General features: G+C 30.9%; 4 protein-coding genes across 6 annotated transcripts; 2 read left to right on the top strand and 2 right to left on the bottom strand.

The window, feature by feature from the left end:
• Positions 1–44,520: 44,520 nt before the first annotated feature.
• Trap1 (TNF receptor associated protein 1) lies at positions 44,521–111,912 on the top strand. Its single transcript, XM_076463337.1, has 17 exons — positions 44,521–44,678; positions 47,874–48,005; positions 49,997–50,079; positions 53,947–54,096; positions 54,595–54,666; positions 61,295–61,461; positions 62,090–62,199; positions 69,484–69,557; positions 72,170–72,446; positions 73,406–73,475; positions 74,008–74,155; positions 76,138–76,265; positions 100,949–101,136; positions 103,358–103,443; positions 108,048–108,193; positions 111,053–111,125; positions 111,637–111,912. The coding sequence occupies exons 1-17, from the start codon at positions 44,561–44,563 to the stop codon at positions 111,736–111,738; spliced, it is 2,124 nt and encodes a 707-aa protein (XP_076319452.1). The 5' UTR covers positions 44,521–44,560; the 3' UTR covers positions 111,739–111,912.
• Positions 111,913–115,628: 3,716 nt separating this feature from the next.
• LOC143230209 (V-type proton ATPase 16 kDa proteolipid subunit c) lies at positions 115,629–125,383 on the bottom strand. Its single transcript, XM_076463343.1, has 3 exons — positions 125,151–125,383; positions 121,608–121,800; positions 115,629–116,986 (listed from the first exon to the last, which is right to left on the bottom strand). Exons 1-3 carry the CDS (start codon positions 125,227–125,229, stop codon positions 116,779–116,781), a joined length of 480 nt encoding a protein of 159 aa, XP_076319458.1. The 5' UTR covers positions 125,230–125,383; the 3' UTR covers positions 115,629–116,778.
• Positions 125,384–127,243: 1,860 nt separating this feature from the next.
• On the top strand, positions 127,244–180,596 carry LOC143230203 (periodic tryptophan protein 2 homolog). The gene is made up of 19 exons (XM_076463336.1): positions 127,244–127,431; positions 138,233–138,345; positions 145,526–145,620; positions 145,956–146,055; positions 147,207–147,353; positions 150,207–150,342; positions 154,258–154,408; positions 154,624–154,684; positions 155,290–155,442; positions 156,500–156,707; positions 163,281–163,429; positions 166,269–166,416; positions 167,021–167,171; positions 170,500–170,680; positions 170,994–171,141; positions 172,468–172,642; positions 177,499–177,717; positions 179,257–179,482; positions 179,953–180,596. The coding sequence occupies exons 1-19, from the start codon at positions 127,414–127,416 to the stop codon at positions 180,119–180,121; spliced, it is 2,748 nt and encodes a 915-aa protein (XP_076319451.1). The 5' UTR covers positions 127,244–127,413; the 3' UTR covers positions 180,122–180,596.
• A 1,022-nt stretch (positions 180,597–181,618) lies between these two features.
• Pomp (proteasome maturation protein) lies at positions 181,619–188,236 on the bottom strand. Of its 3 annotated transcripts, XM_076463346.1 has the most exons (7): positions 188,108–188,129; positions 187,734–187,770; positions 186,399–186,503; positions 185,521–185,581; positions 182,591–182,692; positions 181,961–182,054; positions 181,619–181,814 (listed from the first exon to the last, which is right to left on the bottom strand). In XM_076463346.1, the coding sequence occupies exons 3-7, from the start codon at positions 186,494–186,496 to the stop codon at positions 181,747–181,749; spliced, it is 423 nt and encodes a 140-aa protein (XP_076319461.1). In that variant the 5' UTR covers positions 186,497–186,503; positions 187,734–187,770; positions 188,108–188,129; the 3' UTR covers positions 181,619–181,746. The 3 variants fall into 3 exon arrangements, with proteins under 3 accessions (XP_076319461.1, XP_076319459.1, XP_076319460.1); XM_076463344.1 differs by lacking the exon at positions 187,734–187,770 and having other exon boundaries at positions 188,108–188,236; XM_076463345.1 differs by lacking the exon at positions 187,734–187,770 and having other exon boundaries at positions 188,104–188,212.
• Between the last annotated feature and the right edge of the window lie 37,331 nt (positions 188,237–225,567).

Raw genomic sequence — 225,567 nt, forward strand, 5'->3', positions numbered from 1 at the left:
ATTATGACCCCAAAAAAATAACCCACAGTTATATGTTAAATATAAGACAGTAAGTTTGATTATGACCCAATAAATAATCCACAGTTATAAGTTATAAACAAGACAGTAAATTTGATTATGACCCAATAAAAAAACCCACATGTATAAATTAAATATAAGACAGTAAGTTTGATTATGACCTACAAAATAACCCACAGTTATAAGTTCAAATATAAGACAGTAACTGATTATTACCCAATAAATGATCCACAATTATAAGTCAAATACAAGAAAAAGTTTGATTATGACCCAATATATACCCACAGTTGTAACAAATTTATAAAATACAAGACAGTAAGTTTGATTATGACCTACAGAAGAACCCACAGTTATAGATTAAAAATAAGACAGTAAGTTTTATTATGACCCAATAAATAACCCACAGTTATAAGTTAAATATAATACAGCAAGTTTGATTATGACCAGAGAAGAACCCACAGTTATAAGTTAAAAATAAGGTAGTAAGTTTGATGACCCAATAAATAACCCACAGTTATAAGTTAAAAATAAGACAGTAAGTTTGATTATGAGCCTAATAAATAACCCACAGTTATAAGTTAAAAATAAAACAGTAAGTTTGATTATAGCCCAACAAATAACCCACAGTTATATGTTAAATATAAAACAGTAAAAGTTGATTATGACCTACAAAATAACCTATAGTTATATGTTAAATATAAGACAGTAAGTTTGATTATGACCTACAAAATAATAACCCACAGTTATAAGTTAAATATAAGACAGTAAGTTTTATTATGACCTACAAAATAAATAACCCAACAAGACAGTATATGTTATGAAATAAGACAGTAATGTTTGATTATGACCCATAATAACCCACAGTTATAAGTTAAATATAAGACAGTAAGTTTGATTATGACCCAATAAATAAACCCACAGTTATAAGTTAATTATAAGACAGTAAGTTTGATTATGACCAATAAGTAACCCTTAGTTATAAGTTAAATATAAGACAGTAAGTTTGATTATGACCTAGAGAATAACCCACAGTTATAAGTTAAAATAAGACAGTAAGTTTGATTATGACCTACAAAATAACCCACAGTTATAAGTTAAATATAAGACAGTAAGTTTGATTATGACCTAGAGAATAACCCACAGTTATAAGTTAAAATAAGACAGTAAGTTTGATTATGACCCAATAAATAACCCACAGTTATAAGTTAAATATAAGACAGTAAGTTTGATTATGACCTACAAAATAACCCACCATACAGTTATAAGTTAAATATAAGACAGTAAGTTTGATTATGACCTAATAAATAACCCACAGTTATAAGTTAAATACAAGACAGTAAGTTTGATTATGACCAAGAGAATAACCCACAGTTATAAGTTAAAAATAAGACAGTATGTTTGATTATGACCCAATAAATAACCCACAGTTATAAGTTAAATATAAGACAGTAAGTTTGATTATGACCTACAAAATAACCCACAGTTATAAGTTAAATATAAGACAGTAAGTTTGATTATGACCTGGAAATAACCCACAGTTATAAGTTAAAATAAGACAGTAAGTTTGATTATGACCCAATAAATAACCCACAGTTATAAGTTAAATATAAGACAGTAAGTTTGATTATGACCAAGAGAATAACCCACAGTTATAAGTTAAAAATAAGACAGTAAGTTTGATTATGACCTACAAAATAACCCACAGTTATAAGTTAAATATAAAACAGTAAGTTTGATTATGACCCAATAAATAACCTACAGTTATAAGTTAAATATAAGACAGTAAGTTTGATTATGAACCGAGAGAATAACCCACAGTTATAAGTTTAAAATAAGACAGTAAGTTTGATTATGACCCACAAAATAACCCACAGTTATAAGTTAAATATAAGACAGTAAGTTTGATTATGACCTACAAAATAACCCACAGTTATAAGTTAAATATAAGACAGTAAGTTTGATTATGACCTAAGAATAACCCACAGTTATAAGTTAAAATAAGACAGTAAGTTTGATTATGACCCAATAAATAACCCACAGTTATAAGTTAAAAATAAGACAGTAAGTTTGATTATGACCCAATAATAACCCACAGTTATAAGTAAAATATAAGACAGTAAGTTTGATTATGACCCAAGAAATAACCCCATTATAAGTTAAAAATAAGACAGTAAGTTTGATTATGACCCAATAAATAACCCACAGTTATAAGTTAAAAATAAGACAGTAAGTTTGATTATGATCCAAAAATAACCCACAGTTATAAGTTAAATATAAGACAGTAAGTTTGATTATGACCCAATAAATAACCCACAGTTATAAGTTAAAAATAAGACAGTAAGTTTGATTATGACCTACAAAAATAACCCACAGTTATAAATTAAAAATAAGACAGTAAGTTTGATTATGACCTAAAAATAAGACAGTAAGTTTGATTATGACCCAATAAATAACCCACAGTTATAAGTTAAATATAAGACAGTAAGTTTGATTATGATCCAATAAATAACCCACAGTTATAAGTTAAATATAAGACAGTAAGTTTGATTATGACCTACAAAATAACCCACAGTTATAAGTTAAATATAAGACAGTAAGTTTGATTATGACCTAGAGAATAACCCACAGTTATAAGTTAAATATAAGACAGTAAGTTTGATTATGACCTGAGAGAATAACCCACAGTTATAAGTTAAAATAAGACAGTAAGTTTGATTATGACCCCAATAAATAACCCACAGTTATAAGTTAAATACAAGACAGTAAGTTTGATTATGACCAATAAATAACCCACAGTTATAAGTTAAATAGAAGACAGTAAGTTTGATTATGACCTACAAAATAACCCACAGTTATAAGTTAAATATAAGACAGTAAGTTTGATTATGACCCAATAAATAACCCACAGTTATAAGTTAAATATAAATTAGTAAGTTTGATTACAACCTACAAAATAACCCACAGTTATAAGTTAAATATAAGACAGTAAGTTTGATTATGATCCAAAAATAACCCACAGTTATAAGTTAAAAATAAGACAGTAAGTTTGATTATGACCTAGAGAATAACCCACAGTTATAAGTTAAATATAAGACAGTAAGTTTGATTATGACCTAAATAATCATAAATAACCCACAGTTATAAGTTAAAAATAAGACAGTAAGTTTGATTATGACCTAATAAATAACCCACAGTTATAAGTTAAAAAATAAGACAGTAAGTTTGATTATGACCTACAAAATAACCCACAGTTATAAGTTAAATATAAGACAGTAAGTTTGATTATGACCCAATAAATAACCCACAGTTATAAGTTAAATATAAGACAGTAAGTTTGATTATGACCCAATAAATAACCCACAGTTATAAGTTAAAAATAAGACAGTAAGTTTGATTATGACCTAGAGAATAACTCACAGTTACATGTTAAATATAAGACAGTTAGTTTGATTATGACCTAGAGAATAACCCACAGTTATAAGTTAAAAATAAGACAGTAAGTTTATTATGACCAAAAAATAACCCACAGTTATAAGTTAAATATAAGACAGTAAGTTTGATTATGACCAAGAGAATAACCCACAGTTATAAGTTAAAATAAGACAGTAAGTTTGATTATGACCTAAGAATAACCCACAGTTATAAGTTAAATATAAGACAGTAAGTTTGATTATGACCTAATAAATAACCCACAGTTATAAGTTAAATATAAGACAGTAAGTTTGATTATGACCCAAAGAATAACCCACAGTTATAAGTTAAAAATAAGACAGTAAGTTTGATTATGACCTACAAAATAACCCACAGTTATAAGTTAAAAATAAGACAGTAAGTTTGATTATGACCTAGAGAATAACCCACAGTTATAGTTTAAATATAAGACAGTAAGTTTGATTATGACCCAATAATAACCCACAGTTATAAGTTAAAGATAAAGTTACAGTAAGTTTGATTATGACCCAGAGAATAACCCACAGTTATAAGTTAAAAAATAAGACAGTAAGTTTGATTATGACCCACAAAATAACCCACAGTTATAAGTTAAATATAAGACAGTAAGTTTGATTATGACCAATAGAATAACCCACAGTTATTTAGTTAAATAATAAGACAGTAAGTTTGATTATGACCCAATAAATAACCCACAGTTATAAGTTAAATATAAGACAGTAAGTTTGATTATGACCTACAAAATAACCCACAGTTATAAGTTAAATATAAGACAGTAAGTTTGATTATGACCTACAAAATAACCCACAGTTATAAGTTAAATATAAGACAGTAAGTTTGATTATGACCCAATAAATAACCCACAGTTATAAGTTAAATATAAGACAGTAAGTTTGATTATGACCTAAATAAGACAGTAACCCACAGTTATAAGTTAAAAATAAGACAGTAAGTTTGATTATGATCCAATAAATAACCCACAGTTATAAGTTAAAAATAAGACAGTAAGTTTGATTATGACCTAGAATATAACCCACAGTTATAAGTTAAATATAAGACAGTAAGTTTGATTATGACCAATAAATAACCCACAGTTATAAGTTAAAAATAAGACAGTAAGTTTGATTATGACCTAGAAAATAACCCACAGTTATAAGTTAAATATAAGACAGTAAGTTTGATTATGACCGAATAAGTATAACCCACAGTTATAAGTTAAAAATAAGACAGTAAGTTTGATTATGACCACAATAAATAACCCACAGTTATAAGTTAAAATAAGACAGTAAGTTTGATTATGACCTAGAATTCCCACAGTTATAAGTTAAAAATAAGACAGTAAGTTTGATTATGACCAACCCACAGTTATAAGTTAAATATAAGACAGTAAGTTTGATTATGACCCAGAGAATAACCCACAGTTATAAGTTAAAAATAAGACAGTAAGTTTGATTATGACCTAGATAAATAACCCACAGTTATAAGTTAAATATAAGACAGTAAGTTTGATTATGACCTAGAAATAACCCACAGTTATAAGTTAAATATAAGACAGTAAGTTTGATTATGACCCAATAAATAACCAAAAGTTATAAATTAAAAATAAGACAGTAAGTTTGATTATGACCCAATAAATAACCCACAGTTATAAGTTAAAAATAAGACAGTAAGTTTGATTATGACCCAATAAATAACCCACAGTTATAAGTTAAATATAAGACAGTAAGTTTGATTATGACCAATAAATAACCCACAGTTATAAGTTAAATATAAGACAGTAAGTTTGATTATGACACAATAATTAAACCACAGTTATAAGTTAAAAATAAGAATTTAAGTTTGATTATGACCTACAAAATAACCCACAGTTTTAAGTTAAGTATAAGACAGTAAGTTTCATTATGATCCAATAAGTAACCCATGATTATATGTTAAAATATAAGACAGTAAATTTTGATTATGACCCATAAATAACCCACAGTTATAAGTTAAATATAAGACAGTAAGTTTGATTATGACCTACAAAATAACCCACAGTTATAAGTTAATTATAAGACAGTAAGTTTGATTATGATCCAATAAGTAACCCACAGTTATAAGTTAAAAATAAGACAGTTAGTTTGATTATGACCTACAAAATAACCCACAGTTATAAGCTAAATATAAAACAGTAAGTTTGATTATGACCCAATAAATAACCCACAGTTATAAGTCAAATACAAGACAGTAAGTTTGATTATGACCGAGAGAATACCTCACAGTTATAAGTTTAAAATCAGACAGTAAGTTTGATTATGACCCAATAAATAACCCACAGTTATAAGTTAAATACAAGACAGTAAGTTTGATTATGACCTACAAAATAACCCACAGTTATAAGTTAATTATAAGACAATAAGTTTGATTATGACCTGGAGAATAACCCACAGTTATAAGTTAAGAATAAGACAGTAAGTTTGATTATGACCCAATAAATAACCCACACGTATAAGTTAAATATAAAACAGAAAAATTGATTATGACCAAGAGAATAACCCACAGTTATAAGTTTAAAATAAGACAGTAAGTTTCGTTATAACCTACAAAATAACCCACAAATATAAGCTAAATATAAAACAGTATGATTGATTATGACCCAATAACTAACCCACAGTTATAAGTCAAATACAAGACAGTAAGTTTGATTATAACCGAGAGATTAACTCACAGTTATATGTTTAAAATCAGAGATAAGCTTTGATTATGACCCAATAAATAACCCACAGTTATAAGTTAAATACAAGACAGTAAGTTTGATTATGACCTACAAAATAACCCACAGTTATAAGTTAATTATAAGACAGTAAGTTTGATTATGACCTGGAGAATAACCCACAGTTATAAGTTAAAATAAGACAGTAAATTTGATTATGACCCAATAAATAACCCACAGTTATAAGTTAAAAATAAGACAGTAAGTTTGATTATGTCCCAATAAAAACCCACAGTTATAAGTTAAATATAAGACAGTAAGTTTGATTATGACCGAGAGAATAACCCACATAATAAGTTAAAAATAAGACAGTAAGTTTGATTATGACCCAATAAATAATTCACAGGTTTAAGTTAAAAATAAGACAGTAAGTTTGATTATGATCCAAAAAGTAACCCATAGTTATAAGTTAAAAATAAGACAGTAAGTTTGATTATGACCGAAAGAATAACCCACAGTTTTAAATTAAAAATAAGACAGTAAGTTTGATTATGACCTACAAAATAACCAACAGTTTTAGATAAAAATAAGACAGTAAGTTTGATTATGACCCAATAAATAACCCACAGTTATAAGTTAAATACAAGACAGTAAATTTGATTATGATCCAATAAATAACCCACAGTTATAAGTTTAAATACAAGACAGTAAGTTTGATTATGACCTACAAAATAACCCACAGTTATAAGTTAAATATAAGACTGTAAGTTTGATTATGACCCAATAAATAACCCACAGTTATAAGTTAAATATAAGACAGTAAGTTTGATTATGACCTACAAAATAACCCACAGTTATAAGTTAAATATAAGACAGTAAGTTTGATTATGATCCAAAAAATAACAACCATAATTATATGTTAAAAATAAGACAGTAAGTTTGATTATGACCTAGAGAAAACCCATAGTTATAAGTTAAACATAAGACAGTAAGATTGATTATGACCCAATAAATAACCCACAGTTATAAGTTAAAAATAAGACAGTAAGTTTGATTATGACCTACAAAATAACCCACAGTTATAAGTTAAATATAAGACAGTAAGTTTGATTATGACCTACAAAATAACCCACAGTTATAAGTTAAATATAAGACAGTAAGTTTGATTATGACCCAATAAATAACCCACAGTTATAAGTTAAAAATAAGACAGTAAGTTTGATTATGACCCAATAAATAACCCACAGTTATAAGTTAAATAAAAGACAGTAAGTTTGATTATGACCTAGAGAATAACTCACAGTTATAAGTTAAATATAAGACAGTAAGTTTGATTATGACCGAGAGAATAACTCACAGTTATAAGTTAAAAATAAGACAGTAAGTTGATTATAACCTACAAAATAACCCACAGTTATAGGTAAATATAAGACAGTAAGTTTGATTATGACCAAGAGAATAACCCACAGTTATAAGTTAAAATAAGACAGTAAGTTTGATTATGATCCTATAAGTAACCCACAGTTATAAGTTAAATACAAGACAGTAAGTTTGATTATGACCCAATAAATAACCCACAGTTATAAGTTAAATATAAGACAGTAAGTTTGATTATGACCGAAAGAAATAACCCACAGTTATAAATTAAAATAAGACAGTAAGTTTGATTATGACCTACAAAATAACCAACAGTTATAGATAAAAAATAAGACAGTAAGTTTGATTATGACCTAGAGAATAACCCAAAGTTATTAAGTTTAATATAAGACAGTAAGTTTGATTATGATCCAATAAATAACCCACAGTTAGAAGTTACAAGATACAGAAGTTACAATACAGTAAGTTTGATTATGACCGAGAGAATAATTCACAGTTTTAAGTTAAAAATAAGACAGTAAGTTTGATTATGACCCAATAAATAACCCACAGTTATAAGTTAAATACAAGACAGTAAATTTGATTATGATCCAATAAATAACCCACATTTATAATTTAAATACAAGACAGTAAGTTTGATTATGACCTACAAAATAATCCACAGTTATAAGTTAAATATAAGACAGTAAGTTTGATTATGACCTACAAAATAACCCACAGTTATAAGTTAAATATAAGACAGTAAGTTTGATTATGATCCAATAAGTAACCCATAGTTATATGTTAAAATAAGACAGTAAGTTTGATTATGACCCAATAAATAACCCACAGTTATAAGTTAAAAATAAGACAGTAAGTTTGATTATGACCACAAAATAACAATATAACACAGTTATAGTTTAATTATAAGACAGTAAGTTTGATTATGATCCAATAAGTAACCCATAATTATATGTTAAAAATAAGACAGTAAGTTTGATTATGACCTAGAGAAAACCCACAGTTATAAGTTAAAAATAAGACAGTAAGTTTGATTATGACCCAATAAATAACCCACAGTTATAAGTTAAAAATAAGACAGTAAGTTTGATTATGACCGAAAGAATAACCCACAGTTATAAATTAAAATATAAGACAGTAAGTTTGATTATGACCGAGAGAATAACCTCACAGTTATAAGTTAAAAATAAGACAGTAAGTTTGATTATGAACCAATAAATAACCCACAGTTATAAATTAAATACAAGACAGTAAGTTTGATTATGACCTAGAAATAACCCACAGTTATAAATTAAATACAAGACAGTAAGTTTGATTATGACCGAGAGAATAACCCACAGTTATAAGTTAAAAATAAGACAGTAAGTTTGATTATGACCTAGAGAATAACCTACAGTTATAAGTTAAATATAAGACAGTAAGTTTGATTATGACGCAATAAATAACCCACAGTTATAAGTTAAAACCAGGACATTAAGTTTGATTATGAACTAAGGAATAACCCACAGTTATAAGTTAAAAATAAACAGTAAGTTTGATTATGACCCAATAAATAACCCACAGTTATAAGTTAAATATAAGATAGTAAGTTTGATTATGAAACAATAAATAACCCAGAGTTATAAGTTAAATATAAGATAGTAAGTTTGATTATGACCGAATAAATAAACCACAGTTATAAGTTAAAAATAAGAATTTAAGTTTGATTATGACCTACAAAATAACCCACAGTTATAAGTTAAGTATAAGACAGTAAGTTTGATTATGATCCAATAAGTAACCCATGATTATATGTTAAAAATAAGACAGTAAATTTTATTATGACCCATAAATAACCCACAGTTATATGTTAAATATGAGACAGTAAGTTTGATTATGACCTACAAAATAACCCACAGTTATAAGTTAATTATAAGACAGTAAGTTTGATTATCATCCAATAAGTAATCCACAGTTATAAGTTTAAAATAAGACAGTAAGTTTGATTATGACCTACAAAATAACCCACAGTTATAAGCTAAATATAAAACAGTATGATTGATTATGACCCAATAACTAACCCACAGTTATAAGTTAAATACAAGACAGTAAGTTTGATTATGACCGAGAGAATAACTCACAGTTATAAGTTTAAAATCAGAGAGTAAGTTTGATTATGACCCAATAAATAACCCACAGTTATAAGTTAAATACAAGACAGTAAGTTTGATTATGACCTACAAAATAACCCACAGTTATAAGTTAATTATAAGACAATAAGTTTGATTATGACCTGGAAATAACCCACAGTTATAAGTTAAGAATAAGACAAAATTTGATTATGACCCAATAAATAACCCACACGTATAAGTTAAATATAAAACAGTAAAGTTTGATTATGACCAAGAGAATAACCCACAGTTATAAGTTTAAAATAAGACAGTAAGTTTGTTATAACCTACAAAATAACCCACAAATATAAGCTAAATATAAAACAGTAAGATTGATTATGACCCAATAACTAACCCACAGTTATAAGTCAAATACAAGACTGTAAGTTTGATTATAACCGAGAGATTAACCACAGTTATATGTTTAAAATCAGAGATTAAGTTTGATTATGACCCAATAAATAACCCACAGTTATAAGTTAAATACAAGACAGTAAGTTTGATTATGACCTACAAAATAACCCACAGTTATAAGTTAATTATAAGACAATAAGTTTGATTATGACCTGGAGAATAACCCACAGTTATAAGTTAAGAATCAGACAGTAAATTTGATTATGACCCAATAAATAACCCACAGTTATAAGTTAAAAATAAGACAGTAAGTTTGTTTATGTCCCAATAAAAAACCCACAGTTATAAGTTAAATATAAGACAGTAAGTTTGATTATGACCGAGAGAATAATTCATAATAAGTTAAAAATAAGACAGTAAGTTTGATTATGACCCAATAAATAATTCACAGGTTTAAGTTAAAATTAGACTTTAAGTTTGATTATGATCCAAAAGTAACCCATAATTATATGTTAAAAATAAGACAGTAAGTTTGATTATGACCGAAAGAATAACCCACAGTTTTAAATTAAAAATAAGACAGTAAGTTTGATTATGACCTACAAAATAACCAACAGTTTTTAGATAAAAATAAGACAGTAAGTTTGATTATGACCCAATAAATAACCCACAGTTATAAGTTAAATACAAGAAAGTAAATTTGATTATAATCCAATAAATAACCCACATTTATAATTTAAATACAAGACAGTAAGTTTGATTATGACCTACAAAATAACCCACAGTTATACGTTAAATATAAGACTGTAAGTTTGATTATGACCCAATAAATAGCCCACTGTTATATGTTAAATATAAGACAGTAAGTTTGATTATGACCTACAAAATAACCCACAATTATTAGTTAAATATAAGACAGTAAGTTTGATTATGATCCAAAAAGCAACCCATAATTATATGTTAAAAATAAGACAGCAAGTCTGATTATGACCTAGAGAAAACCCATAGTTATAAGTTAAACATAAGTCAGTAAGATTGATTATGAAACAATAAATAACCCACAGTTATAAGTTAAAAATAAGACAGTGAGTTTGATTATAGCCTAATAAATAACCCACAGTTATAAGTTAAATTAAAACAGTAAAAGTTGATTATGACCCAACAAATAACCCACAGTTATATGTTAAATATAAGACAGTAAGTTTGATTATGACCTACAAAATAACCTACAGTTATAAGTTAAAGATAAGAATTTAAGTTTTATTATGACCTACAAAATAACCCACAGTTATAAGTTAAGTATAAGACAGTAAGTTTGATTATGATCCAATAAGTAACCCATGATTATATGTTTTAAATAAGACGGTAAATTTGATTATGACCCATAAATAACCCACAGTTAAATGTTAAATATAAGACAGTAACTTTGATTGTGACCCAATAAATAAACCACAGTTATAAGTTAATTATAAGACAGTAAGTTTGATTATGATCCAATAAGTAACCCTTAATTATATGTTAAATATAAGACAGTAAGTTTGATTATGACTTAGAGAAGAACCCACAGTTATAAGTTTAAAATAAGACAGTAAGTTTGATTATGACCTACAAAATAACACACAGTTATAAGTTAAATATAAAACAGTAAGTTTGATTATAACCGAGAGAATAACTCACAGTTATAAGTTTAAAATCAGAGAGTAAGTTTGATTATAACCCAATAAATAACCCACAGTTATAAGCTAAATACAAGACAGTAAGTTTGATTATGACCTACAAAATAACCCACAGTTATAAGTTAATTATAAGAAAATAAGTTTGATTATGACCTGGAGAATAACACACAGTTATAAGTTAAATACAAGACAGTAAGTTTGATTATGATCCAATAATTAACCCACAGTTACAAGTTAAATATATGACAGTGACTTTGATTATGACCTACAAAATAACCCACAGTTATTAGTTAAAAATAAGACAGTAAGAGTGATCATGATCCAATAAGAAACCCATAATTATATGTCAAAAATAAGAAGTAAGTGTGATTATGACCTACAAAATAACCCACAGTTATAAGTTAAAAATTAAACAGTGAGTTTCATTATGACCCAATAAATAACCCACAGTTATAAGTTAAATATAAGATAGTAAGTTTGATTATGAAACAATAAATAACCCATAATTATATATCTAAAGTAAGACAGTAAGTTTGATTATGACCTAGAGAAAAACCCAGAGTTATAAGTTAAATATAAGTTAGTAAGTTTGATTATGACCCAATAAATAAACCACAGTTATAAGTCAAATACAAGACAGTAAGTTTGATTATGACCGAGAGAATAACTCAGAGTTATATGTTAAAAATAAGACAGTAAGTTTGATTATGACCCAATAACTAACCCACAGTTATAAGTCAAATACAAGACAGTAACTTTTATTATGACCGAGAGAATAACCCACAGTTATAAATTAAAAATAAGACAGTAAGTTTGATTATGCACTACAAAATAACCCACAGTTATAAGTTAAGTATAAGACAGTAAGTTTGATTATGATCCAATAAGTAACCCATGATTATATGTTTTAAATAAGACGGTAAATTTGATTATGACCCATAAATAACCCACAGTTATATGTTAAATATAAGACAGTAAGTTTGATTGTGACCCAATAAATAAACCACAGTTATAAGTTAATTATAAGACAGTAAGTTTGATTATGATTCAATAAGTAACCCTTAATTATATGTTAAATATAAGACATCACGTTTGATTTTGACTTAGAGAAGAACCCAGAGTTCTAAGTTTAAAATAAGACAGTAAGTTTCGTTGTGACCTACAAAATAACACACAGTTATAAACTAAATATAAAACAATAAGTTTGATTATGACCTAGAGAATAACCCACAGTTATAACCTAAATATAAGACAGTAAGTTTGATTATAACCGAGAGAATAACTCACAGTTATAAGTTTAAAATCAGAGAGTAAGTTTGATTATAACCCAATAAATAACCCACAGTTATAAGTTAAATACAACACAGTAAGTTTGATTATGACCCAATAAATTATCCACAGTTATAAATTAAAAACAAGACAGTAAGTTTGATTATAACCCAATAAATATCCCACAGTTACAAGTTAAATATAAGACAGTAAGTTCCATTATAAAACAATAAATAACCCACAGTTATAAGTTAAAAATAAGACAGTAAGTTTGATTATATCCCAAAAAATAACCCACAGTTATAAGTTAAATAAAATAAAGTAAATTTGATTATGACCTACAAAATAACCCACAGTTATAAGTTAATTATAAGACAGTAAGTTTGCTTATTAACAATAAGTAACCCATAATTATATTTCAATAGTAAGACAGTAATATTCATTATGATCCAATAAGTATCCCACAGTTATAAGTTAAATATAAAACAGTAAGTTTGGTTATGACCCAATAACTAACCCACAGTTATAAGTCAAATACACGACAGTAAGTTTTATTATAACCGAGAGAATAACTCACAGTTATAAGTTAAAAATAGGACAGTAAGTTTGATTATTACCGAATAAATAACCCACAGTTATAAGTTAAATACAAGACAGTAAATTTGATTATGACCTACAATGTAACGTACAGTTATAAGTTAATTATAAGACAGTAAGTTTGCTTATAATCCAATAAGTAACCCATAATTATATCTTAAAAGTAAGACAGTACGTTTGATTACGACCCAATAAATAACCCACAGTTATAAGTTAAATATAAGGCAGTAAGTTTGATTATGACCGAAAGAATAACCCACAGTTTTAAATTAAAAATAAGACAGTAAGTTTCGTTATGATCTACAAAATAGCCCACAGTTATAAGCTAAATATAAAACAGTAAGTTTGATTTTGACTTAGAGAATAACCCACAGTTATATGTTAAAAATAAGACAGTAAGTTTGATTATGATCCAATAAATAACCCACAGTTATAAGTTAAGTACAAGACAGTAAGTTTGACTATGACCTATAAAATAATCCACAGTTATAAGTTACATATAAGACAGTAAGTTTGATTATGACCCAATAAATAACCCACAATTATAAGTCAAATACAAGACAGTAAGTTTTATTATGACCGAGAGAATAACCCACAGTTATAAATTAAAAATAAGACAGTAAGTTTGAATATGCACTAGAGAATAACTCACAGTTATAAGTTAAAAATAAGACAGTACGTTTGATTACGACCTGGAGAGAAACCTATAGTTATAAGTTAAAAATAAGACAGTAAGTTTGATTATGACCCAATAAATAACCCACAGTTATAAGTTAAAAATAAGACTTTAAGTTTGATTATGACCTACAAAATAACTCACAGTTATAGATTAAATATAAGACAGTAAGTTTTATTATTACCCAATAAATAACCCACAGTTATAAGTTAAATTTAATACAGCAAGTATGATTATGACCTAGAGAAGAACCCATAGATATATGTTAAAAATAAGTCAGTAAGATTGATTATGACCCAATAAATAACTTATAGGTATAAGTTAAAAATAAGACTTTAAGTCTGATTATGATCTAGACAATAACCCACAGTTATAAAGTAAAATAAGACAGTAAGAGTGATTATGATCTACAAAATAACCCACAGTTATAAGTCAAATACAAGACAGTAACTTTTATTATGACCGAGAGAATAACCCACAGTTATAAGTTAAATATAATACAGCAAGTTTGATTATGACCTAGAGAAGAACCCATTGTTATAAGTTAAAAAAAGACAGTAAGTTTGATTATGACCCAATAAATAACCCACAGTTATAAGTTAAATATAAGATAGTAAGATTGATTATGAAACAATAAATAACCCACAGTTATAAGTTAAAAATAAGACAGTGAGTTTGATTATAGCCTAATAAATAACTCACAGTTATAAGTTAAATTAAAAACAGTAAAAGTGATTATGACCCAACAAATAACCCACAGTTATATGTTAAATATAAGACAGTAAGTTTGATTATGACCTACAAAATAACCTACAGTTATAAGTTAAAAATAAGAATTTAAGTTTTATTATGACCTACAAAATAACCCACAGTTATAAGTTAAGTATAAGACAGTAAGTTTGATTATGATTCAATAAGTAACCCATGAATATATGTTATAAATAAGACGGTAAATTTGATTATGACCCATAAATAACCCACAGTTATATGTTAAATATAAGACAGTAAGTTTGATTGTGACCCAATAAATAAACCACAGTTATAAGTTAAAAATAAGAATTTAATTTTGATTATGACCTACAAAATAACCCACAGTTATAAGTTAAGTATAAGAGAGTAGGTTTGATTATGATCCAATAAGTAACCCATGATTATATGTTAAAATAAGACAGTAAATTTGATTATGACCCATAAATAACCCACAGTTATATGTTAAATATAAGACAGTAAGTTTGATTATGACCTATAAAATAACCCACAGTTATAAATTAATTATAAGACAGTAAGTTTGATTATGATCCAATAAGTAACTCTTAATTATATGTTAAAAAGAAGCAAGGAAGTTTGATTATGACCCAATAAATAACCCACAATTATAAGTTAAATATAAGACATCACGTTTGATTATGACTTAGAGAAGAACCCAGAGTTCTAAGTTTAAAATAAGACAGTAAGTTTCGTTGTGACCTACAAAATAACACACAGTTATAAGCTAAATATAAAACAGTAAGTTTGATTATGACCTAGAGAATAACCCACAGTTATAACCTAAATATAAGACAGTAAGTTTGATTATAACCGAGAGAATAACTCACAGTTATAAGTTTAAAATCAGAGAGTAAGTTTGATTATGACCCAATAAATAACCCACAGTTATAAGTTAAATACAACACAGTAAGTTTGATTATGACCTACAAAATAACCCACAGTTATCAGCTAAATATAAAACAGTAAGTTTGATTTTGACCTAGAGAATAACCCACAGTTATGTGTTAAATATAAAACAGTAAGTTTTATTATGACCCTATAAATAACCCACAGTTAGAAGCTAAATACAAGACAGTAAGTTTGATTATGACCGAGAGAATAACTCACAGTTTTTAGTTAAAAATAAGACAGTAAATTTGATTATGACCCAATAAAAAACCCACAGTTATAAGTTAAAAATAAGACTTTAAGTTTGATTATGACCTACAAAATAACCCACAGTTATAGATTAAATATAAAACAGTAAGTTTTATTTTGACCCAATAAATAACCTACAGTTATAAGTTAAATATAATACAGCAAGTTTGATTATGACATGGAGTAGAACCCACAGTTATAAGTTAAAAATAAGTCAGTAAGATTGATTATGACCCAATAAATGACCTACAGTTATAAGTCAAATACAAGACAGTAAGTTTGATTATGACCGAGAGAATAACTCAGAGTTATAAGTTAAAAATAAGACAGTAAACTTGATTACGACCCGATAAATAACCCACAGTTATAAGTTAAATACAAGACAGTATGTTTGATTATGACCTATAAAATAATCCACAGTTATAAGTTAAATAGAAGACTGTAAGTTTGATTATGACCCAATAAATAACCCACAGTTATAAGTCAAATACAAGACAGTAACTTTTATTATGACCGAGAGAATAACCCACAGTTATAAATTAAAAATAAGACAGTAAGTTTCGTTGTGACCTACAAAATAACCCACAGTTATAAGCTAAATATAAAACAGTAAGTTTGATTATGACCTAGAAAATAACCTACAGTTATAAGCTAAATATAAGACAGTAAGTTTGATTATAACCGAGAGAATAACTCACAGTTATAAGTTTAAAATCAGAGAGTAAGTTTGATTATGACCCAATAAATAACCCACAGTTATAAGTTAAATACAACACAGTAAGTTTGATTTTGACCTAGAGAATAACCCACAGTTATATGTTAAATATAAGACAGTAAATTTTATTATGACCCTATAAATAATTCACAGTTAGAAGCTAAATACAAGACAGTAAGTTTGATTATGACCGAGACAATAACTCACAGTTTTAAGTTAAAAATAAGACTTTAAGTTTGATTATGACCTACAAATTAACTCACAGTTATAGATTAAAAATAAGACAGTAAGTTTTATTTTGACCCAATAAATAACCCACAGTTATAAGTCAAATACAAGACAGTAAGTTTGATTATGACCGAGAGAATAACTCAGAGTTATATGTTAAAAATAAGACAGTAAGTTTGATTATGACCCAATAACTAACCCACAGTTATAAGTTAAGTACAAGACAGTAAGTTTATTATGACCTATAAAATAATCCACAGTTATAAGTTAAATATAAGACAGGAGGTTTGATTATAACCCAATAAATAACCCACAGTTATAAGTCAAATACAAGACAGTAAGTTTTATTATGACCGAGAGAATAACCCACAGTTATAAATTAAAAATAAGACAGTAAGTTTGATTATGCACTACAGAATAACTCACAGTTATAAGTTAAAAATAAGACAGTACGTTTGATTATGACCCAATAAATAACCCACAGTTATAAGTTAAAAATAAGACTTTAAGTTTGATTATGACCTACAAAATAACCCACAGTTATAGATTAAATATAAGACAGTAAGTTTTATTATTACCCAATAAATAACCCACAGTTATAAGTTAAATATAATACAGCAAGTATGATTATGACCTAGAGAAGAACTCATAGATATAAGTTAAAAATAAATCAGTAAGATTGATTATGACCCAATAAATAACTTATAGGTATAAGTTAAAAATAAGGCTTTAAGTCTGATTATTATCTAGACAATAACCCACAGTTATAAAGTAAAATAATACAGTAAGAGTGATTATGATCTACAAAATAACCCACAGTTATAAGTTAAATACAAGACAGTAAGTTTCATTATGACCCAATAAATAACTCACAGTTATAAGTTAAATACAAGACAGTAAGTTTGATTATGACCTACAAAATAACCCACAGTTATGAGTTAATTATAAGACAATAAGTTTGATTATGACCTGGAGAATAACCCACCACAGTTATAAGTTATAAATAAGACTGTAAATTTGATTATGACCCAATAAAAAACCCACATGTATAAGTTAAATACAAAGAGAGTAAATTTGATTATGACCTACAAAATAACCCGCAGTTATAAGTCAAATATAAGATAGTAACTTTGATTATGACCCAATAAATAATCCAAAGTTATAAGTCAAATACAAGACAGTAAGTTTGATTATAACCCAATAAATTACCCACAGTTGTAAATTAAATACAAGACAGTAAGTTTGATTATGACCTACAAAATAACCCACAGATATAGATTAAATATAAGACAGTAAGTTTTATTATGACCCAATAAATAACCCACAGTTATAAGTTAAATATAATACAGCAAGTTTGATTATGACCTAGAGAAGAACCCATTGTTATAAGTTAAAAATAAGGCAGTAAGTTTGATTATGACCCAATAAATAACCCACAGTTATAAGTTAAATATAAGATAGTAAGATTGATTATGAAACAATAAATAACCCACAGTTATAAGTTAAAAATAAGACAGTGAGTTTGATTATAGCCTAATAAATAACCCACAGTTATAAGTTAAATTAAAAACAGTAAAAGTGATTATGACCCAACAAATAAGCCATAGTTATATGTTAAATATAAGACAGTAAGTTTGATTATGACCTACAAAATAACCTACAGTTATAAGTTAAAGATAAGAATTTAAGTTTTATTATGACCTACAAAATAACCCACAGTTATAAGTTAAGTATAAGACAGTAAGTTTGATTATGATCCAATAAGTAACCCATGATTATATGTTTTAAATAAGACGGTAAATTTGATTATGACCCATAAATAACCCACAGTTAAATGTTAAATATAAGACAGTAACTTTGATTGTGACCCAATAAATAAACCACAGTTATAAGTTAATTATAAGACAGTAAGTTTGATTATGATCCAATAAGTAACCCTTAATTATATGTTAAATATAAGACATCACGTTTGATTATGACTTAGAGAAGAACCCAGAGTTCTAAGTTTAAAATAAGACAGTAAGTTTCGTTGTGACCTACAAAATAACACACAGTTATAAGCTAAATATAAAACAGTAAGTTTGATTATAACCGAGAGAATAACTCACAGTTATAAGTTTAAAATCAGAGAGTAAGTTTGATTATAACCCAATAAATAACCCACAGTTATAAGCTAAATACAAGACAGTAAGTTTGATTATGACCTACAAAATAACCCACAGTTATAAGCTAAATATAAAACAGTATGATTGATTATGACCCAATAACTAACCCACAGTTATAAGTCAAATACAAGACTGTAAGTTTGATTATCACCGAGAGAATAACTCACAGTTATAAGTTTAAAATCAGAGAGTATGTTTGATTATGACCCAATAAATAGCCCACAGTTATAAGTTAAATACAAGACAGTAAATTTGATTATGACCTACAAAATAACCCACAGTTATAAGTTAATTATAAGACAATAAGTTTGATTATGACCTGGAGAATAACCCACAGTTATAAGTTAAGAATAAGGCTGTAAATTTGATTATGACCCAATAAATAACCCACACGTATAAGTTAAATATAAAACAGAAAAATTGATTATGACCAAGAGAATAACCCACAGTTATAAGTTTAAAATAAGACAGTAAGTTTCGTTATAACCTACAAAATAACCCACAAATATAAGTTAAATATAAAACAGTATGATTGATTATGACCCAATAACTAACCCACAGTTATAAGTCAAATACAAGACTGTAAGTTTGATTATAACCGAGAGATTAACTCACAGTTATATGTTTAAAATCAGAGATTAAGCTTGATTATGACCCAATAAATAACCCACAGTTATAAGTTAAATACAAGACAGTAAGTTTGATTATGACCTACAAAATAACCCACAGTTATAAGTTAATTATAAGACAATAAGTTTGATTATGACCTGGAGAACAACCCACAGTTATAAGTTAAGAATCAGACTGTAAATTTGATTATGACCCAATAAATAACCCACAGTTATAAGTTAAAAATAAGACAGTAAGTTTGTTTATGTCCCAATAAAAAACCCACAGTTTTAAGTTAAATATAAGACAGTAAGTTTGATTATGACCGAGAGAATAATTCATAATAAGTTAAAAATAAGACGGTAAGTTTGATTATGACCCAATAAATAATTCACAGGTTTAAGTTAAAATTAGACTTTAAGTTTGATTATGATCCAAAAAAGTAACCCATAGTTATATGTTAAAAATAAGACAGCAAGTCTGATTATGACCGAAAGAATAACCCATAGTTTTAAATTAAAAATAAGACAGTAAGTTTGATTATGACCTACAAAATAACCAACAGTTTTTAGATAAAAATAAGACAGTAAGTTTGATTATGACTCAATAAGTAACCCACAGTTATAAGTTAAATACAAGACAGTAAATTTGATTATGATCCAATAAAGAACCCACAGTTATAAGTTAAATATAAGACAGTAAGTTTGATTATGACCTACAAAATAACCCACAGTTATAAGCTAAATATAAGACAGTAAGTTTGATTATGACCTAGAGAATAACCCACAGTTAGAAGTTAAATACAAGACAGTATGTTTGATTATGCCCGAGAGAATAACTCACAGTTTTTAGTTAAAAATAAGACAGTAAGTTTGATTATTACCCAATAAATAACCCACAGTTATAAGTTAAATACAAGAAAGTAAATTTGATTATAATCCAATAAATAACCCACATTTATAATTTAAATACAAGACAGTAAGTTTGATTATGACCTACAAAATAATCCACAGTTATACGTTAAATATAAGACTGTAAGTTTGATTATGACCCAATAAATAGCCCACTGTTATATGTTAAATATAAGACAGTAAGTTTGATTATGACCTACAAAATAACCCACAATTATTAGTTAAATATAAGACAGTAAGTTTGATTATGATCCAAAAGCAACCCATAATTATATGTTAAAATAAGACAGTAAGTTTGATTATGACCTAGAAAAACCCATAGTTATAAGTTAAACATAAGACAGTAAGTTTGATTATGACCCAATAAATAATTCACAGTTTAAGTTAAAAATAAGACTTTAAGTTTGATTATGATCTACAAAATAACCCACAGTTATAAGTTAAATATAAGACAGTAAGTTTGATTATGACCTACAAAATAACCCACAGTTTTCAGTTAAATATAAGACAGTTATTTTGATTGTGACCCAATAAATAACCCACAGTTATAAGTTAAAAATAAGACAGTAAGTTTGATTTTGGCCCAATAAATAACCCACAGTTATAAGTTAAATAAAAGACAGTAAGTTTGATTATGACCTAGAGAATAACTCACCGTTATAAGTTAAAAATAAGACAGTAAGAGTTATTATAACCTACAAAATAACCCACAGTTATAGGTAAATATAAGACAGTAAGTTTGATTATGACCAAGAGAATAACCCAGAGTTATAAGTTCAAAATAAGACAGTAATTTTGATTATGATCCTATAAGTAACCCACAGTTATAATTTAAATACAAGACAGTAAATTTGATTATGACCCAATAAATAACCCACAGTTATAAGTTAAACATAAGACAGTAAGTTTGATTATGACCGAAAGAATAACCCATAGTTTTAAATTAAAAATAAGACAGTAAGTTTCATTATGACCTACAAAATAACCAACAGTTTTTAGATAAAAATAAGACAGTAAGTTTGATTATGACCTAGAGAATAACCCAAAGTCATTAGTTTAATATAGTACAGTAAGTTTTATTATGATCCAATAAATAACCCACAGTTAGAAGCTACAAGATACAGAAGTTACAATACAGTAAGTTTGATTATGACCGAGAGAATAATTCACAGTTTTAGTTAAAATAAGACAGTAAGTTTGATTATGACCCAATAAATAACCCACAGTTATAAGTTAAATACAAGACAGTAAATTTGATTATAATCCAATAAATAACCCACATTTATAATTTAAATACAAGACAGTAAGTTTGATTATGACCTACAAAATAATCCACAGTTATACGTTAAATATAAGACTGTAAGTTTGATTATGACCTACAAAATAACCCACAGTTATAAGTTAAATATAAGACAGCAAGTTTGATTATGATCGAATAAGTAACCCATAATTATATGTTAAAAATAAGACAGTAAGTTTCATTATGATCCAATAAATAACCCACAGTTATAAGTTAAAAATAAGACAGTAAGTTTTATTATGACCTACAATATAACGCACAGTTATAGGTTAATTATAAGACAGTAATTTTGATTATGATCCAATAAGTAACCCATAATTATATGTTAAAAATAAGACAGCAAGTCTGATTATGACCTAGAGAAAACCCATAGTTATAAGTTAAACATAAGTCAGTAAGATTGATTATGACCCAATAAATAACCCACAGTTTTAAGTTAAAAATAAGATATTAAGTTTGATTATGACCGAAAGAATATCCCACAGTTTCAAATTAAAAATAAGACAGTAAGTTTGATTATGACCGAGAGAATTCCTCACATTTATAAGTTGAAAATAAGACAGTAAGTTTGATTATAAACCAATAAATTACCCACAGTTATAAATTAAATACAAGGCAGTAAGTTTGATTATGACCTAGAAAATAACCCACAGTTATAAATTAAATACATGACAGTACGTTTGATTATGACCGAGAGAATAACCCACAGTTATAAGTTAAAAATAAGACAGGAAGTTTGATTATGACCTAGAGAATAACCTACAGTTTTAAGTTAAATATAAGACAGTAAGTTTGATTATCACGCAATAAATAACCCACAGTTAGAAGTTAAAACCAGGACATTAAGTTTCACTATGAACTAGCGAATAACTCACAGTTATAAGTTAAAAATAAAACAGTAAGTTTGATTATGACCCAATAAATAACCCACACTTATAAGTTAAATATAAGATAGTAAGTTTGATTATGAAACAATAAATAACCCAGAGTTATAAGTTAAATATAAGATAGTAAGTTTGATTATGACCGAATAAATAAACCACAGTTATAAGTTAAAAATAAGAATTTAAGTTTGATTATGACCTACAAAATAACCCACAGTTATAAGTTAAGTATCAGACAGTAAGTTTGATTATGATCCAATAAGTAACCCATGATTATATGTTAAAAATAAGACAGTAAATTTTATTATGACCCATAAATAACCCACAGTTATATGTTAAATATGAGACAGTATGTTTGACTATGACCTACAAAATAACCCACAGTTATAAGTTAATTATACGACAGTAAGTTTCATTATCATCCAATAAGTAATCCACAGTTCTAAGTTTAAAATAAGACAGTTAGTTTCATTATGACCTACAAAATAACCCACAGTTATAAGCTAAATATAAAACAGTATGATTGATTATGACCCAATAACTAACCCACAGTTATAAGTCAAATACAAGACTGTAAGTTTGATTATCACCGAGAGAATAACTCACAGTTATAAGTTTAAAATCAGAGAGTATGTTTGATTATGACCCAATAAATAGCCCACAGTTATAAGTTAAATACAAGACAGTAAATTTGATTATGACCTACAAAATAACCCACAGTTATAAGTTAATTATAAGACAATAAGTTTGATTATGACCTGGAGAATAACCCACAGTTATAAGTTAAGAATAAGGCTGTAAATTTGATTATGACCCAATAAATAACCCACACGTATAAGTTAAATATAAAACAGAAAAATTGATTATGACCAAGAGAATAACCCACAGTTATAAGTTTAAAATAAGACAGTAAGTTTCGTTATAACCTACAAAATAACCCACAAATATAAGCTAAATATAAAACAGTATGATTGATTATGACCCAATAACTAACCCACAGTTACAAGTCAAATACAAGACTGTAAGTTTGATTATAACCGAGAGATTAACTCACAGTTATATGTTTAAAATCAGAGATTAAGCTTGATTATGACCCAATAAATAACCCACAGTTATAAGTTAAATACAAGACAGTAAGTTTGATTATGACCTACAAAATAACCCACAGTTATAAGTTAATTATAAGACAATAAGTTTGATTATGACCTGGAGAACAACCCACAGTTATAAGTTAAGAATCAGACTGTAAATTTGATTATGACCCAATAAATAACCCACAGTTATAAGTTAAAAATAAGACAGTAAGTTTGTTTATGTCCCAATAAAAAACCCACAGTTATAAGTTAAATATAAGACAGTAAGTTTGATTATGACCGAGAGAATAATTCATAATAAGTTAAAAATAAGACGGTAAGTTTGATTATGACCCAATAAATAATTCACAGGTTTAAGTTAAAAATTAGACTTTAAGTTTGATTATGATCCAAAAAGTAACCCATAATTATATGTTAAAAATAAGACAGCAAGTCTGATTATGACCGAAAGAATAACCCATAGTTTTAAATTAAAAATAAGACAGTAAGTTTGATTATGACCTACAAAATAACCAACAGTTTTTAGATAAAAATAAGACAGTAAGTTTGATTATTACCCAATAAATAACCCACAGTTATAAGTTAAATACAAGAAAGTAAATTTGATTATAATCCAATAAATAACCCACATTTATAATTTAAATACAAGACAGTAAGTTTGATTATGACCTACAAAATAATCCACAGTTATACGTTAAATATAAGACTGTAAGTTTGATTATGACCCAATAAATAGCCCACTGTTATATGTTAAATATAAGACAGTAAGTTTGATTATGACCTACAAAATAACCCACAATTATTAGTTAAATATAAGACAGTAAGTTTGATTATGATCCAAAAAGCAACCCATAATTATATGTTAAAAATAAGACAGCAAGTCTGATTATGACCTAGAGAAAACCCATAGTTATAAGTTAAACATAAGTCAGTAAGATTGATTATGACCCAATAAATAATTCACAGTTTTAAGTTAAAAATAAGACTTTAAGTTTGATTATGATCTACAAAATAACCCACAGTTATAAGTTAAATATAAGACAGTAAGTTTGATTATGACCTACAAAATAACCCACAGTTTTCAGTTAAATATAAGACAGTTATTTTGATTGTGACCCAATAAATAACCCACAGTTATAAGTTAAAAATAAGACAGTAAGTTTGATTATGGCCCAATAAATAACCCACAGTTATAAGTTAAATAAAAGACAGTAAGTTTGATTATGACCTAGAGAATAACTCACAGTTATAAGTTATATATAAGACAGTAAGTTTGATTATGACCGAGAGAATAACTCACCGTTATAAGTTAAAAATAAGACAGTAAGAGTTATTATAACCTACAAAATAACCCACAGTTAGTAGGTAAATATAAGACAGTAAGCTTGATTATGACCAAGAGAATAACCCAGAGTTATAAGTTCAAAATAAGACAGTAATTTTGATTATGATCCTATAAGTAACCCACAGTTATAATTTAAATACAAGACAGTAAATTTGATTATGACCCAATAAATAACCCACAGTTATAAGTTAAACATAAGACAGTAAGTTTGATTATGACCGAAAGAATAACCCATAGTTTTAAATTAAAAATAAGACAGTAAGTTTCATTATGACCTACAAAATAACCAACAGTTTTAGATAAAATATAAGACAGTAAGTTTGATTATGACCTAGAGAATAACCCAAAGTCATTAGTTTAATATAGTACAGTAAGTTTTATTATGATCCAATAAATAACCCACAGTTAGAAGCTACAAGATACAGAAGTTACAATACAGTAAGTTTGATTATGACCGAGAGAATAATTCACAGTTTTTAGTTAAAAATAAGACAGTAAGTTTGATTATGACCCAATAAATAACCCACAGTTATAAGTTAAATACAAGACAGTAAATTTGATTATAATCCAATAAATAACCCACATTTATAATTTAAATACAAGACAGTAAGTTTGATTATGACCTACAAAATAATCCACAGTTATACGTTAAATATAAGACTGTAAGTTTGATTATGACCTACAAAATAACCCACAGTTATAAGTTAAATATAAGACAGCAAGTTTGATTATGATCGAATAAGTAACCCATAATTATATGTTAAAAATAAGACAGTAAGTTTCATTATGATCCAATAAATAACCCACAGTTATAAGTTAAAAATAAGACAGTAAGTTTTATTATGACCTACAATATAACGCACAGTTATAGGTTAATTATAAGACAGTAATTTTGATTATGATCCAATAAGTAACCCATAATTATATGTTAAAAATAAGACAGCAAGTCTGATTATGACCTAGAGAAAACCCATAGTTATAAGTTAAACATAAGTCAGTAAGATTGATTATGACCCAATAAATAACCCACAGTTTTAAGTTAAAAATAAGATATTAAGTTTGATTATGACCGAAAGAATATCCCACAGTTTCAAATTAAAAATAAGACAGTAAGTTTGATTATGACCGAGAGAATTCCTCACATTTATAAGTTGAAAATAAGACAGTAAGTTTGATTATAAACCAATAAATTACCCACAGTTATAAATTAAATACAAGGCAGTAAGTTTGATTATGACCTAGAAAATAACCCACAGTTATAAATTAAATACATGACAGTACGTTTGATTATGACCGAGAGAATAACCCACAGTTTCAAATTAAAAATAAGACAGTAAGTTTGATTATGACCGAGAGAATTCCTCACATTTATAAGTTAAAAATAAGACAGGAAGTTTGATTATGACCTAGAGAATAACCTACAGTTTTAAGTTAAATATAAGACAGTAAGTTTGATTATCACGCAATAAATAACCCACAGTTAGAAGTTAAAACCAGGACATTAAGTTTCACTATGAACTAGCGAATAACTCACAGTTATAAGTTAAAAATAAAACAGTAAGTTTGATTATGACCCAATAAATAACCCACACTTATAAGTTAAATATAAGATAGTAAGTTTGATTATGAAACAATAAATAACCCAGAGTTATAAGTTAAATATAAGATAGTAAGTTTGATTATGACCGAATAAATAAACCACAGTTATAAGTTAAAAATAAGAATTTAAGTTTGATTATGACCTACAAAATAACCCACAGTTATAAGTTAAGTATCAGACAGTAAGTTTGATTATGATCCAATAAGTAACCCATGATTATATGTTAAAAATAAGACAGTAAATTTTATTATGACCCATAAATAACCCACAGTTATATGTTAAATATGAGACAGTATGTTTGATTATGACCTACAAAATAACCCACAGTTATAAGTTAATTATAAGACAGTAAGTTTCATTATCATCCAATAAGTAATCCACAGTTCTAAGTTTAAAATAAGACAGTAAGTTTCATTATGACCTACAAAATAACCCACAGTTATAAGCTAAATATAAAACAGTATGATTGATTATGACCCAATAACTAACCCACAGTTATAAGTCAAATACAAGACTGTAAGTTTGATTATCACCGAGAGAATAACTCACAGTTATAAGTTTAAAATCAGAGAGTATGTTTGATTATGACCCAATAAATAACCCACAGTTATAAGTTAAATACAAGACAGTAAATTTGATTATGACCTACAAAATAACCCACAGTTATAAGTTAATTATAAGACAATAAGTTTGATTATGACCTGGAGAATAACCCACAGTTATAAGTTAAGAATAAGGCTGTAAATTTGATTATGACCCAATAAATAACCCACACGTATAAGTTAAATATAAAACAGAAAAATTGATTATGACCAAGAGAATAACCCACAGTTATAAGTTTAAAATAAGACAGTAAGTTTCGTTATAACCTACAAAATAACCCACAAATATAAGCTAAATATAAAACAGTATGATTGATTATGACCCAATAACTAACCCACAGTTACAAGTCAAATACAAGACTGTAAGTTTGATTATAACCGAGAGATTAACTCACAGTTATATGTTTAAAATCAGAGATTAAGCTTGATTATGACCCAATAAATAACCCACAGTTATAAGTTAAATACAAGACAGTAAGTTTGATTATGACCTACAAAATAACCCACAGTTATAAGTTAATTATAAGACAATAAGTTTGATTATGACCTGGAGAACAACCCACAGTTATAAGTTAAGAATCAGACTGTAAATTTGATTATGACCCAATAAATAACCCACAGTTATAAGTTAAAAATAAGACAGTAAGTTTGTTTATGTCCCAATAAAAAACCCACAGTTATAAGTTAAATATAAGACAGTAAGTTTGATTATGACCGAGAGAATAATTCATAATAAGTTAAAAATAAGACGGTAAGTTTGATTATGACCCAATAAATAATTCACAGGTTTAAGTTAAAAATTAGACTTTAAGTTTGATTATGATCCAAAAAGTAACCCATAATTATATGTTAAAAATAAGACAGCAAGTCTGATTATGACCGAAAGAATAACCCATAGTTTTAAATTAAAAATAAGACAGTAAGTTTGATTATGACCTACAAAATAACCAACAGTTTTTAGATAAAAATAAGACAGTAAGTTTGATTATTACCCAATAAATAACCCACAGTTATAAGTTAAATACAAGAAAGTAAATTTGATTATAATCCAATAAATAACCCACATTTATAATTTAAATACAAGACAGTAAGTTTGATTATGACCTACAAAATAATCCACAGTTATACGTTAAATATAAGACTGTAAGTTTGATTATGACCCAATAAATAGCCCACTGTTATATGTTAAATATAAGACAGTAAGTTTGATTATGACCTACAAAATAACCCACAATTATTAGTTAAATATAAGACAGTAAGTTTGATTATGATCCAAAAAGCAACCCATAATTATATGTTAAAAATAAGACAGCAAGTCTGATTATGACCTAGAGAAAACCCATAGTTATAAGTTAAACATAAGTCAGTAAGATTGATTATGACCCAATAAATAATTCATAGTTTTAAGTTAAAAATAAGACTTTAAGTTTGATTATGATCTACAAAATAACCCACAGTTATAAGTTAAATATAAGACAGTAAGTTTGATTATGACCTACAAAATAACCCACAGTTTTCAGTTAAATATAAGACAGTTATTTTGATTGTGACCCAATAAATAACCCACAGTTATAAGTTAAATAAAAGACAGTAAGTTTGATTATGACCTAGAGAATAACTCACAGTTATAAGTTATATATAAGACAGTAAGTTTGATTATGACCGAGAGAATAACTCACCGTTATAAGTTAAAAATAAGACAGTAAGAGTTATTATAACCTACAAAATAACCCACAGTTAGTAGGTAAATATAAGACAGTAAGCTTGATTATGACCAAGAGAATAACCCAGAGTTATAAGTTCAAAATAAGACAGTAATTTTGATTATGATCCTATAAGTAACCCACAGTTATAATTTAAATACAAGACAGTAAATTTGATTATGACCCAATAAATAACCCACAGTTATAAGTTAAACATAAGACAGTAAGTTTGATTATGACCGAAAGAATAACCCATAGTTTTAAATTAAAAATAAGACAGTAAGTTTCATTATGACCTACAAAATAACCAACAGTTTTTAGATAAAAATAAGACAGTAAGTTTGATTATGACCTAGAGAATAACCCAAAGTCATTAGTTTAATATAGTACAGTAAGTTTTATTATGATCCAATAAATAACCCACAGTTAGAAGCTACAAGATACAGAAGTTACAATACAGTAAGTTTGATTATGACCGAGAGAATAATTCACAGTTTTTAGTTAAAAATAAGACAGTAAGTTTGATTATGACCCAATAAATAACCCACAGTTATAAGTTAAATACAAGACAGTAAATTTGATTATAATCCAATAAATAACCCACATTTATAATTTAAATACAAGACAGTAAGTTTGATTATGACCTACAAAATAATCCACAGTTATACGTTAAATATAAGACTGTAAGTTTGATTATGACCTACAAAATAACCCACAGTTATAAGTTAAATATAAGACAGTAGGTTTGATTATGACCTACAAAATAACCCACAGTTATAAGTTAAAAATAAGACAGTAAGTTTGATTATGACCCAATAAATAACCCACAGTTATAAGTTAAAAATAAGAATTTAAGTTTGATTATGACCTACAAAATAACCCACAATTATAAGTTAAATATAAGACAGTAAGTTTGATTATGACCTGGAGAATAACCCTCAGTTATAAGTTAAAAATAAGACAGTAAGTTTGATTATGACCCAATAAATAACCCACAGTTATAAGTTAAGTATAAGACAGTAAGTTTGATTATGACCTACAAAATAACCCACAGTTATAATATAGATATAAGACTGTAAGTTTAATTATGACCTACAAAATAACTTATAGTTATAAGTTAAAAGTAAGACAGTAAGAGTGATTATGACCCACTAAATAACCCACAGTTATAAGTTAAATATAAGACAGTATATCTAACTATGTTTATTTGTGTTTTCTATCAACACACATGATGTTAAAACGATTCTTTCCGAGATACTTTTTTTCACTTTCAATTTATATTAAAACTTTAATTTACAATATTTCATTTATTAACATCTTTTTGTATATACAACAAATTGTATAACATTCAACACTAAGATTATAAATCAGACAATGTATTTGTATTTTTTTTGTTAGCCCAGATGTATTGTGTTGTTTGAACTTTTGTTAAGCACATTTAAACATCACTCTCATTCTTACAAAACTCAAGCACGTCTTAACCCAACCTGTTTTGTTTACATCGATGGAAAGGTTATTATTCACATACTAAAAAACACCAACAACAACTGTCATTTAATAAATTCGTCTGTTAGTTCCTTTTATTCTAATTTACAGTATTTCAGTTTTCTTACCAAAACTTTAAAATAACCTGCGGCTATTAAAGCACCTACGTATTAGTTCTCCGAAGTCACACGGCTTTCTCCAGGTTATATGAAGTATCTAAACCCAGTGTCACCCCCACACGTCAACAAGCACATTGATATAAATGAGTTTTGGCTCGTGGTAAGATTCCTCTGTCAGCAACAGAATTCCATTTTCCACTTCGGCTCTCCCTATCTTCCTGAGCCATAAATGACAGTCATTTGTATTAAGGTAATGGCCAATTTCTATTATAACCGAACGATTCGATAGATGAGTCGCTATAGTCAGAGATCCATGATTCATCAAAACTAATATATATTTTATACGAGTCTAAAATGAAATGAATATTATTTTAAACTACTTTCAACATATAAATCTTTCTGACAAAATATTACGTTTCATTGAAACAGCAACAACAACTCGGGTTTCCGATTAAATTTTATCTGTTGCTAAGCTGTACTCAGCCCATCGCGGGTTTCGAAACCAAATTTCTATACTTATAAGCTTCCATCTCCGGTTTGTTTGTAGTTGAACTTAAAGCTACACAATGAGTTATGAAATCCAGTCTTGATTGTTATAAGTCCCCAGATGTACTGCTGTACCACTGGATGGACGATAGTTAAAAGCTGTATACAATATTTTGACATGAAATGTATTCAATTAAGATGTAAAATCAGACATCTTTAATAGATAAATAAAGAAAATAAAGATAATAAATCTTTCTTATTCTTATTGGATCGTTTCGTTCTCACGAACAAAGAAGGATACTTTTGTGGATCAAATGTTAAAACATTATTGTAACGACAACAACAAAACTTTTTTATACATTATAAGATACCGTATATCACATTTCAACTAACTTTCATGGTGGGTTCCTCTCTCCCATTATACAAACAACAGCGGCTTGTTTATCATAACGTTATAACCTTTTTCAAAAGGCTTCAGAACTATATAACCTTTAGATGTTTCATTGGAAGAAAGTGATTTATTATTTTTACACTACCTTCCGGTACATAAACTCTTTTTCCTTATTTTTATATTAAAGGTAGAAACTAAAACATGGAGATATTTCATCACGTGATTAGTTTAGAACTAGACGAACAACAAACCGGTTTGTTTGGAATGTCAGTTAAAATAATAACGGTTTGTAACGACGTATGTTATGTGTTCTCGTGTTTTAATTTTCTACAAGTTATTTACACCGTCACCTAGCTGTAACTGCGTCTACCTTAACACGGCGCAGTGAGACAGTTGTAGTTCAACACCGAGAAACTCTGTAAAGTGTTCTTCCTAGCAGAACTCAAGTGTAACGTAGTCAAGTCAAACAAACATGGTAAGTTGATTAAACTGACTACAGGAAACAAAGATGAAACGTTTAAACTGGTAAGAAGCACACAAATCTTCCCTGTTCCCTCTCTACTACTTGTTTATTTAATTAGTAGCATTCTAACACCATTACATTCTCCTATAACCCTTATCAAATTATCGTATAACAGAGAGTAATTTGCACTATAGCTCTTATCATATGACTATGTTACAGCAAGTAATTTTCATTTTTATATTGACCATATTATCTCATATTCTCAGATACTGAAACTATGGGAAGTGTACGACTCTTAGATGAGGGTGGGAATGACACCGTGAAGACAAACACTGGCTAACTGAACCATAGTCAAAACAGAAAACATTTTCACGACAATTCTATCAGGTTAACAACTCCGTTTTTAAATGTCATTGGTATCTTAATTTTATGTTAAAAACCATCCCGTTATTAAATGTCAGTAGTATCTTAATTTGGTGTTAGAAAACCCTCCCGTTATTAAATCTCAGTAGTATCTTAATTTTATGTTAGAAAACCCTCCCGTTATTAAATGCCGTGGTATCCTAATTTTGTGTTAAAAACCCTTCCGTTATTAAATGTCATTGGTATCTTAATTTGATGTTAGAAAACCCTCCCGTTATTAAATGTCAGTGGTATCTTAATTTGGTGTTAGAAAACCCTTCCGTTATTAAATATCAATAAAACCTTCATTTGCTGTTAAAAAATCGTTCCGTTATTAAATGCCAGTGGTATCCTAATTTTGTGTTAAAAACCCTTCCGTTATTAAATGTCATTGGTATCTTAATTTGGTGTTGGAAAACTCTTCCATTACTAAATGTCAATAATACCTTTATTTGCTGCTAGAAAATCCTTTTGTTATTAAATGTCAGTGGTATCTTAATTTTGTGTTAAAAACTTTTCCGTTATTAAATGTCAGCAGTATCTTAATTTGATGTTAGAAAACCCTCCCGTTATTAAATGTCAGTGGTGTCTTAATTTTGTGTTAAATAACCTTCCGTTATTAAATGTCAGCAGTATCTTAATTTGATGTTAGAAACCCCTCCCGTTATTAAATAACAATAATACCTTCATTTGCTGTTAAAAAACCCTTCCGTTATTAAATGTCAGTAGTATCTTAATTTTATGTTAGAAAACCCTCCCGTTATTAAATGTCAGTAGTATCTTAATTTTATGTTAGAAAACCCTCTCGTTATTAAATGTCAGTAGTATCTTAATTTTATGTTAGAAAACCCTCTCGTTATTAAATGTCAGTGGTATCTTAATTTTGTGTTTGAAAACCCTCCCGTTATTAAATGTCAGTAGTATCTTCATTTGGTGTTAGAAAACCATCCCGTTATGAAATGTCAATAGTATCTTAATTTTATGTTAGAAAACCCTCCCGTTATTAAATGTCAGTAGTATCTTAATTTTATGTTAGAAACCCTCCCGTTATTAAATGTCAGTAGTATCTTAATTTTATTTTAGAAAACCCTCTCGTTATTAAATGTCAGTGGTATCTTAATTTTGTGTTAAAAACCCTTCCGTTATTAAATGTCAATAGTATCTTAATTTTATGTTAGAAAACCCTCTCGTTATTAAATGTCAGTAGTATCTTAATTTGGTGTTAGAAAACCCTCACGTAATTAAATGTCAGTAGTATCTTTATTTTATTTTAGAAAACCCTCTCTTTATTAAATGTCAGTAGTATCTTAATTTTATGTTAGAAAACCCTCCCGTTATTAAATGTCAGTAGTATCTTAATTTTATGTTAGAAAACCCTCTCGTTATTAAATGTCAGTAGTATCTTAATTTGTTGTTAGAAAACCCTCTCTTTATTAAATGTCAGTAGTATCTTAATTTTATGTTAGAAAACCCTCCCGTTATTAAATGTCAGTAGTATCTTAATTTGGTGTTAGAAAACCCTCACGTAATTAAATGTCAGTAGTATCTAAATTTTATGTTAGAAAACCCTCTCGTTATTAAATGTCAGTAGTATTTTAATTTTATGTTAGAAAACCCTTCGTTATTAAATGCCAGTGGTACCTTAATTTTATGTTAGAAAACCCTCTCGTTATTAAATGTCAGTAGTATCTTAATTTGGTGTTAGAAAACCCTCACGTAATTAAATGTCAGTAGTATCTTTATTTTATTTTAGAAACCCCTCTCTTTATTAAATGTCAGTAGTATCTTAATTTTATGTTAGAAAACCCTCCCGTTATTAAATGTCAGTAGTATCTTAATTTGGTGTTAGAAAACCCTCACGTAATTAAATGTCAGTAGTATCTAAATTTTATGTTTGAAAACCCTCTCGTTATTTAATGTCAGTAGTATTTTAATTTTATGTTAGAAAACCCTTCGTTATTAAATGCCAGTGGTACCTTAATTTTATGTTAAAAACCCTCTCGTTATTAAATGTCAGTGGTATCTTAATTTTGTGTTAAATACCCTTCCGTTATTAAATGTCAGTACTATCTTAATTTTATGTTAGAAAACCCTCCCGTTATTAAATGTCAGTAGTATCTTAATTTGGTGTTAGAAAACCCTCTCGTTATTAAATGTCAGTAGTATCTTAATTTTATGTTAGAAAACCCTCTCCTTATTAAATGTCACTAATATCTTAATTTTATGTTAGAAAACCCTCCCGTTATTAAATGTCAGTTGTATCTTAATTTTATGTTAGAAAACCCTTCCGTTATTAAATGTCACTAATATCTTAATTTTATGTTAGAAAACCCTCCCGTTATTAAATGTCAGTTGTATCTTAATTTTATGTTAGAAAACCCTTCCGTTATTAAAAGTCAGTAGTATCTTAATTTTATGTTAGAAAACCCTCTCGTTATTAAATGTCAGTAGTATCTTAATTTTATGTTAGAAAACCCTCTCGTTATTAAATGTCAGTGGTATCTTAATTTTATGTTTGAAAGCCCTCCCGTTATTAAATGTCAGTAGTATCTTCATTTGGTGTTAGAAAACCCTCCCGTTATTAAATGTCAGTAGTATCTTAATTTTATGTTAGAAAACCCTGCCGTTATTAAATGTCAGTAGTATCTTAATTTGTTGTTAGAAAACCCTCCCGTTATTAAATGTCAGTGGTATCTTAATTTTATTTTAGAAAACCCTCTCGTTATTAAATGTCAGTAGTATTTTAATTTTATGTTAGAAAACCCTCTCGTTATTAAATGTCAGTAGTATCTTAATTTTATGTTAGAAAACCCTCTCGTTATTAAATGTCAGTGCTATCTTAATTTTGTGTTAAATACCCTCCCGTTATTAAATATCAGTAGTATCTTAATTTGGTGTTAGAAAACAGGCCCGTTATTTAAGGTCAGTAGTATCTTAATTTTATGTTAGAAAACACTATCGTTATTAAATGTCGGTAGTATCTTAATTTTATGTTAGAAAACCCTTCCGTTATTAAATGTCAATAGTATCTTAATTTTATGTTAGAAAACCCTCTCGTTATTAAATGTCAATAGTATCTTAATTTTATGTTAGAAAACCCTTCCGTTATTAAATGTCAGTAGTATCTTAATTTTGTTAGAAAACCCTCTCGTTATTAAATGTCAGTAGTATCTTAATTTTATGTTAGAAAACCCTCTCGTTTTTAAATGTCAGTAGTATCTTAATTTTATGTTAGAAAACCCTCTCCTTATTAAATGTCACTAATATCTTAATTTTATGTTAGAAAACCCTCCCGTTATTAAATGTCAGTAGTATCTTTATTTGGTGTCAGAAAACTGTTACGCACCTAACCAGCCAACAACAATGGATTTATTTTTACTATAAAACATAGTTACTGGTTTTAATAATAAAAATATTGACCTTTTAAAAGTACCTTATCAAATATAATCTAGGACTAAACCCCATTCTGCGATTGATGATGCATATGAAAAATTAATCACTGTTGTTAGATCTCTTAGCGAATGAACCTGTAATCCTGTTACATCTGACATTTCAAAGAAACTTGGCGTTACTTCCATTGTATTTGTTTTCTATTATTGTAACATTACTAAATATTAACGTTGAACGAAACAAAACAATTACTGTGGAAACAATCAGCACTCATATTTATTACATGTTTTCAAACAGCAACTCATACCTCATGTGATAAATAACTAGTTCAAAGACGTATAGCTCATCATAGCTATCTCTAATTTATAACTGTTTATCACAGGGAAGTTAAACAATCAGCAGCACCCGCCGTCTGATCGGTTACTTTAATCGAATGGCAGGATTCATTTCCACAGTACGTAACGTGGAGTGTGTTTAACACTGCAGCTCAGTTTAGACTTTCCCGTACGCAGCTTTGCAGTGTAACCACTGAATCAATGTAAAAAAAAAAAAAAAAAACAAAAAAAACAACATAGATTTCTCAGTTTAACAGTTAAAGTGGAAATAATAACTTTGAAAACAGTTACCAAACAAAAGTCCTTGAGTTGTTATATTGAAAAGAAATTTTAAACAGCAATGTTTTAAATAAATATTCATAAAATATTTTAGGGAAGTTGGTAGAGTTTAATAATATCTCTTTATTTAGTCTTTTGTTTTATGCTTTTAAAATACATTTTGTAGAAGCTAAATTATGACAAAGTGTCTACTCATATCCCAAACGATCTTCAACATTACGTATTGCACCCATCTTTTACAGTAATTATAAAACATTATGAGTGAAAATAACGAAGAAAATAATCATAAGCCAACCACAGTAAGCCTGTTATATCAAGTACATGGAACTAAAGTAGTTAAGGCAAACGTCATGTCCCAGTAAAGCCAATCCGAGGATTATTTAAACTAGACATGAAAGTGCAATCTCTTATCACGTGGTTTTCTCGCGCTGCTTGCTGCAGGAGCACGGGCTTCATTCTTCAACCAAATTGCTTTCTATCTTCTGCTTGTTTCGCATGTAAGCCTAACGCCTGCCCTAATGATTCCCGTGTCATTACGTGACAAGCCTCTCCTGAAGTTAAGATAAAAGATGCGCTTCCGTTAACATTCATTTTCTCGTAATTAATTAAAACACTGTAAAACCGTTACAGTATATCAAACTTGTTACGCTATGAAATAAGCGTATGATGTGTGATGTATTGGTGATCTACCTGTTTCTCACTCTTTCCATTTATCCATATCAGTAATATAATAGTAGTACTAGTAGTTCGTTTTAATAAAACTGTGCATGAAGAATATGTGAAGTTTTATTTAATATTATCATTAATTTACTCATCTAACCAAACCATAAGTATGAATATATAAAATTTTTGTCTTTCTCTGTCTGTGTACTCAACAATTTAGTTAACTCACTTAGGCCTAACCATAAAGAATTGTAAGGTTTCATCTCCATCTGTGCTTATTGTCATTAATTTACTTATCTCACCTTACCATAAATATAAATTACGTGAAGTTTCATATCCAACTATCTGTATACTCAGTAATTTAATTTACATATATCTAAGCATGAAAAATATATAAAGCTTCATATTTATCTGTGCAGTATGTCAGTAAATGATTTAACTAATCTAACCCCAGGTATGAAGAATATACGAAACTTTGTCTTATACTTTCTGTATAATTAATTTAAGCAACTGAATTAGGCCTAATAATATGTAAAATTTCATCTTCAATTGTTCGTATTTTTATTTACTTCTTAACTCACCGAAACATAAGCTTGTTTTGTTTTTTTTAATTTCGCGCAAAGCTACTCGAAGGTTATCTGCGCTAGCCGTCCCTGATTTAGCAGTGTAAGAGAAGAGGAAAGGCAACTAGTCATCACCACTCACCGCCAACTCTTGGGCTACTCTTTTACCAACGAATAATGGAATTGACCGTAACATTATAACGCCTCCACGGCTAAAAGGAGAGCATGTTTGGCGCGACGGGGATGCGAACCCGCGACCCTCAGATTACGAGTCGCACGCCTTAACACGCTTGGCCATGCCGGGCCTTCAGAATATACAAACAATCGTATGTACTATTAGAGACCAGACAAGTTGTCCAACAAATACTGTCACAAGGTTTTAATCTTAGCCTGAAATTATCTTGAAGGGTCTCCTCGTTTTAAAAGTACGTCATTTTGAATAAGGACCACGTTTTAAAATGAATGATCTTGAAGATGGTTTTCTTATAAGTGTTTTGTACTAAAAGAAACTTCTTTCAAGTAAATGTGCACAATACAAGAAAAACTGATAAAATATATTTATAGACACAAAGCTATACCAAACCTCTTCTCGTATTATTATTGTTCTCATACACGTGCGTAGTCACATATATATGAGGTTTTTCTTAAATGAAAACACACTATAAACAATTCATCTCTGTCGTCCTAAGTCTTATCCACAACAATGTTGCTCCTGTTTTACAGACATAACAAGAACCAGGGATATGTAGTGAAATAAATCTTGTCAGACAACGAGAGAGTTCGAAAGTGCTACCCCTTAATGGACAAGGACTAGATAAATGATCCCGCGAGAGCTTCGACGTGTACTGCCAGCGGTCGCTTGAAAGCTGTTTGCTATGTGAGCAACATAGAATGGTGACAGACATTAGGCTAGGCCATTAAAGTAGAAACTTCCTACTGGAAAGGCGTGTTACGTTTTCCGAGTCTGATTCAATGTTCAGGCAGATTCTTTATTACCCCTCTTTCTGTAAGACCGGAAACCTGTGTTAAGTGAAAGATACTTATACAAATACATCTTTGGCAAGACAGTGCATGTTTAGGGGCCTTTAAAATGGACATCTACTTTCTTTAGAATCATAAGTGATTCAATATGGAAACAAAGAAATAATTACACTCTGTCAGTTTCCAAGAGGTCAAACTGGTTGTCGAAGATTAAACGAGTAAGCAGAATCACATATTTATATTTAATAGTTTTGTGAATACTAATGTTTATTGGTTGTTGTTGTTTTTTACCTTCAAACATTTACAGCGAAGTATGTATAACTATTTACGAGGGTTGTCCCCCGGTAAGTAAGCGGTAGCTTTCTGGACGTACAATGCTAAAATGTGAAGTTCAATCCCTGGAGAAGCGCAGATTGCCCATTGTGTAGTTTGTTCTAAGAAAATAACACAAGAAAATAATCTATAGAGCCAAAATCATGCTTATAAAATTGATAAAGAAAGTTATTTCTCTAAATTATAGAAATACCTATTAAGTTTGTTCTTTTTAAATAAAGTGATTTGTTTACTTTTAAAACTAAAAAAGTGACACATTGTTTTGAGTTTGAAATAGACAAATTAAAAAATGTGGAAACAAACACCTCCTGTTTATGTTATTTTTATCAAAAATTTTAAACCTTTTGATTTCCAATACTTCCACAGTATTCGTAAACTGTAAATACTAAAACCACAGCCTGTGATACCGCATTTAGTTTAAATTGTGTCACAAGCTGGCATGTTAATAAAACACAGTTTAAATTATGTCATAATCCACTATAGTTTAACCGGCCTGGCATGGCCAGGTGGGTTAAGGCATGTGACTCATAATCCGAGGGTCGAGGGTTCGCATCCCCATTACAATGTTATGGTCCATCCCACTATTTGTTGGTAAAGAGCAGCCCAAGAGTTGGCGGTTGGTGGTGATGACTAGCTGCCTTCCCTGTAGTCTTACACCGTATAATTAGGGACGGCTAGTACAGATGTCCCTCGATTGGCTTTGCGCGAAATTCAAAAACAATACAGGATAGTTTAATAGAATACATAGCTTGAATTCTGACAAAATCCAGCCAACATGTTGATAACAGATAGTTTGTTGATAGTTGTCATAGTTTCGTCTCCTTCAAGTATTCTGTTAAACTATACATCTTGTTACTGAACTTGTAACGGATTTACTGTTAAACATTTATTTTAATATCTACGTTTGTTTAAGATTGATGCATGTAACTTAAATGGTTACATGTGTATTGCGCAATTCCCGCCTGTTCTCTGAATTTATAAAATATTTTCGAGAGTAAAAATCAGCAATATATGTTTTTATGAAAACACTAGCGTATTTTCAAATATTGTTGAACATTCGAGAATCTCGCCTTAAAGTATACAAACCGACGCGCCGAGAGACAGATATAGAGTAATGATTGGTCGCTTCATTCACTAAGCTATAAACTTCAGAAGCTATAATTGTGATTAATGCTTATTAATGGGAAAACTACAGATGTTTGACCAGGAACCGTTCAACTTCAGTGAATTAGCTTCGGACGTTAGTATTTCTAGAGAGATATTAGATATTGTTGTCGGGAAAGATTCACGTGTGAAAAATAGAGCTAGCTAGCATTCCCGTAAAGTTTGTTTGTTAGTTTGTTTTTTAATTTCGCCCAAAGCTACTCGAGGTCTATCTGCGCTAGCCGTCCCTAATTCAGCAGTGTAAGACTAGAGAAAAGGCAGCTAGTCATCACCTCCCACCGCCAACTCTTGGGCTACTCGTTTACCAACGAATAGTGGGATTGACCGTCACATTATAACGCCTCCACGGCTGAAAGGGCGAGCATGTTTGGTGCAACAGGGGTTCGAACCCTCGACCGTGGGATGACGAGACGAGTGCCTTAACCACCTGGCCATGCTGGGCCGAAGTATAGTGTATTTGTATATCAACATAAAATTAATTTGTTTGTCGTGGACCTGGACCGCCGATAAAATATTCATTTCCAACCAAATAGAAGGCTGAATATTGTTTGTGAGTTTGTAATATTTTTGTATATAAATAATTATTGGTAATAACAGTTATAAATCGTATTGTTTTTTCATACATTAAAATGTAAGTATGTTAAGAAAAAATTGTGTACATTAAACTTGTTAATGAATATTATAAATTTGATACATGTTAACATTTAATTAACTTAAAAGTTAAAATTAAATTTTCTGGTTATTTGAAATAGTAATACGTAACGTAGTAAATAGGAGACTCGTCCGAAATAAATGATAATACGTAGCAAATTACACATAAAAAAGTTGTTAAGTATTCTCTTAATATGTTGTACCATACTGGCTGAGTCAAAATACAAGTGTATAATAATCTATGATTAAATTAGCTATATACATTGTTGAGCTGTGAACATACGACCTCTTCTGACTTCTCGAATAAAATGATATGTGGCTGAATTTACTAGTGTGAAAAATTACATTTGCTGCATGTTAGAGAGTTCTAGGTTTTAACCCGTGTTATGTGCTAAATGCACTGCACACCTTCAGCTCTGGAAGCGTTATAAAAGCGATAGTTTTAGTGTGAGCCCGGTTGACGGTGGGTGTTGCTGACAATGTGTCTTTCCTCTGGTTAACAGTTTTAAATTAAGAACGATTACACCTGAATCCTGGGGATCTTTGACCTGGTCATTTAGTCCATGTTTTACAAGTTTTCCCGTTCACATGCACCAATATTGTAGTTGATTAAACAAAACAAAATGTTGTTATTATGAGCCCCTAAACTGTAAAATCAAGAATGTAGCGTTAAATATATAACATATGAAATGTCGGATTTTTAAAGGAAATTGTGAAACATATACATTCTTTGGTTATTTAATTTATTTAATAAAAGTAAGCTCTTTTAGACTCAATTCACTTCTGTCAATGAGTCGTAAATTTATAAATGTCATCTTTAAAAAATTGAACGTTCTTTGATACAAAAAAGTCTTCGAAAGAACTGTCAATTGACCTTTGGTTTGCAGACGTTTTTTTCCTTTAAAATATTAATGTTTAAAAAGTAATAATCTGTAAGGGAAAGATTTAGTGAATATGATGGATGAGGTAAAGTTTCATACTAAAGTTCACTTAGTTTTTTGGACAGTAACATATGAGACATGAGGTTGAGCACTGTCATAAAGCAACATGGGTCCACTGTGACTTACTATTGCTGGATGTTTTTGTGACAAGTTTCGATGCATAATTCCAAGTCCACAACAATATTTCTCTGCTGTTATTGTTTTCCTTGGTTAAGAAGAATAATGCGTCATACTTACTGATGACCACCAAGCACTGACCATAAGATTCTTAGAGTAAATAGCTGGTTTTGGTGCTTTTTCATAGTCAAACCATTGTCCGGGGCGTCGTTGACTGCCGTAAAGAATCCATTTTCATCACAGATAAACAGGTCTTTTGGTTGCGAGAAAGAAGTGAGGAACAGTTTTCAACTTGTCTTTCAATCAGTTCGTAAGGTACCTATTTATAGAGTTTTTTCACTTTACCAATTGCTTCAAGTTCTCGATAAAATTTTGAATAATGAACGTTAAGTTTATTGGCAAGTTTTCTCACGGTTTTATGGGCATCTGATTCAACCAAGACCTTCAATTCTTCCTCATTAGTGGCTGCCTTAGGGCGCCCCCGAAACTTGTGACACCAGAGTGAAATCTTTTAAACTAATGCTGTGCACTCATTAGCCGTAACAGCACTTAAAGTATGATTGATATTATGAGCTTCTGTCGCCACATTTTGACCAAACTTGAACTCGTACAAGACAATTACACGAAAATCTATTTTATCCATCGTGTGTAAATGTAATGTTAAGAATTAAAAAAATAAGGGCTCGACACGGGCATGTGGTTAAGACGTTTGACTCGTAATCTGAGAGTTGCAGATTCAAATTCCCATCACACCAAACATTATCACACTTTCAGCTGTGGAGGCGTTATATGTAATGGTCAATCCCACTATTCATTGGTAAAAGAGTAGTCCAAGAGCTGGCGGTGGGTGGTGATGACTAACTTCCTTTTCTCTAGTTTTACACTGCTAAATTAGGGACGGCTAGTGCAGATAGTCATCGTGTAACTTTGCGCAAAATTCAAAACAGAAACAGATCCTCAAAGTATCGGATTAGTTTACTAATGTGTCATGACGTTGTTACTACACAATGGTTCAACACATTTCTTGTTGTCTTTTGTTAATATTACAATAGTTTAAATGAAGCTTAATCAACAGTCACAATAAGTTCTTAAAACAGACGATACAATACGTGATCACTACATATGCAGGTAGAACAAGCTCTAATATAAAACAATCTACAGTTCCATGTGCACTGTACTCTTCATTACATGTATGTGATATTTACATAGTTTCTCTTAACTATTTTTTAAGGCGTGTTACTATTTTAACCGTGCTATGTTATTGACAGCGAAGGAGGAATGTTATACTAATGATGACAGTTTGTGACCATAATTTAAAACTATCAACTTTTTATTGTTGTTGTTTTCTTTAAAGGAACCATATTATCTGTGATCTTAGACATCATAAATAATATGCGACATCGAAACCGAGTACCGAAACTGGTACAATTTATCATGTGATATTCCTGGGATTCTTTCAGTTAGTTTTGTTTCATCGATATGAATTCTTTCTAATGATACGAGCTAGTTTTAAGATATTCGATGTATCATATTATATTTGTATTACATAAGAGCGGTGCTCCCCGCTAGAACAGCGGTAAGACTACGGATTTACAACCCTCAAATCAGGGGTTCGATTCCCCTCGCTGGGCTCAGCAAATAGCCCGATGTGATTTGCTGTGAGAAAAACACACATAACAGCAGTCAAAGCTGGTCATAATGTTAACTTTCAAAAATATTTATTCAATGGTTATTATATGAGGTTAATTCGGAATTTTCTTCAACTTTCGTATCACGTAAAAAACGAAAAGCAGATACAATAACTGATGTCCATTAATCCTAAAATAATATTAGCTATTCATGTGCCATTGTCGTGAGAAGCAGTTTTTGCCACATTGCGATTTCTAGTGGGTCTGGGATTGTTCCCCCGGGAAAACTTCGAAAGTTTAATGCTATGATATCAAACCTTGAATCAGATTAGCTACAAATACTGCATACACACAGTGTAATGTATTAAATTAAAAATATTAATACTTAAGTTGTAGTTATACATGCCATGGAAACGTAGTTGGGCCATTGCCTAATTATAATTAGTCTTTTTACGGCTCTGTGTGCATACTAACTGTGATATTATTTACTGAAAAAATATTTTCTTTTATAATTAATGTAAATACATTTATATAAGTAAAAAATAAATCATTTTTTATTTTCGCTAGTAAAACCTTTTTTTAAATTATTTTCTCAGCTGAATCATCTTGTTATTAGACTTACTACCAGATCTATTTCTATATTTAAATTGTACAATCTAAACTGGCGAAATAAAAATGCCTCAGAATATAATATCTGTGTTCAGATTGTACAACAGAATTTGAAATGTTTTAACCATGAGCCTAATACAGGTTTCATATTATAGTTTGGAACGTCTATTCTTGTGAAATTTGTCATATCTTATGAGCCATTTGATATTTCCTCTAGCGTATGTTTGGATAACTAGGAAAATGGCTGCCTTCATGAAGGTTGGTGTGATTCGCGCTACAAAATGTTTAATTCAACATTCGACGTCGAGATCAATTATAACATCAATTCTCAGAAAAGGAGGACGTAAGATACAATTTGGTAGGTTTAATTTTGATATAAAATTTTAAAAAATGAAGTTAGTCGTGAAGACATAATAAATACTATTAGGTACTTTTTACTACTACCGGTAAGTAGTGAAAATAATTATACTAATTGCTGTAGTCTGTAGTGCTACAAGAACAGTTAACAAATCCAGTGAACTAGAATAAAGTACAGCCATTCACTGGCTTACTAGGAGAGACTGTATTTTATATTAGTTTTCCAAAATTATACACAGATTCTTGATGACGAGAAACCCACTTGAAATAAAAATATATCTCAGAATGGCTGGTATGGATATTAACACTTTTACTGTTAAGGAGAGAACAACGTTTCAGGTTAACCTGAAGATGACCTTGGAAGGTTGAAACGTTCTTTTCTCCTTATCAGTAAAAGTGTTAATTAATACTCATACCAGCCGTTCTGAGATACCTTTATTTACTGATTTGATAAGTATGATAATTAGAGGTTTAGGTAAGAAATCAGTGTTATAAGTTATGTTTGCAGAGAAAGAAAACCCATAATTATTTTTTCTGTTTAAAGTTTCATAGAATATGAAATTTACATTTTTATAACATAAGCGTTTTTGAGTTAATTAATTAATTAATTCTCCATTGTACGAAATAACTTTTTATTTCATTTGTTATGTTAATTTTTTACCAAAATAGAATTTGAAATACTAAGTATCTTAACTATCATCAATATAACAATTTGAAATACTAAGTATCTTAACTATCATCAATATAACAATTTGAAATACTAAGTATCTTAACTATCATCAATATAACAATTTGAAATACTAAGTATCTTAACTATCATCAATATAACAATTTGAAATACTAAGTATCTTAACTATCATCAATATAACAATTTGAAATACTAAGTATCTTAACTGTCATCAATATAACAATTTGAAATACTAAGTATCTTAACTGTCATCAATATAACAATTTGAAATACTAAGTATCTTAACTATCATCAATATAACAATTTGAAATACTAAGTATCTTAACTATCATCAATATAACAATTTGAAATACTAAGTATCTTAACTATCATCAATATAACAATTTGAAATACTAAGTATCTTAACTATCATCAATATAACAATTTGAAATACTAAGTATCTTAACTGTCATCAATATAACAATTTGAAATACTAAGTATCTTAACTATCATCAATATAACAATTTGAAATACTAAGTATCTTAACTATCATCAATACAACAATTTGAAATACTAAGTATCTTAACCATCATCAATACAACAATTTGAAATACTAAGTATCTTAACTATCATCAATATAACAATTTGAAATACTAAGTATCTTAACTATCATCAGTATAACAATTTGAAATACTAAGTATCTTAACTATCATCAATATAACAATTTGAAATACTAAATATCTTAACTATCATCAATATAACAATTTGAAATACTAAGTATCTTAACTGTCATCAATATAACAATTTGAAATACTAAGTATCTTAACTATCATCAATATAACAATTTGAAATACTAAGTATCTTAACTGTCATCAATATAACAATTTGAAATACTAAGTATCTTAACTATCATCAATATAACAATTTGAAATACTAAGTATCTTAACCATCATCAATATAACAATTTGAAATACTAAGTATCTTAACTATCATCAATATAACAATTTGAAATACTAAGTATCTTAACTATCATCAATATATAACAATTTGAAATACCTAGTATCTTAACTATCATCAATATAACAATTTGAAATACTAAGTATCTTAACTATCATCAATATAACAATTTGAAATACTAAGTATCTTAACTATCATCAATATAACAATTTGAAATACTAAGTATCTTAACTATCATCAATATAACAATTTGAAATACTAAGTATCTTAACTATCATCAATATAACAATTTAAAATAGTAAGTATCTTAACTGTCATCAATATAACAATTTGAAATACTAAGTATCTTAACTATCATCAATATAACAATTTGAAATACTAAGTATCTTAACTATCATCAATATAACAATTTGTAATACTAAGTATCTTAACTATCATCAATATAACAATTTGAAATACTAAGTATCTTAACTATCATCAATATAACCCTCTTATGCACAAGTCATCATGGTAGCTCTTCTCTGACCACTCCATCCCCAGAACCATTCTAGTAGCTCTCATATAACCACTCCATCCTCAGAACCATTCTAATAGCCCTCCTCTGACTATTTGATCTTCAGAACCACCCCAGTAGCCTTTGTATAACCACTCCATCCCCAGAACCATTTTTGTAACCTTCCTCCAATCATCCCATCCTCAGAACCATCCTAGTAGCCCTCATATAACCACTCCATTCCCAGAACCATCCTAGTAGCCCTTCTCTGACCATTCCATCTTCAGAACCACCCCAGTAGTCCTTGTCTAACTACTCCATCCCCAGATCCATCTTTGTAACCTTCCTCCAATCATCCCATCCTCAGAACCATCCTAATAGCCCTCATATAAGTACTCCATTCCCAGAACCATCCTAGTAGCCCTCCTCTAACCATTCTACCTCCAGAACCATTGTCATAGCCCTCCTCTGACCATTGCATTCCAAGAACTATTGTAGTAGCTCTCTTCTGACCCTTCCTTTCCTAAAACCATTTTAGTAGCCCTCTTGCAACCCTTCCATTCTCAGAATTGTTCTGGTAGCAACAAAATATTAAAACAAGTGGTGTCTAATTATGTATCACATAAATGTTCTGAATTGGACTGCTTCAAGTATAGACGTTATTTCTTGGAGTTGAAAAACTAAATTAATTAAAAAAACACTACTAGGAAATAGATAATGGCCAGTATAACTCATGAACTAATAGATATTAGAAGAAGTTAATGACTTGTATAACTCACAAGCAAATAGATGATAGAAAAAGTTAATGACTTGTATAACTCACGAACTAATGTGTGACAGAAAAAGTTAATGACTTGTATAACTCACGAACTAATAGATGATAGAAAAAGGTAAAGACTTGTATAACTTATGATCTAATAGATGATAGAAAAAGAAATTCAGCTGATGAAGTTTAACTAAGATGTATCTGTCCAACGATGTAACATTCAGTTCGTGACTAAACATATAATTAAATATTTTTGTTTAGTTTCAGTGGTTACAGTAACACTTGTCTAACACTAGCTACTTCTCTTCTTAAGGCCATATCAACTTTCCATCATTGTCAAGTTGGTCAAGATATATAGTGACGAGTTCATTCAACCTTTCATCACAAGAAGCAGCTAAAGAAACAGATTATCATACAATCATAAAAGATACAGAGAAGTCTGAAGGTACGTACCAAATACTAGTTACTAGAAGTCTGAAGGTACGTACCAAATACTAGTTACTAGAAGTCTGAAGGTATGTACCAATCATTAGTTACTAGAAGTCTGAAGGTAGTACCAAATAGTAGTTACGAGAAGTCTGAAGATACGTACTAAATAGTAGTTACGAGAAGTCTGAAGGTACGTACCAAACACTAGTTACTAGAAGTCTGAAGGTATGTACCAAACACTAGTTACTAGAAGTCTGAAGGTACGTACCAAATACTAGTAACTAGAAGTATAAAGGTAAGTAATAAATACTAGTTACTAGAAGTCTGAGGGTACGTACCAAACATTAGTTACTAGAAGTCTGAAGGTACGTACCAAACACTAGTTACTAGAAGTCTGAAGGTACGTACCAAACACTAGTTACTAGAAGTCTGAAGGTAAGTAATAAATACTAGTTACTAGAAGTCTGAGGGTACGTACCAAACATTAGTTACTAGAAGTCTGAAGGTACGTACCAAACATTAGTTACTAGAAGTCTGAAGGCACGTACTCAAACATTAGTTACTAGAAGTCTGAAGGTACGTACCAAACATTAGTTACTAGAAGTCTGAAGGTACGTACCAAACATTAGTTACTAGAAGTCTGAAGGTACTTACCAAACATTAGTTACTAGAAGTCTGAAGGTACTTACCAAACATTAGTTACTAGAAGTCTGAAGGTACATACCAAACATTAGTTACTAGAAGTCTGAAGGTACGTACCAAACATTAGTTACTAGAAGTCTGAAGGTACGTACCAAACATTAGTTACTAGAAGTCTGAAGGTACGTACCAAACATTAGTTACTAGAAGTCTGAAGGCACGCACAAACATTAGTTACTAGAAGTCTGAAGGCACGCACAAAACATTAGTTACTAGAAGTCTGAAGGTGCGTACCAAACATTAGTTACTAGAGTCTGAAGGTGCGCATCCAAACATTAGTTACTAGAAGTCTGAAGGTGCGCACCAAACATTAGTTACTAGAAGTCTGAAGGTGCGCACCAAACATTAGTTACTAGAAGTCTGAAGGTGCGTCAAACATTAGTTACTAGAAGTCTGAAGGCAATGCACCAAACATTAGTTACTAGAAGTCTGAAGGCACGTACCAAACATTAGTTACTAGAGTCTGAAGGCACGCATCAAACATTAGTTACTAGAAGTCTGAAGGTGCATTGCAAACATTAGTTACTAGAAGTCTGAAGGTACGTACCAAACATTAGTTACTAGAAGTCTAAAGGTACGTACCAAACATTAGTTACTAGAAGTATAAAGGTACGTACCAAATACTAGTTACTAGAAGTCTGAAGTTACATACCAAACACTAGTTACTAATAATATTTAACAAAATACTGTTTATGATATGAATTTTAGATGTTACTGTTTATGATATGAATTCTACAGTTCTGGATGTTCGTCTACAAGATCTCTTTTAGTTAAGGACTGAATAGTTACACTAACTATTACTTAATCAGTGAATTAACATTTCAATCCAACAATATATTATTGTATTGTTATACTAATTAGTCCATGGTTTAATAATTGCTTAGTTAAGTATGCCGTTATCATGTGGTTGCAAGAACAATGCTTGAAGCTGATTCAACTAGGATTATAATTTACTATATCATACATTTCTTTCAGATCAGGATACTATCACACTTATTTATGTTTCGTTATCAGTAATTAGTGAAACTGCATTCTCATGACAAGTTAGAAACTCAAACTTACTATTTTGTCTTCAAGTAGGGTAACAAATTCTACTGTATGTGATGCTTGAGAGGAATTGTGTATTTAAATTAAATTTAGGTTTCTGTATACTGATGTTGTATTTTAACCAAAATTATTGGCTGAACTTTGAACTTTGATGTTTTTAAAAAAAACTGTTTATGATGTAAAACAGGTTATTTCTGAAATGTTATTACCTTGTATTTAAAAGCTACAATTTTTAATTGGATGTTATTTTGTTTTTAATAGGACCCACTGAGAAATTAGAGTTTCAAGCTGAAACAAGAATGTTGCTAGATATTGTTGCCAAGTCTCTCTACTCTGAGAAAGAAGCAAGTATTATTATTATTATAATATTTATAAGCATAATGGCTATGTTATGGAAACCTTCATTATGTGTCTACTACTTGATTAATCTACCTGGGATAAGAAGTAATGAACCTTTAGTTCATCTCATGATGACTCCTTGAGAGAGAGCTTACTATCTTGAAGTCTATTGACTTTGGTAACTTGACATTTCTAAATTGTTAGCCATCAGGTGTAGTTCCATCAAAATTAAGAATAGCATATAATTTATTTGATTGATTTTATGTATTTCCCTCTGTTTTTTAGTGTATTGGTTTTGATGTATATGTTAGTAATTGTACATTAAACTATAGTATGTTTAATGTTTCCTATTTTGGTTTTCCAGTACTATTGATTTTTTTTTTTTTTTCATGTGCAGGTAAGAAAATTGTATTATGGAATATTATACTTGGTAGTGTGAAAGATGACCATCAATTTGTTTTGAACAAATTAAGTGCATTTCTTTGAGGTTCAGTGTACAGAAGAATCTCTGTTGTCAACTAAGTCTAAAATGTTACTTTTTGAAAGAAATTTAGAAGTTATCTCTGAACTGGGGATCATAACAGTGAATGTAATTAACAATTAATTAATACTGCTTAGCATGGTAACTAAATCCAGCACAAAAAGTAATAACTCTTTGTAAAGATGTCCACTGATGAAAAAAGAAGTAAGTGTGATTTTTTTATTCTAATAACACTTTTATTGAGCCTCAAACCCTAATGTGTAATTGTACCACACATGCTATTTCATGAACAAAATAGTTCTTGGTATATAAATTAAAACTGTAAGTAATACCATCTGTCACAAAATAATGCACCATTTGATTGCCTAATGAAAGAAGTGACTGAAGATATTGTGACTGAACAAGACTGCCACAAATCACATTTCAGATTAATCTAGTTCCTTTTCTTTTTTTTTGAGAGACTTCATCAGTCTCTTCACAACTTAGTCAACTTGGGGTTTTGAAGAAGCAAATGTGTAGAGACCTTTCAGCAGTAATTACCCCATCTCACCTCAGGCATCCTTTACTGTATACATCATAGAAAGAGCAGTAATTACCCCATCTCACCTCAGGCATCCTTTACTGTATACATCATAGAGAGAGCAGTAATTACCCCATCTCACCTCAGGCATCCTTTACTGTATACATCATGAGGTTTTCAGTGAGTTACATTCAAACATTGACTAGACTACTTTTTGTTCATGTTACATCAATTATTGCAGCATAAAATTCTAGTTAATAATCCATATTTGAATAGTATATAAGTTTTAGGTTTTTAATTTCTTAAGGCAGTGTTAACAAAAACCTGAATTTATCCTAGTTTGAGAAACGACATTTTTTTCTCTAAGCGCCTCTTTTACAATTTATTTATTACCCCTCCAAGAAGTATGAAATTTAACATAAATTACATACTATGATGTTTTCATTGCTCAGACAAAGCATAACTTGTATAGCTTTCAGTTATGTTTGGTTATAGAGCCATCAAATTGAAAATCCGACTCTTTCTTGCCATACTTACCTGTCACATCTTCTCTTTAAGAATTTGTCAATAGTTCTCTCTTATTTTTAGAAAGCCAAGGTTTTCATCTATCAAATGATGTATTATATTACATTGTTTTATGAACAATAAATTGTCATTTTGTCTTGTAGTATAAGCTTTATTCATACAGGAAACATGATGACTAGCTTTAATGAATTTGTAATGGCTCTTGTCACATAGTTACAAAGCCAAAAAAATATGTGGTCATTTTATTAGCCCTATAAAACAAATAGGGCTAAGTGTCCTATTGACAACAAAAAGTAAGTACTTTATTTCTTGTTTTTCATATGTATTATTTATTTATTACTACAAAAGTAACAAAAATGTAACAATAGGAATCGTTTTAGGTTAGTGAAAATTAGATTAGGTAAAATAAATAATAATAACAATATAAATGTTTCACAGCTATACAGGCTAACAAGTCAGTGTAGTTTAGTATACAGGTTGGCAGGTCAGTGTAGTTTAGTATGCAGGCTGGCAGGTCAGTGTAGTTTAGTATGCAGGCTGGCAGGTCAGTGTAGTTTATGTGTTTTGATACCTTACAAGAGCTTCACATTCCCTAACTGATTTACAACTCATAACAGTGTGAATAGTAGTTAGACACAGTTCAGAGGGTAATAAAATGTAATTATAATTAGATGTACACTGTTACAAGTTTAAAGTTACTTAGGATGAATGAATGTAGTTTGAAGTTACAATTTTAAGTCATTCTAGGGAAAAAAAGGCTAATTTATATTTATTTTTTGTGGTTACAAAGTCAGTCAAATCGACCAACCTAATAGAGTTATATTCGAGAAAATAACAGATAAAATTTAAAGTTTTACTGAAATCAAACATTTCAAATGTACTTATGATGTTTCAGAGATTACATAAATGAAATTTGAGAGTTTGAAATAAGAAAAGTATTTTTAATTTTAATGTAAAAGTCACTTTATGTTCAGACTGGTCAAAAAAAGACTCAATATATTCATGGACAAATCTTCATTAAAAATACGTCATTAGAAAAAAATTATTTTTGTATACAAATGATTTGTAATGTTTATTAATAGCCTACCAAATTTTGTGAAGGTGCACCTGCCATATTAAAGTTACAGTACTAAAACTATATACAAGTAAAAATGTTTAGGTAGTTGTTCATGGGATCAAGACTGTGCTCAGAGAGTTTGTAACCTGATTCAGTGCGAATTGTATAGTGTACGTATTGTAGCTAGGTTGCAGCAACGACTGGACACACTCCAAGTGTTGTGAACAGCCTACTATAATTTTTGTGTGATATGTGCATGACAAAGTGTGAAAAACCATGTGTGCCATTTGACAGGAACTTCCAAGAAATGAACATCAGCCTTGACTTTAGTATATGAAACTGAAATGTTTTGTCACTTTGACTGTATTGTTGGAGGTCTCAAACACAACATACAACAGAAAGGAATTATTTGAATGTTATGCTAAGCAAAGAGAACGGTGATTCAGAACTGTGATTGTTTTGGTTCAAAACCTGAACTGTGGTAACCTGCATTCTGGAGTAATTGATACATTCACAAGTATGTTTTTTTTATGCTCTTCAAATGCTACAGACAACTCAGTGGGGCATAACGTAAGTCACAAACATGTAATAAACAACTTTACAAAGTTTTCATCACAGTTGAGCTCTTTTCTATTACAAAAAAACAACAAAACCTTAAGGTATAATGATCTACTATAAAAATATGTTTATAAAACAAGTGTACATTACAGAAACTAACTTATTTTGATACAATAGTTTAATGTAACAGATGAGATCAGTACATTTGAAATAAGAAATGTCCTGGTTAATTGTAACGAACATGCTTGATGAATAATTTATAGTTATGAAGAATTGACACAAAGTATATGATTACAAAGACATTATAGTAACATAGTAGGTGGCACAAGGTGAAAACACTTACTCTAAAGGAAAGTAGAAATAAAATTCAACAATGTGGTTTTGGTTGAATGTGCTCTTAACCAGAGAATTTTTATTGGAACTTATCTCTAAACCTGTGTGTCAGACAAGAGGTAAAGTTGGGCATTGTTTCAAAGAGTATTATCTTATACACTGGAAAATACAGTAAATTATAAATTAGCTTATTTTAATGGAATATACATATTTTATTATAACATGTTTATATTCTGTTCTCAGAGTTACTTTCTGACTATCTGTATGTGAAGAAGCTTTATAATGGCTACAGAAAGACCCCATGAAACCACTGTATCTGTCTTGTTTCCAGAGGTATTGTTTGCTGTAAGAAATCTAAAGTAAATATAACAGTTTAAATGTAGTATTTTTTCCCATAGGTTTTTATTCGTGAACTGATATCCAATGCAAGTGACGCTCTAGAGAAGTTGAGATATCTGCAGCTTACTGCGGATAATATAACTTCAAAAGATTCTCCTCTGGAAATGCACATTGGAACTGATAAGTTAACTCGCACTTTCACTATACAGGTTTGTTTTTAGTTAAAATTAAAAGATTGAGTTCATTGCATTTGTCTTACAAATAATTGTTATTGTTTAACTGCATGGTTTACTTTAAAGGATGTTCATACAAGGTATATTTTTATTAAACTGGTTAGAAGTGTATATGATTCATTTAAATATTTCTTCATTTTTTTTTCACTTCTCTGAATTTTATTAATGGTAAGTTTAACATTGCATTAAACACAAAAATAAAATCACATTACAGTTATTTTTCTTCATGTACGTTGTCTCTTTACCTTTTCTTTCTCTTTTAAAAATACATATTGTAGATATGGTAAAAAGTTTTAAAATATTTACTGTTATATATGTGTATATATTGTATCTACACAGGACACAGGATAGTGTTATATATGTGTATATATTGTATCTACACAGGACACAGGATAGTGTTATATATGTGTATATATTGTATCTACACAGGACACAGGATAGTGTTATATATGTGTATATATTGTATCTACACAGGACACAGGAGTTGGAATGACAAGGGAAGAAATGATTGATAGTCTAGGAGTAATAGCTCGATCAGGCTCTAAAGTAAGAACTTATTAATATGATTTTGTTCATTGAAATACAACATTACTCAACTTCATATCAAGTACAACAGTCATATTAACTTTTTCACTTTAGTGTTTCTTCAACTTAAGTTTAAATATTATTGATTGCATTGGACTGGAATATTTTTGTAGTGTAGTTCTTGTAAAATGTCTTTTGAATATTAGAGTTCATTACAGATTCAAGTTAATTACAGGATTATAAAAACAAGATAATTGTGGTTAAATCTACAGCCATGTCTGTAAAAAGCTCTTAACAAGAATATCGGGGTTAAATCAACAGCCGTGTCTGTAAAAAGCTCTTAACAAGAATATTGGGGTTAAATCAACAGCCGTGTCTGTAAAAAGCTCTTAACAAGAATATTGGGGTTAAATCAACAGCCATGTCTGTAAAAAGCTCTTAACAAGAATATCTGGTTAAATCAACAGCCGTGTCTGTAAAAAGCTCTTAACAAGAATATCTGGTTAAATCAACAGCCATGTCTGTAAAAAGCTCTTAACAAGAATATCTGGTTAAATCAACAGCCGTGTCTGTAAAAAGCTCTTAACAAGAATATCTGGTTAAATCAACAGCCATGTCTGTAAAAAGCTCTTAACAAGAATATCGGGGTTAAATCAACAGCAGTGTCTGTAAAAAGCTCTTAACAAGAATATCGTGGTTAAATCAACAGCCATGTCTGTAAAAGCTCTTAACCAGAATATCGGGTTAAATCAACAGCCATGTCTGTAAAAAGCTCTTAACAAGAATATTGGGGTTAAATCAACAGCCATGTCTGTAAAAAGCTCTTAACAAGAATATCGGGGTTAAATCAACAGCCATGTCTGTAAAAAGCTCTCAACAAGAATATCGGGTTAAATCAACATCCATGTCTGTAAAAGCTCTTAACAAGAATATCTGGTTAAATCAACAGCCATGTCTGTAAAAAGCTCTTAACAAGAATATCTGGTTTAAATCAACAGCCATGTCTGTAAAAAGCTCTTAACAAGAATATCTGGTTAAATCAACAGTTATGTCTGTAAAAAGCTCTTAACAAGAATATCGTGGTTAAATCAACAGCCATGTCTGTAAAAAGCTCTTAACAAGAATATCTGGTTAAATCAACAGCCGTGTCTGTAAAAAGCTCTTAACAAAAATATCGGGTTAAATCAACAGCCGTGTCTGTAAAAGCTCTTAACAAGAATATCGGGTTAAATCAACAGCAGTGTCTGTAAAAGCTCTTAACAAGAATATCGGGTTAAATCAACAGCCATGTCTGTAAAAAGCTCTTAACAAGAATATCTGGTTAAATCAACAGTTATGTCTGTAAAAAGCTCTTAACAAGAATATCGTGGTTAAATCAACAGCCATGTCTGTAAAAAGCTCTTAACAAGAATATCTGGTTAAATCAACAGCCGTGTCTGTAAAAGCTCTTAACAAGAATATCTGGTTAAATCAACAGTTATGTCTGTAAAAGCTCTTAACAAGAATATCTGGTTAAATCAACAGCGTGTCTGTAAAAAGCTCTTAACAAAAATATCGGGGTTAAATCAACAGCCGTGTCTGTAAAAAGCTCTTAACAAGAATATCGGGGTTAAATCAACAGCAGTGTCTGTAAAAAGCTCTTAACAAGAATATCGGGGTTAAATCAACAGCCGTGTCTGTAAAAGCTCTTAACAAGAATATCGGGTTAAATCAACAGCCGTGTCTGTAAAAGCTCTTAACAAGAATATCGGGTTAAATCAACAGCCGTGTCTGTAAAAGCTCTTAACAAGAATATCGGGTTAAATCAACAGCCGTGTCTGTAAAAGCTCTTAACAAGAATATCGGGTTAAATCAACAGCCGTGTCTGTAAAAAGCTCTTAACAAGAATATCGGGTTAAATCAACAGCCATGTCTGTAAAAGCTCTTAACAAGAATATCGGGGTTAAATCAACAGCCATGTCTGTAAAAGCTCTTAACAAGAATATCGTGGTTAAATCAACAGCCATGTCTGTAAAAGCTCTTAACAAAAATATCGGGTTAAATCAACAGCCATGTCTGTAAAAGCTCTTAACAAAAATATCGGGTTAAATCAACAGCAGTGTCTGTAAAAGCTCTTAACAAGAATATCGGGTTAAATCAACAGCAGTGTCTGTAAAAGCTCTTAACAAGAATATCGGGTTAAATCAACAGCCATGTCTGTAAAAGCTCTTAACAAAAATATCGGGGTTAAATCAACAGCAGTGTCTGTAAAAAGCTCTTAACAAGAATATCGGGGTTAAATCAACAGCAGTGTCTGTAAAAAGCTCTTAACAAGAATATCGGGGTTAAATCAACAGCCGTGTCTGTAAAAAGCTCTTAACAAGAATATCGGGGTTAAATCAACAGCTGTGTCTGTAAAAAGCTCTTAACAAGAATATCGGGGTTAAATCAACAGCCGTGTCTGTAAAAGCTCTTAACAAGAATATCGGGTTAAATCAACAGCAGTGTCTGTAAAAGCTCTTAACAAGAACATCGGGTTAAATCAACAGCCATGTCTGTAAAAAGCTCTTAACAAGAATATCGGGGTTAAATCAACAGCCGTGTCTGTAAAAAGCTCTTAACAAGAATATCGGGGTTAAATCAACAGCCGTGTCTGTAAAAAGCTCTTAACAAGAATATTGGGGTTAAATCAACAGCCGTATCTGTAAAAAGCTCTTAACAAGAATATCTGGTTAAATCAACAGCCGTGTCTGTAAAAAGCTCTTAACAAGAATATCTGGTTAAATCAACAGCCATGTCTGTAAAAAGCTCTTAACAAGAATATCTGGTTAAATCAACAGCCATGTCTGTAAAAAGCTCTTAACAAGAATATCGGGGTTAAATCAACAGCAGTGTCTGTAAAAAGCTCTTAACAAGAATATCGTGGTTAAATCAACAGCCATGTCTGTAAAAAGCTCTTAACAAGAATATCGGGGTTAAATCAACAGCCATGTCTGTAAAAAGCTCTTAACAAGAATATCGGGGTTAAATCAACAGCCATGTCTGTAAAAAGCTCTTAACAAGAATATCGGGTTAAATCAACAGCCATGTCTGTAAAAGCTCTCAACAAGAATATCGGGTTAAATCAACAGCCATGTCTGTAAAAGCTCTTAACAAGAATATCGGGTTAAATCAACAGCCATGTCTGTAAAAGCTCTTAACAAGAATATTTGGTTAAATCAACAGCCATGTCTGTAAAAAGCTCTTAACAAGAATATTTGGTTAAATCAACAGCCGTGTCTGTAAAAAGCTCTTAACAAAAATATCGGGGTTAAATCAACAGCCGTGTCTGTAAAAAGCTCTTAACAAGAATATCGGGGTTAAATCAACAGCCGTGTCTGTAAAAGCTCTTAACAAGAATATCGGGTTAAATCAACAGCCGTGTCTGTAAAAGCTCTTAACAAGAATATCGGGTTAAATCAACAGCCGTGTCTGTAAAAGCTCTTAACAAGAATATCGGGGTTAAATCAACAGCATGTCTGTAAAAAAGCTCTTAACAAGAATATCGGGTTAACTCAACAGCCGTGTCTGTAAAAAAGCTTTAACAAGAATATCGGGGTTAAATCAACAGCCGTGTCTGTAAAAAGCTCTTAACAAGAATATCGGGGTTAAATCAACAGCCGTGTCTGTAAAAAGCTCTTAACAAGAATATTGGGGTTAAATCAACAGCCGTGTCTGTAAAAAGCTCTTAACAAGAATATATGGGTTAAATCAACAGCCGTGTCTGTAAAAAGCTCTTAACAAGAATATCTGGTTAAATCAACAGCCGTGTCTGTAAAAAGCTCTTAACAAGAATATCTGGTTAAATCAACAGCCATGTCTGTAAAAAGCTCTTAAGTGTCCCTGTTGTTTACAGATTGGCAGGAAGCACACAATATCTGTTTAAAAAATTAACTAATTTCAAACATAAGTACAAAATATATATATTTATAAAAAACATTCTATAGGTTCTAGAAGAAATAAGAAGTGTAATAGGTACCACATAATATCAGAATAGTTTAATTTGATGTTTATAATATTTTCACCTGTTAAAAGTGTACACAAATTGTTAATTATTAATTGGATAAACAAAAGGGAAACTGTTTAATAGTCCAGTATATACAAATAATAATAATAATAACCAATTGCATAGGTCAGAACTTCACCAGATTTAACGACCAGATATGTAATCTGAATGATGGGTTAGCAGAAGTTTCATGAATGATTTAGAGAAACTGTTGACAGTAATGAAAACAGTACACAGCTTGTCGATTGTTGGCACAGATGTGATGAATGTAGGGTTTGGTCAGGCTTCAAATGTGAACTTGACAAAATTGTAATTTTCTAAATTCATAAAAAATTATTAAATCTATTAATGAATATAGCAAATATGAAAACAGAAATATTTAGACGTCAGTAACAGCATACAGTTCTAAATATTCAGAAAACTGGCTTATAGTGACATAATCAAACGTATTTCTTCAAGACAGCCAATCTCTTACAGATTTGTCATATTTCACAGTTTGTTGTACAGACTTATTTCTTGTCTGAAGATTATGAAACTGAATTAGTGAAACACTCTGCTTTCCTAGTGGTCATACAACAAAGTTAATGAACACATTGTTTATAAAACTTGAAGACCATTAACAGAGAATTACTATACTTGTATACAAAAACCGAAAGATATGGTGTAATAATAGCTACTTGTGAAACATTTATAAAATACACTAAACAAAGATATATACCTTCTATTGTACAAATAATCTCTGCTAAATTTTGACAAAATTGACAAATATACTCACATCAGTGTTAATCATGTCCAGACTGTAGTAGTGTGTATATACCTTGGACAGGATGTTCAAAGTTTGATTACATCAGGTAGAAACAAACAAATATACTCACATCAGTGTTAATCATGTCCAGACTGTAGTAGTGTGTATATACCTTGGACAGGATGTTCAAAGTTTGATTACATCAGGTAGAAACAAACAATTTTGTTTGAGGAATGAAAAGCAAAATTTACATATTTACTATCAAACTAAATAACTTGGAAATATTAAGACAATCATTTTAAGCTTTTCACCCTACTCACCAGAGTCCTTCAGTTAAACATGCACATATATATGTGTGTGTGCTTATATATACATAAACTTTTGTTTGTTCACTGATTCATCTTTTGGCAACTACATTACCACTTTTTGTTATTATACAGTGTTGAAACAGTAAATAACCCTAACTAAAACCAGTCTCTTTAAAAAAACAAACAAGGACAAAGTTTGCTTTGTTATCCTATGAACCTTGTCTAACTTACTGTTCACATCATTATAAATTGAAAGTACTTGTGGCTCACCTTATGCTATCCACTTACATTACCCATGACCTACTCTTACCTTGTAAACATTTTTTATTATTTGTTTTACATAATATAACATTAATGAACTTAAAGGATTCACTTTTTCTATGTTTTAGTTGCTTTTATAATAACATGAAATAAAGTACTTACCTGAACTTGTGTTTTATTTCCAAATCACTGTCAATGACACTTAATCCCACCTTTTGTATACTAATGGTTGTAACACACTAAATAATTTCTGTTTGATTAAATAGTGCACCAAGAAATATAAAATAATAACATGCAAAAAGCATACAATGTTCCTTAACCATTCCAGTTCTTCTAGCTTTCTAACTATGCACCAATAGACATAATAAATTCATCTAAATTAGTAAATATGTTTCCTGTGGGAATGACTTGCAATAAAAAAGAAATTGACAGTTCTCTATACTAAAAACAATGTAATATAATGCATCATTTGATAGATGAAAATCTTGACTTTATATTAGTTATAAATAATATAGTATTAAAGGTAAGAGAGAACCACTAACACATCCTGAAAGTAATGATGTGACAGTTGGGTATGGAAATAAGGGTCTGATTTTCTATTGATAGTTATGTAGCCAAACAAAAATTATGGTTTGACTGAGAAATGAAGATATCATGGTAAATAATTTGTGTTAAATGTCATGGTTATTGGTGGGGTGGTGTATAAATTAAAGAAGAGGGAATGCCTAGAGAGAAAAAAGTGACATTTCTCATGTTAGGGGAAGTTAAGGATCTTTTTAATGTTCTTATAGAATTAAGAACTTAAAACTTGTATACCATTGAAATATGGATTATTAGTTACAATGTTATGCTATAATAATTGGTATAATATAAACAAAAACGTATTTAATAAAATATTGATTGTAACTTAATAAAAACATTCGGAGTTTCGCAGTAAAGGATGCCTGTGGTGAGAGAGTTAATTCTTTTTCATGCCATGTAGCCATATACAAGGTGGACAACACTTCATCTTTTCAGAGTATGCTACACTTGTTAATTATTTGTTACACCGTGGAACTTTGAGTGAAAAAGTTACATTTGTTTCTTTGCTCTGTTACTTGGCAGTCTTAAATTTGCAATTTTTTCCAGACATTTAGTATTGTATATCATGGCATTGGAACCAGAAAATGTTATTTACCTACTCTCTTTTGTCTTGAAATTTTCATTTCATAATCTTTGTATAAATAAACAGTGAATTCAGTTTAAAGGTTTTATTTATTTTATGTCTGTCTGTTTGGACATGAAGTTCTCAAGTATTTTTTCTCTTGTTAGGCCTTCCTAGAACAGTTACAGAAATCTGATTCTGCAAGTGCAATGGGAAATATTATTGGTCAGTTTGGTGTTGGATTTTATTCTACATTCATGGTTGCAGAAAGAGTGGACGTGTACTCACAGTCATACAAGCCTGATGCACGTCCCTTTAAGTGGACTTCTGATGGGTAAATGCTCAGTGAATGCTGTTGAAATACTTACAAGTTCTTGGAATTGTGTAAATTTGAGTTTTAGAAACTGTTTAAATACATTTTAGTTTTGTTTACTTCAGTGTTTATGATACATTTATTTACAGAAATAATTATAAATGTCTTATTTCATACTAGTTGCTTAAAGCTATGACCTTGTCTGTAAAAAAGTGGACAAATGTTTTTACTTAGTTATTTACAATAAATATTTTAATACAATAGTTTTATTTATAAAATACACTCACAATTTATTGTGATGTATCTTAATTTCTAAATACATGTGTTTTATAAATGTTTTTTTTATGACACCTAAGTTTTGTGGTTATTTATTATCACTTTTATTCATTTATTATTTTAAATATTACTTCTTTTAATCATAGCTCATCACCTAATACATTTTCATTTTTTTTAAAGCACATTAAAGTTGTTCACACATTTCTTGATTGTTGTATTTTCATGATTACCATTGTGTACTTGGAACTACTAAAATATTGTTGAAACAAATGGTAAGACAGTACTGTTCAAAGTGAGTTTTCTTGTGCTTGTACCTATCAGCTGCTAGTACTTAACACTCAGAGTTAAAATATAAAGTTGTTTTTCATACTAGGACTGGAACTTATGAAATCAGTGAAGCAAAAGACGTCCAACAAGGAACAAAGATAGTCCTGCATTTGAAACCAGATTGTGCAGAGTTTGCTAATGAAGATGTGATTAAAGGTTGGTTTTTACGTAACTTATATCCTTAGGTTCACTGTAACGTATGAACATTGTTAACTCTACATTGTTTTATGAATACAGACATTACTGATGTAGTGCAACTGTTTCATGTGGAATTTCAAGACATGTTTAGAGTTAGTGTATTATTTATTATATTTAATGGACAGGAAGTAAGAAAGGTGATGATACAAAATATTCTTTTGTAACTTATCAAATTGTTTCATTTAAAAACTGCATTCGTAATCCACTCTTAATATCTTGAGAACAATCATAATAATTAACCAGTATTGGACTCTATCAGAAAACGACGACCACCAACCCTCTTCTGAAGTGTTAGTACCACAAGAATGATAGTAATAAATGGACTGAATAGTGACCAGTGATCTTGTAGTGTTAATACCACAAGAATGATAGTAATAAATGAACTGAATAGTGACCAGTGATCTTGTAGTGTTAATACCACAAGAATGATAGTAATAAATGAACTGAATAGTGACCAGTGATCTTCTGAAATGTTAATACCACAAGAATGATAGTAATAAATGAACTGAATAGTGACCAGTGATCTTCTGAAGTGTTAATACCACAAGAATGATAATAATAAATGAACTGAATAGTGACCACTGATCTTCTGAAGTGTTAATACCACAAGAATGATAGTAATAAATGAACTGAATAGTGACCAGTGATCTTGTAGTGTTAATACCACAAGAATGATAGTAATAAATGAACTGAATAGTGACCAGTAATCTTCTTCTGAAGTGTTAATACCACAAGAATGATAGTAATAAATGAACTGAATAGTGACCAGTGATCTTCTGAAGTGTTAATACCACAAGAATGATAGTAATAAATGAACTGAATAGTGACCAGTGATCTTGTAAAGTGTTAATACCACAAGAATGATAGTAATAAATGGACTGAATAGTGACCAGTGATCTTCTGAAGTGTTAATACCACAAGAATGACAGTAATAAATGGACTGAATAGTGACCAGTGATCTTGTAGTGTTAATACCACAAGAATGATAGTAATAAATGAACTGAATAGTGACCAGTGATCTTCTTCTGAAGTGTTAATACCACAAGAATGATAGTAATAAATGAACTGAATAGTGACCAGTGATCTTCTGAAGTGTTAATACCACAAGAATGATAGTAATAAATGAACTGAATAGTGACCAGTGATCTTGTGAAGTGTTAATACCACAAGAATGATAGTAATAAATGAACTGAATAGTGACCAGTGATCTTCTGAAGTGTTAATACCACAAGAATGATAGTAATAAATGAACTGAATAGTGACCAGTGATCTTCTGAAGTGTTAATACCACAAGAATGATAGTAATAAATGAACTGAATAGTGACCAGTGATCTTCTGAAGTGTTAATACCACAAGAATGATAGTAATAAATGAACTGAATAGTGACCAGTGATCTTCTGAAGTGTTAATACCACAAGAATGATAGTAATAAATGAACTGAATAGTGACCAGTGATCTTCTGAAGTGTTAATACCACAAGAATGATAGTAATAAATGAACTGAATAGTGACCAGTGATCTTCTGAAGTGTTAATACCACAAGAATGATAGTAATAAATGGACTGAATAGTGACCAGTGATCTTCTGAAGTGTTAATACCACAAGAATGATAGTAATAAATGGACTGAATAGTGACCAGTGATCTTCTGAAGTGTTAATACCACAAGAATGACAGTAATAAATGAACTGAATAGTGACCACTGATCTTCTGAAGTGTTAATACTGCAAGAATGATAATAATAAATGGACTGAATAGTGACCAGTGATCTTCTGAAGTGTTAATACCACAAGAATGATAGTAATAAATGAACTGAATAGTGACCAGTGATCTTCTGAAGTGTTAATACCACAAGAATGATAGTAATAAATGGACTGAATAGTGACCAGTGATCTTCTGAAGTGTTAATACCACAAGAATGATAGTAATAAATGAACTGAATAGTGACCAGTGATCTTCTGAAGTGTTAATACCACAAGAATGATAATAATAAATGAACTGAATAGTGACCAGTGATCTTCTGAAGTGTTAATACCACAAGAATGATAGTAATAAATGAACTGAATAGTGACCAGTGATCTTCTGAAGTGTTAATACCACAAGAATGATAATAATAAATGAACTGAATAGTGACCACTGATCTTCTGAAGTGTTAATACCACAAGAATGATAGTAATAAATGAACTGAATAGTGACCAGTGATCTTCTGAAGTGTTAATACCACAAGAATGATAGTAATAAATGAACTGAATAGTGACCAGTGATCTTCTGAAGTGTTAATACCACAAGAATGATAGTAATAAATGAACTGAATAGTGACCAGTGATCTTCTGAAGTGTTAATACCACAAGAATGATAGTAATAAATGAACTGAATAGTGACCAGTGATCTTCTGAAGTGTTAATACCACAAGAATGATAGTAATAAATGAACTGAATAGTGACCAGTGATCTTCTGAAGTGTTAATACCACAAGAATGATAGTAATAAATGAACTGAATAGTGACCAGTGATCTTCTGAAGTGTTAATACCACAAGAATGATAGTAATAAATGAACTGAATAGTGACCAGTAATCTTCTTCTGAAGTGTTAATACCACAAGAATGATAGTAATAAATGAACTGAATAGTGACCAGTGATCTTCTGAAGTGTTAATACCACAAGAATGATAGTAATAAATGAACTGAATAGTGACCAGTGATCTTCTGAAGTGTTAATACCACAAGAATGATAGTAATAAATGAACTGAATAGTGACCAGTGATCTTCTGAAGTGTTAATACCACAAGAATGATAGTAATAAATGGACTGAATAGTGACCAGTGATCTTCTGAAGTGTTAATACCACAAGAATGATAGTAATAAATGAACTGAATAGTGACCAGTGATCTTCTGAAGTGTTAATACCACAAGAATGATAGTAATAAATGAACTGAATAGTGACCAGTGATCTTCTGAAGTGTTAATACCACAAGAATGATAGTAATAAATGAACTGAATAGTGACCAGTGATCTTCTGAAGTGTTAATACCACAAGAATGATAGTAATAAATGAACTGAATAGTGACCAGTGATCTTCTGAAGTGTTAATACCACAAGAATGATAGTAATAAATGAACTGAATAGTGACCAGTGATCTTCTGAAGTGTTAATACCACAAGAATGATAGTAATAAATGAACTGAATAGTGACCAGTGATCTTCTGAAGTGTTAATACCACAAGAATGATAGTAATAAATGAACTGAATAGTGACCAGTGATCTTCTGAAGTGTTAATACCACAAGAATGATAGTAATAAATGAACTGAATAGTGACCAGTGATCTTCTGAAGTGTTAATACCACAAGAATGATAGTAATAAATGAACTGAATAGTGACCAGTGATCTTCTGAAGTGTTAATACCACAAGAATGATAGTAATAAATGAACTGAATAGTGACCAGTGATCTTCTGAAGTGTTAATACCACAAGAATGATAGTAATAAATGAACTGAATAGTGACCAGTGATCTTCTGAAGTGTTAATACCACAAGAATGATAGTAATAAATGAACTGAATAGTGACCAGTGATCTTCTGAAGTGTTAATACCACAAGAATGATAGTAATAAATGAACTGAATAGTGACCAGTGATCTTCTGAAGTGTTAATACCACAAGAATGATAGTAATAAATGAACTGAATAGTGACCAGTGATCTTCTGAAGTGTTAATACCACAAGAATGATAGTAATAAATGAACTGAATAGTGACCAGTGATCTTCTGAAGTGTTAATACCACAAGAATGATAGTAATAAATGAACTGAATAGTGACCAGTGATCTTCTGAAGTGTTAATACCACAAGAATGATAGTAATAAATGAACTGAATAGTGACCAGTGATCTTCTGAAGTGTTAATACCACAAGAATGATAGTAATAAATGAACTGAATAGTGACCAGTGATCTTCTGAAGTGTTAATACCACAAGAATGATAGTAATAAATGAACTGAATAGTGACCAGTGATCTTCTGAAGTGTTAATACCACAAGAATGATAGTAATAAATGAACTGAATAGTGACCAGTGATCTTCTGAAGTGTTAATACCACAAGAATGATAGTAATAAATGAACTGAATAGTGACCAGTGATCTTCTGAAGTGTTAATACCACAAGAATGATAGTAATAAATGAACTGAATAGTGACCAGTGATCTTCTGAAGTGTTAATACCACAAGAATGATAGTAATAAATGAACTGAATAGTGACCAGTGATCTTCTGAAGTGTTAATACCACAAGAATGATAGTAATAAATGAACTGAATAGTGACCAGTGATCTTCTGAAGTGTTAATACCACAAGAATGATAGTAATAAATGAACTGAATAGTGACCAGTGATCTTCTGAAGTGTTAATACCACAAGAATGATAGTAATAAATGAACTGAATAGTGAATAGTGACCAGTGATCTTCTGAAGTGTTAATACCACAAGAATGATAGTAATAAATGAACTGAATAGTGACCAGTGATCTTCTGAAGTGTTAATACCACAAGAATGATAAATGAACTGTAATAAATGAACTGAATAGTGACCAGTGATCTTCTGAAGTGTTAATACCACAAGAATGATAGTAATAAATGAACTGAATAGTGACCAGTGATCTTCTGAAGTGTTAATACCACAAGAATGATAGTAATAAATGAACTGAATAGTGACCAGTGATCTTCTGAAGTGTTAATACCACAAGAATGATAGTAATAAATGAACTGAATAGTGACCAGTGATCTTCTGAAGTGTTAATACCACAAGAATGATAGTAATAAATGAACTGAATAGTGACCAGTGATCTTCTGAAGTGTTAATACCACAAGAATGATAGTAATAAATGAACTGAATAGTGACCAGTGATCTTCTGAAGTGTTAATACCACAAGAATGATAGTAATAAATGAACTGAATAGTGACCAGTGATCTTCTGAAGTGTTAATACCACAAGAATGATAGTAATAAATGAACTGAATAGTGACCAGTGATCTTCTGAAGTGTTAATACCACAAGAATGATAGTAATAAATGAACTGAATAGTGACCAGTGATCTTGTAGTGTTAATACCACAAGAATGATAGTAATAAATGAACTGAATAGTGACCAGTGATCTTCTGAAGTGTTAATACCACAAGAATGATAGTAATAAATGAACTGAATAGTGACCAGTGATCTTCTGAAGTGTTAATACCACAAGAATGATAGTAATAAATGAACTGAATAGTGACCAGTGATCTTGTAAAGTGTTAATACCACAAGAATGATAGTAATAAATGAACTGAATAGTGACCAGTGATCTTGTAGTGTTAATACCACAAGAATGATAGTAATAAATGAACTGAATAGTGACCAGTAATCTTCTTCTGAAGTGTTAATACCACAAGAATGATAGTAATAAATGAACTGAATAGTGACCAGTGATCTTCTGAAGTGTTAATACCACAAGAATGATAGTAATAAATGGACTGAATAGTGACCAGTGATCTTGTAGTGTTAATACCACAAGAATGATAGTAATAAATGAACTGAATAGTGACCAGTAATCTTCTTCTGAAGTGTTAATACCACAAGAATGATAGTAATAAATGAACTGAATAGTGACCAGTAATCTTCTTCTGAAGTGTTAATACCACAAGAATGATAATAATAAATGAACTGAATAGTGACCAGTGATCTTCTGAAGTGTTAATACCACAAGAATGATAGTAATAAATGAACTGAATAGTGACCAGTGATCTTGTAGTGTTAATACCACAAGAATGATAGTAATAAATGAACTGAATAGTGACCAGTGATCTTGTAAAGTGTTAATGCCACAAAAATGAGAGTAATAAATGAACTGAATAGTGACCAGTGATCTTCTGAAGTGTTAATACCACAAGAATGATAGTAATAAATGGACTGAATAGTGACCAGTGATCTTCTGAAGTGTTAATACTGCAAGAATGATAGTAATAAATGAACTGAATAGTGACCAGTGATCTTCTGAAGTGTTAATACTGCAAGAATGATAGTAATAAATGAACTGAATAGTGACCAGTGATCTTGTAGTGTTAATACCACAAGAATGATAGTAATAAATGAACTGAATAGTGACCACTGATCTTCTGAAGTGTTAATACCACAAGAATGATAGTAATAAATGAACTGAATAGTGACCAGTGACCTTCTGAAGTGTTAATACCACAAGAATGATAGTAATAAATGAACTGAATAGTGACCAGTGATCTTGTAAAGTGTTAATACCACAAAAATGATAGTAATAAATGAACTGAATAGTGACCAGTGATCTTGTAGTGTTAATACCACAAGAATGATAGTAATAAATGAACTGAATAGTGACCAGTAATCTTCTTCTGAAGTGTTAATACCACAAGAATGATAATAATAAATGAACTGAATAGTGACCAGTGATCTTCTGAAGTGTTAATACCACAAGAATGATAGTAATAAATGGACTGAATAGTGACCAGTGATCTTGTAGTGTTAATACCACAAGAATGATAGTAATAAATGAACTGAATAGTGACCAGTAATCTTCTTCTGAAGTGTTAATACCACAAGAATGATAATAATAAATGAACTGAATAGTGACCAGTGATCTTCTGAAGTGTTAATATCACAAGAATGATAGTAATAAATGAACTGAATAGTGACCAGTGATCTTGTAGTGTTAATACCACAAGAATGATAGTAATAAATGAACTGAATGGTGACCAGTAATCTTCTTCTGAAAAACTGTTTTAATTTATTCTTCAGTGACCAAGAAAAAACGTTTTAAGATTATTAAGTGGGTGTAAATAATTTTATAAGAAAAGTTATTAAAAAATCAGAAAAACATTCATATTACTTTTAAAAATTAAAATAAGTTAAATATCTACAGTTAAATATATACAGTGTTTTGTGACTCAAATCTATTTTAAATTGTCACCAAATTTTCTAAAAAAAGAAAGATATAGATTGAACCTTTTCACACTTTCATTTCACTGGTGTATGTGAAGTGATAAATTGTTCATAAAATATCCACTTTAATCACTTAGTTTGTTCTAAGATTTATAATAGGAAATATCTCCTCAGGGCTAAAAGGGGTTAATATCTTTATCATTCTGATGGTGAACTTGATAGTATTACCTGCTATAAATGTCACATGAAACTAATAATTTTTATAGAGAATTAATCTATTCAACTTGTGTGTAGAAGTAACCATTCATTTAAACTTACAGATGTTATCAAGAAATACAGTAATTTTGTTGGAAGTCCAATATATCTGAATGGAAAGCAAGTTAACACCCTTCATGTGAGTTTTCTATAATGTTACTTGTATTTGTTTTTCAGATCATTTTTATTGGATGAAGTGTTTTGAGCAATTTTTCTAGTCATGTGTTATGTAGTAATTAATAAAACATTTTGTTTTTAAAACACAATAGATACCCGTAAAGATTATTGTATTTTTCGTTCTGTTTACCAAAGCTTCCATGGTTTCATAGATTGTATGTGAATTTGTTGGGAGATATTTACTAAACAGTTAACATTTGTTGTTATTTCTGAACATGTATCTAGTGGTGTTCTGTGTGTACTTCAGATAGGAAATAGAAATAAATAAATTTTAGTATTCACCTTTTGTTTTTTTAATAATAATAATTTAAGAGTTGAAATTGGTAATTAGATTAGTGTTGTATTTATTAAATAAATATATGTCTTGTAATGTTTATGTTTTTGGTCACTTTCATTTTTGTAATACACATTTTGTGGGGATGAAAAATTGAACAGAATAACATGTTTACCTTTCTCATCTGTAATACAACCATGTCTACAGTTCCAGTCTAAGAGCTTGTTTCTGTTATATTAAAAAATCTGACTAGTCTGTCAGTAATCCAGCATAAAACTGAAAACTTTGTCTCAGGAAGTTGGGCATAGGCCTAATCTTAATCTTTTGTGCCTATTAATTTGAAACATGGATGTAACACAAATTTTGTACCTGGATAGTATGTGTTATTTCTTAATTGCTTATGTTGTAAAAGTGCAGAAAATGGCCGTTATTCCCTTCAAACTTTGCTTTTGTGACATGGATAATGAAATTCAGAAATTAACCTATTTTCTATGTAAAAACAGGCAAATTTGCACATTTTCATGTACATAACTTCTGAATAAAACAACATATGAATCAAGATTAACATGTATTTATACTAAAGTTATACAAAAATGTTTAGAAGTGAGTAGTTTTTCAAGATTTTCGACTGTAATGTAAATCACTTTCATGTATCAGCCCCCAAATATAGTCTCCCATTATGTTTTTGTTATACAATACTTGGTAGCAGCATTCAAAGTCCAGTATATCTTGGTGGAAGCACTTACCTTGCTTTTCTGAGTATGCTCCCATGTTCTCCTTGGATATGGACTTTACATACTGCAGCCCATTTTGCCGTAGTTCTTCACCAGAGCCTCAACCAGTTCCACATAATTTTCATCCTTGTGATTGCCCAAGTAGCCCTGAACCACTGCGACAAAGCTGCCTCAAGCTTTTTTTTCCTTCCTAATGAGCTTCTTGGAGAGTTCTGTACACTCCAGGATCTTCTTTATTTGCGATCCAACAAAGACACCAGCTTTGACCTTTGCCTCAGACAGCTTAATGAAGAAATCTCGAAGGTACTTGAAAGCTGCAGACTCTTTATCAAGAGTTGTGACCAATTGTTTCATAAGACCAAATTTTATGTGCAATGGTGGGAACAACACCTTCTGGAGGTCCACTAGTGGCTCACACTTGACATTGTGCCTCCCCACAGAGAACTCGATCTGTTGTGGCCAGTGCTTCCTGTTGTAGTGTGCTGTGGTGTCCCTGCTGTCCCAAAGGCAAAGATAACAGGTAAACTTGGTAAAGCCTCCTTGGAGACCCATCAGGAATGCCACCATTTTGAAGTCTTCGATAACCTCCCAGCCATATTCATCATACTTCAAGGCTTCTAGCGAGGTTTTGATGCTGTTGTATTCCTGTTTGAGGTGCACCGGAAGATATTTAAATTTTAAAAGCTCTAAAATTTGTATAATATGAAATCTTACTATTCAAGCAAGCAAAAATTGTCTGTCTTACCTTCTAGAGTGTTTTTGCAGTGCTTACAGGTAAAATGAGGTGCCCAGGGTTTGTCTTGATTTCTGACAGACATGCCAAAATATGCCTTGTAAGCTTCACACATTTTAGTAGATGCTGTCACAGAGTACTTTTTTGCTCTTGTCTTGATAACTTGGCCACATGCATAGCAGAATGCATCTGGATAATGCTTGCAGCTTCTTGATGCCATCTCTGATAAAATCAGATAGGTCTATGTGTTCACTTAGGCAGCTAGAACTAAACTGAAGTGGTGAATGGTGAGTCCCTGTGTATATATTACTATGGAAGGTTCTAGAAAATTCTAAAAGGTTCTTCAAAATTCTTGCAAGTTTTAAACAACATTCTAGAAAGTTCTTAAAAATTCTCTATTAGCTATTCAATACTGAATCTACCTGGAATGTTCTGGAAAAACAGGTAAATATTGGAAATTTCATTACCCAGGTCACAAAAGCAAAGTTTAAAGAGAAAAATATAGTCTTTCCCATTTACTTTTGGCATAAGCAATTGGGAAATAACATTTTCTAACCAGCAACAAGAAAAAGTAAAAATTTTGTTACAGAGTGTAATATTTGTAAACTTATGGTAAAACTTGTTCTTAGCCTAATCTTCATTTTTTGTGGCTGTTTGTTTTAGACACTTGGTCGATAAGTTACATTCAATTTTGACCTACGCCTGATCTTGATTTTTCACTAATCAGTCTGTACTGTACCTTGTAGTCTGTCAACATTAAGCTAACGAATCACACAATTTACAATATTTCATTTATGAGAAGTTTTATTTCTGATTTACAATTCCTCTGCCAGGCGGTATGGTTGTTAGATCCAAAAGATGTTACACGTCAAATGCACGACGAATTCTACAGGTTTGTTTCTAACTCATTTGATGCGCCTCGCTACTCGTTACATTATAAAACTGATGCCCCAATCAATATTCGTTGTGTGCTTTACGTGCCTGAAGGCAAGCCTGGATTATTTGAAATGAGTCGTGAAACAGATGTTGGAGTGGCACTTTACAGTCGAAAGGTTTTGATCAAAAACAGAGCTGACAACATTGTACCAAAGTGGTTGAGATTTGTCAAAGGTACGAAGGTTCACATTTTATTTTCACAAGTTGGGTTTTTTTTTATAAACTATTAATGAAATGTGATGCTCAACTTAATTTAAAAGCATGTTAAAATTTTAACCAAAGGGAATTTTATTTTGAATTAATATATAAATGTTAAACTCTCATTTATTGTAATTATCATTAACAATGTAATACTTATAAGCCTATAATTCAAATCATTTAAAAAAGTGAATATTTCCTGGCAGATTTTAGTTTTATTGTACTAAAAAGTGTATCACATAAAACCTATTTAAAAAATACCACTTAAGATTATCTCACATTACTTCGTTTTATTTTAGGGACAGTACAAAATTTGCGTGATACCACTTAAACTCATAAAAATGATATCAATTTGTGTTTGTTTGTACAAAATATGAAGCAGTGTTAATCTGTGCTAACCAAAGCTGTAGATCTTTTTTCTAGTGAGTTCTTTCAAATTATCAGGTTCAATTAATTCAACTTGCAGTCCACCTAACAGTAACAAACTATGTTGTTTACCATTTCTAGAAGCTTGAACACTTGTACATTGTAAAACACGCTACCACAAAGTAACTCAATCAGTGTGATTAGATTTGTGAATACTTCACAAAAAACATGCTTACTGATTCAGTTCTCTATCTTGGGAAAAACAAATGTTTCTTTGATTACGTGTAACTCTAGTCTTGAACCAATGATCCCATATTTGTAATCAATCTTTGAAGGCATGGTAAAACATGAACTTAAAACTCTATAGGCATTTTATACCATCTATCTAACATTTAAATTACAACATTAACTTGTAACACTACTGCCACTTTACTGAAGTTTAAGTAATGTTTTATTATACAGAATCTTTTGGATTCTACTTCAGGAGAGTTTCTTTACTGAAGTTATTTTGTTAGGTTTTATTGGTAGTGAGAGTTTCTTTACTGAAGTTATCTAAATTTGATAAACAGGGGTTGTAGACAGTGAGGACATTCCTTTAAATCTCAGCCGAGAATTGTTGCAAGACAGTGCTTTAATAAGGTAAAAACCACAATGAGAGAGTTCTGGTTATTTATTCCTCAGTATAAGTTAGTTGTGTAATAACTTTTTATGTTTAATATCTCAAGAGTATATATTTATTATAACTGATTTGTTTATCAAGTTCTGCTTACTAAAACTGTAATGTTAAAGTATTTTAAATAGGGTTAAAACAATGTAGGAAAAACCCATTATGTAGTGCAATTAGAATTACATTGTGTGAGATTCTTACTTGATTTCAGTTTGTTGTGTAACAACCGAGGATTTGATCACTTGTTGCTATAAAAAAATGTACATTTCAACCTGTTGCCAGGAATTCTTGCAGAGAATCTGTAAAAAACTTTCACTTATTATAACATAAATATGTATATATATTGGTGGCTTTATTTTAGTGTCACAGAATACATTACTGGACAATAAAGGAGAAAAGGTTTTGACCAGCTAAAGTTTTTTTTATTTATAAAGTATCCCCTTCTGTAAAGATTGTATGTTTTCTGTGTATAAATGTAACACGTTATTCTTGGTTGTTTCTCAGAAAAATACGAACTGTGATCACAAACAGACTCCTACGCTACCTCCAAGACCAAATGAGGAAAGATCCTGAAAACTATGATAAATTTTTTAATGATTATGGTTTATTTCTTAAAGAAGGTATAGTTTCTAGTCAAGAACAAACAGAAAAGGTATAGTAACAAAATTAATTCACTTTATTTATTTTAGATTATAAAAATGTGTGTGTGTAAATTTAATGAAAAAAACCTCTTACAGATATGTGAAGTAAGAAACTATTGTAACTGAACATACACTGTCAAAGACAAAGCTTAGAATCCTCTCATGTAACAATTTAATTTTCAGAAACCGATGAGACATATTTTTCTCTAACTATTTGAATATCATAGTCACAGTTTTTGTTTACAAATACTCTAGAAATACTGTCTGTATTATTCTAAACATTTTTCTCACCATTTATTAACAAAGGTATCAGCTAATAATAAAGCTGAAAATTTAGGTTTAATCCAAATAAATGTTTCCGCATGGCTTTTTTCTGAAATGCAAATTGTTAGAGCATTCTGTTACAGATTAAATTGTTCTGAACTCAGAAACTGTAGACTCTAAATCTTCTCTAAAGAAAAAAACAGACTTTTTGATTCTTTAAATGCATATTTTTACGGTGCCTTAATAATTATCACCATACCATATGAAATTTTCAGTCTATTTATAAAAGGTGGATAACAACATGGTTTGGATTAGTTTTGAGCCAGATTGGTAAATTGGGAATTTTGGCCAGATGCTGGTAACATTTAAAATTTAACAAGAAGTTAAATTTAAGTAAAACAAAATCCTGAGATTGATGTGACCTACTGACATCTATGGTGTTAATTTGTGGGTTATTTACACCATATTATATCTTTATGTATTGTTATGAATTTAATAATAAATATATTGTTTAATTCCAACAGAAGATGTCTAATGCTTGTTTGTTTGTTCTATAATGAAAATAATATGAAATAAACACAATAACAACTTCTAGTGGGAATACTTTTCAGTTATTAAATAAATTCATAGAATTTAATCCATTAGCTGGTACATCTTATGAAATAATAAATGTTCCTAATAATACTTGTTTATTTTCAACACATGCACAACAGTGGGATAAAAGTTTATAAATATAATAATTATAATTCTTCTTTTGTTATTTTGTGCAAGAAAATATCCAGCTAATTAATGCAATGTTTTCAATTTAATAATAATTTTTGTTTCATCTAATATTACTAAAAGATGTCCAGTAAGTGAGTGAAAGTTTAATTGCAGTTTTCTTTAATATCACCAAAATATATCCAGCAAATTAATGACATTTGATAAATTTAAATATAATCATTTTTGTTTTATTCAATATCAACAAGTGATATTGGGAATTCCATGACATTTTGTTTATGTAATAAATTTTGTTTTGCTTAATGTCACCAAAAGGTATCCAGCAAATTGATGAAATTTTGAGAACTTAATAGATCATTGGAAATATTATCACCTAAAATAATCTTACAAGAAGCTGTTATTTATTTTTATACTCAAGCATGCACTCACATTTAATAAAATTTTTATTTTTATTGATTTGATTTACTGTGATGTACCATTTAATAATTGTTCTTGCATTACTGAATATCATTGTGTCCAAACATTTTCAGAGTTAGATGTACATATGTTTGTTTAATCTTAAAACACTGGTGAGACTTTGCACCATCTGATGTTAATGATTGAAAATTTGATGCTGGTATTCTAGGGTTAAAAATAAATCTTACTGCTACTACTAATGTTTTAGTCCAGATTGTACATTATGGAACAAACTAAGTCTTGTCTTATTTTTATTGTTTCAAATCAGTGTTACTAAATATTAGTTGTTATACAAGAGCAAAGTATATTTCACATTTCTGGTAATACATCTGTCATTATTTAGTATCTTATTGCTTTTAAAGTCTTTTATTTCTCATGGTATAACCAAAAATAGACTTGTAGTTTTATTTGAACTTTAATTTTTTATTGCTTGAACTGAGCTTAATTAAAAGAAGTCTTGTGTCCCTAATTATTACTTATACCTATAAAGCATTTAGAATAATTTTTGATAAAAATTTGAAAATAATATATTAACTGAAGAGTTATTTAACAGGAAGAAATAGCCAAACTACTATGGTTTGAATCATCTTTAAAGCCAGCAGGTGAAAAAGTTTCTTTGGCTGAATATTGCAGTCGAATGAAAGATGACCAGAAAGATATTTATTACCTTGCTGCTCCTAGGTTGGTTTTACAATGTTTAGAGAAGTTTAATCAGACAGTACGTTAAGATCACAAGTTAGTACCTCTATAGTTTATCAATTACTGTGATAACTTTACCTGAAAACTTCCAAAATTTCATTAAAAAGTATTATCATTAAGTAATAATTAATAATATGATTGTAGTCTCTGTGTACTAGTTTAATGTGTTATAAATATCGAGTTTCTCTGTAGAAGTATAATAAGTTGTAAATATCTAGTTTCTGTGTAGTTGTATAATAAGTTGTAAATATCTAGTTTCTGTGTAGTAGTATAATAAGTTGTAAATATCTAGTTTCTGTGTAGTAGTATAATAAGTTGTAAATATCTAGTTTCTGTGTAGTAGTATAATAAGTTGTAAATATCTAGTTTCTGTGTAGTAGTATAATAAGTTGTAAATATCTAGTTTCTGTGTAGTAGTATAATAAGTTGTAAATATCTAGTTTCTGTGTAGTAGTATAATAAGTTGTAAATATCTAGTTTCTGTGTAGCAGTATAATAAGTTGTAAATATCTAGTTTCTGTGTAGCAGTATAATAAGTTGTAAATCTATCTGTGTTTCTGTGTAGTAGTATAATCTAGTTGTAAATATCTCTAGTTTCTGTGTAGTAGTATAATAAGTTGTAAATATCTAGTTTCTGTGTAGTAGTATAATAAGTTGTAAATATCTAGTTTCTGTGTAGTAGTATAATAAGTTGTAAATATCTAGTTTCTGTGTAGTAGTATAATAAGTTGTAAATATCTAGTTTCTGTGTGTAGCAGTATAATAAGTTGTAAATATCTATCTGTGTAGTAGTATAAATAAGTTGTAAATATCTAGTTTCTGTGTAGTAGTATAAAAAGTTGTAAATATCTAGTTTCTGTGTAGTAGTATAATAAGTTGTAAATATCTAGTTTCTGTGTAGTAGTATAATAAGTTGTAAATATCTAGTTTCTGTGTAGTAGTATAATAAGTTGTAAATATCTAGTTTCTGTGTAGTAGTATAATAAGTTGTAAATATCTAGTTTCTGTGTAGTAGTATAATAAGTTGTAAATATCTAGTTTCTGTGTAGTAGTATAATAAGTTGTAAATATCTCAGTTTCTGTGTAGTAGTATAATAAGTTGTAAATATCTAGTTTCTGTGTAGTAGTATAATAAGTTGTAAATATCTAGTTTCTGTGTAGTAGTATAATAAGTTGTAAATATCTAGTTTCTGTGTAGTAGTATAATAAGTTGTAAATATCTAGTTTCTGTGTAGTAGTATAATAAGTTGTAAATATCTAGTTTCTGTGTAGTAGTATAATAAGTTGTAAATATCTAGTTTCTGTGTAGTAGTATAATAAGTTGTAAATATCTTGTTTCTGTGTAGTAGTATAATAAGTTGTAAATATCTTGTTTCTGTGTAGTAGTAGTAGTAATAAGTTGTAAATATCTAGTTTCTGTGTAGTAGTATAATAAGTTGTAAATATCTAGTTTCTGTGTGTAGTAGTATAATAAGTTGTAAATATCTAGTTTCTGTGTAGTAGTATAATAAGTTGTAAATATCTAGTTTCTGTGTAGTAGTATAATAAGTTGTAAATATCTAGTTTCTGTGTAGTAGTATAATAAGTTGTAAATATCTAGTTTCTGTGTAGTAGTATAATAAGTTGTAAATATCTAGTTTCTGTGTAGTAGTATAATAAGTTGTAAATATCTAGTTTCTGTGTAGTAGTATAATAAGTTGTAAAATATCTAGTTTCTGTGTAGTAGTATAATAAGTTGTAAATATCTAGTTTCTGTGTAGTAGTATAAATAAGTTGTAAATATCTAGTTTCTGTGTAGTAGTATAATAAGTTGTAAATATCTAGTTTCTGTGTAGTAGTATAATAAGTTGTAAATATCTAGTTTCTGTGTAGTAGTATAATAAGTTGTAAATATCTTGTTTCTGTGTAGTAGTATAATAAGTTGTAAATATCTAGTTTCTGTGTAGTAGTATAATAAGTTGTAAATATCTTGTTTCTGTGTAGTAGTATAATAAGTTGTAAATATCTATCTAGTTTCTGTGTAGTAGTATAATAAGTATGTAAAATATCTTGTTTCTGTGTAGTAGTATAATAAGTTGTAAATATCTAGTTTCTGTGTAGTAGTATAATAAGTTGTAAATATCTAGTTTCTGTGTAGTAGTATAATAAGTTGTAAATATCTAGTTTCTGTGTAGTAGTATAATAAGTTGTAAATATCTAGTTTCTGTGTAGTAGTATAATAAGTTGTAAATATCTAGTTTCTGTGTAGTAGTATAATAAGTTGTAAATATCTAGTTTCTGTGTAGTAGTATAATAAGTTGTAAATATCTAGTTTCTGTGTAGTAGTATAATAAGTTGTAAATATCTAGTTTCTGTGTAGTAGTATAATAAGTTGTAAATATCTTGTTTCTGTGTAGTAGTATAATAAGTTGTAAATATCTAGTTTCTGTGTAGTAGTATAATAAGTTGTAAATATCTAGTTTCTGTGTAGTAGTATAATAAGTTGTAAATATCTAGTTTCTGTGTAGTAGTATAATAAGTTGTAAATATCTAGTTTCTGTGTAGTAGTATAATAAGTTGTAAATATCTTGTTTCTGTGTAGTAGTATAATAAGTTGTAAATATCTAGTTTCTGTGTAGTAGTATAATAAGTTGTAAATATCTAGTTTCTGTGTAGTAGTATAATAAGTTGTAAATATCTTGTTTCTGTGTAGTAGTATAATAAGTTGTAAATATCTAGTTTCTGTGTAGTAGTATAATAAGTTGTAAATATCTTGTTTCTGTGTAGTAGTATAATAAGTTGTAAATATCTAGTTTCTGTGTAGTAGTATAATAAGTTGTAAATATCTAGTTTCTGTGTAGTAGTATAATAAGTTGTAAATATCTTGTTTATAATAAGTTGTAAATATCTTGTTTCTGTGTAGTATAATAAGTTGTAAATATCTAGTTTCTGTGTAGTAGTATAATAAGTTGTAAATATCTAGTTTCTGTGTAGTAGTATAATAAGTTGTAAATATCTAGTTTCTGTGTAGTAGTATAATAAGTTGTAAATATCTAGTTTCTGTGTAGTAGTATAATAAGTTGTAAATATCTAGTTTCTGTGTAGTAGTATAATAAGTTGTAAATATCTAGTTTCTGTGTAGTAGTATAATAAGTTGTAAATATCTAGTTTCTGTGTAGTAGTATAATAAGTTGTAAATATCTTGTTTCTGTGTAGTAGTATAATAAGTTGTAAATATCTAGTTTCTGTGTAGTAGTATAATAAGTTGTAAATATCTAGTTTCTGTGTAGTTGTATAATAAGTTGTAAATATCTAGTTTCTGTGTAGTAGTATAATAAGTTGTAAATATCTGTGTTTCTGTGTAGTTTCTATGTATAGTATAAGTTGTAAATATCTAGTTTCTGTGTAGTAGTATAATAAGTTGTAAATATCTAGTTTCTGTGTAGTAGTATAATAAGTTGTAAATATCTAGTTTCTGTGTAGTAGTATAATAAGTTGTAAATATCTAGTTTCTGTGTAGTAGTAATAAGTTGTAAATATCTAGTTGTGTAATAATAAGTTGTAAATTCTGTGTCTGTGTAGTAGTATAATAAGTTGTAAATATCTAGTTTCTGTGTAGTAGTATAATAAGTTGTAAATATCTAGTTTCTGTGTAGTAGTATAATAAGTTGTAAATATCTAGTTTCTGTGTAGTAGTATAATAAGTTGTAAATATCTAGTTTCTGTGTAGTTGTATAATAAGTTGTAAATATCTAGTTTCTGTGTAGTAGTATAATAAGTTGTAAATATCTAGTTTCTGTGTAGTAGTATAATAAGTTGTAAATATCTTGTTTCTGTGTAGTATAATAAGTTGTAAATATCTAGTTTCTGTGTAGTTGTATAATAAGTTGTAAATATCTTGTTTCTGTGTAGTAGTATAATAAGTTGTAAATATCTAGTTTCTGTGTAGTAGTATAATAAGTTGTAAATATCTTGTTTCTGTGTAGTAGTATAATAAGTTGTAAATATCTAGTTTCTGTGTAGTAGTATAATAAGTTGTAAATATCTAGTTTCTGTGTAGTTGTATAATAAGTTGTAAATATCTTGTTTCTGTGTAGTAGTATAATAAGTTGTAAATATCTAGTTTCTGTGTAGTAGTATAATAAGTTGTAAATATCTTGTTTCTGTGTAGTAGTATAATAAGTTGTAAATATCTAGTTTCTGTGTAGTAGTATAATAAGTTGTAAATATCTAGTTTCTGTGTAGTAGTATAATAAGTTGTAAATATCTTGTTTCTGTGTAGTAGTATAATAAGTTGTAAATATCTAGTTTCTGTGTAGTAGTATAATAAGTTGTAAATATCTAGTTTCTGTGTAGTTGTATAATAAGTTGTAAATATCTTGTTTCTGTGTAGTAGTATAATAAGTTGTAAATATCTAGTTTCTGTGTAGTAGTATAATAAGTTGTAAATATCTAGTTTCTGTGTAGTAGTATAATAAGTTGTAAATATCTAGTTTCTGTGTAGTAGTATAATAAGTTGTAAATATCTAGTTTCTGTGTAGTAGTATAATAAGTTGTAAATATCTAGTTTCTGTGTAGTAGTATAATAAGTTGTAAATATCTAGTTTCTGTGTAGTAGTATAATAAGTTGTAAATATCTTTTCTGTTTCTGTGTAGTAGTATAATAAGTTGTAAATATCTAGTTTCTGTGTAGTAGTATAATAAGTTGTAAATATCTAGTTTCTGTGTAGTAGTATAATAAGTTGTAAATATCTTGTTTCTGTGTAGTAGTATAATAAGTTGTAAATATCTTGTTTCTGTGTAGTAGTATAATAAGTTGTAAATATCTAGTTTCTGTGTAGTAGTATAATAAGTTGTAAATATCTAGTTTCTGTGTAGTAGTATAATAAGTTGTAAATATCTAGTTTCTGTGTAGTAGTATAATAAGTTGTAAATATCTAGTTTCTGTGTAGTAGTATAATAAGTTGTAAATATCTAGTTTCTGTGTAGTAGTATAATAAGTTGTAAATATCTAGTTTCTGTGTAGTAGTATAATAAGTTGTAAATATCTAGTTTCTGTGTAGTAGTATAATAAGTTGTAAATATCTAGTTTCTGTGTAGTAGTATAATAAGTTGTAAATATCTAGTTTCTGTGTAGTAGTATAATAAGTTGTAAATATCTAGTTTCTGTGTAGTAGTATAATAAGTTGTAAATATCTAGTTTCTGTGTAGTAGTATAATAAGTTGTAAATATCTAGTTTCTGTGTAGTAGTATAATAAGTTGTAAATATCTAGTTTCTGTGTAGTAGTATAATAAGTTGTAAATATCTAGTTTCTGTGTAGTAGTATAATAAGTTGTAAATATCTAGTTTCTGTGTAGTATATAATAAGTTGTAAATATCTAGTTTCTGTGTAGTAGTATAATAAGTTGTAAATATCTAGTTTCTGTGTAGTAGTATAATAAGTTGTAAATATCTAGTTTCTGTGTAGTAGTATAATAAGTTGTAAATATCTAGTTTCTGTGTAGTAGTATAATAAGTTGTAAATATCTAGTTTCTGTGTAGTAGTATAATAAGTTGTAAATATCTAGTTTCTGTGTAGTAGTATAATAAGTTGTAAATATCTAGTTTCTGTGTAGTAGTATAATAAGTTGTAAATATCTAGTTTCTGTGTAGTAGTATAATAAGTTGTAAATATCTAGTTTCTGTGTAGTAGTATAATAAGTTGTAAATATCTAGTTTCTGTAGTAGTATAATATAATAAATATCTAGTTGTGTAGTAGTATAATAAGTTGTAAATGTCTAGTTTCTGTGTAGTAGTATAATAAGTTGTAAATATCTAGTTTCTGTGTAGTAGTATAATAAGTTGTAAATATCTTGTTTCTGTGTAGTAGTATAATAAGTTGTAAATATCTAGTTTCTGTGTAGTAGTATAATAAGTTGTAAATATCTAGTTTCTGTGTAGTAGTATAATAAGTTGTAAATATCTAGTTTCTGTGTAGTAGTATAATAAGTTGTAAATATCTAGTTTCTGTGTAGTAGTATAATAAGTTGTAAATATCTAGTTTCTGTGTAGTAGTATAATAAGTTGTAAATATCTAGTTTCTGTGTAGTAGTATAATAAGTTGTAAATATCTAGTTTCTGTGTAGTAGTATAATAAGTTGTAAATATCTAGTTTCTGTGTAGTAGTATAATAAGTATAATAAGTTGTAAATATCTAGTTTCTGTGTAGTAGTATAATAAGTTGTAAATATCTAGTTTCTGTGTAGTAGTATAATAAGTTGTAAATATCTAGTTTCTGTGTAGTTGTATAATAAGTTATCTAGTTTCTGTGTAGTATAATAAGTTGTAAATATCTAGTTTCTGTGTAGTAGTATAATAAGTTGTAAATATCTAGTTTCTGTGTAGTAGTATAATAAGTTGTAAATATCTAGTTTCTGTGTAGTAGTATAATAAGTTGTAAATATCTAGTTTCTGTGTAGTTGTATAATAAGTTGTAAATATCTAGTTTCTGTGTAGTAGTATAATAAGTTGTAAATATCTAGTTTCTGTGTAGTAGTATAATAAGTTGTAAATATCTTGTTTCTGTGTAGTAGTATAATAAGTTGTAAATATCTAGTTTCTGTGTAGTAGTATAATAAGTTGTAAATATCTAGTTTCTGTGTAGTAGTATAATAAGTTGTAAATATCTAGTTTCTGTGTAGTAGTATAATAAGTTGTAAATATCTAGTTTCTGTGTAGTAGTATAATAAGTTGTAAATATCTTGTTTCTGTGTAGTAGTATAATAAGTTGTAAATATCTAGTTTCTGTGTAGTAGTATAATAAGTTGTAAATATCTAGTTTCTGTGTAGTTGTATAATAAGTTGTAAATATCTAGTTTCTGTGTAGTTGTATAATAAGTTGTAAATATCTAGTTTCTGTGTAGTAGTATAATAAGTTGTAAATATCTAGTTTCTGTGTAGTAGTATAATAAGTTGTAAATATCTTGTTTCTGTGTAGTAGTAGTATAATAAGTTGTAAATATCTAGTTTCTGTGTAGTAGTATAATAAGTTGTAAATATCTAGTTTCTGTGTAGTAGTATAATAAGTTGTAAATATCTAGTTTCTGTGTAGTAGTATAATAAGTTGTAAATATCTAGTTTCTGTGTAGTAGTATAATAAGTTGTAAATATCTAGTTTCTGTGTAGTAGTATAATAAGTTGTAAATGTCTAGTTTCTCTCTAGTAGTATAATAAGTTGTAAATGTCTAGTTTCTGTGTTGTAGTATAATAAGTTGTAAATATCTTGTTTCTGTGTAGTTGTATAATAAGTTGTAAATATCTAGTTTCTATGTAGTAGTATAATAAGTTGTAAATATCTAGTTTCTGTGTAGTAGTATAATAAGTTGTAAATATCTAGTTTCTGTGTAGTAGTATAATAAGTTGTAAATATCTAGTTTCTGTGTAGTTGTATAATAAGTTGTAAATATCTTGTTTCTGTGTAGTTGTATAATAAGTTGTAAATATCTAGTTTCTGTGTAGTAGTATAATAAGTTGTAAATATCTTGTTTCTGTGTAGTTGTATAATAAGTTGTAAATATCTAGTTTCTGTGTAGTAGTATAATAAGTTGTAAATATCTAGTTTCTGTGTAGTAGTATAATAAGTTGTAAATATCTAGTTTCTGTGTGTAGTAGTATAATAAGTTGTAAATATCTAGTTTCTGTGTAGTAGTATAATAAGTTGTAAATATCTAGTTTCTGTGTAGTAGTATAATAAGTTGTAAATATCTAGTTTCTGTGTAGTAGTATAATAAGTTGTAAATATCTAGTTTCTGTGTAGTAGTATAATAAGTTGTAAATATCTAGTTTCTGTGTAGTAGTATAATAAGTTGTAAATATCTAGTTTCTGTGTAGTAGTATAATAAGTTGTAAATATCTAGTTTCTGTGTAGTAGTATAATAAGTTGTAAATATCTAGTTTCTGTGTAGTAGTATAATAAGTTGTAAATATCTAGTTTCTGTGTAGTAGTATAATAAGTTGTAAATATCTAGTTTCTGTGTAGTAGTATAATAAGTTGTAAATATCTAGTTTCTGTGTAGTAGTATAATAAGTTGTAAATATCTAGTTTCTGTGTAGTAGTATAATAAGTTGTAAATATCTAGTTTCTGTGTAGTAGTATAATAAGTTGTAAATATCTAGTTTCTGTGTAGTAGTATAATAAGTTGTAAATATCTAGTTTCTGTGTAGTAGTATAATAAGTTGTAAATATCTAGTAGTATAATAAGTTGTAAATATCTAGTTTCTGTGTAGTAGTATAATAAGTTGTAAATATCTAGTTTCTGTGTAGTAGTATAATAAGTTGTAAATATCTAGTTTCTGTGTAGTAGTATAATAAGTTGTAAATATCTAGTTTCTGTGTAGTAGTATAATAAGTTGTAAATATCTAGTTTCTGTGTAGTAGTATAATAAGTTGTAAATATCTAGTTTCTGTGTAGTAGTATATCTAGTTTCTGTGTAGTAATAAGTTGTAAATATCTAGTTTCTGTGTAGTAGTATAATAAGTTGTAAATATCTAGTTTCTGTGTAGTAGTATAATAAGTTGTAAATATCTTGTTTCTGTGTAGTAGTATAATAAGTTGTAAATATCTAGTTTCTGTGTAGTAGTATAATAAGTTGTAAATATCTAGTTTCTGTGTAGTAGTATAATAAGTTGTAAATATCTAGTTTCTGTGTAGTAGTATAATAAGTTGTAAATATCTAGTTTCTGTGTAGTAGTATAATAAGTTGTAAATATCTAGTTTCTGTGTAGTAGTATAATAAGTTGTAAATATCTAGTTTCTGTGTAGCAGTATAATAAGTTGTAAATATCTTGTTTCTGTGTAGTATAATAAGTTGTAAATATCTAGTTTCTGTGTAGTTATAATAAGTTGTAAATATCTAGTTTCTGTGTAGTAGTATAATAAGTTGTAAATATCTAGTTTCTGTGTAGTAGTATAATAAGTTGTAAATATCTAAGTAAGTTGTAAATATCTAGTTTCTGTGTAGTAGTATAATAAGTTGTAAATATCTAGTTTCTGTGTAGTAGTATAATAAGTTGTAAATATCTAGTTTCTGTGTAGTAGTATAATAAGTTGTAAATATCTAGTTTCTGTGTAGTAGTATAATAAGTTGTAAATATCTAGTTTCTGTGTAGTAGTATAATAAGTTGTAAATATCTAGTTTCTGTGTAGTAGTATAATAAGTTGTAAATATCTAGTTTCTGTGTAGTAGTATAATAAGTTGTAAATATCTAGTTTCTGTGTAGTAGTATAATAAGTTGTAAATATCTAGTTTCTGTGTAGTAGTATAATAAGTTGTAAATATCTAGTTTCTGTGTAGTAGTATAATAAGTTGTAAATATCTAGTTTCTGTGTAGTAGTATAATAAGTTGTAAATATCTAGTTTCTGTGTAGTAGTATAATAAGTTGTAAATATCTTGTTTCTGTGTAGTAGTATAATAAGTTGTAAATATCTAGTTTCTGTGTAGTAGTATAATAAGTTGTAAATATCTAGTTTCTGTGTAGTAGTATAATAAGTTGTAAATATCTAGTTTCTGTGTAGTAGTATAATAAGTTGTAAATATCTAGTTTCTGTGTAGTAGTATAATAAGTTGTAAATATCTAGTTTCTGTGTAGTAGTATAATAAGTTGTAAATATCTAGTTTCTGTTTCTGTGTAGTAGTATAATAAGTTGTAAATATCTAGTTTCTGTGTAGTAGTATAATAAGTTGTAAATATCTATTTCTGTGTAGTTTCTAGTGTGTAGTAGTATAATAAGTTGTAAATATCTAGTTTCTGTGTAGTAGTATAATAAGTTGTAAATATCTAGTTTCTGTGTAGTAGTATAATAAGTTGTAAATATCTAGTTTCTGTGTAGTAGTATAATAAGTTGTAAATATCTAGTTTCTGTGTAGTAGTATAATAAGTTGTAAATATCTTGTTTCTGTGTAGTAGTATAATAAGTTGTAAATATCTAGTTTCTGTGTAGTAGTATAATAAGTTGTAAATATCTAGTTTCTGTGTAGTAGTATAATAAGTTGTAAATATCTAGTTTCTGTGTAGTAGTATAATAAGTTGTAAATATCTTGTTTCTGTGTAGTATAATAAGTTGTAAATATCTAGTTTCTGTGTAGTAGTATAATAAGTTGTAAATATCTAGTTTCTGTGTAGTAGTATAATAAGTTGTAAATATCTTGTTTCTGTGTAGTAGTATAATAAGTTGTAAATATCTAGTTTCTGTGTAGTAGTATAATAAGTTGTAAATATCTAGTTTCTGTGTAGTAGTATAATAAGTTGTAAATATCTAGTTTCTGTGTAGTAGTATAATAAGTTGTAAATATCTAGTTTCTGTGTAGTAGTATAATAAGTTGTAAATATCTAGTTTCTGTGTAGTAGTATAATAAGTTGTAAATATCTAGTTTCTGTGTAGTATAATAAGTATAAATAAGTAGTATAATAAGTTGTAAATATCTAGTTTCTGTGTAGTAGTATAATAAGTTGTAAATATCTAGTTTCTGTGTAGTAGTATAATAAGTTGTAAATATCTAGTTTCTGTGTAGTAGTATAATAAGTTGTAAATATCTTGTTTCTGTGTAGTAGTATAATAAGTTGTAAGTCTGTTTCTGTGTAATATCTAAGTTGTAAATATCTAGTTTCTGTAGTAATAAGTTGTAAATATCTAGTTTCTGTGTAGTAGTATAATAAGTTGTAAATATCTAGTTTCTGTGTAGTAGTATAATAAGTTGTAAATATCTAGTTTCTGTGTAGTAGTATAATAAGTTGTAAATATCTAGTTTCTGTGTAGTAGTATAATAAGTTGTAAATATCTAGTTTCTGTGTAGTAGTATAATAAGTTGTAAATATCTAGTTTCTGTGTAGTAGTATAATAAGTTGTAAATATCTAGTTTCTGTGTAGTAGTATAATAAGTTGTAAATATCTAGTTTCTGTGTAGTAGTATAATAAGTTGTAAATATCTAGTTTCTGTGTAGTAGTAATAAGTATAATAAGTTGTAAATATCTAGTTTCTGTGTAGTAGTATAATAAGTTGTAAATATCTAGTTTCTGTGTGTAGTATAATAAGTTGTAAATATCTAGTTTCTGTGTAGTAGTATAATAAGTTGTAAATATCTAGTTTCTGTGTAGTAGTATAATAAGTTGTAAATATCTAGTTTCTGTGTAGTATAATAAGTATAATAAGTTGTAAATATCTAGTTTCTGTGTAGTAGTATAATAAGTTGTAAATATCTTGTTTCTGTGTAGTAGTATAATAAGTTGTAAATATCTAGTTTCTGTGTAGTAGTAAATAAGTTGTAAATATCTAGTTTCTGTGTAGTAGTATAATAAGTTGTAAATATCTAGTTTCTGTGTAGTAGTATAATAAGTTGTAAATATCTAGTTTCTGTGTAGTAGTATAATAAGTTGTAAATATCTAGTTTCTGTGTAGTAGTATAATAAGTTGTAAATATCTAGTTTCTGTGTAGTAGTATAATAAGTTGTAAATATCTAGTTTCTGTGTAGTAGTATAATAAGTTGTAAATATCTAGTTTCTGTGTAGTAGTATAATAAGTTGTAAATATCTAGTTTCTGTGTAGTAGTATAATAAGTTGTAAATATCTAGTTTCTGTGTAGTAGTATAATAAGTTGTAAATATCTAGTTTCTGTGTAGTAGTATAATAAGTTGTAAATATCTAGTTTCTGTGTAGTAGTATAATAAGTTGTAAATATCTAGTTTCTGTGTAGTAGTATAATAAGTTGTAAATATCTAGTTTCTGTGTAGTAGTATAATAAGTTGTAAATATCTAGTTTCTGTGTAGTAGTATAATAAGTTGTAAATATCTAGTTTCTGTGTAGTAGTATAATAAGTTGTAAATATCTAGTTTCTGTGTAGTAGTATAATAAGTTGTAAATATCTAGTTTCTGTGTAGTAGTATAATAAGTTGTAAATATCTAGTTTCTGTGTAGTAGTATAATAAGTTGTAAATATCTAGTTTCTGTGTAGTAGTATAATAAGTTGTAAATATCTAGTTTCTGTGTAGTAGTATAATAAGTTGTAAATATCTAGTTTCTGTGTAGTAGTATAATAAGTTGTAAATATCTAGTTTCTGTGTAGTAGTATAATAAGTTGTAAATATCTAGTTTCTGTGTAGTAGTATAATAAGTTGTAAATATCTAGTTTCTGTGTAGTAGTATAATAAGTTGTAAATATCTAGTTTCTGTGTAGTAGTATAATAAGTTGTAAATATCTAGTTTCTGTGTAGTAGTATAATAAGTTGTAAATATCTAGTTTCTGTGTAGTAGTATAATAAGTTGTAAATATCTAGTTTCTGTGTAGTAGTATAATAAGTTGTAAATATCTAGTTTCTGTGTAGTAGTATAATAAGTTGTAAATATCTAGTTTCTGTGTAGTAGTATAATAAGTTGTAAATATCTAGTTTCTGTGTAGTTGTATAATAAGTTGTAAATATCTAGTTTCTGTGTAGTAGTATAATAAGTTGTAAATATCTAGTTTCTGTGTAGTAGTATAATAAGTTGTAAATATCTAGTTTCTGTGTAGTAGTATAATAAGTTGTAAATATCTAGTTTCTGTGTAGTAGTATAATAAGTTGTAAATATCTAGTTTCTGTGTAGTAGTATAATAAGTTGTAAATATCTTGTTTCTGTGTAGTAGTATAATAAGTTGTAAATATCTAGTTTCTGTGTAGTAGTATAATAAGTTGTAAATATCTAGTTTCTGTGTAGTAGTATAATAAGTTGTAAATATCTAGTTTCTGTGTAGTAGTATAATAAGTTGTAAATATCTAGTTTCTGTGTAGTAGTATAATAAGTTGTAAATATCTAGTTTCTGTGTAGTAGTATAATAAGTTGTAAATATCTAGTTTCTGTGTAGTAGTATAATAAGTTGTAAATATCTTGTTTCTGTGTAGTAGTATAATAAGTTGTAAATATCTAGTTTCTGTGTAGTAGTATAATAAGTTGTAAATATCTAGTTTCTGTGTAGTAGTATAATAAGTTGTAAATATCTAGTTTCTGTGTAGTAGTATAATAAGTTGTAAATATCTAGTTTCTGTGTAGTAGTATAATAAGTTGTAAATATCTAGTTTCTCTGTAGTAGTATAATAAGTTGTAAATATCTAGTTTCTGTGTAGTAGTATAATAAGTTGTAAATATCTAGTTTCTGTGTAGTAGTATAATAAGTTGTAAATATCTAGTTTCTGTGTAGTAGTATAATAAGTTGTAAATATCTAGTTTCTGTGTAGTAGTATAATAAGTTGTAAATATCTAGTTTCTGTGTAGTAGTATAATAAGTTGTAAATATCTAGTTTCTGTGTAGTAGTATAATAAGTTGTAAATATCTAGTTTCTGTGTAGTAGTATAATAAGTTGTAAATATCTTGTTTCTGTGTAGTAGTATAATAAGTTGTAAATATCTAGTTTCTGTGTAGTAGTATAAATATCTAGTAAGTTGTAAATATCTAGTTTCTGTGTAGTAGTATAATAAGTTGTAAATATCTAGTTTCTGTTTAGTATAATAAGTTGTAAATATCTGTGTAGTAGTATAATAAGTTGTAAATATCTAGTTTCTGTGTAGTAGTATAATAAGTTGTAAATATCTAGTTTCTGTGTAGTAGTATAATAAGTTGTAAATATCTAGTTTCTGTGTAGTAGTATAATAAGTTGTAAATATCTAGTTTCTGTGTAGTAGTATAATAAGTTGTAAATATCTAGTTTCTGTGTAGTAGTATAATAAGTTGTAAATATCTAGTTTCTGTGTAGTAGTATAATAAGTTGTAAATATCTAGTTTCTGTGTAGTAGTATAATAAGTTGTAAATATCTAGTTTCTGTGTAGTAGTATAATAAGTTGTAAATATCTAGTTTCTGTGTAGTAGTATAATAAGTTGTAAATATCTAGTTTCTGTGTAGTAGTATAATAAGTTGTAAATATCTAGTTTCTGTGTAGTAGTATAATAAGTTGTAAATATCTAGTTTCTGTGTAGTAGTATAATAAGTTGTAAATATCTAGTTTCTGTGTAGTCTATAATAAGTTGTAAATATCTTGTTTCTGTGTTGTAGTATAATAAGTTGTAAATATCTAGTTTCTGTGTAGTAGTATAATAAGTTGTAAATATCTAGTTTCTGTGTAGTAGTATAATAAGTTGTAAATATCTTGTTTCTGTGTAGTAGTATAATAAGTTGTAAATATCTAGTTTCTGTGTAGTAGTATAATAAGTATAATAAGTTGTAAATAAGTTGTTTCTGTGTTTCTGTGTAGTATAATAAGTTGTAAATATCTAGTTTCTGTGTAGTAGTATAATAAGTTGTAAATATCTAGTTTCTGTGTAGTAGTATAATAAGTTGTAAATATCTAGTTTCTGTGTAGTAGTATAATAAGTTGTAAATATCTAGTTTCTGTGTAGTAGTATAATAAGTTGTAAATATCTAGTTTCTGTGTAGTAGTATAATAAGTTGTAAATATCTAGTTTCTGTGTAGTAGTATAATAAGTTGTAAATATCTAGTTTCTGTGTAGTAGTATAATAAGTTGTAAATATCTAGTTTCTGTGTAGTAGTATAATAAGTTGTAAATATCTAGTTTCTGTGTAGTAGTATAATAAGTTGTAAATATTTCTGTGTAGTTATAATAAGTTGTAAATATCTGTTTCTGTGTAGTAGTATAATAAGTTGTAAATATCTAGTTTCTGTGTAGTAGTATAATAAGTTGTAAATATCTAGTTTCTGTGTAGTAGTATAATAAGTTGTAAATATCTTTTCTGTTTCTGTGTAGTAGTATAATAAGTTGTAAATATCTAGTTTCTGTGTAGTAGTATAATAAGTTGTAAATATCTAGTTTCTGTGTAGTAGTATAATAAGTTGTAAATATCTAGTTTCTGTGTAGTAGTATAATAAGTTGTAAATATCTAGTTTCTGTGTAGTAGTATAATAAGTTGTAAATATCTAGTTTCTGTGTAGTAGTATAATAAGTTGTAAATATCTAGTTTCTGTGTAGTAGTATAATAAGTTGTAAATATCTAGTTTCTGTGTAGTAGTATAATAAGTTGTAAATATCTAGTTTCTGTGTAGTAGTATAATAAGTTGTAAATATCTAGTTTCTGTGTAGTAGTATAATAAGTTGTAAATATCTAGTTTCTGTGTAGTAGTATAATAAGTTGTAAATATCTAGTTTCTGTGTAGTAGTATAATAAGTTGTAAATATCTAGTTTCTGTGTAGTAGTATAATAATAAGTTGTAAATATCTAGTTTCTGTGTAGTAGTATAATAAGTTGTAAATATCTAGTTTCTGTGTAGTAGTATAATAAGTTGTAAATATCTGTTTCTGTGTAGTAGTAAATAAGTTGTAAATATCTAGTTTCTGTGTAGTAGTATAATAAGTTGTAAATATCTAGTTTCTGTGTAGTAGTATAATAAGTTGTAAATATCTAGTTTCTGTGTAGTAGTATAATAAGTTGTAAATATCTAGTTTCTGTGTAGTATAATAAGTTGTAAATATCTTGTTTCTGTGTAAGTTGTAAATATCTTGTTTCTGTGTAGTAGTATAATAAGTTGTAAATATCTAGTTTCTCTGTAGTAGTATAATAAGTTGTAAATATCTAGTTTCTGTGTAGTAGTATAATAAGTTGTAAATATCTTGTTTCTGTGTAGTAGTATAATAAGTTGTAAATATCTAGTTTCTGTGTAGTAGTATAATAAGTTGTAAATATCTAGTTTCTGTGTAGTAGTATAATAAGTTGTAAATATCTAGTTTCTGTGTAGTAGTATAATAAGTTGTAAATATCTAGTTTCTGTGTAGTAGTATAATAAGTTGTAAATATCTAGTTTCTGTGTAGTAGTATAATAAGTTGTAAATATCTAGTTTCTGTGTAGTAGTATAATAAGTTGTAAATATCTAGTTTCTGTGTAGTAGTATAATAAGTTGTAAATATCTAGTTTCTGTGTAGTAGTATAATAAGTTGTAAATATCTAGTTTCTGTGTAGTAGTATAATAAGTTGTAAATATCTTGTTTCTGTGTAGTAGTATAATAAGTTGTAAATATCTAGTTTCTGTGTAGTAGTATAATAAGTTGTAAATATCTAGTTTCTGTGTAGTAGTATAATAAGTTGTAAATATCTAGTTTCTGTGTAGTAGTATAATAAGTTGTAAATATCTAGTTTCTGTGTAGTAGTATAATAAGTTGTAAATATCTTGTTTCTGTGTAGTAGTATAATAAGTTGTAAATATCTAGTTTCTGTGTAGTAGTATAATAAGTTGTAAATATCTAGTTTCTGTGTAGTAGTATAATAAGTTGTAAATATCTAGTTTCTGTGTAGTAGTATAATAAGTTGTAAATATCTAGTTTCTGTGTAGTAGTATAATAAGTTGTAAATATCTAGTTTCTGTGTAGTAGTATAATAAGTTGTAAATATCTAGTTTCTGTGTAGTAGTATAATAAGTTGTAAATATCTTGTTTCTGTGTAGTAGTATAATAAGTTGTAAATATCTAGTTTCTGTGTAGTAGTATAATAAGTTGTAAATATCTTGTTTCTGTGTAGTAGTATAATAAGTTGTAAATATCTAGTTTCTGTGTAGTAGTATAATAAGTTGTAAATATCTAGTTTCTGTGTAGTAGTATAATAAGTTGTAAATATCTAGTTTCTGTGTAGTAGTATAATAAGTTGTAAATATCTAGTTTCTGTGTAGTAGTATAATAAGTTGTAAATATCTAGTTTCTGTGTAGTAGTATAATAAGTTGTAAATATCTAGTTTCTGTGTAGTAGTATAATAAGTTGTAAATATCTAGTTTCTGTGTAGTAGTATAATAAGTTGTAAATATCTAGTTTCTGTGTAGTAGTATAATAAGTTGTAAATATCTAGTTTCTGTGTAGTAGTATAATAAGTTGTAAATATCTAGTTTCTGTGTAGTAGTATAAATAAGTTGTAAATATCTAGTTTCTGTGTAGTAGTATAATAAGTTGTAAATATCTTGTTTCTGTGTAGTAGTATAATAAGTTGTAAATATCTAGTTTCTGTGTAGTAGTATAATAAGTTGTAAATATCTTGTTTCTGTGTAGTTGTATAATAAGTTGTAAATATCTAGTTTCTGTGTAGTAGTATAATAAGTTGTAAATATCTAGTTTCTGTGTAGTAGTATAATAAGTTGTAAATATCTAGTTTCTGTGTAGTAGTATAATAAGTTGTAAATATCTAGTTTCTGTGTAGTAGTATAATAAGTTGTAAATATCTAGTTTCTGTGTAGTAGTATAATAAGTTGTAAATATCTTGTTTCTGTGTAGTAGTATAATAAGTTGTAAATATCTAGTTTCTGTGTAGTAGTATAATAAGTTGTAAATATCTTGTTTCTGTGTAGTAGTATAATAAGTTGTAAATATCTAGTTTCTGTGTAGTAGTATAATAAGTTGTAAATATCTAGTTTCTGTGTAGTAGTATAATAAGTTGTAAATATCTAGTTTCTGTGTAGTAGTATAATAAGTTGTAAATATCTAGTTTCTGTGTAGTAGTATAATAAGTTGTAAATATCTAGTTTCTGTGTAGTAGTATAATAAGTTGTAAATATCTAGTTTCTGTGTAGTATAATATAATAAGTTGTAAATATCTAGTTTCTGTGTAGTAGTATAATAAGTTGTAAATATCTAGTTTCTGTGTAGTAGTATAATAAGTTGTAAATATCTAGTTTCTGTGTAGTAGTATAATAAGTTGTAAATATCTAGTTTCTGTGTAGTAGTATAATAAGTTGTAAATATCTTGTTTCTGTGTAGTAGTATAATAAGTTGTAAATATCTAGTTTCTGTGTAGTAGTATAATAAGTTGTAAATATCTAGTTTCTGTGTAGTAGTATAATAAGTTGTAAATATCTAGTTTCTGTGTAGTAGTATAATAAGTTGTAAATATCTAGTTTCTGTGTAGTTGTATAATAAGTTGTAAATATCTAGTTTCTGTGTAGTAGTATAATAAGTTGTAAATATCTAGTTTCTGTGTAGTAGTATAATAAGTTGTAAATATCTAGTTTCTGTGTAGTAGTATAATAAGTTGTAAATATCTTGTTTCTGTGTAGTAGTATAATAAGTTGTAAATATCTAGTTTCTGTGTAGTAGTATAATAAGTTGTAAATATCTAGTTTCTGTGTAGTAGTATAATAAGTTGTAAATATCTAGTTTCTGTGTAGTAGTATAATAAGTTGTAAATATCTAGTTTCTGTGTAGTAGTATAATAAGTTGTAAATATCTAGTTTCTGTGTAGTTGTATAATAAGTTGTAAATATCTTGTTTCTGTGTAGTAGTATAATAAGTTGTAAATATCTAGTTTCTGTGTAGTAGTATAATAAGTTGTAAATATCTAGTTTCTGTGTAGTAGTATAATAAGTTGTAAATGTCTAGTTTCTGTGTAGTAGTATAATAAGTTGTAAATATCTAGTTTCTGTGTAGTTGTATAATAAGTTGTAAATATCTAGTTTCTGTGTAGTAGTATAATAAGTTGTAAATATCTAGTTTCTGTGTAGTAGTATAATAAGTTGTAAATATCTAGTTTCTGTGTAGTAGTATAAGTTGTAAATATCTAGTTTCTGTGTAGTTGTATAATAAGTTGTAAATATCTTGTTTCTGTGTAGTTGTATAATAAGTTGTAAATATCTAGTTTCTGTGTAGTAGTATAATAAGTTGTAAATATCTAGTTTCTGTGTAGTAGTATAATAAGTTGTAAATATCTAGTTTCTGTGTAGTAGTATAATAAGTTGTAAATATCTTGTTTCTGTGTAGTAGTATAATAAGTTGTAAATATCTAGTTTCTGTGTAGTAGTATAATAAGTTGTAAATATCTAGTTTCTGTGTAGTAGTATAATAAGTTGTAAATATCTAGTTTCTGTGTAGTTGTATAATAAGTTGTAAATATCTAGTTTCTGTGTAGTAGTATAATAAGTTGTAAATATCTAGTTTCTGTGTAGTAGTATAATAAGTTGTAAATATCTAGTTTCTGTGTAGTAGTATAATAAGTTGTAAATATCTAGTTTCTGTGTAGTAGTATAATAAGTTGTAAATATCTAGTTTCTGTGTAGTAGTATAATAAGTTGTAAATATCTAGTTTCTGTGTAGTAGTATAATAAGTTGTAAATATCTAGTTTCTGTGTAGTAGTATAATAAGTTGTAAATATCTTGTTTCTGTGTAGTAGTATAATAAGTTGTAAATATCTAGTTTCTGTGTAGTAGTATAATAAGTTGTAAATATCTTGTTTCTGTGTAGTAGTATAATAAGTTGTAAATGTCTAGTTTCTGTGTAGTAGTATAATAAGTTGTAAATATCTAGTTTCTGTGTAGTTGTATAATAAGTTGTAAATATCTTGTTTCTGTGTTGTAGTATAATAAGTTGTAAATATCTAGTTTCTCTGTAGTAGTATAATAAGTTGTAAATATCTTGTTTCTGTGTAGTAGTATAATAAGTTGTAAATGTCTAGTTTCTGTGTAGTAGTATAATAAGTTGTAAATATCTAGTTTCTGTGTAGTAGTATAATAAGTTGTAAATATCTTGTTTCTGTGTAGTAGTATAATAAGTTGTAAATGTCTAGTTTCTGTGTAGTAGTATAATAAGTTGTAAATATCTAGTTTCTGTGTAGTAGTATAAGTTGTAAATATCTAGTTTCTGTGTAGTTGTATAATAAGTTGTAAATATCTTGTTTCTGTGTAGTTGTATAATAAGTTGTAAATATCTAGTTTCTATGTAGTAGTATAATAAGTTGTAAATATCTAGTTTCTGTGTAGTAGTATAATAAGTTGTAAATCTAGTTTCTGTGTAGTAGTATAAGTTGTAAATATCTAGTTTCTGTGTAGTTGTATAATAAGTTGTAAATATCTTGTTTCTGTGTAGTTGTATAATAAGTTGTAAATGTCTAGTTTCTGTGTAGTAGTATAATAAGTTGTAAATATCTAGTTTCTGTGTAGTAGTATAAGTTGTAACTATCTTGTTTCTGTGTTGTAGTATAATAAGTTGTAAATATCTAGTTTCTCTGTAGTAGTATAATAAGTTGTAAATATCTTGTTTCTGTGTAGTAGTATAATAAGTTGTAAATGTCTAGTTTCTGTGTAGTAGTATAATAAGTTGTAAATATCTAGTTTCTGTGTAGTTGTATAATAAGTTGTAAATATCTTGTTTCTGTGTAGTAGTATAATAAGTTGTAAATATCTTGTTTCTGTGTAGTAGTATAATAAGTTGTAAATATCTAGTTTCTGTGTAGTAGTATAATAAGTTGTAAATATCTAGTTTCTGTGTAGTAGTATAATAAGTTGTAAATATCTAGTTTCTGTGTAGTAGTATAATAAGTTGTAAATATCTAGTTTCTGTGTAGTAGTATAATAAGTTGTAAATATCTAGTTTCTGTGTAGTAGTATAATAAGTTGTAAATATCTAGTTTCTGTGTAGTAGTATAATAAGTTGTAAATATCTAGTTTCTGTGTAGTTGTATAATAAGTTGTAAATATCTAGTTTCTGTGTAGTAGTATAAGTTGTAAATATCTTGTTTCTGTGTTGTAGTATAATAAGTTGTAAATATCTAGTTTCTCTGTAGTAGTATAATAAGTTGTAAATATCTTGTTTCTGTGTAGTAGTATAATAAGTTGTAAATATCTAGTTTCTGTGTAGTAGTATAATAAGTTGTAAATATCTAGTTTCTGTGTTGTAGTATAATAAGTTGTAAATATCTAGTTTCTGTGTAGTAGTATAATAAGTTGTAAATATCTAGTTTCTGTGTAGTAGTATAATAAGTTGTAAATATCTAGTTTCTGTGTAGTAGTATAATAAGTTGTAAATATCTAGTTTCTGTGTAGTAGTATAATAAGTTGTAAATATCTTGTTTCTGTGTAGTAGTATAATAAGTTGTAAATATCTAGTTTCTGTGTAGTAGTATAATAAGTTGTAAATATCTAGTTTCTGTGTAGTAGTATAATAAGTTGTAAATATCTAGTTTCTGTGTAGTAGTATAATAAGTTGTAAATATCTTGTTTCTGTGTAGTAGTATAATAAGTTGTAAATATTTCTGTGTTGTAGTATAATAAGTTGTAAATATCTAGTTTCTGTGTAGTAGTATAATAAGTTGTAAATGTCTAGTTTCTGTGTAGTAGTATAATAAGTTGTAAATATCTAGTTTCTGTGTAGTAGTATAATAAGTTGTAAATATCTAGTTTCTGTGTTGTAGTATGATAAGTTGTAAATATCTAGTTTCTGTGTAGTAGTATAAGTTGTAAATATCTAGTTTCTGTGTAGTAGTATAATGAGTTGTAAATATCTAGTTTCTGTGTAGTAGTATAATGAGTTCTAAATATCTAGTTTCTGTGTAGTAGTATAATAAGTTGTAAATATCTAGTTTCTGTGTAGTTGTATAATATGTTGTAAATGTCTTGTTTCTGTGTAGTTGTATAATAAGTTGTAAATGTCTTGTTTCTGTGTAGTAGTATAATAAGTTGTAAATGTTTAGTTTCTGTGTTGTAGTAGTATAAGTTGTAAATGTCTTGTTTCTCTGTAGTACTATAATAAGTTGTAAACATCTAGTTTCTGTGTAGTAGTATAATAAGTTGTAAATATCTAGTTTCTGTGTAGTAGTATAATAAGTTGTAAATGTCTAGTTTCTGTGTAGTAGTAGTATAAGTTGTAAATATCTATTTTCTGTGTAGTAGTATAAGTTGTAAATATCTAGTTTCTGTGTAGTTGTATAAGTTGTAAATATCTAGTTTCTGTGTAGTAGTATAATAAGTTGTAAATATCTATTTTCTGTGTAGTAGTATAAGTTGTAAATATCTAGTTTCTGTGTAGTAGTAGTATAATAAGTTGTAAATATCTAGTTTCTTTGTGTAGTAGTAGTATAATAAGTTGTAAATGTCTAGTTTCTGTGTCGTAGTTGTATAATAAGTTGTAAATGTCTAGTTTCTGTGTCGTAGTTGTATAATAAGTTGTAAATGTCTTGTTTCTGTGTAGTAGTATAATAAGTTGTAAATGTTTAGTTTCTGTGTTGTAGTAGTATAAGTTGTAAATGTCTTGTTTCTCTGTAGTACTATAATAAGTTGTAAATATCTAGTTTCTGTGTAGTAGTATAATAAGTTGTAAATATCTAGTTTCTGTGTAGTAGTATAATAAGTTGTAAATATCTAGTTTCTGTGTAGTAGTATAAGTTGTAAATATCTAGTTTCTGTGTAGTTGTATAAGTTGTAAATATCTAGTTTCTGTGTAGTAGTATAATAAGTTGTAAATATCTAGTTTCTGTGTAGTAGTATAAGTTGTAAATATCTAGTTTCTGTGTAGTAGTATAATAAGTTGTAAATATCTAGTTTCTGTGTCGTAGTAGTATAATAAGTTGTAAATGTCTAGTTTCTGTGTCGTAGTAGTATAATAAGTTGTAAATGTCTAGTTTCTGTGTCGTAGTAGTATAATAAGTTGTAAATGTCTAGTTTCTGTGTAGTAGTAGTATAATAAGTTGTAAACGTCTAGTTTCTGTGTAGTAGTATAATAAGTTGTAACTGTCTAGTTTCTGTGTAGCAGTATAATAAGTTGTAAATATCTTGTTTCTGTGTAGTAGTATAATAAGTTGTAAATGTCTAGTTTCTGTGTAGTAGTATAATAAGTTGTAAATGTCTAGTTTCTGTGTCGTAGTATAAGTTGTAAATGTCTAGTTTCTGTGTAGTAGTATAATAAGTTGTAAATATCTTGTTTCTCTGTAGTACTATAATAAGTTGTAAATATCTATTTTCTGTGTAGTAGTATAAGTTGTAAATGTCTAGTTTCTGTGTAGTAGTATAATAAGTTGTAAATGTCTAGTTTCTGTGTCGTAGTAGTATAATAAGTTGTAAATGTCTAGTTTCTGTGTCGTAGTAGTATAATAAGTTGTAAATGTCTAGTTTCTGTGTCGTAGTAGTATAATAAGTTCTAAATGTCTAGTTTCTGTGTAGTAGCAGTGATAACCTGTATGTTTCTAGCTACACTTTTATTTTAATAAGTTGTAAATATCTCTCTACAATGTGGCTGTGAGCAGTTACTAATATGTAACTATTGAGTGGTTTTAATACTTGGTATGTCATTGGAATCAAAACAAGGAATCTGTCAGAGTAAATTGGTATTAAAAAACAGAAATTTTAAATTGTGAAAGAATTTTTAGTAAGTGGAAGTAACTTTCATACATTAGTATCTATGGCATTTGTAGTCTTGATCATGTAATAACCTAAAATAATGTTATGTTATTTCATTGAATTCATTCATATTATATAGTGGACCAACTGTTTGTTGATTGTGTTTCGGTGTATGTGTAGATAGACACACAAAACAGAGTAATGTTAGGAGTTGCAGGCTGTTTTATTACATTTTACAGCTTTTACATTGAGGAAGATTATTAGAACAAGTAAGACACTTCAATCACTGGTGTGGTCGTTTTTGAGTATACAAGTTTTACCAGTAAAGAATACTTGTAGTATTTAAATCAATGTTCTGTAGTCTAACGATGTATTTACAGATTAGAACTAATAGTGGTTAACTTTACATTGCATGGCTGAATAGAAAAAAACAAAGTGGATAAATATTTAAAAACAGCAGATTACATCACGTGCATATGATTAGAAATGTTTGGAGAAATAACAAAAATAAATCTAGAAATATGTCTGGATGTTTCTCAGTCGTGGGATTGTTAGTGACTAAAGTTTCACTAATGTCCGACTTCTGTTTCAGTACAATGAGTTCACAAAAAACTGTTTGTTTTTACTTATGTACTCATGGAGTTGGGAATTTGATTTTTGGTGGTCCTTTTAACTTAATCTTTAAGTTATATCCTGTTTGTAATAGGCTTAGCAGCTGTTGCTCTGTATTTTGTAAATGTTTCTTGTTGGAATAAGGTTCTTTATATTACTTTCTTAACATGTTTGATTTTTATTCCAGGGGTGAAAGTAAATCTTGACATGGTGTTAAGGTTACATTAATGGCTAGTTTTTATTCAGAATCACTGATAGAGATATGCTAATGTTTTTTTTAGATATGGGATGGTACAAGTAATTAGATTTTCTTTGTTTTCTAGCATATTTGTTAAACATCTCTGGTCTGTGTTTTTTTAAATTTATAAACAGTTACTCTAACTACTTTAGTACAGAAGTGGTTAACAGTAGTGAAACATTCAGTTAAGTGCGTAACTTCTTCATCAATGTTTTCTGTAGTACATATAGTGTATACTACATTTAGGAGGCCTTTTAAAGTTCCTAGCTTCAGCTGGATTACATGATTAGGAAACCAGTTAATGTAATTTCTGCTGTATATGTGTTTTTTCTTTATGAATTTTTGGTAATGAATATTTGAATCAAAGTATTTTTCATTTTCCACTGAGAAATGTTTGTCTTTATGTAGATGGTTTGTGTTGGAGAAATATTGTTTGTTCATCTGGACATGTAAATATAGGCTTTTATTTGGAAGTGACCATGGCATATTGTTTTATGTGACGTAGTTAAGTGTGGCCTAAAGTACCAGATGATGGAGTTCCCATGTCTTAAAAATAATATTCCTTACTCTAAAAGCTGTAACTTGTATAACTTCTATTTAATGAGCACATATAAGAAGGGTATATTTGATTGTTTTCCAATGTTAAGTTTCGTAACTACACCGACTCTTACATGAAGCTAGATTTTCATTGAATATATTTTATGTATTTTGTTATTTATGGGGAATCAGTCGACATTTAGCTGAAACATCACCTTATTTTGAGGGATTGAAGCAGAAAGATGTTGAGGTGCTTTTTTGTTATGAGCCGTATGATGAACTAGTTCTGGTCCAGCTTCGTCAGTTTGACAGAAGGTATGTCATCTCGATGGAAAAGGAAATAAGACGAGAGAAAGAAGACACCTCTGTGGAAGATTTAGGTAAAAAACAGACTACAAAGTAAATATGAGAAGTAATGATGTAGAAATACACTGCTGGCCAAAATTATGAACATAAAGAAAAAATATGCATTTTGCATTGTTAGACTCAACCACTTGCTTGAGTGGAGCTTCGAAAGATGAAAATAAGAAAAGGGAAAATAAAATTAAAAAACTTTTTTAGCATTTAATAGGGAAAATGTGAACTCCATGAAATTAGCCTAAATACTAGCTGGTCAAAAGTTTAAGACCATACCAAAAAGAAGTCCAAAACAGGGTAGGAAATGCCCAACAAGAGGTCTCAGTAGAGAGATGCATGGCCTTCATTGTGAATAACTTCAAACATTTGCTTTGGCATGGTCGATATAAGTGTTTGCAGAATGCTGACTGGAATGTTATTCCAAGTGGTGAACATGGCTTCACAAAGATCATGCACTGTTTGGAATTGATGTCCATTTCTATAGACTTCCCTTGCTATCTTTGTCCTGTGGGCATGGTTGATTGCAGTGTTGTCCTGCTGAAAGATCCAGTCATTTTCACACAAGCGAGGGCCTTCAGTCAATAAGGATGCTCTCTCCAACATGCCAATCTAGCCAGCTGCTGTTTGATGCCCCTGTATAACCTGAAGCTCCATTGTTTCATGGAAGGAGATAGCACCCAAGATCATGATGGAACCTCCTCCACTGTGTCGTGTAGAAAATGTCTTTGGTGAGATATCCTTATTGTGCTAGTAACGTTGGAAGCCATCTAGACCATCCACGTTAAATATTTTGTCATCAGAGAACAAAACCTTCGTCCACTTTTCTACGTCCCATGTTTGATGCTTCTCAGCAAAGTTTAATCAAGCTGTTTTGTGGTGTGGCCTTTGAAGACTTTTACAGTTTTTAAAGCCTTTCTCTCTTATTGTTCTTCAGCTGCATTCTGCATCCGTAAGGGCCTTAACCTGGTTCGATGATCGGCTGGTGTCTTGCCGGACAACCCGTCGAATCCTCCTGCTCAACGCTGGCGAACTTTTCTTGGGCCTACCACTTGAAATTTTCATTCTGTATCCCTCAGGGTCTTTTAAAATATTTGCAACAGTTGTTTTACTATGCCCAATCTCAACAGCGATGGCACATTGAGAGAGACCTTGCTTTTGCAGCTTGGCAATTCTGCCACGTTCAAACTCTGTCAACTTTTTAGCCTTTGCCATGTTTTTACCCAATGTAATACAGGTGATGTCAGTGGGAGATGTTGACAACGCTAATGCTTGAACACAAGTAACTAAATTTTGTTACGTGTTTATCAATTAATGCTTCATTTCAGTATGGTCTTAAACTTTTGACCACCTAGTTTTTAGGCTAATTTCATAGTATTCATATTTTCCCTATTAGATGCTAAAAAAGTTTTTTATTTTTATTTTCAAATAAGTGGTTGAGTCTTAACATGCAAAGTACATATTTTTTCTTTATGTTCATTGGTTTTAAGATTTTGGTGAGCAGTGTATATGTTTTATAATGTGTGTAGGTTTTTGTTTTATTTGGTATGAAGTTTGGAAACCATAGTTAAAGTTTCCTAGTGTATGTATTAGGGTTTCTCCTTTTTTTTCCTGTGGTAAATGAAGTGTTAACATAATTTTATCACTTACATGTGGACCAATTTTGCAAAGTTTAAAATTAGTTTCAAAATTCTTTGTTTTTATTGTTCTAAATGGCTAACATCTTTTTCATGTATGTGTTTTCTTATTTCGAGACATCTACAACATTTGTTTTTATGAAAGCAAGATCTAAAGCTGTTCTGAGTTGGTTTTTTTATTTGATTTTTCACAAGTATGTTTCTTATCACAGTTTTCATAATGTTCTTTATAATATCTGTTAATAAGTTGTTAAAAATTTTACTGGTTTCGTAAAAAAGTAAATTAAATCACAACAAGTAAAATTTCTTTCAATTTCAAACATGAGAAACTCTTTAGTGTCCATCAGTAGATTTCAAAATGTACCACAAGACCAAATGCAAAAGGTTTTGTGATTCAGTATTTTCTGTAAAATGAACGAATGGAAATATTTTTACACCTTTTATGTTTTTTTTTTTATTTCTAGAACATTTTAAGTAAGATTAAAAGACACACAGTTTTAATGGTAGTAAACAGGAATAACCTCTCTGTAACATATTTTTTGGGTTATCCATGATGAGAATGTAGAATAAAACTGAAAATACAAAACCAAGTATCAACTTAAATTATTAGGAGAAGATAGTCTTTCAAAAAGTGAAGCCACAAGTTTAGTTGATTGGCTGAAAGGAACTCTGGGAAACAAAGCCCATAAAGTAAAGGTAAACCATTTTGTTGCTTTAGTTTTTTGTTATTTATATATTTAAGGAAAATTCTTATTTTGGAGTATTATGCTTGTATTTTTTCTACTCAAAAGGTTTGTTTCAATGGAATAATACTTGTGTTTTGTGTGTTGTTACATTGGAAAACTGTACTTGTTTTGTGTGTTGTTACATTGGAAAACTGTACTTGTTTTGTGTGTTGTTACGTTGGAATACTGTACTTGTTTTGTGTGTTGTTACGTTGGAATACTGTACTTGTTTTGTGTGTTGTTACGTTGGAATACTGTACTTGTTTTGTGTGTTGTTACATTGGAATACCGTACTTGTTTTGTATGTTGCTACATTGGAAAACTGTACTTGTTTTGTGTGTTGTTACATTGGAATACTGTACTTGTTTTGTGTGTTGTTACATTGGAAAACTGTACTTGTTTTGTGTGTTGTTACGTTAGAATACCGTACTTGTTTTGTGTGTTGTTACGTTGGAATACATGTTTTGTGTGTTGTTACATTGGAAAACTGTACTTGTTTTGTGTGTTATTACATTGGAAAACTGTACTTGTTTTGTGTGTTGTTACGTTGGAATACCGTACTTGTTTTGTGTGTTGTTACGTTGGAATACTGTACTTGTTTTGTGTGTTGTTACATTGGAAAACTGTACTTGTTTTGTGTGTTGTTACATTGGAATACTGTACTTGTTTTGTGTGTTGTTACATTGGAATACTGTACTTGTTTTGTGTGTTGTTACATTGGAATACTGTACTTGTTTTGTGTGTTGTTACATTGGAAAACTGTACTTGTTTTGTGTGTTGTTACATTGGAAAACTGTACTTGTTTTGTGTGTTGTTACGTTGTTACATTGTTTTGTGTGTTCTTAGGTTGGAATACTTGTTTTGTGTGTTGTTACATTGGAAAACTGTACTTGTTTTGTGTGTTGTTACATTGGAATACTGTACTTGTTTTGTGTGTTGTTACGTTGGAATACCGTACTTGTTTTGTGTGTTGTTATGTTGGAAAACTGTACTTGTTTTGTGTGTTGTTACATTGGAATACTGTACTTGTTTTGTGTGTTGTTACGTTGGAATACTGTACTTGTTTTGTGTGTTGTTACATTGGAAAACTGTACTTGTTTTGTGTGTTGTTACATTGGAATACTGTACTTGTTTTGTGTGTTGTTACGTTGGAATACTGTACTTGTTTTGTGTGTTGTTACGTTGGAATACTGTACTTGTTTTGTGTGTTGTTATGTTGGAATACCGTACTTGTTTTGTGTGTTGTTATGTTGGAAAACTGTACTTGTTTTGTGTGTTGTTACATTGGAAAACTGTACTTGTTTTGTGTGTTGTTACATTGGAAAACTCTACTTGTTTTGTGTGTTGTTACATTGGAAAACTCTACTTGTTTTGTGTGTTGTTACATTGGAATACTGTACTTGTTTTGTGTGTTGTTACATTGGAATACCGTACTTGTTTTGTGTGTTGTTACGTTGGAATACTGTACTTGTTTTGTGTGTTGTTACATTGGAATACTGTACTTGTTTTGTGTGTTGTTACGTTGGAATACCGTACTTGTTTTGTGTGTTGTTACGTTGGAATACCGTACTTGTTTTGTGTGTTGTTATGTTGGAAAACTGTACTTGTTTTGTGTGTTGTTACATTGGAAAACTGTACTTGTTTTGTGTGTTGTTACATTGGAAAACTGTACTTGTTTTGTGTGTTGTTACGTTGGAATACCGTACTTGTTTTGTGTGTTGTTATGTTGGAAAACTGTACTTGTTTTGTGTGTTGTTACATTGGAAAACTGTACTTGTTTTGTGTGTTGTTATGTTGGAATACCGTACTTGTTTTGTGTGTTATTAGGTTGGAAAACTGTACTTGTTTTGTGTGTTGTTACATTGGAAAACTGTACTTGTTTTGTGTGTTGTTACATTGGAAAACTGTACTTGTTTTGTGTGTTGTTACGTTGGAATACCGTACTTGTTTTGTGTGTTATTAGGTTGGAATACCGTACTTGTTTTGTGTGTTGTTACGTTGGAATACTGTACTTGTTTTGTGTGTTGTTACGTTGGAATACTGTACTTGTTTTGTATGTTGTTACATTGGAAAACTGTACTTGTTTTGTGTGTTAATTAGAATACCATACTTGTTTTGTGTGTTGTTACATTGGAATTGGACTTTTGTGTGTTATTAGGTTGGAATACCGTACTTGTTTTGTGTGTTGTTACGTTGGAATACTGTACTTGTTTTGTGTGTTGTTACGTTGGAATACCGCACTTGTTTTGTGTGTTGTTACGTTAAACTGTACTTGTTTTGTGTGTTGTTACGTTGGAATACTGTACTTGTTTTGTGTGTTGTTACGTTGGAATACTTGTTGTTTTGTTACATTGTTACATTGGAATACTGTACTTGTTTTGTGTGTTATTACGTTGGAATACCGTACTTGTTTTGTGTGTTATTAGGTTGGAATACCGTACTTGTTTTGTGTGTTGTTACGTTGGAATACCGTACTTGTTTTGTGTGTTATTACGTTGGAATACCGTACTTGTTTTGTGTGTTGTTACGTTGGAATACCGTACTTGTTTTGTGTGTTGTTACGTTGGAATACCATACTTGTTTTGTGTGTTCTTAGGTTGGAATACCGTACTTGTTTTGTGTATTGTTACGTTGGAATACCGCACTTGTTTTGTGTGTTGTTACGTTGGAATACCGCACTTGTTTTGTGTGTTGTTACGTTGGAATACTGTACTTGTTTTGTGTGTTATTACGTTGGAATACTGTACTTGTTTTGTGTGTTGTTACGTTGGAATACTGTACTTGTTTTGTGTGTTGTTACGTTGGAATACTGTACTTGTTTTGTGTGTTGTTACGTTGGAATACTGTACTTGTTTTGTGTGTTGTTACGTTGGAATACTGTACTTGTTTTGTGTGTTGTCACTTTGGAATACCGTACTTGTTTTGTGTGTTGTTACGTTGGAATACTGTACTTGTTTTGTGTGTTGTTACGTTGGAATACTGTACTTGTTTTGTGTGTTGTTACGTTGGAATACTGTACTTGTTTTGTGTGTTGTTACGTTGGAATACTGTACTTGTTTTGTGTGTTGTTACGTTGGAATACTGTACTTGTTTTGTGTGTTGTTACGTTGGAATACTGTACTTGTTTTGTGTGTTATTAGGTTGGAATACTGTACTTGTTTTGTGTGTTATTACGTTGGAATACTGTACTTGTTTTGTGTGTTATTAGGTTGGAATACCGTACTTGTTTTGTGTGTTGTTACGTTGGAATACCGTACTTGTTTTGTGTGTTGTTACTTTGGAATACCGTACTTGTTTTGTGTGTTGTTACGTTGGAATACTGTACTTGTTTTATTTTATGAAAATTATAGAAATTTCAATACTTCATGGCCCGTATTGACCTCAATTAATGAATTTGACAATTTTGTGGTTTGTTTTTCCATTTCATCTTGTTCAACAAGTAAATCTACAGTTACTTCCCTTCACCTGGATAAGTTTCTGATTATAATTAATTTCTTGTAATCCTGTTTCTCTGAGGTAGATATACCAAACAGACTTTTATTGATGTATGCTTGTCAATATTAAATTCTTTTCTACTAGGTTATATATTTATTATTTTAACGTAAAGGGAAGAGATAAGCCAAAGTTCAATGCATTGAAATTAAAGAACGGTAACCACGTGTTTGTTATATTTTTATTTAAACTAGGATGACATTTTGAGCTAGTGCTCCTGGTCAACTTGTGCATCTTACAACATCTCCTGTACAGCTTAACTTACAAACATACAGTCTAAATCTTTTTGACTATATCTCTCACTTTATCTTATTTGAACTACTTTTTTAGACAGATAGCAACTGAAGGGTAGAACTTTTCACACACTGAAATATTATTTTGTATTAATACTCAAGAAAAACTTAGAAGGTTCTAAAACAGTGCAATACTACAACAAACTACTAATTTATGACAATTAAACTACACAACATATGATTCACACAGTTATATAAACTAACTGGCAATAAACTGTCACTTCTAAAAATAAATGTAACACTGATGCTATACTTAAATGAAAACACTCATGTATATCTAACAATATTCTAACCATAATGTGACAATAAAATTTTAAAATAGACAAATTTTGTTAGACTGGAATCAGCTGCTGAAAATAAACATTTCTGGGATCATAATGTCAGGAAAATCTCTCATTTGTCCCCAGTTTCAGAAGGTTGGGTTACAGCAGAGATGTTTTCATCCTAACTTTATCTATTATTTTAAAACATGAACTGTGTGCTGTTTGTCTATTGTTGAAATGTATCACCAACAAGTTACAGACACCTACTATAAAGAATTCTCTCCACACATGTTTTACCTGACAATTTAAGATTCATTAAATTTTTCCTCAAGTTTTGTAAGTGACCTGTTCTCCAAACATAAGATTTGTTTCACTGAAGTAATTATGTTCCAGCTAAACAAATAAATGAAACAACATGTAGAAATCCTGTATCGTGGAATCAGTGTTTGTTCTAGTCCAAGCATTTGATACAAATATGTTCTTTGTTGTAAACACATCCACCTTACTAAGCCATGTTGCTTTTGCAGATAACAAAACGACTGTCCTCTCATCCGTGTCTGGTCTCTGTTGAAGAAATGGCTGCTGCACGCCACTTTGTACGTACATCTATTCAGTCCATTCCAGAAGACCAGAGGTATAAGCTATTGGAACCCACTCTTGAGATTAACCCCAGGTAAGATGCCACAGTCCCTAGCTAGAGTTAAGATGCCTTCATTATAAAGTATGTAAGTGTATAATGCAATAAAACCAAGTGGAAGTATTAATTTATTTTGGTAAAAAGTCAAGTTAAGAAAGAATTAATAAGAAACCAATGTTGAAACTATACAGCAAAATATTATGTCTATGAATAAACAGTCAAATACAGCACTTGATTACACACTAACATCTGTAGTCACAGCACTTGATTACACACTAACATCTGTAGTCACAGCACTTCATTACGCACTAACATCTGTAGTCACAGCACTTCATTACACACTAACATCTGTAGTCACAGCACTTCATTACGCACTAACATCTGTAGTCACAGCACTTGATTACACACTAACATCTGTAGTCACAGCACTTGATTACACACTAACATCTGTAGTCACAGCACTTCATTACGCACTAACATCAGCACTAGTCACAGCACTTGATTACACACTAACATCTGTAGTCACAGCACTTGATTACACACTAACATCTGTAGTCACAGCACTTGATTACACACTAACATCTGTAGTCACAGCACTTGATTACACACTAACATCTGTAGTCACAGCACTTGATTACACACTAACATCTGTAGTCACAGCACTTGATTACACAAATCTGTAGTCACAGCACTTGATTACACACTAACATCTGTAGTCACAGCACTTGTTACACAATCTGTAGTCACAGCACTTGTTACACACTAACATCTGTAGTCACAGCACTTCATTACGCACTAACATCTGTAGTCACAGCACTTCATTACGCACTAACATCTGTAGTCACAGCACTTCATTACGCACTAACATCTGTAGTCACAGCACTTCATTACGCACTAACATCTGTAGTCACAGCACTTCATTACACACTAACATCTGTAGTCACAGCACTTCATTACGCACTAACATCTGTAGTCACAGCACTTGATTACACACTAACATCTGTAGTCACAGCACTTGATTACACACTAACATCTGTAGTCACAGCACTTGATTACACACTAACATCTGTAGTCACAGCGCACTTTACACACTAACATCTGTAGTCACAGCACTTGATTACACACTAACATCTGTAGTCACAGCACTTGATTACACACTAACATCTGTAGTCACAGCACTTCATTACGCACTAACATCTGTAGTCACAGCACTTGATTACACAACATCTGTAGTCACAGCACACACTCTCTGTAGTCACAGCACTTGATTACACACTAACATCTGTAGTCACAGCACTTGATTACGCACTAACATCTGTAGTCACAGCACTTGATTACACACTAACATCTGTAGTCACAGCACTTGATTACACACTAACATCTGTAGTCACAGCACTTGATTACACACTAATCTGTAGTCACAGCACTTGATTACACACTAACATCTGTAGTCACAGCACTTCATTACGCACTAACATCTGTAGTCACAGCACTTCATTACGCACTAACATCTGTAGTCACAGCACTTCATTACGCACTAACATCTGTAGTCACAGCACTTCATTACGCACTAACATCTGTAGTCACAGCACTTGATTACGCACTAACATCTGTAGTCACAGCACTTGATTACGCACTAACATCTGTAGTCACAGCACTTCATTACGCACTAACATCTGTAGTCACAACACTTGATTACACAAATCTGTAGTCACAGCACTTGATTACACACTAACATCTGTAGTCACAGCACTTGATTACACACTAACATCTGTAGTCACAGCACTTGATTACACACTAACATCTGTAGTCACAGCACTTGATTACACACTAACATCTGTAGTCACAGCACTTGATTACACACTAACATCTGTAGTCACAGCACTTGATTACACACTAACATCTGTAGTCACAGCACTTGATTACACACTAACATCTGTAGTCACAACACTTGATTACACTAACATCTGTAGTCACAGCACTTGATTACACAAATCTGTAGTCACAGCACTTGATTACACACTAACATCTGTAGTCACAGCACTTGATTGCACACTAACATCTGTAGTCAAAATCTAGTACTTAGAGAAATGTATTATCCACTCGTATATCAATTCTTGTGTCCCAAGGGTTAGCGTATCATTCTGATGACTGCATATTTCACTTGTAGTAACTAAAGGTTAGAGTATCATTCTGATGACTGCATATTTCACTTGTAGTAACTAAAGGTTAGAGTATTATTCTGATGACTGCATATTTCACTTGTAGTAACTAAAGGTTAGAGTATCATTCTGATGACTGCATATTTCACTTGTAGTAACTAAAGGTTAGAGTATCATTCTGATGACTGCATATTTCACTTGTAGTAACTAAAGGTTAGAGTATTATTCTGATGACTGCATATTTCACTTGTAGTAAGTAAAGGTTAGAGTATCATTCTGATGACTGCATATTTCACTTGTAGTAACTAAAGGTTAGAGTATCATTCTGATGACTGCATATTTCACTTGTAGTAACTAAAGGTTAGAGTATTATTTGAGTAACTTTTGGAAATGTAAAAATATTAACTCATCCAAATGTTTTTATTCTTACCCTTATGTTTTGTTTCTGTTATATTATCACAAAGAAACATGTGGAAAACTATGTGTTTTTTAAACGTTTTTACAGTGAAAATTGTCAGTATAAGTTATCAGCATAGGTAAGAGTTGTGAGAAGATGAAAACAAAAAAATTAGTAATTCTGATGTAACGACATGTTTAACATGAAGTTTTAGGAATACTTCAGCAATGTAGTTAACATAATGTTTACCTTTTTATTACAGCAATGTAGTTAACATAATGTTTACCTTTTTATTACAGCAATGTAGTTAACATAATGTTTACCTTTTTATTACAGCCATCCAATTATCAAGAAAATGAGCTTATTAAAAGACAAAAATCCGCAGTTAGCCGAGCTGCTAGCCAATCAGGTAGAATGTAGACAGCAGTATTTTGTTCAGGACAGGTTCAAGTGTCAAAAACACTGTATTAGTATAAATAAATAAACATCTCCATCTGACTTCTCTTTCATGTATAATATACAAAAGTATTAGTACAATATATCACAGAAATACAAATATTGGTACTTTAGGAGATGCTGCTGTAAACCATTTTAGAACAATTCCTATTGGTTGAGTACATCTAATTCAAACATTACATTAATCAGTAAAGGAACTTAAGTTTCTAGTTGATTCTCAGAGAGTGAACAGGCTTGTTGACTTCACTATTTTACTGTTAAAACATTCCAGGTATCTTTTAAACATTTTTATGAACAAAAATTTTTAATTTCTCTAAGATGTATATACATTGTTAATGAAATCACTGATACTGTTGACAGTGAGTTTGGACTATCATAAAGTAAATTTATTAATATTGTTAAATTTTAAAAGGAAGTAACAATTGAGTACCATTACTTGAAACTGTTACAAATTCATATTTCAGGTTTTTAACAATGCCATGGTGACAGCAGGACTAGTGGATGATCCTCGAAGAGTAACTGGAAATCTAAATGAGCTAATTACCAAACTTTTAGAAAATCATTAGAACCCTTTGTTACTTGTAATTCTAAGAGTCGTGTTTAGAACCGTTTGGAAGTTCACACAGTTATAATTAAAGTATGACATAATGAACTGGCTACCATAGTTTATCTATATTATTGTAAACTGTACAACCATTTCACATCACTTTTTCAATAAAATGTAGTTTATTCATTGCTGAGAATAGTGAATATGTAATGTTTTTTTTTTAAAGTGTAGTTTAGTTTTAAAGAAAATTTGATGAATTCTAACATTCACATGTTAAGTTACCAAAATAATTACAAGTTATGAGTAAGAAGATAACTGTACTTCACTGTGTAAATCCAGGATTACATGGTTATTCAGCCTGAGATCTATAGATTAGTCTTCACTGGTCAAGTATGTTTATTTGTGAGCCCTGGTCTGGTTTAATAGACAGTAACTGGATGTTTCACATTAATTGTTACTTACAATAACTTGCTCTTATCTAAACTGCCCACTACAGTATTCTAGCTAGTCTGAAGAGCTCTGGATTGACCAAAATGTTATGGTCATAGAGTATTTGGAATACTTTTCTTGAAAATTTCTAACAGACCAGATTAAGAATATGTTTTTAAAGATATAATAAGCCTTATTCTAATGTCATGTGAGTGTTAATATTGTTCCAATCCAAGCATCCAAAGAACTAATCCCAGTGAGACTACTGCAAAACAGGTTAAGTCTTTCTATAGATGTATTGAACTTTTTGTAGCTTTTTTACCACACAGTATTAAATCTAGAATGTATTTCAAATGTAAATCATGAACAAGTAACAATATTGGTAGTTAAAATGTTATTTATTTTATGAGTAAAATTAAGCTAACTGTTGTGACATTTCTTATTGGGTAATCATAAATTAGTGAAACATCTCTTTGTGGGATGATTACTTTAGCCAAGTACAAACTAAGAAAACCTGGTAACTGACTTTTAAAACTACAAATCTCAAAATAATGTTGAGGTTTCTACAATGTTGTGTAACAAATCTTTCCATTTACTGACATTCTGGTGACAAAAATACTTTGTTTTCAATAGGTATGCCAAAGAATATAGTTCTTTGTTCTAATTATTTTGCATGTCCAAAGTTTATTTAAAGTAAAACTTACAGGAATTTCAGAGAGGCAATTATTGCCTTATTTTTCAATATATCCCTGGTGCTCTAAAAAATCTCAAGTCAATGGTCAGTTTTTGGCCATTTATTACCTCAATTTAAATTTGTATTACGGATCATAAGCACTGGATTTTCAGCCTATATTAACTACCTTGTTACAAATAATATATCGCACCACAAACAATGGACTTACAATCAACATAAACTACCTTTTATTAATTTTGCGCAAAGCTACTCGAGGGCTATCTGCACTAGCTGTCCCTAATTTAGCAGTGTAAGACTAGAGACAAGGCAGCTAGTCATCACCACCCACTGCCAACTCTTGGGCTACTCTTTTACCAACGAATAGGGGGATTGACCATCACACTATAATGCCCCCAGAGATAAAAGAGCAAGCATGTTTGGTGCGACTGGGATTCGAACCCGCAACTCTCAGATTACGAGTCAAACGCCTTAACCCAGCTGGTAGTGCCAGACCATTGTTACAAATATATCACACCACAAACACTGGGCTTACAACACAAAGTATACCTTAACCCAGCTGGTAGTGCCAGACCATTGTTACAAATATATCACACCACAAACACTGGCTTACAACACAAAGTATACCTTAACCCAGCTGGTAGTGCCAGACCATTGTTACAAATATATCACACCACAAACACTGGGCTTACAACACAAAGTATACCTTAACCCAGCTGGTAGTGCCAGACCGTTGTTACAAATATATCACACCACAAACACTGGGCTTACAACACAAAGTATACCTTAACCCAGCTGGTAGTGCCAGACCGTTGTTACAAATATATCACACCACAAACACTGGGCTTACAACACAAAGTATACCTTAACCCAGCTGGTAGTGCCAGACCGTTGTTACAAATATATCACACCACAAACACTGGGCTTACAACACAAAGTATACCTTAACCCAGCTGGTAGTGCCAGACCGTTGTTACAAATATATCACACCACAAACACTGGGCTTACAACACAAAGTATACCTTAACCCAGCTGGTAGTGCCAGACCGTTGTTACAAATATATCACACCACAAACACTGGGCTTACAACACAAAGTTTTTTGTTGTAAATAATGTACATATAGTGAAAAGAGAAGTTTTTGTTTTGATTGTCAGTAAAGCAGTTTAAGTCAAACCATACTGCAGGCTCTTAGTACCAGCAAGTCAGTGGTGAAACAACAAACAGTGTCAGCACACACACTGGTCACTGAAAAGTACTCCTTGAGGAAGAAGGTGGGAAGCTTCTTTTTGTGGCTGCCAATTGCCAGAAATTGGAACTTTTTCTTCTACTAGTAAAGATGTAGATTAAATGCTGAACTTTAGCTGTAGCATATCAGCTCAGAAACTGGCTGTTTTTATCATGTACAAACTTGTGGCTGACAACTGTCATCCCTTGCCTAATTTAAGGTCTAATTACAATTTAGGACTCAAAAGGTGAAAACCCTTTCAGTTGCTATATCTAATAATGCCCAAGGCCTTGTAGGTTTTTTCTAATTCTGCATAAAATAATTTCAAATTGAAGGTAGGCTTGTAGAGATCCTGATAAGTAATAGAATTGAGTATATGTGCATACTCGTGTTCGGTATTGCTGGCACAGAAAAATGGAACTAATAAAAGGGGAAAAATATATAGATTAATTTAAACTAATCCTGCTAAAATAGTTTCAGGTGCTGTGACTGTTGAGAATTTCCTCTTGTTTAGAAAAACGAGAAATAAGTCATTATTTGGCTCAATAAATGTGTAAATCCAGCAGCAACTCAGGCCTACTACATTAGCTAGCTGGATCTAACATTACTGAGAGTTGCACAGTGCAGTGTGTGACAGGTGATTTATAGGCTATGACCATGTGCTGTACTGTAAGCCTAGTTTAATATTTGTTGGCATTAGCCAACATTAGAAATTATGTAAAACAAACTAGCAGTAATCTATGGAAACAGAATGATCACCTGATGTCATGGTGATGTGTCTCTGTCTGTCCATCAGGATTTTAAAAGGGCTGCTGTTTTGAGACCATGTTACTGATTTTAATCAATCTTATATAGTCATATGTGGCAGGACTGAATTTTGTTAGTAGAAATTAGGATATTATTTGACCATTCTGAAAGGTAAGCAAAGTACTAAATGGATAGAGGTGCACAGAAGCTGTATATAATTTTTTATGTCTGTTGTCATTTTGGGTCAGGCAGGGGCAAAAGCTAGAAATCTTATAAGCACTCATTGTGAAAGTCTGATCTTCACTGGATAATCAGTAGGTGGATACAGATGCCTGAGATTTGTTCATAATTTGCAAGGTCACTGGAGGTCAGATTCTGGAAACCTTTCAAATGCTTCTCCTTGCAAGGTTATTTGGTTCCTCTCAAAGTTAGATAAATTAACAAGTGGAGAGAGATAGCCAAAAGTTGTAGATTTTTAGGTCAAACAGTATATGAGGTCAGGAAGAAGCAAAAACTAGGAATGTAAAGATCAGTGTTTTAGGTCAGCATTTTTTTTTAAATCTTAAAGTTGATGTACTATCACTTCATAAGTTTCATTGGTTAAATTTATAACTTACCTACCTGATAAAACAATCTGAAGAAGGCAGGCCAGCTTCCTAAGTCCATAACAAAAAATATTAACACCATATTTACTAAACTAACTAGAAAACTGATTTCCATTCCATTAATGTGTATTGTGGCATTAGTGCCAGTGAAAATAAGAAAAAATTCCAAGGTAAAACCCTGATCTGCAGTACATAAGACACAAGACTCAAGTTTACAGTTTTGCCCCCAAACATTTTCATGCAGAGTAGCAAGACTTTTAATTATAATCACAATAATTTACAGAATTAGAGTTGTTACGGTTACTTTCATAACGACATCAGTTTCATTATTCAACAGGGTGATCTAAGACAGCTTGCACTACTTTAAATATTCAAGAAATAAATTATTGCTAAACTGTACTATGAGCTATACGGCTTTTATTAATTAACTCAAAAATGAAACATTCTGTCTGATCCAAAAGCAAAATTTAATATCTGTAATTATACCTAAATCACGTGTTTAAAGACCCAACCAGATTACAAATAAATGGTTTTTTTCCTATAAAGTAGATTTTCAATGACGAGGGCATGAAAACCAGTCTTGGAATGTTCCACACACAAAACAACAACCTATTACTGCACAGTTCTCTTCCTAATGTAAATGATTTTAGTTTCATTGCTTTCAATCCAAGTTTGGAAATATTACACAAACATCTTTCCTTAGAGTAACACTAAGAGATTTACATCACTTTTATTATCAATCATTAAGACTAACAAGAGATTCATATGACAAATTCTACCAGTTAACACAACCACATCATTCAATTTAAAATCTTAAAGTTTACATTTTCTGAACAGGGTAAGAAATGTACAAATATGTAAAGGTCTAAATTATCTGTCTACATATGCATTGTGTGCACTTAAATACAATGTTTCAGCCCTTATTTTCACAATTAAAAGCACAAACTAAAATTTGTTCTATTACTGGTAAACAACAAACCTATAATTTTGGTTTTTTTCAACAGTGGAAAACTAGCAAATATACATCCAGATACTGAAAAAAATCATACATTTATTTTTTGTTTTCAGATAAATTTGTTTCACCTGTGTAAATAGTAGCAGTTTTGTACATCAATAAAAGTTAAGCGATAGTTTTTTTTTCTTTGAAGTGATCAAAAAATATGGGAACAGCTGCATCTATGACATCAACTAAACAAAGATGATCTCTATCTAACCATAAGATAGTGAATCTATCCTCTCAGTATGATACGGGAACTTTGGAACCAAAATGTACACATTAAAACACCACAGTATTAATCAGTGAACACACTACACATTCAATGACAAGCTGGTTTCTTGTATATGATCTAAGAAGATGCATCTTAGCCCCGGGTGGTAAGTATAAGAGACACAATCAGTCCGTACAGACCCAAAACTTCAGCAAAGATGAGAATCAAGATCATGCCTACAAACAGACGAGGTTGTTGTGCTGTTCCCCGGACACCAGCATCACCCACAATTCCAATGGCAAACCCAGCAGCAAGGCCACTAAGTCCTACACTCAAACCAGCACCAAGGTGCAAAAAGCCACTGTAAAAGTTGGAGGAAAAAAATTATAGAAAATACAAATGACTACACTAAAGTAAAATAAGTATAAACAACATCAGCACCATTGTTAGGTCGTACATACGATATTTCTATAAAGTCATGCAAGTGATTCAATATTTCAAGTGAATTTTTTATATTTAACGATGATAGTCTAATACAAAACAATTCACAGATCAGCTTTCAGTGTGATTTAACATTATCTAGTTTAACAAACACAAAATATTTTATAAATTAATAGATGGATATTAAATTCTAAAAGTATCAACGTAGGCATTATGAAAAATACATTGTAGAAATAATTTTTAATGCTACAAACCTTTAAGCACAATGTTAACAAAGGTAACTCGTGTGAATGAAAGACAGGGCAAAGTTTAATATGGTAATATAAGTAAAAGGTACAACTCCAATCAAAATGTTTTGTCTATAATTCATAAATCAATAAATTATGGAAGAATTAACACATTAGCCCTTTTGAAATTGGTCAGGGTTCAAAGGTCATGTCATCACATTTGTCGACTTGCAGTCAGAATTTCTGAACTACTATTTTGTGAATTTGTCAATTGCATATTATAATTCAGGCTTTAATAATATATGAGTTAACTTGTTAATTTAAAATTAAATATTAAAATAATCTAAATATATACTTTTGTGAGTCACGTAGTATGTTGAATACAGCCCTATTTAAAATTAGATGTACACCCTTGTGGAAATTAATTGAAACAAGACGAAAAATTACAATTTTTTTTGCATTTTATTTCTGAGAATCCAAAAATTACAAATTAATACATAATATGACCACCTTTATTTTTCAATAGATCATTAATCCGCTTTGACATTGAGTCCACCAGTTGACTGCAATCTCTACTAATGTTTGGGTCGCAGTACCACACCTCAATTAGCTTATCTTTTGTAGTACAGTCTTTTAACCCCAAAGTTTTTCTTTACAAATTGCCCAAAGATTTTCAATAGGATTTAAGTCTGGAAAGTTTCCAGACCAATCCAGCACCTTTATTCACGTAGTAGTCATAAATTTCTTCACAAGTTTCAATGTGTGGCATGGAGCCAGATCTTCCTGAAAAATGCCAGATCCATCTGGAAATCTCTTTTTCAATTCTGGAATGACTCTTCTCTGCCAAACTTCAATGCACTGTGGTCCTCGCATCATACCTTCTACGATATGCAAGCCTCCGACACCATAGTAGCTGAAAAAGCCCCAAAACAACTTCAAGGGATGTTTTACGAACTGATTGATGTGAGATTCTCGAAGTTTCTCACCTGGAGATCTGCGAACATGCAGACTTCTTTGACCCTGTACAAAGAAACCAGTCTCGTCACTGAATAACACCTTCCTCCAGTGTTCTTGCGTCCAGTTCTTGTATTTCAGACCCCATTGATACCTTTTTTCTTCATTGAGTTGGTAAGAAGTTGTTTTTTGACTGGTCTCCTTGCCCTTCTAACGCAATTTCGAATGACGTAATATTCCTCAAAATTTCGTCATATATCCCAAACATAGATCAACTGTACTGCAAAACACAGCTAATGATGCCATCTGTGTGAAAAAATGACTATTAAAGGTAATCAGCGGGTCCAGCGAGCCTACACCGGTCACTATGCTGAAAATATTGTAAAATGACCATTTGTTTCAATTAATTTGCACAAGGGTGTATATGTTGTCAAAATAACCAAGTAACTGATTTTTCAAAGTACTGAACTGAAATTACTAATATTTACAAGCTAGAATATAAAATAAAAACCTCACATCTTTTCTATGAGATATGGCTTATGTACTGAATCAAACACTGTGGCCCAATTCAACTTTCCACATTTTGAAATAGTTCCTTACATATTCTTACTATAGTATGACCAATCAACAGCTTAGAATGTCCCTAGAAGAGTGTTCCCACCATTTTAATCTTTGAAAAGGCTACAACATTCTTTCAAATGAAGTTTAAGAAGGTAGGTTGTGTCTTTAGTGTACTCAAAGTTTCATATTTTTTAAATCTAAATACAGCTTAGTTATTAAGCTCAATAAATTATAGTGGAATTCTGTGGTATCAGTATAGTTATTTATGATTCTTTTAGTTATTCAACCACATATTTAAAACCTAAAAATCACTGATATCCTCTACTTGCAGAATTTTAAAAGGATAGCAACCTATGTCCAGCAACAACAGTGTTCAAAAGTCATAGAACAATAAAGATTAGTTTATATTACTGGATACATAACATGAGTGCATGTGCACTGTGTCAATGCAAGTTATGTAACATTAGTTATTAAAAAATAATAAATATAAATATATAATGTTATGAGACTTAAGCTACTTAGACTAAACATTTGTATTTTTGTGTTATAATGTGTGGTCATTCTACCAGGAAAAACTAATTTATTTCCTAAATGTTTTACAAATTTGAGTGACAGACCCCACATCAGTAGAATACAGACAATAAAGTTTTACTGATAACAAATGTTTGAAATGTATTTAGGAGGCCTTAAGAAATACACATACTATATCATATATTACAGTGCACACACTTAAAAGTATGCATGTGCATACAAACTTGTGTGTATTACACCAATCCTGTTGCAAAGGGTTAATACATTTGCAACTTTGAAAAAAATGGAACCAAAATCTTACATTGCAGACATATAATAACAAAAATTAATATAATGTATTTTAAAAACAGGTTCAGCATCTCCACCCACTTCCTTCTTTCGATTACTGTTTACAATCATACAAAAAAACAACTACTAAACAATGAAATAAAAAGAGATGAACACAATTCATTTTGCCCTTTATTTGTTTCTTGTCAATTCTGTTTTCTTTTAATGAATAAAGTAAACACAGAAGACTTCAGTTTCACAATGACTAACTTTCAAAGAGGTCATTAAACATAACATCTACTACTACCTTTTTTACAAAACTCCACCCATTAAACATGTTTAACTTGGCATTAGTGCCTGTATCCATTTAAATTATTCCTGCTTTTGATCAGTCAAAAACATTATCTTGTTCAAGACTTTTGTTCTACTTACCACAAGAGGATGTAGGCTGGTGTTTCAATACGAAACTAATGATATAGACAAGACTTCTGTTTCACGTACCACAAGAGGATGTAGGCTGGTGTTTCAATATGAAACTAATGATATAGACAAGACTTCTGTTCTACTTACCACAAGAGGATGTAGGCTGGTGTTTCAATATCAAACTAATGATATGGACAAGACTTCTGTTTCACGTACCACAAGAGGATGTAGGCTGGTGTTTCAATACGAAACTAATGATATGGACAAGACTTCTGTTCTACTTACCACAAGAGGATGTAGGCTGGTGTTTCAATACGAAACTAATGATATGGACAAGACTTCTGTTCTACTTACCACAAGAGGATGTAGGCTGGTGTTTCAATATGAAACTAATGACATGGACAAGACTTCTGTTCTACTTACCACAAGAGGATGTAGGCTGGTGTTTCAATATGAAAGTAATGATATGGACAAGACTTCTGTTCTACTTACCACAAGAGGAAGTAGGCTGGTGTTTCAATATGAAACTAATGATATAGACAAGACTTCTGTTCTACTTACCCCAAGAGGATGTAGGCTGGTGTTTCAATACGAAACTAATGATATGGACAAGACTTCTGTTCTACTTACCACAAGAGGATGTAGGCTGGTGTTTCAATATGAAACTAATGACATGGACAAGACTTCTGTTCTACTTACCACAAGAGGATGTAGGCTGGTGTTTCAATATGAAAGTAATGATATGGACAAGACTTCTGTTCTACTTACCACAAGAGGAAGTAGGCTGGTATTTCAATATGAAACTAATGACATGGACAAAACTTCTGTTCTACTTACCACAAGAGGAAGTAGGCTGGTGTTTCAATATGAAACTAATGATATAGACAAGACTTCTGTTCTACTTACCCCAAGAGGATGTAGGCTGGTGTTTCAATATGAAACTAATGATATAGACAATACTTCTGTTCTACTTACCACAAGAAGATGTAGGCTGGTGTTTCAATATGAAACTAACGATATAAACAAGACTTCTGTTCTACTTACCACAAGAGGAAGTAGGCTGGTGTTTCAATACAAAACTAATGATATGGACAAGACTTCTGTTCTACTTACCACAAGAGGATGTAGGCTGGTATTTCAATATGAAACTAATGATATGGATTGAACATTAAGTTCCATAAAAATTAAATACTATTTTTGGTATACCTTCAAGAATCACAGTTACAGTTTAACATGTTTAAAAAAGTTCATAATACGCGATGTTAGTGTGTCTCCTTGAATTAGCTAATGCTGTTTATATTTTGTTTAATTAATACCAACAGATTAGCTAATATCTTCATTGTTTAATTATTACCAGCAGATTAGCTAATATCTATATCTGTTTAATACCAACAGATTAATATCTATATTGTATTTAATTAATGCCAATAGATAATCTAATACCAGTAGATGAAAGGAATAAGAGAGTCTTCTAAATGCTAAACTAATTGGAATACATGTTCCAAATGAATTAAAATTTTCACAATGGTCCCATAACTACAGTATTAAAAAAATTAGAAACTGTGTATTTATACTCACGTGTAGAGCCTGTATCCATCCGAAGGAGATTTGATATTATTGGCTATCAGTACTGCGACCACCAGCCCATATATGGCAATAATACCTGCCATAACCACAGGAATGATTGACTTCATGATCAGCTCTGGCCTCATCACTGACATTGCAGCTATTCCTGTGCCAGATTTGGCCGTTCCATAAGCTGCTCCGAGAGCTGAAAAAACATCATATGCTATAAGGAGTGCTCACACAAAACATATCTTCACATGCAACTTCAAGACTGTCTTTGTACAGTGTAAGCGACGTGTTCTCACCGGCTGTCTTTGTACAGTGTAAGCGACGTGTTCTCACCGGCTGTCTTTGTACAGTGTAAGCGACGTGTTCTCACCGGCTGTCTTTGTACAGTGTAAGCGACGTGTTCTCACCGGCTGTCTTTGTACAGTGTAAGTGACGTGTTCTCACCGGCTGTCTTTGTACAGTGTAAGTGACGTGTTCTCACAGGCTGTCTTTGTACAGTGTAAGTGACGTGTTCTCACAAGCGGTCTTTGTACAGTGTAAGTGACATGTTCTCACAGAAGGTCTTTGTACAATGTAAGTGACGTGTTCTCACCAGCAGTAGTACTAGTACTAAGTCTAAATATTACGAACCACATTTTATAGAAGTAAAAAGTAACTGGCACTAGTAGTAAAGCTAATCATTAAAACATCACTCATCTCCCACCTACAGTATCTTACATCTAGTAACAATAAACGATGCACATTGTTATAAATGTATTTTATGCCTGGATGTGCATACAATTTGACCATCAAGTGTGAACTGTTTAACTAAACTTATTCTATCAGGTAGTTCAACTAGAAACAGAGAATAAATATTAGCAATTAGTATATTTCAATGTACTTGAAGTAGCTTGGGTGGAAGTGAGGTAGAATATTTAGGATGTGATAAATGCTAACAGTGTTTCAGAATTATGGTCTTGATTGCAACTTTGAGTAGACTCAGAAAAACACAGAATGCTTCACTTTCAAACCCTGCTTGCATGAAGTTAGAGACAGCTTTGGAAAAGATTTTACTTTTACAATAGGGTAAACAAACTACCAATATTGTCATGTTTTGTTTTATCCACCATATTATCACTGTTCACATAAATAGTCACTGCTCTCAGTACCCAATCTTACACTATTCAAACATTTGTTTCCAGAACTACGTGTCCACGTTACTGAGAACACAAGTTCAGACATGCTACGATAAGTTTAAGTGTTGTCCATTCAAATACATTTTGGTTTTCAAATAGTGATCAAATAGTTTTACATTAGTTTGAAGTCATACAATATAATTTTATTGGAAACCTAATCATGTTTGTGAATACCAAGGTTCAACTACAAGACTGCTGTAGTGGATCACTTGTGGATGGTAAATATATTAGCTGCAGTATTACTGAAATCTTTAAAAATGAAAACTAATTACATATTATGAAAGTTAGTATTTCAAGGTTCATTTTGTAGTTTGATTCACAAAGAAAATTATCTGCCATATTTAGCTGTCTTCAAGCTTCATTGGTCAAAGATAACTTCCTGTTTAATAAGGGGTAATTTAAGATTAATTCAACTGTGAAAAAATATGCCAACTTTTTTTACAACTGACACAGAGCTACAAGTCATGTGACATGGAAGACAGTTTTTATTTCCGACAAATTTACTAATGACTACAAATTTTAAATTTTCATAATTAGTGATTAATGAGTGGACAAAACAGCTGATTACAATCAGAAATCAAGTCAAAACATGTTTAGAGTTAGGGTACAGATTGATTTGAGGACAATGAGTGGATGGTATAGAGGGATTACATTAGGACAAGTTAGAGTGTAATAAGAAGTGGAATAGCAACCTCTGATACCTTTGGCTGCTTGAAATAGTGTTCATACAGTGAGAGACTGTCTCACTAAGTTCACTGGTAAAATTTTTTGTAGTGGGGAACACTGTAAAAACACTGACTAGAATTTGCTTGCCAGGTGAGTACATAGAGTGAAACACAAAAAGCCCATTAACACCTATTTGGAGACCAGGTGGACAGTAACCATAGTAACAGATAGTGAGAACTGGTTGGATATTCATCTTCTTGTGGAACATTCATCATAAGGCTGATGAGTCATTCAACCTTCCAACAACCAGCATAGTGATGATTCTGGAAGCTCTAAGCAGATGGTTCCAAAATTGATGGTAGAAAACAAAACAAGTGCAAGATAGATGTTATGTCCCAAGTTATGATGGAGTAAAACTAAATAAGGAAGTTGGCAAACACACAAAATAAACTATTTTGTCATATCGAGCACAACTGTACTGATAAAATGAAAAGCTATCAACATTCACTGGAAATAAAATTGCCAGGAAAAAAATACCTTCAGATGTTTCTACAAAAAAAATGAGAATCAACAATATAATTAGCATGTTCATTAAACAATTATTCACACAAAATTTAAATAACTGGAGTAATTGAAAACACATTAATTATTGGTTGATAATATTTATATTAGTAAATGATTGAATTATAATTTTGATCAACCCTATCTGTACAGTCTTAGTCAATTTGAATACACATCACAAAATCTCAGATACAATTAAAATTTAATTAAACTGTTTTTAATGAATATTAATAAACTTGGTATTATGGTTTATAATTCAAATTTTTATATTATCAAACTTTTAATTTCTTTCAAAATGAAATATTAAAAACATTTTCAATCACTTTTGTGTCACAATGAAAGTACTCTCAATTCTTTAGATTGTATAATTTCAATACCTTTCACAGTATCTAACTAATTAGAAGCAAACTATAAATTCTGACAAACTCAACTATAATATTATTTACATATTACAGTAGTTTAGGGACAAGTTATTAGTGGCAAATGTACTTTTTGCATTGTAAAGGGCATATTTAATTTTTCTTTCGATAATAAAATTATGCTCATTGAGTTGCATAATCAAGTAACAATATTCTCTTACTGTCAACATGTTAAAATATTACCAAATATAAAAGTTGTATATCCAATCTTGCACACTTAAGAAACATCTTGATAAACCATATGTTCCATAGAAAACCAACTTCATGATTCAAAACTATAAAGTTCTATAACTCAGCTGTCAATTGATAATGGCAATATCTAGTTTTAAAACAATTTGAAAATAAAACTGACTTTTGTTGTTTTTCCCCTTTGCATAATTATCAACTATTAAAACATGTATACTTCAGTTTAAAATACTTAGATATTTTATCTTTCAAGTATTCAAGACATAAGTCAAAACTATGAGGAATCGACAAAAAGTAACCGAGAATGGTAGAAATTTTAGTATGAGTGTAAATAATTTCATTGTGATAAAAATATTTTACACAAACCAACAGTGACTGTTGGCCTGACATTAGAAAAGTTAAGTTTTAACTAATTTTGCTAATTTAACAAATTAAAGCAACAATATTGGCATTCTACGTGAAAAATTAATTTAATTCTACGTCCACTATGATGATAGGCTTAAGAGTTAAATCGCTTTTGATCAAAATCATTGACTCACCACTAAAAACCATTGCCGCTGCAGATCCCATCACTCCAAAAAAAGGTCCATACACTGGAGTTTCAGACATATCAGGCATACTGACTTCTTTTTATTTATTATATATATTAGATAATACGAAAAGATGTTTAAATATTCTAAAGAAAATGTGCTATGAATGAATAACTCTACTGTAATAGCTCAGGCAAAAAAGACGTCAACATGGACGTTAAGATTCGGAAGTATCATGTGATAATATTGACCGATGCGTTATTTCCACTTTTGTACGTAATTACAGTTTTATGAAAAACAAAATAATTATGTATGCGAAAGAATGTAAAACATTAAAGAATCTTTAGTAATACAGTAAGAACAACTATATTTATATATAGATAAAAACATTTTTAAAAATTGTGTTAAAAAACATGAAGGTCTAAAAGCTCCTTATTATATTACATTAATATAATTAATAACTGAATCCATAAAGTAGCAAATACTAATTTGTATTTCTTTGAAGAAAAAAATTAAACCCATACGTATTCGTGGAAGGTTAACATTTTATTGCCTCTTTTCTACTAATTGTCATTACTGAAAATTAAATGTATTTCATAAAATAATATATTGTTAAATATTTGTTTTTAAAAAAGTTTCTTGCACGATCAATAATAAATAACTGACATTTTGCTACAATGCGTGTTTTAAAACAAAACTTCTCATATCGAGATCCAAGAGAAAGCCTCAGGGCACGAAAAAAACAGTATCTTTAAAATTTCCTGCACAAAGGAAATAGAAATATTTTCAATAATAATTATATTTATTTTAATAAATATTGGCGCATGTTTCCCAGAGGCGTTGTTGAGTGCTAAAAAGACTGGGGCTTGGCTTTATAAACGCAGGGATATTTGGCGTTTCAGTATAATATTGATCGTGGTGTTTGTTCTGTTCTTCATGTGTGGAACTGATATAACTTTCTCTGAGGAATATTATTATCACTAATTATTGTTTCTACATCGTTCTTATATTTACAATTTTTCACCTTAATATATGTTTGTGAAAAAGCATTAAGATTATTGCATATAATTCGGCTTTTGCTACTTTTATCCAATATGAAAAAAAAATTATCTATAAAATAGTCAAATTTTAGTTATTCACAAGTCAGATTAGTAAATAAACACATTTTAGGAAAATTCTCAGTGTATTTAGCTTGCTTCAAATCAACATCACCGAAAGATAAATTGAAAATAGAGGAAGAAGTTGTATAGAATTAATAAAACAATCAGTTAGTATTTTAAATGTGTTGAAAATTTTCATTAAAACGGTTTACTCTGTGCATTAAATTTTTCGCTACTTTTTGACTTTAGCAGCACAGAACTTAAAAGTGTAAGTTCTCTCATTTGCTTTCGGGTTGTGCTGTATACCTGAATTCTACGGTTCATGGTTTGCATTCCATGTATAAATATTATAAGGGTGATGATCAAGTCCAATTATTTGATTAGAGTAATTCAAGAGTTAATGGTAGGTGCCGTTGGTAAATTTGTGAACCCACAATGATAAAATCTAGAGCTAGATTTCCTGCTGTGGACAGAACACTGACAACCTTTTGTGGAGCTCTGCATTTTAAAAAAATAGAGACAAAATATTTTAGTTTAAAAGATTAAAAGTAAGAATAGCTAACCCTTGTGTAGCTGTTTGAGAATATCTGAAACAAACAAATTAATCAAGCTCCTCCTCCTCTCTCTCTATATATATATAGAGAGAGATTGCGAGATTCAATGTAAGATTCAATCATGTGATACTTAAAAAAATCAATATAACTTGAACTTTTCAGCATCGGAAAATATAATGTCAGTTTTATAATAGGATAGTATTAGAGGAATATTCTTTACGGAGTTTTGTTTTATGCGTTGTAAGTAATTTACTTTGTTTTAGCTTTTTGAGATGTTTTCTGTAAAGAATAAGTGAAATGATTTTTCTAAAAAAATATCATGATAATAATATTTTTGGTGGCTAAGAAATTTAATTTCACACCCCATTCAGGTAATACCATAATTAATATATATATAAGCATTTTATATCACATTTTATATAAATTGATTGATTGTCCCCAAAATCGTAATTCCATCTGGCATAGGTGTCGCGATGAGGGCGCCATGTGGTTTTATTGCTAACCATCTTATGTGATCTAAAATATTGTTTATTTAGTTTTAAATTAATTTGTTGTGAATTTGAATTCAGTTTTTAAATCTTCTATTACCAGTGTGAATTTTGATAGGCATAAGGAATTATGAAGCTCTCGTTTAAGGTTTGTATTTTATACATGATGTAAAAGTTTCAACCTAAACATGTTTTCGTTGTTTATTTTAGTTTTACATTGAATTTCAAATAGTTGCTTTTGTGCAGCCTCGTGGTAGTTTACGTGATCGATATAAATATAAAATAAATTGTGCACTAGTGAAAAGTTCAAGGCTAGACTTAAGAGTTTATGATTTGTCAATTAACATACACTGCTCTTTAAAAAAAAGTTTCGTTTGTGGACCTTCTTATTTATGTCCTCAATAAATAATGGAACGTTATTGGTTTTTTTTTTGTATTGCTTACATCATGTTATGGAACTATTTTACAAATTTCTTAAGAAGCAAAACCGAGGTGATATTTCATACTTAGAATATCATTTCATGAAATAAAATAATTAAAGGTAAGTTTTATGGTATGCTACTGCAGGAAAAAAAATAAAAGAGAAGTGATGGATTTTTAAGTTCTGTGAACACTTATTGAAATTTTGTGATTTGGTCTTCACATCTGGTGTCATTATAGATGATGTGTATGTAAATGAATGTGCGATATACTTCAGTGTCAGAAACTTGCATATAACAATATTATATTTACTTAACATGACATATTTAAATTCAATAGCTATGGTATTTTTTAACAATTGTAACAGAAGTTATTTATATTATTATACTATGACACAAGGATCAACGAAATATAGTTCTGAAAGGGTTGTAATAGGAGTAAATATTAAACTGTAAACTTTGTTAAATATGTAATTGCTGAAACTATGAGAGACTGTAACAAATAATCTGACACAAATTTTCATAAAGTTAAATATCAGGATTTGCTAGGATGTGAGATACTAGTACAAAAATTCCACTGTTAAGTATGAATCTTCAATTAATAACAAAATAGAAATCTTAGTTTCTGAACTCAGAATATGACATAGAACTTCTTGTGCATTTACACAAATCCAGGAGAAGTGTACACAACATGTTAAAGATAGTGGATACAAGTCAATGATAAACGATAGAATTTGTGATTGTTACACTAACAGAAATGAGCCACATGAAAATCTTCCACTGTTGTTTTGGTGTCATGAGTACCATGTTTATTTTTGTTGTTCAAAGACAAGAGTTTGTATGTGCAGCATTTCTCAGATAAGGCTTCTTTAACCTGAAATTTAAGAACATGGACTTTAATAGCAGTAAAGCAAGATTTTTTTCCCTAGTGAGTCTATGCTATCCAAAAAATAAACAAATTTGTTAAATGAATTTGCAAAAAATATTTCATCATGCTTTCAAAAATTTTTTCCTATCACTGGTGTAAAATCTGTATTTATAGAATTGGAGTTTGTTTTGGTTATTATTGGGCTTTAGCTCTCTTTTTGATATAGTCTGTTCATCTCTGGCTATTGCTAAGATATTTTTTTAATGGGTGACAACTTCACACTTATTAAGGGCATATTCAAGTTCATTAAGTCAACTTGTGGGTCTCAAATTTGTATTTTCCTTCACTCAAGTTAATAATAATCTTGTGGCAAACCCAATACAGCTTGGTTTACAGCAGAGATAACTAAATTTTTAAGCTAATGTTGAATAATGTAGGAATGTGACTTTTACTTATAAATAATAATAGTAATAAAATTGCCAGTCACATATTGACTCTTTTGTAAAGAGATGTAACATTAATGAACTTCCAATATTCTGGAATTTGCCCACTATTAAACAACTTACAAACATAATAGTAAGTGATTAACATATCAGTTAGCTTCCTTTAACAAAAGGAGCCTTATCATTTTATAAACTTCTCAAATATTTTCTTAACAAGCTACAAGTTAATTAATTAAAAATGTAACATCTTGTTAAATTTCATTTGCATCTCGCAGTAGTTTAGGATAAAGAATTTTGCTTAATGTTTTTTATTAGTAAAAATGGAACTAAACATAAAATGTTAATAACCAGTCATACGAGCCATCCTTTATTATCCCTCAAAAGTTCTACTCTCATTCTCACATTTTTTGCTCATAATGTATTTAAAGGAATTCTTGCTGTTAATCTTTACAGGAAAACCTTTATTTTTATTTTACCATCTTTAGATCTTAAAATTTAATCAACTCTCCTTATCCTCTATAATTCTCTAAATCACCTTCAATCATAAAGATCAATTTAAATATATGCTTTTCTTTAATTTATATCTTTCATACCCTTGGTGGAACAAAGTGTTTTTATTTTGTTTTTTCACTTTTGACCACTTTTTTTAAATAAGGATCATTATCTTGAATATTTAAGAAATCCATTTGAAATTTTTTCCAGGTTCAGTGAGTATCTTCAATTAATTTCTTTGTCCAATTCACAACAGATAATTACTGCTGCATCCTTTAAAAAAATTAATTTTTTAAAAAAATTCTTATATTAGAAGTTAACAATAAAACTAAAATAGCATTATTATTCCTCGTAGATTCCATACTAATTGGTAAAAAAATCCATCTTCAAGTGTTTTCAGAAACCTATCTTTCTCATGGTTTAATCCTAGCATTCCCCGGCCTACATGGCTGAAATTAAAATCACACATAATAGTAAGCTCATTAACAGCTGAAATCTTAATTTCACTCATGAAGTTTATCTCAGAAAATTCTAACTAAATCCATTTTTCATTTGTACTCATTAACAGAAACCCAGATTCAAATCAGCTTTGATATCATCAACTTGACATAAGTCACATTTTACATATAAAGCTACTGTTTATTTTCTTAGTACTTTATCATGCAATCTATAATTTTGTATTTCAAAGAAATTTCTGTTATCAAAATTTCCAACACTTAAGTAAGTTTAAGGTATTCCAATTTAATCAAAATCCTTTGTTTGAGCCAGTACTCTAAAATCATCTTTCTTATTTCTAATACATTTAGCATCAAACATTGATAATTTAGATACAGTGCTTTACCTCTCCTCAAAGAAATAACTGTTCTCATTCATTTCTATATGTAAAGAAATATCTTCATGCATGCCACAACCCTTCTGTCTTCTCTCCATTAGAAATCATTCATTTCAATTTGTGTCACACAAATTATCATGTGACAACCCCCACAAATGACAGTGTCACACACACACACACACACACACACACACAATTATTACATGTGACTCCCTCTTTTCAATTCTATCAGACTATCACTTCTCATATGGAAGTGCTTGTGCTTAGATACTTAAAATTTTGCTTTAGTGTGCTTAATTTTTGTAATAGTTAATACTTCTGAAGTGATCATGAAAAATAATTACTCAAATAGTTACACATCTCAAGTGGTCTTTATAAATAGTCATACATCTCAAGTGGTTTTTATAAATAATTATTGATCATAAATAGTTACACATCTCAAGTGGTTTTTATAAATAGTCATACATCTCAAGTGGTTTTTATAAATAATTATTGATTATAAATAGTTACACATCTCAAGTGGTCTTTATAAATAGTTACACATCTCAAGTGGTTTTTATAAATAATTATTGATTATAAATAGTCACACATCTCAAGTGGTTTTTATAAATAGTCACACATCTCAAGTGGTCTTTATAAATAGTTACACATCTCAAGTGGTTTTTATAAATAATTATTGATTATAAATAGTTACACATCTCAAGTGGTCTTTATAAATAGTTACACATCTCAAGTGGTCTTTATAAATAGTTACACATCTCAAGTGGTCTTTATAAATAGTTACACATCTCAAGTGGTCTTTATAAATAGTCACACATCTCAAGTGGTTTTTATAAATAATTATTGATTATAAATAGTTACACATCTCAAGTGGTCTTTATAAATAGTTACACATCTCAAGTGGTCTTTATAAATAATTATTGATTATAAATAGTTACACATCTCAAGTGGTCTTTATAAATAGTTACACATCTCAAGTGGTTTTTATAAATAATTATTGATTATAAATAGTTACACATCTCAAGTGGTCTTTATAAATAGTCACACATCTCAAGTGGTTTTTATAAATAATTATTGATTATAAATAGTTACACATCTCAAGTGGTTTTTATAAATAGTCACACATCTCAAGTGGTTTTTATAAATAATTATTGATTATAAATAGTTACACATCTCAAGTGGTTTTATAAATAGTCACACATCTCAAGTGGTTTTTATAAATAATTATTGATTATAAATAGTTACACATCTCAAGTGGTCTTTATAAATAGTTATACATCTCAAGTGGTTTTTATAAATAATTATTGATTATAAATAGTTACACATCTCAAGTGGTCTTTATAAATAGTCATACATCTCAAGTGGTTTTTATAAATAATTATTGATTATAAATAGTTACACATCTCAAGTGGTTTTTATAAATAGTTACACATCTCAAGTGGTTTTTATAAATAGTTATACATCTCAAGTGGTTTTTATAAATAGTCATACATCTCAAGTGGTTTTTATAAATAATTATTGATCATAAATAGTCATACATCTCAAGTGGTCTTTATAAATAGTCATACATCTCAAGTGGTTTTTATAAATAATTATTGATTATAAATAGTTATACATCTCAAGTGGTTTTTATAAATAATTATTGATTATAAATAGTTACACATCTCAAGTGGTTTTTATAAATAGTTATACATCTCAAGTGGTCTTTATAAATAATTATTTAACTATAACTATAAATAGTTATGTTTCTGAAGTGGTCTTTTTTATAAATAATTATTTTTTCTTTCTCATAAGTTTGTAATTCATCAAACAGTTTGATTTATTATTCACCTTGAATTCTAAGGGTAATGTTACTACTTCAGGTGTCTCACTTCCTACAAGTACTTTTTCATTGACAGCAGATGGGGGTGACCTGTCGTTGAATATATCTGTGATTATTGGCTGAGAAATTGGTCATTACATGGGTCAACCAACTTCTTCTGAACTTGCTCCACTTCCGTAAGAACAAGATGAACCTGTTCAGTCTGATGAAGATTTTCATAGCCATTTTTCACCACCAATGTCTTTTTATGCCCCACCTGCAGAATCAGCTGGGCATAATATGGTATTTTTAAACATTATTTTTCAAGCATTTAATGTTTTATCCATTTACCTGTTTTCCTACGGTTCAAATATTCCTTTCATAGTTGTTCTCCATGTTTAGTCTTCTCACCTTTCTCAGATACTAGGGTTCCTGTTGAGCAGTTTGCTTCCTAATTAGTTGAGGGTGCCAGTATGCCTCACTCCCTGCAAGTTGTAGATCAGTTTGCTTTGGCATACTATCAGCTGACTATCCATTTCTAAACTCTCCAAAGTTGGGGTCTATTTTGTTAGTTTGGTGTTCACTCCCCAATTTTCTGGTGCATTTAACCCATGTTCAGTTTTCACACCTTCATTTTGCCCTTACTTCACTTTTACAATATTTACCTACCATACATCTTCTTTCCAAGGCTATGCATCAGAAATAATGAGGATTTTTCAAGGGACAGTCTATCCCTAATGACCTCCACATTGGTCATTCTTGGCTCATGCCTTACACGTGGTTTCTCTATGGTTGGGATCATTTGAGTCATGATGTGGCTTTGCCCAAGGTTCACTTGCCACTCACTTATATCAGGAAATTATGTACAGTTGCACTTCTTTGGCAATGTGTATTTCACCATGTTCCCGACACTTTGGAATTGCCTGTGGAATTCCTTCATCAACACCCAATTCTTTCTTCTTTGGTAGCCCATTTGTTGCAGTTGGAACTACAACAAGCCCCTATTTTTGTTTCTTGTCCTCGTCTTTCTTAGCCCTTACTTATTCCTTATCTTATAATTGTTTTTGACTTAGGTAGGCACAATGCCAACAGTACCAATGGATTCCAGTCTGGTGGAAGCTTGATTGTTCAAATTTGTTTCTCTCTGGCAATCTTTCATTACAGATCAGAGGATTATTTGGGTTTTCTCTGATGGGCTTGTCCTATAATTACTTTCTGTCTCAGCAGGGCATTGAACCTGTCAATCATCGTTCCCCTGTTTTATTTCAGGCTGTTTGTTGTCCCTGTGAAAAGTGGAGACTGGCAGCAGTCATTGATTTGTCGCTTCTCAGTCAGTTTCTTAAATTTCTTTGTTATATCATGGAATCTGGTGGGATTTTTCTCTAGGTTTATAGATGACCAATATTGACATCACAACTGCTTATTTACATATCTTGTTAGCTTGACAACGTATCAGTTTTGTGCACTATTCTTCAAGCTTGCTTCTGCCCCATATTTTGTATGTCAGGGGCTTCAAGTTTTTGCTCATCATCTCCATACTTTTGGGATACATCTTCATTATTATGTGGATGACTGGCTGCTATTAGCTCATTCTGAACAACAGTGTGCCCATCCTACTCTTCAGCTGCTGTGGGAGGCTGCTCAAGTGGTCTGGTCAATCAAATTGGAAAAGTTTTATTTTAATTTACCCAGTATCTGATTCAATTGGATGTTGTTTTTTTAAACACCTATCTCAGTTTGACCCAACCTTTGATGGATCATTCAATTCATTATGTTTGTACTGCTCCTTCTGTTATAGCTCACAAGGTTCTATCATTTTTGGGGATGTGGTCTTCCAGGACTACACTTATGAGATCCTTTTATTGCCAGTGAAATCTTGCACAGGTTCTTATTATCCTTCTTCTTACCATAATTACAATCTACACTGGTAGTTGGACAGGACCCACTAGTTAGTGGGTGTCCCAGTTCTTTGTCTGGATTTACATATTTCCACAAACTCTTCCCTCCAGGGACATGTGTCTATCAACAGAAGGCTTCAGAGTGTTGGTATGTGGCTTGAGAATTTTTATTATATCAACACTTTGGAGCCTCTAGCTGTATGTCAGACCTTTCATCATTTCTTCCATCTGGTCAGACATCATCTGGTAGTTATTCATTCCAACAGTTCCACAGTTATTGCTTATCTCAATCACAAAGGTGGCACTCTATCTTGTTCTGTATGTTTTCATGCATTCTGCACTCGCATACAAGATATCCATATCACTCTATGTCATGTTTCGGATGCTCTCAATCTTATCATGGATAGTCTTTCCTGTCCAGACAAAAATCTATCCAACGAGTAGTCTCACAATCTTATTTTCTGTTGGCTCTGCCATCAGTGGGGTACTTTTCACATCAATGCCTTTGCCACATCCCTCAGCCATGAACTACCTCTATTTTGGTCTGTAGTCCTTCATCCTCTTGCCCTGTTTTTTCATGCTTTCTGTCAGGATTGGACCAGTAAATACCTACATGTTTATCCTTTTTCACCAAGTGATCTCAATCACCCACACTATTCCTAACTGGCTCAACTTATCCAGCTACAACTCTGCTTCCTCTTCCTTTTTTTTCCCTTCATTATTCAATCATCAGTGTTTCATCCTGCTCTTCCTATCTTTGGTTTTTCTTGTTCTTGGTGAGTTAGGGTTTGTCCTGATGTGTAGCTTCAATTCTTACCTGCTAGGTTTTCTGCTTATCAGACCGCTGCTCCTTGTATTGCAGAGTTTGTTACTTGGCTTTTCATTTAGAGATCCTCTGTCTCCTCAATTTGTGATTATCAGGCAGTTTGATACAACATCTTTTGTTTTTTCCAAATGCCTTAGGTTATTTACTTCTCATGCACTCTCCCTGTTGATATTTTCCCTGAAATTGTCATCCTTTATGGCAGACTGGGATGTTAATGTGGTCCTCCATTGCCTCACTTTGTCTCACTTCAAAACTAATTTCCATGTGTTCCTTGTTTCAACATTCGTTTAAGACTTATTTCCTTCTATTAGCCTGTAGATATCAGTGGCCTGATTTATGTACCATCAATTTTTCATGTACTCTTTATCATTCTACATATTTTCTCCTTTATCTGGATCATTCTTTTATCCCCCAAACCTTGGTAGCTGGGGAGAGTGACTCCTTCTTTTAGCCAATTTTACTTCCTTCCATTTTCCACCTTTATCTTTGATTTATCTAGATAGATTTCTGTGTCCTGTACATGCTTGTCCATTTAATATTGCCTGCATGGCTTCCATCCATGGTGCTTGTTCCCACCTTTTTCCCCTTTGGAAATCATCCTCTGTTTTTGATCTTTTTCCTTCCACCCTCACCAGTTGGATTTGGCTTTTCATTTCATTGGCTTATTCTTCTCATTTGTCATCCTTCTGTACTTTGTTCCAGGTGTCTTCTCATCAAATTTGACACCATACCTTTCTTCTGGCATCTTATCTTCATTGTCCACTTGAGGAACTTCTTAAGTTGAGCATGTGGACTATTATGAAGATGTTTGTCTCTAACTATTTGTATAAGATAACAGTTTTTTTGTCTTCAGACTATTGGATTCTGCTCTGTGATGAGTGGTGTATGACCAGATATTCTTTAACCTTTAAAATCCACTCATTCAGCCATGTCAACATGCTTATTATATTCCATGGCCATACAATGCTCACTGTTGAGATGTTGTGTTCCATAAGATTCCTCACAATGAAACTGTTTCATAAATATGCTCATTCAAGACCATACCACCCATGGACTACATGAGTAAAGCAGACAATGATAACTTCCCATTCCTACCATGTCTTGTATTGAATAAATTAGTATTGTCTGCTTTTAAAAATAGGATTTTGGGGTCACCCATTGCACTATCTCAGGTGTTCCATCTGGTCTTTCTCTGTCCTGTTTTACTATCTCGGGTGTTGGTATTCCCTCTGGTCTTTCTCTGTCCTGTTTTACCATCTCAGGTGTTGGTATTCCTTCTGGTCTTTCTCTGTCCTGTTTTACCATCTCAGGTGTTGGTATTCCCTCTGGTCTTTCTCTGTCCTGTTTTACCATCTCAGGTGTTGGTATTCCCTCTGGTCTTTCTCTGTCCTGTTTTACCATCTCAGGTGTTGGTATTCCCTCTGGTCTTTCTCTGTCCTGTTTTACCATCTCAGGTGTTGGTATTCCCTCTGGTCTTTCTCTGTCCTGTTTTACCATCTCAGGTGTTGGTATTCCCTCTGGTCTTTCTCTGTCCTGTTTTACCATCTCAGGTGTTGGTATTCCCTCTGGTCTTTCTCTGTCCTGTTTTACCATCTCAGGTGTTGGTATTCCCTCTGGTCTTTCTTTTGTCCTGTTTTACCATCTCAGGTGTTGGTATTCCCTCTGGTCTTTCTCTGTCCTGTTTTACCATCTCAGGTGTTGGTATTCCCTCTGGTCTTTCTCTGTCCTGTTTTACTATCTCAGGTGTTGGTGTTCCGTCTGGTCTTTCTCTGTCCTGTTTTACTATCTCAGGGGTTGTTATTCCCTCTGGTCTTTCTCTGTCCTGTTTTACTATCTCAGGTGTTGTTATTCCCTCTGGTCTTTCTCTGTCCTGTTTTACTATCTCAGGTGTTGTTATTCCCTCTGGTCTTTCTCTGTCCTGTTTTACCATCTCAGGTGTTGTTATTCCCTCTGGTCTTTCTCTGTCCTGTTTTACCATCTCAGGTGTTGTTATTCCCTCTGGTCTTTCTCTGTCCTGTTTTACCATCTCAGGTGTTGTTATTCCCTCTGGTCTTTCTCTGTCCTGTTTTACTATCTCAGGTGTTGGTATTCCCTCTGGTCTTTCTCTGTCCTGTTTTACTATCTCAGGTGTTGGTATTCCCTCTGGTCTTTCTCTGTCCTGTTTTACTATCTCAGGTGTTGGTATTCCCTCTGGTCTTTCTCTGTCCTGTTTTACTCCTTTTCTTCTAGTCGAGTATGTCAAACAAAGTAACTCCTACGTTATTTAAATGAAACCACTGACAAATCTGTTTGTCATTACATACTTACCTGAGCTTCATGTTCAGCCTGAGTGACATATTTAGTCTTAGTTTAGTCTTGGTAGTATTCTTAACACTAATTATGGTCCTTCACTCATGATACATCTATCAATGGAGCACTTAATGTAATAAAACAGCTTTGGTGTTTGTTTAGCTTTAAATCTAGAATAATATTTTTGAAAATATCTGAATACTTAAGTGTTTCCTAAAGACAGAAGTTCTCTGCTTCCTAAACCATTCATCCTGTTATAAATCTTTTTGTTGTGATAGATTGTCACTGAAGTTTTAAATAAAACTTGCACTTTTAGTGTGTGTGCGCATGACTAGTAATATCAAATGCATTTTAAAGATTTGTATTGGGAGCAATTTGGAACTTAAACTGTTACACAAACTTTTCTCCTCTTTCTTTTGTACATTAATATAGAACAAAATATAAATTATGTTAAACACCTGTTTTGTTTCTGCTGAACTAACATAAAAGTAAGTGGCAGTATGTAGATACTTTAACTATTGTAAGTTATTTTTACAGCAAATTGTTAATGACAGCATTGTATTGATTAGGCTTAAGTTCTTTTGACCAGTGATATATTTGTTTTTTTAACCTAATTTAAGCCAAACATCTTAATTTTACTTTCTACTTGGACCTTAAATTTATCATTTAGTTTATAAAATTGTACAATCTCTTAAGGCTTAGTTTTAGTGTATTTTGATGTAATACAGTGTTTTCTGATCTGGTTTTTCATGAAGAAGTCTTGCACATAGAATGAAAAGTTACCCATGAGAATTTGCTACTTGGTGAATGAGCTTCCAAGTTTTGTCAATTTGCATTGGCTACCCACAGATTTCTAGCTCCAAGTATAACTGTCAGTTGTTATAATAAGTTACAATCTATTTCATGAGTGTGTGGAGAACTAAAATGATTAACTCTGAAAGGATTGAGTAAATTATACGTATTACAACATAACTTATCCATTTTTAGTTTAAATTATTAGAGAAGTAAGTAGGATTAGGAAAAACAATTTTAGTATTTATAAGAAATTCATTGAATAAACTTTTTAATACTTCTGTTTCAGTTTTCCAATCTTCTGGGGACTGTTTATCGTAAAGGAAACATTTTGTTTTCTCCGGATGGAAACAGTGTTATTAGTCCAGTTGGAAACAGAATTACAATTTTTGATCTCAAGAAGTAAGTTTATTATAGAATAAACATTTCAGTTGATTTTGAAAATTGTAGGTTGTAGTTTTCAGAAAGCCAATTTTGAGCCCATTAAACAAGATTTATTGTAAGTGAATTGGAACAATGAGTTAAAACATGATGTAGGAAAGATATGTGAAAATTTTAAATATAAAGTTATCTCTAATTAAAGATACATATACTCCTAAAACACCAAAGAGATAACAAAGAAGATCAAACTTAACTGGCTTACTCCACTCAGTGGAGCGCATACCTTTGCCACGCAGCTTTGATTATATTTTTCTCTCATAAAGATATGGAAATGTATTTGTATGTTTGTCACTATCAATGGACACAGACTGTTTTTGGCAAAGTAATGAGGAATAGCATTCTTTGTAGATCCATTAAGTGAAAATTTGGTTCCATGTTACCAGATAGGGATTTTTATATAATTGCTGTGACCTTGATACTCCATAAACTAATAACTTATAAATTTTGTCATAGTCCAATTGTAAACTACCTTTCATCCAAATCCATTTAGCTGATTTTGAGAAATGTTACTGACAAAAACACCCAATGGGGTGAGAACATAACCTTCATCCACCTCTTATGGTGGAGGTAGTTAGGGATAAATGCCCTAAGGTTAAGATGTTTAAATTGAAATGTAGGATAGAGATTTGGTTTAAAAATAAATTAGAAAGTTCAAAATGGCTTATGAAAAACAGGCAGCTGATAATTTTGACACACTAATGATATCATAACTATGCTATAGGTTAGATGCTTTTAAAGAATTTGTGCAATTCACTATTACAAATCTTCATATATTTATTAAAAGATATTTGATGTATTTTCTAATCAGAAGAATTTGAAATTATAACTATATATATATATCATCAAACAAACCATTTTGTAAGTTTCTACCTCTAATTAGGGCAAAATTTGATCCTTCAAAATGTAATATTAAAGTTTATTTTTCTGACTTCTCCTCCAACAGTTCAGACAAACTAACCAAAGGTAGACTTATTAATATTAGGTATTCAGTTGTGATCGTCTGTAGTAGTTTAATGTTTCTCTGAGAACAAATCACAAGTGAACTACAAAATACAAGACCCATGTTTTGTTTTGTCTTTTCATAATCTAAGTATGTAGGTATGTACATCTCTTTATGTAGTGAACTATATTTACCTGGCTAAAAGTCCACTTCCTTCAACTTTTCATACATTTTAGAATTCCAGAACATTTATCATGCGTGCCATTTTTCCGCTGAAATGCGGATTTCCACGGTTTTCAAACGGCCAACGATCACCCACGAGATTTGTGTAAATTCGGGGAGAAAATATGAGCGATTTGGGGGCCGGGTAGGTGGTTTTTGAGGAGAAATCGTATTTTTTCAATGTTTATTGCAGAAAAAAAAAAACTCTGACCGCCATCTTGGAGGCAGTCTCGTTTCATCTCATTGCAGGTCTCGTGGTCCGGTATCGTGTGCATACCAGACGATAAAATATTCTCTACGCTCCAAAGAAACAACAGCGATTGAAATGTTTAAAAGGAAAGATGTTCATTTTGATCCTGTAGACAAGAGAATGTGTAAGGACATTAGATCAGCAGCTTCAAGGTATACCTCAAAGCTGAGGGAGAATCAGAAGAAAAGGGCAGAAAGGCTTGAGGCCTATGGTTCTGTGAAATCTGGCCCAGCCACCTTGGCTAAAGAAAAAGTCCAGAAAGCCGCAGAGGCACAGAGAGCTGCTCATTCAGAGAAGGAGAGAAAAAAGCTTGGAAGAGAGCACTGGAAACCCTTGTCTCGAAAAAGAGGAAAGTAGCCAAGATTGATTAAAGGAAATTGAGTGATTTGAAATTTGACTGTAATTTATGCAGCAGAGCAGAAGTTGATATCAGTGACTGAAAAACATTTTATTATTATCTGCAGCATACAGTGCCAGTGGTTTATTTTGAAGCAATGTCAAAGCTTTCCTTGATTTGCTGTTTCAGTTTGTATTGTGAAAGAATGAAAAATATACTGATATTGAGGTACCAGTAATTTACTGACAAGATTGTACAGATGAACAAGTTTTACTGTAGGTAGTCATGTAGAGTAATTTTAAGTAATTTGAAATTTTAATGGAATACATGCAGCAGAGCAGTAGTTGTTGATGTCAGTGACTGTACAAAATTTAATTTCTGAGGCATATCACTGATATCAGTAGTTTAATATTGAACCATATCAGTAGTTGAATTTTTAAGCAATGTCACAGCTTTCCTTCATATGCTGTTTTAGTTTGTATTGTCAATTTGTGAAATAATGGAAAATTCTCCCCGGACCCCCCTAGTCAGGCACGGCTGAGCCACGCTGTGGCACCTCTGGCGCCAGGCTATATACCTTTTCCTCTTTTTTTTCATAAATGTCATTGGCATGCCTGATTTATGTCAGTGGTATCAGTTCTTATCAAACTTTTAATTTTAACAATAAATTCAAATACCTTACTGTATAAGTAAGTATTCTGTTTATTTATGATAGAATCAGCAACAAAGGTTCCAAAATACACTTCTGATAGAAACCTTTTGAAACGTATTTACCAGCTGCTGACACTGCAGCTATTTCTCAAACTCCAGAGTTTCTACTGAAATGCTTCAGTCAAATTCTAATTTATAAATTTGTTACCAACTTCAGTGCACCCTCTGTCTAGGTACTGTATATAAGCACCTCATCCCGATCTTCAGTGCACCCTCTAACTATATAAGCACCTCATCCCGATCTTCAGTGCACCCTCTAAGTATATAAGCACCTCATCCCGATAATGTAATAACATTTTCTCAGTGAGGCATTCGGCACAGGTTTCTACCAATAGACATCCTGTGATTATTTTATATTTTCGTTCATTTCGTCAGTTTTATTTTATAATTATACATTATTTAACAACAACAAAACATTACCGACGTGTATGAGTTTCCAATTTAATGTTTTTCTACAGAGCAGACATCTTTCCTACCACCTCGCATTTTCTTGTTTCTTCTTTCGCTATCTTGGCCTTAAAAGAAAATCATTTTGAGCAGCTACATCCAGCCTCTTTTCTTTAGTTGGTTACTAGAGGGTTTGTGAGGTTTGGGGTTTCTCTCCTATTGTATTTGACTCTACTCCTTTGTTGGCAGAAAGGACAGCAAGCCTACTTTTCCTGATATTGCTGTTCAAGCTGGGAAATGTTTCTGCTCAGTTCCATACCTATGCCTTGCACTCCATTTTTATTGGATCAGCATACTTTGACTTATCACTGCCAAGAGTACTCATTTAGATTCTCAACAGGCAGACCCCCTTTTGGACCTGTGGGTGTCTAGATTTGAACTTGTGATGATGTTAAACAGATTAGTTTTTTCATATTTGTCTGATGACTGTCCTGGGGTATTTATCTTGAAGATGAGTTGGGGATTTTGCTGATTTTCGTTCTAGAGCCACAAAAGTGGGCTTCCCTATGAAATTGGAGAAAGCTTTTTTGTCACCAGTTCAATATCTCTTTCATTTAGTCATGGTTTTCAATACTCTCAGGCTTCAGACCATAGAAAGTGCCATCAGGCTTTTACTCCTGTCTCCTCCTCCTACTGCAGGGACGATTCTCTCTCTTGTGGATGTGTACATCCCTCTAACCTGTCTTTCCTTTGGAAGAGCACGTATGAGGACCCTTCAGTGGTTACTGCATGACCATTGGATCCTGCATCCAATCCTTTGGAACATCCTGTCTCCTTACTCAGAAGCAATATTATTGATTGTAAATGGTGGTTGGATCAGAGCAACACTACTCTTGAGGTACCTATTCCATCATCTCATTCCAAGATTTAACTGTTCATAGATGCATCTCTTCAGGGATGGGGAGCTTATTGTTGAGGTCAGGAGTTCCAGGGTACTTGGACAGAATACAAGTCTTCTCACATCAGTGTTTTCAAACTTCTTACGGTACATCAGGTAATGGTTCAAGGTCTGTCTCTTTTGAAGGGAAAAAATTGTCCTGATACATTCTGACAACTTCATGGTGGTGTCTCAGATTTCTCGTCAACGAGGCACACATTCTCAAGACCTCTGTTTCCATACCATGGATCTTTTCTACTGGGCTTATTGCCATCATATCAGTCTTTTAGCACATCATGTTCTAGAAGTGATGAATTTAATTACAGATCACTTATTTTAATCCAACCACATTCTTCCAACAGAACTAATTCTACATCATGAGATTTCTCAATAGATTTGCTCTCAGTTTGGGTTTCCAGCAACAGATGCCTTTGCAAATCATTGGAATATTTAACTGCAGCTATTTTGGTCTCCAGTATGTCATGCTCAAGCATTGTCAGTAGATGCATTCAGTCAGGATTGGACAGATTCACATTTATGTGCCTTTCCCCTAATTAGGTTATTACCCTGGGTTCTGACTATGGTTAATTATATTCCCTATGAAAATCTCTTGGTTATATCTTATTGGCCAAGTGTGGTTCCTGCTTCTTCAGTATCATCAAGAATGTCCACCTCTACCTCTTCTACATTGAAAGTCTCTAATGAGACAATCTCAATCAGACATTCTCCATCCAGATGTTTGGGAACTCAATCTTCATGCTTGGAAGTTATGTAGCCCTTTACTTGACATAAGGATTTAACTACTGAGGTTTTTGTGTATTTAACAAAATCTCTCTGTAAACCAACCACAATCACTTATCAAAGTAAATGGATAATTTATCATTAGTGGTGTATTAAAAAGAATTTAAATCCTCTTCATCCAGATCTATCTTTCATATTCTGTTTTCTACCTTGGGTATTTGGAAAGGTTTTTGAATCCTCAGCTCTGTCAGGTCTACTGAAATCCTTTCATATTATTCAACTCAAATGATCTTTTCATTTAATGTTTTACGTACATTGGATCATCTTCATTTTTTATTTTTTGAGCCCTCTGCTTTGTTTCCTGTAATTCACCTTTCAGTTAAATTGCAATTTTTGTTGTTGTTGGTTTGTGGACATTGTCAGTTGGAGTTGTTTGCAATCCATGTATGTTGGACTCTTTATCATTCCATATATTTCCTGTTGACCCTGATAAGTCTTCTTTCCAAGACTCTGGCAGTCAGGAAGAGGAGAGATCCTTCTCAACAATCCATTTGCTAGCCATTTCTCACCTTTATGAGCCACTCCAATCCTGATTGTTTGTTATGCCCTGTCAAGGCCCTGAGGTGTTATGGGGCTCATACTAACTCATTTTGAGGTTCTAGGAACCAATTGTTATTTCATTGAGATCCTTCTATTTCCTGTGCCTTATTTCCCATTATTTTCACTAGGTGGCTTTGTAAATTGAATCACAAGGCCTATAATGGATTATCATTACAGAAGAGGAATCTTTAGGAATTGCATCTTGCCATATCTCCATATCGTTAGCTGCCCAGATGAACCACCCTCTGAAAGACATTGTGTAGGCTGATATGTGGACTACTTCTAATACTTACATGATCTGAAACTTTCCTCTTGTGAAGATTTTTGACTACCCCTTGTAGCTATTTGGACCACATCTGTTTGACTTTAACCACAGATGAGTGTTTTCATCAGTCATATACACTTTTACTTTCAGGGTGTCTCTATTTTTCACTGAATCCCACTATATGGTATCTATTACTCAGATAGTTATGCTTTTTCTTCTCAATTTTACAGTAGTAACCACTTTTACTGTAATTAATACTGGTTGCAGCAGTCTTTTTCAAAATGAGGTATGCCATAAAACCATCTAGGCACCTAAGAGGTGATGTTAGCTTATTATAAACTACCTCTCATGAATAATCGTGAGTATAGCTAAAGGGAATCCTGCCCATCCTTGCCAGTCTCTAGTTGAATAAATTGGAATTGATTGATTTTTAAAGTGGTAGGGAACTTGGTTCACCTGTTGCATAGCTTTGAAAGTAATACTTACCTCTGTTGACACTGTTTCACTGTATCTCCCCACTAAAAGCTGGCTTATATCTTGATAAAGTGATTACATTGTTGGGACAAGGTGCTTATATTACCGTACTTAGATAGAGAGTGCATAGAAGTTGGTGGAGAAATTTGAATTTGAGTGGGGTAAAAAAGACTGAAGCAAGCATTCTCAATTCTTAGATGGGCAAAGAGTAGAAACTCTGGAGTTTGAGAAATAGCAACAGAGATAAATATTATTGGAAATACATTTTCAGTTTAGGAAAATGTCCACTTATCACAACCATCTGATTTATATAACAAAGTGTCATTTGTAGTATAAAAATCTTTATAAACAAGTGTTTGTGTGAAACCATCTGAAGCCAAGGATGTGAACCACATTGGCCTCATTAAAAAAGTGGGGGATTTTGAAAATAGTCTATAGTTCTATATGAAAATAGTCTATAGTTGTTCTATATGAAAATAGTCTATAGTTGTTCAGATCTCTCCTTACTATTTCTTTTTTTTTCAAGCACTGTTTTTCTTGTAATTTTGCAAAGATATTTGTTAGAGCACACACAAACTTTCCACTGATTGTTAATCTAATCAGTCTCGGGAATTTCATCCTCTATGAAGTTCCAAAGTTTTTCAAGACAGTTTTCTCAAAAACTAATTTAGAAATTCTTTATGTGCTGGACCAGTCATTAATGTCATCTTATCATTCTGCAATAAAAGTAGAAGTACAAGCAAGATTATAGTGTTTTTTGTGTTTATTTTAATTGTAATAATTGGACTTCCAATATAACAATGAAATATTGGATTTTATGAAGTGAATATTTGTTTCTGAATGCTTCACAACACTAAGAGTGGAAGGAACTGTGTAAAGCTTTAAATTTTCTTTCAGTTTTTAAAATTCCATTTCTTAGTTTCTGACATAATTTTGGATCTTAAATCAACTAACTTTGTTCTCAAATCAAAAATCAGAAACTCATTACACATTTTATGTTCAGCAAACAAGAGAGCACTAATTAATCTTTGAACATTTTATGATGGGAATAGAGAAATCACAAAAAGGAAATGCATTTAATATTTGTCTTTTTTTTTCACATTCTGGATGGCATGGAGATTTCACTTATAAAACCTCACTTCACAATTAAGTCTAATGTTTATACTTGTGAGTTCATATTGACATAAAAAGGGAAACTATTAGGTTCTGTTTGGTCTTTCATAAACTGCATTAATGTAAACTGCTATGTTTCTTCATAATGGTTGTTAATTTTATAGCAACAAGTCTGAAACTTTGCCGATTGAAAGCAGATACAACTTTACATCCATCGCTTTGGCACCAAATGGCTGTATTCTTATTGCTGTGAATGAAGGTACCCAAACTCTAGCTGTGTTATATTATCGTAATTACATTAATTTATTGTTAAAATTGTTGAAACTATAAAACCTGTTGCAGGATTTTATTATTATAATCCAAGTAACTAAAGAAACTATTGCATTAGTTAGCTGTTAAAGTGAACTATAAAACTGTAGAATTGTATACTTCAAGCAATTTCTAACAGATAGTAAGTCTTTAATATAAAAGCTACAACAACAGAACTGTTTACAGTATTTTGTGGCACTATGCCACTTTTCAAACAAATTTTATATTATGAAAATAACATACTTTTCACAATAAAGTATTTCTTTTATGAATGTTTTGTTTTAGCTGGTGAGGCCTCACTGTGTAGTTTGATCAGTAAAACTGTTCTTCACCAGCATAACTTCAGAAGGCCTATCAAAGACATTCAGTTTAGTCCCAATGGAAGGTGAGTTTGTTGTTGAAATAAGTATGTTGTCAAAATTGTTTCTAGTAACTGTGTCTGATTGACACACTCGGATAAACCTTCTTTACATTTAAATGTTTGTCTTCTACTTGCTTCACTTAAAAATGTGACATGAAAGGTAACTTCAGAAAGTTCATTTCACAGTAATTCAATAATAGTAACAACAGTAAGGTGTTTTATATTTTACAATAACATTGAGATACTGTTGGTTTACTGACACTATTGAGTAGAGACAGCATTAAACATAACTAGTTCAAAAGTTCCTGATTCACAATTTTTTTTTTTATTTTTGTCACTCTGTTGTATTTACTTGTTTTAGTATTGTAATCATTTGAAAATGTATGTTTTCAATGAAATTTGTTCAGAACCACGTCACTCATTAACTGATTAATCATTTCATCATTCTGAAAAATAAAATCACTTTTATAAAATAAATGTACAAATAAATTCGGTATCATTGTATTTTATCTCAAGCATTATGGGACATCATGCAAGAAAATGTCACTCATCTGAAACTGATATTTATTTTAGTATTAAATAAATGTTGCTTTGCCTTGATGACAATTTCAAACAAGTATTATAAACATGGAACAGGTTATCTGTATTGTATATATAGAAATGATTACTCCCTTTGTATTACTGACTAAAAAGTTTGTTTATTACGTTTTTCTGACCAAAATTGAATGTTCTCCTGCACTTATGAATGTATTGTCATACTGTGTTTAACGAACAACAACACTTAAAAAGCCACGTAGTTGTAAAAAGTCTTAATATAAAATGACAAGAACACAAAACTGGAGTGCTCGGGTTATAGGATTATTATTATCTTATACATGTTATAAATGCATTCTGTGAGCTGAATTTAGGTTTACAGAGAACATCAGATTTACCATTATGTGTATATTAGGGTAATAAATAAAAACTTGAGAAAAGTTTATGTGTTGTGACGTTTCTAAAGTGTATATGATTTATCATTTCGTTTGTGTTTCATTCAATTTACTTGTCTTTGCTATAGTGACATTAGTTCATTTTTTAATTTAAGATCAGTTTCACAGCTCTGTTTATTTTATGAAATATTTGTTCTTGAATGTTTTTCCAAATAAATAATTCTTATATACAATCAACATTTTTAGGTTTTTTGCAGTAGCCAAAGAGAACAATGTTTTGGTGTACCAAGCCCCATGTTCCCACAGAAGAGTATACAACCCATTTGCTCTTGAGCGGGTCTTTCATGCAGCCTATTCTGAGACTACTTGTATAGACTGGACTTCAGATTCAAGGTGTCATAGTTTTTATTAACTAATTCAGATTAAGTGCTTGATGTTCTTTGCAGAGAATGTTTTATTCCTCTTATGGTCTCAGGTCATTATTTTTTTAATGTTCTTTTTTTATTTTTCTGAAAGATATATGTTACTAGTGAATACAAACCTCTTAGTAAATATAATAGTAATTCTAACTTAGCTAAACAAGCCAGCTGTACTTTGATGTAATTAAATGAGCTGTATAAACGGGCTGTCATATTGTTGTATTTCACCTAGGTTAGTGGTATAAACGGGCTGTCATATTGTTGTATTTCACCTAGGTTAGTGGTATAAACGGGCTGTCATATTGTTGTATTTCACCTAGGTTAGTGGTATAAAGGGGCTGTCATATTGTTGTATTTCACCTAGGTTAGTGGTATAAACGGGCTGTCATATTGTTGTATTTCACCTAGGTTAGTGGTATAAACGGGCTGTCATATTGTTGTATTTCACCTAGGTTAGTGGTATAAAGGGGCTGTCATATTGTTGTATTTCACCTAGGTTAGTGGTATAAACGGGCTGTCATATTGTTGTATTTCACCTAGGTTAGTGGTATAAATGGGCTGTCATTTTGTTTTATTTCACCTAGGTTAGTGGTATAAAGGGGCTGTCATATTGTTGTATTTCACCTAGGTTAGTGGTATAAAGGGGCTGTCATATTGTTGTATTTCACCTAGGTTAGTGGTATAAACGGGCTGTCATATTGTTGTATTTCACCTAGGTTAGTGGTATAAACGGGCTGTCATATTGTTGTATTTCACCTAGGTTAGTGGTATAAAGGGGCTGTCATATTGTTGTATTTCACCTAGGTTAGTGGTATAAACGGGCTGTCATATTGTTGTATTTCACCTAGGTTAGTGGTATAAAGGGCTGTCATATTGTTGTATTTCACCTAGGTTAGTGGTATAAAGGGCTGTCATATTGTTGTATTTCACCTAGGTTAGTGGTATAAACGGGCTGTCATTTTGTTTTATTTCACCTAGGTTAGTGGTATAAACGGGCTGTCATATTGTTGTATTTCACCTAGGTTAGTGGTATAAACGGGCTGTCATATTGTTGTATTTCACCTAGGTTAGTGGTATAAAGGGGCTGTCATATTGTTGTATTTCACCTAGGTTAGTGGTATAAACGGGCTGTCATATTGTTGTATTTCACCTAGGTTAGTGGTATAAACGGGCTGTCATTTTGTTTTATTTCACCTAGGTTAGTGGTATAAAGGGGCTGTCATATTGTTGTATTTCACCTAGGTTAGTGGTATAAAGGGGCTGTCATATTGTTGTATTTCACCTAGGTTAGTGGTATAAAGGGCTGTCATATTGTTGTATTTCACCTAGGTTAGTGGTATAAACGGGCTGTCATATTGTTGTATTTCACCTAGGTTAGTGGTATAAACGGGCTGTCATATTGTTGTATTTCACCTAGGTTAGTGGTATAAAGGGGCTGTCATTTTGTTTTATTTCACCTAGGTTAGTGGTATAAAGGGGCTGTCATATTGTTGTATTTCACCTAGGTTAGTGGTATAAACGGGCTGTCATATTGTTGTATTTCACCTAGGTTAGTGGTATAAACGGGCTGTCATATTGTTGTATTTCACCTAGGTTAGTGGTATAAAGGGCTGTCATATTGTTGTATTTCACCTAGGTTAGTGGTATAAACGGGCTGTCATATTGTTGTATTTCACCTAGGTTAGTGGTATAAACGGGCTGTCATATTGTTGTATTTCACCTAGGTTAGTGGTATAAACGGGCTGTCATATTGTTGTATTTCACCTAGGTTAGTGGTATAAAGGGGCTGTCATATTGTTGTATTTCACCTAGGTTAGTGGTATAAACGGGCTGTCATATTGTTGTATTTCACCTAGGTTAGTGGTATAAAGGGGCTGTCATATTGTTGTATTTCACCTAGGTTAGTGGTATAAACGGGCTGTCATATTGTTGTATTTCACCTAGGTTAGTGGTATAAACGGGCTGTCATTTTGTTTTATTTCACCTAGGTTAGTGGTATAAAGGGGCTGTCATATTGTTGTATTTCACCTAGGTTAGTGGTATAAAGGGGCTGTCATATTGTTGTATTTCACCTAGGTTAGTGGTATAAACGGGCTGTCATTTTGTTTTATTTCACCTAGGTTAGTGGTATAAACGGGCTGTCATATTGTTGTATTTCACCTAGGTTAGTGGTATAAAGGGGCTGTCATATTGTTGTATTTCACCTAGGTTAGTGGTATAAAGGGGCTGTCATGTTGTTGTATTTCACCTAGGTTAGTGGTATAAATGGGCTGTCATATTGTTGTATTTCACCTAGGTTAGTGGTATAAAGGGGCTGTCATATTGTTGTATTTCACCTAGGTTAGTGGTATAAAGGGGCTGTCATATTGTTGTATTTCACCTAGGTTAGTGGTATAAACGGGCTGTCATTTTGTTTTATTTCACCTAGGTTAGTGGTATAAACGGGCTGTCATTTTGTTTTATTTCACCTAGGTTAGTGGTATAAAGGGGCTGTCATATTGTTTTATTTCACCTAGGTTAGTGGTATAAACGGGCTGTCATATTGTTGTATTTCACCTAGGTTAGTGGTATAAGTTGGCTAGAGGGCCAGTTATTTAAACTAGTTGAAGAGTAGAAATGTTTTACCTAGATTAACAATACAAACTGTTTGAAGGGTTGGTGCATGCCATCTTGGTGAGCCCCAAAACTGGTTAAAGAATTGTATTTTACCTGGATTAACCATGAAAGCTGACTGAAGAAAAATACCATAGACCTTCACAAAACCAGTATTTGTTTCTAACTGTGTTTAAAAATAAAATACCAATGTGTTTCATATTTTCATGTATAGGGTTATGGCTGTTGGAAGCAAGGATATGAGCACAAAAATCTGTGCTTTGGAAAGATTCTCCAACCTGTCTATATACACCCTTGGAAGTCACACTGGCAGCATTGTGGGCTGTTTCTTTGATGAAAATTCACTTGATGTATCCTTTCAGTTTTTGCTTAGTTTCATCAAAGACATCAAATAAATTTGATAACTGTTTCATTGTTTTTGTATATAGACATTTGTGTTATCCTGATTTTCATGATCATTACTGAAGGTCAGATGTTTATTTTATAACATAGAGTAGTCTTCTGTGAAATATATGTCATGGACATCCAGTAATACATCTTATGTATATGTCATGGACACCTAGTAATACATCTTATGTATATGTTGTGGACATCCAGTAATACATCTTGTGTTATATGTTGTGGGCACCTAGTAATACATCTTATTATATGTCGTGGACACCTAGTAATACATCTTATTATATGTGGTGGACACCTAGTAATACATCTTATGTATATGTCATGGACATCCAGTAATACATCTTGTGTTATATGTTGTGGGCACCTAGTAATACATCTTATTATATGTCGTGGACACCTAGTAATACATCTTATTATATGTGGTGGACACCTAGTAATACATCTTATGTATATGTCGTGGACATCCAGTAATACATCTTATGTATATGTCGTGGACATCCAGTAATACATCTTATGTATATGTCGTGGACATCCAGTAATACATCTTATGTATATGTCGTGGACATCCAGTAATACATCTTATGTATATGTCGTGGACATCCAGTAATACATCTTATGTATATGTCATGGGCATCCAGTAATACATCTTATGTATATGTTGTGGACATCCAGTAATACATCTTGTGTTATATGTTGTGGGCACCTAGTAATACATCTTGTGTTATATGTTGTGGACACCTAGTAATACATCTTATTATATGTTGTGGACACCTAGTAATACATCTTATTATATGTCGTGGACATCCAGTAATACATCTTATGTATATGTCGTGGACATCCAGTAATACATCTTATGTATATGTCGTGGACATCCAGTAATACATCTTATGTATATGTCGTGGACATCCAGTAATACATCTTATGTATATGTCGTGGACATCCAGTAATACATCTTGTGTTATATGTCGTGGACACCTAGTAATACATCTTGTGTTATATGTCGTGGACATCCAGTAATACATCTTGTGTTATATGTCGTGGACATCCAGTAATACATCTTATGTATATGTCGTGGACATCCAGTAATACATCTTGTGTTATATGTCGTGGACATCCAGTAATACATCTTGTGTTATATGTCGTGGACATCCAGTAATACATCTTGTGTTATATGTCGTGGACATCCAGTAATACATCTTGTGTTATATGTCGTGGACATCCAGTAATACATCTTGTGTTATATGTCGTGGACATCCAGTAATACATCTTGTTTGAATCTAGAAACAGTATATTTTGCCATCACCTCTGAACCAGTTGATTTATTGTTGTTGTTGAGTGTATGTATGTTAATTTTGTGAATAGTTTAAATAACTCAGTGTTTTTTTACTTTTAGTTTTTATTGTACTGAATAGATAATAAGGATCAATTACTGATTGTTAATAAAATATTTTGTAATTTGGAAGCTTACAGTACAGAAAGTGGAAGGTTCTTCTGTACACTTGTCTCCAGGAGCAATTGGCAAACAAAGTTTCCAAACATTTTGTTTTGTTCACTTGTTGTTAGATTAAGGTTTGAGTAGTGTATCAGTATCTTTGAGTAGTGTATCAGTATCTAGTTATCTCACACTATTGTTCAGAGTTAGCATGGTCCTTTACAAACCATCAAGTGTTAATTGAAGGTTTGAGTGGTACATCAGTATCTAGGTATCACACACTATTGTCCAGAGTTAGCATGGTCCTTTACAAACCATCAAGTGTTAACTGAAGGTTTGAATAGTGTATCAGTTTCTAGTTATCTCATACTATTGTCCAGAGTTAGCATGGTCCTTTACAAATCATCAAGTGTTAACTGAAGGTTTGAATAGTACATCAGTATCTAGTTATCTCACACTATTGTCCAGAGTTAGCATGGTCTCTTACAAACCATCAAGTGTTAACTGAAGGTTTGAATAGTATATCAGTTTCTAGTTCTCACACTATTGTCCAGAGTTAGCATGGTCCTTTACAAACCATCAAGTGTTAACTGAAGGTTTGAATAGTACATCAGTATCTAGTTATCTCACACTATTGTCCAGAGTTAGCATGGTCCTTTACAAACCATCAAGTGTTAACTGAAGGTTTGAATAGTACATCAGTATCTAGTTATCTCACACTATTGTCCAGAGTTAGCATGGTCCTTTACAAACCATCAAGTGTTAACTGAAGGTTTGAATAGTACATCAGTATCTAGGTATCACACACTATTGTCCATAGTTAGCATGGTCCTTTACAAACCATCAAGTGTTAACTGAAGGTTTGAATAGTACATCAGTATCTAGTTATCTCACACTATTGTCCAGAGTTAGCATGGTCCTTTACAAACCATCAAGTGTTAACTGAAGGTTTGAATAGTACATCAGTATCTAGTTATCTCACACTATTGTCCATAGTTAGCATGGTCCTTTACAAACCATCAAGTGTTCACTGAAGGTTTGAATAGTACATCAGTATCTAGGTATCACACACTATTGTCCATAGTTAGCATGGTCCTTTACAAACCATCAAGTGTTAACTGAAGGTTTGAATAGTACATCAGTATCTAGTTATCTCACACTATTGTCCAGAGTTAGCATGGTCCTTTACAAATCATCAAGTGTTAACTGAAGGTTTGAATAGTACATCAGTATCTAGTTATCTCACACTATTGTCCATAGTTAGCATGGTCCTTTACAAACCATCAAGTGTTAACTGAAGGTTTGAATAGTACATCAGTATCTAGTTATCTCACACTATTGTCCATAGTTAGCATGGTCCTTTACAAACCATCAAGTGTTAATTGAAGGTTTGAGTAGTACATCAGTATCTAGGTATCGCACACTATTGTCCATAGTTAGCATGGTCCTTTACAAATCATCAAGTGTTAACTGAAGGTTTGAATAGTACATCAGTATCTAGTTATCTCATACTATTGTCCAGAGTTAGCATGGTCCTTTACAAACCATAAAGTGTTAACTGAAGGTTTGAATAGTACATCAGTATCTAGTTATCTCATACTATTGTCCAGAGTTAGCATGGTCCTTTACAAACCATCAAGTGTTAACTGAAGGTTTGAATAGTACATCAGTATCTAGTTATCTCACACTATTGTCCAGAGTTAGCATGGTCCTTTACAAACCATAAAGTGTTAACTGAAGATTTGAATAGTATATCAGTATCTAGGTATCACACACAATTGTTCAGAGTTAAAATGGTCATTAACCAAACCATCAAGTGTTAATTGAAGGTTTGAATGGTATATCACTATCTAGGTATCATATACTATTGTCCAGAGTTAGCATGGTCCTTTACAAACCATCAAGTGTTAACTGAAGGTTTGAATAGTACATCAGTATCTAGTTATCTCACACTATTGTCCAGAGTTAGCATGGTCCTTTACAAACCATCAAGTGTTAACTGAAGGTTTGAGTAGTACATCAGTATCTAGTTATCTCACACTATTGTCCAGAGTTAGCATGGTCCTTTACAAACCATCAAGTGTTAACTGAAGGTTTGAGTAGTACATCAGTATCTAGTTATCTCACACTATTGTCCAGAGTTAGCATGGTCCTTTACAAACCATCAAGTGTTAACTGAAGGTTTGAATAGTACATCAGTATCTAGTTATCTCACACTATTGTCCAGAGTTAGCATGGTCCTTTACAAACCATAAAGTGTTAACTGAAGGTTTGAATAGTATATCAGTATCTAGGTATCACACACAATTGTTCAGAGTTAAAATGGTCATTAACCAAACCATCAAGTGTTAATTGAAGGTTTGAATGGTATATCACTATCTAGGTATCATATACTATTGTCCAGAGTTAACATGGTCCTTTACCAAACGATCAGCTGTGCACAGTAAGCAGAAATGGACAGCTGTGTGTGTGGGAATGTAGTGTTGATCTTGATGCATTAACACTTCCAACAGAACAAACAGAGCAACAACAAAAAGACTCTGATGATGAAGACAGTATGTCTGAAGCAAAGAAAAGAAAACTTGGTATTCCAGTTTTCTTTGTGTTCATTTTGATATAAGTTTACTGGAAAGTACGTTTTTACTATTTCTTATTATTAGATGTTTATGTTCCTTGCTTTGGTACATTTTTAAAAAAGTAGCATCATTTTAAAATTAAATGTTAATTGAATTTAACACTGGGTATCATTTTTTGTTGGTTTTTTTTTACATGTTTTACTGATTCTTGTTTCTCGTTTCAGACGAAGAAAAAGATGAAACAGATGACAAAACCAATAAAGTTTACTACAAACGTCGAGCCAAGTATGGTTTTTAATTATTTTTTACCAGTTTTGTGAACAACTTTAATGAATAAAACAAGACTTGTATCATATGATAAATAAAATGGTAGTTTAATTTTTATTTCACCAGTTACTGAGAAATACCTTTTATTGGTATAAGTACTAACTAGTTTTTCTTTCTTGACTAATGACCATGTGTTTAGGCTGATTGTTTTGTGCCTGTATGGGTGATACAACTTGGTTTGTTTTGTTTACTGTGCCAAATAGGAAATGATCAGTAAGTATTTTTCTTCTGTGTGGATGTTTCATCTGCTCTATTCTTTCCAAAGACTTTAAATGAAACTTGAGGGTATGTAATTAATAAATTACTAGACTAATAAAAACATAGTTGTTATTGTATGGAAACTTTCTCCTTTATGTTGTTTTTACATAATTAATTTTCCTGATCAAACACTGCGGTTTATTGCAGAGAACAAAATCCTTTTTCTCAACTTGAATGAGAGGAATCAGTTGAACTGCTTGTTAAACACTAGTTACTTTTTATATTAAGTTTATTAAATCATTTAACAACCTATTATTTTTTTCTCTAACCCGAATGTTATATTTATGTATTTTGATTTTGTACAGAGTGTACTTGAAGGATTCTCTGAAAGCTGAAAGTTCAGTTATGCTGACATCTGCAGCTTACCACAGAAAGTCTCAGATTCTGGTAACTGGATTTTCAAATGGTTCTTTCTTGCTGCAGGAAATGCCAGACTGTATTTTGATACATTCTCTTTCGTAAGTATTATTTAGCTAAAGAGAACTTTAGTGGAAAAATAAGATTTGAATATACTTTTTGAAATGTATAAAATATTTTTCTCTTAAGTGAGTGAATGGAAGTGTCCTAAAACCAATGTTTATAAGCTTAACAATGCACACTTAGTATGTTGTTAATCCTTTTATAATTCATTTAACTTGATTCTCTATAGTACATACAATTACCATCAACATATTTCTGAAAATATAGCACACGATAAAGTAATATGTAAAATTTTTTTTTAATACAATAGTTGACTTTTACTGGGTGTAACAATGCAATAACATTTAGTTATTTTAGAGTGTAGTATCTGGATTTAATTGTAAATAGGTTCAAATGGACCTAACTAGCAAACATTGCCACTAAAGTTTAACAGGTTCATTTTTTATCATGAATGCTAAAGTTTATAAGCTTGGTAAAAATGCTTTTTTGTAAATGGTATAAATTGTTTTCAAATGCACAGTAATGACCTTATTCTCTATTTTTCTCTTAAGAAGAGCTGTAGTAATGACATTATTATTCTATTTTTCTCTAAAGAAAAGCTGTAGTAATGGCCTTATTCTCTATTTCTCTCTTAAGAAAAGCTGTAGTAATGACCTTATTATTCTCTATTTTTCTCTTAAGAAGAGCTGTAGTAATGACATTATTATTCTATTTTTCTCTAAAGAAAAGCTGTAGTAATGGCCTTATTCTCTATTTCTCTCTTTAGAAAAGCTGTAGTACTGACCTTATTATTCTCTATTTTTCTCTTAAGAAAAGCTGTAGTAATGACCTTATTATTCTCTATTTTTCTCTTAAGAAAAGCTGTAGTGATGGCCTTGTTATTCTCTATTTTTCTCTTAAGAAAAGCTGTAGTAATGACCTTATTATTCTCTATTTTTCTTAAGAAAAGCTGTAAAAATTCTCTAGAAAAGCTGTAATAATGAAAAGTAGTTGAAGAATTTTGGAAGGAGTTTCAAATGTGTATAAGAAAGATTATTATGTGAAACAATAGCCACCTTAAATATCTGGTTACAATTTTTAATTTTTCTTTCTTAGGATTTCAGAGCAGGACATCTCAGCTGTAGCTTTTAATTGCACTGGAGACTGGATAGCCCTTGGGAGCTCACATATGGGACAGTTAGTAGTGTGGGAATGGCAAAGTGAAAGTTTTGTCCTCAAACAGCAAGGACACTTCAATACCATGAGTTGTTTGGCCTACTCTCCTGATGGCCAGTATATTGTCACAGGTGGTGATGATGGAAAGGTATGTGTGTATAAAGCATTGTGACTTACCTGTTCTACTCTCTTGATGACCAGTATATTGTCACAAGTAGTTATGATGGATAAGTGTGTATAGAGCATCGTATCATGACTTATCTGTTCTACTCTCCTGATGACCAGTATATTGTCACAGGAAGTGGTGATGATGGATAAGTGTGTATAGAGCATCGTATCATGACTTACCTGTTCTACTCTCTTGATGACCAGTATATTGTCACAAGTAGTGGTGATGATGGATAAGTGTGTATAGAGCATCGTATCATGACTTATCTGTTCTACTCTCTTGATGACCAGTATATTGTCACAAGTAGTGGTGATGATGGATAAGTGTGTATAGAGCATCGTATCATGACTTATCTGTTCTACTCTCCTGATGACCAGTATATTGTCACAGGAAGTGGTGATGATGGATAAGTGTGTATAGAGCATCGTATCATGACTTATCTGTTCTACTCTCTTGATGACCAGTATATTGTCACAAGTAGTGGTGATGATGGATAAGTGTGTATAGAGCATCGTATCATGACTTATCTGTTCTGCTATCCTTATAAACTGTATACAGTCACAGGTAGTGGTGATGATGGATAAGTGTGTATAGAGCATCGTATCATGACTTATCTGTTCTACTCTCCTGATGACCAGTATATTGTCACAAGTAGTGGTGATGATGGATAAGTGTGTATAGAGCATTGTGACTTATCTGTTCTGCTATCCTTATAAACTGTATACAGTCACAGGTAGTGGTGATGATGGATAAGTGTGTATAGAGCATCGTGACTCATCTGTTCTGCTATCCTGATGACCAGTATATTGTCACAGATAGTGGTGATGATGGATAAGTGTGTATAGAGCATTGTGACTTATCTGTTCTGCTATCCTTATGAACTGTATACAGTCACAAGTAGTGGTGATGATGGATAAGTGTGTATAGAGCATCGTGACTCATCTGTTCTACTCTCTTGATGATCAGTGTATTGTCACAGGTAGTGGTGATGATGGATAAGTGTGTATAGAGCATCGTGACTTATCTGTTCTACTCTCTTGATGATCAGTATATTGTCACAAGTAGTGGTGATGATGGATAAGTGTGTATAGAGCATCGTATCATGACTTATCTGTTCTACCCTCCCTATGACCAGTATATTGTCACAGGTAGTGGTGATAATGGATAAGTGTGTGTAGAGCATCGTATCATGACTTATCTGTTCTACCCTCCTTATGACCAGTATATTGTCACAAGTAGTGGTGATGATGGATAAGTCTGTATAGAGCATTGTGACTCATCTGTTCTGCTATTCTGATGAACTGTATACAGTCAAGGTAGATTACAAGATGAATCCAGTGCTATCAGTTACTCATCTTATTGCCCTATTCAACATCATGACTATCTGTTATTTTCGTTTTGTTTATATTAACCCTCTCATGATAGGTCAAAGGTAATGTAATTCTTGTTGACTGGCATTCAAACTTTTATTCAACTACTATTTTATGAATTTCTCCTTAAGGTTGGAATCCAACTACAAATTATAATTCAATTTTTAGTATTATGCAGTAGTTAATTTTTAATATAAAAGTAAATATTTAAAGAAAATCCTAAATATCAATTTCTATGTGTCACATGGTATATTAAACACAACATTGGTTCACATTAAGTGTTTGTGATGTCCAAATAAAGTCTGTAGTTTCTTATGATACTCAGATATTTGTGATGACCAAATACAAAGTCTCTAGTTTCTAATGATACTTAGATGTTTGTGATGACCAAATACAAAGTCTGTACTTTTGTACAGATTAGGAACTCAAGTTACTAATACTTAAAAGCTAGAAAATAAAATCATCCTATTTTTTCTATACGATGAAATATCACTAATGTACTGAATGAAACAGTTGCTGCTGTTTAACTCCTTTGATGAGATGTTACTAATGTACTGAATGAAACAGCTGCTGCTGTTTAACTCCTCTGAGATGTCACTGATGTACTGAATGAAACAGTTGCTGCTGTTTAACTCCTCTGAGATGTCACTAATGTACTGAATCAAACAGTGGCTGCTGTTTAACCCCTCTGATGAGATGTCACTGATGTACTGAATCAAACAGTGGCTGCTGTTTAACTCCTCGATGAGATGTCACTAATGTACTGAATCAAACAGTGGCTGCTGTTTAACCCCTCTGAGATGTCACTAATGTACTGAATCAAACAGTGGCTGCTGTTTAACCCCTCTGATGAGATGTCACTGATGTACTGAATCAAACAGTGGCTGCTGTTTAACTCCTCGATGAGATGTCACTAATGTACTGAATCAAACAGTTGCTGCTGTTTAACTCCTCGATGAGATGTCACTAATGTACTGAATCAAACAGTGGCTGCTGTTTAACTCCTCGATGAGATGTCACTGATGTACTGAATCAAACAGTGGCTGCTGTTTAACCCCTCTGATGAGATGTCACTGATGTACTGAATCAAACAGTGGCTGCTGTTTAACCCCTCTGATGAGATGTCACTGATGTACTGAATCAAACAGTGGCTGCTGTTTAACTCCTCGATGAGATGTCACTAATGTACTGAATCAAAATATCGTACAACTTAATTTAAAAACCTGATTTTATTTGATTTTTCATGAAAGCACTGTAATGTTTACTAATAACCTGTAGAATTTTGTGAACATGTGTTATCAAACAAATCATAGTTACTGTCATGGATACCTTTGTGGGTATGAGCTGGGTGGATTCCATCCAACCTGTACTGAAAGGTTAACTTTCTTCAGGACAGTTGAACTGCACCCAGCCTGTATCCCCAAAGTAAGTTTCACTGTAACTGTTGAAAATTGTCAGTAAGAGTATTTTAGGGTTTTTTTTGACACAAAATATCACTTTTTATTTAGTAATTTGTTTGTTCATTTTATCTTTCAAATGTTGTTTGTCCAACATGTAAAGTAGGTTTGATGTTAAGGTCAAAAATACTTTTAAGCATCAGGAGATTGTAAGATTTCACATACGAAATTGGTATAACCTTGTATAACTTCTTAATAACCTCCAGGTAATTATCAAACTTTGTTTTGGAAAAAGTTTATACTTTATCTGTTATTTTCCTTATTTTATAAGTTTGATTAATTTGACAAACCTCATAACTAACATAAAAAATTAGGAAAGAAGTATAAGCTGTGCTTTTTCATTCTAGAGTTACCACAAATAATACCACATTCTAGAGTTACCACAAATAATACCACATTCTAGAGTTACCACAAATAATACCACATTCTAGAGTTACCACAAACAATACCACATTCTAGAGTTACCACAAATAATACCACATTCTAGAGTTACCACAAATAATACCACATTCTAGAGTTACCACAAATAATACCACATTCTAGAGTTACCACAAATAATACCACATTCTAGAGTTACCACAAATAATACCACATTCTAGAGTTACAACAAATAATACCACATTCTAGAGTTACCACAAATAATACCACATTCTAGAGTTACCACAAATAATACCACATTTTAGAGTTACCACAAATAATACCACATTTTAGAGTTACCACAAATAATACCACATTCTAGAGTTACCACAAACAATACCACATTCTAGAGTTACCACAATTCTTTAGTATAAATAGCTAAACTTTCATAACATTAAACATCTGTGTATGTATGTATGTTTTATTTTGTTGATGTTTCACTCATTCCTGGCCATCATTACAGAAGTTCTAATAAGCAGTGCATGTATAAGGTTACCGTATTGAAGAGTATAGAACTGATCTTTACAAAGTACGACTGTCTTAGCTTTGTTCTTATGGACCAATAGTTTGTAGAACGCAGTCACATTTTGGTTTTCTAATACATCAGTATTTAAATTATTACTATTTAGAAGTAAATTACAGGTATTTTTCTTTAAATGTAGAACAGTGAATAAAGAAATGTTGCAGATGAAACTTTCTAGTAATAAAACTTGTACTTTCCCGTTGTAATTTATTAAGTCTTGTCAGGTTCACGTGTGGACGATGCTAAACACAAGTTTTTTTGGGTTTTATGTACTCGTTTTGAAATAATAAAAAAAAATCCTATAATATATACATCAATACTACAAAATTAATTTGTTAGGCTTAGTTACTAAGCCTGTTAGATTACAGTATTTGGATCTGAAAAACTATATTTCAAGCTCTATTATCTCCAACCTCTTCCTTCAATTATACTGTGAAAAGGAAGCTTTCTCCATGTAAACACTTTACAAAGGCTGAGAAAACCATATGAGGGGCATTTTAACATTTTGATTGGTTATAGACATGTCATAGAGTAATTTAGGTCTGCATAAACAAATACCTTCAAAAATGGAGAGGTAGGGGGGGCCACCTTGATTGGGTCACAAAATACAATAATATTTCAGAAAATAGCAAAGATAGTAGGCTCTTATTTTACCTTGCCAGTAATGGTAAGTCAAATTTTATTGTGTAAGAAACTGCAGACTTTGTATTTGGACATCACAGACATTTAATTTGTACCAGTGCTGCATTCAACATACCAAGCTACACACAAAATTTGATATTTAGGAACTTTGTTTTAACACATACTTTTAAATTAAGAAATTAACTAATGTATAATACTAAAGCTTGTATTATAATCTACAATGTGATGTCAAACTTATGGACTGATGCTCATAAAATAGTGGTTCAATAAAATTTGAATACAAGTCTACAAATTTGATAATATAGTCTGACCCCTACCTATAGTGAAAATAATATAGTCTGACCCTTACCTATAGTGAAAATAATATAGTCTGACCCCTACCTATAGTGAAAATAACATAGGCTGACCCCTACCTATAGTGAAAATAATAGTCTGACCCCTACCTATAGTGAAAATAATATAGTCTGACCCCTACCTATAGTGAAAATAATATAGTCTGACCCCTACCTATAGTGAAAATAATATAGTCTGACCCCTACCTACAGTGAAAATAATATAGTCTGACCCCTACCTATCATGAAAATAATATAGTCTGACCCCTACCTATCATGAAAATAATATAGTCTGACCCGTACCTACAGTGGAAATAATATTCTGACCCCTACCTATAGTGAAAATAACAGTTTGACCCCTACCTATAGTGAAAATAATATAGTCTGACCCCTACCTATAATGAAAATAATAGTCTGACCCCTACCTATAGTGAAAATAATATAGTCTGACCCCTACCTATAGTGAAAATAATATTGTCTGGCCCCTACCTATAGTGAAAATAATATAGTCTGACCCCTACCTATCATGAAAATAATATAGTCTGACCCCTACCTATAGTGAAAATAATATAGTCTGACCCCTACCTATAGTGAAAATAATATTGTCTGGCCCCTACCTACAGTGAAAATAATATAGTCTGACCCCTACCTATCATGAAAATAATAGTCTGACCCCTACCTACAGTGAAAATAATAGTCTGACCCGTACCTACAGTGGAAATAATATTCTGACCCCTACCTATAGTGAAAATAACAGTTTGACCCCTACCTATAGTGAAAATAATATAGTCTGACCCCTACCTATAATGAAAATAATAGTCTGACCCCTACCTATAGTGAAAATAATATAGTCTGACCCCTACCTATAGTGAAAATAATATTGTCTGGCCCCTACCTATAGTGAAAATAATATTGTCTGACCCCTACCTATAGTGAAAATAATAGTCTGACCCCTACCTATAGTGAAAATAATATAGTCTGACCCCTATCTATAGTGAAAATAATATAGTCTGACCCCTACCTATCATGAAAATAATAGTCTGACCCCTACCTACAGTGAAAATAATATAGTCTGACCCCTACCTACAGTGAAAATAATAGTCTGACTCGTACCTACAGTGGAAATAATATTGTCTGACCCGTACCTACAGTGGAAATAATATTGTCTGACCCGTACCTACAGTGGAAATAATATTGTCTGACCCCTACCTATAGTGAAAATAATAGTTTGATTCCTACCTATAATGAAAATAATGTAGTCTGACCCCTACCCCATAATGAAAATAATGTAGTCTGACCCCTACCTATAGTGAAAGTAATGTAGTCTGACCCCTACCTATAGAGAAAGTAATGTAGTCTGACCTATACCTATAGTGAAAGTAATGTAGTCTGACCTATACCTATATTGAAAATAATGTAGTCTGACCTATACCTATATTGAAAATAATGTAGTCTGACCTATACCTATATTGAAAATAATGTAGTCTGACCTATACCTATATTGAAAATAATGTAGTCTGACCTATACCTATATTGAAAATAATGTAGTCTGACCCCTACCTATATTGAAAATAATGTAGTCTGACCCCTACCTACAGTGAAAGTAATGTTGTCTGACCCCTACCTATAGTAAAAAGGTTAAACTACAGTCCTATGTACATGTTAGCAGCAGAGTACTACAACATTTTTATGTTTTGTCACTTTTATAAATTGTTATTCACATAAATCATTTTTGAAATGATAAACCCTTTTAAGTTTAAAAATACTTGTTGAAAACATATGTTTTTAACGTTACCTTTTGTTTTTGACAGGTGAAAGTTTGGAACACTAGCACTGGGTTTTGTTTGGTCACATTCACTGAGCATGAGAGTGGTGTAAGTGAGGTAACGTTTACTCAGAGTGGGAAGGCCATACTTTCAGCATCATTAGATGGTACTGTTAGAGCTTTTGATCTTCAGAGGTGAGATAAACATTCATTTTGAGTTTTATTTATTTGGATTTTGCAATTTGGGACAAAGCTTTAAAATGTTTCTGGGTTAACATACTTCACTGTTAATGTTTCTGGCTTAACTTACTTCACTGTTAATGTAAACCTACTGTACTGTGGCAATGACATATTATCTTAAAAAAAATAGTAGTAAGGTAAAGATGAAATACGTCGATCTTGTTTTGCAGGAAAAACTACTTTAAAGATGTAATTCTGAAACATTTACAACTGCAGCCTGGAAACTGGATGGGATCATTTAAACTAGCTTATTGACAAATCACAGAAATGTTGTTTTGAGTCAGGGATAGACCTCTACATTTCAAACAGATTATTTGTAGGCCATAAAATCATGAATGATAATTTATGTACACTGGAGAGTCAAAGTGTACGCATTATGATTTGCATTGAAAATGTAATTAAACTATTATCGGTGTATATTAGTAAGTTTGGCATCAGTACATGGTTTATAATACAAAGCTTTATATTACCTAAGTTTTAATTATTTTTATTTCAGAAATAAATTTTAATAACTTCACAGTCATCACTTCTCTGTGCCATATGATATGTTTCCATTTTGAATTCTCCATTCAAGTTCTTGTTTCTACCTTCAGGCTACTTCAGAGTATTAAACTAATTTGAAACACACATTAGAGATTTTTGCAAACCAAAAAATAAAATTTTAACATTCAGTTTTCCTGCTTTGCTGAAATATCACTATATTTCTCGTGCTTGTACGACACGTACTCCAGTAATTGTCTTTCAAGACATGTCTATAATTCTCTCTGACACTTCTATTGGACATGGTTATCACCAATATAAAAAGTATATTTTTCTTTATGTGATTTATCGTACAGCTATTTACCTTCATGTTACAAGTTAGACATTTTCTTTAAATTTCATTGCCTGCAACCATTATTGTGTTTAGCTGTGAACAGTTCTCAGACTTTTTAAAACTAGTTAGAACTTAGCTAGGAAACTTATCAAATTATTGTAGTTTTTGAACATTCTTTTCTAGTGTTGATATGTTTTTCATGTTTTAAAACTTATTTCACAACAATATGAATGAATTCTTTTTGTGGACAACAAACATTAGTAATCTTATTTGTTTACTTCCTCAAGTACAAATAGACCTACATCTAAAGTATGTGCTAGATTTCTTATTTTTATGTCAAATTTATATTTAATGTTGTATAGTTTTTGAACAAAGCTACCTAATATATAAAAATTAGAAACTTCTTAGGGTTAGATAACAAAAACTTGTGTGTAAACTAAATTAATTGCTGTGCTACTGACTATCCTAGTTCAAGACAAAGATACAATATCCTATAGCCCAAGTGCTTTAAAAAAGCAAACCTTTTCTTCTTAAATCCCCAGTTTTATTTTCAGGTAAAGCTTCTTTGTGAATATACTATTTGCATATTAAGACCTCTGGTCATGAAAAACAGATCCCTTTATTCATTGCACCAAGTTTTGAAATAGATACACAAAAGTGCTGGTTAAGAAACTAGTTGACTTTACTATTCAGATTTTTTTTTTCAGATTAGAAATCCATGAAGTATGAGAAATGATACAGTTGTATATAGCATTGATGGTTTTAGTACTTCCATCTTCTCCAGATTCAATATCATACATCTTGCTCTCTTTTAATCTAATAAACCAATACATTAACCTGTCTTGTGCCTACTTCTCACAGTGTTTACATTCTTTATTAAATCATCGTTTTCACAATAATGCAATAGTGTTTCCATAATTCTATCATAATATCCCTGATGTTTCTGGGCCATATTGCTACCTGGAACTCTGGAATTTGAAAATTCAGGACTATATATCCAGTGACAAACTTATCAGGACTACATATCCAGTGACAAACTTATCAGGACTATGCATCCAGTGACAAACTTATTAGAACTACACCTGTTTTTTCATGTGCTAGTACTCCTTGTACAGCCAATCCATACACAACTCAAATTTCATGGTTTGTCATGTTTATGGCCATGACCATACGAGACTCAAATTTTATGATTTGTTCAGATAAAATATCAACCAATGTTTTTTAGTTCTTGTGACTCTTAGCTAGAAAGCAACTTAATGCCATTAAAGTTCAGTTTCTTTAACAAGACCTATAACTTGTTCTTCAGTATTCACTTTGGAAATGATTTTGACGTTGTTCCACGCATGTGTTATCATCATAAATGTTAAGATCAGCCAAACATTTATTTTTACCAAAACAGTCCAACTCCTGACACCACTAGTGTTACGTTCTGTTTGGGGAAAGATGCTTTTGAATTTTTCGATAAATGTAATAGAAAGTATGCCACGTGTAATGATAACAAATGTATTTATTTCTTCTATAATTTTGGTGACATTAATTGATAAGGCAAATTTACTAGCAAATTTTTCAACAGAAACAAAAATGTATGCCTAAACTTATTTGCAGAATGTTCTTGTTAATCAATCGGTAATAAAAATATTGACCGAATGAATACAGTGTGAAACGCTGCATTTATAAATCACTACCTTCCACTCAACTGAATGATTGGTTAAATAATTCACTGATCCTGGTATTTATACTACATTGTGGTTTTCTCAAAACTGATGAAAGTAACTTTAACTTTAAACTACAAATAAAGGTATTTCAAAACAGGAAATTCTTAGCATCTTATAAACATGCTTTGACAAAAAAATAACATGTACTCAAAAATATTCAGTATATAAATAGATCATACAGCCTAATCACATTGATATGAAATTCAGCATACATAATTCTAAATGCATCAAAATAGTTCTAATGAACAAATATGTTTCTCTGTAGGTATCGAAACTTTCGAACATTCACATCCCCTCAGCGTACACAGTTTTTCTGTTTGGCTGTTGATCCCAGTGGTGAAATAGTGTGTGCAGGATCTCAAGATACGTTTGAAATATTTGTGTGGTCCCTGCAGACAGGGCGTCTTTTAGAGGTGAGGCTTCTTTGATTTTATTAACACTAAGAATAACTTTCTTAGTGCATTGCAGCCTATTAAAACCCTCCTACCTTCCAAGATGCTGTAACTTGCTCAAGTCCAGATTGGTCAGTCACTGGAATTAGGTAACTATCCTCCCAGGAGCATTTGTTTGATATTAACATGCCATGATAAAATATGTCTCTGACTGTGTAGAATGCTGCAGTAGGACCTGCATCACACTTCTTGGCCTTCTCCCTTCTGATGTCAACAATCATCTTAACAGACAAGAAGTGTTTTCAAGCAAAATGGGACCTCTACTTAAATCAGCAAGTGATGGTTTGATGGACAGGATGTTACCATGCTCCCTTGGTTAAGCTGGTAATTGAATATAAACCCAAAAAATAATCAATGCAGCCCATAGTCAGGAGCAGCATGCAATCAAATAACTCATTTTGTAAGAAGTGTAACTTATTTTCTGTCTTAAATATTGAAAAAGACATTCACTAAAACTACCAATAATCTTATCGCTTGATTTATGTTTGTGTTAATTGTTAATACTTATTGGCAAGAAGTTTCATAAACTATTGGGTCTAGTTTCACACAAGATGGTTTAAAATAGGTCCTTTCCGGTCATGAAGCTCCCATTAGTGGAATCAGCTTTAGTCCCAGCCAAGCTGTCCTCGTAAGTGCGTCATGGGACAAGACTGTACGTGTGTGGGACGTTTTCGAAAGCAAGGGTAGTCGGGAAGCCCTTCCTGTTACATCTGATGGTAGGCACCTCCTTTATCTACCTACTCGCTTAATTCACATGGGTTTCAGTAACATCAAAATATTTGTTTCTGTAACTGGATTGCCCATTTTTTTTATCAGAAGTTTTCCCGTTCATGAACAGTTGAAGTTTTGAAAAGACAGTAGTATAAAAATCTGTAATTCTTAAGTTTTAACTTTTTCACACAATACTCCCTGAAAACTGTAGTTCATCATAACTATCTATGGCAGTGACCTGAGTTTACCAAGAATAAGTATTTGTAATCCTTAAAAATGTGCTGCCATCTGGGCTTTTTTAATAAAAATGTAAAACAAATATTTACCATAAAGAAAACATTTCATATCTTATGTTTTTCCTGTTTAGATGCAGATTCAATTGATGAAAGCACTTCCAAAATGTAATACCTAAAATTTTCAATTTTTCAGGCATTAGTTTTATCAAATTCTTGTGACTTCATTCAGAGTGATGAAAGGCCCAGTCACTCTAATGGCAGTGTAAGGGTCACAATTTCAAATCTTTAAGCAATCTGGGGTTAGCCAATAATTATGTCTGAGTAGCTGGCCCTGACAACAACCACATACAGGGAGTGTGGTACTACGCACCTATTACCATAATTCCTTACTTAACTTCAACATATTCTAGTACATTTATTGTAATAGTTGTGTACTACTGTAATGTCTTACTGAACTTCAACACATTCTAGTAAGTTTATTGTAACAGTTGTGTACTACCATAATGTCTTGCTGAACTTCAACACATTCTAGTAAGTTTATTGTAATAGTTGTGTACTACTGTAATGTCTTGCTGAACTTCAACACATTCTAGTAAGTTTATTGTAATAGTTGTGTACTACTGTAATGTCTTGCTGAACTTCAACACATTCTAGTAAGTTTATTGTAATAATTGTGTACTACTGTAATGTCTTGCTGAACTTCAACACATTCTAGTAAGTTTATTGTAATAGTTGTGTACCACCATAATGTCTTGCTGAACTTCAACACATTCTAGTAAGTTTATTGTAATAGTTGTGTACCACCATAATGTCTTGCTGAACTTCAACACATTCTAGTAAGTTTATTGTAATAGTTGTGTACTACCATAATGTCTTGCTGAACTTCAACACATTCTAGTAAGTTTATTGTAATAGTTGTGTACCACCATAATGTCTTGCTGAACTTCAACACATTCTAGTAAGTTTATTGTAATAGTTGTGTACTACTGTAATGTCTTGCTGAACTTCAACACATTCTAGTAAGTTTATTGTAATAGTTGTGTACTACTGTAATGTCTTGCTGAACTTCAACACATTCTAGTAAGTTTATTGTAATAGTTGTGTACTACTGTAATGTCTTGCTGAACTTCAACACATTCTAGTAAGTTTATTGTAATAGTTGTGTACCACCATAATGTCTTGCTGAACTTCAACACATTCTAGTAAGTTTATTGTAATAGTTGTGTACTACTGTAATGTCTTGCTGAACTTCAACACATTCTAGTAAGTTTATTGTAATAGTTGTGTACCACCATAATGTCTTGCTAAACTTCAACACATTCTAGTAAGTTTATTGTAATAGTTGTGTACCACCATAATGTCTTGCTAAACTTCAACACATTCTAGTAAGTTTATTGTAATAGTTGTGTACTACTGTAATGTCTTGCTGAACTTCAACACATTCTAGTAAGTTTATTGTAATAGTTGTGTACTACCATAATGTCTTGCTGAACTTCAACACATTCTAGTAAGTTTATTGTAATAGTTGTGTACTACTGTAATGTCTTGCTGAACTTCAACACATTCTAGTAAGTTTATTGTAATAGTTGTGTACCACCATAATGTCTTGCTGAACTTCAACACATTCTAGTAAGTTTATTGTAATAGTTGTGTACCACCATAATGTCTTGCTGAACTTCAACACATTCTAGTAAGTTTATTGTAATAGTTGTGTACTACCATAATGTCTTGCTGATCTTCAACACATTCTAGTAAGTTTATTGTAATAGTTGTGTACCACCATAATGTCTTGCTGAACTTCAACACATTCTAGTAAGTTTATTGTAATAGTTGTGTACTACTGTAATGTCTTGCTGAACTTCAACACATTCTAGTAAGTTTATTGTAATAGTTGTGTACTACTGTAATGTCTTGCTGAACTTCAACACATTCTAGTAAGTTTATTGTAATAGTTGTGTACTACTGTAATGTTTTGCTGAACTTCAACACATTCTAGTAAGTTTATTGTAATAGTTGTGTACCACCATAATGTCTTGCTGAACTTCAACACATTCTAGTAAGTTTATTGTAATAGTTGTGTACTACCATAATGTCTTGCTGAACTTCAACACATTCTAGTAAGTTTATTGTAATAGTTGTGTACCACCATAATGTCTTGCTGAACTTCAACACATTCTAGTAAGTTTATTGTAATAGTTGTGTACTACTGTAATGTTTTGCTGAACTTCAACACATTCTAGTAAGTTTATTGTAATAGTTGTGTACTACTGTAATGTCTTGCTGAACTTCAACACATTCTAGTAAGTTTATTGTAATAGTTGTGTACTACTGTAATGTCTTGCTGAACTTCAACACATTCTAGTAAGTTTATTGTAATAGTTGTGTACCACCATAATGTCTTGCTAAACTTCAACACATTCTAGTAAGTTTATTGTAATAGTTGTGTACCACCATAATGTCTTGCTAAACTTCAACACATTCTAGTAAGTTTATTGTAATAGTTGTGTACTACTGTAATGTCTTGCTGAACTTCAACACATTCTAGTAAGTTTATTGTAATAGTTGTGTACTACCATAATGTCTTGCTGAACTTCAACACATTCTAGTAAGTTTATTGTAATAGTTGTGTACTACTGTAATGTCTTGCTGAACTTCAACACATTCTAGTAAGTTTATTGTAATAGTTGTGTACTACCATAATGTCTTGCTGAACTTCAACACATTCTAGTAAGTTTATTGTAATAGTTGTGTACTACTGTAATGTCTTGCTGAACTTCAACACATTCTAGTAAGTTTATTGTAATAGTTGTGTACTACTGTAATGTCTTGCTGAACTTCAACACATTCTAGTAAGTTTATTGTAATAGTTGTGTACCACCATAATGTCTTGTTGAACTTCAACACATTCTAGTAAGTTTATTGTAATAGTTGTGTACTACCATAATGGCTAAAATAGTCATTTTAAAATAAGACAGCTTTTTAGATGACATTCTTAAAGATTTAGAAAGTTTTATTTTATGTACATATGCCTTCTAGTATAAACTTATAATGTTTATAATGCTATACTTTAGTTACATTTATCTGTTTATTTCTGTAGCTCTGACTGTTCAGTTTCGGCCAGATGGACAGGAGTTTGCTGTATCTACGTTAGATGGTCAGATCCTGTTTTTTGACATCAACACTTCTGTTCAGACAGGTAGTATTGAAGGTAGGAATGATCTTGGAGCTGGAAGAAGAGACACAGATTTGGTAACAGCAAAGAAATTACAAGGCAGTCAGTAAGTTTTTTTACTGTGATATAGATGTGATAGAAGACATGAGATATTTTATCTTAACATTAGTTGTACACATTGTTGTGGGCATGGGCAGGACTTGGGGCAAAAACAGAAGAGCTCTGACTCTTTCTTAATGTTTAAAACATCACACAGAAATAAAAGGATGCAGGGGATCAGAGGTTGATCTATTTTACTGGTAATGAAAATAGCATCAGAACATGTGATTCAAATATACATTAATCAAAATGAATGTAGTTTAGTGTCTTGTACAGATTTCTTAATGTTAACCCTGTAATTTAAATTTCTTCTTCATCAGGGCCTTCACAACATTGTGTTATAGTACAGATGGAGAATCAATATTAGCTGGAGGCCGTTCTAAGAATGTATGCATTTACCACGTCAGGGAACAGTTACTTATGAAGAAGTTTGAAATAACGTCCAATCATTCACTGGATGGAGTGGATGTGAGTTCCTTTGTCCATACAAATAACAATTGATGCTTGATTTAAAGTCTTTATAAAGCCATTCATAAGCTTTATCTTGATCTGTTACTTTAAGAACTTTTGTAATAAAACACCATTATCTGTGTCACTTCTTCAGTTATTTCTTTGTAATGGACCTCTCAGTACTGATTGGTTGTATTTAATGGACGCTTATTATCCAGTAGTTATATTTAACATGAGAGGCAGGAGCTGTATGACTAAACAGGCGTGGCCATTAAAAGGTTTATGTTGTTGTATGTTTTCATTTCCATGTTTTATTGTATTAAAAATAAATACCAAATGAAATAGTTTTAAACATGAGATGTACTTCTGACAGGTTGTGTGTCTTCTAAAAAGATTAATTTTATTCACAATATGTGTATGAACTTTGGTTTAATAAAGATAATTCATATTCTTTTTTGAGAAACCAAATTAGATATGCTTCCATTATCAACTGCTGATCTTTGTTCTGGTATACGACCATAAAGCTTTTATCATTTATTTTTTTCACTGTGTTTATGATCACTATTATACAATAAAGGTAACATTTTACTTTACTGATCAAGTTTATTGTTGATACAAAGTTTTCTTTTAATATTTAAACACATTTTATTATACACTTTGTTATTTGCTGATGTTTGTATATATTAAGGTAGTTAATTAGGCCATGACGAACTAATAGAACCACAGACGGTGGGCTTGCTAACAAAATATAATTGCGTGTGAAATAAAGGAAGTCCACCTCGTCTTGTTCCATCAAAATGATTGCTCTTCCTATCGTCGTACAGTAGAATAATATAAAAAGAAGATAAAACAAGCTTTTAAGACAGAAGTTGTTTGCAAATGTACTCTCTTCTTCTGATGTACAGCCAAGCTAAATGTTTGTTCACTTGTTCCAACCTTTAAGCATATCTTTACAGAACTGGAAGTCCTTTGGCTTATGGTTATACAATTGAAAAGTAATATAAGTTTCCATTAGATCACTTGAAGCTGAGATACAGGTAATTGCATCACACCACAACAATCAAGGTTGAAAAACAGTGATTGGTAAAGGTTCAATAAAGCTAAACTGTATCTTCAACTTACAAAGTCAAATTACACTAATGTAATGAATTGAAATAACTCATATATCCAAATTCTAGAAGAAAAACGTTTAGTGCATGTTGAACAAATTTTAACTCTAAATGTCTGTAAGAACAACTGAAAGTTAATATTCTATAAATTATTTTAAATCTGTGGTGCAGTTTCATCACCAGGCAATGTTTGTACTTTACCAGATATAGAGTCAACTGTCCTATAAAATTTCAGGACTTCTTAAACAGACGAAAAATGACTGAATTTGGAAACATTGCCCTTATTGAAGAACGTGATGAAGGTCAGACAAGTTCGAGTATCAGTCTACCAGGAGTTAGAAAGGGAGATATGTCATCACGAGCTTTCAAACCTGAAGTTAGAGTATCCTCTTTACAGTTTTCACCTACTGGTATGTACCTTAGTTTTCTTCTTTACAGTTTTCACTTACTAGTATGTACCTTACTTATCTTCTTTACAGTCTTCACCTACTGGTATGTACCTTAGTTATCTTCTTTACAGTTTTCACCTACTGGTATGTACCTCAGTTATCTTCTTTACAGTTTTCACTTACTGGTATGTACCTCAGTTATCTTCTTTACAGTTTACACCTACTGGTATGTACCTTACTTCTTTACAGTTTTCACTTACTGGTATGTACCTCAGTTATCTTCTTTACAGTTTTCACCTACTGGTATGTACCTTACTTATCTTCTTTACAGTTTACACCTACTGGTATGTACTTTACTTATCTTCTTTACAGTTTTCACCTACTGGTATGTACCGCAGTTATCTTCTTTACAGTTTTCACTTACTGGTATGTACCTCAGTTATCTTCTTTACAGTTGTCACCTACTGGTATGTACCTTAGTTATCTTCTTTACAGTTGTCACCTACTGGTATGTACCTTAGTTATCTTCTGTACAGTTTTCACTTACTGGTATGTACCTCAGTTATCTTCTTTACAGTTTACACCTACTGGTATGTACCTTACTTATCTTCTTTACAGTTTTCACCTACTGGTATGTACTTCAGTTATCTTCTTTACAGTTTTCACTTACTGGTATGTACCTCAGTTATCTTCTTTACAGTTTACACCTACTGGTATGTACCTTACTTATCTTCTGTACAGTTTTCACCTACTGGTATGTACCTCAGTTATCTTCTGTACAGTTTTCACCTACTGGTATGTACCTCAGTTATCTTCTGTACAGTTTTCACCTACTGGTATGTACCTCAGTTATCTTCTGTACAGTTTTCACTTACTGGTATGTACCTTAGTTATCTTCTTTACAGTTTTCACCTACTGGTATGTACCTCGGTTATCTTCTTTACAGTTTTCACCTACTGGTATGTACCTCAGTTATCTTCTTTACAGTTTTCACCTACTGGTATGTACCTCAGTTATCTTCTTTACAGTTTTCACCTACTGGTATGTACCTCAGTTATCTTCTTTATCTTCTTACAGTTTTCACTTACTGGTATGTACCTTAGTTATCTTCTTTACAGTTTTCACCTACTGGTATGTACCTCGGTTATCTTCTTTACAGTTTTCACCTACTGGTATGTACCTCGGTTATCTTCTTTACAGTTTTCACCTACTGGTATGTACCTCAGTTATCTTCTTTACAGTTTTCACCTACTGGTATGTACCTCAGTTATCTTCTTTACAGTTTACACCTACTGGTATGTACCTCAGTTATCTTCTTTACAGTTTACACCTACTGGTATGTACCTTAGTTATCTTCTTTACAGTTTACACCTACTGGTATGTACTTTACTTATCTTCTTTACAGTTTTCACCTACTGGTATGTACCTTAGTTATCTTCTTTACAGTTTTCACTTACTGGTATGTACCTCAGTTATCTTCTTTACAGTTTACACCTACTGGTATGTACCTTACTTATCTTCTTTACAGTTTTCACCTACTGGTATGTACCTTAGTTATCTTCTTTACAGTTTTCACCTACTGGTATGTACCTTAGTTATCTTCTTTACAGTTTTCACCTACTGGTATGTACCTTAGTTATCTTCTTTACAGTTTTCACCTACTGGTATGTACCTTAGTTATCTTCTTTACAGTTTTCACCTACTGGTATGTACCTTAGTTATCTTCTTTACAGTTTTCACCTACTGGTATGTACCTTAGTTATCTTCTTTACAGTCTTCACCTACTGGTATGTACCTTACTTATCTTCTTTACAGCTTTCACCTACTGGTATGTACCTTAGTTATCTTCTTTACAGTTTTCACCTACTGGTATGTACCTTAGTTATCTTCTTTACAGTTTTCACCTACTGGTATGTACCTTAGTTATCTTCTTTACAGTTTTCACCTACTGGTATGTACCTTAGTTATCTTCTTTACAGTTTTCACCTACTGGTATGTACCTTAGTTATCTTCTTTACAGTTTTCACCTACTGGTATGTACCTTAGTTATCTTCTTTACAGTTTTCACCTACTGGTATGTACCTTAGTTATCTTCTTTACAGTTTTCACCTACTGGTATGTACCTTAGTTATCTTCTTTACAGTTTTCACCTACTGGTATGTACCTTAGTTATCTTCTTTACAGTTTTCACCTACTGGTATGTACCTTTCTTTACAGTTTTCACCTACTGGTATGTACCTTATTATCTTCTTTACAGTTTTCACCTACTGGTATGTACCTTAGTTATCTTCTTTACAGTTTTCACCTACTGGTATGTACCTTTAGTTATCTTCTTTACAGTTTTCACCTACTGGTATGTACCTTAGTTATCTGTTATCTTATGTACCTTTACTTCTTTACAGTTTTCACCTACTGGTATGTACCTTAGTTATCTTCTTTACAGTTTTCACCTACTGGTATGTACCTTAGTTATCTTCTTTACAGTTTTCACCTACTGGTATGTACCTTAGTTATCTTCTTTACAGTTTTCACCTACTGGTATGTACCTTAGTTATCTTCTTTACAGTTTTCACCTACTGGTATGTACTTAGTTATCTTCTTTACAGTTTTCACCTACTTGTACCTTAGTTATCTTCTTTACAGTTTTCACCTACTGGTATGTACCTTAGTTATCTTCTTTACAGTTTTCACCTACTGGTATGTACCTTAGTTATCTTCTTTACAGTTTTCACCTACTGGTATGTACCTTAGTTATCTTCTTTACAGTTTTCACCTACTGGTATGTACCTTAGTTATCTTCTTTACAGTTTTCACCTACTGGTATGTACCTTAGTTATCTTCTTTACAGTTTTCACCTACTGGTATGTACCTTAGTTATCTTCTTTACAGTTTTCACCTACTGGTATGTACCTTAGTTATCTTCTTTACAGTTTTCACCTACTGGTATGTACCTTAGTTATCTTCTTTACAGTTTTCACCTACTGGTATGTACCTTAGTTATCTTCTTTACAGTTTTCACCTACTGGTATGTACCTTAGTTATCTTCTTTACAGTTTTCACCTACTGGTATGTACCTTAGTTATCTTCTTTACAGTTTTCACCTACTGGTATGTACCTTAGTTATCTTCTTTACAGTTTTCACCTACTGGTATGTACCTTAGTTATCTTCTTTACAGTTTTCACCTACTGGTATGTACCTTAGTTATCTTCTTTACAGTTTTCACCTACTGGTATGTACCTTAGTTATCTTCTTTACAGTTTTCACCTACTGGTATGTACCTTAGTTATCTTCTTTACAGTTTTCACCTACTGGTATGTACCTTAGTTATCTTCTTTACAGTTTTCACCTACTGGTATGTACCTTAGTTATCTTCTTTACAGTTTTCACCTACTGGTATGTACCTTAGTTATCTTCTTTACAGTTTTCACCTACTGGTATGTACCTTAGTTATCTTCTTTACAGTTTTCACCTACTGGTATGTACCTTAGTTATCTTCTTTACAGTTTTCACCTACTGGTATGTACCTTAGTTATCTTCTTTACAGTTTTCACCTACTGGTATGTACCTTAGTTATCTTCTTTACAGTTTTCACCTACTGGTATGTACCTTAGTTATCTTCTTTACAGTTTTCACCTACTGGTATGTACCTTAGTTCTTCTTTACAGTTTTCACCTACTGGTATGTACCTTAGTTATCTTCTTTACAGTTTTCACCTACTGGTATGTACCTTAGTTATCTTCTTTACAGTTTTCACCTACTGGTATGTACCTTAGTTATCTTCTTTACAGTTTTCACCTACTGGTATGTACTTCTTTAGTTTTCACCTACTGGTATGTACTTAGTTATCACAGTTTTCACCTACTGGTATGTACCTTAGTTATCTTCTTTACAGTTTTCACCTACTGGTATGTACCTTAGTTATCTTCTTTACAGTTTTCACCTGGTATGTACTGGTTTTCACCTACTACCTGTAGTTATCTTCTTTACAGTCTTCACCTACTGGTATGTACCTTACTTATCTTCTTTACAGTTTTCACCTACTGGTATGTACCTCAGTTATCTTCTTTACAGTTTTCACCTACTGGTATGTACCTTAGTTATCTTCTTTACAGTTTTCACCTGCTGGTATGTATCTTAGTTATCTTCTTTACAGTTTACACCTACTGGTATGTACTTTACTTATCTTCTTTACAGTTTACACCTACTGGTATGTACCTCAGTTATCTTCTTTACAGTTTTCACCTACTGGTATGTACCTTAGTTATCTTCTTTACAGTTTTCACCTGCTGGTATGTACCTTACTTATCTTCTTTACAGTTTTCACCTACTGGTATGTACTTTACTTATCTTCTTTACAGTTTACACCTACTGGTATGTACCTTACTTATCTTCTTTACAGTTTTCACCTACTGGTATGTACCTTAGTTATTTTCTTTACAGTTTTCACCTACTGTCATGTACTTCAGTCGTCTTTAGATTTTTATAATCAGAAGCTCACACTATTGTGAAACTGCAGTTGTCTGTTGTAGAATGAAAAATTTCATGCTGTGATTTGAAGTCAGCATATTGTGCTTTAATCATCAGAAACAAATCCATGTGATTGTAACTTTCAACCTAGAAGAATAAGTCTTGTATTTACCATCCTCTTAACAAAAAACAAACACATCAGAAAATGTTTGGTGTGTTTTCAGTTCAGTAAAACTAAAATCTGTAGACGTATTCTAAATATCTCACTTTTTTTCTATACCACAAGTGCTTGTGCCTGTCCTCTGGTGTAGAGATTGAGAAATAACTTTTGTCGTGTGATTGGTTAACCATGATAAGTTTGATTATGTTCAACAGTTTTACCAATAACTCACGCTGTATTTGTTTACAGGTCGTGCATGGTCAGCAGCAACGACTGAAGGATTGCTGATTTACTCACTTGACCATAATCTGCTTTTTGACCCATTCCAATTAGAAGCTAACATTACTCCTGCAGCAATCAGAAAAACACTGGAAGAGAAAAAACATTCCAAAGCACTTATCATGGCTCTTCGTCTTAACGAGCAACCTTTACTAGTGGAAATATTAGAAAAAACCCCATTTGAAAATGGTAACTTCTCTAATTCACAGCTAATTTATATTTGTAATCCCTCTCTGAATATATTTTGAATTGCAATATTTAGATAAAATCTAATTTTTCTCTCTTATCTTTTATTGGTAACTACTGGTGAAGAAAATAATTTAAAAATGCACTTTTGCCTATAATGTTATAAAAATAATGTGTTTTTCTGAATTAATCAGTAATTATTAGTATGTTAATATGTGAATCGATGTACCACATTCCTCAATGACTGTTTGTAGGTTTTTGTTCTGACATTTTTCAAAACTTTAGAGATCAACACATTTGTAGTTGTTCATAAGCTGACAAATCAGTTATCCTTGTGTGCTGTACATTAATGTTCAAACAGTTGTCCTTGTGTGCTGTACATTAATGTTCAAACAGTTGTCCTTGTGTACTGTACATTAATGTTCAAACAGTTGTCCTTGTGTGCTGCACATTAATGTTCAAACAGTTGTCCTTGTGTGCTGCACATTAATGTTCAAACAGTTGTCCTTGTGTGCTGCACATTAATGTTCAAACAGTTGTCCTTGTGTGCTGCACATTAATGTTCAAACAGTTGTCCTTGTGTGCTGCACATTAATGTTCAAACAGTTGTCCTTGTGTGCTGTACATTAATGGTCAATCAGTTGTCCTTGTGTGCTGTACATTAATGTTCAAACAGTTGTCCTTGTGTGCTGTACATTAATGTTCAAACAGTTGTCCTTGTGTGCTGCACATTAATGTTCAAACAGTTGTCCTTGTGTGCTGCACATTAATGTTCAAACAGTTGTCCTTGTGTGCTGCACATTAATGTTCAAACAGTTGTCCTTGTGTGCTGCACATTAATGTTCAAACAGTTGTCCTTGTGTGCTGTACATTAATGGTCAATCAGTTGTCCTTGTGTGCTGTACATTTATGGTCAAACAGTTGTCCTGGTGTGCTGTACATTAATGTTCAAACAGTTGTCCTTGTGTGCTGTGTACATTCATGATGTTTAAACGGCTATACTTGTTTACATTCATAGTTTTCTTGTTAACGTATGTATGGATGTTTAACAGAGCCAACAAGTTTATTGTTTGGCAGAGTATGTATATATAATAATAATACCACCTGTAGGACTTCTTGGCCAACTATTTGTCCCAATGATATTTTATTGCAATCTTAACACCCAACCTTTAAAATATTATTGATGGTTACTTCACGCTTTCTTGACTGTTCAGTAATCAATAAATATGTGTGGATCCTGCCCATTTTCCAAACTATTTATATACTACATTGTTTTTATGTCTGTAATAACAAATACACCATCAGTATTGAATGTACTGCTGGATACAGAAAATAAAGGATTAGGTCAGGTGTTTATAAACACCCCAAATGATGAGATTACTTGGCATAGTACAGTAACTTGACCATACCAGCATAGGGGTGGACTAGAATCGGACTTGGTCAATAAAGCAATCAAGACCTAATATAAATCAAAACTTACTTAAGTCTCCTTTTCAAAAAATAAAAAAAATTGTTTCAACTAATCTCATGCTTCACTTCCAGTGGAACTAGTCTGCTATTCACTGCCTCATGTTTATGTTGAAAAACTGCTGGATTTCCTTGGCAACAAACTAGAAACTTCTCAACACATAGAGTTCTACCTCACGTGGATACATCAGCTGTTACTGTCCCATGGATCAACACTGAAGTCACGTTCTACTTCCATTCTTGGTGCTCTTCACACGCTCCAAAAAAACTTGACAAAGTGGAATGAAGACCTGGGTAAAATGTATGCACTGTTTTGTAGTTTTATTTACTTGTATGAAACTAGGGCAGGTTGATATGTTGTTTCTTGAGCTCACTAAAAGAAACTTTAATCATGAGTTATGTAAGTAGGTATCTACAGTATTGGTTGAATAACATTAACCTTTAAAATCTTGAGTTATGTAGGTATCTACAGTATTAGTTAAGTAAGAGAACTGCTACCCAGTGGTTAACACATGCAGATTGAAAAAGCCTCTTAAACATAGTTTATAGTGTTAAAGATATCACTTGGAATTTTTAAGATTAGGTATGAAATTATTTGATAATTGACTTAGTATTATAAATGTTCTTTGCTCTGTAGTTTTATGTTTTTATTGTAAGAATGTTTTGAGTTGGTATAACATTTTATAAGTTGGTAAGAGCAGGGCACTCATATGAGTGATAAAGGATCTGTTTCATTAGATTTGATTGTAACCAAAGTCCTTATACTTCTAGATGCAACCATAACAAATATACTTCACAGTATCTAATTTCCCTATGGAAGAATCAGCAAAACAAGACACAATCTAGTATAGAGGAAGGAGATATTGAAGATGAGATCTTAATCTCAAGAACTGAATTTGACATGTCAGAAGAGTCTTTGCACAGTGATTGTACATGGTAGCTTCCTAAACAAATTTCTGTATAGAAACATGCCAGTTTGTGAGATTCTGTCTCGGAGACACGTGGATTAACCCTTTCACAACAGACTTGGTATAACATACACGAGTGTTTATGCAGTATGTGCATCTTCAAAAATTTTGCAGAATTTTAGTAAATATTAAGTCTTTGATTAAAAAAAAAGCTTTAATGAAATATTTTTACTAAAGATATATTTGTGAAACTATTGAGGTGGTTTGGTTACTAGTCCAAATGGGAAGCAATTCCATGTTGTAATTAAAACTATTCTTTATAATCTCAAACCTCCTGAATACATTTCAAAAACATTTGTTTTCAGTACAACTATATTTTACCTACCCTAACTCTAAGATCTGTCAATTTGACCATCATGAAACAAATTAGGAAATAAATGTGAATTATTCTTTTTGTGCCAGAATGACTACAAATATGATTCAAAATAAAGTTGTTTAGTCTGTGTAGCTAGTTTCACAACATTATATATTATATTGACTCCTCCAGTCATGTTTACCTAACATTATGTATCCAGTAATATAACTGACCTTTAGTCTTCCATATCTTAGCTGTGTTTTAGTGGCCTCATATTATATAATATACAGTAACATTTCAATTATTATACAAATTACCAGCATTTACAAAAAAGTTATTTTATAAAAAAATTTTCTAGCTATGACCTTTCAACTCGGTTGCTTTTAAATTTCACACTTGGAGAATATCAAACAAAATATTTTTTAGGTTTTATATATATAATTTAATCACCAAAACATGATAAATAACTACAATACCATTGAATTCCACTATAATTTAAGCTTAGCAAGTAATCTGTATTTAGGTAAAAAAGTATGAAACTTCAAGCAGACAGACCCAATCTACCTACATGAAAACTTGGATCAAAAGAACACGGTAGCCTTTTCACAGATTAAAATGGCTGAGAAAAACACGAGTTATTTTGAGGTATCAGTTGGTTATTCACATATTGAAATAAGTGCATATAAGGGACCATTTACAAGAATGAGTTAAATGGGGTCACTGTTTGATTCAGTACATAAACCACATCTCACAAAATAAAGAGAGACAAGGTTCTTATTTTATATTTTAACTTCAGTTCCTGATTTGTACAAAACTGTAAACTTACTATTTTGACAACTTCTAATCTTTAGATGTATTTTAATATTTACTTTTAAATTAAGAAATTAACTCGTATATTAAAGTTTGAATTATAATCTACAATTTGATACCAACCTTATTGAACTACTATTTTATAATGCAAGTCAACAAATATGATGGCATGGCATTTGACCTGTTGCAAAAAGGTTAAGTTAGCTGTGTTGACAATGGACTTTACCCACATATTGTTTGGAAAGCCTACGTTCTTATGTTTAGGTATTAAAAATGTTATAACTACAATGTTCTTTAAGTGTTCATCGATACACATGGACCAGTACTCTATCAGTACAAACAAGTGATGTTTAGAAAACTAAGCTTTTAAGTTGGAGGTCTCTTCTTCACATGGAAGAATATCCATTTATTAATAATAAAGAATACATTAGTTTAGTTTACTAATTATTATTAGTGTATTGAAAGATTGGAGATGACACACTATTCTTCATTTTATAATAGGCCCAGCTGTGCTTCCATCATCATGTGTGGTGGCCCCATGACTTCTGGTTCATTTGGATCTGAAAAAGATTTAATATACACGTTCAACAAAACAATCATCTGCTTTGAATTTAAATTTCAAAATAAGTAGAAACAAACAGTCTTTACTTTAACATTCTGATTTCTAAGGTATCCTGTAATAAAGCATTTGTCCTGACATACTGACCATTCAAAACGTCCTCAAAGCCAATTACTTCGTCACTTCCATCTAGTGTATCCAACATTATGTTGGAGCTACACAATGAAGGCAGTCTTTGAACCTGGAAATAAACAAGAAATTGTATATTCAAATAAACCAAGCTACAAAATTTAATGTACGTCAAGACCAGAAATGACGAACAGCTTAACAATCCAACAAAAATAATTATTCCAGGTAATATTTGAAAATATATAGAATTCTGTTTTTCTTTTCCCTAACAACAATACTATTGTATTTCAAGAAGCAATTGCCAAGAAAATATAAACAAAATTACTATATGTTGTCAAATTTCTGACAGTGATAAGAAAATAGTTACATTTAGGATTGTATTTATGTGATGTCAGGGATTTGATAAAGTAAAAGACCTAATTGTACATCAAATAAAACAAGTCAGCGAATTTGTACGTGTTGTCAGGGTCCATAATAACAACTTGGTGAATTTGTACATGTTGTCAGGGTCAGTAATCATAAGGTTATGGAGCAGCACTTTTTATCATTTCAAATTGGTAATTCACAACTCTATGCACCATGTTTACTTTCTAGAAATGAAACTTAAGAAAATATACAAACAAATATTTTCACTTCAGATCACTGTACCTTTAGAGCTGCATTCCTCTCTGCTATCAGCTTGAGGGGAGCATGTAGTCCTTGAATCGAACGTAATATCTTGCAGTCAGTCTCAAACCTGCTCTGTTTATACTAGAAAATAATTCCACAACTTCAATGAATTAAAACTACCCAAAATATGTTGCATGAATCTTATCACTGACAAAATATTCACATACAAAACAGTAAGAGAAATAAATGTTTTAGAATTTTCCACTCATTGTACAGGTAGTACAAAATAAAACCTTGCCCTTGTGGTGTAATCACAGTACAGTATCTAATACCACAGAGAAATGGTCTTCTTACAGTTTTGTGCAGGGTTAATCTAACCAATCGTAATTTTCACAGGCATTTTGTAAAATGTCCAAACCCCTGAATACAAAATATCTTTCTTCTTATGTGTAAGTTGAAAATGACATTTAGAGAGGTGATAGTTTTCTGTAATGGGTGACCTCAAATTTTCAGCACGAACTTTTCTAGCTTGAATCATTTTTTGTAACTTTATTACTACACCTAACTTACAGCATCAAGTTAAACTGATATGGAATTACAAAAACACGACTGTCCATGGCATAATTTGTAATGCAATCTCTCACATGCTCAGATAATTATATGTAACCTACAGTACAATAATTCCACAATAAAAAAATAAATCCATTTGTTAGATTACACAAACTACTGAGTACATTGTATTAGTGAGAAAAGGAACCAGTTTAGCAACACTGGATTTGTTTGTCAGCCAAACGTACAAAACAACTCTTTAACAAACTGTGAGAGCAGAGAAACCTTGACAGGATAAACTATATTTTCCACAACACAGTTGTACGTGTAAACACTTTGAAGTGAATGTCAATATACATTGTTTTATACTGAATATTACATTGGTGTCAGACTTATTTATTCAGCTACGTTTTTTAGTTAAACTTTTTGTGTGATGGAAATCACTTCATTTACAAGGAATATGTCATTTAAAAAAAAAAAAATTCACATTGGTGCCATCTTGTGGAAAATTTTATTAGTAATAAAGTGCAGCTCATGAAGCATATCCTAAAGCAATCACACTCTTGTTACTATCAACTATAAGATAAAAAATGGTTTCCAAAACAGAAATTCCGTTACAGTAATGTGTTTCATGTGTCGAGATGTTTTATCCTGAAATGCCAACAATTTTACCTTCATAAACTGGTGAGAGTTTTCTTTTTGATACACCAAGTGTGTCAAGTATAAAAAATTACATCTAAAAAACCTTCTAACAATATGTGGATTGGGTAGGCCCATCAGAGAAGGAATGTTGACAATAACTCCAAATTAACTGTATGTATCTAAATAAAATGTGGTGAGCTTTTAGTTTGGTTTGTCTATGCCTGTCTGATTCGAACTCTGGCAGATCCGAGTGCAAGGTGTTTTAAGTGTGAAAGACAAAATAATACTTTTGTCCACTGTACAGCTTTCATATTGGATTTTCTTAACTTCTAGAACTTTCAAAATTCATATTTAGTGTCTTTAAGCATTCTGTATACCCAGTAAATCAGTAATATAAACTCACTGATGAATCTGACATCAAGTGCATATTACAATATTGAATAGATTCTCTAGGTGTGTAGGGTTAACAAACTACACAGCTGGTCATTAAGGTAATGTGTGTCATTTCAAACCAGAAGACTGCATGTTAATGGAGTTAGAGCAACTGAATGTTAATAATAAACACAGTAGTGTCAACTTAACAACAACACTACAGAAGAGGTCAAGAGTAGTTGGAATGTGTGACAAAAACAATCTCGTTAAATGAAACAAAAATATATAAAGAAAACTCACAAGTTAATAAAAGTTTACCTTGAATTTGAAAGAATCTCAGTATTCCTTATAAAAATGTTACTTATTGTTCAACAATAACTTAAAAAATATCTAACTGTAAGAAACTAAAAGTGTCAACAAAAGCAGCTTAAGTTTATTTTTGTCTAATCAAAAACTGTAAACTCAAACCTTGGAGAATAAGAAAGGATGAACACTAGCACTCTGTTGTGAGAATCAATGACAGACGAACATTGGAATTGTGTTATGGACAGTGAAAACATATGAATGTTGGCATTGTGTCAAGGACAGTAAAGATAGATGAATGTGGGCATCGTGTTTGGACAGTAAGGATGGAAAATATTAGTGTAGTGTCATGGACAGTAAGAACAGATGAATGTTGGTACTGTGTTATGGGCAGTAAGGACAGAATAACATTAGCGTTGATGAAACTTTGTAGAATTGATGGCAACTGCCTGTTGTGGAGACAAGTGTAGAGAACAACGTTTCGAAAGTCTTCCGCCTTTCATCTTCAATTCAGAAGAGTTTCGAAACATCGTCCTCTAAACTTGTGTCTCCATAACAGGCAGTTGCTGTGTATTCTACAAAGTTTCATCATGAATACTCTGCCTAAACAATCTATCAAAGAACATTGGCATTGTGTTATGAACAGTAAGGACAGATGACGATTGGCATTGTGTTATGGGCAGTAAGAACAAATGAATGTTGGCAGTGTTATGAACAGTAATGATGGATGAATGTTGGCATTACGTTTGGACAGTAAGGATGGACGAACATTGGCATTGTATTAATCACACAATGATCAAACAAAAAATATCACAAAATTTAAAACAGTATTTATTCTTTTATAGATTACTTTTCTTTGGTCCTATGAATATGATGCAGGTGAACAAATCACTAAAAATGAATGTGTTTTGATGCCAGACAAGTAAAAATAGTTAAGTGAGACTTACAGCTCCTTAACCAACTGTACTTTTTTTTGTTAACCTGAAGATGACCTAAGAAGGTCAAATTATTGTTCTCTATTTTATATTAAAGTTTTAATACCAATATCAGCCATCTTGAGAATACATTTTTACTTGGATTGTGAACTGTTACACTGTACTTACTAGTTTTTCAGATACTTCCAGAGGATGTGGAGAGCTGAGGTCTGACTTTACACTTTGAAACCTAAGAGAAATATTAAACTGGTATACTCCATTTATAACATTTGTATTTATCCTTGAAGTTGTTTGTTCTATTGGAATTTATCAATGATACCTCTAGTTTATAAAGAAAGTAGGGTGATCAAACAACCATGGATAAAGGTTATCCCAAATAAATTTTGAAATTTTCCAATAGATATTAACGAATATTTTTTAAGTACAAATTTTTATAAATCCACATTTTCAAACTTATATTTTATAATACATTAATTTTGTCTGCTCTTGAAGACAAAAAAAATGTACCATATTTTTTAACAGTAATATCAAAGTAATTTTTTAAAATAATAGCCATTATCAGATTTGTTTAAAGACAGCCAATATTCAGTCAAGAATTCAAATCCATCTTCTATTTTCATCTAAGTGTCAGTTATTTATAAAAGATATTTTTTGTCATTAAAACAATGACCTGTAACACTATAATTTTGCTGAATAAATATGTTTACTCAACGTCTGTGGTATTCTTCCTATTAGTGCTCTACTTTAAACGTACTATTAACACGAACTCTGTTGTTCCTGACCTATTAATACCACAGTTCACACCTACTTAAGGAAAGTGGTAACCTTCAATATTAGTATAAGTTATAACAATGTGCTACTATAAACTGTACTTTAAAAGAATGTTATAACAAAACAATGCATGTATCTCTGTTAACATCTTGGTGGTTAACATATTTTTTACACATTTCAAGAAACCTGAAAGAAAACAAAAAAACTGAAATATTGAAGACCAGAAGTCATTTCAGAGAGACTACAGTAATTGAAATAATCAATATTTTACAAACCCATGCAATAAGGTACTGTGCACCCCATAGGGAGCATCTTCTTTAAGAGTTGTCTTAGGTAACTTAGAAGAAGTAGTAACTCCAGTTCGCCACTCCATTGTAACTCTAGAATAAAAAATATAAGTTCAAATAAAGGTTCACACATCTACTGTCAAAACTGTTTAGTCACACTTTCTCAGAATCCATAATAATATCTTACTGTGCATGTTTAGTTTTTAGCAGAATCAATTTCGACTTCAGATAAAAGCATGTTACCTATATTACTACTTCATTACTGTCTATTCATATACTGTTGTAGGCTGGTTTTTTTTGTTTTTTTATAAGTTAGGCTTTGTACTGTTAAGGATAGAAAGTTCTAGATTAGATGTCACATGATGAATACATGAAATCAACAGTAGACCTCTGTATTAGTTTGGTCCGTTACAGAATGACTGACTGGATTTTTAGTATGTTAGTCTGTTAACCACTTCAGTGCTGTAATTTTGAAACTGTATAGTAGAAATGTAAAAATGTTTTGTTTTTTAATTTTGAACTACACACAAATCTACAAGGCACTGTGATTTCCTAATTTTGCAGTAGTAAGCAGTTAGTCAACGCTACCCATTGCCAAATTTTGGGCTACTCCTTTACCAACATATTGTGGGATTGATCAAAGATTATAACACATCCATGGCTGAAAAGGCAAGTATGTTCAACGAAAGGAATTCGAGCCTGCACCCTTCATAATGTGACTCAAGCACCCTAAACAACAAGGCCAAGTAAGTAAATATTTGTGTGTTAGGCCCTTTTTCTGGGAAGTTTGGTCTGACACAAAAATAACTGGTAGAGCTTGTGGATTGTAGTTGCTGTACCAATAACCTGATTTATTCATCGTAAACTAAAAATGACTTCACATCATTTTTTACTGAATAGTGAAAAAGAACTCACCCAACAATATATATTTGCAACTTAAAAGGATACATAATTTATAAGAACTGTTGTTATATTAGTCTAAATTATACGAGTTTACATCTCACACTTTAGAAACAAATACTCTAAACAGTGATACAAATTCCTGAATGACTAAAATACTTCTATAGTAGAGCTATTAAAAAACAACGTAATTTTGATACAACAACGAGAGAATACATTTGGTGTGAAACCTGAAAAATATGTACTAGGTCTACTTATGAAAATTCTGTATTATTATAAGTTATACAATTATTCATTATTACTAATATTTATACACACCAGTCTCTTCTTTTACTGATAATTTATCTCTTCGGTGATTAACTGTTTCTATGAAAAAGCCCGAACACTTTTAATATTAGTCATTACGTCATGTACAAAACATACCTCTCAAATACTTGACAATCTAATCCATTACAAGAAGCTATGGGATGGTAGTGGTATTGAGAATAGAACGAAATAAGCCACAAATATTGTCCACGAAATGAATTTAAACCTTACAAAAGTTACACAATTTGCTAAATATCATTTATAAGTAGAAAAAAAACAACCTCATCATGGTACAGGTACGCGTAAAACTAATTCGTACTTTCAAAGGATTGTTTATTAACTTTTGTTATTTACCTAATAAAGAATTTGAAATTTAAATAAGTTAAACTACAGAAATAATTCTAACTGCAAGCTTGTATGTATATTTAAAATAATTCTAATTTCTGGGTTCAAAAGATATTATTTCGTTTTAAAAAAGAAAACTTACTTACAAAGCTAAAGGCAAACACCACCACAATTACTTAAATACCATTAGCACTTAAGCCAAGTATTTTCTTGCAAGTCAAGGTATAGCTAGCCCTCTGGTGAGATGGTTCGCATTTCCTTACTGTGGATTATTTTCTTAAATTTTAAACAATACTCATTACTTGTATTCGACACTGAAAGGTAATTTTAAGTTAATAATCGCATATTTAATATCTCAGAATTTTATATCTATCCATTATTTTCTGAAGTTGCTTTAGAATTACCTAGTATTTAAATATTTAATATTTAAATACTTTACACAAAAGAATAGAAATTGTTTAGAAAATTTGCTCAAAGCTACACGAGTACCATCTGCGCTAGCAGTCTCTAATTTTTAACCCATAGATTAGAATAAAGACAGATAGTAAACAAAGTATCCACTCTCAGTTCTAGGACTACTTTAATCGAATAGTGAAAATTGACTTTTATAATGTACTTGTTGCCTCAAAGTTTAGAATGTGGTTTTGCGACAGCTGGATGTACGGTCCATCTCGACTGTCCCATTCTTTAAAATAAAATAAACAAATAAATCTTAAAGTCAGCCCTTGCCGTTCATATACTTTTTAAGCTTTTTATTAAATTCACTTAATTTTACTGCGTCCACAAAATCCCACAAATATTAAAAATAAGATAAAACAATTAAAATTGTAGGCGTCATCTTTTGTCCTTGTTCATCTATGGTCGTAGTTGTTCGATGAGGAAAGCTTCTTTGAATTTTCTGTTAGTTTATATGGTAGCTTTGGTGAGAATTTGTACGGAGAATAGTGGTTTCAAATCAAGTGTTACTTTTCAGGATTAATTAAAAATGATTTTCAACTACACTTCTTTCATGTTATTGTTTATAAAGAGCTTCAATATATTATCCTATCCTTGTGTGGAGGAGTTTTCTGTTTTTTCCTGTGTACGTATGATGGCAGATGTTCTAGTAAGCTGGAAACAAGACATTCATCTTTAATTACTAATATGTTTTAGTAAGACAGTTACTTTATTAAACTACAGGGGCTTTTTATGGTTGGACCTATAACTTTAATTGGTAGCTCAGATTTCCTGATTGTAGTTTTTATTTTTTAGAAATAGCTTCGTCAATTATAGGTGTAAAATAACATTTTTTGTGTTATCTTTGAAAAATCGATTTTTCATCTTTGTTTATCTGTGTTTTCCCATGTTGGAAGTGCGATGCTTACTGATTTTTATGCATCATAGTCTTTTAAATTTTTTAAATGTAAAACGTTGACTATTCTTTCTTCAGAAGAAGTTAAATTAGTTTGGAGTGTGTATTATTTTTTTCATGACATAGCCAGGTGGTTAAGGCACTCGACTCGTAATCTGAGGGTCGCTGGTTCGAATCCTAATCGCACCAAACATACTCACCCTTTTAACCTTTGAGGCACTATAATGGTATGGTCAATTCCACTATTCGTTGGTAAAATAGTAGCCCAAGAGTTGACGGTGAGTTGTGATGACTTTTTCACTACGGTTGCGATTGATTCTGTTTAATTCTGAACCTTTCTTGGACGTTTTGGGATGATAGGAGTTGAAGTTAAATAAGAGAGGTCTATAAACTTGTAAAACAATAAAACTTGTATGTTGTATGTTACTGTCGATCCACAGGTAGGTTGTATGTTACTGTCGATCCATAGGTATGTTGTATGTTACTGTCGATCCATAGGTATGTTGTATGTTACTGTCGATCCATGGGTATGTTCTATGTTACTGTCGATCCATATGTATATTGTATGTTACTGTAGATCAATAGGTAGGTTGTATGTTACTGTCGATCCATAGGTAAGTTGTATGTTACTGTCGATCAATTGGTAGGTTGTATGTTACTGTCGATCCATAGGTAAGTTTTATGTTATTGTCGATCCATAGGTATGTTGTATGTTACTGTCGATCAATAGGTAGGTTGTATGTTACTGTCGATCCATAGGTAGGTTGTATGTTACTGTCGATCCATAGGTAAGTTGTATGTTACTGTCGATCCATAGGTAGGTTGTATGTTACTGTCGATCCATAGGTAGGTTGTATGCTACTGTCGATCCATAGGTAGGTTGTATGTTACTGTCGATCCATAGGTATGTTGTATGTTACTGTCGATCCACAGGTAGGTTTTATGTTACTGTCGATCCATAGGTATGTTGTATGTTACTGTCGATCAATAGGTAGGTTGTATGTTACTGTCGATCCATAGGTATGTTGTATGTTACTGTCGATCAATAGGTAGGTTGTATGTTACTGTCGATCCATAGGTAAGTTGTATGTTACTGTCCATCCACAGGTATGTTGTATGTTACTGTCGATCCGTAATGTCAAGATAATTTGTGTTCCTCTCCGAATGATTCAGGGTAAATTAGAAAATCTTGAAATTGGATAAAAAAAATTCTGTATTTTGTTAATATTTACTTTGTTACAACATGAATAGAAAAATAGGAAAGTATGTTTGTTGTCAAGCACAAAGCTACACAATGAAATATGGGCAATCTGAGCTCTGCCCACTACAGGTATCAAAACCCGGTTTCTTAGGTTACAAGTCCCCAGTGGTGAAACTGTAAGACCAAATACAATGTAAACACGTTTAGAAATGTGCTATGTAGCAATAATTAAAACGATAAGAATTATTCTAATTGTTTTTGTGGTATTTTTTAACATTACAAAAAAATATGCAAACATTTTTAGTGTTGTGTATAAAGAAAGATTATTAAACGAAAATGTTGTTGGTTAATTTATAACTATCCTTACGTAATTTTTAACTCGTTATTTTGATGGGATATACGTTAGTAATATTAATAATTACCTAACACAAAGGTTAATATGATTTGTAATTTACCGTTGTCAATATTTTTCTTGAATCAAATAAGAAAAATGAATTTGTTTGTTTGCTTGTTTTAAACGCTCAATTGCACAATAGATTACCTGTGGTGTGTCCACTGCGAAGAATTGAGCCCCGAATTTTAGTGTTATAAGCCAACAAGTTTACCGTTAATTCGCATGAATTATTATTACTAACTCTGAAGTTGTTAGCACTATCTTATTTTAAATACAGGTTTCATACTTTTATCAATAATCTCTTCAGAACTCTACACTATTTGTAATGTGTTTAGATTTTGTTCAGCTCCGCCTGTTGGATAAGAGCAGCACTTCTGTTGTCCTTTGTTCTTGTTAATTTTGATTAGAATTATTTTTTAATACAGACAATTTCCCTCTTTGTGTTCACATTATGTTTAGCCCCTATCTTCAACCCAGTTAAAGGAATGCAATTTTTTTTCCTACCTAATACCTCCTGAAGTTCCTCCAGCTAATGTGGTTACTATTCATATCTCAACGGGAAAACAATATATCTGAAAGTATTGTGGTATTGACAGTTACATTATGATGACCACATTGATGATTGGTTTGGTTTTGAAATTTTGTTCAAAGCTACACGAGGGTTATCTGTGCCATCTCTAAGCTAGCACTGCCAACTTTTGGGCTACGTTTTTTACCAAAAAGTAGTGAGATTAAGCATCATAGTATAATGCCAACACGTGTGAAGGGGCAAGTATACTGCTGGCCAAAATCTTAAGGCCAATGAACGTAAACAAAAAATATGCATTTTTCGTTGTTAAACTCAACCACTTATTTGAGTAGAGCTTCGAAAGATGAAAATAAGAAAAGGGAAAATAAAAAAAAATATTTTTAGCATTTAATAGGGAAAATGTGAACACTATGAAATTAGCCTAAATACTAGCTGGTCAAAAGTTTAAGGCCATATTGAAACGAAGCGTTAATCGGTAAACACGTAACGAAATTTAGTCATTTGTGTTCAAGCATTAGCGTTGTCAACATCTCCCACTGACATCTCCTGTGTTACATTGGGTAAAAACATGGCAAAGGCTAAAAACTTGACAGAGTTTGAACGTGGCAGAATTGTTGAGCTGCAAAAGCAAGGTCTCTCTCAACGTGCCATCGCTGGTGAGATTGGGCGTAGTAAAACTGCTGATGTAAATTTCTTAAAAGACCCTGAGGGATACGGAACGAGGATTTCAAGTGGTCGGCTCAAGAAAATTTCGCCGACGTTGAGCAGGAGGATTCGACGGGTTGTCCAAGACACCAGCCAAACATCGAACCAGGATAAGGCCCATACGGACGCAGAATGCAGCTGAAGAACAATAAGACGGCATCTACGAGAGAAAGGCTTTAAAAACCGTAAACGTCTTCAAAGGCCACACTACGAAACAGCTCGGTTAAACTTTGCTAAGAAGCATCAAACATGGGACGTAGAAAAGTGGACGAAGGTTTTGTTCTCTGATGAGAAAAAAATTAACCTGGATGGTCCAGATGGCTTCCAACGTTACTGGCACGATAAGGATATCCCACTGGAGATATTTTCTACACGACACAGTGGAGGAGGTACCATCATGATCTGGGGTGCTTTCTCCTTCCATGGAACAATGGAGCTTCAGGTTATACAGGGGCGTCAAACAGCAGCTGGCTACATTGGCATGTTGGAGGGAGCATCCTTGTTGACTGAAAGCTCTCGCTTGTGTGGAAATAAGTGGAACTTTCAGCAGGACAACGCTGCAATCCACAATGCCCGCAAGACAAAGGGCTTTTTCATGCGAATAACGTAATTCTTTTGGACCATCCAGCGTGTTCGCTCGAACTGAACCCCATTGAAAATGATCGAGGGATAGATGGCAAGGGAAGTCTATAGAAATGGACGTCAATTCTAAACACTACATGATCTTCGTGAAGCCATCTTTACCACTTGGAATAATATTCCAGCCAGCCTTATGTAAACGCTTATATCGACCACGCTAAAGCGAAAGTTTGAGGTCATTCGTAATGACGGCCGTGCAACTCACTACTGAGACCTCTTGTTGGGCATTTCCTACCCTGTTTAAGACTTCTTCTTGGTATGTAGGCTAATTTCATAGTGTTCACATTTTCCATATTAAATGCTAAAAAAATTTTTTATTTTTATTTTCCCTTCTCTTATTTTCATCTTTCGAAGCTCTACCCTAATAAGTGGTTGCAAAATGCATATTTTTTCTTTATGTTCTTCGGCCTTAAGATTTTGGCCAGCGAGGTTTGAACTCGCGATCCACAGATTGCAAGTCAAGTATCCTACCCAGATCACACCACATCAAGCTGGATTTTCGTTATTCATATCCTTCTACGATAATTCACTCTCTGCCAGATATTTCAATATCGAAACTGAAAGTCTCTTTCCTGTTTTAATAAATAATAACAGATTCACTTCAAGTAATACTACAAGTCAGCATTCACGTTTCCATCCACATTTTGCTTAACGGTTGTGTTTTCTGTGCAATTCATCAAGGGCCCGGCATGGCCTAGCGCGTAAGGCGTGCGACTCGTAATCCGAGGGTCGCGGGTTCGCGCCCGCGTCACGCCAAACATGCTCGTCCACCCAGCCGTGGTGGCATTATAATGTGACCGTCAATCCCACTATTCGTTGGTAAAAGAGTAGCCCAAGAGTTGGCGGTGGGTGATGATGACTAGCTGCCTTCCCTCTAGTCTTACACTGCAAAATTAGGGACGGCTAGCACAGATAGCCCTCGAGTAGCTTTGTGCGAAATTCAAAAACAAACAAACAAGCAATTCATCAATTTTTGCAAACACTTATGAATGACTTTATGTTATATATACACATATATTTATAGGTACTTTTATCAGCATTATACAATGCCAGATACAGGGTGTTCGGAAAGTTACTGTGCAGTTTGGTAATCATATGTTCTTATATTTCAGATTTTGATGCTAATATGGTTTTAACAATTGAAGAACGTGCATGGCTCGTCAAACACGTATTCCGAGAAGGTGGTAGATGCACAGATGTGGTGCGACATTGATTTGCTGAAAAATTCCCAGATACACCTGTACAAACACGTAATGCAGTTCGTAACCTTGTTGATAAGTTTCGGGAAACAGGATCAGTGGATGATGCCAAACGCTGTGGAAGGCCAGCAAAGCTATCGGAGGAGAAACTGTTGGATATTTCTGACAGTGTGATGCAGAGTCCATCAAAATCATTATGAAAGTTAGCTCAGCAGCATAATATTGGTCTTGTAACTGCTCATAAGGCTGTCAGAAAGAAGTTAAAGCTCTTCCCATACAAAATAATGGAGGTACAAGAACTGGAAGCAACTGATAATGAAAAACGAATACGCAATCGCAGATGGTTTAACCGATTTATCGAAGAGAATACAGCTAATGTGTTGGATGTGACCTTTTTCACCGACGAAGCATGGTTCCATCTCTCGTGTTACGTTAATTCACAAAATTCAAGATTGTGTTCGTCTGATAATCCTCACAGTTTGCACGAAACACCCATACATAATTTCAAGGTTGGTGTGTGGGTTGTATCCTCACAGTTTGCACGAAACACCCCTACGTGATTTCAAGGTTGGTGTGTGGGTTGAGATTTCCAGACGTCAAATTGTTGGCCCTATTTTCTTTATGAACACAATAAACATCGAGCGCTATTGTTCGGAGATTCTTCACACCTTCATCGGTCAGATGACAAGTGATGAAATCAATTACTCATGGTTTCAACAGGATGGTGATACTGCCCACACATCTCACAGATCTATGTGGTTATTAAAGGAATGTTTTGGAGACAGGATTATTTCCAAAGACGTGTGGCCCCCACATGCTCACCAGATCTTAATCCACCAGACCTTTATTTATGGGGAGCAGCAAAATCTGCAGTGTATCGAGATCGTCCGCGCACGTTGAATGACTTGAAAGCAGCGATAACAGCATTCATTCAGTTTATTTCAAGCCAGCAACTGATAGCAGTGTTTAGAAACAAAATAAGAAGGATCCAAGCCTGTATTGATGTCAACGGGAGTCACTTTCAACATTGTTTATAATTGTCATTCATATTTACCTCCTGTATTCTATATTAAAACATGTCTGTTAATAAATATGTAAGTGCACAGTGACTTTCCGAACACCCTGTACTTCAGTTATTTAAATATGTTAATAAATATGTAAGTGCACAGTGACTTTCCAAACACCCTGTACTTCAGTTATATGTAAGTGCACAGTGACTTTCTGAACATCTTGTACTTCAGTTATATATAAGTGCACAGTGACTTTCTGAACACCCTGTACTTCAGTTATATGTAAGTGCACAGTGACTTTCCGAACACCCTGTACTTCAGTTATATATAAGTGCACAGTGACTTTCTGAACACCCTGTACTTCAGTTATATGTAAGTGCACAGTGACTTTCCGAACACCCTGTACTTCAGTTATATATAAGTGCACAGTGACTTTCCGAACACCCTGTACTTCAGTTACTTAAAATATGTTAATAAATATGTAAGTGCACAGTGACTTTCCAAACAACCTGTACTTCAGTTATATGTAAGTGCACAGTGACTTTCTGAACACCCTGTACTTCAGTTATATGTAAGTGCACAGTGACTTTCCAAACACCCTGTACTTCAGTTATATGTAAGTGCACAGTGACTTTCTGAACACCCTGTACTTCAGTTATATGTAAGTGCACAGTGACTTTCTGAACACCCTGTACTTCAGTTATATATAAGTGCACAGTGACTTTCTGAACACCCTGTACTTCAGTTATATGTAAGTGCACAGTGACTTTCCGAACACCCTGCACTTCAGTTATATATGAGCACAGTGACTTTCCGAACACCCTGTACTTCAGTTACTTAAAATATGTTAATAAATATGTAAGTGCACAGTGACTTTCCAAACACCCTGTACTTCAGTTATATGTAAGTGCACAGTGACTTTCCGAACACCCTGTACTTCAGTTACTTAAAATATGTTAATAAATATGTAAGTGCACAGTGACTTTCCAAACAACCTGTACTTCAGTTATATGTAAGTGCACAGTGACTTTCTGAACACCCTGTACTTCAGTTATATGTAAGTGCACAGTGACTTTCCAAACACCCTGTACTTCAGTTATATGTAAGTGCACAGTGACTTTCCGAACACCCTGTACTTCAGTTATATGTAAGTGCACAGTGACTTTCCGAACACCCTGTACTTCAGTTATATATGAGTGCACAGTGACTTTCTGAACACCCTGTACTTCAGTTATATGTAAGTGCACAGTGACTTTCTGAACACCCTGTACTTCAGTTATATGTAAGTGCACAGTGACTTTCCGAACACCCTGTACTTCAGTTATATGTAAGTGCACAGTGACTTTCCGAACACCCTGTACTTCAGTTATATGTAAGTGCACAGTGACTTTCCGAACACCCTGTACTTCAGTTATATGTAAGTGCACAGTGACTTTCCGAACACCATGTACTTCAGTTATATATAAGTGCACAGTGACTTTCCGAACACCCTGTACTTCAGTTATATGTAAGTGCACAGTGACTTTCCGAACACCCTGTACTTCAGTTATATGTAAGTGCACAGTGACTTTCCGAACACCCTGTACTTCAGTTATATGTAAGTGCACAGTGACTTTCAGAACACCCTGTACTTCAGTTATATGTAAGTGCACAGTGACTTTCCGAACACCCTGTACTTCAGTTATATGTAAGTGCACAGTGACTTTCCCAACACTCTGTACTTCAGTTACTTAAAATAGACTTCCTCTAAGTTCCGTACAAGTTATTTCAGTAAGTTCTTTGAAAATTTTCCAGAGTTTGCAACTGACCGTTACCAGACACAAGCCTTAGGAACGAGAGTATAAACGGGTATGGGATTATAGGGGTGTTAGACGTTAGGTTATTATTTAGTATGGATGTAAAGATGTTCCTTTATATTGGTTTAATTTACTTCTTTCATTTTGCATCTGTTTATATTTGTTTCCCTATTTAATATCTAAATGTTTTATATAATTATATTGTGTTTATTTGATTTGCATTGTTAAAAAATGTGTGGTGTTTTGTTTGTTTGTTTGTTTTTGAATTTCGCACAAAGCTACTCGAGGGTTATCTGTGCTAGCCGTCCCTAATTTAGCAGTGTAGGACTAGAGAGAAGACAGCTAGTCATCACCACCCACTCCCAACTCTTGGGCTATTCTTTTACCAACGAATAGTTGGATTGACCGTCACATTATAACGTCCCCACGGCTGAAAGGGTGAGCATGTTTGGCGCGACGGGGATGCGAACCCGCGACCCTCAGATTACGAGTCGCACGCCTTAACACGCGTTTTTTTTTGTGTGTGTTCTTTGAATCTACTTTCAATTTTTCTGCTTGTTTCTCCAAATAGAAGTCGTGACTGTTGTTACACTGTATTTTATAAATTATGTTGGTGTTGTGTTTGTCAGTGTAGTTTTTACACAGTATGGATTTTAGTTTTGTACCTGGTTTTGGAATACATTTGGTGTTTACTTCAAGACGTAGCTAGAAGACTGGTGATCTCTCTACACAAACTGAAAACACTAACAAAACAATGGAAAAGAACAACCAGAAATAAGACAACTTCGACAACAATTCCACCGACAACCAATCTTTCCAGGTAGAACTGAAAACATCTATTTTCCCGAAACACCTCAAAACAGTATCTTACACAACCTTTTCAAAGAATTTTCACACACAACTAGCAACATAATTTCATAGAAAAGAAAACTGAAAACAACCTCACAGAAAAATATATTAATTCTATAAACAACTTTAAACAAGACAACAACATCAAAATGATAAAGGCGGATAAAGACAATGCTATAGTTATAACGAACACAAGTGAATACATTCAAAAAATGTACGCTTCAAAACAATAAAGACTAATGGATTAATATGGTTTACTTATTTCGTAATGTAATTTTGTACGCCATTCCTTCAATGTGTTAATAAGAGTGTTTCACTGTAGTTCTCTTAAACGATATTTTGCATACACTATTTTATGAATGCTTAGATTATGTGAAATTATTAAATAGCTTTATTTCAGTAATTTACTTTGCGTTTCATTTATACCAAGTATTATGCATGTGATTCTTTACAATAGGTGTCTATCAGTGATGTCGAGAAAACCCACTTGTAGAGAAATGTATGAGTAAAAACGGCTCGTAAAACAATTTCTCAACCCAAACGAGCCGTTTTTACATGTATAGTAGGTGTCTGTGATTTGTTGTTCGATGAAAAACAGAAACAGGCAGCATGCAATCCACTTGTTTTAAAATATTATGTTAAAAACCAGTCAAACATACGTACAAAAAATTCCTTACGCTATAGGACATCACAGTTGTATCTAAAATTCTATATAATTCTCTTTTTCTGTCAAAATTCCACACAGACGGGTTCAACTACTTTAGAATTCCCTTTAATAAGGCAAATTATTCTCTTTATCTCTGCTAAACTGTGAAACTCACTTTAAATATCACCTGTTACAGCTACACTAACGATCATGTAGTCTAATTTAACTTTGACTTTGTGCTCTGTCGGTTGCCTGTGCGTATTTACATTGTCCAACTGAGGCCTCAAACTTTCTGAAAAACTATCATACGATCTAACAATACACAGCAAGAAAAACTATGATACGATCTAACAATATACAGCAAGAAAAACTATGATACGATCTAACAATACACAGCAAGAAAAACTATGATACGATCTAACAATACACAGCAAGAAAAACTATGATACGATCTAACAATACACAGCAAGAAAAACTATGATACGATCTAACAATACACAGCAAGAAAAACTATGATACGATCTAACAATACACAGCAAGAAAAACTATGATACGATCTAACAATACACAGCAAGAAAAACTATGATACGATCTAACAATATACAGCAAGAAAAACTATGATACGATCTAACAATACACAGCAAGAAAAACTATGATACGATCTAACAATACACAGCAAGAAAAACTATGATACGATCTAACAATACACAGCAAGAAAAACTATGATACGATCTAACAATACACAGCAAGAAAAACTATGATACGATCTAACAATATATAGCAAGAAAAACTATGATACGATCTAACAATACACAGCAAGAAAAACTATGATACGATCTAACAATATACAGCAAGAAAAACTATGATACGATCTAACAATACACAGCAAGAAAAACTATGATACGATCTAACAATACACAGCAAGAAAAACTATGATACGATCTAACAATACACAGCAAGAAAAACTATGATACGATCTAACAATACACAGCAAGAAAAACTATGATACGATCTAACAATACACAGCAAGAAAAACTAAGAGGTTTTGAGAAAGGCGACACCAGCAATTAAACTACACACAATGTACAATTAAACTACACACAAAGTACAACATTTACTGAGTTAAGTAACGAAATTTGTCATAACTATCAACTTTGAAAAAATTTACCTTCAACATTTTTGTTTATTTTGTTTTGTTTTTGAAATTCGCACAAAGCTACTCGAGGGCTATCTGCGCTAGCCGTCCCTAATTTAGCAGTGTAAGATTAGAGGGAATGCAGCTATTCATCATCACCCACCGCCAACTCTTGGGCTACTCTTTCACCAACGAATAGTGGGATTGACCTTAACACGCTGAAAACTAAATAATCCTTAAATATTAGACCACTAAATAACAACTAGGCCTAGCATGGCCTAGCGCGTAAGGCGTGCGACTCGTAATTCGAGGGTTGCGGGTTCGCGCCCGCGTCGCGCCAAACATGATCGCCCTTTCAGCCGTGAGGGCGTTATATGTGACAGTCAATTCCACTATTCGTTGGTAAAAGAGTAGCCCAAGAGGTGGCGGTGGGTGGTGATGACCAGCTGTCTTTCCTCTAGTCTTACACTGCTAAGTTAGGGACGGCTCGGTGCAGTGGGCTAGCAATCTGCTCACTTAAATACTTGTTGAAGAATCCGCAAGCGATTGCGGCCCTAGATGGAATCTAATGGTGATAACTAACTAAATAACAACTATTAAACTAAACAGTTTTCTATATCTTGTAATTTTTAAGACATTGCACCACATATGACAAGGTACATCTTAAAACTCAGTATGTATCTAGTGCTATACACAAAGAGGCCCGGCATGGCCAGGTGAGTTAATCGTAATCCGAAGGTCGCGGTTTCGCATCCCGATCGCACCAAACATGCTCGCCCTTTCAGAAGTGGGGGTGTTATAATGTGACAGTCAATCCCACTATTCGTTGGTACAAGAGTAGCCCAAGAGTTGGCAGTGGGTTGTCTTACACTTCTTAATTAGGGGCAGCTAGCTCAGATAGCCCTCGAGTGGCTTTGCGCGAAATTCAAAAGCAAACAAAACAAGCTACACACAAAAATTAATCTTATGAATTAATGTTCATCTCGTGCTATACACAAAGTTCATCTTAAAACTTAAGTGTTTTTCTAGCGTTACACACACACAAGGTCCGTCTTGTGATACAATGTTCATTTAATGGTCTATTTTAGGACTTAATGGTCATCTAGTCCTACACACATAAGAACCATATTGTGAACTTATTTAGTACTAAACACACAAGTTTGTCTTTGTGGTGAGTTTTTAATCAGCTTGTTGTGTCCAAAGATTCTCTCATAGACGTAATTTGTTTGTAACTGGCAACAACAGGCTTGCTTAATTATTTATTAATCTTGTATCAATATTCATGATCTGCCTTTACAAACCTGCTTTGGTTTGGTTATAATCTGTAGGTCTCAGGATTGAATCCCATTGTGAAACACACTTGCCCTTTAAAAGTGTTTTAATGGGATGACAAGCCCCACTACTCCTTGGTAAAGAGTAGCCAGAGTTGGTAGTGAATGGTGTTGAACTAGCCATCTCTTCTCCAGTCTAGCACTTCAAGATTAAGGTCAGTTAATGCAGTTAGCTCTCAAATAGCTTTACATGAAAGTTAACAAACTATTTCTACACGCCCAATGTTTCTTCTGACATTTGTGTCACCTTAAACATCTAATTATGTTTATTGTCAGAAATGTTTCTTCTTTTACCAACTATTAGCAGAAAGAAGTCAGAGATCCTAATGTCCATAATATTAAGCATTTCATTCTAAACTTCTGACAAGCTATATTAATATATATATTGTAGATTTGAAGAATATGTAACTAGATTTGGAACTCTCTGCTTCCTCCTTCTGCTCCTTGTGTAGTGAACTCCCATTTTGAGAAACTTAATGTTCCATATGAGTTTAGAAAGTTATCTCTAATGGATTGGTTTTGTTTTCAGTTTGCTGTTGTAATGACCCTTATATAGTAGTAAACACTTTTATAACGTTACATTATAGAGACCAATTAGTGTTTTCCAAATCCTTCTCTTATTATGGCAACAATAATTCCAGTTACCATAACCTGTCAATATGAATGTTGGCTCTATTGATTGAAGCCATCTATATCTTTCCTCAATCAAATTATCTTCTTTTTATTGAAATAAAAATTTGCCTGGCTGGATTAGTAAGTCTTTAATATTCATTTAGACTTTCTAGGAACTGATGTCTTGTATCCTTGGTTTTACTTCGATGGACAATATGATGTTGACATGTTTTCTGACACTGAATGGGTACTTGACATTGTCACTTCTAATTGTGACAGGGTATTTTATATGGAAATTTCTCTAACTGTGATAGTGTATTTGATGTGCACACCTGCTATCATATGGATCAGAAATATGGCTTACACATCTGCTATGATGTAGACAGAAAATCTAATGAAAATAATGGTTAATATTATTAGTATCTGGTGTGGACATCATCTCTAATTGGATGAGATGTCTCAAGATTATGTATTCTGAAGTACAACAAAGAAAGGGATAAGAAAGTGTGAATATATTGTACAACAACAACAAAGAAAGGGATAAAAAAGTGTGAATGTATTGTACAACAACAACAAAGAAAGGAATAAGAAAACAAGAATATATTGTACAACAACAACAAAGAAAGGGATAAGAAAGCGTGAATGTATTGTACAACAAAGAAAGGGATAAGAAAGCGTGAATGTATTGTACAACAACAACAAAGAGAAAAATAAGAAAGTGTGAATATCTTGTACAATAACAACAAAGAAAGGGATAAGAAAGTGTGAATATATTGTACAATCAACAACAAAGAAAGAGATAAGAAAGCGTGAATGTATTGTACAACAACAACAAAGAAAGGGATAAGAAAGCGTGAATATATTGTACAACAACAAAGAAAGGGATAAGAAAGCAAGAATATATTGTAGAACAAAAACAAAGAAAGGGATAAGAAAGTGTGAATGTATTGTACAACAACAACAAAGAAAGGGATAAAAAGTGTGAATGTATTGTACAACAACAAAGAAAGGGATAAGAAAGCAACAATATATAGTACAATAACAACAAAGAAAGGGATAAAAAAGTGTGAATGTATTGTACAACAACAACAAAGAAAGGAATAAGAAAACAAGAATATATTGTACAACAACAACAAAGAAAGGGATAAGAAAGCGTGAATGTATTGTACAACAAAGAAAGGGATAAGAAAGCGTGAATGTATTGTACAACAACAACAAAGAAAGGGATAAGAAAGAATGAATGTATTGTACAACAACAATAAAGAAAGGGATAACAAAGCATTAATGAATTGTACAACAACAACAAAGAGAAAAATAAGAAAGCATGAATATACTGTACAAGAACAACAAAGAAATGGAAAAGAAAGCGTGAATGTATTGTACAACAACAACAAAGAAAGGGATAAAAAAGTGTGAATATATTGTACAACAAAGAAAGGGATAAGAAAGTGAATATATTGTACACTAACAACAAATAGAAAAATAAGAAAGCATGAATGTATTGTACAACAACAACAAAAGGATAAGAAAGCAACAATATATTGTACAATAACAACAAAGAAAGGAATAATAAAGTGTGAATATATTGTGTAACAACAACAAAGAAAAGAATAAGAAAGCATGAATATACTGTACAAGAACAACAAAGAAAGAGATAAGAAAGCGTGAATATATTGTACAATAACAAAGAAAGGGATAAGAAAGCAACAATATATAGTACAGAAACAACAAAGAAAGGGATAAGAAAGCGTGAATGTATTGTACAACAACAACAAAGAAAGCGATAAGAAAATGTGAATATACTGTACAACAACAAAGAAAGGGACAAGAAAGTGTGAATATATTGTACAACAAAGAAAGGGATAAGAAAGTGAATATATTGTTCAACAACAGCAAAGAAAGAAATAAGAAACCATGAATGTATTGTAAAATAACAACAAAAAACGGATAAGAATATGTAAATGTATTGTACAACAACAACAAAGAGAGGAATAAGAAAGTGTGAATGTATTGTACAACAACAACAAAAAGAGGAATAAGAAAGTGTGAATGTATTGTACAACAACAACAAAGAAAGGGATAAGAAAACAAGAATATATTGTACAATAACAACAAAGAGAAAAATAAGAAAGCATGAATGTATTGTACAACAACAAAGAAAGGGATAAAAAGCAACAATATATTGTACAACAACAACAAAAAGAGGAATAAGAAAGTGTGAATATATTGTACAAAAACAGCAAAGAAAGGGATAAGAAAGCAAGAATATATTGTACAATAACAAAGAAAGGGATAAGAAAGCAACAATATATAGTACAGAAACAACAAAGAAAGGGATAAGAAAGCGTGAATGTATTGTACAACAACAACAAAGAAAGCGATAAGAAAATGTGAATATACTGTACAACAACAAAGAAAGGGACAAGAAAGTGTGAATATATTGTACAACAACAAAAAAAAAGATAAGAAAGCAAGAATATATTGTACAAAAAAACAAAAAAAGGATAAAAGTGTGAATATATTGTACACTAAAAACAAAGAAAGGGATAAGAAAGTGTGAATATAGTGTTCAACAACAAAGAAAGTGATAAGAAAACAACAATATATTGTACAACAACAACAAAGAAAGAAATAATAAAGTGTGTATGTATTGTACAACAACAACAAAGAAAGGGATAAGAAAGTGTGAATATATTGTAAAATAACAACAAAGAAAGGGATAAGAAAGCGTGAATGTATTGTACAACAACAACAAAGAAAAGGATAAGAAAGCGTGAATGTATTGTACAACAACAACAAAGAAAGGGATAAGAAAGCGTGAATGTATTGTACAACAACAACAAAGAAAGGGATAACAAAGAATGAATGTATTGTACAACAACAATAAAGAAAGGGATAACAAAGCATTAATGAATTGTACAACAACAACAAAGAAAGGGATAAGAAAGCAACAATATATTGTGCAATAACAACAAAGAAAGAAATAATAGAGTGTGTATGTACTGTACAACAACAACAAAGAAAGGGATAAGAAAGAAAGAATATATTGTACAATAACAACAAAGAAAGGGATAAAAAAGCGTGTATGTATTGTAAAACAACAACAAAGAAAGAGATAAAAAAGCAACAATATATTGTACAACAACAAAGAAAGGGATAAGAAAGCAAGAATATATTGTACAACAACAACAAAGAAAGGGATAAGAAAGCGTGAATGTATTCTACAACAACAACAAAGAAAGGGATAAGAAACAAACAATATATTGTGCAATAACAACAAAGAAAGAAATAATAAAGTGTGTATCTATTGTACAAAACAACAAAGAAAGGGATAAGAAAACAAGAATATATTGTACAACAACAACAAATAATGGATAAGAAAGCGTGAATGTATTGTACAACAACAATAGAGAACGGGATAAGAAAGTGTGAATATATTGTACAACAAAGAAAGGGATAAAAAAGCGTGAATGTATTGTACAACAACAACAAAAAAGGGATAAGCGTGAATGTATTGTACAACAACAACAAAGAAAGGGATAAAAAAGCAACAATATATTGTACAACAACAAAGAAAGGGATAAGAAAGCAAAATATATATTGTACAACAACAACAAAGAGAAAAATAATAAAGCATGAATGTATTGTACAACAACAAAGAAAGGGATAAAAAGCAACAATATATTGTACAATAACAACAAAAAAAGGAATAATAAAGTGTGAATATATTGTTACAAAAAAACAGCAAAGAAAGGGATAAGAAAGCAAGAATATATTGTACAATAACAAAGAAAGGGATAAGAAAGCAACAATATATAGTACAATAACAACAAAGAAAGGGATAAGAAAGCGTGAATGTATTGTACAACAACAACAAAGAAAGCGATAAGAAAATGTGAATATACTGTACAACAACAAAGAAAGGGACAAGAAAGTGTGAATATATTCTACAACAACAAAGAAAGGGATAAGAAAGCAAAAAATATATTGTACACAACAACAACAAAAGAGGAATAAGAAAGTGTGAATGTATTCTACAACAACAACAAAGAAAGGGATAAGAAACAAACAATATATTGTGCAATAACAACAAAGAAAGAAATAATAAAGTGTGTATCTATTGTACAAAACAACAAAGAAAGGGATAAGAAAACAAGAATATATTGTACAACAACAACAAATAATGGATAAAAAAGCGTGAATGTATTCTACAACAACAACAGAGAACGGGATAAGAAAGTGTGAATATATTGTACAACAAAGAAAGGGATAAGAAAGTGAATATATTGTTCAACAACAGCAAAGAAAGAAATAAGAAACCGTGAATGTATTGTAAAATAACAACAAAAATGGATAAGAATATGTAAATGTATTGTACAACAACAACAAAGAGAGGAATAAGAAAGTGTGAATGTATTGTACAACAACAACAAAAAGAGGAATAAGAAAGTGTGAATGTATTGTACAACAACAAAGAAAGGGATAAGAAAACAAGAATATATTGTACAATAACAACAAAGAGAAAAATAAGAAAGCATGAATGTATTGTACAACAACAAAGAAAGGGATAAAAAGCAACAATATATTGTACAATAACAACAAAAAAGGAATAATAAAGTGTGAATATATTGTACAAAAACAGCAAAGAAAGGGATAAGAAAGCAAGAATATATTGTACAATAACAAAGAAAGGGATAATAAAGCAACAATATATAGTACAGAAACAACAAAGAAAGGGATAAGAAAGCGTGAATGTATTGTACAACAACAACAAAGAAAGCGATAAGAAAATGTGAATATACTGTACAACAACAAAGAAAGGGACAAGAAAGTGTGAATATATTGTACAACAACAACAACAAAGAAAGCAAGAATATATTGTACAAAAAAACAAAAAAGGGATAAAAGTGTGAATATATTGTACACTAAAAACAAAGAAAGGGATAAGAAAGTGTGAATATATTGTTCAACAACAAAGAAAGGGATAAAAAGCAACAATATATTGTACAACAACAACAAAAAGAGGAATAAGAAAGTGTGAATATATTGTACAAAAACAGCAAAGAAAGGGATAAGAAAGCAAGAATATATTGCACAATAACAAAAGAAAGGGAAGAAAGCAACAATATATATAGTACAGAAACAACAAAGAAAGGGATAAGAAAGCGTGAATGTATTGTACAACAACAACAAAGAAAGCGATAAGAAAATGTGAATATACTGTACAACAACAAAGAAAGGGACAAGAAAGTGTGAATATATTGTACAACAACAAAGAAAGGGATAAGAAAGCAAGAATATATTGTACAAAAAAACAAAAAAGGGATAAAAGTGTGAATATATTGTACACTAAAAACAAAGAAAGGGATAAGAAAGTGTGAATATAGTGTTCAACAACAAAGAAAGTGATAAGAAAACAACAATATATTGTACAACAACAACAAAAAAAGAAATAATAAAGTGTGTATGTATTGTACAACAACAACAAAGAAAGGGATAAGAAAGTGTGAATATATTGTAAAATAACAACAAAGAAAGGGATAAGAAAGCGTGAATGTATTGTACAACAACAACAAAGAAAAGGATAAGAAAGCGTGAATGTATTGTACAACAACAACAAAGAAAGGGATAAGAAAGCGTGAATGTATTGTACAACAACAACAAAGAAAGGGATAACAAAGAATGAATGTATTGTACAACAACAATAAAGAAAGGGATAACAAAGCATTAATGAATTGTACAACAACAACAAAGAAAGGGATAAGAAAGCAACAATATATTGTGCAATAACAACAAAGAAAGAAATAATAGAGTGTGTATGTACTGTACAACAACAACAAAGAAAGGGATAAGAAAGAAAGAATATATTGTACAACAACAACAAAGAAAGGGATAAAAAACAACGTGTATGTATTGTAAAAACAACAACAAAGAAAGAAAGATAAAAAGCAACAATATATTGTACAACAACAAAGAAAGGGATAAGAAAGCAAGAATATATTGTACAACAACAACAAAGAAAGGGATAAGAAAGCGTGAATGTATTGTACAACAACAACAAAGAAAGGGATAAGAAAGAATATATTGTACAATAACAACAAAGAAAGAAATAATAAAGTGTGAATCTATTGTACAAAACAACAAAGAAAGGGATAAGAAAACAAGAATATATTGTACAACAACAACAAATAATGGATAAGAAAGCGTGAATGTATTGTACAACAACAACAGAGAACGGGATAAGAAAGTGTGAATATATTGTACAACAAAGAAAGGGATAAGAAAGTGAATATATTGTTCAACAACAGCAAAGAAAGAAATAAGAAACCGTGAATGTATTGTAAAATAACAACTAAAATGGATAAGAATATGTAAATGTATTGTACAACAACAACAAAGAAAGGGATAAGAAAGAAAGAATATATTGTACAATAACAACAAAGAAAGGGATAAAAAAGCGTGAATGTATTGTACAACAACAACAAAAAAGGGATAAGCGTGAATGTATTGTACAACAACAACAAAGAAAGGGATAAAAAAGCAACAATATATTGTACAACAACAAAGAAAGGGATAAGAAAGCAAAAATATATTGTACAACAACAACAAAGAAAGGGATAAGAAAGCGTGAATGTATTCTACAACAACAACAAAGGGATAAGAAACAAACAATATATTGTGCAATAACAACAAAGAAAGAAATAATAAAGTGTGTATCTATTGTACAAAACAACAAAGAAAGGAATAAGAAAACAAGAATATATTGTACAACAACAACAAATAATGGATAAGAAAGCGTGAATGTATTGTACAACAACAACAGAGAACGGGATAAGAAAGTGTGAATATATTGTACAACAAAGAAAGGGATAAGAAAGTGAATATATTGTTCAACAACAGCAAAGAAAGAAATAAGAAACCGTGAATGTATTGTAAAATAACAACAAAAAATGGATAAGAATATGTAAATGTATTGTACAACAACAACAAAGTGAGGTATAAGAAAGTGTGAATGTATTGTACAACAACAACAAAAAGAGGAATAAGAAAGTGTGAATGTATTGTACAACAACAAAGAAAGGGATAAGAAAACAAGAATATATTGTACAATAACAACAAAGAGAAAAATAATAAAGCATGAATGTATTGTACAACAACAAAGAAAGGGATAAAAAGCAACAATATATTGTACAATAACAACAAAAAAAGGAATAATAAAGTGTGAATATATTGTACAAAAACAGCAAAGAAAGGGATAAGAAAGCAAGAATATATTGTACAATAACAAAGAAAGGGATAAGAAAGCAACAATATATAGTACAATAACAACAAAGAAAGGGATAAGAAAGCGTGAATGTATTGTACAACAACAACAAAGAAAGCGATAAGAAAATGTGAATATACTGTACAACAACAAAGAAAGGGACAAGAAAGTGTGAATATATTCTACAACAACAAAGAAAGGGATAAGAAAGCAAAAATATATTGTACAACAACAACAAAAAGAGGAATAAGAAAGTGTGAATGTATTCTACAACAACAACAAAGAAAGGGATAAGAAACAAACAATATATTGTGCAATAACAACAAAGAAAGAAATAATAAAGTGTGTATCTATTGTACAAAACAACAAAGAAAGGGATAAGAAAACAAGAATATATTGTACAACAACAACAAATAATGGATAAAAAAGCGTGAATGTATTCTACAACAACAACAGAGAACGGGATAAGAAAGTGTGAATATATTGTACAACAAAGAAAGGGATAAGAAAGTGAATATATTGTTCAACAACAGCAAAGAAAGAAATAAGAAACCGTGAATGTATTGTAAAATAACAACAAAAAATGGATAAGAATATGTAAATGTATTGTACAACAACAACAAAGAGAGGAATAAGAAAGTGTGAATGTATTGTACAACAACAACAAAAAGAGGAATAAGAAAGTGTGAATGTATTGTACAACAACAAAGAAAGGGATAAGAAAACAAGAATATATTGTACAATAACAACAAAGAGAAAAATAAGAAAGCATGAATGTATTGTACAACAACAAAGAAAGGGATAAAAAGCAACAATATATTGTACAATAACAACAAAAAAGGAATAATAAAGTGTGAATATATTGTACAAAAACAGCAAAGAAAGGGATAAGAAAGCAAGAATATATTGTACAATAACAAAGAAAGGGATAATAAAGCAACAATATATAGTACAGAAACAACAAAGAAAGGGATAAGAAAGCGTGAATGTATTGTACAACAACAACAAAGAAAGCGATAAAAAAATGTGAATATACTGTACAACAACAAAGAAAGGGACAAGAAAGTGTGAATATATTGTACAACAACAACAACAAAGAAAGCAAGAATATATTGTACAAAAAAACAAAAAAGGGATAAAAGTGTGAATATATTGTACACTAAAAACAAAGAAAGGGATAAGAAAGTGTGAATATATTGTTCAACAACAAAGAAAGGGATAAAAAGCAACAATATATTGTACAACAACAACAAAAAGAGGAATAAGAAAGTGTGAATGTATTGTACAACAACAAAGAAAGGGATAAGAAAACAAGAATATATTGTACAATAACAACAAAGAGAAAAATAATAAAGCATGAATGTATTGTACAACAACAAAGAAAGGGATAAAAAGCAACAATATATTGTACAATAACAACAAAAAGGAATAATAAAGTGTGAATATATTGTACAAAAACAGCAAAGAAAGGGATAAGAAAGCAAGAATATATTGTACAATAACAAAGAAAGGGATAAGAAAGCAACAATATATAGTACAATAACAACAAAGAAAGGGATAAGAAAGCGTGAATGTATTGTACAACAACAACAAAGAAAGCGATAAGAAAATGTGAATATACTGTACAACAACAAAGAAAGGGACAAGAAAGTGTGAATATATTCTACAACAACAAAGAAAGGGATAAGAAAGCAAAAATATATTGTACAACAACAACAAAAAAAGAATAATAAGAAAGTGTGAATGTATTCTACAACAACAACAAAGAAAGGGATAAGAAACAAACAATATATTGTACAATAACAACAAAGAAAGAAATAATAAAGTGTGTATCTATTGTACAAAACAACAAAAAGAAAGGGATAAGAAAACAAGAATATATTGTACAACAACAACAAATAATGGATAAAAAAGCGTGAATGTATTCTACAACAACAACAGAGAACGGGATAAGAAAGTGTGAATATATTGTACAACAAAGAAAGGGATAAGAAAGTGAATATATTGTTCAACAACAGCAAAGAAAGAAATAAGAAACCGTGAATGTATTGTAAAATAACAACAAAAAATGGATAAGAATATGTAAATGTATTGTACAACAACAACAAAGAGAGGAATAAGAAAGTGTGAATGTATTGTACAACAACAACAAAAAGAGGAATAAGAAAGTGTGAATGTATTGTACAACAACAAAGAAAGGGATAAGAAAACAAGAATATATTGTACAATAACAACAAAGAGAAAAATAAGAAAGCATGAATGTATTGTACAACAACAAAGAAAGGGATAAAAAGCAACAATATATTGTACAATAACAACAAAAAAGGAATAATAAAGTGTGAATATATTGTACAAAAACAGCAAAGAAAGGGATAAGAAAGCAAGAATATATTGTACAATAACAAAGAAAGGGATAAGAAAGCAACAATATATAGTACAAAAACAACAAAGAAAGGGATAAGAAAGCGTGAATGTATTGTACAACAACAACAAAGAAAGCGATAAGAAAATGTGAATATACTGTACAACAACAAAGAAAGGGACAAGAAAGTGTGAATATATTGTACAACAACAACAACAAAGAAAGCAAGAATATATTGTACAAAAAAACAAAAAAGGGATAAAAGTGTGAATATATTGTACACTAAAAACAAAGAAAGGGATAAGAAAGTGTGAATATATTGTTCAACAACAAAGAAAGGGATAAAAAGCAACAATATATTGTACAACAACAACAAAAAGAGGAATAAGAAAGTGTGAATATATTGTACAAAAACAGCAAAGAAAGGGATAAGAAAGCAAGAATATATTGTACAATAACAAAGAAAGGGATAAGAAAGCAACAATATATAGTACAAAAACAACAAAGAAAGGGATAAGAAAGCGTGAATGTATTGTACAACAACAACAAAGAAAGGATAAGAAAATGTGAATATACTTGTACAACAACAAAGAAAGGGACAAGAAAGTGTGAATATATTGTACAACAACAAAGAAAGGGATAAGAAAGCAAGAATATATTGTACAAAAAAACAAAAAAAGGATAAAAGTGTGAATATATTGTACACTAAAAACAAAGAAAGGGATAAGAAAGTGTGAATATATTGTTCAACAACAAAGAAAGTGATAAGAAAACAACAATATATTGTACAACAACAACAAAGAAAGAAATAATAAAGTGTGTATGTATTGTACAACAACAACAAAGAAAGGGATAAGAAAGTGTGAATATATTGTAAAATAACAACAAAGAAAGGGATAAGAAAGCGTGAATGTATTGTACAACAACAACAAAGAAAGGGATAAGAAAGCGTGAATGTATTGTACAACAACAACAAAGAAAGGGATAAGAAAGCGTGAATGTATTGTACAACAACAACAAAGAAAGGGATAACAAAGAATGAATGTATTGTACAACAACAATAAAGAAAGGGATAACAAAGCATTAATGAATTGTACAACAACAACAAAGAAAGGGATAAGAAAGCAACAATATATTGTGCAATAACAACAAAGAAAGAAATAATAGTGTGTATGTACTGTACAACAACAACAAAGAAAGGGATAAGAAAGAAAGAATATATTGTACAATAACAACAAAGAAAGGGATAAAAAAGCGTGTATGTATTGTAAAACAACAACAAAGAAAGAGATAAAAAAGCAACAATATATTGTACAACAACAAAGAAAGGGATAAGAAAGCAAGAATATATTGTACAACAACAACAAAGAAAGGGATAAGAAAGCGTGAATGTATTGTACAACAACAACAAAGAAAGGGATAAGAAACAAACAATATATTGTGCAATAACAACAAAGAAAGAAATAATAAAGTGTGTATCTATTGTACAAAACAACAAAGAAAGGGATAAGAAAACAAGAATATATTGTACAACAACAACAAATAATGGATAAGAAAGCGTGAATGTATTGTACAACAACAACAAAGAAAGGGATAAGAAAGTGTGAATATATTGTACAACAAAGAAAGGGATAAGAAAGTGAATATATTGTTCAACAACAGCAAAGAAAGAAATAAGAAACCGTGAATGTATTGTAAAATAACAACTAAAATGGATAAGAATATGTAAATGTATTGTACAACAACAACAAAGAAAGGGATAAGAAAGAAAGAATATATTGTACAATAACAACAAAGAAAAGGATAAAAAAGCGTGAATGTATTGTACAACAACAACAAAAAAGGGATAAGCGTGAATGTATTGTACAACAACAACAAAGAAAGGGATAAAAAAAGCAACAATATATTGTACAACAACAAAGAAAGGGATAAGAAAGCAAAAAATATATTGTACAACAACAACAAAGAAAGGGATAAGAAAGAGTGAATGTATTCTACAACAACAACAAAGGGATAAGAAACAAACAATATATTGTGCAATAACAACAAAGAAAGAAATAATAAAGTGTGTATCTATTGTACAAAACAACAAAGAAAGGAATAAGAAAACAAGAATATATTGTAAAACAACAACAAATAATGGATAAGAAAGCGTGAATGTATTGTACAACAACAACAGAGAAGGGGATAAGAAAGTGTGAATATATTGTACAACAAAGAAAGGGATAAGAAAGTGAATATATTGTTCAACAACAGCAAAGAAAGAAATAAGAAACCGTGAATGTATTGTAAAATAACAACAAAAAATGGATAAGAATATGTAAATGTATTGTACAACAACAACAAAGTGAGGTATAAGAAAGTGTGAATGTATTGTACAACAACAACAAAAAGAGGAATAAGAAAGTGTGAATGTATTGTACAACAACAAAGAAAGGGATAAGAAAAACAAGAATATATTGTACAACAACAACAAAGAGAAAAATAATAAAGCATGAATGTATTGTACAACAACAAAGAAAGGGATAAAAAGCAACAATATATTGTACAATAACAACAAAAAAAGGAATAATAAAGTGTGAATATATTGTACAAAAACAGCAAAGAAAGGGATAAGAAAGCAAGAATATATTGTACAATAACAAAGAAAGGGATAAGAAAGCAACAATATATAGTACAATAACAACAAAGAAAGGGATAAGAAAGCGTGAATGTATTGTACAACAACAACAAAGAAAGCGATAAGAAAATGTGAATATACTGTACAACAACAAAGAAAGGGACAAGAAAGTGTGAATATATTCTACAACAACAAAGAAAGGGATAAGAAAGCAAAAATATATTGTACAACAACAACAAAAAGAGGAATAAGAAAGTGTGAATGTATTCTACAACAACAACAAAGAAAGGGATAAGAAACAAACAATATATTGTGCAATAACAACAAAGAAAGAAATAATAAAGTGTGTATCTATTGTACAAAACAACAAAGAAAGGGATAAGAAAACAAGAATATATTGTACAACAACAACAAATAATGGATAAAAAAGCGTGAATGTATTCTACAACAACAACAGAGAACGGGATAAGAAAGTGTGAATATATTGTACAACAAAGAAAGGGATAAGAAAGTGAATATATTGTTCAACAACAGCAAAGAAAGAAATAAGAAACCGTGAATGTATTGTAAAATAACAACAAAATGGATAAGAATATGTAAATGTATTGTACAACAACAACAAAGAGAGGAATAAGAAAGTGTGAATGTATTGTACAACAACAACAAAAAGAGGAATAAGAAAGTGTGAATGTATTGTACAACAACAAAGAAAGGGATAAGAAAACAAGAATATATTGTACAATAACAACAAAGAGAAAAATAAGAAAGCATGAATGTATTGTACAACAACAAAGAAAGGGATAAAAAGCAACAATATATTGTACAATAACAACAAAAAAGGAATAATAAAGTGTGAATATATTGTACAAAAACAGCAAAGAAAGGGATAAGAAAGCAAGAATATATTGTACAATAACAAAGAAAGGGATAATAAAGCAACAATATATAGTACAGAAACAACAAAGAAAGGGATAAGAAAGCGTGAATGTATTGTACAACAACAACAAAGAAAGCGATAAGAAAGTGTGAATATACTGTACAACAACAAAGAAAGGGACAAGAAAGTGTGAATATATTGTACAACAACAAAGAAAGGGATAAGAAAGCAAAAATATATTGTACAACAACAACAAAAAAAAAGGAATAAGAAAGTGTGAATGTATTGTACAACAACAACAAAGAAAGGGATAAGAAACAAAACAATATATTGTACAATAACAACAAAGAAAGAAATAATAAAGTGTGAATCTATTGTACAAAAACAACAAAGAAAGGGATAAGAAAACAAGAATATATTGTACAACAACAACAAAGAATGGATAAAAAAAGCGTGAATGTATTCTACAACAACAACAAAGAAAGGATAAGAAAGTGTGAATATATTGTACAACAAAGAAAGGGATAAGAAAGTGAATATATTGTTCAACAACAACAAAGAAAGAAATAAGAAACCGTGAATGTATTGTAAAATAACAACAAAAATGGATAAGAATATGTAAATGTATTGTACAACAACAACAAAGAAAGGAATAAGAAAGTGTGAATGTATTGTACAACAACAACAAAAAAGAGGAATAAGAAAGTGTGAATGTATTGTACAACAACAAAGAAAGAAAAGGATAAGAAAACAAGAATATATTGTACAACAACAACAAAGAAAAAAATAAGAAAGCATGAATGTATTGTACAACAACAACAAAGAAAGGGATAAAAAGCAACAATATATTGTACAATAACAACAAAAAAAGGAATAAGAAAGTGTGAATATATTGTACAAAAAACAACAAAGAAAGGGATAAGAAAGCAAGAATATATTGTACAAACAACAAAGAAAGGGATAAGAAAGCAACAATATATTGTACAACAACAACAAAGAAAGGGATAAGAAAGCGTGAATGTATTGTACAACAACAACAAAGAAAGGATAAGAAAGTGTGAATATATTGTACAACAACAAAAAAAAGGGATAAGAAAGTGTGAATATATTGTACAACAACAACAACGGGAAAGAAAGCAAGAATATATTGTACAAAAAAACAAAAAAGGGATAAAAGTGTGAATATATTGTACACTAAAAACAAAGAAAGGGATAAGAAAGTGTGAATATATTGTACAACAACAACAAAGAAAGGGATAAAAAGCAACAATATATTGTACAACAACAACAAAAAGAGGAATAAGAAAGTGTGAATATATTGTACAAAAACAACAAAGAAAGGGATAAGAAAGCAAGAATATATTGTACAACAACAACAAAGAAAGGGATAAGAAAGCAAACAATATATAGTACAAAAAACAACAAAGAAAGGGATAAGAAAGCGTGAATGTATTGTACAACAACAACAAAGAAAGGGATAAGAAAGTGTGAATATATTGTACAACAACAACAAAGAAAGGGATAAGAAAGTGTGAATATATTGTACAACAACAACAAAGAAAGGGATAAGAAAGCAAGAATATATTGTACAAAAAAAAACAAAAAAAAAGGATAAAAAGCAAGAATATATTGTACAACAAAAAACAAAGAAAGGGATAAGAAAGTGTGAATATATTGTACAACAACAAAGAAAGGGATAAGAAAACAACAATATATTGTACAAACAACAACAACAAAGAAAGAAATAATAAAGTGTGTAATGTATTGTACAACAACAACAAAGAAAGGGATAAGAAAATGTAAATATATTGTAAAATAACAACAAAGAAAGGGATAAGAAAGCGTGAATGTATTGTACAACAACAACAAAGAAAAGGATAAGAAAGCGTGAATGTATTGTACAACAACAACAAAGAAAGGGATAAGAAAGCGTGAATGTATTGTACAACAACAACAAAGAAAGGGATAAGAAAGAATGAATGTATTGTACAACAACAACAAAGAAAGGGATAAGAAAGCGTGAATGTATTATACAACAACAACAAAGAAAAGGGATAAGAAAGCAACAATATATTGTGCAATAACAACAAAGAAAGAAATAATAGAGTGTGTATGTATTGTACAACAACAACAAAGAAAGGGATAAGAAAGAAAGAATATATTGTACAATAACAACAAAGAAAGGGATAAAAAAGCGTGAATGTATTGTACAACAACAACAAAGAAAGAGATAAAAAAGCAACAATATATTGTACAACAACAAAGAAAGGGATAAGAAAGCAAGAATATATTGTACAACAACAACAAAGAAAGGGATAAGAAAGCGTGAATGTATTCTACAACAACAACAAAGAAAGGGATAAGAAACAAACAATATATTGTGCAATAACAACAAAGAAAGAAATAATAAAGTGTGTATCTATTGTACAAAACAACAAAGAAAGGGATAAGAAAACAAGAATATATTGTACAACAACAACAAATAATGGATAAAAAAGCGTGAATGTATTGTACAACAACAACAGAGAACGGGATAAGAAAGTGTGATAATATTGTACAACAAAGAAAGGGATAAGAAAGTGAATATATTGTTCAACAACAGCAAAGAAAGAAATAAGAAACCGTGAATGTATTGTAAAATAACAACAAAAAAAGGGATAAGAATATGTAAATGTATTGTACAACAACAACAAAGAAAGGAATAAGAAAGTGTGAATGTATTGTACAACAACAACAAAGAAAGGAATAAGAAAGTGTGAATGTATTGTACAACAACAAAGAAAGGGATAAGAAAACAAGAATATATTGTACAACAACAACAAAGAAAAAATAAGAAAGCATGAATATATTGTACAACAACAAAAGAAAGGGATAAAAAAGCAACAATATATTGTACAACAACAACAAAAAAAGGAATAATAAAGTGTGAATATATTGTACAAAAACAACAAAGAAAGGGATAAGAAAGCAAGAATATATTGTACAACAACAACAAAGAAAGGGATAAGAAAGCAACAATATATAGTACAAAAACAACAAAGAAAGGGATAAGAAAGCGTGAATGTATTGTACAACAACAACAAAGAAAGCGATAAGAAAATGTGAATATACTGTACAACAACAAAGAAAGGGACAAGAAAGTGTGAATATATTGTACAACAACAACAACAAAGAAAGCAAGAATATATTGTACAAAAAAACAAAAAAAGGATAAAAAGTGTGAATATATTGTACAACAAAACAAAGAAAGGGATAAGAAAGTGTGAATATATTGTTCAACAACAAAGAAAGGGATAAAAAGCAACAATATATTGTACAACAACAACAAAAAGAGGAATAAGAAAGTGTGAATGTATTGTACAACAACAAAGAAAGGGATAAAAAGCAACAATATATTGTACAATAACAACAAAGAGAAAAAATAAGAAAGCATGAATGTATTGTACAACAACAACAAAGAAAGGGATAAAAAAGCAACAATATATTGTACAATAACAACAAAAAAAGGAATAATAAAGTGTGAATATATTGTACAAAACAACAAAAAGAAAGGGATAAGAAAGCAAGAATATATTGTACAACAACAAAAAGAAAGGGATAAGAAAGCAACAATATATAGTACAATAACAACAAAGAAAGGGATAAGAAAGCGTGAATGTATTGTACAACAACAACAAAGAAAGGATAAGAAAATGTGAATATATTGTACAACAACAAAGAAAGGGATAAGAAAGTGTGAATATATTCTACAACAACAAAGAAAAGGATAAGAAAGCAAAAATATATTGTACAACAACAACAAAAAAGAGGAATAAGAAAGTGTGAATGTATTCTACAACAACAACAAAGAAAGGGATAAGAAACAAACAATATATTGTACAATAACAACAAAGAAAGAAATAATAAAGTGTGTATCTATTGTACAAAACAACAAAGAAAGGGATAAGAAAACAAGAATATATTGTACAACAACAACAAATAAAGGATAAAAAAGCGTGAATGTATTCTACAACAACAACAGAGAACGGATAAGAAAGTGTGAATATATTGTACAACAAAGAAAGGGATAAGAAAGTGAATATATTGTTCAACAACAACAAAGAAAGAAATAAGAAACCGTGAATGTATTGTAAAAACAAACAACAAAAAAGGATAAGAATATGTAAATGTATTGTACAACAACAACAAAGAGAAGGAATAAGAAAGTGTGAATGTATTGTACAACAACAACAAAAAAAAGGAATAAGAAAGCATGAATGTATTGTACAACAACAACAAAGAAAGGGATAAAAAAGCAACAATATATTGTACAATAACAACAAAAAAAAGGAATAAGAAAGTGTGAATATATTGTACAAAAACAACAAAGAAAGGGATAAGAAAGCAAGAATATATTGTACAACAACAACAAAAAGAAAGGGATAATAAAGCAAACAATATATAATACAAAACAACAAAGAAAGGATAAGAAAGCGTGAATGTATTGTACAACAACAACAAAGAAAGGGATAAGAAAATGTGAATATATTGTACAACAACAACAAAGAAAGGGATAAGAAAGTGTGAATATATTGTACAACAACAACAAAGAAAGAAAGCAAGAATATATTGTACAAAAAAACAAAAAAGAAGGGATAAAAGAGTGAATATATTGTACAAAAAAAAAAGAAAGGGATAAGAAAGTGTGAATATATTGTACAACAACAAAGAAAGGGATAAAAAGCAACAATATATTGTACAACAACAACAAAAAAAGGAATAAGAAAGTGTGAATATATTGTACAAAAACAGCAAAGAAAGGGATAAGAAAGAAGTGAATATATTGTACAACAACAACAAAGAAAGGGATAAGAAAGCAACAATATATAATACAACAAACAACAAAGAAAGGGATAAGAAAGCGTGAATGTATTGTACAACAACAACAAAGAAAGGATAAGAAAATGTGAATATATTTGTACAACAACAAAGAAAGGGATAAGAAAGTGTGAATATATTGTACAACAACAACAAAGAAAGGGATAAGAAAGCAAGAATATATTGTACAAAAAAACAAAAAAGGGATAAAAGTGTGAATATATTGTACAACAAAACAAAGAAAGGGATAAGAAAGTGTGAATATATTGTTCAACAAACAAAGAAAGGGATAAGAAAACAACAATATATTGTACAACAACAACAAAGAAAAGAAATAAGAAAGTGTGAATGTATTGTACAACAACAACAAAGAAAGGGATAAGAAAGTGTGAATATATTGTAAAATAACAACAAAGAAAGGGATAAGAAAGCGTGAATGTATTGTACAACAACAACAAAGAAAAAAATAAGAAAGCGTGAATGTATTGTACAACAACAACAAAGAAAGGGATAAGAAAGCGTGAATGTATTGTACAACAACAACAAAGAAAGGGATAAGAAAGAATGAATGTATTGTACAACAACAACAAAGAAAGGGATAAGAAAGCATTAATGTATTGTACAACAACAACAAAGAAAATAAGAAAGCAACAATATATTGTACAACAACAACAAAGAAAGAAATAATAGTGTGTAATGTATTGTACAACAACAACAAAGAAAGGGATAAGAAAGAAAGAATATATTGTACAACAACAACAAAGAAAGGGATAAAAAAAGCGTGAATGTATTGTACAAACAACAACAAAGAAAGAGATAAAAAAGCAACAATATATTGTACAACAACAAAGAAAGGGATAAGAAAGCAAGAATATATTGTACAACAACAACAAAGAAAGGGATAAGAAAGCGTGAATGTATTCTACAACAACAACAAAGAAAGGGATAAGAAACAAACAATATATTGTGCAATAACAACAAAGAAAGAAATAATAAAGTGTGTATCTATTGTACAAAAACAACAAAGAAAGGGATAAGAAAACAAGAATATATTGTACAACAACAACAAATAATGGATAAGAAAGCGTGAATGTATTGTACAACAACAACAGAGAAAGGATAAGAAAGTGTGAATATATTGTACAACAAAAAGAAAGGGATAAGAAAGTGAATATATTGTTCAACAACAGCAAAGAAAGAAATAAGAAACCGTGAATGTATTGTAAAATAACAACTAAAATGGATAAGAATATGTAAATGTATTGTACAACAACAACAAAGAAAGGGATAAGAAAGAAAGAATATATTGTACAATAACAACAAAGAAAGGGATAAAAAGCGTGAATGTATTGTACAACAACAACAAAAAAAACAAAAGGGGATAAGCGTGAATGTATTGTACAACAACAACAAAGAAAGGGATAAAAAAGCAACAATATATTGTACAACAACAAAGAAAGGGATAAGAAAGCAAAAATATATTGTACAACAACAACAAAGAAAGGGATAAGAAAGCGTGAATGTATTCTACAACAACAACAAAGAAAGGGATAAGAAACAAACAATATATTGTGCAATAACAACAAAGAAAGAAATAATAAAGTGTGTATCTATTGTACAAAACAACAAAGAAAGGAATAAGAAAACAAGAATATATTGTACAACAACAACAAATAATGGATAAGAAAGCGTGAATGTATTGTACAACAACAACAGAGAACGGGATAAGAAAGTGTGAATATATTGTACAACAAAGAAAGGGATAAGAAAGTGAATATATTGTTCAACAACAGCAAAGAAAGAAATAAGAAACCGTGAATGTATTGTAAAATAACAACAAAAAATGGATAAGAATATGTAAATGTATTGTACAACAACAACAAAGTGAGGTATAAGAAAGTGTGAATGTATTGTACAACAACAACAAAAAGAGGAATAAGAAAGTGTGAATGTATTGTACAACAACAAAGAAAGGGATAAGAAAACAAGAATATATTGTACAATAACAACAAAGAGAAAAATAATAAAGCATGAATGTATTGTACAACAACAAAGAAAGGGATAAAAAGCAACAATATATTGTACAACAACAAAAAAAAAGGAATAATAAAGTGTGAATATATTGTACAAAAAAACAACAAAGAAAGGGATAAGAAAGCAAGAATATATTGTACAACAACAAAGAAAGGGATAAGAAAGCAACAATATATAGTACAATAACAACAAAGAAAGGGATAAGAAAGCGTGAATGTATTGTACAACAACAACAAAGAAAGGATAAGAAAATGTGAATATATTGTACAACAACAAAGAAAGGGATAAGAAAGTGTGAATATATTCTACAACAACAAAAAGAAAGGGATAAGAAAGCAAAAATATATTGTTAATAAACAACAACAAAAAAGAGGAATAAGAAAGTGTGAATGTATTCTACAACAACAACAAAGAAAGGGATAAGAAACAAACAATATATTGTACAACAACAACAAAGAAAGAAATAATAAAGTGTGTATCTATTGTACAAAACAACAAAGAAAGGGATAAGAAAACAAGAATATATTGTACAACAACAACAAATAATGGAAAAAAGCGTGAATGTATTCTACAAACAACAAGAGAAAGGATAAGAAAGTGTGAATATATTGTACAACAAAGAAAGGGATAAGAAAGTGAATATATTGTTCAACAACAACAAAGAAAGAAATAAGAAACCGTGAATGTATTGTAAAAATAACAAAATGGATAAGAATATGTAAATGTATTGTACAACAACAACAAAGAAAGGAATAAGAAAGTGTGAATGTATTGTACAACAACAACAAAAGAGGAATAAGAAAGTGTGAATGTATTGTACAACAACAAAGAAAGGGATAAGAAAACAAGAATATATTGTACAATAACAACAAAGAGAAAAATAAGAAAGCATGAATGTATTGTACAACAAACAAAGAAAGGGATAAAAAAAGCAACAATATATTGTACAATAACAACAAAAGGAATAATAAAGTGTGAATATATTGTACAAAACAACAAAAGAAAGGGATAAGAAAGCAAGAATATATTGTACAACAACAAAGAAAGGATAATGCAACAATATATAGTACAAAACAACAAAGAAAGGGATAAGAAAGCGTGAATGTATTGTACAACAACAACAAAAGAAAGGGATAAGAAAGTGTGAATATACTGTACAACAACAAAGAAAGGGATAAGAAAGTGTGAATATATTGTACAACAACAACAACAAAAGAAAAAGCAAGAATATATTATACAAAAAAAACAAAAAAGGGATAAAAGTGTGAATATATTGTACACTAAAAACAAAGAAAGGGATAAGAAAGTGTGAATATATTGTTCAACAACAAAGAAAGGGATAAAAAGCAACAATATATTGTACAACAACAACAAAAAGAGGAATAAGAAAGTGTGAATATATTGTACAAAAACAGCAAAGAAAGGGATAAGAAAGCAAGAATATATTGTACAATAACAAAGAAAGGGATAAGAAAGCAACAATATATAGTACAGAAACAACAAAGAAAGGGATAAGAAAATGTGAATATACTGTACAACAACAAAGAAAGGGACAAGAAAGTGTGAATATATTGTACAACAACAAAGAAAGGGATAAGAAAGCAAGAATATATTGTACAAAAAAACAAAAAAGGGATAAAAGTGTGAATATATTGTACACTAAAAACAAAGAAAGGGATAAGAAAGTGAATATATTGTACAACAACAAAAAGAAAGTGATAAGAAAACAACAATATATTGTACAACAACAACAAAAAAAGGAATAAGAAAGTGTGAATATATTATTACAAAACAGCAAAGAAAGGGATAAGAAAGCAAGAATATATTGTACAATAACAAAGAAAGGGATAAGAAAGTGTAAATATATTGTAAAATAACAACAAAGAAAGGGATAAGAAAGCGTGAATGTATTGTACAACAACAACAAAGAAAAGGATAAGAAAGAATGAATGTATTGTACAACAACAACAAAGAAAGGGATAAGAAAGCATTAATGAATTATACAAACAACAACAAAGAAAAGGGATAAGAAAGCAACAATATATTGTACAATAACAACAAAGAAAGAAATAATAAGAAAGTGTGTAATGTACTGTACAACAACAACAAAGAAAGGGATAAGAAAGAAAGAATATATTGTACAACAACAACAAAGAAAGGGATAAAAAAGCGTGTATGTATTGTACAACAACAACAAAGAAAGAGATAAAAAAGCAACAATATATTGTACAACAACAAAGAAAGGGATAAGAAAGCAAGAATATATTGTACAACAACAACAAAGAAAGGGATAAGAAAGCGTGAATGTATTCTACAACAACAACAACAAAAAAAGGGATAAGAAACAAACAATATATTGTGCAATAACAACAAAGAAAGAAATAATAAAGTGTGTATCTATTGTACAAAACAACAAAGAAAGGGATAAGAAAACAAGAATATATTGTACAACAACAACAAATAATGGATAAGAAAGCGTGAATGTATTGTACAACAACAATAGAGAAAGGATAAGAAAGTGTGAATATATTGTACAACAAAACAAAGAAAGGGATAAGAAAGTGAATATATTGTTCAACAACAGCAAAGAAAGAAATAAGAAACCGTGAATGTATTGTAAAATAACAACTAAAATGGATAAGAATATGTAAATGTATTGTACAACAACAACAAAGAAAGGGATAAGAAAGAAAGAATATATTGTACAATAACAACAAAGAAAGGGATAAAAAAGCGTGAATGTATTGTACAACAACAACAAAAAAGGGATAAGCGTGAATGTATTGTACAACAACAACAAAGAAAGGGATAAAAAAGCAACAATATATTGTACAACAACAAAGAAAGGGATAAGAAAGCAAAAATATATTGTACAACAACAACAAAGAAAGGGATAAGAAAGCGTGAATGTATTCTACAACAACAACAAAGGGATAAGAAACAAACAATATATTGTGCAATAACAACAAAGAAAGCGATAAGAAAATGTGAATATACTGTACAACAACAAAGAAAGGGACAAGAAAGTGTGAATATATTCTACAACAACAAAAAAGGGATAAGAAAGCAAAAATATATTGTACAACAACAACAAAAAGAGGAATAAGAAAGTGTGAATGTATTCTACAACAACAACAAAGAAAGGGATAAGAAACAAACAATATATTGTGCAATAACAACAAAGAAAGAAATAATAAAGTGTGAATATATTGTACAAAACAACAAAGAAAGGGATAAGAAAACAAGAATATATTGTACAACAACAACAAAGAAAGGATAAAAAAAAGCGTGAATGTATTCTACAACAACAACAGAGAAAGGATAAGAAAGTGTGATAATATTATACAACAACAAAGAAAGGGATAAGAAAGTGAATATATTGTTCAACAACAGCAAAGAAAGAAATAAGAAACCGTGAATGTATTGTAAAATAACAACAAAAATGGATAAGAATATGTAAATGTATTGTACAACAACAACAAAGAGAGGAATAAGAAAGTGTGAATGTATTGTACAACAACAACAAAAAGAGGAATAAGAAAGTGTGAATGTATTGTACAACAACAAAGAAAGGGATAAGAAAACAAGAATATATTGTACAATAACAACAAAGAGAAAAATAAGAAAGCATGAATGTATTGTACAACAACAAAGAAAGGGATAAAAAGCAACAATATATTGTACAATAACAACAAAAAAAGGAATAAGAAAGTGTGAATATATTGTACAAAAACAACAAAGAAAGGGATAAGAAAGCAAGAATATATTATTACAATAACAAAGAAAGGGATAATAAAGCAACAATATATTGTACAACAACAACAAAGAAAGGGATAAGAAAGTGTGAATGTATTGTACAACAACAACAAAGAAAGGATAAGAAAATGTGAATATATTGTACAACAACAAAGAAAGGGATAATTGTACAAAAGAAAGAAAGGTGAATATATATTGTAACAACAACAACAAAGAAAGGATAAAGAAAGCAAGAATATATTGTACAAAAACAACAAAAGAAAGGGATAAGAAAGAATGAATATATTGTACATAACAACAAAGAAAGGGATAAGAAAGCGTGAATATATTGTAAACAACAACAAAGAAAGGGATAAGAAAGCGTGAATGTATTATTACAACAACAACAAAGAAAGGGATAAGAAAGCGTGAATGTATTGTTACAACAACAACAAAGAAA

This window comes from Tachypleus tridentatus, chromosome 10, assembly GCF_004210375.1.
Source record: "Tachypleus tridentatus isolate NWPU-2018 chromosome 10, ASM421037v1, whole genome shotgun sequence".
NCBI lineage: Eukaryota > Metazoa > Arthropoda > Merostomata > Xiphosura > Limulidae > Tachypleus > Tachypleus tridentatus.

Coding starts and splice junctions, on each gene's coding strand:
- Trap1 (XM_076463337.1), top strand. CDS start 44,561: ATGGCTGCCTTCATGAAGGTTGGTGTGATTCGCGCTACAAAATGTTTA. Junction 54,667..61,294: donor TAGCTCGATCAGGCTCTAAA/GTAAGAACTTAT, acceptor TTCTCTTGTTAG/GCCTTCCTAGAACAGTTACA. Junction 62,200..69,483: donor TAATGAAGATGTGATTAAAG/GTTGGTTTTTAC, acceptor TTAAACTTACAG/ATGTTATCAAGAAATACAGT.
- LOC143230209 (XM_076463343.1), bottom strand. CDS start 125,229: ATGCCTGATATGTCTGAAACTCCAGTGTATGGACCTTTTTTTGGAGTG. Junction 121,801..125,150: donor AGCGGCAATGGTTTTTAGTG/GTGAGTCAATGA, acceptor ATGTTTTTTCAG/CTCTCGGAGCAGCTTATGGA. Junction 116,987..121,607: donor GATGGATACAGGCTCTACAC/GTGAGTATAAAT, acceptor CAACTTTTACAG/TGGCTTTTTGCACCTTGGTG.
- LOC143230203 (XM_076463336.1), top strand. Junction 146,056..147,206: donor CAGTTTAGTCCCAATGGAAG/GTGAGTTTGTTG, acceptor CAACATTTTTAG/GTTTTTTGCAGTAGCCAAAG. Junction 171,142..172,467: donor ATTCACTGGATGGAGTGGAT/GTGAGTTCCTTT, acceptor ATAAAATTTCAG/GACTTCTTAAACAGACGAAA.
- Pomp (XM_076463344.1), bottom strand. CDS start 186,496: ATGGAGTGGCGAACTGGAGTTACTACTTCTTCTAAGTTACCTAAGACA. Junction 182,055..182,590: donor AGAGGAATGCAGCTCTAAAG/GTACAGTGATCT, acceptor GTTTATTTCCAG/GTTCAAAGACTGCCTTCATT. Junction 181,815..181,960: donor CTTTGAGGACGTTTTGAATG/GTCAGTATGTCA, acceptor AATCTTTTTCAG/ATCCAAATGAACCAGAAGTC.